We start from the raw sequence: 245,102 nt of genomic DNA, 5'->3' as shown, positions 1-245,102 counted from the left end.
ATTACTGGATTTAACAGGACTATTGAAGATGGAAGATGGAATTAATATGGATAATGGAATAATGGCTATTGAAATTATTGGACCTAACAGATTTTGATGAGATGGATTAATCGATATGTTTATTTGGACTATGGTTATGACAATAAGATTATTATTATTATTAATGAGATGGATTAATCGACATGTTCATTTGGAGAAAAATTGATAGATATATTTCTTAAAGAATTGAAACCTCTCTTTGACTTTTTGTGGAAAGAATAAAGTAATGTTTATGTGATTTGATGATTAATTAAGATAACTACTGGAGGAAAGTGATTTTATAATATAATTTAAGAGACAGGATTGTTATATATTGTAGACCTACAACTGATTTGATCTGCGACAAATGGGAAGTCAACATTTTATTTTTTTGTTTAATCATTTTTGTTTTGTTTTGTTTTTTGTCTTTGAATGTTTTATGATTTTGTTTTGTATGTTTTATGAAAATTTGAATAAAAATTATTGTAAAAAAAAAACATATTAACAAGCAATTCTAACACAGACGCAGACTGGGACAGGTCTCAACTTTAAGGCTTGTTGAAAGAGAAAAGTATTCAAAAGGTGCCGAAAAGATAGCAGAGATGGCGCCTGCCTAATATTCAAGGGGAGGGAATTCCACAGGGTAGGTGCCGCTACACTAAAGGTCCGTTTCCAATTATCTGATTCAGTCGAAGGGAGATTCCTAATTTCCCAGAAATGGGGAAGTGTTCAGCAGTAGAATTCCAATGAGGACCCCGTTCTTCCCCCATGTGCAGCTCGAGGTGGAACTAGGTGGGCTGTGTACAAGGTGTTTTGTAAAATCAGTTTTGTTTTTAGTGCAACTGCAGCAAAATAATTAGGTGGCTGGTGATTAAAAAGAAGACCCGCAGACAGCAGAACACCACCAGGAATACAATCATTTCAACTTAGTTAAAAAAAAAAAGGGTTAACACAGATTCCAGATGAAATGGACCTGAAACATTAACACAAAGAGAGATCAAGATGTTTTGACCATGTGTCCAGTCTTGAATTACAAATAATTTAGGATGACTAGTGAAAAGCGATGAACTTAAGACAGAGTCCTCTTTAACTCCACTGATTTATTGTTTAAATCTGTTTTGCCCATTTTCTCATAAGGAGTGACCACTTCTTGGTGTACACAGAGTTATTGACACCCTGGCTGAGTCACAGTCATTGTTTCTAATTATGCTCAGCAGAGCTAAGATGAAAACCCAACCCAACATCCTCTGTGTCCAAATAAGCCAATAATGCTGATAGAAAATGAAGAAAATGCAAGTATGGACTCAGCTTGCAATCATACTCAACATTATTAAATACAGAGGTTGGGTGAAGGGAGCCTCAGAGGGAATTTTGCTTGCTTGTTTTAGGTTTAGTTCAGCTCACTTCCTCAGTAGTTTCAGCTTTTCTCTTTGGGCCATCATAAAATTCCTTCTACAGTCTTATCTGCACCATACATTTAAAGCACATGGATTCCCCCAAAGAATCCTGGGACCTGTAGTGTACTCCTCACAGAGTTACAAGTCTCAGCACTGTTAACAAACTACAGTTCCCAAGATACTTTGGGACAATGTATGACGTGGATGTGATCTAGATCAGTCTTCCCCAACCTGGTATCCTCCAGATGTTTGGGACTTCAATTCCCACCAGCCCCAGCTAGTACAAGAAACAGAAAACAGGACTTTTGTAGACTTTTAATTGATTCTCACAGGAGAGAATTCTAGCAAGCACAGAGGAAAGCTTTATTTCCTGAAATTCTGGCTTCTACACAGTGATCAAAGGCACAGGAGCCCTGTCTGCCTGTGGCTTGGGCCACAAATGGTTAAGAATTAAGATGACACAGAGGGCCTAGTCAAGCATTTGGTAATGAACGTCTGAAGGTGCTTGTGAGCAGGTACTGGGAACCTCAGGGCTCAGGGGCCAAATGCAGGCCTCCAGGACTCTTTATCTCAGGATTCTCCCCAGGCCACGCCTCCTCCATCCCCAGGCCACGCCCCTCACTGATCCTGCTTTGCACCCTACTTGAGTGTTTTTTGACTGCCTGCAGTGTGTCCATCAACTCTGATAATAATTCTTGCTTGCCCAGATGGAGGACAAAGAGGGATGCGTGAGCATGTTTAGAAACAAGCTTACCGTACAAAGGGAAACCGAGATATTGTATAGGAAGAGATGAATACAAGGAATCAGTAAAATTTCCTTTCTTTGCTCTGCCTGCTTTTGCTTCTGGCCTTGACCACCGTGGGCATGTGGCCCCTGGAAAATTGCTAAGATGGGAATGTGGCCCTCAGGCTGAAGAAAGTTCACTGTCTCTGCTTATAAGAATGAGAAGGCTTGCCTCATCCCCTAGATCAGGCGATAGAAGGGATGGGGAACTTGTGACCCTTCCAATTGAAGTGGAATTTTCCACTCTCAGGGGTCAATGGAACTAGTATGTAAATAAGGTGGAAGGGGATGGCTGTTGCGACAGGATGGGGCTGACAAAAGATGAGTATGTGTGTCCACACTTCCTCTTAATGGAGAATTACCTGACGAATCACAGAGCCAGGTGAGAGCGGGAAACAGGTAAAGCCCCTTATTGGGTACCTTGGGACACATGACTTTGAGAGCGGGAAACAGGTAAAGCCCCTTATTGGGTACTTTGGGACACATGACTGTACATTGTAAAGAGCTATAAAAGACTCTCAATTTGGGGAAGAAGGCACTCTGCCGCCATAGCACATGTTTGCAGGGGCTCCTTGCAATTGTAAGTATAGTAAACAGCTGTAAGCTTCAACATGCCTCAGTGTCGTATCCTGGAAAATGACTCCATTAAGGACAAAATTCCACAACACAATGTTGCTGGGCTACAACTGCCATCTTCCCTGGCTGCTGGCCATGTTGGCTGATAGGTGCTGGGGGTCCAAAAATATCAGGACGATACCAGGCTCCCTATCCCTGGGCCACAGGGAGACAGGCACAGAGTGCGGATGTTATTTAGCTCCTCACACCTCTGTGCCCCTTTTGCTCTAAAATAAAGGAGCAAATTCCCTACTTTTACACCACTGGGGCAGACCCATGTGTATTTTTTGGGGGGAGGACTTATTGCAGCTCTTTTGCTCCAGTTGGCTTGTTCCCCCTCTCTTGCCTGAGCAGAAGCTCATTCCCCTGGCAGGCAGACTCTGTTGATGTCACCCTATATACGGGAAGGGGGAAACTATACATTTCACATACATGCTATTGCCCTGCAACCTTGTATGCTGCAGGGATGGGGAACCTGTGGCTCTCCTGATGTTGTTGGACTCCAACTCCTATCACCCCCAGCTGGCATGGCCAATGGTCAGGATCATGGGAGTTGTAGTCCAATAACAACTGGAAGGTCACAGGTTCCCCATCCCTGTAACACAGCGTTCTCCCCACTTGGGGTTCCCAGCAACTGGTACTCAGAAGCATACTGCCTCCAAGGAGGTTGAACATAGCCATCATTGCTAGTAGCCATTGGTAATCTAACCCTCCACAAATTTTTCTAATGATGGGAGTTGTAGTCTGAAAACATCCTTTGGGAGGAAGCATGGGATATAAATGTAATAAATAAATAAAAACAAATCATCTGGAGGGCCACATAGGATATGGATCCCTGGAAATATACTGGGATTTTATCTGTTAGTTTCTGCATTTGATGATTTCCACAACATGAAAATTTCATTGCAAGTGCTGGGTATGCTCTCTTTTGCTACATTATTAGTAATTTTGTCTCACCACAGGATACAGAAACACAGAGACTTGCTTCACCCTTTTGTTGTTATGTGCCTTCAAGTTGATTATGATTTATGGCGACCCTATGAATCGGCAACCTCCAATAGTATCTGTCATGAACCACCCTTTTCAGATATTGTAAGTTCAGGTCTGTGGCTTCTTTTATGGAATCAATCCATCTCTTGTTTGGTCTTCCTCTTTTTCTACTCCCTTCTGTTTTTCCCAGCATTGTTGTCTTTTCTAGTGAATCATGTCTTCTCATTATGTGTTCAAAGCATGCACCAGACACATCAGTAAATAAAAAAGATTATAGCCTGCTGCATGTGGGGTTTTTAAATGAGAAAAAGTAAGCAGCTTCCTGTATGGGGCTTGCACTAGGAATCTTATGGCTTATAGCAGGGACCTAGCTTGGATAGCTTCCGAGACTGGGCTGATGCCTCCTCAGAGACCTCTTCAGGGGCAAAAAGTGTGCATTTGCCAAGCAGCATGAACACAGAGTATAGAAATATAGGAATCTGCCTCATACCAACTCAGACCATTGGCCCATTTAGCTCAGTAATACCAACACTGTCTAGCAGCAGCTCTCCAGGGTTTCATGCAGGGCTTTTTTTCCAGTCCTGCCTGGAGATGTCATGGACTGAACCTGGGATTTTTTCCATACAAAGTCGATGCTCTACCACTGACCTTCCCCAATGTCTCTAGTTTGGCCAGGCAGGTCAATATGCAGCATTCTTGGACATCTGCCAGAAACCCTGTCAGGACCCAGTGGTGACACCTGTCTTGGGTCCTCCTATAACCAGTATTCCAATATGAGCTCCAGTCAGCTGCCATTTAGATGTCTTACACTGCTGTTACCACATACCCTTATCTGCACGTGTATACAGCTACACCTGCTACACCCAATAAATAAACATGTAATCAAGAGTCATGTTGTGCCATGGCCAAAACTAGGCTTTCTGATAGGTGGAATTAGCAATGGGAGAACAAGCCAGAATTTAGAGTAATTGAATATGTGATTTATTACAGAAATGTATTAAGTGCATGGACAGCATGCAGACTGGACCAGCAATTACTGGGTTAAATCTATAAATGGAATGGAGTGTCCTGAAGAGGAGCATTCCACACTGCAACATGATAATCTTATCCTCCATGAATCTATCTAATGGTGGGAGTTGTAATCCTAAAACATCCTTTGGGAGGAAGGGTGGGATATACATTTGATAAATAATAATTAAAAAATTAAAACATCTGGAGGGCCACACAGGATATGCATCCCTGGTAATATACTGGGAATTTATCTTGCATTTGTGTATATGAATTCCAGAACCAGATAGCATTCTTCAAGTACATGAAAGGCTGTCACACAGAAGAGGGCTGGGATCGCTTCTCGATTGTCCCAGAGTGCAGGACACAGAATAATGGGCTCAAGTTGCAGGAAGCCAGATTTCAACTGAACATCAGGAAAAACTTCTTAAGTGTTAGAGCCATACGACAATGGAACCAATTACCTAGAGAGGTAGCGGGCTGTCCGACACTGGAGGCGTTCAAGAGGCAGCTGGACAGCCATCTGTCGGGAATGCTTTGATTTGGATTCCTGCATTGAGCAGGGGGTTGGACTCGATGGCCTTATAGGCCCCTTCCAACTCTACTGTTCTATGATTCTATAATTCTATGCACCCCATGGCCGGGTCCAGCCAATATGAATGTAATATATAAATGTAAATCATCATTATATATAAATCATCATCATCATCATGCGGCACAGGTGTAGGGGTACAAGTAAAGATTCACAAGGAATCACAGCAGAGATAGGGGGTAGCACAGATGGAGTAAAGACACTTTCATTTTCTTTGCCTCATCCCTCATGCCTCTGTAAGCCAGCTCCAAAAGACAGCTTGCACAAGGAGCTGCTGTTTGTTGCTCCTGCCCTCACTTGGACCAGAACAGTTACAGGATTGAACAGGTTGGCATTGGAGGCAGCAAGTGGCTCACTGCTGGCCAGGAGGAAGTTTCATAACCATGTAGGAAGACCACATAACTGGACCTGCACATGGGTTTCTGGCATTCATATACACAAGTGCAACCTGCAACAAAATCTTGCAGCATGGAATGCTCCTCTTCAGGACGCTCCGTTCCATTCCCTCTTCCTCCATGTTTTCTGATGCCCCTCTCAATAGCCAGTCAGCATTTGTGGCTCCTGATCATGTTCAATCCTCACTGGACTTTGGGGGGAAGATTTGGGGGTTCTCCCTCTTAAAGCCCCTCCCCTGAAGATCTTTTGTACATCTGCAAACCTTGGAGTTTATATGAGTGTACTGATACCTCCATCTGGTGAGTGGGTGGTATTGTGTTGGCTACATAAACTACAACACTCTTTTCCTAAAGCCTCTTGGGTGTTACATCAGCAGAGGGAGCTCTCCTGGTAGTTCCACCGCCCTCAGAAGTTGGGGTGGTGGTGGCTGGGAGAGGGCATTCTTTGTGGCAGCACCCTTCGGGAGGAAGGAAGGGATATAAATTTAAGGATAAATAAAATAAAAAATAAGTTGTGGTATTTCCTCACTGCAGAGGTGAGTCTGGCACCTTCATTATATAGCTGTCGTATACTGAAGACCTCTTCACCTTGGCCTTCGACACTCGAGATGTATATATTTTAGGACCCTCTCTAGCTGTGAATGTAATTTCTTTTAAACTGTTTTTAATATATTTTATATTGTGACCCACCCTGGGTCCTACTGGTGGAGGGCGGGTCATAAATGTGATGACGATGATGCTATAGTTCCATTTGCTCTAGAACTGTATACCTCTCTTTCATGGCATGCTTATAATTTGTGGTAATGTTTATGATGAACACTAGGTGTCACTGTGCATCAATGCATTTGAGACGCGCAGCCTCATGTGTCAGTCTTCCCCTTTTACCAATATCCTAATACTTTTTATTGTGATGCACTTCAAGTTGATCAATAATGTTTGTGTCTCTGTGTTGCTTGCTTCCCATCTCCTGCCACTGCTTTGAATGTGCACCCAGCATTGGAGGCGCTGCCTCATTAACCTCAGCCTGTCTTCAGCCAGACCCTGCTTGCCTGTCTTCTTTCTAAACCTGTCTAGGGGTGGCCCTACCTGCCACCTTCCTCCTCCTCCACAGTCTCAGTTTTGCCCTTGCAGAACTCAGCAGGAAAGAGAATGGGAACAAAATTCTCTTATCATTGGCTCTGGCTCCGCCTGTCATTGCCTCTGGCTCCGCCTACTCTTGGTCTTCCTGCCTTCCGACCTACCTGTCAAAAAAGGCACCAGCCACAGGTGGCACCCAGCATATTGAAAAAGCAGCTGTATCACGCACACACACACACAAGCACTACAATAAAGGACAATGTTTTACACTGCTTTCTTTTCAAATATTTACTTAAACCCTGTGTCAAGATTTTTTCAAACCTAGGGGAATGACACCATTAAGCTGATGATTCCCGGAACGGTCCCATTGCATTACAAGGCCAGAAAGAGAGTTTGTTTATACGGGGGGGGGGGGGGGAGGAAGGCCCTTGTAATAATAATCATTTTTTTAAAAAGGTTTGGCTCTGTTGGGCTTTTTACTCCCACACATTTGAGTGGGAGAAAGGACAAATTTCTAGGACACTGAGTTCTCCATAGCAACAGAAAACGGAAGTGACTTTAACCCTATCTAGCGATGGATGACTCATTTTTGCTCATGTTCTAAGCACAGTAAAATGTTGGTAAAAGAAAAAAAAAGAAAAAAATCCCTCTCTTGTAGACCTGGCTCAAGACTTTTGGGTGCCTGAGGCAGAAAATGCAAACATCCCTCTAGCAGCAAAATTATAATAATGAATAAAATAATTGACAATTGGATGTCTTTTAAAGATACTCCAAAATCTGTCGCTTGAGTCATATTTCCGATAGCCAACTTCTTGGTGGAGACAGCCCTCTGTCCTATTGCTTTGGATCACTTCCTGACTGTCAGTATTTTGCAGTGCACAGTTAAACTATGGAATTTGTTCACACAGTAGGCAGTGATGGCCAACAAGTTGGGCGACTTTAAAAGAAGATTAGATAAATACATGAAGAATAAGGCTATCAATGGCTACTAGCCATGTTTATTATCCTCTGCCTCCATGGTCAGAGGCAATATTTATTTATTTATTTATTTATTAGTTGCCCATCTGGCTGGTTGTCCAGCCACTCTGGGCGACGTACAAAATAAAAACATACAAATACTTTAAAACATTAAAAATCTCAACAACAATAATAAAATCTAGCCCACCCCAAAAGCCTGCCTGAAGAGCCAGGTTTTCAAGGCCTGGCAGAAGCTCATCATAGAGGGGGCATGGCGGAGATCATTTGGGAGGGAATTCCACAAAGTGGGGGCCACAATTGAAAAAGCCCTTTCCCTAGTCCTCACCAGTCTAGCTGTTTTAATTGGTGGGATAGAGAGAAGGCCTTTTGAGGCTGATCTTGTTGGGTGGCATCCCTGATGATGCTGGAGGTGCTTCTTCAGATAGACTGGGCCAAAACCATATAGGGTTTTAAAGGTCAGAACCAACACCTTGAATTGGGCCCGGAAAACAACCGGTAACCAGTGCAACTCCTTTAGCATTGGAGTGATGTGATCTCGCCGGCGGCTGCCTTTAATCAGGCGAGCCGCCACATTCTGTACCAGTTGCAGCTTCCGGACCGTTTTCAAGGGTAACCCCACGTAGAGCGCGTTACAGTAGTCTAGGTGAGAGGAGACCAGGGCATGTACCACCGATGGGAGCAGGTGACTGGGAAGGTAGGGGCGCAGCCTCCATATCAGATGGAGTTGATACAGCGCTGCCTGGCTCACAGCCGAGACCTGAGCCTCCATGGACAGCTGGGAGTCAAGAATGACCCCCAGGCTGCGCACCTGGTCTTTCAGGGGCAGTTGTACCTCATTGAGCACCAGGACAACATCCCCAAACCTTCCCTTGTCTCCCACAAACAGTACCTCGCTTTTGTCAGGGTTCAGCTTCAGCTTATTCCTTCCCATCCAGCCACTCACCGACTCCAGGCACTTGGATAGGGTTTCTACAGCCAACCTCGGTGAAGATTTGAATGAGAGATAGAGCTGCGTGTCATCCGCATACTGGTGACACTGCAGCCCAAATCTCCTGATGATAGCCCCCAGCAGCTTTATATGGATGTTGAACAGCATCGGGGAGAGGATGGAGCCCTGTGGCACCCCACAAGTGAGAGGCCAAGGATCCGAAACCTCATCCCCCAATGCCACTCTCTGGTACCTACCAGAGAGGAAGGAATGGAAGCACTGCAATACAGTGCCCCCTATGCCTAACCTCTTCAGGCGGTCTAGAATGATACCGTGGTCAACAGTATCAAAAGCCGCTGAGAGATCCAGGAGGACAAGGAAGGTGCATTCGCCCCTATCCAACACCCTCCTCATATCATCCACCAAGGCGACCAAGGCCATTTCAGTCCCATGTCCAGGCCTGAAACCTGATTTAAATGGATTCAATATGCTTGTAAATACCATTTGCTGTAAGCTACAGGAGGGGAGAGTGCTCTTGTGCTCAGGTCCTGCTTGCGGGCTTCCCATGGGCATCTGGTTGGCCCCTATGATAACAGGAAGCTGGATTAGATGGGTCACTGACCTGATCCAGCAGGCTCTTCTTATTTCCTTATGTTCTTGGGATCCAAGTGCATACCAGGAATTTAGGTTTGTGCAATTAAAGTGCTCTGTTGCCCTGGCACAACAAAACAACTTTTTTAAAAATTGAAATTTTGCCGTTAGGAAAGTGATGGGGAAATGCACTGAAAAGTGTAGGACAAACAAATGAGTAATGTGAAGATGTTCAAACACCATGCAAGCAAATCAGGAGTTCTCAATAAACAGGTTATCTGGAGGAGTGTTGCATATTTCATACCAGATGAGAAGAGGTGACATCTGATGATCTGCTGTGGAGACAATACTTTGGGCCCAGTTCAGTGTTTCTTTCAGTGTGTGCTGTTGACTATTCTAGGCCTCCTATTGTCCCTCCCATTGGGCAGGCAAATAAACACACACCCCATATTACATTAGTAGTATGGCTTTGTTCCTGACCACAACAGAGTATGAATAGAGTGGATTTTCACAATGGATCGGAGTCTTTCAGACCAAATGACCTTGTCCCCACAATAGGACATGAGGTCACCATACATTATGTGCAAGCTTTTTTGTTTTGAAGGGATTGAAAACAGAGCTCTAGCCTGCCTGGACAAGGTTACTACTTTTTTTCCTGACCCCTCTGTATTAGACAACAGCTTGACATATACAGTTGTCAAGTTGCAAACTGGAGACTTGTACATTGTAGCTTTAAAACCACCAACGGAAGACCAGGCACCTGCAATTTCCATTGTTGTTGACTCCTTCTCCTGCCTGGCTGCAGTGGCTGAAGTGGTTTGTTATTAGGAAGATCTATGCATTGCTGCAGGGCAATCGAGGAGAAGGGGAATTCCTGTCCTTACCCAATACCAACAGTCAGCCCTATGCAAGCGTGTGGTTGCTGACTGGCTAGGCTCTCTTGCTGATGTCAGCAGCCTACGTCCACAAAGAGCAAAAGAAGGGAACCTGTAGCCCTCCAGATGACGTTAGGCTGCAACTCCCATCAGCTCCATCCATGGTTGGTGGTCAAGGTGCAGCCACATTTGGAATACTGTGTACAATTCTGGTCACAAAAAGGATACTATAGTGTTGGAAAAGGTTCAGAAAAGGGCAACCAGAATTATCAAGAGGGTGGAGCAACTCCCCTATGAAGAAAGGTTGCAACATTTGGGGCTTTTTAGTTTAAAGAAAAAACGAGTCAGAGGCAACATGATAGAAGTTTATAAAATTATGCATGGCATGGATAAAATGGACAGAAAAAAGTTTTTCTCTGTTTCTCATAACACCAGAACTCGTGGACATTCAATGAAGATGAATGTTGGACGTTTCAGGACAGACAAAGGAAAGTACTTCTTCACGCAGTGCATAGTTAAACGGTGGAATTCGCTCCCACAAAAGGCAGTGATGGCCACCAACTTGGATGGCTTTAAAAGAGGATTAGACAAATTCATGCAGAATAAGGCTATCAATGGCTACTAGCCATGATGGCTGTGCTCTGCCACCATAGTCAGAGGCTGTATGCTTCTGAAAACAGTTGCCAGGAGCTGTAGGAAGGGAGAATTTGCTGGCATTCAGGTCCTGCTTGTGGGCTTCCCATGGGCATCTGGTTGGCCACTGTGAAAACAGGATGCTGGATTAGATGGGCCACTGGCAAGATCCAGCAGCCTCTTCTTGTGTTCTTATGTCAGGGACAGTGGGAACTGCGCCTCAGTGACATGTGGAGGACCAAGTGTTCCCCATCCCTGACATAGGTGATTAACCAGTCAGCAACCACATGCTTGCCTGGTGCCTCCTCGATTGTCTCCTCTTAGATTCTGGTCAGGATAGGAATTCTCCTGCTTTCTTAATTGTCACACAGTGGCAGCTGGCCGATCCTATTATGAAGTGCCATCCCTGGATGCTGCTGTCTGGCTGTGCAGTTCAACAGCAGAGGCCAAGCCAAGTATGGAGCAAAAACATTAGAGAAGTTAAATGCACAGGGAATATAGGAAGCTCCCTTGTACCAGGCAACTATTTGTCTGCCTAGATCAGTGTTGTTTACTCTCACTGGCAGTGGCTCTCCAGCAACTGAAGCAATGGCCTTTCCCGTCCCCTTTTAAAAATGGAGATGAGAGAGATCCAGCTTATGACGTTCTGCATGCCAAATAGATGCTCTTATAGGATTGCCAGATCTCCAGTTTTCACCCAGAGACTCCAGATTTTTTGGGTCATCTCTCGGTCTCCAGGTGAGTCACCTTAATCTCTGGACTTTCAGCTTTCATTTAAAAAATAAATTAAGTTTCTAGATGGTCTGGTTCACAAGATATACACCAAAATGTCAGCTGTCCCCTTGTAACTTCTGTTAAATGAGCTTGTAGCTGGCTGTTCTAACCCCACCTTTTCAGGTTTGTAGCCAATAAGTGAAGTCAGGGTTGTGATTGACAAGGGATTTGTTGACCTCCAAGGAATAGCTAGAACCCATTTCAAATCCAGAAAACTGTTGTTTTTTTCCTGCATGTCTGAAAATCTCATAGGTAAGTTTATAGCTTTCAGCAGCAGCAAAAGTCTTTCTGTGTGTAGCAGATCTAAACGCCATTATAAAGTGTTATGCTTTTCTAATTATGAGAAGTCAAACAAGTTTTAATTTCCCTGGGCTGTTGAAGAGGGCAGTGTTTTGAAAACCTTCTCAATATAAAGCACTAAGCCTATATTTTCTGGGAGTAAAGCAGCAATGCTAATCCCACAAATCAGGAGTAAATCCCATTGAATTCAATAGGACTTACTTTTGAGTCGACATGGTTAGGATTATGCTGTAAATTAATGGGACTTGTGAATGAACATATCAAAGGATTGTGTTCATGTTGTAAATTTTTCTCTCCCTCTCCAATCCTATTTTTTAAAGCAATTAGGCAGGGTTTACGTAGGTATCACTGCTTTTATTATGTAGGAAACTAATGCATTATTTTATTTTTAAACAAATGTTCTGCAGAGACCAACTGGTTTTGACAATAAACTATTATATGGGCTGTTTGTATTTTTACATCTCCAGTGTGTGTGTATACAGAGCCTTTCCAACATCCCTGTGAGGGAGGGTTGCTGATTGGAAACCAAGGCAGCTCACAACAAGAAATACATCACTTTAAAATTCAATAACCATAAAAACAAGTATAAAACAGTTGCAAAACAGCTTAAAGTGGCATGATTCTGAATTTTGGGTTGAATGAGTGAAGGTCCTTATCACTTGAGGTTCTGTGCATGCTTCACTGTTTAAGTAAGCCCCATTGAATACATTAGGACTTGCTTTTGAATAAACGTGCATAGGATTGCACTATAAATATCTTTACAGATTGTGTAAATAATAAACATCTTTGACAGTCATGCTTATATAAATATTTCTTCATACTATGTCCCAATAAGTATCTGATGGCACACTATGGTTGTACATTATTATATCCTCTACATTATAAGTGTGCTGTTCTTCCTTGGGGTGGTCATGGTTCTCTTCTTTTTTTCACCCTGAGGAGCAGATTAGGCTGAGAGATGGTGGGTAGCCCATGGTCACCCAGTAAACTTTAGAGCTGATTTCCATTTTTAAAAAATAATTAAAATGATTTATATGCAGGCAAAGTTTATGAAGTAATGCAGATCCTCATAATACATTTAAAGCACATCCAACTCGCATTTAACTTCCTCCAAAGAATCCTGGAAAGTGGAGTTTCCCCTTCACAGTTGTAGTTCCCACCACCCTTAACAAACTACATTTCCCATGATTCTGTGGTGAGATTCATGTCCTTAAAGTATGTGTCGAATGTGCTTTCAATTAATGGTGTGGATCTGCCCTAGGAATGCTGTGCGTTCTTTTGTGCATTGGAAAGAACAATTTTAAAAGACACTTTTTTAAATGGGAAGGGCTATAGCTCAGTAGCAGGGCTTATGCTTTGCATGCAAAGGACTAAAATTCAATCACTGGAAAAAAATATTGCCTGGAATCCTGGAGAGCCAATGCTAGTCCATGTCATCAGTACTGAGCTAGATGGTACCAAATCGGTATAAGGCAGATTCCTTTGTGCCTAAAAGAGGAAAGCGACACAAGGGCCACAGTGACTCCAAAATTTAGTTATGTATTTTATTTACAACATTTATATCCCACTTGTAAAAAAACCTCAAAGCGGTTTACAGAAGGAAATAAAACAATAAAATTATTGGCAGAAACGGTTAAAGACAGGTTTTTAAAAACATTCAAAATAATAAAACCAACAATGAGTTAAAAACAGATAAAAAACATAATAGCTTCTACATGCCTGGGCAGGCTTGCCTAAACAAAAATGTTTTTAACAGGTGCTGAAAAGAGTACAATGAAGGCATCTACCTAATGTCAATAGGCAGGGAGTTCCAAAGTGTAGATGCTGCCATACTAAAAGACCAATTTCTTACAAGAGCAGAATAAGTACTATGTTGCACCTGCAACATGGAAAGCACATTTTGAACTTGGCCTGCTAGCAAATCGGCAACCAGTGCAGATTTCAGAGCAGAGATATTATGTGCTGATAGGGTCTCACTCATGTCAGCAATTGTGCTGCTGCATTCTGCACTAACTGCAGCCCCCAGGCCACATGGTTCTGCATGGCGATTTCTGTGACCTTGGCTGACTGGCTGCTAGGATTTTTTTAGTTTTGGTTTTTGGTTAGGATTCCTGACTGGTTGTGGGATGCAGAGTTTTCTGCCGTTCTCATAGGAATCTTGTTGTGGTTGGTATGGCATTGCATTTAGAAAATCATCAGTGTCTTTTGTTTTTCTGTTTGCATTTCATTTACCTTTAACCTCACTCACTTACATCCATAGAAGCAGCAACAGTAGTCCCATGTGCTCAGCTCAACCCTTTTCAACCTGATGATGATGCACCTTGTTGGTTGCATAACAGTTTGTAGCCCAACAGTGGTAAAAGAGAATTCACATACTGGGAACTGTGGCTTCAATTGCTGTTGTTTGCAAGCTACTGCCTGTGAAGGTAGACCAAACCATGTGTGTTTTCTCTCTGTCAATTATTACTCACTGGAATTGGATTGGCTGTCAAAGTGAGTTTATAGCAGCCCACAGGGTAGACAAAAAAGGATAGAGAATCTCCTTAACTCTTACTCATTTCTTAAACCTCTTTCTGAAGTGAAGGGTCAAGTCTGTAAAGATGTTTGGAGCAGCCATGTTAAAAGGCAGGCAGGACATTCCAGGCAGGGGGTTGCCAACCCTGTTTGGATATGGATATCTTTGCAGAGGATCCCTAGTAATGTTTTACCAACAGCACAATTCAAACCATAGCTACTCAGAAGTAAGTCCTATTGAGTTCTACAGGGTTTAGTCCCTTAGTAAGTGTGTTCTCTACCCAGACTCCCTAAGCAGGTGAGAAGGAATTATCCTGTAAGCTGGACTGGGGAACACCATCTTTTAGCTAAGATATCTATCTTAATTTCCAATCAGAGAAATGTTTTTGTTTGAATTGTATGTTCCAAGCAACTGTGGTTGATGCTTAATGTACATGACATCACTAGGGCCCATCCCCAAAATCTCAGAGTTTGGGATGCTTCTGACCTGGAAACCCTAATGCTCTACCACTGACTTAAAAACTCTTCATAAAAAAAAATTAATCTGTGCAGCATTTGCTTAAGATTTAAATGAAAACAACTAATTCTCATGGTCAGTTTAGATCAGGGGTGAGGAACCTTTTTCAGCCCAAAGGCTTCTGGTGAAACATCCAGGTGCTGCATACTAGGGGTGGATATGGTCGGAGGCAAAAGTGGGCAGAACAATTGCAAAAGTCAGGGGTTTCTATACACACACACCTCTCTCCATCATGGCAAGCAAGGAGCATTATCATAGTTCCAGCCATGCAAACGCACTTGTGGAGGGTGCAGAGCAGGGCTGGTGAGAGGTGTGGACCGGGCAGAGTCTGGAAGGCTGGATAGAGGGAGCTGGAGGGGGCACAATCAGCCCTCGAGCCTGAAGTTCCCCACTCCTGGATTAGATCCTGGCCTGTTCTGAAACCATAGTTTAAACAAACCACAGTTCCCCAAATTCGGATGTCACAAGGAACTGTAGTTAGTTTTTAAAATAAAAACAGACACTTCTAATCTTGCCCTCTGGTTCAGAAAATAAGAGAGCAGAGCAGCAGTGGGAGAGTCCAAGGTTTGCTGTGGCTCACTTGTGTAGCAAGAAAACATGGCTTCTTGTTGTATTGGAATAGTTCAGTGCCCAAAGGTAGTGCAAAATTTATGAGCCCAGCTCACCACCTGCCAAGCATGGTAATCACCACTTTATTTGGATATTGTTTTTCTGTATTGATTGAGCTCATAGCAATTCACAGCAAATCACAACAAGAAAACAACACTGCCTCCTGTTTGGTTCTAGGGCCTTCATAAAGCTCCTCTATGAACAAAAAAAGGAAGGGGGGAGATTTGTATGCACCTTTCAGGTCACAATACATGGCTAGTGTCTGGCTTTGTGGCTCACACAGGACCTGCACATTTGATTTGTATGAATGCTCCTAGGAGCAATCAGGACACCCATGCTGGCTTATCAGAGACCTCAGGTCCTGGGTCTACCGAGGTTCCCAGTGGAAGAAGCTATCATGAGCCTCTGTACGTAGTAGGTTGACCATGTGTCCTGCTTTACAAAGGACGTCTTCTCTTTGAAGGGCTGTCTGGTCCAAGTCCATTTTAAAGATAAAGAACCACAAGAAGAGAGAGAGAGACAGTGGGCCTTGAAGTAGCTCATCAGCAGTTAGCACCTGGACAGCAATCTGAGCAGGCACACACAGATCACCAGTTCACAGTTTTTGGCACTATGGTAAGATGCATTGTATTTCTACTGACATTATAAAAATTATTTCTAATTGTGCATATTTGCAAAAGTGGAACACAGGAAGCTGCCTCCAATCTAGTATTGTCTACACTGACTGGCAGCAGCTCTCTCCAGGGTGTCAGGCAGGGGACTTTCCCAACCCTATCTGGAGATGCTGAGGATTGAACCTGGGACCTTCTGTGTGCAAGGCAGATGCTCTAACCACTGAGCTGTGACCCTTCAAGTATGCACTGTTTGTGCACATATGTGCCCTTTTTTGTCCTCTTGTTTCTTTGGCTGCAACATGGTCCTTTGACTTTCTTCCCACACGGATGAACATCTGTAGTAGTGATAAAACAACTTCCCCCTAATGAATTACTGTTCCCTTTAATTACTGAAGAACCAGCAGTTGTCCCTTGTCTGTGCAATAAATCTATCAACTGGCTGTGATTGCAAAGGCACAAGACAGGTAGCTGCCTTGTCACCAGGCACATACTGAGGCCTTCCAGGTCAACCCCTTTTTTTCAGGTAGGCAGCAAAAGAGGACATTTATGGAGCCCCGTGGCATGTTGACTTGTATGCAGCTTCATGAATAGTACAATTCATAGTACAATTCATGCACTGCAGCAAGATGCAGTGATGGCTACCAACTTATGTGACTTTAAATTCATTCATTCATTCATTCATTCATTCATTCATTCATTCATTCATTTATATACCGCCCCATAGCCGAAGCTCTCCGGGTGGTTTACAGTAACTAAAAACATTAAAAACAAATGTACAGATTTAAAACACATCTTCTAAAAACAATTTAAAACACAAATTAAAATATTTGAAGGAGAATGAGTTAAATTTATGGGAGAAATATCTTATCAGTAACTACTATACTATATGCAGCCCTCAAGCTTGCTGTATCCCATGCTGGACCATGGAAGATAGCTGATGAATCAGCTCAGACAAGAGATTATATAGCCCCTTCTTGGCTCTCAGTCAGCCCCAGGCAAGTGCTTCATGCATTTTCCCCTACTCCTGAGTAGCCTCACATGAAGCTAGGTGGGCACTTTGGTGGTGGCCCCAAAGTTCTTCTGCTCCTGTAGCCTGGGGGAGAGAGTGGGGAGATTTGAGAGCCAACCAGTGGTGCAATGACAAATTTAGGTCCCTTCATGATAGTCACAGCCACGTCCCCTTCCATCCTTTTTTTGGTTTTTTTTTTTTGCTGCTGGGTTGAGGATGAGATCCTTGTTAATGTCTTCTTCCACAACAACAGACGTCTCTAGGAGCCAATAAGCATGAAAGGGGGGATGTTAGCTACTAAGAAGAATATTCTCATTGGCTGACTTGCCTCCTTTCACTCTGATTGGCTCCAATCAGCAGGAAAGGACAAGGAAGCATATTAGAAGACTCTTCTCAGTGGCTAACATACTGCCTTTTCATGCTGATAGGCTCATAGGATGCTGGAGACATAGGGACTCTGCTCCCAAAATAGTAAAGGGTCTAAGACCCGCTGAGACCCCAGACAATTACACCCTTGAAGCCAACCAGAAATTCAGGCAAGTGCTGTGGAGACCTCCAGTCATAGGTCACAGATGCCTGGATCCAACAATTCTTCAGGATCACTGGCAGCATAGGTGCTTGGGATCTGCTTGGAAAGTTCCACTACCCGAGCTCATCCTCTGAGGTGATAGGTTTTGTGCCTGGGCAGAGCTAAACACTGACATTTAGGTTTTAGAGGCAGTATTCATCTAAATACCAGTTGCTGAAGGCATGGGGGGGGCAGGAGAGAGAATAACAGGAGAATTTTGTTGCATTCATAGGATGTGGGCCTCCCAGAGGCATCTGGTTGGTCACTGTGAAAAGCAATATTTATTTATTCATTTATTTGCAGCTCGATATTCAGCATTTCTAAGCGGTGTGCATAGATGTTAAAAAAGAAAACCCATGCAAAAGAAGAACAATTAAAATCCATCATAAAAACAGAAAGCTACCTTAAAATGCCTGCTGAAATTGGAAAGTCTTTGGCAAGTGCCTGAAGTTCAGCAGAGAGAGGGCCTGTCATAAGAACATAAGAGCATAAGAAGAGCCTGCTGGATCAGGCCAGTGGCCCATCTAGTCCAGCATCCTGTTCTCACAGTGGCCAACCACGTGCCTGGGGGAAGCCCGCAAGCAGCACCCGAGTGCAAGAACACTCTCCCCTCCTGAGGCTTCCGGCAACTGGTTTTCAGAAGCATGCTGCCTCTGACTACGGTGGCACAGCACAGCCATTACGGCTAGTAGCCATTGATAGCCCTGTTCTCCATGAATTTGTCTAATCTTCTTTTAAAGCCATCCAAGCTGGTGGCCATTACTGCATCTTGTGGGAGCAAATTCCATAGTTTAACTATGCGCTGAGTAAAGAAGTACTTCCTTTTGTCTGTCCTGAATCTTCCAACATTCAGCTTCTTTGAATGTCCATGAGTTCTAGTATTATGATAGAGGGAGAAGAACTTTTCTCTATCCACTTTCTCAATGCCATGCATAATTTTATACACTTCTATCATGTCAAATCTCAGTTGGAAGAGAGTTCTGCAGGATTGGGCAAACAATACTGAATGCACAGCTTCTGTGCCCCAGAATCATGGGGGACCACCAACAGAGACACCCCCCCCAATATCTCAGTGTGATCAGGCTGGGATATAAGAGATCAGGCGGTCGTTAAGGTATCCTGGACCCAAGTTGTTAAGGGCCTTGTAATTTAATAAAAGAACCTTGAACCTGGCCCAGTAACATGTAGGCAATAGGATGCTAGACTAGAGGGCCATTTGGTGTGGTCCATCAGGGCACCTCTTAGGTTCTTATGGCCAGTGGAGTTTGGGATGTTTTTGGATTGGTGGCAAGTTATGCAAGCATGGCCTAGTCTCAGTTCCTTGCTCTGAAACTCATACCAGTCATATTGTTTCATCCTTGGACCGGGACATAGCTCAGCTCTACAGCACATGCTTTGCATGCAAAAAGCCCCCGGTTCAATCCCTGGGATCTGCGGTTAGAAGGATCAGCAGTGGAAAGTCTTTTGTCTGGGGCCCTGGAGAGTAGCTACAACTTAAAATGCACATTCAACAGCATTTGCTATCTGGAGGGAAACTTTAGGAAAAGTGATAGGAAACCCAAGCTCACCCAAGGAAACCGGGGGCTCAATAAACCTCCCATTTGTGCTGCTTATTGCCTGGGACTGCTAAAGTAGAGCGATTGTCAAAGGCCCGCCAAGCAGCAATACATGGTTGGCAGGCTGCATTTGGGCTGGCCGGTCACAAGCTGGGAAGGACAGACTGGAGGTTACTGTTATTTCACCGCATGTCCCATAGGACCCAGATGAGAAAGCTCAGATGTTAGAAGCAGGGTCTGCAGCCTCTGGTTCCCTAATCTGCCACTGCAGTCCACTAAAAAGACCAGGGATGTAATCCTTCAGTCTGTTCAACCACTTTAATTATGCAACAACGAAAGCAAATGCACGCCACTTCCCTCTGTGTCTTCAGTTTCTCTGCTCCACTCTGAAGAATCCATTTCAGGAAGCTGCATCTCTTTGCTGTCCTGATCTCCTGCCTCACAATACTCATCCCACGTCTTACACAGCGGCAAAATGTTCCAGGGGTATTGTGCTTACTGAAGCTTGGTGTCAGTGGAGGCTTATTGGCATTTTGTAATATTTGTGTTCATTTACAAATATACAGGTTGAGCATAGATGGAGGAATAGCTTACAATGTTTCAGTTCAAGGGCCGCACTCTTATGGGCATCTTTTTGGGTCCACATGCCAGTGGTGGGTGGAGCCAGAGGCAAAAGTGGGCAGAGCAATGGATGTGACTCTTACTTTTGTGCAGAGGGCTACTTTCCAGCCATGCAAAAGTCTGAGGTTTCCACGCACACATCCATGCCTCTCCATCCTCCTTCCAGGCAAGCGTTCTTGCACTCAGGTCCTGCTTGCGGGCTTTCCCCAGGCACCTGGTTGGCCACTGTGAGAACAGGATGCTGGACTAGATGGGCCACTGGCCTGATCCAGCAGGCTCTTCTTATGTTCTTATGTTAAGCGACAAGCATTATCTCAGTTCAAGGACACATTCCTGCCAGGGAAGTGAGTACTGGGCCAGTGGAGGGTGTGGACTAGGGAGCGAACTGAGACATAGAGAGTCTTGGAGGTTCCTGACTCCTGGCTTGAATATCCCATGAGTGGCTGGTGGTCTGTTGTTTTCTTCTTACAAAAGAGACTCCCAGAATCAGTCACATCATCCATTGCTGGGGTGTGTGGGTGGAGAGAGCTGTTCAGAGGTCTCCTAGCCATTCAGAACACTAGGCCATTGAGCTAAACCAGCCACTCTCTCTAACAAAAGGAAGGTGCAAGAGAAATGGCAACTCTTAAACTGGGGCTCTAAAGGCAGCCTCCATCTCTGTTAATCCTCACCTATCCATTCCCCAGCCTTACAACAGTATCACCCACACAGGTTGAAAAAGAGTTGTAGGCACAGACGTCTGCTTTTTTTTAGTGCTGATCTTGGATTGCCCCCCCACCTGACAGTCATTTAAGCTTCAGTCTTAGATGCATTTGTGGGCATGAGTCAACCAAAATGTGTGCATGTGTGTGTGTGTGTGTGTGTGTGTGTGTGTGTGTTTTGCAGGAAGGCTTTTCTGCACCATATCTAGGTGGGTGCAATTTTGCTAGGTGTCAAACCCAGGAGCTCACGCCTGTATCTTAAAAAGATTCACTGCAGCGTCTTCTCTACACATCAAAGATAGGTGCCTATGGGCATCTGGCAGGACCACCCAGCTCAGTCATAGTCCAGATGCAATCCTTAATGCATCCTCCCCACTGAATTCCTGCCATTTAGAGGCAAGTGGGAAAGACAGATGGAAGAGAGCCAAGTGCTGAACTCTTGCTTGGGGATGGGGAATTTGCTGGCAGGACACAACCCTGCACGGCAGGTCTGGGGAAGCTGGTGTCCTCCAGATGTTGTTGGATTCCAGCTCCCCTTGGCCCCAGCCAGCATGGCCAACATGTGAGAGATGATGGGAGTTTTAGTCCAGGAATGTCTGGAGGGCCACAGCTTTCCCAGCCCTGCTATGCAGTATCTGAGCAGTGAGCCCTTTCAGCACAATCCCATTTCAGTTTTCTCTTGGCTTCGGTGGCATTCAGGAAACATTAAGCATGCAGGAGTGGTGAGTGGGGTAGGAGCAAGAGTGGGGTCCAAAATCCAGAGCCAATGCCCTGTTGCACTCTTGTCTCTTGACTTGTGCCTGGGAAAGGGCTGTAGCCCAGTGGTAGACCACCTGCCTTCCATACAGGAGTTTCCTGGTTCAATCCCCAGCATCTCCAGGTAAGGCTGGGAGAGATTCCCTGTCTGAAACCCTGGACCTGAGTGCAACAGCACTCTCCCCACCTGTGATTCCCAGAAACTGGTACTCAAAGGCATACTGCCTACAACAGTAACATCAGGGATAGGGAACCTATGACCTTCCAGATGTTGCTGGACACCAACTGCCATCAGCCCCAACAAGCATGGCCAATGGTCAGGGACGATGGGACTTGTAGTCAGTAGTGTAGTGACAAATTCAGAAGCGCAGGGTCCCTTCATGATAGTCACAGCCACACCCTGTCTTTTTGCTGCTGGATTGAGAATGAGATCCTTGTTAATACCTTCTCCCACAATAAGAGACATCCCTAGGACACAATAAGCATGAAAGAGGAGAGTGTTAGCTACTGAAAAGAGCATTCTCAGGCGCTGGCTCACCTCCTTTCACTCTGATTGGCTCCAATCAGTAGGAAACAACAAGGAAGCATGTTAGAAGACTCTTCTCAGTGGCTAACACACTCCCCTTTCATGCTGATTGGCTGATAGGATGCTGGAGACATAGGGACCCTGCTGGGACCCTGCTCCCAAAAATGTAAGGGGCCCAAGACCCCCTGAGACCCTGGACAACTACACCCCTGCTTGCAGTTCTGCAACTTCTGGAGGACCACAGGTTCCCCATCCCTGATTTAATATACGTATTTATTTAATTTGTATCCCACCCTTCCTCCGAAAGGATCCCAGGGTGGCAAACATAAAATACAATTTAAAATAAAATAAACACATTCAAAACAATTAAAACCATTCAATTCCCAAAAGGTGGCCTGTGAGCTTCATTCAGGTGGGCCTGCAGCATGTCCACATTAAATATTCATGTTTATTTTTCATTGTATTTTATTGCTTCTTTAATTTCTTATATTGTATGTTATTGCATTACAATTTGAATTCTATGGAATGCAAATTGTAATGCTGTAAAACACAACATAAGAAATAAAAGCAGCAATAAAAATACAGTTAAACATCCTTAAACTGCCCCGGGGGATACCTCAGTGATGCTTCTTGCTAATTGCTGCTATTCGTGAGGTCCCAGCTTGGATTTGTGCAAAACCAGTTGAGTTGCTCACGTACGTTTTCACAGGCCTGCACTCTGGCACTTCGCTCTTCTATGACATCTGTGGTTCCAACAGACACACCTGCAGGATGGAACACTTATTATGACTATCCACTGTGATTAGGAAGATGCGCTGTGACTCTTCCAGGAATATTGCAGATGAATGACACCATCTGTCAACTCCTGAAGAAGATATACGAAATGTTGTGGGGCATGCATGGTGCTAGTGGCTACAGCTTAGAGTAGATGTTTTGCATGGATTCAATCACATACCAGCAAATTTAGATTGTGCAATTAAAATTGAATTTGACACCCTTGAGCAACAAACTCGCTTCCCTCCCACTCCTAAAATTGAACTTTTAATGATAGGGAAAGTGATGTTAAAATGCACTGCAAAATGTGGGATAACACTTGCTTGACGCACCGTTATATAACCTTGCAGCAAAAAAATTCAAAACAAAAGCTCAGTAAACAGCCAGTGTCATCTAACCTCCCCACAAACTTGTGCAAACAGATCAGGATGAATGCTCAAAGAACAGGTAATATAGACATTAACAAAGCTTGTTTTATTTATTTATTTTACTTAATAAAATTTGTATTCAGCTTATTGAAACATCTAAGCAGTTTACATAAAACATAAAATTCACATTAAAAATTATCTATAAAAGCCAGATGTGAAAAACAAATTGACCTAAAAACAATTCAAAATATGAATAAAATCTGTACTTAAAAATATACATTATCAAAGAAGAAAATTACATATTAAAATGCATATCAGCTTTATATATTTGAGTAGGCTGCCTAATTTTTTTTTTTTTAGCAATATAACAAAGGTGCCTGCCTGATATCAATTGGCAGGGAGTTCCAGAGTGTAAGTGCTGCCACACTGAAAGATCAGTTCCTTGCAAGTGTAGTTTCAAGTTTAATCCATGACAACATAACCTCAGGAATGGCAAATACCTGCTTGTGTGAGCGCCTTGAGCCCCTGTTGTCAATTAATATGCATGGTCCTGGGTTAGATGAAGTAATGGGTTGACACTTCCACTAAATGCATGAGGGGAAAGTGGAATCATAACCCCAGCCCATGTCCCTTGATGGCTATGTACTGTTCACCTGTATGAACATAAGAGACATGAAAGCCAGTGTGGTGTAGTGGTTAGAATGTTGGACTAGGGCCTGGGAGAGATCGGGGTTCAAATCTCCACTCAGCCACAAAGCTCACTGGGTGACCCTGGGCCAGTCACTGTCTCTCAGCCTAAACTACCTCACAGGGTTGCTGTGAGGATAAAATGCAGGAAAGTGTACACCACTTTGAGCTGCTTGAAGAAAAGGAGGGATATGAATGTAGTAATGGTCACTTTTTCACTATAGCTGTTTGGCTTAACTGGTTGACCCTGGGTTCTAGTAGTATAAGAGAGGCTTATCCACTTTCTCCACACTATGCATAATCGTATACAGCTGTCATGTTTCCCTTGACTTACTTTTCCTAAGCTAAAAGGTCGCAAATGCTGTCACTTTTGCTCATATGGGAGTGTTTCCAATAGGGTCTACTTGACTTTTATTTGTAAATAACTAGGTCATAAAGTCACTGTAGATTTCTAGTGCTCCTTGTCATCTAAAGAAAAGCAAACGCTGTAGTGTTGCCCTGAACCTCCCATGACACAGGAAAGCACCCAGCCCATGTGGTACAGTAGCAGCTAGAGTGATGGACGTTAGGGAGATCTGGTTTCAAGTCCCTGCTTAGCTTTAAAGCCTAGACCATCAGTCTTGCCTACTTTACAGGGTTGTTGTGAGAAAGAAGGGGCTGGTGGGGGCCATGCTTGCTGTCATTTTGTTGTTGTTATGTGCCTTCAAGTCGATTACAACTTATGGTGACCCTATGAATCAGCAACCTCCAATAGCATCTGTTGTGAACCACCCTGTTCAGATTTTGTAAGTTCAGGTCTGTGGCTTCCTTTATGGAATCAATCCATCTCTTGTTTGGCCTTCTTCTTTTTCTATTCCCTTGTTTTTCCCAACATTATTGTCTTTTCTAGCGAATCAGGTCTTCTCATTATGTGTAGGGCTGCATACACATGGCATTTTATTCCAGAATCGATGGAGACTGTCTAAACCTATTTCATATGTTTTTTGCCCCGAAGATCACTTCTTGACAAAATTGCAGATTGATTCTGCATTACCCCACAGTGTGTCCATTCAAAAACCGATGTAGGCTGTCCCAGCAATGTGTGTGTATCCATACCTTCCCAATTAAGTTCTGAGTGGGCATATACCAAGATCACAAGGGGAGGGTTTTTAAAGATGCATCAAGGAACCAAACTCCTTGTCTGGGTGGCAGGATCTACAATCAATCTAGAGATTGAAAGCAGTAAGTTGAAGAGCAGCATGAAAGTTTCCTTATTGAGTAAACCTACCTTTTCGCACTATAAATGGGCAAGTGTGTATGCAGCCAAGATGTGATAATTAATAGCACCAAATGGACAGGTGAAACATCTTATGCTCCCCCCCGCCACATGCCCTCCAGATGGTTTGGACTACAACTTCTATCATCCCTGATGTTTGGCCATGCTGGCTGGGGCTGATGGGAATTGTAGTCCCAAAGGCCTGGGGAGGGCGCCAGGTTGGGGCAGGCAGGACTAATGACATTTCCTGCTCCACATGCTCCCTTTGAGAAAGTGGGATGTTCTGAATAAGCATGTACAAGAGCCAGCTTCTCTTGTTTGTGTCTGTGCTTGCCTAGTTCTTGTCGACAGAGGGCTAAGGCTCAACAATCATTGTGCATTGTCTGTTGTCCCTTGGGGGAAGGCAACTTGTTTCGACTTTTAAAAAAACAACACCAAGTAAACAGACAAAGGATTGTTGTTCCCTGAGTCCTTTCCTCTCTAGAATTGCTGTGAGAGCTCTGCATTCTCTCAACGCACCTGGGACCTTTGCAGAAAAGGGAGATTTACAAAGGAGAGCCAGATACAAGAGAGTGAGCAAAGAGTGTGACCTACCCAGAGCCTTCTTGTTACGTTACAGGAACATAAAGCTGCCTTATTCTGAGTCGGACCACTGATCCATCTAACTCAGTGTTGTCGACACTGACTGGCAGCGCCTCTCCAAGATTTCCCAGCCCTCTATTAGGAGATGATGAGGATTGAACCTTGGACCTTCTATGTGCAAAGCAGAGGCTCTACCTGAGCGACAGCCCGTCCCCTTTCTAAGCCCCAGATAAAGTCAAAGTCAAAGCATCGTCTAGCTGCAGCTCACAGGCAGCGCATCTGCCTTGCATGCAGAAGGTCCCAGGTTCAATCCCTGGCATTCTCCAGATAAGGCTGAGAGAGAATTGTGCCTGAAACCCTAGAGAGCTGGTGCCAGTCAGTGTAGACAATACTGAGCTAGATGCACCAATGGTCTTACTCAGTATAAGGTAGGGATGGAAAGAGCTGTCAGTTTCTCTCTGTCATTTTTCCCATCTTAAATGTGGAGAAATTCAGCTCTGTACATTTCGGCAGCAATTTGCAATTAAAAAAAAATCCTCGTGAAAATTCTCCAGCATTTTAATGCGATTTTGTCCTAATAAACACATTTTTGTAGATAGTTTTGACTAATGTACACATCTTTGTGGCAATTTCTTGTCATACAATGCATTTTTGTACCCTATTTTCACTCATATATTCCTTTTTATGTACTCTTTCCCCTAACATATGCATTTTTGTAAACACGGTTTGGCTGCAAAATTCGAATAAAGGCGAATTTCCAAGGACGGCTGTGTTTCGGAAAGCGCTGGTTCGACAGATTCCGCTTGACGTGCCAACTGAATCGACTTTCTCGCCCTTCGCTGGTGTAAGGCCCCTTCCTATGTTCCTATGCACAGGCGAGCCATTGCACTATAGTCCCCACCCGTCTCCTTCGGCGAGTCCGCCCGCACCAGCGCGGACAGCGCTGACCCCGCCCTCACCCCGCCTGGCCGCCCTCTCCACCCGCCGGTAGGAGGACTCCCTTCCTAGGCCGTCGCCGCTGTCGCCTCGCTCCGTGGTGGGCTCCAGCAGCGCCCCGCTTTGCGCCCGCCGCAGGTAAGACGTGCATTCCCCGCCCCGCACCTGGGAAGTGCATGAATGAACACGTGTGTGAAGCAATGCGGGCTTGTGCCGTTGTTCACGCCATCCGGAGTTTTTCTGGAGAGCGGCAGCTGCAACAGTTCCTGCTGCGCCACCGTTTTGCAACTTTTCTGGAAACTTTCTCGTTTTTACAACCTTCCTTCTCCTCTGCGTGTGCCGTCGAAGGGCTCGTTCGCGCGGGTAGTGCAGACGCCCATTCGGGACGACCACTCTCTTCTTTACCTTCCCGTGTCAGAGGTAGAACTTTATATGCGCAGGTTCTCTTCCTTTCAGATCTGAGCCGCTGCCACCCTTTGGCATGCTTTTAAATTCTTTTTCCCGCTTCCTATTTAGGACCGGGGCTCTCTAGGAGTAGGCACTTGTTTTGTTCGTGCGCTTGTCTTACCGAGCAGGAAGTATTTTCTTCTTGCAGTAGTAGTTTTTGTGCATATTAATCATCTAAAGTTCAGTGACTGATGCTTCAGAAATGCAGCCTTTGTGCGCATCTTGTGAATGCAGCTGAGGAACAATTTACTCTAGAGGAGTTTAACTTGGAAGATTAATGGCGTTTCTGGCACCTCATTGACTTATGCAGTGAACTTGGACTCTCCGGTGGCTCAAGGAGGAGTCTTGCTTCAGCATCTGTTTTGCAAGCAGAAGGTCCCGGGTTCAATCCTCAGCATCTTTAAGTAGGGTTGGGAAAGACTCCTCCCTAAAGCTCTGGACTGCTGCTGCTAGTCAGTGTAGATAATACTGAGGTAAATGGACCAATAGTCTGACTCACTATAAGGCAACTTCCTAGGTCCCTGTGAAAGATGGCCTGTCATTTTGAAAGAGCATCCTTCAGACGTCTCCTTTAATCCAGAAAAAAAAAAAAATCACAATCACAGGATGTTCCAGATACCCCTTTATTTTGGAGAGTTGCCATTCCACAGAATGGAGAATATTGGAATCTGCCTTACACTGAGTCAGACCCTTGGTTCATTTTGCTCAATACTGTCTGCACTGACTGGCAGCGACTCTGCAAGGTTTCAGGCTGGGGACATTCCGAGCCCTGTCTGGACATGCCTGGGATTATGAACCAGGGACCTTCTGCGTGCAAAGCAGATGCTCTCCTACTGTGCTAGGGCCCTTCTTGGGAAGTTGTTTTACACCAGATCAGAGTTTTCTGTTAATCCAGCCCAGTATTCTCTATTGTACTCAGTCTGGTTGCAGTTCTGAGGCAGACAGTCTTCTCCCGTACCTGCAACCTGGCCATTTCAACAGGAAATGGCAGGGGCTGAACATGGAACCTTCTATGTGTAAAGTATGTGCTATGCTCCCAAACTATGCCACCACAACTCTTTACCACTGTCCCTTGCTGTATCATATAAAAGGCCAAGCTAGTCATGGCATTAATTGCATGGATAAAGTTAATGTGCACTTTAAAAAAAGAAATAAAATAGGAACACCCAGGAAGCTGCCTTATGCTGAGTCAGGCCGTTGGTCCATCTAGCTCAGTATTATCTACACTGACTGGCAGTGGCTTCCCAGGGTTTCAGGCATGCCTACCTGGAGATGCCATGGGTTGAACCTGAGACCTTCTGCGTGCAAAGCAGATGCTCTACCACTGAGCCGCAGCCCTTCTCTCAAATGCCCCCCTCCTCGCTGTGTGCATCAGGAAGGTAGCATCCCTCAGCATCAGTAGATTGACGTTAAGGTCACATCTTATTTGGCCCTAAATGCCACTCTTGAAACTCTCTGTTTAAGAAAGCAGAAGTTCAATTGAGCAAAAGGTTAAGACATTGTCATTTCCATTGATTTCAGTTAGAGAGCTAAAAAATGGAAATGGACTTCCTTCAAGTCGATCCCGACCCATGGTGACCCTATGAATAGGGTTTTCATGGTAAGTGGTAATCAGAGGTGGTTTACCATTGCCGTCCTCTGAGGCTGAGAGGCAGCGACTGGGCCAATGTCACCCAGTGAGCTTTTATTTGTTGTACACCGCCCTGAGAGCTTTTTGCTATAGGGCGGTCTAGAAATGTAATTAAATAAATAAAATGAATAAATAAATGGCTGTGTGGGGATTCGAACCCTGGTCTCCCAGGTCGTAGTCCAACACTCTAACCACTTTACCACACTGGCTCTCACACTTAATTTTTTCCTATCAAAATTATTTAATTAATTTTTTTCCTGTCAAAATTAATGGGACTAATAGGCTCATGACAGGTTATGTGTTTACTCAGAGACAAAGTTCCACTGTGGTCAGTTGGACTTACCCTGAAGTAAGTGTGTCTCCTTCTTCTCTCCATTGAACTCACTGTAACTTTAAAAAGGTAAAGGTGTCCCCTCACTTGTAGTGCGAGTCGTTTCCGACTCTTAGGGTGACGTCTTGTGATGTTTACTAGGCAGACCGTATATATGGGGTGGGATTGCCAGTTCCATCCCTGGCCTTTCTTTACCCCCCCAGCGTATGCCGGGTACTCATTTTACCGACCATGGATGGATGGAAGTCTGAGTGGACCTCGACCCCTTTTACCGGAGATTCGACTTCCTCATTCCGTTGGAATCGAACTCCGGCGCTGCGTTACCGCTGCTTACCACTCTGCGCCATGGAGGATCTATCACTGTAACCTACATCTGAGTAAATGTGTAGTTTGGGGCTTTTAGGAGTACGTAATATACCTGGATCATGCCTAGCGGTTATCTTGCACTTCAAGGTAAAAGTAGTACCAAGAGGGAAAATAAAACTTAAAACAAATCCAACAGATTCCTAATATGTTTTTGTTTTTGTTTTTGAAATAATGTATGGGATGAGCAACAGAATGTTGTACAGTGGAGCACTCTTGTTTGCTATTCCATTCAGCCAGCCATACCCTCCTTCACAATATTCCATTCCTTCCCCCCCCCCGTTTCCCCCACTCCAGCAGTCAGTCAGTATTCTGTGGCCACTGAGCTCACTCAATCCTCTTTGGGCTATTTTGGGTGTCTCCCCAGGGCTTCCCCTCCCCCCCAAGATTTTGTGTACTTCTGCAAACCTCCGGATGCCACTGACCCTGCTGATGCCTCCCTCTTGGGTGTGGGTGATGCTGTTTTGACTGCGTAATCATCAGCACTTCATGCCTGAACATTAGAAAGAGAAGGAATGATGTGGAATTGTCATACATCTTCCAGCTTACCTTGCACTGCTGCAGGAGAGGTTGTACAAATGGGTCTGTCTTAATAGCTTCATGGTGCTTGATTTATCTTTGGACAGAGAAACACACTGATCCTATTTGCATTTAACACTGAGCCAAACCACGGTTTAGCACAAATGAGCAATCCTGCAGGTTCCCAAAGAGAAGATCACTGCTGCTTTGTTCCTCCCCTGGCCTTGCTGCCACCATGCTGCTGTAGGCTATGTGATGGTTTAGCATAGCATACATCCAAATCTGAACTTGTGATTTGTCTTTCTCCTTACAAACCATAAGTTGAAGCCAAGTTTTGTTCTTGGCATACTGCTCATGGTTTGGCTGTGGGGAGATAAGCTGTGGCTTAGCTCACAGCAGCATGGCGGCAGCAGGAATGGAGGAGGAGCAAAGCCGCTGTAATCTGTCTGAACCTGCATGTTTGCTTTGTTTGTGCGATGCCATGGTTTAGCTTAGCATTATGTGTGCATTGAGCCATTGTGAGATGTTGTGCAAGCTGTAGCTGAACTCCCAAGGTATTGTCAGTGCTCTGGTTTTTCTTGAGGTTGATCTACTTCAACTGTTGTCTTGCTTATTGTAGAAGAGGATGTAGCTCTCGGTCAGAGCCTGTGCTTTGCATATAGAACATCTGAGGTTTATTCCCTGTTACCTCTGGGAAAAAAGTCTCAGGTCTTGGAAAGCTCTCAGCTTTGAGTCCCAGTTCTGAGGAAAAGGTGGGATATAAATTTATTTATTTATTGCATTTATATACTGCCCCATAGCCGAAGCTCTCTGGGTGGTTTACAACAATTAAAAACATTAAAAACAAATATACAAATTTAAAAACACATTTTTAAAAAGCAATTTAAAAAATAAAGGAATAATAATAATAATAATACTGTAAATCAGATAGTAGGCTAGTCAGGCTGATTGTGTGTGGCTCAATGTGAGGACGCTGCTTATATTTTGGAATTTCACCATCACTGGTAGTTATGATGACCACTTTAAAAGGATTAAGACAATTTCACAGCGGATGGTCCTGTGAATGACCTTTAGCCATGACATGTGGGCCATGCAACAAAATTGCAACAGCGTAGAGGCCTGGGCTCCCTGTTCATGATTACCATCACTCCATTTCCCCACAACAGTCAGTCATCGTTCCCAGGCCACTGAGAATGCTCAGATCCCATTGAACCTCATTTTGTTGGTTTCCCCATCTTAAGAAGGTTCCCCCCCAAAAGGTCTTGGTACTTCTGCAGACCTTGGCATCAGCACCTCCCTCTTGTGAACGGGCGGTGCCATTTTGGCTACATAAACATTGTCACTAATAGCCTAAATGTTAGAAATAGTTAGAAATGGATCCTCCATATTCAGAGGCAGTAAAATGTAAATCTACTGCCTTCAAGTCGATTCCGAGTTATGGCGACCCTATGAATAGGGTTTTCATGAGGCTGAGAGGCAGTGACTGGCACAAGGTCACCCAGTGAGCTTCATGGCTGTGTGGGGATTCGAACCGTGGTCTCCCAGGTCGTAGTCCAGCACCTTAACCACTACGCCACACTGGCTCTCATACTTCTGAATTCCAGGTGCTGGGGACCAACAGCAGGAGAAGACCAAAATCTTCATCCCTGTTTGTGAGCACTCAAGGGCATCCTTCCGCCTGCACTGAGAATATAATGAAAGTCTCTAGACAGATCTTGTCCAGATCCTGCAAAGCAGCTCTTATGCTGAAAAGCAATTCTCTCATTAGGTCATTCTTGCAAAGGCAATGGTTTATTTTTTCCTGTCCAGTCTTTTAGACTGCAACACACGATTTTTATGTGAGTGTATAGTTTATTTCTTGCTTACACTTAGCCAGAGTGTTGCTAGATATTTAAAAGGTTTTCTTGCCTCCCTTTAGCCAGGGCATTGCTAGGTATGTAAAAGACTCAAGGCATAGGCCATTGACACAAATTTGCACAAACGTTGCATATGTTGCTGGATATGTATAGATGCAAGCTTAGGTTTCTGAGCAAATTAAGAGGGTGGGTGAATCCCACATGAAGATTGTTACACAATGATCCTGCTTGTATGTGAGCAGTGAACCACCCTTGATTCTACCATGAAAGTGTTTCCTGCTTTCCTGCTCTTCTTGCCTTGCAAGTACATTTAGGATCTGTTCTTAGGTTGCCTGGGAGTAGCTTCCCCTTGATGCTTTCCTGTGGCGGTCTGGTAATGTTAGAACTTCTGCACATCTTAATGCAAAGAGGGATTGTCTCTTATAGGTGCTACTAGCTACTTCCTACAGTTGGCTAAATTATTCAAACAGGCACAGAAAAGCACAAGAAGTGCTTTGTATGTTTCACCATCTCATGACCCTTAAAATGCATGTGCTTTTGGAAAGATCTGTCAATTTCAGTTTTCTCCACTTCTTATTCTGCTAATCTTAAATTCAGTTCTCCACATCTCTGCAGCAATTTGCAATTTAAAAAAAAACAAAACCCATGAAAATGTTTCAACATTTTAGTGCAGATTTCTCCTGATAACACATTTTTGTTGGCAGTTTTGACTAATGTACACATTTTTGAAAAAACAATTTCTTGTCATATAATGCATTTTTGTATGTTATTTTCACTCATATATTAATTTTTATGAACACTTTCCCCTAACATATGCATTTTTGTAAACATTGGTTGGCAAACTGCATTGAAATATTCGAATAAGTGCGAATTTTGAAGGATGGCTGTGTCTCGGTTCTCATATTGTTTTGGAAAGTGAGAGTTTGATAGATTTGGCTTGAAATGCAAACTGAATCAAATTTCTCACCCATGCCTACATGTGACCTTGCCCTTCATGTACCTACTTGTTAGACCCTGGAGCCTACTTCTTATATCACATTTGAAAAACACTCAAGTATAGTTGGGAGCACCTCCAGACGACCTGTTTATTGAACATTTATCCTGATTTGCTTGCACAAAGCTTGTGGGGAGGTTGCATTATGTCTGGACTTTATTGAGCATTCATTCTGATTTGTTCACAGGGAGGTTACACCTAGGAACATAGGAAGCTTTGTACCTTTGTTCCTGTCTTTATTGTTTTAGATGGCAACATGTGGGTTTACCTGTATTTATTAAAATAATGCTGCTGTTTGTTTTCATATTAGTTGAATTCATTGTTAATTCTGCTCTGAGTAGATCCACTGAAATTAATGGACATGACTAAGGCTGCAATCCAATACACACTTGTTGTTGTTATATGCCTTCAAGTCTATTTCGACTTACGGCGACCCTATGAATCGGTGACGTCCGATAGCATCTGTCATGAACCACTCTGTTCAGATCTTGTAAGTTCAGGTCTGTGACTTCCTTTATGGAATCAACCCATCTCCTGTTTGGCCTTCCTCTTTTTCTACTCCCTTCTGTTTTTCCCAGCATTATTGTCTTTTCTACTGAATCACGTCTTCTCGTGATGTGTCCGAAGTATGATAACCTCAGTTTCATCATTTTAGCTTCTAGTGATAGTTCTGGTTTAATTTGTTCTAATACCCACTTCATAGGGCCTAGTCTAATTAAATGTGCATTCTCTCCCTACTTTCTGTTTTAAGACAGTGACTAAATGCAGTCTTTGTGGCTTCAATTCTCTCTCCCTCCCTCCCTCCTCTCAAATCTGCTGTATTTAATGCATGTTATATTGCACACAGTTGCTGGTAGATTATTACACACTTGTGACAAAACTAGTTGCCAACAGAAGGGAGAAGTAAAGCAACAGACTCTGTACGAATTTTGCCTCTGATCTCACACTGTCTAAGAGTGCTCATTGGATTAGTCATGTAAATAGGTGTTCCCCACATTTAAGCAAATAGCATCACATAGATTGTGCCTATACCTTAGATAAACACTTGGGCTGGAGGAGTTTTATTATTTCCCCTGGAAGGCAATCCTTGTGACTGAATCACACTGGAGAACATGTCACCTGATTAAGAACATTGACATTCCCTTTTTAGTTCCCATTCCACAATGCCCAGGCGAAATCTGAGGTGCCATTATACTAGATATTTGCTGGGATGTTACACTGACTAGGTGCTGAATTGAACATCAGATCACAACTTGAAACATCTCTATTTCATCATTGAAGGGGCATAAGCCATGTGTAGGTTAGATGTCCAGCAGAGCTACCTGGCTGCTGTTGCTGTAGATTTCTCCATGCTGTGTCATGTGACAAAATTCCGTGAAAAACTATGGGCATGATTTCTGCTCACAGTGGGTGTGCTCTTTATCTTAGCTCACCCACCTCTGGCATAAGCTGCACCTGCTTTAGCAACTGTCAGGGCTGGGCTGTCGGCAGAAGTATGAGGTGAACCAGGAGCTGTGAGACAAGCCAGTAGTCAGGACTGAAGAGCAAGTCCAAATCTGAGGACAAATCAAGAAGCAGGAGCAAGCCAGAATTCAGGACTGAAGAACAACCAAAGACCCAGAAACACACTAGAGCTCAAGAAAACCTTGTTGCCCAAGCAAGACTCAACCAGCACAGGAAGCCCACTTACACTCTTTCCTCCCAGGAGGATCCAATGGCCAGTCTGAATGAGTGGAGCCAGTCCAGGGCCTGGAGGTTCTTCACTGAGAAGCTGCCACATTCAGCTCAGTGGCTCACCACACAGAACAGTTCTCTGCAGATCTTTGCGGCTCCTGACATTGGTTGATTACATCACATGACAGCGTAGGTGGAGCTTCTGGCTCAGTCCTGCCCACATTCAGAAGCAAGCTTTGCTCATACTGCATACCCTAGGAGACACGATGTGGTGCCCTCCAGATGTTTTGGACTATAACTCACATCATCCCTGACCACTAGCCATACTAACTGTGACTGATGGGAGTTGTAGTCCACAACATCTAATGGGCACCATTCTGGCTGCCCTTCTACCTAACAAATTTATATTCCATGGTTATATCTGTGTGACTCATAACGAAATATTCCAGTGGGGAGAACACATGCCCTCTGACTGATTGACTACACTTTCTAATAAAGGGGTGGGTGGAAATGCTTCATTAAGTACAGTGATTTCCCTCCCATGCCTCTGGGCTAAAAGGTGACTATGGGGGCATAGAAGAGCCATACTCTCTTCTATGTATATAATCTCCTCGGAAGTGAGGCTGGTTCACCAACTGTATTTTTTGACAGAAATATTCTGATTGTCAACAGAGAACTTCTTCCATAGTTCTTCTGTAGCATTTGCAACATTGCATAGCACATGTTCAAGCCCACGGGTCAGAATACCTTACATCACTGTTCATTGTTACTACCATTTAGTGGAGAAAAACCACTGGCTTTTGCAATACATGAACATGATGGGGTAAGCACTTGGTAGCTGCCTGGTAGATGCCTAATGTTATCTAGCTTCTTCTGGTCTGTGACTGTAATAAATGATTAATTCATGTAACCAGCCATTAACAGGAGCATGAAACATGAACCAAGCCATTGGAGAGACCTCACTGGCATGGCTTTTGTTACACTGCGCTTCATGGGCTGGACATTAATCTCCATGAAATATTCAGAAGGCACGCTACCTTGGAGTATTCTACCATTGAAATACTAACATTTTAGACAATGTTCTGTGAAAATCTAATTATTATTATTTAACTATAAAATTAGTATTTCTTCTTTTGTAAGATAGATATAGCAACCTGGCTTGTGATATTTCACTTTGCATCCAACTCCATTAAGCATCTTGATCTAGCATGGGAGTTGCATAAAAAAATCTATCTTACCTATGTAAGCCAGGGATGAAGAATCTATGGTCCTCCAGATGTTGTTGGACTGCAACTCCCATCATCCCAGACCTTTTTGACCACATTGGCTGGGGGTGATGGGAGTTGGAGTTCTAACAACATTTGGAGGACCATAGGTTCCCTCTTCCTATATCATGTTTGTATTCTGCCCTTGAACACATGAAGCTGCCTTTTGCTGGATCAAAAATACCTGTTTCCCAGTCCAGCACATCTCATGTGGAAGAGAACAAGTACATGCCTGCCCTTTCAGTGCATTGGTCCTACATCTTCCAGCCCTCCTCATTCAGGTGGGACGACATGTAGGTTTTTATGTACATAGACAGTCTTTGGAAGTTCCATCCAAACCAGACAGTGAGCTTTGAAGCTGAGCAAGAATTTGATCCTGAGTCTCTCAAATCCAAGATGAAACAGAGAGAAATGATTAATGGTGCATGGATAATAGGAACGAGACACCTTATGTTTAGAGGCTTCATCTGCCTCTTTATGATTTCACAGTACGCTCAGAGTAATTAGTACTTTGTTTGATGTTTGTCATGCCACTCAGATGCCAAGGCATGCATAAGAAGTGGGAGAAAGATGTGTTTTATTTATTATTTATTTATTAGATTTTATCCCACCCTTCCTCCCAGTAGGAGTCCAGGGCGGGAAACAAAAGCACTAAAAACACTCTAAAACATCATAAAAACAGTCTTTAAAACATATTATAACAAAACATCCTTAAAAACATATTAAAACAAAACATCTTTAAAAACATTTTTTTTAAAAGCTTTAAAAACTTAAAAAGCAATTCCAGCACAGACGCAGGCTGGGCTAAGGTCTCTACTTAAAAGGCTTGTTGAAAGAGGAAGGTCTTCAGTAGGCACTGAAAAGTTAACAGAGATGGTGCCTGTCTAATATTTAAGGGGAGAGAATTCCAAAGGGTAGGTGCCACTGCACTAAAGGTCCACTTCCTATGTTGTGCGGAACGGTCCTCCTGATAAGATGGCATCTGCAGGAGGCCCTCACTTGCAGACCGCAGTGATCAACTGAACTTATCCCGGTAGCTAATACGTAGCCACTGCAATTATTTCAGCATTGGGGTGACATGTTGGTGATACTCTGCCCCAGTGAGCAGTCTTGCTACCGCATTTACATGTAGGTGTAAATATACCACAATAGCCAAGAAGCTACCCTTGGAAGTTTATTTACTTAGGTTTCTATCCTGCCCTGTTTCCAAGGCAGGTGATTACAAACCTTTAACAAAAAGACAACAGAGGGGGAAGACAAGAAGAAAAATGCCTCTGTGTTTCCATAAGACAGGAATGGGGAGCCCGTGGCCATCCAGATGTTGTTGGATAACAGCTCCCAGAATCCCTGACCATTTTGGCCCTCCTGGCTGGGTCTGGTGGGAATCCAATAACATCTGAAGGGTTGCAGATTCCACATATGTAAGAACATAAGAAGATCCCTCCTGGATCAGACCAAAGATCCTGTTCTCACAGTTACCAACTGGATGCCGATGGGAAGCCTGCAAGCAGGACCTGAATCCAACAGCAGTCTTACAACTTGTGATCCCCAATGCTGCCTCTAATTGTGGAGGTAGGACATAGCCATCATGGCTAGTCACCATATTAACACAGTGGAGACAATAAAGGAAGCAGAAAATGGAGGTAGGAGTAAACAGCAGAAGAATATGCCATTATTTCAGTGAAAGGTATGTGGGATTAATCTCAACATATAATATGGGCCCTTAAGTATAAAAAGAAAGGCAGCTAGGTGATGTGAAGTCTCCATTATAGGCTTTCATCTTTCCCGTGCACTTGCACTCTATTCCAGGGAGCTCCTTCTACAAACCCAACTGAAACTGACTCAGAAGACAGGTTTCATGTTCTAGGGTGGCATCCAGATACTGCTGTAATTCTATTGCGCTGTTGTGCTGTGCACCTCCACACCCTTGATTAGGGTTGCCAGGTCAGAAACATCCCAAACCCAGAGATTTTGGGGGCGGGTCCCAGTGATGTCACAGGGTGGGTCCAAGTGACATCACGGGGCGAGTCCAAGTGACATCATTAAGCATGATACATTAAGCATCAACCACAGTTGCTTGGCGCATACAATTCATACAAAAACATTTATCTGATTGGAAATTAAGATAGAAATCTTAGCTAAAAGATAGAGCCTGGGTAGGGAACATTTAATCTAGCCAATTAGCTTCTGGCAAAAAGGGTTCAAGTGTCCTCAGGCCAGGGCAGTCACCAGAAGGCCATTGTAGGAAGAAAGGAGCCTAGTGTTGTGGAAATGTTAGCTGGGAGCACTCAGGAATAGAGATGGATGCCCCCGAAGAGCTGTAATACTAAACACACTTACTAAGGGACTAAGCCCCGTAGAACTTAATAGGACTTACTTCTCAGTGGATATGGTTTGGCTTGTGTTCTTGATAAACCTTGACTAGGGATCCTCAGCAAAGATATCCATATCCAAGTAGGGTTGGCAGCCCCCTTCCTGGAATGCCCTGCTTCAACCTTTTAACATCCAAATTTCTTTATAGATTTGACCCTTCACTTCAGAAAGAGGTCAAGTAAGAAGATTCTTTACCCTTTTTATCTCCCCTGTGGGCTGCAGGGTTACCAGGTGTCTGGGTTTTGGCTGGATTCTCCAGTTTTGGGGGGTCCCCTCTGGCTCTCCGGCTAACTCACCATAATCTCCGGATTCTCAGCTTCAATTTTTATAAAAAGTAAGTTTCTAGGTGGTCTGGTTCCCGAGATATACACCAAAACGTCAGCCACCCCCTGCAACTGTTTAAATTGTTTAACTGATCTGTATAGCAACTCCTAGCTCCAGAGCTTTGAAAAGTTACTTTTTTTAAACTACAACTCCCATCAGCCCCAGCCAGCATGGCCACTGGATTGGGCTGATGGGAGTTGTAGTTCAAAAAAAATAACTTTTCCAACCTCTGGCTCTAACCCCGCCCTTTCAGGATTGTAGCCAATAAGTGAAGCCAGGGTTGTGATTTGTTGACCCAGGCAGTGCCTAAACTTCGGTGCAACGTCAGAAAATGGTGGTTTTGAGATCTTCAGTTTGAGTAAGTAAGAATTTACTTAAGTTAATTTACTAATGTTTTTTTTCTCTTGTGTTCAAGAGTCAGACCCTGGGCTGTTGGAGAGGGCAGTGCTTTGGAAACCTTAGCAATATGAAAGTGTTATAACAAAGAATTGTGTTTGTGTTGTAAATCTTTCTCTCCCCCTCCAATCCTATGTTTAAAGCAATTAGGCAGGGTTTACCTAGGTATCACATTTTTATTATGTAGGAAACTAATACTGCTTTTAAAAAAAATGTTCTGCAATGACCAACTAGTTTGAAAATAAACTATTATATGGGGTGTATTCAAGTGTGCGTGTGTGTATGGAGTCTTTCCAACAACCCTGTGAGGTAGGGTTGGCGATTGGAAACCAAGGCAGCTCACAATAAGAAATAAATCCCTTTAAAAACCAATAACCATAAAACAAGTATAAACAGTTGCAAAACAGCTTAAAGTGGCATGATTCTGAATTTTGGGTTGGGTGAATGAAGTTTATTTATTTTTGTATTTATTATTTGATTTATATCCCGCCCTTCCTCTCAGTAGGAGCCCAGGGTGGCAAATAAAAGCACTAAAAACACTTTAAAAATAATAAAAACAGACTTTAAAATATATTAAAACAAAACAACTTTAAAAACATTTTTAAAAGCTGTGACTCTAAAATTTATGTATTTTATTTACAACAGTTATATACTTTATTGTAAAAAATCTCAAAGCGGTTTACAGAAAGAATTAAAACTTATTGGCAAAAACAGTTAAAGACATATATTGAAAAATATTCAAATTAATAAAACCAACAATGAGTTAAAACAGATTTAAAAACACAATAGCTTCTACATGTGTGGATAGGCTTGCCTAAACAAAAATGATTTTAGCAGGTGCTGAAAAGAGGCATCTGCCTAATGTCAATAGGCAAGATGTTCCAAAGTGTAGGCGATGCCACTTCATCGTTGTTGTTATGTGCCTTCAAGTCAATTTTGACTTAGGCGACCCTATGAATCAGTGACCTCCAATAGCATCTGTCCTGAACCACCCTGCTCAGATCTTGTAAGTTCAGGTCTGTGGCTTCCTTTATGGAATCATTCCATCTCTTGTTTGGTCTTCCTCTTTTTCTACTCCCTTCTGTTTTTCTGTAATGTCTTTTCTAGTGAATCATGTCTTCTCATTATGTGTCTGAAGCATGATATGTGTCCAAAGTCAGAGGAAGGCAATGGTAAACCACCTCTGAACTCCTCTTACCATGAAAACCCTATGAACAGTATCCAAAATGCTGCCACTTTACAGGACTGATTTCTTACAAGAGCAGAACAAGTACTATGTGGCATCCATAACATGGAAAGCACAGCTTGAACTTGGGCTGGTAGCAAATAAGCAACCAATGCAGATTTCAAAGCAGAGGTATTATGTGCTGATAGGATCTCACTCCTGTCAGCAATCATGCCACAGCATTCTGCATTAACTGACTGACTGCAAGGATTTTTTTAGTTTTGGTTTTCGGTTATGAATCCTGACTGGTTGTGGGATGCTAAGTTACTTACTTATAGGAATCTTGTTGTGTTTGGTATGGTATTGCATTTAGGAAAGCATCACTGTATTTTGTTTTTCACTTTCTGTTTGTATTTCATTTACCTTTAACCTCACTCCATAGAAGCAACAGCAGTGGTTGTATGTGCTCAGCTCAACCCCCTAAAACCTATTGATGATGCACCTTGTTGGTTGCATGGCAGTTTGTTTCTTGCCCAATAGTGGTAAAAGAGAATTCACATATTTGGAAGTGTAGCTGCAGTTGTTCCAAGCTGCTGCCTGTGAAGGTAGACCAAACCATGTGTGTTTTCTCTCTGTCAATTATTACTCACTGGAATTGGGTTGGCTGTCAAAGTGAGTTTATAGCAGCCCACAGGGTAGATAGAAAGGGTAGAGAATCTTCTTACTCTTACTGATTTCTCAGGTCTCTTTCTGAAGTGAAGGGTCAAATCTGTAAAGAAGTTTGGAGCAGCCACATTAAAAGATAAGGGCAGGGCATTCCAGGCAGGGGGTTGCCAACCCTGCTTGGATATGGATGTCTTTGCAGAAGATCCCTAGTCAAGCTTTACCAACAGCACAGTCTAAACTATATCTACTTGGAAGTAAGTCCTGTTGAGTTCTATGGGGCTTAGTACATGTGTTTAGAATTGCAGCCTTCAGAGGCATCCATCTTTGCTCCTGAATGCTCCCATCTAACATCTCCACAACACTAGGCACCTTTCTTCCTACAGTGGCCTTCTGGTGACTGCCCTGGCCTGAAGGCACTTAAACCCTTCTTGCCGAAAGCAAGTAGGCTAGATTAAATGTTCCCTACCCAGGCTCCATCTTTTAGCTAAGATTTCTAGCTTAATTTCCAATTTTTTAATTGTATGCTCCAAGCAACTGTGATTGATGCTTAATGTATCATGCTTAATGACATCACTCGGGCCCGCCCCATGACATCACTCGGGCCTGCCCCCATAACATCACTCAAGCCCGCCCCTAAAATCTCAGGTTTTGGGATGCTTCTGACCTGGCAACCCTAGTGGGCTGCTATAAACTCACTTCATCAGCCAACCCAATTCCAGTGAATATAATTGACAGAGAGAAAGCACACATGATTTGGTTTACCTTCTTAGGCAGCAGCTTGGGAACAACAATTGCAGCCACGCTGCCCAGTATGTGAATTCTCATTTACCACTATTGGACAAGAAACAAAAAAAAAGGTACCTCATCAGTGGGTTTAAGAAGGTTGAGCAGAGCTCATGGAACCACTGTTGTTGCTTCTGTGGATGAAAGGGAGTAAGGATAAGGGTAAATGAAATGCAAATAGAAAAACAAAAACAAAAGACAGTGATGACTTCTTAAATGCAATACCATACCAACCACAACAAGATTCCTATGAGTAAGGCAGAAAACTAAGCATCCCACAACTAGTCTGGATTCCTAACCAAAAACCAAAAATATGAAACATGAAGAAATATTTGTGTAAGCATGACTATCAAATATGTTTATTATTTACAGAACCTGCAATGATATTGATAGTGCATTCCTACGTTTATTTATTCAGACGCAAGTCCCAATGTATTCAGTGGGGCTTACTCAAACAGGGACAGAACTGCAACCTCAAGTGATAAGCAACTTCAGTCACGCAACCCAAAATTCAGAATCATGCCGCTTTAAGCTGTTTTGCAACTATTTATACTTGTTTTTGTGGTTACTGGATTTTAAAGGGATTTATTTCTTATTGTGAGCTGCCTTGGATTCCAGACTGCAACCCTACCTCACAGGATTGTTGGAAAGATTGCCATACACACACACACACACACACACACACGCACACACGCACACACACGTGCACGCACACACACACACACACACACACAGAGGATATGTAAGAATACATACACCCCATATAATAGTTTATTGTCAAAACCAATTGATCATTGCAGAACATTAAAAAAAGTATTAGTTTCCTACATAATTAAAACAGTGATACCTAAGTAAACCCTGCCTAATTGCTTTAAAAATAGGATTGGAGGGGGAGAGAAAGGTATACAACACAACGTTCTGTGTGTATTGTGTGTGTGGATTAGTGTGGTGTGAATGTTTTGTATGATTGTTTTGTGTATGTGTATTCGTGTATTTTTACTATGTGCCTGGGAGCAAGGATTACATCCTTCGTGGGGGGACTTTCGGGGCCCCCAATTAACATAGTGACGGGTAATGGGAGGTATGGTGTTAGGAGGAGAACTGGCCAGGTAAGGGGAACTCGTCCCAGACAAGTTGTGTCTGTGCCTTGTTCCGGTTCTCCTCTTACCCACAGGATTGCCGGTTGTACTATCAGCCAGCTCTCGGATCTCCAAGTGCTGCTCTTGAATGCCAGGTCGGTATATAATAAAACCTCCCTCATCCATGATTTAATTCTGGACAAGGGTGCCGACCTGGCGTGTATAACCGAGACCTGGGTGGGTGATCAGGGAGGAGTTGCTCTTTCCCAGCTTTGCCCACCTGGGTATGCGGTTCAGCACTGTGGTAGATCTGAGGGCCGGGGAGGGGGAGTTGCTGTGGTCTATAGGAGTACTTTTCCTCTCACTAAGCATCCTGTCCAGGTGGCGACTGGTCTAGAGTGTCTCCACCTTGTATTGGGCCAGGGAGACAGACTAGGAATACTGTTGGTGTACCGTCCACCTTGCTGCCCAACAGCTTCCTTAGCTGAGCTGACGGAGATAATCTCGGAGGTACTATTGAGATCCCCTAGACTTTTGGTACTGGGGGATTTCAATGTCCATGCCGAGGCTGTCTTATCTGGTGCAGCTCAGGACCTCATTGCCTCCATGACAACAATGGGGCTGTCTCAATTTTCTACTGGCCCAACGCATGTATCGGGACATACTCTTGATTTGATCTTCGCCACTGGTCACGGAGATGGTGATCTGGAGGTGGGATGTTTTTCATCTACCCCATTGTCATGGACAGATCACCGCTTGTTGAGATTTAGGCTTACAGTAGCTCTTCCCCTCTGCAAAGGTGGAGGACCTATTAGGTTGGTCCGCTCCCGCAGTCTGATGGATCCTCTTGGTTTTCAGAGGGCTCTGGGAGATTTTCCGGCTGATAAGACTGGTGCTCCTGTCGAGGCCCTGGTCGCACTGTGGAATATGGAGATGACTCGGGCTGTTGACACGATCGCTCCTGCGCGCCCCCTCTGATGTAGAGCTCATACAGCTCCGTGGTATACCCCGGAGCTGAGAGTGATGAAGTAAGAGAGGAGGAGGCTGGAGTGCAGATGGAGGCGAACTCCCAACGATTGTAACCATGCTTTGGTAAGTGCCACCAATAAGTTGTATATGAAAGCGGTAAGGACAGCGAAAAAACTTTACTTCGCTGCCTCTATTAGGTCATCTTTATGCCGCCCAGCGGAGCTTTTTAAAGTTGTGCGGGGGCTTTTACATTCTGGCCCGCCCGATACTATGGAAACATCTGAAGCCCACTGCAACGAAATTGCTGGGCACTTTCAAAGCAAGATTGCTTGCATTCGTAGGGACTTAGACTCTGATGTTGTGACAGATGAATCCAGTGAATTGTCCGGAGCACGGCCTTGTTCTTTATTATTGGATGAGTTTCAGTTGGTGCAGCTCGAGGAAGTGGACAAGGTGCTTGGAATGGTCCGGGCAACCACGTCTGTTCTGGACCCTTGCCCATCTTGGCTAGTGAAAGCTAGCAGGGCTGGAACCACCGGCTGGGCCAGGAAAGTGGTTAATGCCTCCTTGAGAGAGGGAGTAGTCCCAAGTAGCCTCAAGGAGGCAATAGTGAGACCTCTATTAAAGAAACCTTCCCTGGACCCGGATAATTTGAACAACTACAGACCGGTGGCGAATGTCCCCTTTTTGGGCAAGGTTTTGGAGCGGGTGGTTGCTAGCCAACTCCAGGTGCTCTTGGATGAAACCGATTATCTGGATCCGTTTCAATCCGGTTTTAGGCCCGGTTTTGGCACTGAAACAGCCTTGGTCGCCCTGTATGATGACCTTTGTCGGGAGAGGGACAGGGGGAGTGTGACTTTGTTGATTCTCCTTGATCTCTCAGCGGCGTTTGATACCATCGACCATGGTATCCTTCTGGGGAGACTCGCGGAGTTGGGAGTTGGGGGTACTGCTTGGCAGTGGTTTCGCTCCTACTTCGCGGATCGTCGCCAGAAGGTAGTGCTTGGGGAACATTACTCGACACCCTGGACTCTCCATTGTGGAGTCCCTCAGGGGTCGGTTTTGTCCCCCATGCTTTTTAACATTTACATGCAGCCTCTGGGTGTGGTCATCAGGAGTTTTGGAGTGCGTTGTCATCAGTATGCTGATGACACGCAACTCTATTTCTCCTTTTCATCTTCTTCAGGTGAGTCTGTTGATGTGCTGAACCGTTGCCTGACCGCGATAATGGACTGGATGAGAGCTAATAAACTGAGACTCAATCCAGACAAGACTGAGACACTGTTGGTGAACGCCTTTCCCGCTCAGATGGTGGATGTGCATCCTGTTATGGATGGGGTTACACTCCCCCTGAAAGAACAGGTCCGTAGTCTGGGGGTTCTTTTTGACCCTTCCTTGTCTCTTGAGGCTCAAGTGGCCTCGGTGGCACGGAATGCGTTTTACCATCTCCGTTTGGTAGCCCAACTACGCCCCTATCTGGACGGCGATGACCTCGCCTCAGTTGTCCATGCTCTGGTAACTTCGAGATTGGATTACTGTAATGCACTCTACATTGGGCTACCCTTGAAGACAGTTCGGAAGCTTCAGCTAGTGCAGAATGCGGCAGCTAGATTATTGACGAGGACCAGTCGGTCTTCGCATATAACTCCTGTTCTGGCTCGCCTGCACTGGCTACCTATTTGCTTCCAGGCGAGATTCAAGGTGTTGGTTATGACCTATAAAGCCTTACATGGCATGGGACTGCAATACCTGGTGGAACGCCTCTCCCACTATGAACCTACCCGTTCGCTTCGTTCATCATCGAAGGCCCTCCTCCGGGTACCAACTCATTGTGAAGCCCAGAGGGTGGTTACTAGATCTAGGGCCTTTTCCGTGGTGGCCCCCGAGTTGTGGAATAGCCTCCCCGAAGAGGTACGCCTGGCGTCTACACTATTATCTTTTCGGCGCCAGGTAAAGACCTTTTTATGCTCCCAGGCATTTTAATCACTCTAATCTTTTTAGCTTTTTAATCTTGTATACTGTCTTTATTTTTATTTTCTGTTTAACTGTATTTGTTTTTATGTCATATATGTTTTTGTGATTTTATTATTGCCATGTATGTAATTTACCCTATGCTGTTTACCGCCCTGAGAGCTATTTGCTAAGGGCGGTATATAAATGTAACCAAATAAATAAATAAATAAATAAATAAACACAATTCATTCCTATGTTCACTCAAAAGTTCCATCAGTTTACAGCACAATCCTAACCATGCCTACTCAAAAGGAAGTCCTACTGAATTCAATGGGGTTTACTCTGGGTATGTTTACTCTGGAAAAGCAAGTACTGGTTTAAAGCTACATATTGGGAAGTTAGCAAAACACTGCCCTCTTCAAAATTGAAACCTGTCTGACTCCTACACACAAGAGAGAAAATGACTGAAAGCTTACTTATTCAATCTGTGAGATGTTCAGAAAAGCAGGAAAAAGCACGTTTTCTGAGCCTTGGGCCAGTCACTGCCTCTCAGCCTCAGAGGGAGGCAATGGTAAACCCCCTCTGAATACCGCTTACCATGAAAACCCTGTTCATAGGGTTGCCATGAGTCAGAATCTACTTGAAGGCAGACAATTCAATTTGACTCTATTGTATTTTGGCTTTATAATTCCTTGTCAATCACAATCCTGACTTCTTATTGGCTAACAAGCTGAAAGGGCAGGGATTAGAGCAGAATTTAGAGCAACTAAAAGTTGTGGAGGGGCAGCTGACGTTTTGGTGTATATCTCTGGAACCAGACCACCTAGAAACTTATTTTTTTTAAAAAATGAAAGCTGAAAGTCTGGAGATTAAAGTGAGTCACCCACCTAGAGACCTAAAGGGGACCCCCAAAAACCAGAGTCTTTGGCTGAAAAACAAAGGTCTGGTAACCCTACCCTTAATCTGTGTATTGGTGGCCGTTAAAGGAGGCAGAGGCTTTCAATGTGATGGTGGAACCTCTGTGCAGTAAGTTCTTCTACGCATGGGCCTGGCTGTCATGACATGCTAGGCCAAACCTTAGCAAGAACAGACAAGCATGTGAGCTTCTGGAGAGGAGCTTACAGGAGCTTTTGCTTCTCCCTGGCCCTTTCTGCTGCTGTGCCGTGCCGAGCTAAGCCAACTTGGAACTCCTCTGTGCAGCTGATCCCAGCAAGGCTCCTTGTCAAATGAACTCTGCTTGCAAAGAAATAATCAGGGAGCTCACTTTAAGCTCCCGATTGTTCCTGTGCAGCCCTGCTGGTACTTGCCCCACACCTGATGCCCTATGATGTCAGGTCTGGAGCAGGTGGGCGTGGTTTGTGGGGAATGGCCTTGTGGGTCAAAGGGCGACTTGTGATGTGGCCATCTACTTGGCCACTGTGTGAACATGATGTTGGACTAGATGGGCCGCTGGCCTGATCCAGCAGGCTCTTCTTATGTTCTCATATTCTTAATTAGGCCCGCAGGCTGGAGGCATAGTATACCATCCAAACTGGGCATCGTTGTTAAGTTCTCTGCCCAATAAGGACTGAGTCTTTAGTGTGGCAGGCTGTGCCAGATGGAACTCCCTGCCAGTAGAAGCTTGGCAGGAATCATTTTTCATCCTTTTAGATGTCTCCTGAAAATTGCTTTATTCACACAAGCCCTTGGGATGTACATTTCATTTGCATTTATTGATGCTTTTATTGATCTTATTGTGATATTGTGTTCTTATGGATATCAACTTGCTCTAGTTTTTATTAAAGTGTGGTTTATAAACATTTAAACAAACAAATACATAACCATGAGTTGTAACTAAGATGAACACACAAAGACTAAGCCAAACCTTGGGTTAGCTCAGCCCAGCCCAGCAGCAGATATGACTGGTTTGATGACATCCTTGCAACATTTGAGTGTATGTTTTATAAAAACACCAACTTTGTTTGGATTCATATTTGGACAGCATGAATTCATCTGTATGTGTAAACTAAAATGGATGTATAGATGTTTAAATGTTCTGTTAATGTGAGCTGATGGGGATTGGTTTTTACTTGTGTCCCCCCCTCCTTTTATTTTTCTCCTTAATGAAATTGCATTTTAAAAAATCAGTTAAACACATTGAGCCAAACCTTGGCTTAGCTCAGCCCAGTCCAGTATCAGAAAGTTCTGGGGAAGAGCAAAGGGGCTGCACGCTTGTGTAGTCTCACTAAGCCAAGGTTTGGTTTAGTCTGTTGTCCAGACCAGGCCATTATGCCCAAGGCAGGGGGCACTTAACATGGGAAGGCTGTTTTCAGCAGCACCATGTGCAGCGGCTTCTATTTCCAAGTGTTCCTCTCTTGCATATTCTTTATCATACTTTGATTCAGCCTCACCTACAACACCACACCTACATTGTGTGACAGGACTGTGTGATCTGCTAACATGGGTGGAACTTTCTGTTTGACCTTTACTTTTAGCAGCATACTCTGATCCCAACAGACCTGAATCAAGCTGAATCAAGGGCCAATGCTTATGAGAGCCAGTGTGGTTTATTGGTTAGAGTGTCAGACTAGGACCTGGGTTCAAACCCCACTCAGCCATGAAATTTGCTGGGTGACCTAGGGCCAGCCACAATCTTGCAGCCTAACTTACAGGGTTGTTGTGAGAATAAAATGGAGAAGGAGGAGAACCATGTGCATCACCTTGAGCTCCTTGGAGGAAAGATGGGATATAAATGCATTAATAAATAATAAATAAACACTGTGACTCAGTGATAGACTATACACTGCGCATTCAGAACTATGATGATGATGCCACTTTATACAATAGCAAGGCTCAAAGCAACTTGACAAGGTAAAACACAATGCATAAAAGCAATTTAAAATAATGAACAATACAAAATACATATCATGCTCATCCAGCAACATATTAAAAAGGACAAGTCCTACCTACCCACATACCCTGTTGAACTTCCTGGCACTTTCTCCTTCTCCTTTGACATATTTTAATTGAACTCGGTTTTCTAGTTTTAACCAATTTTTATTTTCAGCTCATTGTATTCCTTGTATGCTGCTTGAAGGCTATTGTAGTTAAGCAGTATAAAACTGTCTAAAATAAATAAATAATATCCCAAAGGTCCCAGATTCAACCCTTGGCATTTTTGGTTGAAAGGATCAGGTAGCTGATGACAGGAAAGACTTTTGTCTGAGAGCCACCATCAGTCAGTCTAGGCATTTACTGGGATGAATAGATATATAGTCTGACCTGAGCTCCTTCTGGAAGGAAGGACGGGATATTATTGGATGAATGAATGAATGAATGAATGAATGAATGAATGAATGAATGAATGAATAAGGCAGCATCCCATATGTCAGACTCTGTGCCCAGATCATCTATATAATAAACTTTCAAACAACGGGTGAAAATTTCTCAGTGAAGTATCCTCAGGCTCTGGACAGACTCTGCCCATCCATGCTGGCCATTGGATCCTCCTGACAGGAAGAGGAATAAGAGGGCTTCCTGTTCCATTTGAGTCTTGCTGAGCTCTGGAGTGGTCCTGTATTCCTGGCTATTTTTTGCTTTTGATGTGTCCTCTGGTTCTGACTTGGGTCCCATCTGCACTATACATTTAAAACAGCATGATGCCATTTTAAACAGTCATGGCTTCCCCCAAAGAATCCTGGAAACTGTCGTTTGTTAGCAGAGAGTTGTTAGGAGAGCCTGATTCCCCTCACAGGAGCTACACTTCCCAAAGTTCCCTGGGAAGAGGGACTGATTGTTAAACTGTGGTGGGAATTGTAGCTCTGTGAGGGGAATAAGGGTTTCCTAACAGCTTTCAGCACCCTCAACAAAACTACAGTTCCCAGGATTGTTGGTAGGGGAACCATGACTATTTAAAGTGGTATGGCACAGCCTTAAATGTATAGAGCAGATGGCGCCTTACCCTTTGGGTCTTCCTCCTGGTTTGGTCCTTGACTTTGCCAGTGGATTTGTTCTTTAGTCCTGATTTTGCTCTTCAGTCCTGACTTCTGCCTTATTCTTTGGTTCTCACTTCCTTTTTGGCCCACCCATCCTGGCTGGCCATTGGTTCTTCCTGAACAGGAAGAAGAATAAGTGGACTTCCTGTTGCAGTTCCTAACTCTGTTTTGTGGTTTGCCCCATGGTTCTGATTTGCTCTTTGGCCCTGGCTACTAGTTTGTCCCATGGGTCTTGATCCTTGGCTCATCTCAGACTCTTTCCTACGGCCCAGCCTTGGCATAATGTTCCTTCTCCTACCTGGGTTATCAGGTTGCAGGTGGTGGTGGAGATGCATGTTTTAGTGCAGGACGGCTATGTGCTCTACCTCTGTTTGAAGGGCTGTCCAGGCTAAAGATCAAGAACCCAGATCAAGAACCCTAAGAAAGGAAACCAGGGGCCTGAAAGGTTCCCATCACCAGTTGGTGCCTGGACAATAGACTGAGCAGACACACAAGTCACTTGGTCACAATCTTTCTCACTATGGTGAGATGCATTATATTTCTAATTATACAATTATAGTAATTCCTAAATTTGCATATATATATATATATATATATATATATTAGCATATTGAAATTTTGTGCAAAGCTGTATAATTTTTGTTTCCCCCCCCCTTTGTTTTTAGTGATGCACAGAAGCCCACCCTAGGAGAGGAGGATAAACAAACCTCCATGCACATAAAAAAAACTTGCATGTTGCAGAATAGTTTCACCTAGCCTTCTTTTCCTTGACATACTATTTTTCTATGCATACACTATTTTTCTCTATTGTAAGAAAATATCCAAATGTATCTTCCCACCCCCCATCTGCAACATGAAATAATGCAGTTCTTAAGTGATGTTGATGCTTGATTTTGCTGCACCTTTAAGACTTGCAGCAAAGTGTCACAAAGACTCTTGGTGCTAGAAAAGAGGGAAACATGTCCACTAGGTGGCAGGCAATGCCAAGGACTGATAAAATATAAATATTCCCTTTTGCCCCTTTGTGAATTCCCCCCCCAACAATATTCCTCAAATGGTGCCCCAAATGTTCTCTGCCTTGTCTTGCACAACATGGTTCTGTAGCAAACTGGGCATCCTTTCTTTCTTAGGAAGATTACTACTTAATGGCCCAGCATGTTCACTGGGAACTAATGTTTAGGAACATAGGAAGCTGCCTTATACCAAATAGCCATTGGTTCATCTAACTCTGTCTTGTCAACTATGACCATCAGCAGAGGTGCTCTAATGTTTCAGGCAGGAGTCATTTAGTCATTTCCAGCCTACTTGGAGACGTCAGGGATTGAACCTGGGACCTTCTGCATGCAAGGCAGATGCTCTTCCACTAAGCTGTTGGGGATGGATGGGTAGAGTGAAGATGGTTTCTTGATAACACAGATTTCTCTGGAATGTTTGGAAGAGGAAACTCATCAGAGCTGGGGGGAGGTGGCAGACTCCTTCCCCCTTCCCAGCTAGGGATGGGGGCTGATTAAGAGAGGTGTGTGTGAGAGAGATATAAGAAACAGCAGTTTTGGAATGGACAAGCTGAGCAAATAAACTGTGAACTGAAGGCACCTTGTGATTGTGGTCTCTCTCTCTCTCTCTCTCTCTCTCTCTCTCTCTCTGGGGATTTTATGTGTGCAAGCAGGAGGCTGGCTCAAGACATTTTGCTGCCTCAGGACAAGATGCCCCCTTCCCATATCATGTACAGGAGCCGACTTGACTGGCAGTTGAATTGTACTTGAACACTGGCAATGGGATAGCATCCTCCAGTGCCCCTGAGGGCAGCCAGCTAGTTTACGGGGTGTATGACAGGTCCGTGGCATGCATAGCTCTCATTCCCAGTGAAGGAGAATACATGGGGGGCTTAGAACAAATAGCTGGGGGGAGTGCAGCTGCCCCATATCTGCCTCCTGAGGCAATTGTCTCACTCCACCTAATTTTTTAGATGCACATCTTTTCTTTGAGCATAAGATTATGCTTATTTGTTTTAATTATTTTTGCATGAACAGTTTGGATGTGTCAAATAGGTGTTTGAAAACAGATACATTATACAGGGACACCGATTAGAGTAACCAGGACTGGCTCCTTGTTGAGTTCGCAGTGGCAAGCCCACACTTGTTTATGTGCAAAGTGTGATGAAACAGTCCTTAGTATTCTTGCTTTGATTGTCAAACAAACATTTAGATTTTCCCTATGTAACATGCCATAAACTTAAAATACATTTAAACCACATAGAATCATAGAATAGTAGAGTTGGAAGGGGCTTATAAGGCCATCAAGTCCAACCCCCTGCTCAATGCAGGAATCCAAATCAAAGCATTCCCGACAGATGGCTGTCCAGCTGCCTCTTGAATGTCTCCAGTGTCGGAGAGCCCACTACCTCTCTAGGTAACATGACTTGCCCCGAAGAATCCTGGAAACAGTAGTTTGTTAAGGGTATTGGGACCTATAGCTCTGTGAGGGGCAAACTACAATTCCCAAGATACTTTGTGTGTGCTTTAAATGGGTGGTGTGTACGCAACCTGTGTATGGCATTCACTATGAGGAACTGAGCTATAAGGACATGCTTTTGTAGTCTGAAGGTCTCACCAGTCTGCAGGTGTTAAGTTAGTGCATCAGCTTATTCTTTCTTGGTTCCCATCTATCCAGTCAAGCAGTCCACCCGTTAAAGCTTTGGTCACAATACACCCATCTCACTGCGTGTCCCATTATTTTTTCTGTGAGGCCACAAACTTAGTTTGCATTTGCATCTGAAGCTTCCTTTGAGGAGATCAAGCCAGTATTACAATCCTCACAACAACCATGTGAAAAAATTAGCCAGAAAGTTGGGATCTTCCCAAGGCCATCTAGTGAGCTTCGTGCCATAGACATGGATTGCCTTCAAGTCAATCCCAGCTTATGGCGACCCTATGAATAGGGTTTTCATGGTAAGCAGTATTCAGAGGTGGTTTACCATTGCCTTCCTCTAGTGAGCTTCATAACTCAGCAGAAATTTGAACGTGGGATTCCATCTCCGAGCCTAACAAGCCAGTTGCCACAGGAAAATAAAAACGTTGTCTCTGGCCTGATCTGCTCTTCCCTTTCAGTATCATAAGGCAATGTCCTCCCTGATTTTCTGTTCTGTATATTTTTAACGTGTAGTGGTAGTAGATTTGCGTTGTGTTCTATTGCATAGAGCAAGGATGCCACCACTAGGTGGCAGCCTAGTGATTTTATCATACCACTTTTAACAGTCAGGTCTACAATTCCCAGAAAAGAGTCCAGATGCACTTTCCTTCTTAGGTTTATATTTTTCCCCTTAAGAAGCAATGCATTTGTGTTATGCCTTTAGTAGTAGAAGAGCATGTTTGGATCAAGCTGGATGCTGAAGAGAGAAAGAAACCTGAGGCCCATGTTGCTTCTCCCAAAGAGTCCTGTAGTTTACCCCTCAGAGAGCTATAATTCCCAGCACCCTTAACAAACTACAGCTCCTAGGATTCTTCAGGGAAGTCATGTGCTTTAAATGTATGGTGTGTACACAGCATTGGGGATGAATTGGACTAGGGATCCATTTGTCGTGTAAACAGCTGCATTGCTAACTACAGATTTATGAAATGAGTTTTGACCTGTCTGTGTACATGTTGCGTATGTTCCCTAGCTTTGGTGCATGTTGGTTCTTTTTTTATTAAAGGAATGCCAAGAAGGAACAAAAAAAACCCTTTTCACTTTGCTGCCCAAAGGCAGTTTATGAGACAGGAAACAAAATATTCAGGGGAACATAAATAAATCTCCCAGGAGTCTTTGTTTATTTTCTCTGCTTTATAAATGGTCCTTAGATGTCTCGCTGTGGCTTTTTGTCTAGACTGGGCTTGTGATCTCCAGCATACTTATTTGGAAGTTTAGTTCCATTTGCACTATACATTTAAAGCAGTATCATAGTAATGGCTGCAATTCCCAGAGTGGTTTAACAATCAATCTCTCATCCTAGGGAACTGGGAATTGTAGCTCTGTGAGGGGAATAGGAGGTTCCGAACAACTCTCTGCACACTTAATAGACTACAGTTCCCAGGATTCCTTGAGAGGAGCCAGGATTGTTTAAAGTGGTGTAACATTGTTTTTAATGTATAGTGCAGACGGGGCCTTCATTGCACCAAAATCAAAGAGACTTCCAAAATAATGCATTTGTGGACAGCGCATTTTTGTCTATGTTCTGGGATAACCTGGAGAAAATGTATCTGATCCTATATAATACCTGTTTACTCGGAAACACCACTTTGATGTTGCTTGCTTATTTGTAGCACCATCAGTGAGGACAAAGCTTTACAAAGTGACAAGAGGAACTTGCAGTCTAAAATGAAAACACAGAGGAGACAACAGAGGAAGGGGAAGGGAAAGGATTAAAGTGGTAAACAGGGAAAGAACAAGTGTGCATTTATTTTAATTAAGCATACTTGGGTTTAACTACAGTAGGATGATGGGACTAAGGGGTTCAACAGGATTTACTTCCATTAATTGTGTTTAAAGATTGCTACTTTAGGTCTGTTAACCTTATTAATCGGGCATCCCTCTGATTTTTGTTCAGCCCCAGACTCCTCTCTGTTGGCCATGTCAGGCAAGTGTGAGGTACTTCAAGTGGTGTTGCTGTATTGCCCAGTTGATTAGGTTCTACCCGGTTTCTAGCCAGGTCAGTCAGTGCCCTTTCGCATCATTAGCTGGCCCAGATCCTCTTCTCTTTTTTAAAGCAAGTCTCTAGCCCTTACAAGGCAGAATGTGCAGGCACTATTCTGTCCCACTATCATAGAACATTTAGCCAATGAGTGAAGTCACAGATATGATTGACATTTGGCTGAGAAGTGCAGGCCACAGAGATAATAAACTTTATAGAGTGGTTCACTCATTGCAACTTGGCACACAGGAAGAGCCGAAGGGGTCCTTGGAGCAAGGAATACTGACTGAGCAGAGTGCCCATGAAAGTGTCTGCTCCTCTACCATGGCTTGCTATTGACATATAAAATGGGGGGGGTACTATAGGTACTGTAATGTTAAACTCCCTCCCCCCTTTAAGCATCATTAGCCTATGCAGCAAACTGTGATAGTAACACAGACATTTTCATGGCCATTCCTCCCAAAAGGCCTAGCTGTGAGGGTCACCTTGGGCCTTCCTAGAGCAAGGGAGGAAATGGAGGACCTCAGCCCTGGGCTGGTGGGAGGAAGCAGGGCCAGCCAGCGAAGGCAGCCATCCCCCACTCCCATGCCCACCTCCTGAGGCACTTTGCCTAATGGAAGGGCCGGCCTTGCATGTGTGAGAAAGGGGACCTATAGACTGGCCAGGGGTTCATGATGGGGAGGAGGGCCCTTACATGCGTAAAGCAGTACATGAATAGGGGCTTCTTTCTTGTTAAAGCTGAATGTGTGGCTCCTGGAGCCCAGAACTGTGTTTGCGTTGGAAGCATGGCTTACAGTGCAGTTTTTCTCCCACCTTCTACACTGAATGTGTGATGCGGGGGGAGCTTTGTGTGAAACTGTGTAATGGGGCTCTGATTTTAATCAGAGCAGCAGCAGCAACCATGAAGAAGGGTTTAACTTCCCCCACACACATGCCCATGCCATTCTCTTGAGCTTGCCATTTCTCCAGCTGCTTTTGGCTAGGTAGGGATGGACAAATCCATGAATTTCAGTTTCTTTCAGTGTCTTAAACTCACTTCACAGCTTCATAGCAATTTGCAGGTTGATTGTTTTTAAATTCCTCATGAACATTTGTCAGCATTTTAGTGCAGATTTCTCCTAATATACACATTTTTGTATGCAGCATTGACTAATCTACACATTTTTGCAAGCAACGTTCCCTCGTATAATGCAGTTTTGTATGTTATTTTCACTAATATGTGCATTTTATGTAGCTCTTTCTCTTAATATATGCATTGTGTGGTTGAAAAACTACATCACAGAAATCGGAGAAGGGTGAATTTTGAAGGATAGCTGTGTTTCACTTCATGTATTGGTTCGAGAAGTGTGACTTAGGTAGTTCCTCATTAAAATGCAAACAAAATTGAATTTCTCCTCCATCCCTAACCTGTGATGGGAAAAACACAGTAACGAAGAGCTGTGATTGAGGTTGCATCCAGACAGGGGCTTAATTTGTATCCGGACAGGAACTTAATTTGCAAACACCATTTTGAATAGCACACATGGGTCATTGGCAACAGGTTTTTCTTTTTACTTACTGGATTTCCCCAGGAAAAGGTAAATCTGGATTAAGTGGGGCGGGTCTGGCAGTTTTATGCTAGTGATGTCATGTGGATGCTGACATAACTGGCATGCCTGAAGAGCACCCACCCTGCTATAGAAACCCATGTGGAAGCATCCTGAGAGAGAAAGAACAGCTTGCCTGAATGCTGGCTTCTCTGGATCCCTCATCTGAGGGAGGCTTGGAGGGTGATGGCATGGGAGAGGGCCTTTTCAGTTGTGGCTCCCTGTCTGTGGAATGCTGTCCCAGTATGCCTGGCACCTTTGCTGACGTCTTTTCGGCACCAGGTAAATACTTATCTTTTCCCCCAGGCTTTTGATGGACTGAATTGATTCTGTTTCATTGTTAGAGTGCTGCCAAGTCTTCCTATGGCTTTTATGGGTGTGTGTGTTTTTTAAAATGTTGCATGAAAATGTTAATGTTTCACATGAAATTTTCTTTTTTCTTCTCCCTACGGGATAATGTGTTTATGTTTTTACATGTAAATCACTTGGAGATCTTTAAGGTAACAAGCAACTAATAAATAAGCATCATTACCATCCGTGGAGTGGCAGTTGGTGCCCAATGGGACTGGTGGGGCGGAAAGCAGAGAGCCCAACAGTAGGTGGAAGCAGAGCCAATGACAGGCCAAGCCAAGTAATTGCTAGTTTTGTCCCCATACTCCAGCCTGCTGAGTTCTGCAGTAGCAGCACTGACTCCAACAAGGAAGAAGCTGACAGGAAGTGCCATCCCTTGAACTAGATATAAGTAAGAAGGCAGGGAGGTGGGGGCTGACTGAGGTTGGTGGGGCAGTGCCCAATGTGCCCTAATCGACCAGCCACCAATGATAATAATATCTAGTCAGTGAGTTGATAGCAAGATTTGGACATCTTTGTTCACCGCTCGCCTGTATGCTTTTCCTCAACAGGGGTAAAAATACAGCTGTGAGGGGACTTCCAGTAGAAAAATAGTGTGATAAGAATAAGAAAAGGGTCAAGATGCTTTTCTCCCCTGTACTGGTGTTCCGCTTTAAACTGCAACCTCAGCAACTGCAATATGTAAAAGAGAAAAGAGTCCCCAAAAAGAATTGTGAGGCTACATGCAATATATCAGGGATGGGGAATAGCTGGCCCTCCAGATGCTGCTGGACTACACCTCCCATGATTCCTGACTAGGGATGAGTGAATCTGTACATCTCTGTTTCTCCCTGTTTCTCATTTTCCACATTTCCACGTCAGTTTGCAATTCTTCATAAAAATTCATCAGCATTTTAATGCGGATTTCTCCTAATATGCACATTTTTGTATGCAAATTTCAAAGCGATTTTCCCTAATGCATTTTTGCATGTTATTTTCATAGAATCAAAGAATAGTAGAGTTAGAAGGGGCCTATAAGGCCATCAAGTCCAACCTGCTCCCCAATGTAGGCATCCAAGTTAAAGCATACCCAAGGCTGTCCAACTGCCTCTTGAATGCCTCCAGTGTTGGAGAGACCACCACTTCCCTAAGTAATTGATTCCATTGTTGTACCACTCTAACAATTAGGATGTTTTTTCCTGATGTTCAGCTGAAATCTGGCTTCTTGTAACTTGAGCCCAGTATCCCATGTCCAGCACTCTGAGATCATCTGTGTGACAACCTTTCAAGTACTTGAAGAGTTCTATCATATCTCCCCTCAGTCTTCTTTCCTCAAGGCTAAACATACCCAGTTCTTTCAGTGTCTCCTCACAGGGCTTTGTTTCTAGTCCCCTGATCATCCTTGTTACCTTCCTCTGAACCTGCTCCAGTTTTTGTTAATATATGCATTTTAATGCACATATTACGTGGCTGGAGAACTGCAAAATTAGGAGAATTCGAAAGGACGACTGTGCAACCTTTGCAGGCTCATGTTATGCATGTTTGTTTACCCACATGCATACTTGTGTACTAGTAAATAATACAGTTTGCATTCTGCAAACATTAGAATTGCCAGGTTTTAAATGTCCTGATGTGACAGAAGATAAGACAGTCATACCTTCTTCTCTTTCCCTTCCAGGTTTTAAATCTCCCTTGGCATGCACAAGAAAGAGGAAGGTGATCAACAGAGCTGTGGACAGTCTGTGGTTCAGCAGTAGAGCATTTGCCTTGCATGCAGAAGGCCCCAGGTTCAATCCCTGACATCTCCAGGTAGAGTTGAGAATGTCCCTGCCTGAAGCCCAGTATTAGCCAAATACTGAGCTGGATGTTCCGGTTGCCTGACTCAGTATAAGGCAGCTTCCCATGTTCCTATGAGGGCATGGGCAGGAGAGCACATGTCCTGCTGCGTTGGGAAATGTACATGTCTCTGGCTTTGAACGTGGCAACCCAAGCAATCTGAGTTATGTTACTGGTTGCCATTGGAAATGCACACCCCTGCCTCAAATCTGAGGATTGTTAAATTATGTGAAGGGGACACATGCAGTCAGGGCCAGTCCATTATATTTTACTGTCTGAGGCAAGAGGACAAGATGGTACTTCCCCCATTCCATGTACAAAACCCAAAACAGACTGGCAATTACATTTGCCACTGATAACCAGAGTCCTCCATTGCACCTGAGCAGACTTACCTAAGTGAGTCTTAGGAGAGCTGACAATGATTTGTCTCTTTCCCCCTTCAGAGTGCATGATAAACACAGCTCTATCTGTTCCATGCCTTTCAGCGTTTGCTGATTGAGGCAGCTGCCTCATACTGCCAAATGGTAGGGCCAGCCTTTGAACCCACCCCTCCATCCTGTTGCATGTGTAGCTGTGCCCCACTTTCAAGCTTACCTTCTGGGCTACCATTGCAAATTCCAGTTGCTCTTAAAGATTATTGAAGGGCATAGAACAGGAAGCTGCGAACCTTCACATTCTACTGAAGGTGTGGCTATCTTTAGCCTGTTTCCAAAGAACAAGAAAAGAAACAACGATGGTTATTAAAAGGTTCTCTAGTTTCTGCCTTCCTTGCTAGAAGGGACCACTTAGAGATGTCCAATGTGTAATTTACACAGATTGCACCACTGCCTTCCACATTTTAATCTGGAGTCACCAACATTTTGGGCCCTTGGGCACATTTGCAAACCAGAGAAAATGTTGTAGGCACTACACAGACTGCAACCAAGCCCACGCCATAACCTATTCTATTAACGACAGTGGAATGTCTAATTTCAGCAGTGAGGGGAGATGGGGGAGAAGAACCTGTGTGTGTACCAAGGAAGGCCTCTGAGTGCACTTTTGCACCCATGGGCACCACAATGGCAACTAGTTTTAATCCCTTTGAACACATGAAAATGGAATCTAGGCTCTGGAACTCCCTCCCAAGGAATGTCCATTTCAACCCCTCTTGAATGATGTTCTGGAAAGGAGTCAAAACCTTCCTTTTAAAAAATGGTTTTGGTTTATAGATGGCTGTTTTATTGTATTGGTTTTAATCTACTGAACTACTGTTGTGGGCACACTGTTGATTATCTTTTTTAAAAAACTGTTTTATAATGTTAATACTTCTGTAAGTTCTCCTAGCAGTTAAGACGCATTAGGCAAGACAGGCAGCGTGGGTGAGATAGTCCGTGTGAAAGCTCCTTACTCAACTCCAGGTTTCTAATTTTAAGATGTTTATTAAAAATGCGAGAGTAAAGTAAGTGATTGAAATAGAATTTGCACTGAAAGCAAATTAATGGAGTTTTCTGACTGATCCTTACATTTGATATAAAACCTGGGGGCCCTTCCAGATATCCTTTTTATTGTGCATTCATGATGATTCGGTTATACACAATCCTTGCAAAAGGTTCTTGGTGGACACACTGCTTTGTTTCCAATCAGTGTGCATCCTGCAGCTTCCTGCTGAAATTGTGTAACATTTTATACTACAGATGTTCCAGATGTCAGTTTATTTGCCTGCCTTTGTTGCATTGTAGTGCCCGTCTAGATGGTAATAATGTGATAACATTGGGGAAGCATTGCAGAACAACTAATAAAGAGAAATGATGTGTGGACGGTCCATTATAAATCCACCACTAATGCACTATTATTATGTCAGTGACATGTTACAAATAAATAAAAAGAAGAAAACAGTGTGAAGGGGCCTTACCATTAGTTTCAGTAATTTGCATGTACACATGCAGCATCCTTGCTCATGCCAAAGGAATGGGTACCATTCTGGCAGGGAGCAAGCAAAGCCTTTGCAGGCCAAATGAAAACAATAGCAGGATAAAAACTAACCGTTTTCACTTTGCTTTCCAGGAAAAGAGGGGTTGGCATGAGGGAAAAGCAAGCAACCAGTTAGATAGGGTCCTGGTTCCTCGTATGTATACACACGAGTTCATGGAAGTAGTTTTAAAAGGTGTGATTGGGGATATGGGCATATCCACACCATTCATTTAAAGCACATTTACACCACTTTTAACAGCCAGAGCTTCCTCCAAAGAATCCTGGAAACTGTACTTTACCTCTCACAGAGCTACAATTCACACCTCCCTTAACAAACTACAGTTCCCAGGAATGGTTGGGGGAAGCCATGTGCTTTAAATGTATGGTGTGGATATGACCTTAAGCCTCCCTTCCTCTTTGCCAGATAGGAGAAAACATCCCTTTGTATATTCTGAGGAGGATCTCTCCTTGATTATGGCTTGGAGAACTTCTGGGCATAGAGAAGCATGGTGATGCAGAGCTTAAAGCAGGGTTGGGGAATCTGTGGCCCTCCAGTTGTTGCAGGACTGCAACTCCCACAATCCCTAACTATTGGCCATGTTGGTTGGGACTGATGGGAGTTAGAGGGGCACAGGATCCTGCCCCTAACTTAAAGAGAAAGAAAGAGGAGGTGACTTTTTTGTTACTACAGCATATAAAACAAATAAAAGCAAGATACAGTAAAACATTAAAAGCAGCATAACTGAACAGAGGAAAAAACAGCAAAACCTAGAAAGATAAAACAGCAAGAGCAGCACTAAAAAACGGTCAACCTGTCAGCACAATAATGGACATTTCAGTCATTAGAATTGAAATATATTTCAGACTTTACTGGTAATCAGTATTTGGGGACTACAGGTTTTCTATTTGTTGTGGAAGCACCTTATGTTGAGAGAGTGAGTGAGTGAGGCTCAAGTGTCTTTATATAAGTCCCCTGGTACTTAATGAAACGTGCTTCCAAATAAGGCTGCAATCCGATGCACGCTTCCATTTCCAAGGGACTGCTGGGAATTTAGTGGTTTTTATTATACATGTGCTGAGGATTGCAGCTTAAATCTGAACTCCTAGCACGGTAATAGTCATCTCTGCTGCATGTGCTTGTTGTAAGAAAGATATGAATTTTGTACCTATATTACGATTTTGTTGCTTTGTTGAGGAATGTGTTGAGCAGAAAATGCAATTTAAAATTACATTAAATCCTTTTATAGGTTTCTCCCCCTTCTTTCTATTTGTCATTTGGATAATAAGCCCAGAGTGTTTAAACTGATATGATAAGAGGCACAGCAAGCTATTCTGAAGAAAGCGAAGTTGAACAAGCATTGAAAATTGCAGGGTTTTCATTGTAAATCACTTGACTTTTGAAAATGGTTAAAATAAAGAGGAATGAATAACATAATATTTCCCATCACACACTGTAGATGTCTAAAGGGACAAACACGCTGCAGAAATGTGCCATCTCGCACCTTATAGGTCATCGTGATTATTCTGAAGAGATTTTGGTACAAACTGTAGCTGAATATATCTCCAATTAAATTATGTTGGGTTCATCTACCTGTAACATTCCAATGTGTTTTTGTTGCTTTGCCTGGGTTTTAAGAGAAAGTGCATAGTAGCAAAGCATAGAGAGCTTAATTAGCTAATTCATTCTGTGACTCTCTCCCTCTCTCCCTCCCTTTCTTACTTGGCATAAGGGGAGTGGTTTTCCTTTGATTAGCTTGTTCATAGGCTGAAAGATCTCATGGGCTGCATTTTCCCTTAAACTGCCTCTGTGGAACCAGCTCGAGATCCTTGAACTGAAGAAGTACTTAGCAAGACGCTGTTTTCCAGTGTATGGAGAGTCCCTCTGTGCTTAATGGTGCTTTTCCTGAGCACTGGCACAGGCATTTACCTTAACACAGAAGGAGTTATTGGGTTTTTTTTGAAAGAAAGGAAAACAGGACAATGGGGCACCTCCCTCTCCTGGGGCACAAGGTTAGTAAACCTCAAACTTTGACGCATAAATGTCAAACGCCGTGTTGATTCTTTCTGCTTGTTGCCACGCTAACATGGAGTTGCCGATCGTATGTCAAATATTCAGCTTTCTGTCTGCTAAAAGGGAGGGGGATGACTTTGTCTTTTTTAAAAAAAAGAAAAGAAGGGGTTGCTTTTAATGAATTTTTAAAGGATTGAAAATGGAAGTTTCCTCTGAAAGAGAATCACCTGACAGTTTTAAAGTGACTTTTCTTACCAGTTTTCACTTCATTTTTGATTTGGTTTTACTCCCAGCTGAGTACCCCAGAAGTTTAGAAAACAAGAGAGAAAGAGAGCTCTTAGCACTTTTGTAAAGGACTTGCCTCTTAAAGATTAAATAATGAGTTTATTAGAAGCTGTGTAGTGGGTGAATGTATAGATCAGAAACTTCTGTATATTTTCAGACAACAAATGGACAATGGGGAATTACTCTTACTGAAATCAACTTTTGTGATTAAAAATCCACAGGGATCTTTGTCAGACAAGGATATCTCAAGTGGGCAACCACAGTACGAAGTCTGACAGACATTCTTGATGGCATTATAAGTGGTCACTTGGGTATCCACAAGTTGCTCTGTGCTGGAAAAATGTGCACCACGTGTTGGGCACTCAGGTCCAAGCGCTGGCAAGTTCCAACCCCTAATGGCTGGAGATGCTATATGGCTGTGTACGTCTTCCAGTGTTGGAGGCAGTATGTCTCTGAATACCAGTTGCTGGGAATCGCAGGTAGAGAGAGTGCTGTTGTGCTCTAGTGCTTCTTATGGGGTTTTCATAGGCGTCTGGTTTGCCACTGTGAGAACAGGATGCTGGACTAGATGGCCATTTGGACTGATCCAGATGGCATCTCATGTTCTGGAAGGGCGACAATCTATAAGCATAGAATGAGCACCTAGAAGCCTCCCTCAGTGTGCTCTAGTGGTTAGAATGTCAGACTAGAACCAGGGAGACCCAGGTTCAAATCCTCGTTCAGCCATGAAGCACACTTAGTTACCTTGGAGACCTCAGTGAACCTACCTCACAATGTTGTTAAGAGCATAAAATAGGCTAATGGGGAGAAGAACTATGTAAGCTACCCAAAGCATTTTGTTGGGTAAAGACTGGATATTTAATGCCAATAAAATTGTCAAGGTTGAGGTATAGCACTGGATCTTAGAGCAATATAATGGATAATGATTAGATTAGATCATTCAGGTCTGTGGTGTTAGTGACTTCAGGTTTATTCCACCATACAGTGATCTACGAGTCATGAAATAGTGTTTTCCCTGAAAGACTCCTAATGTGAGCACATCAGTTCTTGACACAATGGGATGTGTAGGCCTATTTGCAAATCCACTGCTTTTAGCCAAGTTGGCATATACCCATGTATCTCACTTGTGAGCAGACCTCTTGAGAGCAAGACCTGGGACTGATTCCTGTGTAAAACTGGTTTTGTGTGGGCGTGCATGCATATACACATGCATACATGCTCGTGGAGAAGTTATGTTGAATTGAGTTAGTTTTATATCTATGTGGAGGAGGAGGATGTGAGCATGCTCCTATGTTTCTAGTGTTTTCTGCTAACACATTCACCTCCAGGAGAATTACAAGAGCAGCCAATTCATAAAGATCTGAAGCAAATAAAAATGGCAAAAACAATCTGGGTTGAGCTTTTATTAGCTCTTCATCAGGGGAAAACTAGATTCAAACCATTTTCTCATGGGATCCCTTCAGGACTGCCACCCTGTGAGCATCAACCATGTGGGAATTGGGCCCGAGTTAATTGACCTAGCAGGGAGTTGGCTAAAGTAGTAGGGTTTGTTGTTTAAAAATATATATTTGTCAGAAAATGTATAATCACTTAAGCATTCTTTTCTCTTCTGGTGTCTCCACATTGCACACAGAGCACAGAGCAATATACTTATTAAATTACTTGCATGCCATTCCTTTAATAGCACTTTTGAAAAAAGAGAGCCCAAGAGTTAGCTTAACTTTATCTCTTGTTTTTATTGAACCTGGAATTTCTCTCCATCCAAGGGAACCGCCCAGGTTTGCCAGGGTGACTTGGAGGAGTTTGGGGCTAATAAAGCCTGCATAGAAAGACTCCTGGGAACTGTCATTAGTCAAGGGTGCTGGGAATTGTAGCTCTGTGAGGGGTAAGCTACAGTTGCCAGGATTCTTTGGGGGAAGTCATGTGGTCCCAGGCTATGGTCTGAAGACACATAAAGCCAAGCAGGGTGAGGTCTGGTCAGTGCCTGGATGGGAGACAGCCTGGGAACAATATGTAAGCCGCCTTGGGTTTCATGAAAAGAAGTGTGGTATATATGTAATAAATAAATAAATGTGTTTTAAATGTATGGCATATATGCAGCTTACGTCTTTCCCAGGCTTGCTTCACATGAATTGCTTGAACAGGAGCTGCCCAGGCTTGAACCTGGATCTTTCTATTTGCCAGACATCTGCTTTGTGACTGAGTTGTAACCCCGAGCCAATAAGCCAAAAGGATCTTGTTATCCTTCAAATAAAATTGTTGCTCACAATCTAGTGAATTGTGATGTTAAGAAAATCCAGTCAGTGGTTTATGTGTTCTGGTTCACCATAGACTGGAGTGGTTCCAGCCCAGGTTTCGCACAAAGCAGGGAGCTCTAGAGGCCAGACCCGGGAGCAGTTGCAAAGTTCTGGTGGGCTTTCCTCATGCATGGTGCGTGTTAGAATTGGTTCTCAACAAAGCATTTTGGTCACCATCCTTCATGCAAAGATTACATCATTCATGAATGTGAACCTCTCTGTTGTCCAACTGGGATAACATCCTTGCTTGGCTCTGGGGAAGGGCCAAGCTGGAACGGATGACAGAGTTCCCTGGTCAGATCTTTACATTTTTTGTAAAAAGAAGCTGCAGCTATGGGGGGGGGATTCAGATCAGGGCTATGGTCCTGTGGCAGGGGAGTTTAATTCATTTCCTCATTGAATCATTTGAAGCTGGAAGGGGCCTATAAGGCCATCAGTTCCAACCCCCTGCTCAGTGTAGGAATCCAAGTTAAAGCATACCGGACAGGTGGCTATCCAGCTGCCTTTTGAATGTCTCCAGTGCTGGAGCATGACGTTTTCTTAAAGACAATCCTCCCTGCAAGTTGCTGTTTGCGTAAACTGTAGTTGGAGAACTCAGACACAACACTTGCTGTTTGGGAGCGGCAGGAGAGAAGCTGATGCATGTGGAGGGCAGTGCCTGCACAGGGTGCCATGGGCAGCAGCATCACATAGGAACATAGGATACTGCCTTATGCTGAATCGAACCCATTGGTCCATTTAGCTCAGTACTGCCTACACTGACTAGCAGCGGCTGTTCAGGATTTCAGGCAGGATTCTCTCCCAGCCCTACCTGGAAATGGCAGGGATTGAATGTGGGGCCTTTTGCATGAAAAGCAGATGCTCTTCCACTGAGCTGCGGCTCATCCTTACCTTCGTTCTCAGCCACGGTCATGTCGTGTGTTCCTGCACATCGTGGGCAGGCTGTGCACAACTGAGTGGAACATAGGAAGCTCTCTTATGCTGAATCTTACACTTAGTATTGTCTACACTGACTGGCAGTGGCTCTTTAGAATTTCTGACGGTGGAGATTCCCAGCCCTTCCTGGAGATGTCAGGGACTAAATGTGGGATGCAAGCAGAATGTTTACCTATACAAAAAGACTGTGCTATTTGTAAAAATAAAAATAGGTTGCTTACTGGCACTTCTGCTTTCGCTCAGTATGATCTTTAGAGGGTATGAAGGGCTTTTTTTAAAAAAATTCGAACTTAACAGTTCTTAGAAAATGTTGGTTTCGCAGATCCTTGCATTAAGAAAATATATGTGAAATAAATATATGAAAGCTGAATTCTTGCCCTTGAGAGCACTGGCATTTTTTTTAAAAAAAAATAGGGATTTATACTCCGTCCTTCAACAAGTTCGCAGGGTGGCTTACAGTAACATTAAAATTAAAAATGCAGTATAGAGCCATTGATGCTGTTACAATGGGATGGATGAATGTAGAGATGTCTACAGTTAAGGACAGCAAAACATTGTCAGCCACGTAGAGCTGGCGGTTTTTTTTTTTTTTTTTAAAAAGATGGCTAAAATCGTATGATGTGTGCTAGCACATTTAAATTGAAGCATTAAGCCTTCACCTTATGGTAAAAAATCTGATGCATTCTCTCTGTCTCACTTGCCTTCTTTGGATATAGTTTTTGAATTGGATTTGCATGAAGCTAATCTATTTTGACCCTATTCCCCTGGATTGCTTGCAGCTTATAACATAACCAGCAGTCTTAAAGTAAAGTCAACATACCTTAGCATAGCCTAAAATTCCAGAGTGGGTGTACCTACGTATGCAGGAGAAACCTGTCTTCGCAAAATTGCTTTAGTACAGTGGCCCTTGGGGGAGATTCAGCAGATGGGTTCTGTTCAGGGTTTTTGAGGTCCACAAGGAATTTCCTTGTAGGGCAGATGGGCTAGTGAGTAACCCAGTAGGGTTTCTTAGTAGTGTTCTTCTCCACTGCACATTTACCTGGATGTTACATGTGTTTGCAAAACGCATTTGATGCATTCACACTTTGTGTTTGTACACTTAAAACACCATTGGTGCATACTTAAAAGAATGCCCTCATGTGCAAAAGCATCTGGTGCTATTGCTTTATAACCACTTCTTGCATATTCTCTGGGCATCCTGTCACCTCAAAAGAAGAGTGAAGAGAGCACCTGGGGATGGATGAGATGGTGCTTTTTTTTTTTTTTGCTCCATAAACCTTTTTAGTTCTGTGGGTGTTTGCATTTGAATATTTCTCTCCTCATTAGTTTTAATAATGCAATGATATATGTGGACACTAAAGATCAAGAAAGGATATTGTAGAAAATTTCCCTGAATCAGAAGACAGTCCTGGGGAGGAAAGAGGCTATTGCTCACACAAGACCATTGGAAAGTAGACACTGAGATTTCAACCAAGTCAATCCATATCTCCTATGTCAGGACATTGGGGGCTGGGGGCTCCATGTCAGGGGGCAGTAATCTTCTCTGGGTTTTAGACTGAACTTTCAAGGAGCTGCGCAAGGGGTTGAAAGTTCAGACTAAAACTCAAAGTGGATTACATTGCCCCACTGACATGGAGCCGCCATCCACCACTGTGTCAGGGTTCATACTGGGTATCACCTTGGAGTCAGAGACAGGAGTGTAATGTGTGAATGAATGTTTCTGCCTTTTTTTGTAGCAGGACTTAAATTAGGGAACTGCCTTCCTTTATTTTAAACATACTTTGAGGGCATTTTATTCAGGGAAGGCTTTTTATTATTTACACATGTGTCCCGCTTGTGTATGTATATGTGTGTGTGGACATGCTGCTTTTATTAGTTGTGTTTTTAAGAATGTAAGAAGACCCCAGCTGGATCAGGCCAGTGGCCCATCTAGTCTAGCATCTTGTTCTCACAGTAGCCAGCCAGATGCCTCTGGGGAAGCCAGAAGAAGGACCTGAGTTCAAGACTACTCTTCCCTCCTGTGGCTGCCTCCTGTGGCAGGCTGCGTCTGACACTGGCCATGATGGCCAGTAGCCATTGACAAAGTTGAAAAAATGAAATGGATTGCCTTCAGGTTGATTCTGACTTATGGTGACCCTATGAATAGGGTTTTCATGGTAAGCTGTATTCAGAGGTGGTTTTACCATTGCCTTCCTCTGAGGCTGAGAGGCAGTGACTGGCCCAAGGTCACCCAGTGAGCTTCATGGCTGTGTGGGGATTCGAACCCTGGTCTCCAACACCTTAACCACTACACCACATCGGCTTTCATTGGCAACATTATACTCCATCAATTTGTCTAATCCCCTTCTGAAGCCACCTAAGTCAGTGACCATCACCACACCTTGTGGAAGTGAATTTCATAGTTTAACTATGTACTGCGTGGAAAACTTACTTCATCTTGTCTGTCCTGAATCTCCCTCCTTGCAGCTTCATTAGATGACCCTGGTTTCTAGCATTTTATAAGGATTTTTTTATTGTTACAAATATTTTTATATCTTTGTGAGGTGTGTGTGTAAAGTGTGGGCACCCAGGTACAAAATATTGTCTGTCAAGTATGAAGGGTGTATGTATTGTTTGATAAGTGTGTCACTTTGCATATATACACACAAATGGGGAAGGGCAAATCTGTCAATTTTGTTTTCTCTCGGTTTCTCATTTTTCCAAACAAGTTCAGTTTTGGATTTCCACCTTAGTTTGCAATTTTTTAAAAGACATTTTCATGAAAATTCATCAGCATTCTAGAGCAAATTTATCCTAATATGCACATTTTTCTATGCAATTTTTCCTAGTACAGTTTTTTGCATGCAGTTCCCCTTTATATTATACTTTCCCGGAGAAATGCAGATTTCAAAGGATGGCTGTGTTTTGGGTTTTGGGTTGTTTCAGGAAGTGCAAAGTAGATATGTTTTCCCTTTAAATGTGAACTGAACTGAACTTTCCCCCAATCCCACTCCTCAAATAAATATGGTCCACCCCACAAAAAATTATGCACATGGCCTTTGTACCACATTTGGTACCTAAGTATTCATACCTGAGTAAAAAAAAAAATCCACTGAGAAAAGAGTTTTGGACACCCCCTGCAAGAGTTTTGGACACCCCCTGGGAGATTCTTGAAGATAATTTTTTTCTTCTCAGGAGTTTTAAGTTCCTCCTTTTAAAGTGTCTAATACTCTCCTCCTTCCAGAACTAATTTAATAGGATTCAAGCAGGGAAAGAATTGCACTAATGTATGTAGTTCCCGTGAGTACCAGCTGCTAGAATTGTGCTGCTTAAATATCACAATTAATTTAATATGCTTGGGGGACAGGGAGAGGTGATTTCATTGCCTTTCTTCCAGCAGGAGTTCCACACTTGAATTGCAACCCCAAATACAGGTGTGGTGTTTGGGGAAAACAGCTGGAGGCGGGAGAAGAGTTAAGTACCTCCCTCCTGAAAGCTGTTCTTGGTTGGAAGTCTATTCATCATTATAAAAAAAATGAAATACGCTATCTTGGAATGATTAGAATTATGAAATAGAGATTATTAATGTGTTTCTCATGACCACTCAGACCAGCCACTAAGCCAAAGGGGCAGTAGACCCTGAAGAAAGGTGTACCATATTCATTACATACATACAGCAACATACTCAATGTGGCCTTCAAGACGTGGCCCTCACCAGCCCTCCTTGAATGCTTTTGCCGGCTGAAATTAGTCACTGAACTGCGATCATGCCTCTTGCTTGCTTGGATGGAGAGCTGGATGGCGGGGGAGAGATTGTGTAGTAGACACCTTTGATGTTTGCATGACTGGAAAGTTGCCAAATGTACAAAGGTAAAAGTCGCATTCATTGCTCCGCCCACTTTTATCTCTGACCCTGCTCCCCCATTGGTATGGGCCCCGTCAAAAGGCTGCCCTGAATGGAATGTGGCTCTCCAGCTGAAAACGGTTCCCCACCCCTGTTCTAAAGAATGGTCATAGCAAGAGTTGCCTCTGAATTTCACCTGAACTGAGCTTTTGAAGCCAAATCGGAGGTTTCTGCTCAAGCAAATGACTATGCTTGATACTCTGCTTTGTGGTGGCGATCAATCATAGTGTCCAACCAATATCCCATTTTCATCACAACTCTCATGTCCTGTTGTGCCTGCCAGACTACCATCCCAAACATATATAACAGAAAATAAATCCTGTTGAACAAATGGGCCTCGTGTCAAAGTGTATAGAAATGGGCAGTCAGAATGATGGATGGTGTTGCTGGGTTCCCAAGCTGTGGTTGTGCCTACTATGCAGGCTTGCCCAGTGATGTCTACCTCATTTTTTGGCAGACATGATGTAGGTGATCTGTGACAAGGATTGCCTGCATTTTGTTGTTTGCTACTTCGCAGCTCCATGAGGCTGTTTTGAAGATCTAGGTAGTAGCACTCTGGGAGCGGGTATTTAACCCTTTTCCTCTCTAGCCCTTTTCTCCATTTGAGATAAACTCTGTCCCCAAAGGTCCTGTTAGCTGTGGAGGGAGAAAAACATCTAGATGCAGCATCTGCACCTGCCCTTTACTGGAGAGTCAGTGTGGTGCAGTGGTAGAATGTTGGCCTAGGACCTGGGAGACCAGGGTTCTGATCCTCACATAGCCATGAATCTCAGTGGGTGACCTTGAGCTAATCACTGTCGCTCAGCCTCATCTACCAAACTGTGGGTTGTAGTTAGCTAGATCCTACTCAGAGTAGACCACTGACATTAAATAATGAGATACAACCCAAAGGGTGGAAATCACTGCTAGTCTTACACAGAGCAGACCCACTGAAGTTAACAAACATGGCTAACTTAGGTTCATTAATTTCAGTAGGTCTACTCTGAGTAGGACCTAGTTGACTGCAACCCATAGTTGTTGTGAGGATAAAATGGAGCAGGGAAGAATCATGTTTGCCACTTTGAGCTCCTTGAAGTAAAGGCAGGATAGAATGTAATAAATAAAATTGCAGCTTGGGGGAAGGGGGAGAATTTACACTGAAGAAAGAACATGCAAGGAAAACTTCAATTCCCGTTCTCAGGATGTTGGTTCTCCAAACTTCAAAACAGCAGCATTGCCTGAAACACTTATGAGTAAACAAATAAATGAAGTAGGCCATTCTCATAATGGATCTTCTGCATCACGTTTTGTTTGGCCCTTACATGGTGACTTGACTGGAAACTGAGACTCAGTGTTTTGCTAGTGGGTATGACATTCTGGGAACTTCAATATGTAGGTAGTGAGATATACAGCAATAGAAATATGCACATGTGATAACTAAATGAGGAAATGTATTTTCTGGATGACGGAGGCTGTATTCTACACCATCTTCAAGGAAAGCCCTTGTAAAACACTTTGCAGTAGTCTAAACGGGAGGTTATTTGAGTGTGTACCACTGTTGCTGGGGTATCCCGGTCCAGGAAACAGGAGCGTCACATCTTTGAAACAGCCACAGCCCAGGCCTGGAACCAGGTTCCAGGGATTCCTGGCAAAGCTGTTGTTAATGCCTCCCATTTCCATCTCTCTGCCTCTCCTGTGGCTTCTGACTATTGCCCATGGTGGCAGTGCTGATCAGAGCTTTGGAGGTACATCTGAACCTGCCAGCACCACCAATGTAAGTACACTGGCCCCAGCTATGATGTGCTTAATGTAGTGGTGCCAGGGAGTTCAGGAATGTGGGCCTGGAATTGTGCTCAGCACTGACAATAACCAATCTGGGCAGGCAGATTGTCTGTCCATCAATAACAGCAGCCCCAAGCAGAGCTCTGGAAATGCACACCTGAAGCCTTCGGTGCTGCCATGGTAATTAAGCTAGTTTCATCCCAACATAAGCACAACAGGAGTGGGGCTGGAGAGTTCACGTACTGCTGTACACTGCAGTCAAGGCTCCTCCTAGATCCCTTACTTGAGTGTGCTATGGGTTGGTAACAGTCCTGCCAGAGCTTCCCTTACGTTAGTTTTTTAAGCATGTTGCACACAGATGCAGGCCACAGAATTCAATATTAAGTTAGACTGGAAACTGCTATCTTCAGGGAACTCTTTCTCCATCACCTTATCTACAGAGGATCCTCTCTACATCTACCATGGAACCTCTGTGCATTTGCAGAGGATTCTAGGGAATGTTCAGGATGCAAGGCCAGTTTACTTGGAGCATTGACCAATCCTATTGGGCCTCATTGTTGCCCCACAGGAACTGAGAATGTGCCTTAAAGCTCACACATGTTATGTGGCTGTACCCTCCAGATAGGTAGTGATGAGCCAGCTGTCTTTCATAGAAGCTCATCAACCATTAATGACCTTCCCACTGAGAAACCCCTGATAAACATATAAGGATCCATAGTATTCACAGGAACAGTCAAGAATACCAAATCAGACTGTTGATCTCTCTAGGTCAGTTTTGCCTACACTGACTGGAAGCGGATCTCAAAGAGTTTTAAGCAGGAGGTTCCCGCCCCCATTCTCCCAGCCCTGTTTGGAGATGTCTGGGATTGAGTCTGGGATCTTTTGCATGAAAAGCATCATCATCAACATCATCTCATCTGCTTATTTGTATGCCACTTCCCCCACAAAATGATGCCCAGAGTGGCTCGCACTGGAGAGAAATTTGATTCAGTTCACATTTAAAGCTGAATTTATCAAATTTGCACTTTCAAAAACAATATGAGAACCAAAACACAGCCATTCTTTGACATTCACACTTGTCTGAATTTTGCAATGCAGTTCTCCAACCAAGCAGTGTTTACAGAAATGCATATATTAGGGGAAAGTGTGCACAAAATGAACGTATTAGTGAAAATAACATACAAAAATGCATTATATTAGAATAAATTGCTAGCAAAAATGTGTACGTTAGAATGGCATACAAGAATGTATGTATTAGGATAAATTTTCATGAGGACTTTTTTAAAAAAAATCACAAATTGATGCAGAAATTGACAGGTCATTTCATCCCTACTCACAACATAGCAAATGAATAATAAGTATAGAAATTCAAAAATGTATTGGGTGGTATTCAGTGCTAGTCTTACTCAGAGTAGACCCAATGAAGTCAATAGACACGGCTAATGTAATTTCAGCGGGTCTACTTTGAGTAGGACTTACCTGAATACAACTCATTAGAAATAATAATTGGGTTGTATCCGGCCTTAGTTGTATTCAGAGGAGTCGGCCCATTACAATTAATGGCTCACTTAAGTCTGCTGAATTCTGTGGGTGTACTCTGAGTAGAACCTAGTCAGATACAACCCAGTGTAGTAATAAGTAAGAGGGGGTGTTGATTCACACAGTATATAAAACAATACAAATAAGATTGCCTAATTAAATAGTTTGGATCAGGGGTTCCCAAACTATGGTCCATGAACCACTAGTGGTCCGTGAGCTTCATTCAGGTGATCTGTGGCATGTCTACACTAAATATTTGTATTGATTTTTAATTGTACCTTTATTGCTTTTTATTTCTTATACTTATTTTATTGTATTACAACTTGAAGCCTGGGGAAAGTAAACCGTAATACAATAAAATACAATATAAGAAATAAAAGAAGCAATAAAAATACAATTAAAAATCATACAGCATCTGTCACTGTGCATTTCAATTGCTACAGAAGGCAGAAAAATTGTTAAGTGATCCGCCAAGATCTTCAGCAATTTTCAAGAGCCAGTGGGGAAAAACAATTTGGGAACCACTGTCTTAAACGCACACACACACAAAGAGTAGTAGCATAACAAAGCACCACGTGTTCCAGATGGTGCACTTGTGTCCATTGATTTGGTTCTGAGACTATCCTCAAACGTCCAAGGGCCCAATCCCAACTCTCACCTGGGGTTGTGCAGAATCTCCTACTGTGTCTCTCACCCAGAAGGGCCTTATGCTCCGCTGTTACTGTGGGCTCTCACCCTGCGTGGCGGCCAGTAACTTTCCTTTCACACACTCCCACCAAGCAGCATGCATTCCTCTAACCTGGGGGTCATAAACAAGGTCTCAGGGGGCAGCCCCTTTGCATGTCCCTGTCCTGGGAAGGACCATATCTCAGTGGTAGAGCATCTGCTTTGCGTATATCCCCTTTCTAAAACCCTGGAGAGAGCCAATGCCAGACAGGGTAGATAATACTGAGCTAGATGAACCAATGGCCTGACTCGGTATAGGACCATTGTTCCTACATTGAACATTGAACGTTCCTACATGGGAACATTGTTCCCATGTTCCTACGTACCACTAAGCTACAGCCCTTCCCCAGAACATAGTTTGAAAACCGTTGTTAGAATACCTGAATAGTTTTACTTTGATTTTTTGATAGAGGAACAATGCTCTCTTTAATTCAAGCTAGCTTAGACAGCAAAGTCTGCCAAGTATTGGCTTACTGTATGTATTCTCTGTCTTATCTCCCTGGGTTGTGGTGTGACACAGACACACACACACACACGACCTCTCTCCTTTCCACAACTTTGTTGCTGGCTGCCGTGCTGAGGCTGGTGAAGTAGGTAGCAACTGCTGGCAGAATGCTGCAGAGACAGATTCTACTTAAGTTATGAAGAAGAAGGGGGGATATCTCCAGCACTCGCTGCCCACACGACTCAAGTTATATAAATGTGAGATTCAAGATTATTGTCCAACTTGCTTCTAGTTTCAACGCTTTCCCAAACGCACCGTTCTCTCCCCCAAACGCCCCAGAATGTTGTGGGTGTTTTCTCTCAATTAAAAGCAGATGAAACGACATAAGTGAAAAATTATATAATCAAATCCCAGGCCTTGCTCTTCATTTGTCAGACAACTCACCCACTCTGCCTGCATTTCAGAGGTACTCTAATCGCTGAGAAACCATCTGTCTAAACAGACAGAAGAGGAGAGAAGACTGTTCTGTGGACTCCCAAGCATGTTTATGTTTGGTGGGGTACGTGTGGGAACAGAAGACCTGTAAATGCTCTGGGGACGAGCACATCCGAGTTTAACCATTATTATACACTCCCTGCTTCCCAGAGTGGTGACATGTTCCAGGGTAATGCTGGTTGGGTTTGGTTCCTTTTGACTGACAGAGCCCTGAAGACTTAACAGTAAATTAAAGAGTAAATCCCAGGCCCTGATCTTCATTTGTATATATACAAGTGGAGCACAAATGAAGGCAAACAGCAGGCATTTTTACAAGGCAGCAGATGTGGCTTTACCTTTAACTCAGGCCACATTTATAGCATACATTTACTCCACAGTCATGGCTTCCTCCAAAGAATGCTGGGAAGGGTAGTCTCAGAAGGGTGCTGAGAGTTGTTAGGAGGCTTCTCCTCACAGAGCTACAGTTGCCGGAGTGGTTTAACAGTTAATCCTTCTTCCCAGGGAACTCTGACAGTTGTAGCTCTGTGAATGGGGTCTCCTCACAACTGTCAGCACCCTTTACAAAAGATACTTCCCAGGATCCTTTGGGGGAAGCCAGAACTATTAATAGTGGAATAATAGTGGAATAAATGTATGGTGTGGATGTGGTCTCATTCTCTGCATTGGCCTGTTCCAAAAGCAACATGCTGTTCCTTCACAGAATCTCCCCTTACTCTGTTTGTGTGTGTGAGCGAAAGGCCTTAAAGAGCATAAGAGCCCTGCTGGATCAGGTCAAAGGCCCATCCTGTTCTCACAGTGGCCTACCATATGGCTGTGGGAAGCCTGCATGCAGGCCTTCCTCAAACTCTGACAGATAATCTTCAAATCCTCAAGTGATATACACATATATCAGGAGATCACCTCCTAACGATTGTCTCCTATGGCAGTAGAAAAGTAGTCTCCATAAGCCTCGCCTCCTCCTGTGCTGCCTTTATAGTGAGAAGTAGCATGTGCTCTGTTTGGCTGTGTAGTTCTGAAGGGGTTTCCCTCTGTATGTTTCATTGTATGTTTCCCAGCTATGTAGGAAGTCTGAACTAAGAAAGCCAACACTTCTCTGTTCCTTTCTCCTCAAACTATATATTGTTTTTGTTCAGTTTGCTCAGTAAAGTGTTATCAGGAGTTTTTTCACTGGATTCTCTCTGCATTATTTAAGTGACTTTGCTAACATCTTCCCCCTCATCAATTTTTTTAAAAAATAATGGACAACTATATTTTCCAAATTTGTTAGGGGATATATTCATTCAGTATGATCTAATGATTGTAATCTATTTAGACTCTGCTATTTGAAATCTAATAAATATCCTTTTATTACACATAAAAGTGGTTAATAAAATGGGTGACATTACATCACCTGTTACTCAGTATTGTCATAAATACTGTACATACTCTTTTCCCCCCACAAGCATATATTAATTCAAGGAAATACAGAATTTGAGTGCTTAATTATATCTATTAAGTTGAAATGCCTAGTGAGGAAAATGTATCCACTTTTGTTAAAATTAGACATGACATGGTGGCCAATTATAGACATAAATGGGAGAGAGATATTGGGACAATTATTTCTTTTTAGAGGAATGACTGTGGATTTGGAAAAAAATGTCAGAAGACAGTTGATCAGTGTTAACTCAAAGAAATGTTAAAGCACAGTTATGCTGGTGTGATTTGAGGTATCAAAAGACTAAAACATAGGTTGTTTTGCTGGTATGCTTTTAGGTATCAAAGACTAAAACATATGGGTTGTATTCAGTGTACCACTAAGGTAATTGTTCCACTAGTGCAAGGATTTATCCTTGTGCGATGGAACAATCCTCCCCTCTCCTCCCCTGCATGCCCCCCTAAATCTGTCCTGGGGTTTACCCCAACCATGCAGAACATATTTGGGGGACAGTGCAGGGTGCATGGGGGGGAGAGGGGGGAATCCCATTGCGCTAGCACTAACTCTAGTGCTACCACAAAAAGTTAGTTGAATACTTCTCTCTCTCTCTTTCTGTATTCTTCAGTATACCAGTGATTGGTGATGTTACTGTTCACATGCTGACTTAAAAAAATTCTTCTGATCATGCATCAAGACTGGGGCCATTTGGAAATGGGTTCTCAATATAATAAGAGATAACAGTGTATATCTTTTTATTTAACCCAGAAATAGTCCTTTTGGATTACCTAAAGGACACTATTGTTGCAAATAATATCTTGAGTTAGTAACTTGTTTGTTAACAACTGCAACAATGTGCATTTTTATTGGATGAGCATGCTAACACCATCAGTAACAGCCTGCTTTAAATGAGTTTAGACTGCCGCACTGATGGTGAATTTTACTTGTTGTGTGCCGAAATAGCAAAGATATCAAGATAGTATACAGCATTGTTTTTAATTACTGTAATTGACCTATGGAATTAAACTATGGAATTCGCTCCTACAGGAGGCAGTGATGGCCATCAACTTGGATAGCTTTAAAAAGGGGACTAGACAAATACATGGATGGTAAAGCTATTAGTAACTTCCATGGTCAGAGGCAGCATCCTTCTAAATACCAGTTGCTGGAAACTGTAGAAAGGGAAAATGCTCTGGAGCTCAGGTCCTGTTTGTGGGCTTCCTGCAGGCATCTGGTTGGCTACTGTGAGAACAACATGCTGGACTAGATGATCCATCGGCCTGATCCAGTGGACTGTTCTTATGCTCTTAATCTTATATTCTTATTGTTTTTACCAGTATCGTCATTCTTTGCATTTACAATCTTTAATTTAATTATGTTTTATTGATCTTTTTTACTGATTTTATTATATTTTGCATGTTGTATACCCTCCTTTATATACTTTGCAAAAGTGCGGATTATCAGTATTTCAATACATACGTAAATAGATAAAAAAAGAACATAAGAATTGACTTGAGCTCTATTGATTTCAGCATTCTGTTTCCAGTAGCAGCAGGTCAGATGCTCCTGGAAGGTGGTCACCAGGCCATGAATCTAGTAGCCAATCCCATGGGATGCTTCACAGGGGAGCTGGGGACTGGGATTAGTGCGAAGGAGTCAAAGGCCTTGTTTTGGTGTAACAGTAAACCATGATTTAGCACTACCTAAATGTCTCTAGCCTCCTTCTGGGCTTGCATTCTCCCCCTTCTCCTCCTCCCATTCAGCCTAGAAATAGTAGTTCAGTGCATTCAGTGGTTGGCTGCACACTCAGATGTGTGTGCACACATTCATGTGCACACTTTCACCCTCCCCTTTTTTTCTCTTTCACACATATGCACACACATACATGTGCAATGGGAGACACACTTGCAGACAGGCAGCAGGGAGACGTATGGTGGGATCTCAGTCATCCCATCATGCCCCTCATAAGAACATAAGAACATAAGAAGAGCCTGCTGGATCAGGCCAGTGGCCCATCTAGTCCAGCATCCTGTTCTCACAGTGGCCAACCAGGTGCCTGGGGGAAGCCCGCAAGCAGGACCTGAGTGCAAGAACACTCTCCCCTCCTGAGGCTTCCGGCAACTGGTTTTCAGAAGCATGCTGCCTCTGACTAGGGTGGCAGAGCACAGCCATCACGGCTAGTAGCCATTGATAGCCCTGTCCTCCATGAATTTGTCTAATCTTCTTTTAAAGCCATCCAAGCTGGTGGCCATTACTGCATCTTGTGGGAGCAAATTCCATAGTTTAACTATGCGCTGAGTAAAGAAGTACTTCCTTTTGTCTGGGTACAGTAGATCATGCTCCCTGCAGCCCACCACCAAACAGCTGTGTGACAGACTGAGGAAAGTGCAGTTAATTTGCCCATCTGAGCTTCAGTGGTTCAGCTCCTTGCGAGTCATGAACTTGTGTGAACAACTTTTAATTTCCTATTTATATGTAGGAAAAGAATCCCCTAGACACATAGCCTTGATCACAAGGCAGCATCAGCAATCCTGCTTCTCAATTAAAAAAAAGCAGAACATCCATGTGCTTGGACGATAGAAGCCAACAAGTGGGATCTGCCACAAAATGTTATGCAGCCTTACCTCCTAATATGAGTTCTTCTGTTGAGGGTTCCAGCCAGCTATCCTCCTCAAGACTGGTCCATTCCCTGTCACCCTGGTTTTCTGCTTTTCTTTTGCAACTAACATTTGGCATTCTATTAGCTGCTGAGATTCTCAGTTCTCATTGATGTTGTGTCCCCCCTTTCAGGTTTTATCTTTGTTTTGTGCTTCTGCAAGCCTCAGGGTTCACTCGAGCATGCTGATACCGCTTGTATGTTGTGTCTTAGTTGGCTGGTTTTGTTTCTAGATTTGTTGACACTCAGCATCTGAGTTTGCTGTTAGAGGGAACGAAGTTCAGTTTGCTTTTTGAAGTTTAAGCACATCTGGACAACATGATTCACAAATTTTCCTCCTACCTCGAATGCTAGACATGAATTCTTACACTGAAAAATGAAGATCCGAGGAACCCAAATTTCTGGAAGGATAGTCGAATCTGCTCTAAATGCTTTGCACACAAATAAACCTGAATCGGACCTTGATCAGATTAACCTAGTATTGCCTACTTTTATTCGTAGCGGCTATCCAGAATCTCAAGTAGAGGTTCTTCCCAAAGCTGGTATTCAAGATTTAGCTGGAGATACTAGGGATTTAACCTAGATGTGTTCTAACACTTAAGCTGTGGCCCCTCCATGCTAAGAAAAAAAATACAACACTCTTACTGCTTGACTATTGATGGTATGTAGTCAAGCAAATATCACGCAGGAGAATGCAGACTTATCTTATCTGCCACAGTCCCTTTTGGAAAGCAAAGCAAGAGTTCAGCATGCCTTCCAAATTGGAAATAAGCTGCTCTCCAAAAATCTGTTTCTCTGTTCCTGCTAATGGTAAGCTAGTTTTACATCAGTCTCGTCTGAGGACTAGTTCTGATATTCAAAACTCAGTGGGCTGGACTCTTTTTTTACCATAAAATAGATTTACCATAAAATCTGCTGCTATCACTTTCATCCAAGCTTCACCCAGCTCCATTTTGGTCGTTTCCCCAGCCTGCAAGTATGTCTCTCTCTCGCCATGGGCAAGCCCAACAAATAAGTGAGCTGTCAATTGCTGCTCCCAGGGCGAGCACCCTTAGGGTGCCACAGTTGCAGCCTCTTTCCCAATCTCCAGGAACTGCAGTTAAATTTCATCTAGGTCCTTTGAGTGGCTAGATGCCTCTTGGCTCAGGAAAGAATCTGGGCACTGTCCAAGTCCAGCTGACGCTAACCGTGATGGTAGTCTGGTATGTGGAATGGGCAGTCCATGTATTGGAAATGATTACAGCAAGAGTTCTGCTACATAGAAAGACCTCGGAGAGCTATTCAGAGTAGACAATGCTGGACTAGATGAACAAGGAGCTGGTATAATTGGGCTACTGCAATGCACTCTCTGTGGAGCTACCCTTGACAATAATCTGGAAGCTGTAGCTGGTGCAGAATGCAACCTCATGTGTTATGAGTGGTGTAGCCAGAAGGAATCAACCACAATCAATCCTACACAAACTGCACTGGTTTTCTGTTTGCTACTGAGCCCAGTTCAAAGTGTTGAATTTAACATGTATAGTCCTAAACAACTTGGAACCCAGCTACTTGATGGAGCACCTTTCCCAATATCTACAATGTTGGGCTCCGTGATCTGGAGGGGAAACCTGTCTTGTGGTCCCTTCAACAAGCATGGCTTGCTGTGTGGTGATGTGGGGTAGACCTTCTGTGTGGTGGCCCCTGTTTGTGGAACTACCTCCCTATGGAAATGTCCATCCTCCTCACTGATAGAGTTCAGATGACAGCTCGAGGCACATCTGTTTACACAAGCACTTGGGGGAGTCTAAATAAATAAGGTCATTTCTGACACTGCTGCTGAATGAAATTGTTTTTATTAGTATACCATGGTTTTAATGACATTCAAAGTATTGTTTTTATAGTTTTATGATGTGCATTCAGTGTCCTGAGATCCTACAGGATGGGGGACAGTTTATAAATTTAAATAATAAATAAAATAACAAATAATGCCTCTTGCTATGTTCCTGCGGCATCTTGTAGGGCAGGAGTGGGGAATCTTTTTTAGCCTGAGGGCTGGACTGGAACTTGCCCAACCTTCTGGGGGCCACATTCTAATAGTGAGCAGGGGGAAGTGGGTGGGGAAAAAACCACCATCACCCTCACATGAAAAAATGCATACACCTGTATCCTCTCCATTGTAACTCAGATGTACCAGGCCCACTTTCACTCACTCACTCGCTCACTCACACACATGCCAGGCAGGCAGAGTAGGGTATGTGTTCAGTTTATATATGGCACTGGACAGGCCTAAGGGACCTAACCATCACCCCGTATGAACCAAGTATTAGAAGTGTGAGAACTGGGACACAGTAATTTGCTCCTGCAGCAAGTCTAGCTGTTGTTCCTGGAAACATATCTGATCTTCTCAAAGAATAATCCTTGATAAGCTTCCAAGAAACCACAGGATACCCCAGCAAAACAGTTCAAAACCCACTGCACTAAACACTCCATTAGGCCCAGCTGTAGAAACAGCACTTTTGAAAGTGAAAGCCACAAATTGCTCAACTCTGATTTCTCTCGGTCATTGGAGGTCTGTCAGTTTAACTTTTTTTTTAATGTCTAAAGGATAATGCAAAGCAAACACTACCAGGTAAAACCACACCTTCACCTTCACCTCTGGTATTCTTAGACTGAATCTGCCATGAATCACTTATTTCTGCATTGTGACAGTAGCTGCTTGACGCTGTAATTCTTATTCTCAGTCTATTGATTTCAAAATGTGACTGTACTTTTGACCTTCCAGAGCACTTTTCACTGATTAATGTAGAAAGAGCACCACAAGGCCTGCTGGGAGACCCACTTCCCACCACACAAGTCTCATAGGAGTAATGATAGGATGAAAAAGCTGCTGTGTGTGATTTGAGGGGCTTTGCCAAATGTCCTATATATCAGTTTAAAAAAGAGTATTGCAAAGTTGGAAAAGGTTCAGAAATGGGCAATCAAAATGATCAAGGGGATAGAGCATCTGCCCTATGAGGAAAGGTTGCAGCATTTGGGGCTTTTGAGTTTAGAGAAAAGGCGAGTCAGAGGCAACATGATAGAAGTCTATAAAATTATGCATGGCATGGAGAAAGTGGATAAAGAAAAGCTTTTCTTCCTGTCTCGTGAAATCAGAGCTCATGGACATCCAATGAAGCTGAATATTGAAGGTTCAGGACAGACCAAAGAAAGTACTTCTTCACATAGCACATAGGTCAGCTATGGAATTTGCTCCCACAAGAGGTAGTGATGGCCACCAACTTGGATGCCTTTAGAAGAAGATAAGACTATTACATGGAGGATAAGGTATCAATGGCTACTAGCCATGATGTCTATGCTCTGCCTCCACGGTCGGAGACAGCATGCTTTCAAAAACCAGTAGCTGGAAACTGTGGATGCTGGTGGGGAGAATGCTCTTGCACTCAGGTCCTGCTTGCGGGCTTCCCATAGGCATCTGGTTGGCAACTGTGAGAATAGTGCTGGACTAGATGGGCCATTGGCCTGATCCAGCGGGGCTCTTATGTTCAGTTATAAAATAGCATTTCCCACCAAACCTCCTGTGTATATAAGGAAGAAAACAGAATTCAAGGAGGTGTTTTAGAAGCAGTATGTGGAACGTCTCATACAAGCCAGTGACCTGTCATCAAAAGAGTGTTGGAATTGACCTGGGAGAGCCAGGCTGAAATCCCTGCTCAGCCACAAAGCTCACTGGATATTCTTAGATCAGTCTCTGTCTCTCTTAGCCTTGCCTGCCTCAAAGGGTTGTTGTGAGGATAAAATGGAAAGATCACTATGTATTATTAATTATGTCTTTTAATTCTGCCCTGCCTCCATGAAGCTCTATCTATCTATCTATCTATATCCCACCCTTCCTCCCAGCAGGAGCCAGGGTGGCAAACAAAAGCACTAAAAACACTTTAAAACATTATAAAAACAGACATTAAAATACATTAAAACAAAACAACTTTAAAAGCATTTTTTAAAAAGCTTTGTATATTTTTTTAAAACAAAGGTTAAAAAACTTTTTTTAAAAAAAGGTTTAAAAGCATATTAAAAAGCAATTCCAACACAGAAGCAGACTGGGATAAGGTTTCAACTTAAAAGGCTTGTTGAAGGAGGAAGGTCTTCAATAGGCGCCAAAAAGATAACAGAGATGGCGCCTAATATTTAAGGGGAGGGAGTTCCACAGGGTAGGTGCTGCAACACAAAAGGTCCACTTTCTGTGTTGTGCAGAATGGACCTCCTGATAAGATGATATCTGCAGGAGGCCCTCACCTGCAGAGCGCAGTGATCGACTGGGTATATAAGGGATAAGATGGTCTTTCAGGTATCCTAGTCCCAAGCAGTATAGGGCTTTGTACATCAAAATGAGAACCTTGAACGTGGCCTGGTAGCAAATGTGCAGCCAGTGCAATTATTTAAGCAGCGGGCTGACATGTTGGTGATATCCTGCCCCAGTGAGCAGTCTCACCGCCACATTTTGCACCAGCTGCAGCTTCTGGTCCAACCTCAAGGGCAGCCCCACATAGAGCGTGTTACAGTTATCCAGCCTGGAGTTTACCAGTGTGTGGACAACAGTGGTCAGGCTATCCCAGTCCAGAAACAGCCGCAGCTTTCTTATCAGCCGAAGCTGGTAAAAGGCACTCCTAGCCACTGAGATCACCTGAGCCTCTAGTGACAAAGATGGATCTAGGAGCACCCCCAGACTACGGACCTGCTCTTTCAGAGGGAATATGACCCCATCCAAAGCAGGCAACTGACCAATTATTATATTACTAGTATTTTGCTCTGTCCGTTGTGCTGCCCAGAACTCCTTCTGAGAGGCACTGCAAGTCAGTGTAGACAATACTGAGCTAAATAGACCAGCTTCCCCTGTTCCTTGGAGAGAGGGTGGGATATAAACCTAAATAATATATAAATTATGTAAATTATCTAGGTGTGTCTTCCTCCTTTGTGGTATGATGTGATTGCACTTTGAAGGGCCCCTTGAAACTTTCCACTGCTGACACCGTAGGACTATGCTATCAATATTCTTGATAGGTGGCAAACTTTGTGGAAAGCATCAAACACCTGGAAATGCAGTGTTGTGGATTTCTTGCAACCAGGAAGGTTTGTGCATATGTGTAAGATTCCAGTGGGCTCAGGAAGTCAAAATCAGGGCCATAGCTCTGTGGTAAAGTCCATGCTTTGCATGTAAAAAGACTCAGGCTGTTCAAAGCTTGGCACTTCCTTCAGTTCAAGGATCTTTCATACCCAGGAAGACTGATAGCCTAGAGAGCTGGTGCCAGGTAGACAGTACAAGGCTAGATGGACCAACACCATCTAGTGCTGCCACAGCTTAGGTTCCATGCCTGGATAGGGAAGGACCCTCCTGTTTGTTTAGTTAGAAGAATAGCCATAACTCTGTAGCAGAGCATGTATTTTGCATGCAATAGATTGCAGGTTCCGTCCCTACACATAATTCTTAATAGGAGAAAAAGATTGTAAATGCAATTCTAACCCCCAAACCCTGCCCATGGGGCTTTGCAGAGTGGTGAAGCCATTGCCGCATCCCCATGTTGCTAAAATTTCAGACATTAAGATTGCAAACTAAAGTGAATTTAGGTCATTAGATGTTTTCAGGAGACATTCATCTACCACTGAAAACAGCAGCCCTGCCTCTTCTCGTGCTCTCTCTTCTGGCATAATCTAGCTATCCAAAATATGTGATGTGATATTGCCAAAATGAGTTTCTCTGTCCTCGCTGCACTTCATGGCCATTAGTTGGGGCAGGGGAACTCTGAGCCCACTGATGTCACATCACACATTTTGTATTACTGTAATTTACCGAGGAGTTAGAGAGAGAAGGAAGTTAGATGTGGCTACTGTTATGTGGTCCATTTGGCATGTTGCTAATGAGAATCCAATGCTTGGATTGCCACTTTTTTCAATGGGAGTCAGTGTGTGCAACTCTTACACATCTGTCATGAGACCCACTAGAAGAAGCTGTTCTCCTGACTGATGGACATAGCCGATATATACATTTCATTCATATTTGGCTTGCACCACCCTGTATTTTCACTGGAAGTTGTAATCGCTGTTTTTTAAATAATGTTATTTGTTATTTAATTTTTGTAAATTGTATTGTTTTATTGATGTATTTCTATACTTGTGTTTTTCTTGTAAGCCACCTTGAGGGCCTTTTGGCCAGAAGGTGGGGCATAAATAAACTATAATAATAATAATACTTTGGCCCTGCATATGAGTTTATCTGCAGGTCCAAGCATGTAGTCTTTGAAATCCAAGGACTGCTAGACCAGCTCTTTCACAAGCTGTAAACCCAGAATTCACAAAATCTTGCCAGGCAAATACAGGCTTCTTTAAACATTACATCCATTTGAAAGATGGGGAGCATTATTGCGAGCTTGGGTGCAAAGTGGGAGAGCACCTGGGCACAGATCTGTGGTAGAGATGAGAGTCAGATCTGGGTGGGCTGTTCTTTCACTCATTAACTAACTCCAAGGTCAGGCAGCCATGTAGGAGTCATCATATGTGGAGGCAGGCAACAGTGGGGTAGAGCAATTACCTTCAGACGAGGGATGGAGAACAAATCCAATTCGCATTTAAAGCTGAATCTATCAAATTTGCACTTTCCAAAACAATATGAAAACCGAAACACGGCAATCATTCAAAATTTGCATGTATCTGAATTATGCAATGCAGTTCTCTAACAAAAAATGTTTATAAAAATGCATACAGTGTATTAGGGGGAAATGTGCATACAAATAAATATACTAGTGAAAATAACATACAACAGTGCATCATACTAGGAGAAATTACTTGCAAAATATGTATCTTAGTGAAACTGCATACAAAATGTGTTTATTAGAAGAAATTTGCACTAAAATGCTGAAGAATTTTCATATTTTCTAAAAATTGCAAATTTCTACAGAACTGTGGAGAACTAAATTTAAGATTGGGAAAATGAGAAACTGAGAGAACCAAAATGTTTGTGGCCTTCCCAGAATCATCTTTTTGGGCACTGTAAGGAGCACGTATGCTGGACTAGTTGGGCTTTTATTGTGATTTCAGGTGCCTCTGTGGGCCGTGGGGCCCTCAGTCAGGGCCCCACCTGGCCGCCCTTTGGAGCTGGCCCTGCCTGTTTGGTCAGCTGGTTGGAGTCTTTTAATTGATTACTGGTCCAAAGCAGATGGGATATCATCCTTTAAAAACAAAATCTGTCACGCTCCAAATTTGATTGGAGCAGCAATATTGGAGGATTAACCATTTGATAACCCCCACCCCCAGGTGCTACCACAAATCCTGCATCAGACAACATACAGGTCTGATTTAGTCCTAATATTTGTTGCTGTCTGATCACTTCAATAGGTGTTATTCTTTTTCTTCTGGTCTATTCCATCTCTGTGGCAGAGCAGACCCTGCATCTCTAGGTAAAAGACCAGGCAGCCGGTGATGGGTATGAACCTCTCCTGCAGAGCTGTTGCCAGACTGAGTAGAAGGACTGCAGCTCAGTCACTGAGCACCTGCTTGGCATGCAGAAGGCTCCTGGTTCAGCTCCTGGGAAGAGCTGGGAAACAAGTCCCAGTGAGCTGCTGCCAGTGATACTGTGTGAGATGAACAACACAGTCTGATTTGGGATGAGACAACTTCCAGTGTTCAGATCTGTTCATCTTTTCATTAGGGATGGAAATACTTGTCCGTTTCGGTTCTCTGTCGCTTTTCCAGTCCTAAATTCAGTTCTCCACATTCCTGCAGCAATTTGTGTTTTTTTTAAAAAAAAAATCATGACAATTCTTCGGCATTTTAGTGCAAATTTCTCTTAATAAACACATTTTTGTATGCAGTTTTGACTAATGTACACATTTTGGCAAGCGATTTCTCCTAATACATTTTTGCATGTTATTTTTACAAATACATTAGTTTTTGTACACACTTTCACTTAATATATGCATTTTTGTAAACATTGTTTGGTTGGAGAACTGCTCTGAAAAAATTGAATAAGTGCAAATGTTGAAGGATGACTGTGTTTTGGTTCTTACATTGCGTAGTATTCAAATCTAGTCTTACTCAGAATAGACCCACCGAAGATAACAGACATGATTAACTTAGATTCATTAATTTCAATGGGCCTACTCTAAAAAGGACTTAATGGAATTCCACCCATTGTTTCAGAAAGTACAAATTAGATAGGTTCGGTTTTAAATGTGAACTGAATCAAATTTCTCACCCTTCCCTACTTCTCATGCTGTTAGCTACCAAGAGAACCGATGTTTGCATTCGTTAGCAGACTATAATTTTTAGTGTGTTTATCTATTTTTTAAAAAAGAATATAATTTCTTCTCCTTCCCTGTCTTAGACAGGGTGTTCTTTTTCACAATCGCCCACATGCGTTTTTGGGAATGACAAAGAGTACTGATTGATATTTTGAAATATTAATTAATTAATTCTTACATTTTCAGACTTGATGACATTTTGATATTTAGAATTTTGTGTCCTAAGGGTAACTTCCATTTTGTTCAGATAAGGTTTGTCCAAAAACAAGTAGTGTTGATCTTTGCAGTGTCTTGTGAGGGATGAAGTTTTAGGCTGAGTGGCAAAAACTAACTCGTTTTCATATATTCAAAAGCAAATGCTTAGGCCGCTATTTTTTTTAATATTATTTTTACTAAGTGGAATTACTAAGTGGAATCTTTTGCAGTAAAAGCTTTGATACTTTAAAAAAATCTGATGTTATAACCAGCTTTATCAACAATTTTTTTTCGTCTAATCCTCTGACTAGTTTTTTTGTTTTGTTTTAATTTGCATGCTTTTTTGGGTACTGCCAAATTCCACCCTGGGAGGTATCTGGGCTGAAATCCCAGCTGCTGTCTAGCAGTGAAACTACTGTGACTGTGCCCATTCCAACCTGAAGGCCAGTGTGTTTTCACAAAACCTAGCCATGCCAAAAGCTCGCAGTATTCAGAGTGTCTGATGCATTCTGGAGGCATATCCCAGTCATGCTAGACCCCTCGCCTCTCATGATCCCAGATCTCCAGTGCTGATAGGAATTGGTAAAAATAACACTGGTCTTCGTTGGTCCAACTTAATTAGCAACCTCAGAGCATACAAGGCATACAACCTTGGGATATCCCAACACTTACATCAGTGTCTGTGTGCTATGCATCTGTTTCACACATTACACTGAACATGCAAAAGATGTAACGAAGATGACATATGTAGTCTGTACCCACAAATGTTTTACATAGGGAGACGTGGCAAAATAACTGTGTGCTTTATTTTGGTTTTGGATGGGCAGGCATCTGCCTGAAAACCACTAGAGAATGTGTTAGTAGCAGAGCTTAGGAAGTTCATTTTTAAAAAGTACTAGGTCTGGTTCAGGTTCAACATGCCCCAAAAGGAATTAATTCCAATTCACATTTGTCCCTTTACAAAATGTTTATCTATTCAGTTCACACTTCAAGTTCATCCAAATGATCCTCGACAAAAAATGTTCAGCATCCAGAAAGTTACAAGCTTCTGTGCTGAAGTATACTTAACAAGACTAAGAAAGCATCAGTTAAAAGGACCACTTTTAGGGGTAATTCGGAGATTTTTTAACTAATACAGTGCAGTTTGTTAATATGAACAAGTTCCTTCTAAACTCTGGTTAGCAGCAGATCATCCAAAGCCATTTTCAGCTTGCTGCTGTTTTTCACCATTGACTCCTTTGCCTTGCCTCTCAGACCCTGCAAAAACCCCAAACTCCAAACCAGCCATCCCTGCTTCACCTATAGGAGGTAAGTGCTGCACCTCGCAGTACTAGTAGGACTTAATCAAGGCTCCACACATACTCAGGAATGTAGTGGCAAATTCAGAAGTGCAGGTCACACCACATTCCCTCACAGCCATGCCCCCTTTTCCACTTTCCCTCATCTCCTTTGCTCTCTGGGTCATCTTGCGAGTTCACACTCCACTACAACAGATGTCCCTAGGACCCAATCAGCATGAAAGGGGAGGCTGTGTGTTAGCTACTGAGAAGTGTTTTCTCAGTACCTGACTCACCTCCTTCTACTCTGATTGGCTCCAATGAGCACAAAAGGACAAGGACTCTTCTCAGCGACTAACACGCTCCCCTTCATGCTGATTGGCTCACACATAGGGACCTGGCTGGGACCCTGCTCCCAAAAAAGTAAGGGGTCTATGACTGCCTGAAACCCTAGCCAACTACATCCCTGCATACTATAATCCCTTGAGGGCAGAGTAAACCTGCAAAATGTTGCCTTGGGCACAGAATTTCAGTTTCCTGACAACTTCAGCTTTTGTGTTAAAGTCGTTTCTAGATCTTATGGATATGAAGCTGCGTTTGAAAGTATATGGGCCATGCCTTCTGAAGTCTCTGGAGTTAGGTGGTGTAAGAGCAAGCTTTTCAGGCTTCAGTACCCTTCATAGCTCCTTGCTTCTGCCCATAGCAAGCAAAACCAGAATAAATTATATAAAGTAGTAGACATGGCATAACATATTATGCAAAGTAAGGGAAATATGCAAATTTGTATAATACATGCATGGTTCAGAATCCAGCTTTTCTTAGGGGGGAGGTAGAAGTGAAGTTTTTTTAGCATATACAGCCTAGGATTTTAGTATTGCTGGCTATGGAGAAAGCTCTGCACACATACAGAGCTCCATTCGCCATAGCCAGCCAAGTGAATCCCTGCATAGAGAGCGCTGAGCCATAGTCAATAATTTTGCTTGTTCTTTGTGGATCTGAAACATCTTCCCCACTCTTTGACTAAAAGACATTCACTGAACCAAAATGTGACTGCCTAATGTAGCTGAGCTCTTATGATGTGAAGGCTTCGACACCCCAACTTCATCAGCTCTGCCTAAGTCCCAGCACCACAGTTGGAACAGAGTGCCAAATAGAATTCCAGCACTGTCATTCATCTTGTAGTGCTTGAAATTTAATGCAGGAATATGATTTGGCAGGTGGTTATTTTATCTGCCTACCCCACGTGCAAAATCCCAGAATAGCAGTCTGCCTGATGCACAAAAACTTCACGCAAGGCTTGGGTGCCTGCTTTGTGAGCATTTAAGATAACTGAAAGCATGCAATGATTTGAAAAGATTCTTCAAATATTTATGATAGCCAAGGAGAACTTAGGTTTGTAAATGAAACTGAGTTAAATATAGCTTCTTGGGACCTTTTCATTAAGTGAATGAGCACAACGCATGTGTGTAACCTTAACCTTATCTACCATTTACTACTGTTGGGTTAAAATTTAAGAATTGCCTTAAACATTATAGTTTGCTTTATACCCTGTCCATATAAATGTGAACAGTGCCCAGATTAGATTCAAAGTGACCCCTGACTGACTTTTGATATCAAGAAAGGTTTATTTCCTGGTGACCTGACCCTTACCTACATTCCAGTGGCTCGAATAATAAAAGCCGGTTTGAGCTGGAAACTTCACTATTATGTGTTTCTTATATCACATCCATGCCTATGACCTTGTTTATTGTTATAAATGTGCCTTGCATAGAAGTGTTATAAGTTGTTCCGCTGCCCCACAGACCTTCACTTGTGAAACCCTTTGATATGCAAGCGTAGTAATTTTCATGTCTGTCTCCTACTCATGGGGCGCCCGGTTGCAGCCGGCCACCCCTTTACTCTTCTCTTTGTCGGTTCATGCAAAGCGCTTATCTCAAGAACTTGCAAAGTATGTAGACACAGAGTCTGAGAGATAGTCTTGATGTTTCCACTTTTGTCCTTCCCCCTGTACCCCTTCACCTCCTTGCATATACCCCAAAGCTATAATGTTTAGCATTTGCTTCTTTTGTATTTTATGACGTGAGCCCGATATTGTAAACTTCGGGGTAAGCCTATATAAACCCTAGAAAACCAATAAACGAGGTTCCCATGCTGACCTGCTTCGGCTTGTAAGTATTGGGTCCCCTTTGCAAAGGTTTTTGTCTCGTGTTACTTGATCTCTGATAGTGGGTTCATTTGCACTCAACTCCGCACTCTTCCCGGGTGTAATAAGCGAGTTGGGGTTGACAGGGCGACTTGCGTGTTGGGTTTGGACCTAACACTACTCTTGTCTACACTTCAGAGACTCCTGGGTTATTTCTTTTTAGTAACTGTTAACAGTGGAGGCTGGTCCATTAGGGCCGCTGGGGCACTGCTATGCTAACCTCACCCTGCCCTCAGCGAGCCCCCACCAGCTTGCTTCTTTCAACCGGTCCAAGGGGCGGCACTGCCTTCGTCCTCCTCTTTAGAGTTTGGCCTTTGTAGAACTCATCAAGGAAGAAGATGGAGATGAAACTAGAATTAATTGACATCACCTGTCACTGGATCTGCCTCTTACTGGCCTCCCTGACTTCTACCTACCAGGCCCTGTGGGCACCACTCACCATTTACTGTTAATCTGGGTCCAGAAATGTGTTGTCTTGTAAAATGCTCCTTGCAAGCATTCCTGCTTCATTAGAATCAGTGGAAGCTAAGCTGCAGACCTGTGCACATTTACCTGGACGCATAAGCTCTATTGACTTTTCTTCCAAGGAAACTAAACACAAGGAACGCACTGGAACTCCTGAAATCTTGTGCTGTTTGGAGATAGGGGTTTCAGCACATATATTCTTGCACATATCACTTCTCCTGGAAATGCTTCCATGTACATTGTAAAGTACAATTCTGTTTTATAATTTGCTTGGCAAACTCCTTGCAAAGGAAATTTTGTGTGTAGGTGGGTGGGGATACCCGCAGGTAGGGATAGAATCATTCTATGGCTCATCCCTATGGGATGGGGGAGGCATTCAGTTCAGTTTGCATTGAAAAGCGAATCTATCTCATTCATACTTTCAGAAACATTATGCAAACTGAAACACAACCATCCTTTGAAATTTGCATTTCCCCAGATTTTGTATTGCAGTTATCCATCCAAGCAATGTGTAGAGAAATGCACTTTTTGGTTGGATAACTGCACCACAAAATAAAGTGTGCATATAAATGAATATGCAGTAGAATCTTGCTATAACATGGCTTGCTGTACCGTGGATTCGGATATACAGCAGGTGTGACAATGTCCCCGAGTACAATACTATACAGTACCACAGTATAACATGGAACCCCTATAACATGGGTGCATCCTTTGTCCCCTGAGCCCCATGTTATAACAAGGTTCTACTGTATTAGTGAAAAAAATGTACACAAATGCATTATGTTAGGGGAAATGACTTGGCAAAAATGGCTGTATTAGGCAAAATGGCATACAAAAATGTGTATACTAGGAGAAATTTCCACTAAAGTATTGATGAATTTTCATGAGGACTGATGAGGACTGATGTGGCAAACTGAACTTAAGAAACGGGGAGAAACCGATATTTACAGATTTGTGCACCTGTAGCCACAGGATGAGAAAAACAGCAAAACTCAAACACTAGTGAGCTCTTTCATTCTAGGCCAAGTATGTACATTTTTCTCCAGTGCACATGTATTAACCATTAACTTATATAGCTCAGAGATGGGAGAAGGGGAAGCTGATAAGACAAGGGGAAGCTGATAAGGATATTTAGCTGCTGGGAGGGGGGAGGGGAGGGGAAGGGATTGGGAAGGAGAGCCTGGAAGAATTTGTTAGAGAAAAGTGACGGAGTCCCTAAACAGCTGTTTCCAGATGAGTCAGGGATTGCCAGAAAAAAAGAGTCTGCATGGCATAATTACAGAGAAGTGGTAGCTTGTAATTAGGAAAGTGGAAAGTTGTGTTTAGACAAGGGATTGACCGAGCTGTTAGTATGACTCTTTATTTTTATACAGTGTTCAGCTACACAGAAAACATCTAGAAACCCAGACATTTGCTCCTCTTCTGATTAAGGACAAGGGGCAGCAGCTTGTTTCTCCATCATCCGAGTCTGATTTGGGAAGAGCATGGCTCCACTCTTAATGTTTCCTTAGGTATGGCTTTAGGAGTGGGTCAGCGCTACCATCATCATCTTCTTCCAAGGAGTTCAGAGTGGCTTACATAGATCTTTTCCCCATTTTATTCTCACAACAACTCTGTGAGATAGGTTAGACTGAGAGATAGTGGCTGGTCCAAGGTTACCCAGTGAGCTTCAGGAATGCAGAAGAGGGTGGTGGTCAGGATTCCATCCAAGCAAAAAGTCAACAGCTGAAGGTATTAATAATGATGTGGGATCCTTTGAGTAACCCCCCCCAAAACTAACAAAGTCAGCCTTTGAAATCACCATTGATGTTTCTGACAATTCACACAAGCCTAAATAATGCGTCATGTTTTACATTTCCTTGTGAGTGGTTCTGCATTCTACCCCCCAAGTCATTGTTAGTTTAATATTGGAAATATCTAATATATTTAAATGGTCAGCTTTCTTTTGGCAAAGAAGATGTGGGCTATGCACAGTGATGTGGGCTATGCACAATGTATAAAGTGATTGATCAACATTGTGATTCTTACTGGAGGGAGAGGGAACTATCAGGCTGTGTTTTCTCACCCATCCTATTATGCATATAAGCTGATTAATGATCTGTCAGTCCATTTCCCTTCTGGGCAAAAGGGAGACAGGAATTTTAATCCATTTAGCTCTAAGGCTGTTAATTCAAATGGCTTCAGTCCCAAGAATGGTAATAATGAGGTCCTGCTTTCCCTTCTTCCCATTAAACCAGGGGTTGCCAACTTTTAGTGGCCTTTGAGCACATTTGTAAACCAAAGAAACTCTTGTGGGCACCATGCACACACACACAACATGCACACACACACACAAAACCAAGCGCACACCATGACCTGTCGCCTACAATAAAATTCTGCTTTCAAGCCTAATTTCAGTGGGGGGAAGAGGGGCTGGGACTGTATGAGCACCAGGGAAGGTTTTGCAGGCACTTGCGCACCCATGAGTGCTACATTGACAACTCCTGGACTAAGATGTTTGAGCTTAAGAAAAGGGGCTATACACATTTTAAAAAGAGGACAGAAACACTGCAAGCCCTTTGGAGTACTTTGGGTTGTATTCAGTGTAACACTAAGGAGGCTATTCTGTCAGCACAATCATTTCTGCTTGCCTGATTGAACAATCTCCCCATTTCACCCCCAGGTGGAACTCCTTCACCCTCCAGAGCATATTGGGGGAGGCATGGGGGAGCAGGGGGGAGTCCCGTTGTGTGCCAAATTAGTTGAATATGGGCTTTTTTGTTGCATCCAGGATCAGATATGAATCTTTAATGTTCATTGATTTTATTTATTTATTTATTTAAAATATTTCTATCCTGCCCTTCTACCCTACAATAGGGCACTCAGGGCGGCTACAATAAAAACGCATACATACATAATAAAATACACAATAAAAACACAAAATATTACAGTAGATTAAAATGCATAAAATACTATTAAAATACATAAAATGCATTATGCACATACATACATAAAATGCAATCATGCATACGCATACAAACATGCATGTATATATGTGCACGTACGTATAAAAAAGTGAGACTAAAAGAACTTAAGATTTAAAAATGAAGAATAAAAAGCTTAAAACAGTATCAGGGTTAGGTTGATGGGTTATGTTTTTCCATTCTGACTCAGGAATGAATCTTTTCTATTAGACAGCATAGCAGCAAATGTATAGGACTGATATTTTGGAGATGAAAAGGAGTGGGGGCACAAATATGGTGTTTGGAGCAGGGAAGTTGCACTCGGGTCCTGCTTGCGGGCTTCCCCCAGGCACCTGGTTGGCCACTGTGAGAACAGGATGCTGGACTAGATGGGCCACTGGCCTGATCCAGCAGGCTCTTCTTATGTTCTTATGTTCTTATGTTCTTAACCCCTTTTTAACACCACCTAGGCTAGTGGCTATCACTAATTTGGGGTAGTGAATTATGTTAGTTAACTACGCATTGGTAGAACTTTCTTGGGAATTTGTATTATACAAGGTGGCGTTCCCCCTGCCCCAAATCCTACACAAAGAAAACTGGCAGGCCAGGGATAAGACTAAGTGAGTGTTCTCCCTAGCTGAGCGATAGAGCATGTGGTTTGCATGCAAAAGGTCCCAGGTTCAGTCTCTCCAAGTAGGACTGGACAAGAACCATGCCTGAAATACTGGAGAGCAACTGCCAATCAGTGCAGACAATGCTGAGCTAGATAGTCCAATGGTCTGATTTGGTATAAGGCTGCTTCCTATGCTCCCTGACATGCTAGCTTCTGTAGGCTATGCATTGTTGTATTTGTGTCACATGACTGAATGCTTCCCCACTCTGCAGGGGGAAATACTAGGGTTGTGCACAGACACCCCACCCAATCTGTTTTGTGGCTGTGATTTGTCCAGTCCAGATTCGGATCTGACCTAATCAGGGTCCAGTTATTACAAGTCTGTAGAAATCCCATTGACTTACATTGCAAACCAACATGGCTATAACTTTCTTGGGTTTTTTGTCCTGGGGACATGAAATCTGGAGACATGGTAGCTGTTATTTGGGGGGCTAAACCTGCCACGTTGCAAGTGGAGTTTTCATGCTACTCACCTTTAAAATTTAAAATGTTTTAAAATTAAAATGGACATGTTTTGTTTTTTCAGTCAGGGACATGAAATGTGAGGATATTGTAGCCCCTTAGAGGAAAGTAACCCTGCCAAAGTTCAGGTTGGTAGCTCCAGAGGTTTTCATGCTAGCCAGCTTTAAAATGTGCTAAGAATGTTTTTTTAAAAAAGACTGTCTTGTAGAGGGAGCTTGCCATCAGCAGGGAAAAATAAAAATACTATTTTATATTAACAATAGTCACTGTGGTTAGCAAGTAGAAATAATAATAATAGTAACAGTAATAGTAATGATGATGATGATGATGAAGATGATAATAATAATTCTTAACTCAGAATGCTGGCTAATATGCCCACAAGGTTTGGCTGGCTGGCTGCTGCTGCTGCTGCTGCTGCTATATATATATATTTAAAAATGTAACCATACAAGTGGGCTGCTTCTTACTGATGCGGAAAGCAACAGGAAAATAATAATGGATTCAGAAAGCCATGATTAAATATGCCCATAAGGTTTAATAATAATACTTAGGAATGAGAATATAATAAAAATTTTAAAAGCACAGACAACACATAAGGATGGGACTGGGATTGATTGGGAAAGAAAAGAAAACATACACAAGCTGAGCAAATGCCACCCAACCCCTACCAAACATTTCTGAGACAGAACTTAACAAAAGATTACAAAAGATTTCTGTATTTTAAGACTTCACCCCTTCCCAGCATTGTGATCAAAAAGGGCAGGGTGGGGTGATAGTGTTCTACCACCCACTCTCCCCACCCTGATGCTCTTATATGGTGTTGTAATTGCTTCATTTCATGGACACCTTGTCTGGGTTTATTAGAGACTGTTTTGAGCTACAGATCTGTACAAATTTCTACAAATTGATTCAGGACTAACTGATCAGCTCGGTAGACATTTGTATCTGCGTCAGCTCAATCTGGACAGGATACGAATCAGCCCAACTTGATTTGTGATTTGTACAAATTCAGTGCACAGCCCCTAAAAAAAAAACCCTGTACATGGAAATCTAGCATATTAGGGAGAGGGTTGGGCTGTAATCATTATCCTTGACATGCTAGCGTTGTATGAACAAAGAATTTCTATATCGAAAAAAACATTTAATCACAGGAGTCTCCTCCTGCAGTCTGAATAGGTACAGTCCAGACACAGGTTTAATTCTTACTGAAAATTAGGCCAAAAGTCTTTCCTGTTACTGAATTAGAGAAAAGCAGCACAGAGTCTCATTATTGTTTGAAGTTCCAAAAAATCACAAGTCTGGTCTCACTGAGGCAGAACAAATGCAAAACTAGATACTTTCTGTCCTGTCAGATCATGTGTGCTGTCCCCGTAGCAGGATTTATCCAACAGTTAGGGCTTTAGGGCATTTCCAAATAAACGACGCCAAAGAGGTCATTGGTTGCAAAAGGTTATGGGAACTAGGGCGGAGTTGGGGGGGGGAGGGAGAACAGACTGTTCACTAACCAGTTAAGAGTTGTAGATGTAGAGCAGGGAAGACACAGCAGTGCTATACACTTTGGATTTTCTTCTAAAAACTATTGTAATATATTTGCCAGGTGTGTAAAACAGTGTATGTCAATATCATTAACAACTCTTGCAGACATGTTAGGCTGTTATCACAGAGCTACAATTCCCAGCATTCTTAACAAAATACAGTTCCCAGGACTCTTTGTGGGGTGGGGGTGGAAATGTGCTCTAAAGGTATGTGTGCACAGCCATGGTTTCATGGGAGCGGGACAATTTTAATAATGTTTGAAACTATTTATTGTTTAAGACATTTATATACCACTTAATTATTAGCATTTCAAGGCAGTGTTGAAAAGGTTATCAAGTGGCTGAAGTTGTGTTTCCTCAAATAGATGCAAAACTAATATGTGCTCCTTACTCCTGTAATGTATGCATTTCCCCAGGGTTAGTTGCTACTCAGCACATGTTTTTCTATGGACATTGCTAAGTATCAAGTGTGGCAATTAGCATAAGTATGTAGTGCACCGTTTTTATTAAGGTCACAAACTTTAAAATCCAGATTGCATAAATCTATGCTCTAAAATCTTTATACCCTCTTTTCTTGTCATTTTTCTGTCTCCCCCCCCCCAATTTGCCCTGCTGTGGTGTAGTGAAGCAGAGCTAGCAGGGACAAAACCCACCACTGAATTTTGCAATACATTTCTCCAGCCAAGTAATGTGTACAAAAATGTATATACTAGGGTAAAGTGTGTATAAAAATACATATATTAGTGAAAATAACATACAAAAATGCACTATGCTGGGGGAAGATTGCTTCACAAAAATGTGTATAGTAGGCAGCATTGCATACAGAAATGTGTATATTAGGAGATATTTGCACTAAAATGATGATGAATTTTCACAAGGCCTTTTTTAAAAAAATGTTTTGTGGTTTTTTCCAAACTACGGTGGAAATGTGAAGAACTGAACCTTAGACTGGAAAAATGGGAAACGGAGATAAATTGAAATTGACAGGTTTGCCCATCCCTACCTTTTTATGACCTTTATTATAACCATCCAGAATATCATAAAATAGTGAGCAAGCTTTTGAGTCCACCAGAAATCTTCATCAGGCTAAATGTTATGCAAAGCAGGGGACGAGCAGTGAGGAAAAAAAAGCTGCTTTGGTATTGAAGTCATAACTGTCTGCGTTGGTCAAAAGTTCATTTTTGTGTAACCATAGTGCAGGGGTTAGGCCCAACAGGGGAACTGGAAAGCTGGGAGGAAGGAGAATGGAATAGAGCAGTGTTCTTCAACCTTGGGTCCCCAGATGTTGTTGAACTACAGCTCCCATCATCCACAGGCAGCATGGTCAATGGCCAGGGATGATGGGGGACGTAGTCCAGCAACATCTGGGGACCCAAGGTAGAAGAGCACTGAAATAGAGTATCTTGGAAGAAGTGTCTGGCTGGAACCCTAAACAACAGCAGCCCACACTGCAATATTTTGTTACAGATTCTCATTTCAATCTTTCTGCTTCTTTGGTTGAGTATGCATCATACATTTAAAGCACAATAGCTCCCCAAAAAGAATTCTAGGAACTTTAGTTTGTTAGGGGTTCCTGGAATTGTAGTACTGTGAGGGGTAAACTACAGTTCCCGGGATTCTTTGTGGTGGGGTAGGGAAATGTGCTTTAAATGTGTATGCAGCCTTTGTTTTAGAATAATCCTTCCACAGGTGGGAGGATCTTTGTATATCAAGCACTGTTTGCACATGGGCAGAGCTTGGAAAAGTTACTTTTTTAAACTACAACTCCCATCAGCTCCAGCCAGCATGGCTGCTGGATTGGGCTGATGGGAGTTGTAGTTTAAAAAAGTAACTTTTCCAAGCTCTGCCATGGGTTAGAGGTAATAAAACCATTATCAATTACAATTTTAATTCTTTATCCCAAGGTCTATTTAATCTTGCCTGACAAGACTCAATAACCCTAACCATCCAATCAATTCTCTTAAGATTAAATCAAGGATGAGTGCACAGTGGGAGAGAAAAAAATTAGAGTCATCTTCCTTATTCCATCATTCCACCTTGTGCCTGGCACGACAAGTCCCACTTGACAGATGAACTTGCATTGTATATGAATTAGTAAATTATTAACTCGAACTTAAGAAGATTAGACAAATTCATGGAGGACAGGGCTATCAATGGCTACTAGTCGTGATGACTGTGCTCTGCCACCCTAGTCAGAGGCAGCATGCTCTGAAAACCAGTTGCTGGAAGCCTGAGGAGGGGAGAGTGTTCTTGCACTCGGGTCCTGCTTGCGGGCTTCCCCCAGGCACCTGGTTGGCCACTGTGAGAACAGGATGCTGGACTAGATGGGCCACTGGCCTGATCCAGCAGGCTCTTCTTATGTTTTTATGTTCTTATGTTGTTGTGAACACCTGTTTCCAGTAGACTAGGCAGCAAGATGGTAGAGAACAACACCTCCCCATCACTCTGCTTCAGGAAGTGCTATTTCCATAATTGTCCTTTACAAAAGACTATGCCCAGCAGGGGTAATTTAGGCTGCCAAAATGTTCAAGGTAGTTGCGTTAGTCTAGTAGGAAACAAAGCCGTAATATCACCAAAGTTCCTACTTACCTGGTTCAGAATATGAACTTGCCCAGTTCATAATGCTCTCTTTTTAAAAAATCAGTGCCACTTCCCCAACAGTTCTTTTCTCTTTGTTCTTCTATTTTTTCTTACATTTATATCCCCACTTTCCTCCAAGGAGCTCAAGGTGGCATATATAGTTCTCCCCCTTCCAATTTTATCCTCACAACAATCCTGTGAGGAGGGTTGGGGCAAGAGATGGTGGCTGGTCCAAGGCTATCCAGTCAGCTTCATGGCTAAGTGGAGTTTTAAATCCTGGTCCAGCACTCTAACCACTACACCACTTTGGCTAGTGCCTTCTGGTGTGGACTGCTTATTTTTTTATATATTATGATGGATCCAGGGTTAGCCCAAGATCCTTTGCTGCCTGAGGCAAAGGACAAGGTGCCTCTGTCATAACTGGGCTGGCAGCTCAATCTTACTTCAATACTAGAGATGGGATAGCACCTTCAGTTGCACTTGAAGGGAGTGCAAGACAGGTTGTGTTCCTCACAGAGCTCTGTTCTCCAGTGCCTCAACCCTCAGCATCTGCTGCCTGAAGCAGCTGCCTCAATCTGCCTAATGCTTAGGGATGGGTGAGAAATTTCAGTTCAAATCCATCATTTCACACTTTCCGAAACAATAGCATGAGAACTGAAACCAGCCATCCCTTGAAATTTGCACTTATTTGAATTTTGCAACTAACTAATGTTTACTAAAATGCATATGGTAAAAATATGAGTGAAAATAACATGTAAAAATGCATTGCCTGATGAGAAATGGCTTGCAAAAATGTGTACATTAGTCAAAACTGCCTACAAAAACGTATTTATTAGGAAAATTTATACTAAAATGCTGGATAATTTTAATGAGGATTTTTTTAAAAAAATCAAACTGCTGCAGAAATGTGCAGAACTGAATTTAAGATTGAAAAAATGAGAAACAGAGAGGACTGAACTTGACAGATTTTTTCATCTCTGTTAATGGTAGAGCCAGCCCTGGATGTAACACACAACTTGATGGTTCTGTATAAATAATAATAATAGGAACTGCAAAATTAAAGGGAAAAAGAGAACAATCCATCTGATCCCCAAAACTTTAAAGCCCATTGATTTGCCTTAATGGGAAAATTTAAACACATGCTTACATCTCTGTCAATATTGTTTGGCCAGATTGCACTGAAAGTTTTGTGACCAGATTGATGCTAACCTTGTGAAGTTATGTGTTCTTTAAAACTCACTTTATCAACTTGCAGTACAATCTTGTGCATGATTTCTTGGAAGTAAGTCCTACTGTGTCCAACAGCTCCCTAGTGACTGTGCTTAGATTTTAGTCTTTGGGTGCAATTTTATACACGTAACTTAACCTTCTAGTAGGCATGCGTAGGAGTGACTGTTACATCTTAAGCACATTTGAGCCAGTGTTCTGTAGTGGTTAGAGTTTCAAACTAGGACCTGGATGACAAGGGCTCAGTTCCCCATTCAGCTATGAAGCTCACTGAGTGATCTTTGGCCCATCACCGACTGTTAGCCTAACGGGGTTGTTGTGAGGATAAAATGAGGGGGAGATCCATGAGCTCTTGAGGAAACAAATAAATGCTTGTTGAGAGGTAAGCCCCATTTGTTTGAACAGAGCTTACTCCTAGGTGAGTGTGTTTAAAATTGGGCTCCTGCTGGCAGGAAGGGCGGGATATAAATCAAATAATAAAATAAAAGTAAATAAATAAATAAATAAAATTGTCAATGTAATCCTCATAATCTGTGTGCATGCAGTCAGAGGGATGGGCCTGAGCATCACATTCAGTACCACAGAGATTTCTGTGTACATTCCAGAGGAAGCACCTATGCATCACATGGGAATATGTCCCGTGTAATAGAATTACTGTCAGTGACTTCGCTAGGTACTTAAAATATCTAGGGAAGCGGGCCTGCAAAATTTAGATAAAATCTGCATATATGACTCTTATGCATATATGCAAATATAGAAACAATGACTAGGTTATAAGTTACATAGAAGGCAACATTTCACATGGCGCAAAAGACCCAAGATGTGCTCTCCTGCCCCCCCCGGCCACCTCCTAAAAACACCTCTGGTCATTGAGCAATTTTATTTTGCATTTGCAGAATTTGTAACCATGGTTGGATGGCCAAGCTTCCCAGCCTCAGTCCTCCATGTCTTAAATGTGTAGCTGGCAAATGCAAGACTTAAGTCTTATGGCACTGTCTCCTTCACTGCATTCATTCCCCACACTGTGTGGGGGATTATTTAATTTCATAACATCACAATATTCATGTGACATAGACTGACAGCACAATACTATAAGTAAGTCCCACTGTGTTCAATGGTACTTATTTCCACGTGAGTGCATAAAACTGTAACCTGGAACTTGCCCAATGCTGTTAATTGAGCTACATGGCTAAGCATTAGGTATTTGAACCCAAGTCTCCCTCTCCAATTGTTATGCATCATACCATACTGCTTCAGCGTCATTGTCCTTCGGGTGAGAGCTAAGGCTAATTTTATGGGCTTGAGCCTTTTCTAATTTGAAGTCAGTAGCCATTATTTATAAGCAGAGCCACAGCCTGTATCTGCTGTGAAAATAAAGAGTAATAATTTAATTTGTTCAAAATGTCCCCAACTGTGTAAGAGCTGTGCTGGAATGTGTTCTGTTCCAAAACCATTTGGAATCTTACAGTGATTGCTGCCAAATATCATGGAGATTTACCAACAGTCATTATAATTGTTCCTTCAAAACAGGTATCAGTAAAATTCTTAAAAGTATGACCAGAAAAATCCATGTTAGGAACGTAGGAAGCTGTCTTATATTGAGTTAGACCACTGGTCCATCTAGCTCATTATTGTGTACACTGACTGGTAGCAGCTCTCCAGGGTTTCAGGCAGGGTTCTCTCCCAGCCCTACCTGGAGATAGGGCCGGCACCAAAGGGCGACCCCATGGCCCACAGGGGCAAAAGGAAGGTGAAAAGGAAAGTGAAGAGGATCATGTCTCTCCAGGCACTATTCTAACATTTTTTTAGAAGAAAGACAGCATCTGTGGCTGCCTAGGCTACTTGTCACACAGGACCATTGTGGGGATTGGTGTAGGTGTTCAAACCCTTTAAGTGTGGAGTTTGCTGTCACTTACAATGAAAACTGATGTCTGGGATGACTGTGATTAGAATCTCCTAAACCCAAGGGTAGCCAATGTGGTGCCCTCCAGATGTTGTTGGACTACAGCTCCCATCTTTCCTGACCATTGGCCATGTTGGCTGTGTCTGATGGGAGTTGGAGTCTATGCCATCTGGAAAGCACCATGTTAGCTACTCCTGTCCTAATCCCATTCCAACAAGCCTTTTAAGTACAGATCTTTCCCAGTCTGCATCTGTATTGGAATTGTTTTTAGATGTTTTAGTTGTTTTATCATGCATGTACTTGCTGCCCAGGCCTCCTTTGGGAGAAAGGACAAGATATAAATTTAATAATAATATTTTCCATCCAACGAATTCCCTGTACCCTCTCCATCCTCCAGCTGCCATAAATCCCTCTGCCATCTCAACTGTTATGCCATGCTCCCTTAAACTCCCTACTCCCACTTAACATTCCATGCTGCATCTTCCCCACCAAACACAAATCCCAAACATGGTTTGTTACACAACCAGTTCCCTCTGGTGCTATCCCACATTTGTGGTTTTTGCGTGAATGCTGAAGCCTTCTGGACAGTAGGTCTTTCCCACCAAATCTGCGTAGGTCTTTCCCACCAAATCATCACCCTAACAAGCTGCTGGGAAATACTCATGTGATCTGGCCTGCCCACATTGTTAGGATATTCACACATATACCACAACTCTCTGTATGGTGCTGCACAGCTATGTGTGCATGGATGTACATGAAGCAGGGCATAAGGGGTGATACTGGTCCATCGTGATGCCAAATATTTTTATTTAATTGGCAAAGGTGAATAATGGGCCTTATTTCATTTTGCCAGAAGGAAAATAGTCTTTTAAGACAATTATTAAAAGAGCCCAAGCAGACAAACAGATAACTCAGTTTGCTGGGCTCATCCTGGCAGTAACAGACACTAAAATATAGGTTGCTTCAGCTAGGCATATTTCAGCTGGCTTTCCATCTTATTATCCCCCTCGAAAATACAGTGCCATTATGTAAGTTCATTGTAAGGCTGAATCTCATGTCTGTAGCATTATTTGTCAGAATCAGAATTTGTATTTCACATGCTTCAGGAATGTGGTGATACTGAATTGTGTCTCTTCCACTTCCTGTTGAATTTATGTGAGAAACACCTGAGCATGATCAGATTAGGGTTGGCAACAGCCAACAGCAGGTAGGGTCTGTCTGTCTGTCTGTCTGTCTGTCTCTCTCTCTCTCTCTCATCTGACCTGCTGTTTTGGGGCTTTTTCAACATTTTATTGCGATTGCTGAGCACAACATTTTATTGTGGGGATGAGCAAACTGGAGGTCACTGAGCCAAATCTGACTAGTGTCCCACTTTCAAGGCTCAATCTTAGCCATGTTTGTATTCCCTGACATTTGCACAAAGGTGTCACCCTGACCCTCATTATGAATGTTCAAATGTTAATGTATATGGGGTAGTGCTTAGATCAGGGGTTGGGAACTTCAGAATTTCAGACTAAGGACATTCCTAGTCCTAACTGGGATTGAATCTGGGACCTTCTCAATGCAAAGCAGATGCTGTTCCACTGAGCTACAACCCTACCTCCCACAAAGAGTAGAAAACCTGTATCTGGGTGAGACCACTTCAGCCTAAAGGTGGGCATAGAATGCTTCTCCATGCAAAAAAATATTTGCTACAAATTCGTAGAGGTGTTTGGTTTTTTTTGCACCGAGGAGCATTTGATCATGTTAGCCCTACCTGTAGTCTGAGGTGGTACAGTCCAGATGCAGGTTTAATACTGCTATAAAACAACATTGGGAGAGGGAGAAGACAAAGCAGAGGGGAGCTCAGCATGGTGCAGGTGCAGCAGTGGGAGCATTAGATTGTCTTGCCGTTGTACGCACACCGCATCAAGCTCCTTGCCCCTCCTCCTCTCTGTAACCAGCAGTGATGCTTGGCATTGAGAAGCCAGGGGTTGTATTCAGCATAGCACTAAGTTGAACGTTTTGTCAGCGCAAGGAGAAATACAGCCCCAGGTGAGCAATTCTGCCCTGCCGACCAATATTGGCCCTGTGTTTGCAGCTGTAAGCAACTTTTGCTGGTCTACGGCTACCATTCTGTGATGTATGAAGATGGAGCCCAATGGAACTTAAAAATTAAGACAACTCATAAGCAATAGAAAGTTGGTTCAATAAAAGATACTGCTGTTGTGAATGACTTTACTACAGAGCAAAGAAGCTAGAGGTTAACCTTTGTGATTTGAAAAATAATATCTTTATTACTTTTGCAATTACGCTGTCTGTAAGAAGGCAAACATACTGTATATGAAAGTAAGATGTAACGTGACAAATCTCTTGGGCTCTGTCCTAAGGCTAAAATGTACTAAATGGATGAAGCAATTCAGTTGTACCATGTGACTTAATATGAAGAAGTGCTGAGCTATTGTGTGAAAGTAGGATATCACTTCATGGAAGTTCAACCAGTTGCCATGTGCCATTAGTTTGCCCTGGTATTTGCCCTATACAATGTTTGTATATGTTTGTGCCTCTAATTTCTGATGTGTAGTATGCAGTGTGTCATCTTTTTTCCCCTACCATAGAAAGGACATTTCTTACAAATGCAAGACTGATCCATTCATTGAATTAGCTGCCCATTTGTCTCTCTTTCTTTTATTGGAATATGGATAGAATTAGCTTGCAAAAAGGAATTTTCGTTTAAGTGTGAGTGCCATAATTAGCCTTTGTAGAAGTCTGGGAAAACTCCCAGTGTGTTCCCTTCCCCGATTGCTATATATCAGAAGGTAGGAAGGTTTGTTTGTATTTTTTAGCTATAAACTATGAACTTTATTAATCCCTGGACTAACCCCTGTAAGGGTTGATGGATAACGTTGGGAACAAGTAAAGAATGGTTGGGTGCCCTCACAGATATTGCTGCTATAATTTTTTCTACTCAGATAGCCAGATCATTTTGTGTGCTACTCTACAGTAAAGCTGGAAGTGTTGAAAGAACCTGCTGGCTGTTGCTGCTGTTTCAATTTTGTTTCATTTCCAAACATAGTTTTGCAACCATGTGGTTGGAATAGGCCACAGATCATACAAAAGAACTTAGGGTCTCAACATGTGACTTTCAGTAGGCCTTCTTGGTGGTGGTTCCCCATCTGCAGAACACGCCTGTCTTCCTCATTATTAACATTTGGGAGGCCTTTAAAAACAGTCTTGTTCACCCAGGCATTTGATGTTGAAACATATGAGTCGGTGTCCAACTCAACAGTTCCACTAGTGCGCAAGGACTTTTGGTTGCACAGCAGATATTCCCTGCCCTCTTCTGTCCCCGCTTGCTCCCTAAATCTTCTCTGGAGGATTGGGGGGAAACCCAAAACAGATTTAGGGGTCAAGCAGGGGGTGCAGAGGGAGGGGAAGTTCTAGTGGAACTGGATGCCACCCATTTTTCCTGGCAACCCTGAAATGTTTGGCTGTGAGGATATTTGATTTTTTAAAAAATGTTTGTAGATGTTTTAACAGTTCTTAAGACAAATTGTGAATGTAATGAGAAGAAACCCCACCCAGATGACTCAAACAAGCAGAATAGAACAAGAAGAACAAGTCACTAGCCTATTTAGTTTTAGGGAATATGATCCACCCAAATGTGACAATCTCAATCTGATGAAAAGGCAGGATCCCACTCAGCAGAATGAGTGGAGGAGACAAACTGTGTGTGTGTGTGTGTGTGTGTGTGGAGGGGGAAGGTATGCATGTCACATATACATTACCATCTAAAAGAGTCCTCCCCATCCCCGACCATTAAGTCCAGAGCCTAAGGCCGTGATCCTAACCCCACTTACCTGGGAGTAAGTTCCACTAAATTAAATAGAACTTAGTTCTGAGTTAGGCATGGTTAGGATTACGCTGTAAAAATTACTTAACTGCACCACTGGATATGAACCACATGTTTTTTTAAAAGATGTGTTTTTATGTTGTTTTTTAAGATGTTCTGTTTTTTATATGTTTTATAGATGTTTTTAATGTTTTGTGGCTTGTTTGCTAGACTGGACTCTTTCTGGGAGGAAGGGTGGGATATAAATTTAATTTAATAAAGTAGGAATGGATGAATCAGATAATTTTGATTTCTCTCAGTTTCTCATTTCCCCCCATCTTAAATCCAGTTCTTCACTCTGGTGCAGCAATTTGAAATTATTATTATTATTTAAAAATCCTCATGAAAATTTGTCAGCATTTTTACATTCTTGTCACTAATAGATACACATTTTTGCGAGACATTTTCCATAATATAGTGCATTTTTGTATGTTGTTTTCGCATTTTTAGGCACACTTCCCCCTAATATGTGCATTTTTGTACACATTGTCTGGGTGGAGAACTGCATCACAAAATTTGGAGAAGTGTGAACTTCAAAGGATAATTGTGTTTCAGTTTGCATACTAGTTTGAAAAGGACAGATTAGATAGTTTCTTATTAAAATGCAAACAAACTCAAATTTCTCCCCCAGCCCTAAACACAAGTTAGGGGGGAAAATGTGTGGCTTCTCACAGAATTAGGGTTGCCAGGTTCAGGGCCTGAGACTGATCCTGAAAGCCTGGCCTCCCAGAGGTCTTCTGTATCTTTAAAAGTTGTGCAGGGGGAAGGGAGAATTCCACCTTGTGGTTTTTCTCATTACAGTGTTGCAAGAACACCTGCACTTGGCTGACTTTCTCTTCTCCTAAAGATACAGGATCAGTCTCAGGCCCTGAACCTGGCAACTCTACTGTAGAAGTATATTCAGTTTGGCCACACAGAGAAAGGTAGTTGATAAGCCAGACTTCTCTCAAGACATAAGAACATAAGAAGCCACAGTATACTGAGTCAGACCACAAGTCCATATAGTTTAGTAGTGTCTACACTGACAGGCAGCGGCTCTCCAGGATTCCCTCCCAGAACCACCTGTAGATGCCAGGAATTGAACCTGGGACCTCCTGCATGCAAAGAAAATACTCTGCCACTGTGCTATGGCTCTTCCCCAAGAGTTTCCTCGTATCACGCCACACTTGGCATTTCATAGCCTTCATTCGTGTACAAAATACTCAAGTGCTGGTACATTTTGTCGCTTATTGGAGTATTTTAAAATACTTGGCAGTGATGGTAGAGAAAGGATTCTGGTGTCTACTTGTGAATATTTTAAAGGGATGCATCCCTTAAAATACAGAAATGGGCCCTTCTTAAATGATGGAGTGCTTTGTTGTTAAACATTTATACAAACCAAAGGCTTTTAAAATGTTGTTTTGTTGTTATGTGCCTTCAAGTCGATTACGACTTATTTATTTATTATTTATTTTATTTTATTTATAGACCGCCCATAGCGAATAGCTCTCTGGGCGGTGAACAGCAGAGTTAAAATACAAAGTTACAATAAAACATACAAGGTCACAACAAGGTAGAGTAAAAAACATTGAATATAAAACATGAACGTTAAAATGCCTGGGAGTATAACCAGGTCTTAACCTGGCGCCTAAAAGAAAGTACCGTAGGCGCCAGGCGTATCTCCTCAGGTAAGCTGTTCCATAGTTCGGGGGCCACCACAGAAAAGGCCCTGGATCTAATAACAATCCTCCGGGCATCCTGATGGGTTGGTACCCGGAGGAGGGCCTTAGATACTGAACGAAGTGAACGGGTAGGTTCATAGCGGGAGAGGCGTTCCATCAGATATTGCGGTCCCACACCATGTAAGGCTTTATAGGTCAAAACCAGCACCTTGAATCTGGCTCGGAAACAAATAGGTAGCCAGTGCAAGCGGGCCAGGACAGGTGTTATATGCGCGGACCAATGGGTCCCCGTCAACAACCTGGCTGCCGCATTTTGCACTAGCTGAAGTTTCCGAACGGTCTTCAAGGGCAGCCCTACGTAGAGCGCATTACAGTAGTCCAATCTAGAAGTTACCAGAGCGTGAACAACAGAGGCGAGATCGTCACTGTCCAGATAGGGGCGTAGTTGGGCTACTAAGCGAAGATGGTAAAACGCATTCCACACCACCGAGGCCACTTGAGCCTCAAGCGACAAGGAAGGGTCAAAAAGGACCCCCAAACTACGAACCTGTTCCTTCAAGGGGAGTGTAACCCCATCTAGAACAGGCTGAACATCCACCATCTGGGCAGGTAAAGAGCTCACCAACAGTGTCTCAGTCTTGTCTGGATTGTGTTTCAGTTTATTAGCTCTCATCCAGTCCATTATCGCGGTCAGGCAACGGTTCAGCACATCAACAGCCTCACCTGAAGAAGGTGAAAAGGAGAAGTAGAGTTGCGTGTCATCAGCGTACTGATGGCAACGCACTCCAAAACTCCTGATGACCGCACCCAGAGGCTGCATGTAGATGTTAAAAAGCATGGGGGACAAGACCGACCCCTGAGGGACTCCACAATGGAGAGTCCAGGGTGTTGAGCAATGTTCCCCAAGCACTACCTTCTGGCGACGATCCGCTAAGTAGGAGCAGAGCCACTGCCAAGCAGTGCCCCCAACTCCCAACTCCGCGAGCCTCCCCAGAAGGATACCATGGTCGATGGTATCAAACGCTGCTGAGAGATCAAGGAGAATCAACAGAGTCACACTCCCCCTGTCCCTCTCCCGACAAAGGTCATCATACAGGGCGACCAAGGCTGTTTCAGTGCCAAAACCGGACCTAAAACCGGATTGAAACGGATCCAGATAATCGGTTTCATCCAAAAGCGCCTGGAGCTGGCCGGCGACCACCCATTCCAAGACCTTGCCCAAAAAAGGGACATTCGCCACCGGCCTGTAGTTGTTCAAAACATCTGGGTCCAAAGAAGGTTTCTTCAAAAGAGGTCTCACTACTGCCTCCTTGAGACTACCAGGGACTACTCCCTCTCTCAAGGAGGCATTTATCACCTCTTTGGCCCAGCCGGTGGTTACAGCCCTGCCGGCATTCACCAGCCAAGATGGGCAAGGATCCAGGGTGGACGTGGCAACGCTATGAATCAGTGACCTCCAATAGCATCTGTTGTGAACCACCCTGTTCAGATCTTGTAAGTTCAGGTCTGTGGCTTCCTTTATGGAATCAATCCACCTCTTCTTTGGCCTTCCTCTTTTTCTACGCCCAGCATTATTGTCTTTTCTAGTGAATCATGTCTTCTCATGATGTGTCCAAAGAATGATAACCTCAGTTTCATCATTTTAGCTTCTAGTGATAGTTCTGGTTTAATTTGTACTAACACCCAATTATTTGTCTTTTTTGCAGTCCATGCTTGAATTTTAGATAACTGGAGGGAGGGAAGAGGTAACGGGTGAGGGGGGGGGAGGTATTTGTTTATTTATCAATATAAAGTTGCTTCAGCCAGCATATGTGTCCCATTTTCCTTACTCCAGTCTCTAGCATTATGAATTGAGGGACAAGAACAGGATATCTCTAAACACTTGCTCAGTCAGAAACACAGGAGGCTGTCTTATAGTGAGTCAGACCATTGGTCCATGGTGCTAACCTAGTGGTTAGCACTAGGGCCTTATCATCTAAACTGCATAGTTTAGAATTGGGTTGTTACAAGTGATTTAGTAATGTGAAGCTATAGAAAATAGTGTTGTCTACACTGACTGGCAGCGGCTCTCCAGAGTTTCGGATAGGGGTCTCTCCCACTTCCCACCTCTACCTGGAGATGCTGGGGATTGAACCTGGGACCTTCTGCTTAAAAGGTGGATGTGCTGCCATGACCCTGCCAGGAATTTGTTTTCAATATTTGCTCAATTCTGAGCTCACAGCCTGTTTACATACTACTCCACTCAAGGTTTTCCCAAGCTTTCTTCATTTCAGCCACTTAATTTAGAGAAGGTAGGATGGGGGAAAAATCTTTGCAGCTGCTGCTGTTGTTGTTACACAATTGGAAGTTAACAACCCTTATGCAATTCACCCAGAGATCTACTGTTAGATGCAGATTTACCTTCTGCCCATCTACTTTAAAGGACCAGAGAGGACCCTCTTGGCCCCTTATGCCACCTGATCCCTGCTGAAGTGGCTACGGAAAATCCACTCAGTGACCATCTTCAGTGGTGGGGCTGCAGCACAGCAAGGAGGGCCAGCAACACCATTCTCCAGTAGGGTGGTATAGATAAAGTCCTTGGATCTTGCTCGCAGGATCCCTGCTTTGAGACCCCGTCGGACTTGACAGACAGAGGAGTATATAAACTAGCGTGCGAAATGAAAGATAGGGGTGGGAACCTTCGACAGCTCAAGGGCCGCATGCTCTTCTGGCCAACCTTCTGGGGTGCGTGTGTCACATGCCAGCGGTGGGCGGAGCCAGAAGCAAAAGTGGGTGGGGCAACTGATGTAGATTTTACCTTTGTACAGTAGGCTGGTTTTCTTCGCACACTCATGCAGCCCTCATTATGGCCCATCCAGGCAAGCATGAGGCATAAGCAGAGATCAAGGACTCATTCCAGCCTGGCAAAAACACTCAAGGAGGGTGCAAAGCAGGACCAGTGAGGATATGGCCTGAGGAGAGGGTGTAGTGCCTGGGGAGAATACCAAGGGCCAGATTAAGAGGTCTGGAGAGCTACATTTGGCCCCTGGGACTGAGTTCCCCAGCTTTGCCTTATCGGTTCAGTTTGCATTATCTTTGTAGCTCCAAAAAGGAGGAGAAATGTTGCCGTAATCAAGCGTATGTGTGCACTACAGATCTATACGTAGAGCCCTTGCATAGATCCCCTCATGGGCAAAAGGAATGAGGAGGCTGGTGTTCTTGTTCTTGTTAGTTGTTATTTTTTAGTCGCTTGTTACCTGAAGGTCTCCATTGAACACTGTTAAAAACACAAATAAATATATCATTTAATAAAAACTAAACAAGAAAACAGCAGCAACAACCCTCATACAGCCACAGAAGGCTTTGGCAGCATGTGAATAGCAGCCAACATCACCTCGGTCTGTCAAAAGCCTGGGGAAAAAGATACATCTTTACCTGGTGCCAAAGGTGATATCAGTGAAAGTGGACCTCACCGAGGTGTGCATTCCACAGATGGGGAGCCACAACTGAAAAGGCCCTCTCCCTTGTCACTTCCCTCTGAACCTCCCTTAGAGGGGGGACCTGGAGAAGGGCCTCGGAAGAAGATCCAAGGGTGCAGGTAGGTTCATACTGTATGTGCCGTGCTGACAGATTCCTTGGCTATGCACTCATGCTTTCATGTTGCAGCAGGCAACAGGTATAGTAGCAGTAATGCCTCATTTCTTCTCTCAAACAGCCCCCTGTGCATGAGCGTGAGCCTTTAAGATGTCTCTGGGCGATGGAAAGAAAGTGAATACCTCAGCGTTGAGGAAAATAGCGGTCGACATGAGCAACTTAATTGAAAGCCTGGACACGAGGGAGCTCCATTTTGAAGGAGAGGAAGTGGACACTGACGTGCTGCACGACCCGAAAGCACCTGGTGAGTCAGTGGCACAAGAATGTAGGAGAAGGCCTCTGCTGCAGAATCAAACTTCAGGATATCAGGATTCATTCTAAAAATCAAGTTGCTAGTCCTTTTGACGGTCGGGGAAAAAAATCAAAATGTGGGTGGTGCCTGGGAAAATTCCAGCAGAGACAGTAATAGGTTGAATGGGAGTTCTAGTGGTCACAAGATGGGTTTTCAGTAACCTGTGTAGCTTTTGAATGAAGGAAGCTGCATAATGTTGAGTCAGACCATGGGATCACCTTGCGCAGTACAGTATTATCAACACTGACAGCAGCGGCTCTCCAGGGTTTCAAGCAGGAGTCTTACCCAGTCCTAACTGGAGATACCAGGGACTGAATTGGATTCTTCTGCATACTAAGCAAGTGCTTCACCACTGAGGTACAGCCCTTCCCCAAAGGTTCTTGTTCACCCACCTTGGCTAGTATTTCTTTATTTCCTCTGCCCCAAAAGTCTTATCCCCAGTTATCATAGCATCCCTTCTTCCGTTACCTGCTATGAAACAATCCATATTTTCTTTGAAATGCTGCTATTCTTTAAAGACTTTCTCCAAGCTTGGGAGTCAAACCAGTTTTGGTTGTGCTTATCATGGGAAGGGGAAAAGAGCTATGAAGGCACTGAATTCCTGTCTGGTAAGTAGTAGAAATATTATGCAGCTTCTCATCTGGCACCTGAGATTTCATCAGGCATTGGGCCATACTTTTAAGGCACATATATAAGGGCCAAGCATTTGCCTTAAAAAAACAGAAAGATGGATGTTGTGATGCTCTGCAGCATGCTAACATTTGCACCCAGTAGTACCAACATAAGAACATAAGAAGAGCCTTGCTTCATGAGGTTAATGGCCCATCTAGTTGGGGCCGGCGCCAGAGGGCAGCCAGGTCAGGCCCTGGCCAAGGGCCCCCTGGCTGACCACCCTCCTTAGGGTGGGTGGGTAGCGATCTGCGGCAGTGTCGGCTCCCGCCCCTACCGCGGATCGCGGAGAGGGAGCTCCCAGACACCCCCCTAATGCCGTGGAGACCCCACCTACCTCTCCCTTGATGTAAATGCTGGTTGCGCTGCAGGCACAAGCCTGCCATCAACCAATATGGTGGCCAAGGTTTCCCTAAGAGGCTGATTCACCTTCTGCCATCTTGGTTGATGGTAGGGATGCGAGGTGGCATCAGTCTCTTAGGCAAGCTGCTGCTGCGGATCGTGGAAGGTAGGTAGGTAAGTGTGGTGTGCATGCATGCGGGTGCTGGGGCCTGGGGCAATCTGGTGCCCAAGGACCCTGGCATGCCTGGCAGCAGCCCTGCATGTAGTCCACCATTCTGTTTTCACAGCGGCTAACCAGATGTCTATGAGAAGCCCCCATCCAAGACCTGAATGCAAACCACTGTCCCCCCCTGCCATTCCCAGCAACTGGTATTTAGAGGCATACTTCCTCTGAAAGTAGAAACAGAACACAGCCAACATGGCTAACAGCCACTGGTAGCCTCTTACTTTCCGTAAATTTGTCTGATCCTCTTTTAAAGCCATCCAAGTTGGTGGCCATCACTACATTTGTGGGAGCGAATTGTGGGAGTGAAGAAAAACATTATTATTGGATGTCACCGAGTACTAGTGTTATGAGAGAGGGAGAAAAACTTTCTCTATCCACTTCCTACACATGCATAATCTTTATCAAATTCTGGCAAACTGTGATTCTATCACCATAGGACTTTGGGGGCAAAGTCCAAGGTCCCACTCAGCAGAATGAGCAAGAGGGCCCCTCAATGGAGCAGGTCTGGCTTCTCACCTGTTCAAGTGGTATCTAAGGGGAATGCTGTTAAGACATTAAGCCCTGGGTCTAAAATTACCTAAATGCCGTGCTATATGCAAAACACGTTTTTTTCATGCATAGATAGCAGGGTGGCCAATTTTTCCTTCTGGCAACAGCGCTTTGTACCTCATGGGCTGGTAGAGAGTCTCTGGAGGGCCTGAATCATCATGCAAGTCAACTTCTAGTGTTGCACACACACAAATACACATTTATTTAACTATATTTATAGAAGTATTTTTGTATTGCCATATAAAATATCAGGGTGATTTACAATGTTAAATCATAAAACACCATTTAAGAATAAAAATAAAAGTACAGATAATAATTACAGTGACTGGATAATCAAAATAAAAAGTAAACAACAGCAAAGGCGTGTTGGTAGGCATGGGAGAAAATTTTTGTTCAGTTTGCATGTAAAGGCAAATCTATGAAATTTGTTCTTTCTGAAACAATATGATAACCCAAATGCAGCCATCCTTTGAAATTTGCAGATTGATAGCATTAGTTCTGAAATTATTAAGGACACATCAAAGTCCCCATGCATTCTAGTTCTCTGACAAAGTTTTAGCAGCAATTGAGATGTGTGATAATGATGAAGAATTTTGTGGTGCAGTTCTCCAAGTAAACACTGTTTACAAAAATGAATATATTAGATAAAAATGTGCATAAGAATAAATATATTAGCAGAAAATAACATACCAACATACCGCTGGGGGCGGTCATCAGGAGTTTTGGAGTGCGTTGTCATCAGTATGCTGATGACACGCAGCTCTACTTCTCCTTTACATCTTCTTCAGGTGAGGCAGTCGACGTGCTGAACCGTTGCCTGGCTGTGACAATGGATTGGATGAGAACTAACAAACTGAGACTCAATCCTGACAAGACTGAGATGCTGTTGGTGGATGGTTTCTCTGATCGGATGGTGGATATATACCCTGTCCTGGATGGGGTTACACTCCCCCTAAAGGAACAGGTTCGTAGTCTGGGAGTCATCTTAGACTCTTCTCTCACACTTGAGGCTCATGTAGCCTTGGTGGCCCGGAATGCGTTCTACCAACTTCGGTTGGTAGCCCAGCTACGTCCCTATCTGAGTAAGGAGGACCTCTCATCAGTGGTACATGCTATGGTAACCTCGCGTCTGGACTACTGCAATGCGCTTTACGTAGGGCTACCTTTGAAGACGATTCGGAAGCTACAGCTAGTGCAAAATGCGGCGGCCAGACTGCTAACAAGAACTAAGTGGTCTGAGCATATAACACCTGTGCTAGCCCAGTTGCACTGGCTTCCAATATGCTTCCGGGCCAGATTCAAAGTGTTGGTACTTACCTATAAAGCCTTATACGGCGCGGGACCACAATATCTGTCGGAACGCCTCTCCCGATATGAACCGGCCCGTACACTACGGTCTACTACGAAGGCCCTCCTCCGGGTTCCGACTCATAGGGAAGCCCGGAGAGTGGTGACAAGATCTAGGGCCTTCTCAGTGGTGGCCCCCGAACTATGGAATGGTCTCCCCGAGGAGGTGCGCCTGGCGCCGACACTATCATCTTTTCGGCGCCAGGTTAAAACCTTTCTCTTCTCTGAGGCATTTTAATTCCTGTGAATTCTAAATTATTATATTTTGATTTTAGACTGTACAGTTTTGTGTACAGTTTTGTGTTATTTTTATTGTATTTTTAATGTTCACCGCCCAGAGAGCTGTTGCTAGTCGGGCGGTATATAAGCTTAATTAATTAATTAAATAAATCAATAATAAGAATATATGTTAGGAGAAATTGTTTTAAAAATGTGTACATAGGTCAGAACATACAAAAATGTGTTTACTAGGAGAAATTCACACTAAAATGTTGAAAAATTTTCACAAGGATTTTTTTAAAAAATCACAAATTGCTGCAGGAATGTGAACTGAATTTAAAATAGGAAAAATAAGAAACTGAGAGAACTATAATTGACAGATCTTTCTATCCCTACCTGTCAGCATAAAATGATCTTCGACTCCTGGAAAGATGCCTGAAATGGCTATGTGCATTTTTGTAAACCGTACAGAACCTAGCACACATGTAATTGAATAATCATTCTTGAGTAAGAATGTTGAGCAGGGAAACCTTCATTCTCCTTTGCACTCAATGGAAGCTTGTTACTCTGCCAAGCTGGCTGCCTCCTTTGTATTGCTACTTAAATTATAATGTTTTCCTTCTTTAATCACTTTCCGATCTTTGACTTGCCTAAATGAATTAACCACAAACAAATAGCTCAGACATTATTGAAATGTCATTTATTTTTCTGGCTTCCTAATTTCCGCTGGTTTCCCTGAGACTCACACTGAATTCCTCAGAATTTATGTGGGGATGCAATTCAGCAAACATAGCACAGTAAATAAAGCAAACTGCTTCACCAAGCAGCCTGTGCTCCCAATTGTTTAACAAGCAGAGTTTAATTTTGAATTCATTTGCTTTGCTGTGTAGCAGTAAATATTGTGAAGCGTATTTTCTTTAACAGATGCTGTCGACATTATCACACATCTCAGTCGCTGCTAAATCTTTGTCGGGGAATGCGTGGGGACTTTGATGTGTGAATTAATAACTTCAGAAGTAATGCCATCAATTTGCTCTTAGTTTTTCTGTACTTTTTCAGATAAAAAACCCTGATCCTTATTTATGATAGGACAATTCCTGGCATGTATAACACTAGTTTTTTGTGGATTTCAGCTGTTTTTATCTATAATTTAATTATGTAGGCCATCACCTGAGACTCTTGCTCTATGTCTCCCTTGTCTTCTGAGGATAGATGGGTACCTGGAATAGGGACTTCACAGAAATTCAGCTAACTTGGACTTCAGATGGGTTGTTAAAACTGGATTGCTTTAGAGAGCTTTGGGCTGGGTAGAGAACTCCTAACCTCCAGCTCCTCTGGTTGGAGGGCTAGGATGCCTCTCTGCGGGTGCATGTTCACTATTTTTTTTTCCAATTAATTTTTATTCAAATTTTCAAAACCAAAACAATACAAAAAGAAAAAACACAAATCCATAACTAATACAAAAAAAGAAAAAGAAAAAAATATATATAAAAAATTGACTTCCGATTTGTCGTAGTTCAGCTATAAGTCTATAATATATAACAAGCCTGTATCTTAATAGATTATAAAATCACCTTCCTCCAGCGGTTATCTTAATTGGTTACAAATCTCATTAACATCATATCATTTTATTCTTCCACAAAAAGTCAAAGAGAAGTTTCCAATCCTTGAGATATATGTCCATCAATTTTTTTTCTAGATAAACATGTCAATTAATCCAACTCATCAAGTCTACTAAGTCCAGTAATTTCAAATCGCTCTTCTTCCATTATCCGTATTGGTTCCATCTTCCATCTTTACGCGCCCAATAATCTTGCTGTCATAGTCATATAATAAGAGTCTGATAGGAATTTCCTTTTTCACAGATATTTTCTTGCCATCAATTCCGAACGTATCACTGAAGTATTGTTGCAAAGCCGCATCTCTGTTCCTCTTTTTTACATGATACACTAGCACATCTCTTGAAGATTTTTCCATTGACACAAAACAGGGATAAATTCTGTTAGCTTTCTCCATTTCAAGTTCCATCAAATCCTTCCAGTCCAGGAATTTTTTTGAACCGATAATATCTTTATCTCCAATCTCTTCAATTCCTTCAGGGACAGCGCTGAGTTCCAAACCATAATATTTGTCTCCAGGATCCATCACAACCAGGAAATCCAAATCTTTTTCCATATCCATATTTAATCCAATCTCCATAGTTTGAACCTTGCCTTTAATTTCTCTTTCATCCTTTTTTGGTTTTCCAGATCCATCTTTATTCTCCTTTCTCATAGAATCCTGAATTTCTTTCAGCTCCTGTCTCATTTCGTCAAATTCAATTCTCAATGCTTGACTATTATTTCTCAGTTCTTGTTTTATTGAGTTAATCCCATTCATTATTTTCTGAAACATGTCTAAAGATAAAGTCCCTTCTTGTACATCCATGATCTTCTTAATTGTCATTCTTAAAGCCAAAGGAACAAAACTCCTTCAATTTTCAATGTCCCAAGCAAAGAGCAGTTTATTTCTTTATCCAGTTACAAAGGAGTTAATCTTTCAAACCAACTGGCGTCACACTCTAGACAGCCCTTATCTCTTATATGCCCAGAACTGCAAAAACATCTTTAGTTCACAGCGTCCAAATAACTAGTAGCAGAAAAAATGAGCAGATTCGTCAAAAAAAAATAGATCAGAAAAAATAGTCCCAGACATATATTACACAAAAGTCTTATAAATCAAAAAGAAAACTCTCATCCGTTGTAATCTTTATAATGCTATTTTCCATGTCAGCTTTTTGCAATAAAAAAAGATAGGCTATTTTTATTTTCTTCCCCCTTCCGTGAGTAAAAGAGAAGGAAAGTTTTGACTCACCCAGATTTTCTTAATTGCTAGTTCTTTGACAAATCTCTTTAGCTGTATAGATAAGAAAGTAATAAGCATAGACAGGAGAATGCTTGCCTGTTAGACCGTTTTCCTTTAAAGAAAAAAAAAGGGTCACTTTTTCAGCTGAGCTAGCTAGAAATCCTCACTCCGTCCGAGCTGCTGGAAGACCTTCTTTCACAGACAATTCTGACGAATTCCAGTCTCCAACAATCACAACAAAGCTGTGTGGAAAATCTCACGTTTCTTCCTTATCCGGAAGAAATTATCCCCAGTCAAAAAAGACCCTTCTGACTGGATTTAAAACTGAAAAAGTTTCATCCAAGACAGGAGCCGTCTCAGAGGCTGCACAGGCGGAGGGATCCTCCTGGGAAGTCCGGGTGCATGTTCACTATTGAGGCCTCCGCTACAGCTGTGAATAGTTCTGCAGGTGGTAGATCTACTGCTGGTGATTCTTTTGCTAATGATAGCTGGTGTTAGGCCCCAAAACTGATCTGTGAGTGGGGCAGGTATGGGATCGAAGATCTCTGTTTGATGGTGAGGTTCCAAGATTACACATACACAGACTACACCAATGCCAGCCTGGAGGTTGCATAACAATTTCACCTCAGAACTGGAACCAGTAGTGGAAAAGTGATGCACTGGATCCAAGAATCCTTTGTTTGTTGGAGAGACCCAAGAACTGCAGTCCTGCTAAGGTAGCCTGGAGCTGGTGCTACAAATTCCCCCCAGTTGGGAGCAATTGGGAGCAATGAAAAAAACCCAAAAATCCATCTGGGGGGAAGGTAAATGTGCACACACACACACACACACCAGACATCGCACACCCTGGCTAGCACTAGCTGGTAGGGCTTTGGAAGTGGTGGTCTGTTCACAGATTTTGCATCCCTCCTGTCCCTTTAGAATTTCCACTAGATTGTTTTTATTCTTGTGATTTTACCTTCTCTGCTGTTTGGTTAATTTTTTTATTGGACTGTTTTGTATTAATTATTAGGTTTGCTTATTGTTTTGCTTATTTGCATTTATTATCCCCTTTGGGTGGTTTTTAAGGAAAAAGTAAGGTATAAATATTTTTAAATACTGTATATAAGGTATAGCAGTTTTTGCACAGAGGAATATTAAAAAAGGTTACCCCTGCTGACCTGGACTCAGAAGTGATGCAGTCCTCTCAGTATTCTCCTATCTCCTTCAGCTGCTGAAGTATGCCAGAACTGAGGCATAGTCATTACCAGAAAGATGAGAAACTTGGAATCTCCCAATTTGCTTTGAATTCCATTCTGAATGAAATTCAGTGGCAATTGGAGTAAATTACATTCTGACAGTAGATTTCATCTAGTTGAGGGTGGTATTTTCCACAATTAAAAAACTGTTTTAACATCATATTCTGACTCTGTGTACTGCAGGGCCAAATTGAGGGCTGGTCAGTCTTCTGAGTGCCAGTGTGCACCTCACAGATATGTTTAGCAGCTTCTGGGGGACATTATGTGGCCTCTGGGTTATCCACTCTTGGTGCGATGATCAGAAATATATTTTCCCCCTGTAGCTGTTGTTCATGGCTAAGTCCTATTTACATCAATGAAACTAATTGCATTGAAGATGCACCTCTTTACCCTGGACTTTAACACCTGAGAGATATTTTTAGGACACATCCAATTCTTCCAGTTGTATGTTTTTTTAACTGATGTATTGTTATACTGTTGTAACCCACCCTGGGACATTACGATGAAGGATGGGTAAGAAATTATTATCATCATCATCACCCTTATGGTAAAGGGTGGATAAGAAATAAAATTAATTTAAAAATATCAATTTTGATGATGATGATGATGATGTAGATATGAGAAACTTGGAATCCAATTTGCTTTGAATTCCACTCTGAGTAAAATTGAGTGGCAATTAAAGTAAGTTACCTTCTAACGGTAGATTTCAGCTGGTTTTGTCTAGGTGTTGTGATTTCTATGTATCTCATTTAACTATTTTCACATTAATCTTTTGCCTACTATGTTTCAAGTTGTGCTTTAAGACCTGTTTAAAGAGCCAATACTAAAACTGCCATCTCATCACTTGCAGTGGGCATTCCATTCTCTGCCATTTATAACACTAAAGGATTTAAAGAGGCTCATATACAGATCTACCTCACTGGGTTTCCAATCCGAGTGCGAGTTCTGGAAGTGGAGCGTTTTACCTCAACAACAAAGGTCAGATCTTGTTCGTCACAGCAGCGCTATTTAAAAAAATCAGTGCATATTGCATGATGCATCCATGTTATGTTGCTAAGCTTGTGGGTGGGATGGTGGGGTTGCATGAAAATAAAATTGCAAACTAATTGTCTTACAAGACATACATTTTAAAAAATGTATAAAGCATAGTTTAACAACCTTTTAACCTGATCCATAGAAAACGGCTATTCCAAACGATAGGTCATTTATGTGCCATCTTTAGAAACTAATGAACACACTAACTACTAAATGGAATCCCCAAGTTTTTAAAGACAGGGATTCTCTTGTTTTAATTTAAGAATATAAGAAGAGCCTACTGGCACATCTAGTGCAGCATCCTGTTCTCACAGTAGCCTACCAGAAATAAACTGTGGGAAGCCCACAAGCAGGGCCTATGCACAAGAGCACTCTCACCTCCTGTGGTATCCAGTGAATCTAGTGAACTTTCCTGAGTCAAAAATACAATTGTTCATTGTATGTCTGTCTCTGTCTTCTTGTCATGTATGACCTGTAGTTTATTTAGACTAAGCAAGAAGAAGCACATCAACTTGAGGCTGAGATATACTTTGGGGGGGGGGGCTCTTATTAGAGAAGCAGAAAAACTATGTTGAAAACAAAGGGTTGGCATACTGATTTCCAGCACTGATCATCAATGTGAGGGAGGAAGCATAGGGAAATGTGTGGAGTACCAAATGGGTAGTCCTCACGCTTAAGGTTACAAGGAGGCCCTTCTAATGTGCAAGATCATGAGTCCATGTAGCCCAGTAATGGCTACTCAGATTGGCAGAAGCCCTCAAAGGTCTCAGGTAGAGGTCTTTCCTAGCTCTGCTGAGATTTTGTAGTGCCATGGATTGTTCATATAGCCCCTCTGTATATGACGAAGGCCAGATCTGGACCTAGGTCTCCCAGGTTCAGGGTCAATCCTTGATACCAGCCTTCCCCAACCCTGGGTTTCCCACATATGTTTGGGTCACATGTACCATTATCTCTGACAATTGGCTATGCTGCTTAGAATAATGGGAGCTGGAGTCCAACAACACCTGGGCATCCATGGTTAGAGAATATATGCTATATATCTTATGGAGAGCGGGTGGGTTCCATTTTTCAGTTAAATGGATAGTTTGTTCCTGGTAACAGGGTGTTTGTGTACTGGTTGTGAAACTGGTAAACTGTCTTCTTGCTTCTCTTGGTTTGGGGGATCAATTTATAATTATTTTCCACAGAATATTCTCATTTTCTATGCTGCATACTCAGGATAAATCCTTGCCTTCACTGAATATGCTGAAACCTTAACTATATTAGGAAGCTGTGACATTCATTTTAGTTCTGTGCTGACTTAGCCTACTGTAGCAAAGCCATTGTAAATAAATTGTTTTAGAATGCAGTGAGGTTATAGCAGCTAAAGAAAGAAAGAAAGAAAGAAAGAACGCTTACAGCTAATTTGAATCTTTGATTTTTTGTTCCTTCTTGAAGGTACCGAGTCCACATGTTTACACCATTGAATTGACACATGGGGAATTTACATGGCAAGTGAAAAGGAAATTCAAACACTTCCAAGAGTTCCACAGGGAACTGCTTAGATACAAAGCTTTTATACGGATTCCCATCCCTACAAGGAGGTAACAGCACGAAGCCTTTCCAGACAATGGTTGTTTTGTGGTGTGGGGGTTGCATGGAGATCCAAAAGCATTTTCAGCCACTGGTGCAGTGTCTATGGCTGTGCTGTGCCGAGGTTCTGTAAGATACAGAATGTTATGATGAGGGTTGTGGTTGTGTGATTATTGTTGTTGTTGTTTAATTAATTTATATGCCACTTACATGTCAAAATGGCTTCTAAGCAGTTTACAAGTATAAAATCCATTATAAAAATACATACATAATTAAAATACACAATAAAATAAATCCATCAAAGCATTAAAATCATTCATATTTAAAATATAATAAAGCCAGCTAGACAAAAAGCCCTCATCCACTCTACCACAAGTACTTAGAAGGGGAGTAGAAAGGGAAAGAAAAATATTCCAGGTGAATGACTGGCTACAAAGGTGGTGCCGATGCGAGAGATTTGGATTCTGGGACTATGGGCTACGGCTCCTGGAAAATGGACTGCTGGCAAGGGATGGGTTGCACCTCACAAGGACTGGGAAGAATGTGTTTGGCCACAGCATGGATAACTTCATCAGGAGAGCTTTAAACTGAATCCTAAGGGTGAGGGAGATGTAAACTTGTTGGTATCGATTAACAAAGGCTTGTGCACAGTAAGAGGAACTGAGGGAACGGCTCTAAAGGAGCTCAGTAACAGTCTTCATAAAAATGTAGGAAGGAAGTAAATCACGTGGTATTCGATGTCTGTATACTAATGCCCAGAATATGGGAAACAAACAGGACGAACTTGAACACTTAATACAGGAGGGTAATTACAACTTGATTGTTGTTGTTATGTGCCTTCAAGTCAATTATGACTTATGGCGACCCTATTAATCAGCAACCTCCAGTAGCATCCGTCATGAACCACCTGTTCAGATCTTGTAAGTTCAGGTCTGTGGCTTCCTTTATGGAAACAATCCATCTCTTGTTTGGCCTTCCTCTTTTTCTACTCCCTTCTGTTTTCCCCAGCATTATTGTCTTTTCTAGTGACTCATGTCTTCTCATCATGTGTCCAAAGTATGATAACCTCAGTTTCATCATTTTAGCTTCTAGTGATAGTTCTGGTTTAATTTGTTCTGACACCCAGTTATTTGTCTTTTTCACAGTCCATGGTCCGCGCAAAGCACTCCTCCAACACCACATTTCAAATGAATTGATTTTTCTCTTACTCGCTTTTTTCACTGTCCAACTTTCACATCCATACAGAGATCGGGAAAACCATGGTCTGGATGATCCTGACTTTAGTGTTCAGTGATACATCTTTGCATTTGAAGAATTCGTTACGTTTTTCTCCTGCTTCATTTCTATCTCCACCCCCATTTCCCCACAATTCCTAGTTCTTCTCTGTTCCCTACTTTTGCACTCCAGTCCCTCATGATTATCAGCACATCTTGTTTAGGTGTGTGATCAATTTCTTCCTCTACTTCTGCATAAAATCTCTCCAGTTCCTCTTCTTCTGCATTTGCTGTTGGCGCGTAGAGTTGGATGATGTTTATGTTAATAGGTTTCCCATTAAATCTCATTAATATCACTCGCTGAGACCTTGCATTATAGCTCTTAATTGTTTTTGCTACATCACTTCTCACTATTAAAGCAACCCTGTTTCTTCTTAATTTCTCATTTCCTGTATAAAATATTTTGTAGTTGCCTGATTGAAAATGTCCCATTCCCGTCCATTTTTATTCACTCATGCCAAGTATTGTAATGTTGATACTATATACTATGTATACTATACAACTTGATAGGTATAACTGAAACTTGCTTGGATGACTCCCATGACTGGAATACAACGATTGAAGGATATAACTTGTCCAAAAAGAACAGAAGGAATAGAAAGGGAGGTGGAGTCATGCTATATGTTAAAAATATGTGTCTCTGCACAGAAATACAGAAGGATGAGTTTTGTAGCTCCACCAAGATTATCTGGATTAAAATGAATGGGGCAAGGAATAAAAGGAACAGTTAGCTACAGAATTGTATTCAAAGAGTGCTTATCAGTAGTTCCTTCTCAAAGTGGGGGGAGGTAACAAGCAGGGTACCACAGGACTCAATAGGACAATGGAACCAATTACCTAGGGAGGTGATGGGCTCTCCAATACTGAAGGAATTCAAGAGGCAGCTGGACAAGCATCTGTCGGGTATGCTTTAATTTGGATTACTGCATTGATCCTTCATCCTAATCCTATATTCTAACCACCACACCACTTTGGCTTTCTTTGGCTTTTAAACCAAGTTTCCAGCCCGTATGGCTGTAACTGTTTGAAAGTGTGTGGGAATGCTTTCTGAAATCTCAGAGGGCCAAGAAGTGGTTAACTAAGGTTGAATGGTCTTAGGAAACATATGATTGTTTTAGATAAATAATTGTATCCCACTTTTCCAACAGCAATATTGAGCTCAAAGCATTAAACAGCATTAAAAAGTAGCAGATATTTCTATAAATAAAATCATATGAAAGAACACAACACCTTATAAAGAGGGCAAAACCAAACAAATCTATACAATTCAGTAAATATAATAATTCAACATATCAGAACTGGCTGCTGAGCAACAGAGGACAAATGAAAATTAGGATCATGGTTTGTAAGCCATTAAGAACTCTCATGCAGAAGGCCCACTCCAATGCTTGCTTAAGTGCTGGTTGATCTTGGTAGTTCTTGAAAGATGTTCATCAGCTTCAAGGCCTAGAACAGAGCACTAAGGAGACATTCCATTCAAACTAGCCAGAGGATAGGGATGGCAGAATTATGTATAGTGCAGTCCAGAGGAAGAAAATTGGAGTCCTGGTTATTTTCTCCTGCAGTCTTCATCAGTCTGGTGTGTGGTGGCTGGGACTGCTAGGAAGTGTAGTCCAAAACATCTATAGGGTACCTGGTTGATGAAGGATGATCTACTGGGAGGTCTAGGGAAAACCACTGTAGTTCAGATTACATTTACAGAATAGTTCCGGGAATAAAATCTTATGATGGGTTATTGTAGCTCTCCCCTGAGACATTGTGATGGGATTGAAGAATCAAAGTTCCAGCTGCACATACAGAGTAGAGCTTAACGTAGGCATAACGTGGCTTCTTATTTTTTTATCACTGCTCATAGATGGAGAGTATTTTCACAATGAGTAATTTTGCATTAGAAGAGGCACCTTCCCACCCACCTTGATGTTCTGTTGGATGGGGAAAAAACAATCTAGACGTTGTATTTTTCAGACACACAGTCCGAAGACAGACCATCAAAAGGGGAGAGGCCAGGCAAATGCCAAACCTACCACGCACCTCTGAGAACATGGTCAGAGAAGAACACCTGTCCAGTCGAAGAGTAAGCATCCTTCCTCTTATTGACAGTATTCTGTTGCTCAAAGCGCCTCTCCGGGGTCGTCTGCTGCCCTGGGCTCCTACTGGGAGAAAGGGCGGGATATAAATCAAATAATAAATACATAATCAATCAATCAAGAGGGTGATGTCAGTATCAGTAGCAGAGAATCTTTTTCAGCCCAAGGGATGCATTCCCTTCTGGGCAGCCTCCCGGGGGCCACATGGAAGTGGTGGGCAGAGCCAGCAGAAAAGTGGGCAGAGCAATTAACATAAATGTCACCTTTGTACTGTAAGCTACTTCCTACACAAATTCACGTACCCCCCTCTATTATCCAGCCATGCAGGCAAGCAGGAGGCATTATCAGAGTTCCAGGCAGAAATACGTGAGGTGTGAAGCAGAGCCAGTGAGGGGTGTGGCCTGGGGAGAGTCCTGAGCACCAGACAGAGAGGCTTGGGGGGCCACAGGTGACCCCTGGGCCTGAGATTTCCCAGCGCTGCAATAGGTTGAAGACGTAACTCCTCAAGTCGATGGCTGGGGTGAGGAGTATTAAGATGGTGTGCAGATTCCTCTCTGCCAGCCTCCACCAGCTGAAAGGAGCCCTTGGGGGGGGCTGCACAGTGCTGGAGGCCTCTGGGCTATGCCCAAGCAGCTGCTGGTAATTATCAGCATTTCAGCAAAGAAAGCTTCCGGATGGGGTGTTTCAGGGCAGATGTGCTGGGCTTTGGATTCCAGGGCTTTGGATTCATACTACACCTGCCTGGAGCTGACTTTGCAAGGAAAGGAAACTGCTGCCCCCACAGCATGAGTTGGCAGGGCTTCTGATGTAACTGTAACTCCTTTGCTCTGATTCCCCCAGGCTCCGGTTAAGATTGCTTTGCCTGCCGATTTTTTCAGTCGAACTGGCAAGTTCAGAAAGGAAAATGAGAAAGCTCCTTGAGTGGGTTAAACAGATGCAGTACGCCTACACTTTATCTTGAAACTGCACTGTTGGTGGCTGGGGTTGGGGGATGCATGTATGAAGAGATGCAGACGTGAACTTGCTCATAGTCTTGTGCATTACAGTTTTAACATGCTTTGAAGTGTCTATTTGCTACGTTCACCATGATGAGTGTTGAATTGTATTTTAATTGTATGGTTTTTTAATGTTTTTAACTACATGTAGTTCTATTTGTAAGCCGCCCTGAGTTCCAGTTTGGAAAAAGGGCGGGGTAAAAATAAAGTATCAATCAATCAATCAATGATGAATAATCTGACTTGTTAGATACATTATGTGGAAGGAGTGGAGTGAGCGACCAGTTTACAAGATTGGGATCCCTGTTGATAATCTTTACAAGATAATTGCAAAAGATGCTTCAACACTCTGTTTCCTTAATTCTTTGCACTATCTTCCTTTCACTTCTCCATACGAGTGTCAACTTTCTGGTCCTTCCCTACCTGTTCCCTTGTTCAGTATCTGCTCTTCATTTCCTTCTTCCACTGCTTCTCAGTTGTTCTCAGTGCGGGTAAGCAATAGCTATATGCACATGACTAGTTCAAATAGAGGCTTGTTTGTTTGTTTGTCCTGCTTAGGCTTTTCTGTTTCTAAATAATAATATAAATCCAAGGACGTTATGAGATGCAGCTGAGAATTTTGGCACCCTCTCAACTTTGTTCTGTTTCCATTGCAGAAACAACTGGAAGATTACTTAACAAACCTCTTAAAAATGCCCTTGTACAGAAACTATCATGGAACGGTAAGTGGTCATAGAATCATAGAACTGTACAGTTGGAAGGGGCCTAGAAGGCCATCGAGTCCAACCCCCTGCTCAATGCAAGGATCGAAGTTAAAGCATACCCAACAGGTGGCTGTCCAGCTGCCTCTTGAATGCCTCCAGTGTTGGAGAGCCCACCACCCCCTTAGGTAATTGGTTCCATTGTCGTACTGCTCTAACAGTTAGGAAATTTTTCCTGATGTTCAGTCACAATCTGGCTTCCTGTTACTCGATTCCGTGTCCTCCCATTATTCCGTGTCCTGCACTCTGGGACGATCGAGAAGAGATCCTGGCCCTCCTCTGTGTGACAACCTTTCAGGTACTTGAAGAGTGCATCATCTCTCCCCTCAGTCTTCTCTTCTCAAGGCTAAACATGTCCAGTTCTTTCAGTCTCTCCTCACAGGGCATTGTTTCCAGTCTCCCAGTTATCCTTGTTGCCCTCCTCTGAACCTGTTCCGGTTTGTCTGCATCCACCTTAAAATGCAGCATCCAGAACTGGACACAGTACTGAAGACGAGGCCTAACTAGTGCTGAATAGAGGGAACTAGTACTTCATGATGATGAACCATGATGTGGGACCATTCCCTTTACGTTGGTTTGCTAAGTTGGTTCATGTTCTTATAGAGCCAAAGCTAGGGGTGGAAGGATCTGTCAGTTCAGTTTTCTCTGTTTCTCATTTTTCTAATCTTAAATTCAGTTCTCCACATTTCTGCAGCAATCTGCATTCATCAGGATTTTAGTGCAAATTTCTTCAAAAAAACATTTTTGTATATAGGTTTGACTAATGTACACATTTTGCAAGCAATTTTCCCTAATACAATGCTTTTTTGTATTGAATAATGTATTCATTTGTATGAATGCATTCCCCTAATATATGCATTTTTGTATATACTATTTGGAGAACTACATCTTGCAGATGATGCTTGGAAGGGGGACAACTCTTAGGCCCTGTGCAAACATAACACTTAACCATAATTTGTTTTCCTTAGCCATGGCCAAGTGTTAACTTTTCCACTGAGAAGGCAGTTTCCTTACCTCTTCAAACTCTCTGCTTTCAAGGCAACTAATGGACTTTGTTCATGTTTCCTGATACCCGATCTCTGAGAGCAGGGCTTAGCTTGGCAAACTAAACCATGGTTTCACTGTAAGTCTGTATAAACTTAGTCAGGATTTACTCAAGGTTAAGCATTATGTCTGTGCTGGTCTTTATGTTGCATGGAGTCTCACAATCGGAGACCTCTGCCCCAACATTCTCTGAGATGTTGCAAGGCATCGTGGAGCACATCTTGGGTCATGATATGTAGCTGCCATGCCTTGGCTTGGTCGTGATGTTCTCCCATTTTCTGCACTGCCTGTAGCAAATGTATCCTCCTCCGTGCCATTCTTCCTTCTCCTTCATAAAGCCTTGCCACCTCCCTTCACCCTTGCCCTGCTTGTTTTACTTAAATAGCAACCATGGACGGGGTTCATTTGTCATTCTATTTGTTACGGCTGCGCTTATGATCATTTACTTGAATTTGGGGGTTTTACATTATGCATAAGTATTATTTATTTATTTATTGAAATTTTTATAACCTTCCCTTCAGTACAGATGCCAGGGCAAGGTACAGAACACAAAACAAAAACAAAACAACAAAATAATAACAATGCCTACTAAAATACACCAATAACCAGAGGCAATTGCTAAAAACAACAGAGCAGATTAAACACCGGAAGAACATGGGAGACTGCTTTATATTGAGTCAGACCATTGGTCCATCTAGCTCAGTACTGTTGACACTGAGTGGCAACAGCATTCCAGGGTATCGGACGAAAGTCGTTTTCAACCCAACCTTGGAGATGTTGCAGATTGAGCCAAGGACCTTCTGCATGTAAAACAGATGCTTTGCCACTGAGCTATGGGCCAGTGGAAAATAAGAAGCTACTTTGTACCGAGTCAGACCCTTGGTTCATCTTGCTTAGTCTTGTCCACACTGACTAGCAATAGCACTGCCGGCTTTCAGACACTCTCAGCCCTACCTGGAGATGCCAGGGATTGAACCAGTGAGCTTCTGATGCAGATGCTGCACCGCTGAGCTATGGCCCTTCACTCTAATCAAATTATGCAATTTGCTACCACAAACTGTGATGATGGCTGCCACCTTAGATGGCTTTAAAGAGGGATTAGACTAACTCATGGCGCCTAAGGCTATAAATAGCTGTTGGTGAAGAAGGATGTAGGAAGCCTCCAGGCCAAGAGGCAGTGTTATTTATTTGTTCTATTTATGAAGCACACCATTAAATAAATGTATCCAGGTGTCATACAAGAAATAAAAACATAACAGTCAAAGTATCTGCAATAAAAATGCACAGCAACCTTAAACATGTAAACCATCAAGCATTCTAAATACAAAAACTAGCACAAATAAAATACCATAGCAGCCTTTCCCTGCCTTTGGGTCTCCAGATGTTGGTGGACTACATCAGCCCCAGCCAGCATGTCCAATGGTCAGGAATGGTGGGAACTGTAGTCCAGGAACATCTGAGGACCCAAAGCTTGGGAAAGGCTGCGGCATACAGAGAGCAGAACTACGAAGGTTTTGGTGTATATTAAAAACTTATTTGTTCCCCCAGTCATTTCCTGACTATTAATATTGATGTGGCACATGCTCCCTTCTACAGGGAATATTGTATTGAATTTCTGTACTATAATTTTGTGGTGTTTTTTACTACCTTTGTATGCCGCTTTGGAAATTTCTTTGACATAAAGCAGTATATAAATGCTTTACATAAATAAATAAAGAGTTTTAGTTTTAAATACATAAATCAAATAAAAGCAAAAACCATACCACAGGGATTTAAATTCTTATAAAACAACAACAACTAAAGTCTTAGTCTGGCATGAAAAGGACAACAGTGTGGGTGCCTGCTGAGCTTTCTTAAGGAATAGCTGGAGGCCATCACCAAAAAGGTCCCATCTCTCATGGCCATCCTCCATTATCCTGTATGATATTCAATTTGCCACTGGATACCAGTTCCTGAGGGGCAACCACAGGAGTAGGGATGAGACAGACATGCAATTCAATTTACATTTAAAGGTGAACCTGCCTAATTTGTACTTTCTGAACATAAGAACATAAGAACATAAGAAGAGCCTGCTGGATCAGGCCAGTGGCCCATCTAGTCCAGCATCCTGTTCTCACAGTGGCCAACCAGGTGCCTGGGGGAAGCCCGCAAGCAGGACCCGAGTGCAAGAACACTCTCCCCTCCTGAGGCTTCCGGCAACTGGTTTTCAGAAGCGTGCTGCCTCTGACTAGGGTGGCAGAGCACAGCCATCATGGTTAGTAGCCATTGATAGCCCTGTCCTCCATGAATTTGTCTAATCTTCTTTTAAAGCCGTCCAAGCTGGTGGCCATTACTGCATCTTGTGGGAGCAAATTCCATAGTTTAACTATGCGCTGAGTAAAGAAGTACTTCCTTTTGTCTGTCCTGAACCTTCCAACATTCAGCTTCTTTGAATGTCCACGAGTTCTAGTATTATGAGAGAGGGAGAAGAACTTTTCTCTATCCACTTTCTCAATGCCATGCATAATTTTATACACTTCTATCATGTCTCCTCTGACCCACCTTTTCTCTAAACTAAAAAGCCCCAAATGCTGCAACCTTTCCTCGTAAGGGAGTCGCTCCATCCCCTTGATCATTCTGGTTGCCCTCTTCTGAACCTTTTCCAACTCTAGAATATCCTTTTTGAGATGAGGCGACCAGAACTGTACACAGTATTCCAAATGCGGCCGTGTGATGCGTCCTTCCCTGGCTCTCCCTGTCAGGTTCCTACCTGCACGTGGTTACTGCCTGTCACTAGGCACCACCAGGGACTCCACCAGTCCGGACCGTACTCTCTTATGGTTTCTCTCCCTGCTCTAGCACAGATCTCAACAGATCCCCCTGCTAGGCAACCACCAGTAACGTCCCAATACTAGTATTCCCAGAGACTCTGAATACTGGTATTGTTATTCTCTTCACCGCTGCCACCATTTGTTACAGTTCCCCTTCAGCCTTGGTCATTACCTTACCCTCCCTTCTGGTCTGTGAAATCCCAGCCAAGGATCAGGCCTTTGGTAAACCAAATTAAGTATTTATTACAGATAACAAAGCTAACAAGATTAACAAGATTTCTTCTTAAGGCACATAAGCATATGGTTTTACTCAATACTAATCCGAACTCCACCTCCCTCCTTCTCCACTCTCTCCTGGCAAACAACTCTCTCAAACCCCACCAAGCAATCCACTCTTTCTCTTCTTCCCCCCCAGATTCCACAATTCACCACCTCACATTCCCCCAGATTTACCTGTCATCCTTTCATTTATACTGTCAGCTATTTTAAACATTCAGCCAATCATCAAGCATTCTATTGCCTATTCACTCCCCCTCCTCTTTCACTACTTACCATGTATACTCTAAACAACCAGCACTTACCATATATACACTAATATATAGGAACATCACAGGCCGCACCATAGATTTATACAACGGCATTATGATATCGGCTGTTTTATTTTCAATACCTTTCCTAATTATCGCTAGCATGGAATTTGCCTTTTTCACAGCTGCCGCACACTGGGTCGACATTTTCATCGTGCTGTCCACTACAACCCCGAGGTCTCTCTCCTGGTCGGTCACCGCCAGTTCAGACCCCATGAGCGTATATGTGAAATTAAGATTTTTTGCTCCAATATGCATAATTTTACACTTGTTTATATTGAATTGCATTTGCCATTTTTCTGCCCATTCACTCAGTTTGGAGAGGTCTTTTTGGAGCTCTTCGCAATCCCTTTTTGTTTTAACAACCCTGAACAATTTAGTGTCATCAGCAAACTTGGCCACTTCACTGCTCACTCCTAATTCTAGGTCATTAATGAACAAGTTGAAAAGTATAGGTCCCAATACCGATCCTTGAGGGACTCCACTTTCTACAGCCCTCCATTGGGAGAACTGTCCGTTTATTCCTACTCTCTGCTTTCTGCTTCTTAACCAATTTCTTATCCACAAGAGGACCTCTCCTCTTATTCCATGACTGCTAAGCTTCCTCAGAAGCCTTTGGTGAGGTACCTTGTCAAACGCTTTTTGAAAGTCTAAGTACACTATGTCCACTGGATCACCTCTTTAGATGTCTTTAGATGTTTTAGACCACAACATTTCCACATACATTGCATCACTTCTCCCATGAATACACTGCCTTGATCCGTCAGCACTTCATGAGGGAAACCCAGCCTCATAAAGATTTTTAATAAAGCCTCTGCCACTACAGGGGCTTCCACGGATCTTAGTGCTTCTGCGTCTGGGTACCTGGTGGCAAAATCCACCACCACCAATAGATATTTCTTGCCATGCCTTGTGGGTTTGGAAAAAGGGCCCACCAAATCTATCCCCACTCTATAAAAGGGTTGTCCAATTATAGGAAGGGGCTTTAAGGGTGCCTTAGTCTTTACTCCACTTTTTCCCACCTTTTGGCATATTCCACAAGATAGACAATGTTGTTTTACATCTTTGGAGATGTTTGGCCAATAATAGTATGCTGCCAATCTCCTCTTGGTCTTTTTTATTCCCAGATGTCCTGCACATGGGACATCGTGGGCTACCTCTAGCAATCTGGTTCTGTATTTGCTAGGTACTATCAATTGCTTCACTGGTTCACATTCATCCTTTCTCTCAGCAGGCATCCACAGTCTATATAAAATCCCATTCTCACACACAACTTGATTCCTCAGTTTGTCAGTGAAAGGAATCTTGGGTCAGAGCTTGTTCCTTTATCTGCTTCAAACTTATAACTTTTTGCAGCTCTTCCCTGAATTGATCTGCCTCATCATTATCAGAGACCACTTGATACAGTTTGTCTCCTTCAGCAGGCCTGCTAGTGGTTGCTATGGTGACCTGAGGCTGGTTAACAGATTCCACCCTGTTTGTTTCAGCCCCCCTTAATATGGCTTCTTTTTCTCTGCCAATTTGCTGTCTGGTCACTACATAGATCTTTCCTTGAAACAATACAAGATCTTGAAACAATACAAGATCTTGAAACAATACAAGAACCAAAACACAGCCATTCTTTGACATTTGCAGTTCTCCAAATTTTGCATTGCAGTTCTCCAGCCAGTGAACACATATGGCAGGGTACAAAATGCAGAAAAATGCATATATTAGTGAAAATAGCACATAAAATACTTCATATAAGGGAAGATTGTTTGTATATGGTAGGCAAAATTGCATAAAAATGTGCATATTAAGAAATTTGCACTAAAATGCTGATGAATTTTCATAATGACTTTTACAAACTGGTGTGGAAATATGAAGAACTGAACTTAAGATTTGGAAAAAATGAGAAATGGAGAGAAACCAAAATTGACAAATTTGTTGATACCCAACACAGGAGAAGAGGGCTGTTGTTCACCTTCTCTGCTGATGATCTTCCCAGAAGCGTCTGTCTGGCAATTGAAATTGCTTTGAGATGTTTCATAGGGCACGATTCATAAATGGAATGAAATAAATAAAGTATTTGAAACAATTGCTGGACTAGATGGACCTTTCGCCTCATCCAGTGGGGGCTGTTCTTATATTCTTAACAAAGTCATTGTAATGCGACTGCAGTATGTGTAGTCTTGGATTTGCATGCATGTGCAATAATATAATTACCTTCTGCTCATAAAAGCAATGTTATGCCAACTTGGCACCCATAAATATTGAGTCATTGGAGAAGATTAAAGTACAGAATGCTGCATCTCGAATGCTGCTCTTGAGTCTGTTGCCACACAGAGACATTTGTAACTCCCTCTCCAGATTGGGCTATGTTCTCCAAGGGTTGTGCACAGTGTATGAAATATTTCTCTCACACAGCTTAACAAAGTGATTTCTGGTAGCAGAGAAGAATTATGGCACGTGAAAGATTTTGTTTTGGGGCCAGAGTTTGGAAGCCTCTACATGCATTTTGATTCATGATGTGACACAGGCTCTGCCCCTTCCAGCACTTGCTCACTCACAGAATGAGCAAAACAGAGAGAATTATCCTTCCCATCTTGCAAGATTAGATTTCGTTTCATGGTTGCCTACAGGAACCATGTAGGCTTCACATCTTGTAGGTAACTTTTAGAACAGAAGTAGAAGCCTACAGCCAGATATATGGCCACTTATTTTGAACTGATACATGAATTTCATCTCTTTTTACATACCCACGCTTCTCATAAAACACACACACAGTATCTTCCATCCACAGGCCCTATGTGTATCCCCTATCTCTGTAATCTTTGCCTAGTTTACTTTCATAGAACCACTCCCACCCCCAACAGCTCCACCTGTTCTTAAGTCACACCTGCACCATACATTTAAAGCAATATCATACCACTTGAAACAGCCATGCTTTCCTCCAAAGCATCCTGAGAACTGTAGCTTGTTATAGGTGCTGAGAATTGTTAGGAGATCCCTATTCCACTGAGAAAACTACAATGCCCAGCATTTCCTGGGAACAGGGACTGTCTGTTAAACCACTTTGGGAATGACAGCCATCCAGGAGATGTTTAGGCAAGGTCTGTGCTCGAATTGCTTTTTAAGATGTTTTTAAAGTTGTTTTTTAAGATGTTTTGTTTTAATATGTTTTAAAGTCTTTTGTTTTTAAGATGTTTTAAAGTGCTTTTAGTGTTTTTGTTTGCTATCCTGGGCTCTTTTTGGGAAGAAGTGCGGGATCTAAATTTAATAAATAATCTATACACAGAACATATCATATAGAAAGTGGGATTGTACCAAGATGAAGGAGGTGTGAAAATTGGAGGGAGAAATATCAATAATTTAAGATATGCAGACGATACCATACTCTTAGCAGAAACCAGTAATGATTTGAAACGAATGCTGAGGAAAGTTAAAGAGAAAAGCACAAAAGCAGGACTACAGCTGAAAGTCAAGAAGACTAAAGTAATAACAGAAGATTTTTTTCAAAACAGAAGTTAAAGGCCCTTTTCTGCCCATAAACTAGACTGATGTCTCTTTGCATGTTGGCCATTGTATATTATTACTAGCAGTTTCATATCCAGCATTGATGAGGAACTCTAAGAAACCAATATAATAAGTACAGTTTGCAAAGGTTCAGTCTGCCATCTTGATTCAAAATAGCATCCAATTGTATTGAATAATAGAAAAAAAACTTGTTTGAGGTGTCTGAATATATAGCGAACAAACAACTTTCCAAAATATAGAGTAGATTTTACCAAGGTTACCATATTTGTTTCCCACGTCAGTAGAACATAAAGGAAATAGCTGACACAAAATGAGGCTTGCTGCTGGTGCTAGCTCATTTTGAATCTGTTCTGGCTTCAGTTCTGGTTTGTACCAATCTGAATTGTATCATCAACAGTGACAAAAGATCGATTCAATTTATCTCCTCCAAACAGCTGTCACTTTGCTGTTCACATTTCACTCCCATCCTCCAGCTGATCTTTCCTCAATATTTTCCTTTTGATGCAACAATAGACATTGATACCGAATCCTTCACATTCCGTTACTTCATAGCTAGAGTATTCCTGCCACAGATTATTCAGAAACCTGAGTGGGATACTGAGCCTTTCTGAGGACAGCTGGGAGAGTGTAAAATTTCAAATGCAGACACAGAAGATGTAGCTATCCAGTTTGTCTGGGGTTTTTTTGTGATGGAACTCTGCAGGCTTCAAGTTAAAGGCATTCTGTTTTTCTCTTGATGATCACATGGGTAACTTTCTCTGAGTGACCTGCAACTCTGTAGCAGTTTTTACAGAACCAGAACCCTTACTGTGAAAAAATATATATATGATAGCCACTAACATGGTGTTCAGGGGGGACAGATTATTTTTTTAAAAAAACGATATATATGCCACTTTTCCAGTTTACAAAATGTAAAAAGCATTGTGCAAAAGATAAAATGCAACATTAAAATGATGATACTTAGCACAAGCTACCCATGATGTCTAGCACTTTTCTCAGTCACTGCTTGGAGAAAAGATGTTGTCAACCTTCTGGTACCACCCATCCATTTTCCATCCCAGTATTGAGATCTGTGCATGTAGCAGTGGATCATGAAGATGGCCATTAACCCCAGATGATGGGGAAAAAAGGTTAAAACTGAGTGAGTTTTTTAAAGGATTGACACACTTTTAACTTCCTTTACATAAGGTTTTTACCAAATACAAAAATGAAAGAGCGTGAACAGAAAAATACAGCGCACACACATGTCGAGAGATCCTCATGGAGAGCAGTGGGTTGCACACACCTTGTGGGGAGGAACTATAGCAAAGTGGTAGAACTGTGCATGTGAAAGGTTATAGGTTCAGTCCCCACCATCTCTAGTTAACAGGATCAGGTAGCTGGTGATGAGAAGTTTGTTGTTGTTGTTATGTGTCTTCAAGTTGATTATGACTTATGGCAACCCTATGAATCAGTGACCTCCAAGAGCATCTGTCATGAACCGCCCTGTTCAGATCTTGTAAGTTCAGGTCTGTGGCTTCCTCTCTGGAATCAATCCATCTCTTGTTTGGCCTTCCTCTTTTTCTACTCCCTTCTGTTTTTCCCAACATTACTGTCTTTTCTCGTGAATCAGGTCTTCTCATGATGTGTCCAAAGTACGACAACCTCAGTTTCATCATTTTAGCTTCTAGTGACAGTTCTGGTTTAATTTGTTCTAACACCCAATTACTGGTCTTACAGTCCATGGTATGTGCAAAGCTCTCCTCCAGCACCACATTTCAAATGAGTTGATTTTTCTCTTATCAGCCTTTTTCACTGTCCAACTTTCACAGCCATACATAGAGATTGGAAATACCATGGTCTGAATGATCCTGACTTTAGTGTTCAGTGATACATCTTTGCATTTGAGGACCTTTTCTAGTTCTCTCATAGCTGCCCTCCCCAGTCCTAGCCTTCTTCTGATTTCTTGACTATAGTCTCCATTTTGGTTAATGACTGTGCCGAGGTATTAATAATCCTTGACGAGTTCAATGTCCTAATATTGTTAATAATGTTGTCATTATTTTAGTCTTTTTGATGTTCAGCTGTAGTCCTGCTTTTGTGCTTTCCTCTTTAACTTTCATCAGCATTCGTTTCAGCATTCATTTCAAATAATTACTGGATGAGAAGTACCTCTGTCTAAAACCTTGGACAGCCACTGTCAATCAGAGTACTGTAGATAATACTGGACCAGTCGTCTGATCTGGTATAAGGCAGCTTCCTATCTTCTTGCTGCATGCATTGCTCTCTACTGCAGAAGATATGGTTGGCACTGCCAGCTTTGATAGCACCAGTTGAGGATGGAGAGTTGCCTAGAATCATGAGCCAAGGCAAGATGAAATTTTGCAGGCCATCATTAATCTAAGGTAGGATAGGTTCAAAGACAAAGCCACATGTAGACTTTTGCTTGCAAAATGATGTGTAGATATCGCCGTCACAAACTCATGGGGCAAAGGGGAAGCAGCTGCCTCAAGTAGATCACCTTTGTGCATGGGCCTTGTACCCAAAAGTGGTTCAGTCAAACCTATGACTCTTTTCTGGACTTTTGCATCAAATAATAGAAAGTTTTCTTTTGATATTTTCAGATGGAATTCCTTGGTGTAAGTCAGCTGTCATTTATCCCTGATCTTGGACCAAAGGGCATGTAAGTGTGTTTTTCGTTGGTTTCTAAAACCTATATCCTGCCCTTCATCCATAGACCCCAGGGCAGGTTACAACAAAAAAATACACCTCTTTATTAATACTGCTTGTCCCTACAAAGTTTCAGGGTGGCCATACTGCCCCGCCAGATAGCATTAATGTGGTAACATTAGGGAAGTATTGTAGAACTAAGAAAGCCAAATGATGTGTAAGACAGTCCAGGATCAACCCATCACTAATGCACTATTATTGCATCAATCACAGTGTTGCAGAATACACCCACAAAAAACTCTTATCTGGAAGGGAAGGAAAATATTCACCTGAGAAGCAGGAGGAGTACATCAAAGGCAGGCTCTTTGTGGTAATTGCTAGGAAGCTGCATTCCCATTGTCTTTGGAGAGCATTTCTAGTTTGTAAAATGGGGATGCACCAAAGTCTTCTCCTTGCATCAGGGCCGGCTCCAGGCATGCCAGGGCCCTTGGGCTACAGTATGCCCCAGGCCCCAGCACACGCTGCCATGGATCACACCGCCCACCCATTCCCTCGCTCTGCCTATCTTTCTGTCCTGTGTTCTGTGGCTGCGCGTGCAGCGCTGCCCTTAACCAAGTCAACAAGCATATAGATAGAGGTGATCCAGTGGACATAGTGTACTTAGACTTTCAAAAAGCGTTTGACAAGGTACCTCACCAAAGGCTTCAGAGGAAGCTTAGCAGTCATGGAATAAGAGGAGAGGTCCTCTTGTGGATAAGAAATTGGTTAAGAAGCAGAAAGCAGAGAGTAGGAATAAACGGACAGTTCTCCCAATGGAGGGCTGTAGAAAGTGGAGTCCCTCAAGGATCGGTATTGGGACCTGTACTTTTCAACTTGTTCATTAATGACCTAGAATTAGGAGTGAGCAGTGAAGTGGCCAAATTTGCTGATGACACTAAATTGTTCAGGATTGTTAAAACAAAAAGGGATTGCGAAGAGCTCCAAAAAGACCTCTCCAAACTGAGTGAATGGGCAGAAAAATGGCAAATGCAATTCAATATAAACAAGTGTAAAATTATGCATATTGGAGCAAAAAATCTTAATTTCACATATACGCTCATGGGGTCTGAACTGGCGGTGACCGACCAGGAGAGAGACCTCGGGGTTGTAGTGGACAGCATGATGAAAATGTCGACCCAGTGTGTGGCAGCTGTGAAAAAGGCAAATTCCATGCTAGCGATAATTAGGAAAGGTATTGAAAATAAAACAGCCGATATCATAATGCCATTGTATAAATCTATGGTGCGGCCGCATTTGGAATACTGTGTACAGTTCTGGTCGCCTCATCTCAAAAAGGATATTATAGAGTTGGAAAAGGTTCAGAAGAGGGCAACCAGAATGATCAAGGGGATGGAGCGACTCCCTTACGAGGAAAGGTTGCAGCATTTGGGGCTTTTTAGTTTAGTGAAAAGGCGGGTCAGAGGAGACATGATAGAAGTGTATAAAATTATGCATGGCATTGAGAAAGTGGATAGAGAAAAGTTCTTCTCCCTCTCTCATAATACTAGAACTCGTGGACATTCAAAGAAGCTGAATGTTGGAAGATTCAGGACAGACAAAAGGAAGTACTTCTTTACTCAGCGCATAGTTAAACTATGGAATTTGCTCCCACAAGATGCAGTAATGGCCACCAGCTTGGAAGGCTTTAAAAGAAGATTAGACAAATTCATGGAGGACAGGGCTATCAATGGCTACTAGCCATGATGGCTGTGCTCTGCCACCCTTGTCAGAGGCAGCATGCTTCTGAAAACCAGTTGCCGGAAGCCTCAGGAGGGGAGAGTGTTCTTGCACTCGGGTCCTGCTTGCGGGCTTCCCCCAGGCACCTGGTTGGCCACTGTGAGAACAGGATGCTGGACTAGATGGGCCACTGGCCTGATCCAGCAGGCTCTTCTTATGTTCTTATGTTCTTAAGATGGCGGCTGAGGTTTCCCTAAGGGGCTGAAGCCTCCACCGCCATTTTGGTTGATGGCACGCATGCGTGCTACGCACACGCGGGGCTGCCATCAACCAAGATGGCGGCGGATGCTTCAGCTTTTTAGGGAAACCTGGGCCACCATCTTGGTTAAGGGCAGCACTGCATGCGCAGCCGCAAAACACAGGAAAGGTAGGCAATGCGAGGGAACAGATGGGCGGTGCTATCTGCAGCAGCGATTTTGCCATGGATTGCGTAAGGAGTGCTACTCCCCCACCCTGGGCCACAGGGCCCTCAGTCAGGGCCCAACCTCACCGCCCTTTAGAGCCGGCACTGCCTTGCATGACTGTAATTTGGTCCAAAGGACTTCAGTGGTGTGCAGGCTGGTCTTGCATATACACCTACCTTCACAATAGCTTACCAGCTATTGTTCTTTCCAAGAGCTTGCTGAAGCAATGTTTCCCCTTTCTTCTCTTTGTTTTCAGAGAGGGCATGATTATGAAAAGGTCTGGAGGACACAGAATACCTGGTTTGAACTGCTGTGGGCAAGGACGGCTCTGTTACCGATGGTCAAAAAGGTACCTTTATAGAAATTCCTGTTCCAAGATTTTACAGCAGAGTTCTTTTCCCAGCTTCATGCCTAACCTTTGGCTCAGTTTGCACATAATACTAAGCCAAACTATGGCTTAGTGTGAATGACCAAGTGTGCTGGAGTACATTCAACAGGAAGGGTGGGAAATAAATGGAATTTATTACTATTAGCGTTAATAGTGTTAGTATTATTTAGAAAATTGCAGTTGTTTCTCTCCTCCCCTGCTCCTGTCATGATTCCAGGCGCTAGGCCATGGTATGGCTTAGCATTACATCCAAATCCAAGCTCATTGTTTGTCTCCCATAAACCATGAGTGGTGAGCCAAGGATATAGCTCTTGGTTTGTTTGGAGTGAGACAAATCATGAGCCTGATTTGGATGTCATGGTAAGCGAAACCATGGTTTAGCTCCTGATAGCATGGCAGGAGCAGGACCAGGGGAGCAGTGAAGCAACTGCAATTTTCTTGATGTGCACCAGCATGCTTGCTTGTTCACACTAGGGCAAATTTTGGCTTAGGGTTATGTGTGAACCAAGCGATTGCCAGCAAAGAGAATTGAGTTTTTTTTAAAAAAAGAAAAAAGCAATCTGCAGGTACTGCAAATAATCCATGATCAGCAACAGATGCCCTGTGTGTTTTGAGCAGAAGCTCTTCATTGAGACAAGACATAGAATATTATTCCCACACAAAATCTAAAGACAGTGATGTGAACCTCTTAATCTGGTACCAGGGGACAGCGTATTAAATTTAGTGACATCCCCTATTGTTGGAAATGGGGCAAGAGCAACTCCTGTTTTGTTCTTTTGTTTAAGCTCCAGAAGAGAGATAGGGTTAGGGTCCTCCAGATGGATAGGCTTGTTTACCTTTACCTGTGATGCTCTGACTGACTTCCTTCTGTCGCTAGATTGTTATGTCTTTAGGGAATCTTACCTGCACCTTCTCCTCCTGCCCTTTCCATTCCTTTGTTCTCCAGCTGTCCAGGAGAGAGGAGACATCCCTTTGTCTCTGCTCTCTCCAAGCATGGGGCTAACTCCCGCGCCTGGGCATTATGCCTCCAACTTAGCTAGTTAGTTAGAACTAGGTATGCCTTTTCTATCTACTATGTATTTCTATAAATAGAGTAGCTTTTCTTATTTTACTAAGTCTCCAGTCTCAGTGATGCTGATGCAGGGTAAAAGCCCACTTTCTTAGGCAAACGCACGCACACGCTGGCACACTCGCATTTCAACATCTGCTGTTACTCTGCTGCTGTGGTGCTGCTTTTAAACGAAATTAAGCAACACAACTACACACAGTGCAACACCTATTAATTTAAATATTGCATGCATGTTCCATGCAAAATCCAAAAGAGAGATGTAACATTTTTAATGTGAACATTCTTGCAATGTGAAAAGTTTTCTTTTAAAACCACAACGTAAGAGGGGCCCTGTTGAATCAGGCCAAAGGCCCATCTAGTCCAACATTCTGTTCTCACATTGGCCAACCAGATGCATTTGGGAAGCTCACAAGCAGGACCTGAGTGCAGCATCATTCTCCCCACTTGTGATTCCCAGCAACTGGCATGCAGAGGCATCCTGCCTCCAACAGTGGAGGCAGAACAAAGCCATCATGACTGGTAGCCATTGATAGCCTTATCTTCCATTAATTTCTCTAATTCTCTTTTAAAGCCATCCAAATTGGTGGCCACTGTGATGCGTCCTTCCCTGGCTCTCCCTGTCAGGTTCCTACCTGCTCATGGTTACTGCCTGTCTCTAGGCACCACCAGGGACTCCACCAGTCCGGACCGCTCTCTCTTATGATTTCTCTCCCCGCTCTAGCACAGATCTCAACAGATCCCCCTGCTAGGCAACCACCAGTAACGTCCCAATACTAGTATTCCCAGAGACTCTGAATACTGGTATTGTTATTCTCTTCACTGCTGCCACCATTTGTTACAGTTCCCCTTCAGCCTTGGTCATTACCTTACCGTCCCTTCTGGTCTGTGAAACCCCAGCCAAGGATCAGGCCTTTGGTAAACCAAATTAAGTATTTATTAAAGATAACAAAGCTAGCAAGATTAACAAGATTTCTTCTTAAGGCACATAAGCATATGGTTTTACTCAATACTAATCCGAACTCCACCCCCCTCCTTCTTCACTCTCTCCTGGCAAACAACTCTCTCAAACCCCACCAAGCAATCCACTCTTTCTCTTCTCCCCCCAGATTCCACAATTCACCACCTCACATTCCCCCAGATTTACCTGTCATCCTTTCATTTATACTGTCAGCCATTTTAAACATTCAGCCAATCATCAAGCATTCTATTGCCCATTCACTCCCCTTCCTCTTTCACTACTTACCATGTATACTCTAAACAACCAGCACTTACCATATATACACTAATATATAGGAACATCACATTTCCCCCCCCTTAAACAACGGCAGAGTATTATTCCTGTTCCAGGATTTATACGTCGCATTAACAAATAAAAGTCTCTATGGGGAAAATGTCTTTCTTTGTTCCTCTGTCTGGTCACGTCACTGCAGTCCCAGCCACTTGCCTGGAAAGTCCATCGGCCAGTACATTGTCCTTGCCTTTGATGAACTGGAAGTCCACTTGATAGTCCTGTAGGGCCCAGGACCACCTCTGCAGCATAGTGTTATGGTTTTTCATAGTCTGCAACCATAACAAGGCCCGATGATCCGTAGTCACTGTGAATCTTCGTCCCCACACGTATGGGCGCAACTTGTTCAGTCCCCACACGACCGCTAGGCACTCCTTCTGGACCGACGAATAGTTTTTCTCCCTCGGCGTCAGCTTGCAACTCAGATACGCCACTGGATGTCTGGTGCCTTCTATCTCCTGCAGCAAGACGACTCCCAGCGCGAGGTCTGACGCATCTGTAGCCACAATGAATGGTTGCTCATAGTCTGGTGCTATTAATATGGGTCCTTGGCACAAGGCTTGCTTCAGCAGATCAAAAGCCTTCTGACATTCATCCGTCCATACCACACGCTCAGAACACTTCTTCTTGGTCAATTCATGCAAGGGGGTTACTATTTCCCCAAAATTTCTCACAAACTTCCTATAAAAACCAGCCACACCCAGAAATGCCCTTACTTGTTTTTTGGTTAAGGGGATCGGCCACGCTTGTATTGCCTCCACCTTGCTCCATAAGGGGGTGATTTTCCCACTCCCCACCTTATGTCCTAAATAGATTACTTCCTTTAGTCCAAACTGGCATTTCTTAGCTTTTATTGTGAGGCCTGCTTTTCTTAAGGCCTCCAATACTGTTGTCAGGTGTTGGACATGCTCAGGCACCGACTTGGTAAAAATGGCCACGTCATCGATATAGGCCACTGCAAAATCTGACATGCCTCGCAACACAGTATTGATTAGCCTCTGAAATGAACTTGGTGAGTTCCTTAGTCCCATGGGTAAGGTCACAAACTCATATAACCCATCTGGTGTACTGAAGGCAATTTTGGCTCTGGATTGCTCGTCTAGTTCCATTTGCCAAAATCCTTTACAGAGATCTAGTGTAGAGATAATGGTTGCTGCCCCCAATAACTCTAACATAGCGTCTACCCTAGGCATAGGATACGCATCTGGGACAGTAATTTTATTGATTAGCCGATAATCAATGCAAAACCTTGTCGTTCCATCTTTTTTCGGAACCAGGACAATACTTGAGGCCCAGGGACTGATGGATTCCCTGATCACTCCTAATTCCAGCATATCTTCCACCTCCTTTTTGATCTCATTCAAAACTTTCCCATTCGCACGGTACGGAACAGATCTGATTGGGGCATGATCTCCAGTATCAATGGAATGTATAACTATACTGGTTCGGCCAGGTTTGTTGCTAAAGAGATTCCTATAGGTTTTCAAAACTCTCAGAATCTCTTCTTTTACTTCCTCCTCTACCTCCTCTGACCATTCCACTTGATCTACCCCTCCTTTGTCTTTGCTTTCCTGTACCAAATCTGGAAGTTCAGGCCCACTTCCCTCAGGGAATAAGGTAACTTGCAACACCTGTGCATCCCTGGTATGGTAAGGCTTCAACATATTTACATGAACCACTTTGCTTTTGTTTAATTGGTCTGTGGTGATTACATATGTCACAGCATTCTATTGCCCATTCACTCCCCCTCCTCTTTCACTACTTACCATGTATACTCTAAACAACCAGCACTTACCATATATACATTAATATATAGGAACATCACAGCCACCTCTTTTGGGAGCAAATTCCATAGTTTAACTATGAGCTATGTGAAAAAGTACTTTCTTTTGTCTGTCCTGAATCTTCCAAGATTCACCTTCATTGGATGGCCCCAGGTTCTAGTATTATGAGAGAGGCAGACAAATTTCTATCCACTTTCTCCACAACATGCATGATCTTTTATGTCTCTGTCATGTCCCCGTTCACTTTCCTTTTTTTCTTAAATTGAAAATGCTGCAACCAACGCCTTGGTGATGTTGGTTGTCCTTTTCTGAACTCTTTCTAGTGTACAATATCCTTTTAGAGGTGCAGCAACCAGAACTCTACACACTACTTCATGGATACAGTCCTTTTTACTATTCCCTGATTAAAATTTAGTATAGCTCCCAACAGCCAGATAAAATTGCTTTAGGATGGAATTCAGCTTCCAATGACATTCTTCTGTGGCCATTGATTAAGACTGAAAGCTGGAGCTGCCTTAAAGAGCAAGGAGGCAGAATTTGATTTTAGAGAAGCGTTGCCAGTTATTAGACTAAATCAATAAAGGCCTTACACAAGTCAGCTCTTGGCTGCACACCAAGATCACCTAGGGAATCAAAATCAATTTGAACACTGTTGCTAATGCTCCCAAGATTTCATTTTTGTAGATCCACAAGTCATACTCCATGGAGTCCACATATTTTTTGGAACCTGCTCATACAACACTCCAGTCTAAAAAAGCCTATTTTACAGGCATCCAGTTGAATCACCATATTTTCAACTTTGTGCAGTTTGTGTGTGTGTTTGCATAATGTATATTTATTAATTTCATCATTTGAATGGGTTTTGGTGATGTACAATCACTACGTAACAGGTCAATCCTATGCTTGTTTACATAGAAGTAACTCTCAGTCATTTCATTTGGGACTTACTCTAAAGAGTGCTTAGCACTGCAGCCTTAGTGCCTCTTGAGGGCTTTTTAAACAAACACATTGAGACTTAGTCATGCTATGACGTCTCATACTGTGCCAAAGACACTTGAAGAGAGACACTGCTTACAAGTGCCTGTACGCTAATGCTAGGAGCCTCCAAACCAAGATGGGAGAACTGGAGTGCTTGGTCTTAGAGAAGAGCATTGATATAGTGAGCATAACCGAGACCTGGTGGAATGGAGAAAACCAGTGGGATATGGTTATCCCTGGATATAAACTATATCGGAAGGACAGGGAAGGACGTATTGGTGGCGGAGTCGCTCTATACGTGAAAGAAGGCATTGAATCCAGCAAGCTCGAAACCATAAAAAGAGGCAGACTCCTCCACAGAATCGTTGTGGGTGGTGATACCGTGCCCCAGGAGGGACTTAATACTGGGAACGATCTATCGTCCCCCTGATCAAAATGCTCAGGGAGACCTTGAGATGAGATATGAAATTGAGGAAGCATCCAAACTAGGAAAGGTGGTAGTAATGGGTGACTTCAACTACCCGGACATAGACTGGCTGCATATGTGTTCCAGTCATGACAAAGAAGCAAAGTTTCTAGATATTCTAAATGACTATTCCCTAGATCAGTTGGTCATGGAACCGACCAGAGGGACGGCAACCCTGGACTTAATCCTCAGTGGGGACCGGGACCTGGTGCGAGATGTAAGTGTTGTTGAACCGATTGGGAGCAGTGACCACAGTGCTATTAAATTAAACATACATGTAACTGGCCAATTGCCAAGAAAATCCAACACGGTCACATTTGACTTCAAAAGAGGAAACTTCACAAAAATGAGGGGATTGGTAAAAAGAAAGCTGAAAAACAAAGTCCAGAGGGTCACATCACTCGAAAATGCTTGGAAGTTGTTTAAAAACACTATATTAGAAGCTCAACTGGAGTGCATACCGCAGATCAGAAAAGGTACCGCCAGGGCCAAGAAGATGCCAGCATGGTTAACGAGCAAAGTCAAGGAAGCTCTTAGAGGCAAAAAGTCTTCCTTCAAAAAATGGAAGTCTTGTCCGAATGAAGAAAATAAAAAAGAACATAAACTCTGGCAAAAGAAATGCAAGAAGACAATAAGGGATGCTAAAAAAGATTTTGAGGAGCACATTGCTAAGAACATAAAAACCAACAACAAAAAATTCTATAAATACATTCAAAGCAGGAGACCATCTAGGGAGACGATTGGACCCTTGGATGATAAGGGAGTCAAAGGTGTACTAAAGAACGATAAGGAGATTGCAGAGAAGCTAAATGAATTCTTTGCATCTGTCTTCACAGTGGAAGATATAGGGCAGATCCCTGAACCTGAACTAACATTTGCAGGAAGGGATTCTGAGGAACTGAGACAAATAGTGGTAACGAGAGAGGAAGTTCTAAGCTTAATGGACAATATAAAAACTGACAAATCACCGGGCCCGGATGGCATCCACCCGAGAGTTCTCAAAGAACTCAAATGTGAAATTGCTGATCTGCTAACTAAAATATGTAACTTGTCCCTTGGGTCCTCCTCCGTGCCTGAGGACTGGAAAGTGGCAAATGTAACACCAATCTTCAAAAAGGGATCCAGAGGGGATCCCGGAAATTACAGGCCAGTTAGCTTAACTTCTGTCCCTGGAAAACTGGTAGAAAGTATAATTAAAGCTAGATTAACTAAGCATATAGAAGAACAAGCCTTGCTGAAGCAGAGCCAGCATGGCTTCTGCAAGGGAAAGTCCTGTCTCAGTAACCTATTAGAATTCTTTGAGAGTGTCAACAAGCATATAGATAGAGGTGATCCAGTGGACATAGTGTACTTAGACTTTGAAAAAGCGTTTGACAAGGTACCTCACCAAAGGCTTCTGAGGAAGCTTAGCAGTCATGGAATAAGAGGAGAGGTCCTCTTGTGGATAAGGAATTGGTTAAGAAGCAGAAAGCAGAGAGTAGGAATAAATGGACAGTTCTCCCAATGGAGGGCTGTAGAAAGTGGAGTCCCTCAAGGATCGGTATTGGGACCTGTACTTTTCAACTTGTTCATTAATGACCTAGAATTAGGAGTGAGCAGTGAAGTGGCCAAGTTTGCTGACGACACTAAATTGTTCAGGTTTGTTAGAACAAAAAGGGATTGCGAAGAGCTCCAAAAAGACCTCTCCAAACTGAGTGAATGGGCGGAAAAATGGCAAATGCAATTCAATATAAACAAGTGTAAAATTATGCATATTGGAGCAAAAAATCTTAATTTCACATATACGCTCATGGGGTCTGAACTGGTGGTGACTGACCAGGAGAGAGACCTCGGGGTTGTAGTGGACAGCACGATGAAAATGTCGACCCAGTGTGCCGCAGCTGTGAAAAAGGCAAATTCCATGCTAGCGATAATTAGGAAAGGTATTGAAAATAAAACAGCCGATATCATAATGCCGTTGTATAAATCTATGGTGCGGCTGCATTTGGAATACTGTGTACAGTTCTGGTCGCCTCATCTCAAAAAGGATATTATAGAGTTGGAAAAGGTTCAGAAGAGGGCAACCAGAATGATCAAGGGGATGGAGCGACTCCCTTACGAGGAAAGGTTGCAGCATTTGGGGCTTTTTAGTTTAGAGAAAAGGCGGGTCAGAGGAGACATGATAGAAGTGTATAAAATTATGCATGGCATTGAGAAGGTGGATAGAGAAAAGTTCTTCTCCCTCTCTCATAATACTAGAACTCGTGGACATTCAAAGAAGCTGAATGTTGGAAGATTCAGGACAGAGAAAAGGAAGTACTTCTTTACTCAGCGCATAGTTAAACTATGGAATTTGCTCCCACAAGATGCAGTAATGGCCACCAGCTTGGATGGCTTTAAAAGAAGATTAGACAAATTCATGGAGGACAGGGCTATCAATGGCTACTAGCCATGATGGCTGTGCTGTGCCACCCTAGTCAGAGGCAGCATGCTTCTGAAAACCAGTTGCCGGAAGCCTCAGGAGGGGAGAGTGTTCTTGCACTCGGGTCCTGCTTGCGGGCTTCCCCCAGGCCCCTGGTTGGCCACTGTGAGAACAGGATGCTGGACTAGATGGGCCACTGGCCTGATCCAGCAGGCTCTTCTTATGTTCTTATGTTCTTATGTTCATACTATGTATGATGGGCAGAGCAATTCAAGTCATGGGTGGAGCAGCCGGCAGGAAGCTCCGTGGCATCCACTTGCCTTTCGGAAGACGCCGGGCTGGCTGAATGCTGGCTTAGTCAGGAGCTCCCACGGGGACTGGGAGGTAAAAGCCAGCTCTGACAAATACTCCTACTGAGGACTAAGCACTCCCAATTGATTGTCATTGTCATTATTTACCTATGCCTACTTTTTTGCTGGTGGAATTTTCGGCCAGATCAGGACCCTTGGGAGCACTCGGAAGGGTAGTTGGATATAGCGGAAGTTCTCTCCCTTTGGCTCCACCTCCACCAGGCCTCTGGAAGGCCCCTTTTTCGGGCCTTCCGCCAGCTTCCACTGGCTCTCTGCCCGCTGGGCTGGGCTTCCCTGGCAGACCCTCGGCTGAGCTGGCAGGGTCCCGGCGGTGCCGTGATTCCACCAGGATGAGGAGTTTCTTCTGGCACAGCCAGGAGCCTGCTGGCTCAGCTGGGGGTCTGCCACATCCAGCCCCCACAGCCCTGCGTAAATACAAGTTGAATTGATCCCTAAGACTGGATCCAAACCAGTAGTAGTAGCTCCCTTGATTTAAACGGTTTTAAGATATTTTCCAGTTATATATTCAGTTTGGAGCTGTGGGTTTGTTTTTCCCTTCCCCCCCAGCACAATGTATTAATTTCTCCTTTTCCACTGCCCGTTTTCCACCCTGTCAGGTTGCAATCTAAACAAACTTACTAGGGAGTAAATCCCATTGGGTTGTATTAAATCAAGCCCTATTCAAAATAGACCCATTGAAATTAATGATCCTAAGTTAGTCATGTCTGTTAACTCCAGTGAGTCTACTCTGAGTAGGACTTGGTTGAATACCACTTATTGAACTCTGTCGGATGTACTCCTGAGTATCTCTGCTTAGCACTGGAGTGTCAAGAGGCTCAGTCTTAAGCCACCCTTTTCCTTTTTTGACAGCAAAATTGTCTTAAGCCTGTCCTTCCTCTCCCTCTTCTTCTGACATCTTACATTATGTGCTAGAAGCAGATATGAGACAACCTTGAGTGCTGCCAACTCGGTAAAAGTGGATTACGTCCTCTGTCTTTGTCCCTATTGAAAAGTGTTGGACTGTCCTGAAGCACCCCACAAATGTTTGATTCAGTTTGCAGTGAGAACACAGTGCAGAGCTCTGGTTCTGGCCAGGCTGGGGTCTGCTTTACACTCAAGTCATTGTCTTCACTGACCAGCTTTGCCGCCAGTGAAATGACCTCAGTCCTTAATGTTGTGGTACATACGATGTCTGACTCAGCTCTTGTCAAGGGGAGGACAGAAGCATATCTTTCACAGGGTACAGAAGAGCAGACTCCCCTAAGGACTAGTCCATAGGTTATGCTGCAATATTCAGCAACATAAATGAGTGAAGCAGGGCAAAGGGGAGGGGAGAATGGGAAGAATAGGCATATGTGCTGTTGCACTCAGGGCTTGCTTGTGGGCTTCCCTTAGGCATCTGGTTGGCCTCTGTGAGAACAAAATACTGGACTAAATAACCAGTGGTTTGTAACCTTTTTTGGCCCATGGACTCCCTTGAGAATCTGATGAAAGCTATGGACTCCCTCCCCAGAATAATGCACATGAACACTTACACACATAATTTTGCATACAAATCAAAGAAAAGAATCCTTTTCTTCTGTGCCTGGTTCATGGACCCTCTGAAGCCCATCCATGGACCCCAGCTTAAGGACCTCAGTAGGCTTTTGGTCTGATCCATCAGGAACCTTCCTGTTCCAGTTTCCCCATTGGTCCTGCAACCCCAAAGGTAGCATCTGAGTGGCTGAGCTGGCTGCCACTCTCCTTACGCTCAATTTCAGGATGCTTTAAAAATTAAATTAAAACAGCCCCTGCAGCTTCAGCGTGGGCAGGAAACCCTTGCCTGCCCATTCCAAATTTAGATAAAAAAGCTTGGTGTGATTGGCCTTGGCCTCTTGGGATCTCCATGCCAATATAATGTATGGCTTCATTCATCAGCATGGAGACTTTGCATGGCAGTGGCAAACATGCAAGTGGTGACACCGGTATGGAAACTCAGCACATGATCTGGGATTATCTAGAGTTATGAGCTATTCTGCACATCACATCACCAGCGTTATGAATCATGTGGACTGTATCTTAGTGGTCTCCATGTGCTGAGCAGAACATATAGCACAGGTCTGACACAGTTCTGCATTCACATTCACATGGAGTAGGATCCCCAGGTGTGGGAAATTTTACCTAGCTTGGAGAGTGGCCAAAGGATGTTAAGGAGTTACTAGTCCTCATTAATGGATCTGGAGAATGTGCCCGTAGAAAGGCAGGCTGTAGGAATGCAGGGGGCAGAGCTCAGTGGTAGAGCATGTACTTTGCATGCCGAAGGTCCTGGGTTCAGTCCCCAGCATCTCCACCCAGGGCTGAGAGAAACTCCCATCTGAAACCCTCAGTTGCCTCTGCCATTCAGTGTAGACAATACTGAGCTAGTTTGACCAATGATCTGACTCAGTATATGGCAGCTTCCTGTATTCCTAATAGTAATTTTCTGCCCCTGGAGCAAATGCATCCATTCTGAGAATGAAACTTTGCCAAATGTACATTTCAGGATACCAATTACATGTGTATATACCCAAATGGCAAAAATAGCTTTAAAGTGATTTAGTTTTAAAGCCGTTCCTCCCACAGTGCTAAGGAAGCATACACTGGAAAACCTGATTGTCACCCCCCTCCCAAACCTATGTCTTTTCTGCTGTAGAGCCTGTTGCTTGGCAATTAAGTCTTTTCAAAACCAAAGTCACGGTACACTTCCCATTAACATTAATGAAATTCAGTAAGCGTGCATTTATAAATAAACCATTAGGGATGCTGATTCAAGTGCATTGGTCCTGCAGCGTTTGGCCTTCTGTAGCCCCAGAACAAGGTGAATCAAGTAATAGAAGCCAGGAGTCATGAGCTGCAGGGACAATGAATGATATTATCATCAAGGCAAAATCCCAATCAGCTGGCAACCTTCAGTCTTATCTAGGTCAGGGGAGTCAATGGTGGGTCTGGAAAGGGCTGTAGCTCTGTGGTAGTGCATCTTCTTTGCATGCAGAAGGTCCCAGCTTCAATCCTCGGCATCTCCAGGTACAGCTGGGAAATATTCCCTGCCTGAAATCCTGGAGAGCTGTTGCCAGTCAGTATGGACATTACTGAGCTAGATATGCCAACGGTCTGACTCAGTATAAGGCAGCTGCCTATGTTCCTATGATGGGCAGAGTCACTAGCCCAGGGAATGCTCCAGCTTGTAACTCCAGTGGCTTATCATGCTGGGTAGGCAGCATCACTCAGATCTGGTCTACACACACAGCACATTGAGGTGGTGATATAATGTCCTGTACCACTCCAGATGTGGGGATAACATTTCTGAATGGCATGTAGAAGATGCCTTCTGCTCCTGTAGGAATTAGGAAGTCTGTTTCTTTGAAAGTGGCACTTGTCATGTGTAGTAACATAGGAAGCAGCCTTCTATGGAGCCAGACCCTTGGTCCATCTTGCTCAGTATTATCTGCACTGACTGGCAGCAGCTCTCCAGACGGGTTCCTCCAGTCTTACCTAGAGATGCTGGGGATTGCACCCATGACCTTCTCTGTGCAAAGCAGAACTTCTACCACTGAGCTATGGCCCTTCCCACTGGTGATTTTTGCACATACGTATATTAAAAATAATTAACCATTTTAAAAAAGATGCCTGATTAGTCAGGAAGCAGTTTGGTAAATGATCAAAAGGGTTTTCATTGATTAAAGTATAATCCATGGACTAAACATTAGAGCCGTGCTGAATGTGCATTTTTTGTTTCTCTTTCCCAGGTGGCTAGTAGTGAAGGATTCTTTTCTCCTGTACATGAAGCCAGATAGTGGAGCCATTTCCTTTGTCCTGCTGGTAGATAAAGAATTCAGTATAAAGATTGGCAAGAAGGAGACGGAAACAAAATATGGGCTTCGAATAGACAATCTCTCCAGGTGAGGCACAATGGTTTGTACCCCTTACTATTCACTTGGCATTTCATGGCTGAACAAGACTTGTCACATATTAATGTACATAACCACTTTCTGTCCTAGATTTGGGCCTCCTTAGAAACTTTAATAACAGCTATAGCATAGGCAAATTCAGCATCTTGCTATTCATAGAGGAGAGGAATCTTAACGGCTATTAGCTAAATACAAACAGGACCTGCAAAAAAAGAAAAAAGCTGCATTAAGTGTGTCATACTCATCTTCACTATGCCAGCCAGCCACCTATGTCCTCTTCTATGATGCTCCATTCCATTCCTTCATCTTCCTGATTTTTTTATTTCCTCCTTCTCCAATAGTCAACCAGCATTGTGTGGCCACTGAGCATGCTCAGTCCTTGCTGAGCTGTTTAGGGGTCCTGCTTAGGGTTGTGTTGATGAATCAGCAAGCTTTTTAGCTGAACAGGGCTCTGAAGACTGGTTCATTCAGATGCAACCCGGTACATTACTCATAGAACAAGATTCTCTTACATATGTAGAACAGTGTCTCATTATCCCCTCTGGTGGTTGCCTGTAACAAGTAAGAATTATGCGCAAGGGAGTAGGAAGGGAAATTAATGTGTCATTAATGACTCACATAGGCATGTGCCAGCAGAGTGCTCCTGTTCAGGGTTCCTACCAGCCGGCCATGGCCTCTTCCACCACACCCCTTCTTCCTCAAAATTTTGTGGATTCACTTGTGAGGCTTGCTTAAGGCCTGTGCAGGCAGGCTTCTCCTCATGCAATTAGAATTAGGTGGGAGGGGAGAGGGGATGTGATTCCATTGCATCATCATGGCTAGCCCTGTCACCCTCCATGCATTGGTGGGCAAAAATTTGCAGCAGGGAGCCTGCTGTACTTCATTCAGTTTGGAACCCTGCACAATCTGGCTGTCCAGTGCAGATGTTTTCCTTTCAACGTGTGGAGGTTGGCGGAACCATGCAATACGCAAGAAAGTGATACAGGAAGCAGTGCTAGCTGTCCCACATGTGATTCTAATTATGCAGAAAGACCTGAATGCCTGATGCCTAAGACCACCCACGAGCTTCACCAAATTGGTCCAGAGCATGTCTGTAGAGTTGTGGTTGAAGACAGGAGCCAGCACATGCCTCACATGAACTACATTGTTTTAAATTGTATTTTATGGCTTCTTTCATTCCTGATGGTGTATTCCATGGAATTCAAATTGTAATGCAATAAAATACAAACTACTGGAGGGGGCACAGCCCCCCGCTTGCTTCACTCACCAATCTCCCACCCCCAAACACATACACAGCAGGAACCTCCATACACACAGACAGACAGACACACACATAGGGATTCTCTCTCTTGTAAACACACACACACACACACACACAGAGTAGGAGATACACAGCACAGGCACCCCCAAACACCCCCCAGGTGCTTCCAGACACTCAAACACACAGGCACTCATGTACCGCCACCTCCAGGCACCCACACTCCCCACCCCAAACTGCTTGCCTCAGCTGTTGCGGTGTCACCACCGGCTCTGGCTCACCCAACCACCTTCCCTCTCTCCCTCCCTCCCTCCCTCCCTCCTTGGCTGGTGTCATCACTGCCGCCGCACAGCCTGCCTGCTTGCTTGTTTGTAAATCCCCATGCCACCCCCCCACAGATACCCACACTTCCCAACCCAGTGCAAACCAACCTGCTTGCCTTGGCTGTTAGCTGCTGCTGCCGCCACCACTGCAGCTGGTCTCCTGCCGATCTGCCAAGGTGGCTGCTGCCACTGCTGCTACCACTGCTTCTACTACTGGCTTCCTGCAAACCTGCCCAAGCTGCTGCCGCCGCCGCCGCCACATAGCCCACCCTCCCTGTCAGCCGTCTTTGCCAGTGTGCACCGCTCCCAGCGTCATGCTGCATAATGTCATGATTTTTTTTATTATCTAGTAAGATAAGAAATGACAGCAGCAATAAAATACAATTAAAAATAATACAGCATCTAGCACAGTGTGTATTACAATTGCTACAACAGGCATAAAAATCATTTAGTGACCCACCAAGATCCCGAGCAATTTTCAGGTGGTCCTTGGGGGGGAAAAGCCTTAGGGGAACCACTTAGAGTCTTTGGCATCAAAAGGGGTAAACATAGAGCTGCCTTGAAGCAGCCCCTCCCCAGGTGATTGATTAAGCTTATTTATGTACGCCTTTCCACAGTGAGCTGTGCCCAAAGCAGCTTACAACAAACACCCGCAATATTCAAATAGGACAAAAATCAACAGTTTAGCAAACATAGAACAAATTCAGTACTACAAAGGAAATAAATCTAGACTTAAATACGTAAGTGAAAAAAATGTTAATAAACAACACAGCTCCAGGTGCTCATCCCACTGCATCCCAAGGAGCCCCAGCAGCCTGGCTGAAATACAGCTCAGTGGGGAGGGGTCCTCTCACCAGGCTAAATGTCTTCCCGCTGGTTCCCCCTTCTCTCCTCCAGAGAAGACTTACAGCAGCAAAAGGGAACTGCTGGGGAGGGTAATGGTGCCAAGTCTTCTTCTCCAGCCTCTTGAAAATGCCATTCTGTTCCGCCTGGTGCAGCTCTTGTTGCCTCATTCTCAGGCTGAGAAGTTGGACCCCATCATTTCATGTTGCTTGGGGAGGGGGCTGTGAAGCTGGGCAAAGTCCCTCCCCTGTGCAGGAACAGAGGGAAGGAAATGGTGTCCCCACTTTGCTTAGGCAGGACACAGATGCTTCCTGCGTTGTAGACTCTCGGCACAGTCTACATGGGAAGAGCTGTAGCTCAATGGTAGAGCATTTGCATTGCATGCGGAAAGTCCCAGGTACAATCCCCACCATCTCCAGATAGCAGATTGTCAAAACAGCTGGTGCCTCATGGGACAGCTGCTTTTGGGGAAAAGGCCACATTCTGTTCATTCGTCCCATCTTCCTGCATGTTTCTAGAGGTTGGGGTTGACTTTTGGATCACCATTTCCATAACTCCAGCTTCTGAAAGTCTCTCAAACAAAGCTATGCACCTTGATAATTAATCTTCATTAAAACAAAAACAAGGCATATGCTCAGTCAACATAAGAAGAGCCTGCTGGATCAGGCCGGAGGCCCATCTAGTCCAGCATCCTGTTCTCAGGGTGGCCAGCCAGATGCCTCTGGGAAGCCCACGAGCAGGACCTGAGCGCAAGATCACTTTCCCCACTTGGGATTCTCAGCAACTGGCATTCGGGCACATAACACCTCCAAATCAAGATTATGGGGGGTTAGATTGAGATGCCTGGTCTTTTTTCCCCTCCTTCTCATTATGCTGCACAATTTCCCCCCTCTAGGTCACTGATTTTGAAGTGTAACAGCTATAGACATGCTCTCTGGTGGGGCCAAGGAATAGAAGAATTCATTCAGAAAAACGGCAAGAACTTCCTCAAAGGCCACAGATTTGGTTCTTATGCAGCTGTCCAAGAGAACACCTTGGCAAAGTGGTGAGAGTGGGACCCTGAACTAGTAGATGCAGTGATGAAAACCCTGTTCAATTTCTGCCTCTTAATGACACAGGAACTGTAGCATCAAAAACTGCAATGCTCATCTGATCCCCTAGCATTTCTGTTCTCGCATATTCAAACTACATGAAAAGTGAAACAAATGATCCCTGTTTGGCACACCTCCCCCATTCCCCTCCCTCTCTTCGCTATCTTTCTCTCAGCTGCCTAGAAAGTAAAGTACTGTCTGTGCTTTTAGGTATGTGAATGCAAAGGGGTACTTTGAAGATGTTGCCAATGCCATGGAAGCAGCCAAAGAAGAAATTTTCATCACAGATTGGTGGTAAGTAGTTCATTTGCAATCTCACTCACTCACTGACACATCTAGAAAAGGGGGCTGATGGGAGTTGTAGTCCAAAAACATTTGGAGGGCACCAGGTTGGCAAAGACTCTCCTACAACCTTTTAATACAAGGCTGTATTAAAGGCTGCACTGTTCAGGAGCCTTTCAGCATGGAAACTTAACCGTGGGTCCAGATGGTTTGGCAACAGAAACAACTTTCTCATAGAGACAGGGGTTTTTGTTTTTGCTAAAAAGGCCTTTTCAGGACACTTGGCCAGGAAAGCAAAGCTGAACCAGCCAAAAATAAAATGAGAGAGAGAGAGAGAAGTTGTTTTAAAAACAGTGCTTAATTTTCAGTTTGGGGGTCTTCACCTTCCTGTGAAAAATCAAGAAGGTCTCTAAGCTACATTCCTCTAACCATTAGCCACCCAGTTGAAAGATGTGAACCACAAAATTACAGGGGGCAAAAAGGAACCTTGGCCCTTTATCTTTTGTAGAAGTCCTTTTAGCTACTGTTTCCAGAAGATTCCCCACTCCCTAGCTTCACCTTATGATTCAAGCACTGGTGCAGACTGGGCTTTCCATGCCACTGGATAGGAAATGTCATTATCCACCCAGACCACATTCACACCATACATTTATTCCACTATTATTCCACTTTAAACTGTCATGGCTTCTACCAAAGAATCCTGGGAAGTGTAGTTTGTGAAGGGTGCTGAGAGTTGTCAGGAGACCCCCTGTTCCCCTCACAGAGCTACGATTCACAGAGCTACAATTCCCAGAGTGGTTTAACAATCTGTCCCTCTTCCCAAGGAATGTATGCTGTGAGTGTGGCTCCCGACTAATGGCCAGCCATTTAAAAAAAAAAATATTCACACACATCTGTTCCATTCAAACATAAAGGGTAGAGGGGAAATCTCATGTTTAAAGATGCAGCATGCAGGTGAGTGGAGCTGAATAAGGCAGAGTGAAGGCCCACCCTCAAAAAAAATTTGCTGCCCCATTTACAGGTGGCAAATTTGGAGAGGGGAGTTTTGATTATCTGCAGGTTTCTGTGGGGCTTACCTCATAGTGCTTGTGGCTACGCCTTTTGCTTTTCTGCTTCACATTTCTTTTTCCACTAATGGAGTCCATCATTTTTTCTACCCAGTACTGCCACCCCCCAGTAATGTAGCATTGTTCCAAGGGGGAATTTTGTATATGTGTGTGAAATGCTAGTCCCTGAGAAGCTCTGCCCCTTAAAAAGCAAATGCTCCATGCCACTATTACCACAACACTTATGAATGTTTCACTCCCTGAAATCACACACACGAGTATTCCATCCCACCACTTGATTTCAAACCCAAGCTTCATGATTAAGAGGCCCCATCATTTCAGGGACTTTTCTCCCCACCATGGATCATCGTCAGTGTTGAATTCAGGCTAGAAGAAAATTTCTTGGAGTGATGGAGCACAGAGAGGTAAGAAAGGGAAAGTTTCAGTTCCCTCCACCTGTGCCTGTGTGCTCCTCTTGATTTTGATGATCAAGATCATCTGGAGAAGCACTGTTAGTTGCCTCCTGTGTTACAGAGGCCCAACTAGCCTCAACCAGAAGTCAGGCATTTAGTGTCACTGGTCCAATGCTGTCGGACACCTTTCTAGCAGAGATTCGGCAGGCATCCTCACTTTTCACTATCAAGCATCTGTTAAAGATTGTTTTTTTTGCTGACAGGCCTATGCAGCTGTTTAAAAAGTTTCTTGAGTAGCCTGTCGATTTAATGATTGTTTTGTATTGCTTTTAAGTATTTCCATGTGGCTGTATGTTGCCCTAATGCTTTGCAATCAGTCAATCAATCAATAAGACCTTACCCCTGCTTCACCTAAATAATAAATTCTGTACCCACCATCTTTAATTTGGCCTTAAGGCGGCCACCCTGAACTCAAGCACTTGGGACTAGGTCTCACTGTAATCAATGGTAAGTCATCATTATGGTTGCGCTGCATGAATGGATCTGGGTCTGATTCATGTATGAAGGCAGCTGCAGTAATGTCAGATTAATTCATTTTGGTTAAGATAACACAATCTTCCACATAGGCTCTTGGCTTAACAGGAACCGTTGCTCCTCCCCCTCAGAACTTGAGTGACAAATTACTCTGTGTGCTCATTTCACAAACAACAGACTTGTTTCAATCACAGATGTTGGCTCTTACGCACACTGTGGCATTGTTGAAAACAATGAATAGAAAGCACATTCAGAAAGTATATAATTCCAGGGGGCTTTTGCCATTGCTGTTGTTAAAACAGCCAATGGAGACACTTGTTTTTGCAAATGTTGCAGGTAGGAACGGCCAGTGAGGTGGGGCATTGCTATACTGCTATCTTCCTGACAGTGGCAGTGCTGCTACTTCCTGGGGGTGGAGCAGGGCAGAAGCAAGGTTGGAGCGGCACAGGCACACCAGTGGGACAACTGAATTGGCCCTGCTGGTGTGCCCACAGAGCCCTGGTTTCTCTGTCTCCCATGTCTGCACCATCCCAGTAAGCCGTAGTGACACCGCTGTTGGGAGGATAGGAGTGCTCCACTGCCCCACCTGTTCCTGGTTGTAGGCCAGAAATAGGTGGAAGGTAGACTGCAGTGCACCCCAGGTCTCTTGGGCAATTTCCTGTAGATACGCTCATATTTAAAATTATGTTTGAAGTAGGCCCAACTAGCTATGTTTTTCTTTTCTTTTGCAGGCTGAGCCCAGAGATATTCATGAAACGGCCAGTAGTGGAAGGCAATCGCTGGAGATTAGACTGCATTTTGAGACGGAAAGCTGTAAGTGTGCTTTAAAAGCTCTGAAAAGTAGGCCAGTAATATCCCCTGTTATAATGCAGGCAGGAAACTGAGTCTGAGAGAGAGTGGCTCACCACCTAGTGAATTCATAGCTAAAGAGGCAGTGTTGGCCACCAACTTGGATGGCTTTAAAAGAAGATTGGCGAAATACATGGAAAATAAGGCTGTCAGTGGCTACTAGCCACGATGGCTGTGCTGTGTCTGCACAGTCAAAGGCAATATGTTTCCAAATACCAGTTGCTGGCAACCGCAGGAGGGGATAGTGCTCTTGAACTCAGGTCCTGTTTGTGGGATTCCCATGGACAAGTGGTTGGCCACTGTGAGAACAGGATGCTGAACTAAATGGACCACTGGCTTGATCCAGCAGGCTCTTCTTATGTTCCTTTGTGAGATTTTCACAGCTTGCAGGTGCTACTCACTATACCAGCACTTGTAAAGCACAGCCTTATTCTGAGCTGGAATTACAACTCCTCCCCCCATCTCCCCAATTGAAAGGAGCAGAGCTTGGAAAAGCTACTTTTTTTGAACTACAACTCCCATCAGCCCCAGCCAGCATGGCCACTGGATTGGGCTGATGGGAGTTGTAGTTCAAAAAAAGTAACTTTTCCAAACTCTGGAAAGGAGGGCAACAACCTTTCCTGTGTGGAGAAGGGAAGAGCATTCAAAAGGGGAGAGTTCAGAATCCAATTCCCCTGTGCCTAAATAGAATGGGGCTGGCCTCATTTTGAGTCAGGTCCAGCCCCCTTGGAGTCAGGCCCACTGCTCCAACTCCACCCCTTTCCTGACCTCCACGGTAGTCCACCCTGTTCCCCCTTCAAAAAACCCAAAACTTGGCTTGGAAAGTGGGCTCTACAGAGCTTCCTTTGGTTGTAAATTTAGTTTTATTTTATTTAATTTAAGTATATAATGCCTATATACTGCTTAATCATAAGCATTTCTCAAGAGGTGTACATAAAAATAAACTATGCAGAGAACAAACAATAAAAATTAATAATAAAACTGAACATAAACCCAAACGTTACCTTAAAATGCCTGCTGAAACAAGAACGTTTTAGTCATACGCCTGAAGTTCAGCAAGTAGAGTGCCTGTCTAATCTCATGTGGGAGGGAGTTCCAGTGGCTTGGTCCCACAACACTGAATGCACAGCTTCTAGTGGCTACGAGCTATTTATCTGACCCATGGGGGGACCACCGACAGAGACTCCCCCAAAAGTCTTGGTGATCAGGCAGAGATGTAAGTGATCAGGCAGTCCTTAATATATCATGGAGCCAGGTTGTTAAGTGCCTTGTAAACTACCCCATTGGGTCCAGAGCCCTTACAGATTTTTAAGTGTTCAGTCTTGACACTGAAAAAGCCTAGTTGATTTTTGTTGTAAATTGAAGGGGGCTTGCCCACCCCTAATCCTATGTTCCTATTTTGTCATAGCTCTACTCCAGTCAGAGTACTATTTTTATTTTTTTTATTTTTTTTGGCCAACTGTGAATGAGAATGATACAAATGGTGATAATGGTATAAATCGACTTTTCAAGAAGATACCATCACAATGCAGCCAGATTTATTACATATATCTGCTTTCAAATGGATTCTCATTACATGGGTAATGGTAAACATCTATCTTCTCCAAGGAGATAGAGACCTAATTAGGAAAGAATTTCACTTGGCATGTGTCCATACTTTATTGTTATGTTAGTTGGACCGTGTTATTAAGCTTATGGTGAAAGATTATTTTAATGGGATCTTTCATCATCATCATAAAAGGCCTTTGCCAGGGGTCTAAGTGCCTTCTCAAGCTTTTATGGGTCAAAAAGGATTACTCCTTTTGCGGCAAAGTGGGCTCCTCCCTTGAATATTGCCTTGATCTTTCAGCCTGAAATTGAAATCAAACAATCCGTAACATTCTGGCTCATGAGAGAGTGAGGGGGGGCAGAAGGGGGGGCAGGCATGAAGAGGAACACAAGATCCTTTATCACACTAGAGGGGAAAACAGAGTCTTGTTGGACACTGAAAAAAGTCTGTTCTACTTTCAGATCTTGGGATTTCTAGACCAATCCTGTGATTTGTTTTTTATTCATTTATTTTCAGGGACTACCAACAGGGACTGCTGGGAGGAAGGATGGGATACAAATCAATTAATTAAATAAATAATAAATATTAAACATTGAAACGTATTGCTAGGGTACCTTGGTTCTTTAGTTATTAGATTTTATATATGTTTTATTTATTTATAGTGTAGCGCTCTCAAGGTGACTTACACAATATAAAATTGCAATACAAAAAAAACCCTTAACAATGGCAGCAGCATTAACAATCCTGAGAGAAGAGGTCACATGAACTGTGGGGAGTGAATCCCATTGCAGGGTGCTACTATCGAAAATGCCCTGCCCCTAGTAATCACCTGTCTCAGTTCTGAAGGGGGGGGGCTGGAGAAGGGTCTCTGATAATTCTTTAAGTATCTGGGCAGATTCATTGGGGGAAGCGCTATTCATGACTAGCAGGAGCAAAGTTAGGAAAAGATATACATGTTGTTTTTACTTTGATTACTATACAGATGAGGTTTTTGTTTTTCTTGTTTGTTTAGCACAGTGGGGGAGCTGGAATTTGGCCCTGCAAATAGAAGAGAGTGCAGTATAAAATGAGTATAAACCTTCCTGTTTTGTGTTGGTGGTCTCAATCGCATTTTCTTTGTTGACAGCAACAAGGGGTGAAAATCTTTGTGATGCTCTACAAAGAAGTGGAGCTTGCTCTCGGCATCAACAGCGAATACAGCAAGCGTACCCTAATGCATTTGCATCCCAACATTAAGGTATTGTTGCGCGCCTCCCCAATCTCTGAGCGGTGAGATTTCAGGGGTCCCTGCGCTCATCCAGTGTTTGGTTTCCTTTGGGAAGAAGGTCAGCGAACACTGCGGTGTCTTTATGAAATATGGTTTATTTATTTACACACATTCCAGCCTGAGCGTAGGAAGGAGGCGTTCAAGGCATCAGCAGTCCAATATCCAGCTTTTCCAGTAGTGTTACAGGAAGCATCCTAAAGCCATCGTGCAGAGAGATAGCCTCTCTGCCTGCCTCGTGTTCCCAGCCTTTCTCTAGGCACACTCTACACACACTCAAAGCACAAACTTCTGCTCGCCGCCAGGAAAGGGGGGGAAGGTTCTCCTGAAGAGTTTCAATGACAAAAGGATCTTCCTGGCTCATTCACCAGTTGCTGGGCACCTAATAGGCCCATTAACTACCTGGCCACTGTATTAGCTTAACAACAGAAACTCCATCGGAGCCAGCTCCTCCCATAAGGCATAGGATTCCAAATCAGAGGCTGGAAGGGGACTCACAAGAATCGTCCATTCCAACCCCCAAACTCACAACTGTATTTATGCTGTTTACTGCATATATGCTTAAAAATTCCTTTTATAAAACTTTTTAAATAAGATATACTGTGCTGAGGCTATGATTTCTATAGCATAGCATAGCAGTTAGCCTGAAGCTCCAGCCTGGGAAGAAACAGCCTCTTGGAGAGGGTGCCATAGTTTAGTAGTATAGCCCATGTCCTGCCTGTATAAGGCATATAACTGTGTAACATTTTCAAAGCATTTCCCCTCCATTGCTTTGGATTTGTCAGAAGACACACAGAATTAGGACTGGACAGAGCAGCTTAAAACTGCCCCATTTCAGTTTCAATGGCCCATCCAGATCAACATCCTGTTCTCACAGTGGCCAGCCAGATGCCTGCAGGAAGCCTGCAAGCAGGACCTGAGCAAAACAGCATTTCACGGTCCGTGGTATCTGCAAGCTCTCCTCCAACACCACATTTCAAATTAGTTGAATGGAACGGACCAAGGAATTTCAGAAGGAAATCACCCTGTGCTTTATAGATTACAGCAAAGCCTGTGTAGATCATGAAAAACTATGGAATGTTTTAAAAGAAATAGGGGTGCCACAGCATCTGATTGTCCTGATGTGCAACCTATACTCTGGACAAGAGGCTACTGTAAGGACAGAATATGGAGAAACCAATTGGTTCCCAGTCAGAAAGGATGTGAGACAGGGGTGTATTTTATCACTCTGTTTGTTTAATCTATGCGTGAAACATATCATGCGGGATTGGACCAAGTTGAAGGAGGTGTGAAAATTGGAGGGAGAAATATCAATAATTTAAGATATGCAGTCAATACCACATTACTAGCAGAAACCAGTAATGATTTGAAATGAATGCTGATGAAAGTTAAAGAGGAAAACACAAAAGCAGGACTACAGCTGAACGTCAAAAAGACTAAAGTAATGACAACAGAAGATTTATGTAACTTTAAAGTTGACAGTGAGGACATTGAACTTGTCAAGGATTATCAATACCTTGGCATAGTCATTAACCAAAATGGAGACAATAGTCAAGAAATCAGAAGAAGGCTAGGACTGGAGAGGGCAGCTATGAGAGAACTAGAAAAGATCCTCAAATGCAAAGATGTATCACTGAACACTAAAATCAGGATCATTCAGACCATGGTATTCCTAATCTCTATGTCTAGATGTGAAAGTTGGACAGTGAAAAAAGTGAATGAGAGAAAAATCAGATCATTTGAAATGTGGTGTTGGAGGAGAGCTTTGAGCATGCCATGAACTATGAAAAAGACAAATAATTGGGTGTTAGAACATTAGAAGCTAAAATGATGAAACTGAGGTTATCATACTTTGGACACATCATGAGAGGACATGTTTCACTAGACAAGACAATAATGCTGGGAAAAACAGAAGGGAGTAGAAAAAGAGGAAGGTCAAACAAGAGATGGATTGATTCCATAAAGGAAGCCACAGACCTGAAGTTACAAGATCTGAACAGGGTGGTTCATGACAGATACTACTGGAGGTCGCTGATTCACAGGGTCGCCATAAGCTGTAATCGACTTGAAGGCACATAACAACAGCAAAATATTATCTGTAAATCATTCCCTCTACTTCTGAAATGCGGAGGTGTGTGTTGGTAATTTTGTAGCCAAAATGGCATCATCCACATACAAAATGGGTGTATCAGCTGGCCTTGGGGATTCCCAAGGTTTGCAGAAGTACAAATAATCTTTATAGAAAATATTTAGAGATGGGAACCCCAAAACAGCCAAACTGAATATCCTCAATGGTTACAGAATTTTGACTGACTGATAAGGGACGGAACAGAAAGCTGAGTTTAGGGTGGGTGGGAATGGAATGGAGTATCCTGGAGGAGGGCAGAGATAACTGTCTAGGACACTGAACAGAATGCTACATACGGCAACATTTTGTTGCTGGTCCCCCTTGTTATTTGGATGTGTGAAATGTAAAGTCTTCTCAGGTGTTTAGCATTTATTGTTAACGGCTTTGCCTACAACACACCTGAGTTTTTAAGGCTGGTAATTTCTGTTTCATGCAGGTAATGAGGCACCCAGATCATGTGTCATCAACTGTTTATTTATGGGCCCATCATGAGAAACTGGTGGTCATTGACCAGTCCATAGCTTTTGTTGGAGGTATTGACTTGGCTTATGGCAGGTGGGATGACAATGAGCACCGACTGACTGATGTAGGCAGTGCAAAACGAATGACAGCAACCAAATCTGCATCTACGATAAACCTCTCCGTAAGTACATGTGTTCCTCTTACATTTCATTTCATGTACTCCCCTTAAGCCCATCTAGCTTTTCAGGAAACATTTGAATGCAAGTATAGGATCCCTCTTTCACACGCTAGCTTTCTCACAGTCAGTGGCTACTAGCTATGATGGCTGTGCTCTCCCTCCACGGTCGGAGGCAGGATACTTCTGAATACCAGTTGGTGGAAACCGCAGGAGGAGAGCATGCTGTTTTGCTCAGGTCCTGCTTGAAGGCTTCCTGTAAGCATCTGGCTGGCCACTGTGAGAACAGGATGCTGATCTGGATGGGCCACTGGCCTGATCCAGTAGGATCTTCTTATGTTCATATGTGCCTTCTGTGTGAACGAGTGTTTGAACATTTGATTCACCCACCTGCATCCAGAAGGGCTATACAACTTGGAGGACTATACAATGTTCCCTTCTTTTTAGATGAGCCCTTACCTGTCTGTTTTCTGTCCTCAGTCTTTAGCTGAACCTGATCAACAGCCAACCATTGGCCCTCAGTTAGAGCACCAAGTGAAGCTGCCATTGCAAGAGAACACTGATGACACTCCAGATCCTTCGAGGATGAAAGGAATAGGGAGACCGAAGAAATTTGCCAGGTTCAGCATCTACAGGCAGCTCCACCGGCATGGCCTGCACCACGCAGACAGCGTCAGCAGTGTAGACAGCGATTCAAGTGAGCGAATTCTTGTCATTATGATGGGCAGTAGGTATAAGGCAAGAAGCAAGTCTTAAGATATTGGCATGACTTGAATATTTGATAAAGGGCTGTATTCAGTGAAGTCCTGCTCAGAGTAGATCTGTTGAAACCAATGAACCTCAATTAGTCATGTGGATGAGACGATGGTGTTGGGAGGAGGGGTTTGGATTTGTTAGGCACTGGGGAACATTTTGGGACAAGCCGGGCCTGTACAAAAGGGACAGGCTCCACTTGAACCAGAATGGAACCAGACTGCTGGTTCTCCCAATGGAGGGCTGTAGAAAGTGGAGTCCCTCAAGGATCAATATTGGGACCTGTACTTCAACTTGTTCATTAATGACCTAGAGTTAGGAGTGAGCAGTGAAGTGGCCAAGCTTGCTGACGATACTAAATTGTTCAGGGTTGTTAAAACAAAAAGGGATTGCAAAGAGCTCCAAAAAGACCTCTCCAAACTGAGTGAATGGGCGGGAAAATGGCAAATGCAATTCAATATAAACAAGTGTAAAATTATACATATTGGAGCAAAAAATCTGAATTTCACATATACGCTCATGGGATCTGAACTGGCAGTGACCGACCAGGAGAGAGACCTCGGGGTTGTAGTGGACAGCACGATGAAAATGTCGACCCAGTGTGCGGCAGCTGTGAAAAAGGCAAATTCCATGCTAGGGATAATTAGGAAAGGTATTGAAAATAAAACAGCCGATATCATAATGCCATTGTATAAATCTATGGTGCGGCCGCATTTGGAATACTGTGTACAGTTCTGGTCGCCTCATCTCAAAAAGGATATTGTAGAGTTGGAAAAGGTTCAGAAGAGGGCAACCAGAATGATCAAAGGGATGGAGCGACTCCCTTACGAGGAAAGGTTGCAGCATTTGGGGCTTTTTAGTTTAGAGAAAAGGCGGGTCCGAGGAGACATGATAGAAGTGTATAAAATTATGCATGCCATTGAGAAAGTGGATAGAGAAAAGTTCTTCTCCCTCTCTCATAATACTAGAACTCGTGGACATTCAAAGAAGCTGAATGTTGGAAGATTAAGGCAGACAAAAGGAAGTACTTCTTTACTCAGCGCATAGTTAAACTATGAAATTTGCTCCCACAAGACGCAGTAATGGCCACCAGCTTGGATGGCTTTAAAAGAAGATTAGACAAATTCATGGAGGACAGGGCTATCAATGGCTACTAGCCATGATGGCTGTGCTCTGCCACCCTAGTCAGAGGCAGCATGCTTCTGAAAACCAGTTGCCAGAAGCCTCAGGAGGGGAGAGTGTTCTTGCACTCAGGTCCTGCTTGCGGGCTTCCCCCAGGCACCTGGTTGGCCTCTGTGAGAACAGGATGCTGGACTAGATGGGCCACTGGGCTGATCCAGCAGGCTCTTCTTATGTTCTTATTAACTTGAATGGGTCTACTCTGAGTAGGACTAGCATTGGATACCACCCAAGGAAAGTTTGCTGCATTTACTTTCTCCTAGGCTAAGACTCAGAGTGGGATTTCAGAAAATAGTTAAATGTCCCAAGAACAAAAATACTTCACATTTACTTCTCTCCTGCCCTTCTTCCAAGGAGCTCAGGTTGGAGGACAGTATCCCCTCCCCCATTTTTATCGTCATAACAACCCTGTGGGATGAGAGGCCCAAGGTCACCCAGTGAGCCTTATACCTCAGTGGGGATTTGAACCTGGGTCTTACCCACTCCTAATCCAACACTCTAATCAGTACACTACCCTGAATCTCTATGGTCTGTAAAATGCTTTACATACTCTATATTGACAGGCATTACAGTCGTATTCCTTATAGCAGTCCTGTGGGGTGGTTCAGTATTACTATATTTGTAACACAGATTTTTTTTATTTATTGTTTATTAAATTTATATCCTGCCCTTCCTCCCAGTAGGCAGATAGAGCAACTGAGACTTTGAAGCTGTTTGCTTGCTTGGGTTCTTGTTTGTTTCTAACATACTTAAAATTGCTAAGCACTGTACCAAAATTAGAAACAACAAAGACCTGACCCTTGGCCTTATAATCTAGATGCAAAAGGATATGCCACATTAGGAGATAAAGGAAAGGAGAATGAAAGGGAAGGCATGAGTTCATGGCTGCAGTGCAATTTGAACCAGGAGATAGCTTAACTAACCAAGCTAACTACTGCCGATTCAGTGGTAACTTTCATCTGTGCAGTGTTGAGTGTTCTTAACAAGGAGCTCAAAAATCTGTGTGATTCGCTGTTTGGGACAGATAAAGGCTCAATCCGGAGCTTGAAGACAGGGGTTGGAGAGCTTCTTGGTGAAACCAGGTTCTGGCATGGAAAGGATTATTGCAACTTTGTCTTCAAAGACTGGGTTCAGCTTGATAAACCCTTCGCTGGTAAGTTCCAGCGCCGTCTGCGCTCTTTTCTTTCTTTCTTTCTTTTTGGTCGGGAAACTCCCCAAACTGGTGTCCCCTGGTGTGCTGGGTCTGGTTCACACATTACAGTGGGACAGCAACTCCAGATTTCTGAAGGTTGTCTACACAGTTTTTAAGACAGCTGAATGTGACTCAAGTTGCCTTAGCCAGTTTTTCCAGGATCCTAGCACTAACCATAACATTTTTCAGCATTCTTCCAACTCCAACAAATAGCCCAGTTGAGATGGAACAGGCAACCAAGATTTTCCGTTACATGAATGCACCTTCCCTTTAACACACCAGAGGTGATTAGAAGCTTTTGCCTCTGATTTTAAACAAACTGCAGTTTCCTGTGGTGTCCAGATGCTTTTAAAGTTGTTTTTTTAAAGACGTTTTTGAGATGTTTCATTTTAATATGTTTTAAAGTCTTTTTTATTATTTTATTATTTATTTATTATTTTATTTATATCCCACCCTTTCTTCCAGTAGGAGCCCAGGGCTCCTTTTAAGATGTTTTAAAGTGATTTTAGTGCTTTTGTTTGCCGCCCTGGACTTCTTCTGGGAGGAAGGGCAGGATATAAATGTAATAAATTCAATAAATTAAATAAATAGTTAGTGAGAACAGAGCAGTACTAGGTTACGGTTTCAGTGCTGGCTTAGACATTTTGCTTCCTGAAACAAAGCCTCAATGGTTCCCCACCCCGTTTATAAAGTTTTACTGTACCATTCAGACACCAATTCCTGCCTGATGCAGTTAACTTTACCCTGCAACATGACAGAGTCAGCCTTGCAGGGTTTCAAGTCTTTGTTCATTAACAAGAGCTTAAGCAAACCAATCCTCCATGTTTGGACATCACTATGGTTAGTTTTCAGTTAGAAGTAGAATCTTTGGATCTCTCTGAAGGTGTGAAAGTGAGGAGGGAAGTGCTATGGCATATTCCTATAATGGGAAACTGTAGTTCCTACTGCATCTTAATTGGGCCTTGATTTTATGGAACATTATGAGCCAGTTTTTTGTAAGACAGTGAGTGTGTAGCATAAGGACACCTGCTGGATCTGACCCTATTTAGTCCAACATTGCTTCCCACTGATACCTCTGAGAATCATATTTAAGTAGCAGGGGATACTTCTCTAGTAGATGATGTATCCTTTCCTTTCTGCGTACATAGACTTCATTGATCGCTACACCATGCCAAGGATGCCATGGCATGACATCTCCTCGGTGGTGCATGGTAAAGCTGCCCGGGATGTGGCTCGGCACTTTATTCAGCGCTGGAATTTCACAAAGGTAAGTTTGTGTTGACAAAGAACCTGACCCTGCATAACTATCACCTTGTAGTTTCTGAGGTTACACACTGACCTACATTTAGGAGTGGATTCGGAGGCCTAGTCCATACATGTAGCAGAATGAAGTAGAGGAGTTCTACAGTGGGATAATGGATTCTACCACTTCATACTGCAGATAGGGATGAAAGAAGGCACCATTTCCCATTCTGTCCTCTATTTGTTGCATGCAACTCAGTTTCTGTTCCCCTGCAGTTCTTCTTCCACCAAAAATTAATGTTATTTGTCTTGCTGTCCACTGGGATGAAATTACGTAACTTGTGTAATTTACATAATTAATTATGAAAATCACATTGACATTACATTATTCCACCCCATTCATTTCACTGCAAAGGAAATGCAATGCAAATGGGGGGGGAGTTATTAATGATATATTGTTTGCAGAATAAAAGCAACAACAACAGTGGATACCAATTGTATTTGCTAGATTTATTTCCGCTCTAGACATGGAACGAATAAATGAACATCGGCAGTTTCTGCTTCTATTTTTGTTGGAATTCTCCAACATCCCTAACTGCAGCTGGGACAGATCACCATATTAATGCTCCTTTAGATGGGAAGAAACCCCTCTCTACAGACAGACAGGGAAAACTGCGCTAGAAACTTTTTCACTGATGTGCAATTTTTTTGCTCACAGGGATCTATGCCTGCCTGCTGAAGCATTCATACGTTATTCTACAGAGAGTGAAAGCTCTTCTCCCCATTCTCTGTATTATGGAGAAATGCAACTGACATGTAATTCAAAACTGGAAATATGCAGTGCAATCTTATGCATGCTCACTCAGAAGTAAATTCCACTGTGGCCAGTATGGAGTTTACTCTTAGGGGGGAAATGCACTGGATTGCACATTAAGAATGAAGTTAAAACTAAACATAAATTAGTCTCACAATGTATTTTATCTTTTCTTTTCTGTTGTTGTTTCCAAGATCATGAAGCCCAAATACAGATCCCTTTCCTACCCTTTTCTATTGCCAAAATCTCAGCAGACAGCTGATGAGCTAAAGTATCAGATCCCGGAGGCTGTGTGTGCCAATGTGCAGGTAAGACTGCTGTTTGATATATGCAATTTATAACTCCCCCACTGTTGTGATGTTAGTTTTTAAACTTTTTGTGGGAAGCCTCATAAAATATGCCTTAAACTGAAACGGCCATAAACTACTAGATCAAACGCCACTTCTTTTTAATAGACATCTCAGGAGACACTGTAAAAGAGATTCTTCCTCTCCCATCCCTTCTTTTTTTAGTGTTAGCAGTGCTTGATTAAAAACATAGTGAACGTGAACTCAGCATGATTACTCAGAAGTAAGTCCCACTGTGATCAATGGGATCCACTCTCCCATAAAAACATGTTTAGGATTGAAGCCTAAGTTACTAGTCCTTGTGGCAGGACAGAGAGCCTTTGAAAGTGTTACTGTAGCTGTACTTGGTCACCATAATTTTGTTGAGCCAGTATGGTGATTAACTGGATTTCTATGGATGATTTTGAATATTTGGGATAACCAGTACAGGAGTTCTTAGGTGGGTCTCCCAAAGTTTGTTAGTTACCCAAGACCTGCTTGGCCTTTACTGTCTGTATTTTTTGCATAAGTGGTCTTTAAGACAACTGCCTGGACTCCAGTTTAATCAGTCATGGAGCTCTCTGCTCAATATTAGAAATATCCAAACAATGTCAATGTCTTATTGAAAGTGCTGGACCCCCTTGCTGTTCTGCTCTGATAGGGATGAGATGGACTTGCTAGGATGTCTTTCCTCAAAATGCTCTAGGGAACATGTTGAAACCCTTGGAGCTTTGGGACTCTTGAGTGGACTTTCCAAGTAATGGATATACCCCTTTTGAGACTTGTGCCATTTCAGATGAATCAATGCCAGAAACACAGAGGCATTTTTCAAGTGCAAACTTTGCTCACTAGAAAGCTACCTATCGTCACACCCTTGTGTCAAGACACATGCAGGTTTAATCTGATTCATCCAGTAACGTGCATACATTTCTTGCAAAGATCACTTGTAAATAGGAGTGTGTGTGATTTTTTTCCCATTCATCTTTCAATTTGTTTTGTTATTAAAGACCACATAGTTTCACAATTCATTCACAGAAATCATATTTGCTTCATTCACTTACTCATTGTTTGTTTGCTGTTTCTTCCTTGACCTTCCTGTAGTGTTGGTGGTAACAGCAGAGCCAATTTCAGTGGCCACCATTGTATTTGTGTACAATAGCCCTTCGTGTTGTAATTTTCAAATCAGAAAAAAGCATGTTGGCCAACAAACAAACAAAATGACACTCTTCCTCCAGTCCTGGTGGATGCTATTTTGTTTACCCACAATGCCTCAAAACAATCCAGCAACCTGATTGTTGTGGGTAGACTCTCATTCCAGCTTCTGCCTACCTGTGGAAATGGACAGGCATCAATTGCTAGGAGTCAGGAGAATCTGCAGGTAGAGCTTGGAAAAGTTACTTTTTGAACTACAACTCCCATCAGCCCAATCCAGTGGCTGTGCTGGCTGGGGCTGATGGGAGTTGTAGTTCAAAAAAAGTAACTTTTCCAAGCTCTGTCTGCAGATCATTGGAGGGCATGCTTCTCTGAGTTGGCATTATTATCATCAGCCAGCCTCTTGAGTCCATCTGCAGCTCCTTCTGCCCCTTTTAATGGAAGAACCTGGAATCCAGACTGTGTCACCAGCAGCTAGGGGCCAAACACACACAGACACTGAATATATCCCTAATTATTAATGCATCTCTGTATGTTTTTGAACTGTTACCCACTTTTGGAGCCAGACTTGGCTGAATAGCAGGGTATAAATATAATCAATCAATCAATCAGTCAACAATGGATAAAATGGCTACAAAGACCACTGCCACTGGAGCAGGAAAGCCCCTCCAGTACCAAAATGGTGCAAATAAGGAATGAATGGGAGTAATTCATTCCTCAATGCACTGGAATAAATGAAAATTAAACTGAACTGGCCCCATTCATTGCATTCATTCATTTTTGAAATAAATGCACACCTCAGCTTGTAAGTTGATAAAGCATTTAAAACCTATTCATATAGAGATCAGGGGTCTTCTTTTTAAGCAAGTTGCCTACATTGTTGTGTGACATTTTCCTGTACCCCTATGTGTGTGGCTTTTCTGAGTAATTTGGTATCCGTAAAACTTAACATGAGTATGAGCCCTGGCATAACCTCATGAAAAACCCACCTCCTGCAAGAAGTGTTACATTCAGCCAATCAGGAGAAAGCAAGAACACTCCTTTGATGTATAAGCCAATCACAATGATGGGCTAGGATTCTCAATATAGAATATTACAGCACCAGTCCTATACCCATTTACCTGGGAGTAAGCCCCATTGAACTGATGTCTAGGACATGTATAGGATTGCACTGGAAGAAGAACCAGAAACTCAAAGCAGATTTTTCATCATCATCCCATGGGGTGAAAAGATAGAAACTAAACTCGCCACAAAATTGACTGAAAAATGCAAATAGCAAAAGGCATTTCAGGAAACCTCAGGCTGCTTCCACAGGCTGCTTCTAGGTTTGCCCGAGAAATTAGTCTCCGCAAATAGCATTTGTTCCATCCTTGATCATTCTGGGCAGAGTAGCCTTCTGAAAGCGGGCAATTGAGGACATTCCCCAGCTTCATCCAGTATTCTGGGCTTCCCTCCCCAATTTCCATTTAAGTAGCTTTTAAAACGTAGAGGTAGGTTGTGTGAGTAACTTTCAGACGCGTAGAAATGGAAGAATCAGCATCTTGTTATAGAGTCTGCTAGTGGGGCCGCAAGCATCAGTTAGCTAAAGCTTCTGTTGGTTCACTTTAAACAGATAATGCTGGCAGTTACTATCACACTTTTTGGAAGCTTTTTTTGGTTTTAGTGTACTTACAGTAATAGAATGAAAAAGATAATATTAAAGCTGGTCTTGCCCCCCAGCAGTGGCCGTCTTCTTGCACAATGTTATGCTGTGGTTTGTTTAGTTTAACTGTGCTTTGTATGTCCAGATGCACCCCAGCCACCTAATTATGGTTTGCTTGCAGCCAACAAACCAGAACATGAAACTATGGTTTGAAGCTGGCTTACAAATCTCTAGTTGACGTTTCTCATTATGTCTGAAGCCATGGCTTAATTCTGGTTTATTTTGGTGCCCTGCCCCAGAAGATTGCCTGGCTACAGGGGCAGAAGGCTAGCGAGGCGAAACTACAGTTACTTTGCCCATTGGCAAGACTGATCTAAAATAAACCATGGCTTAGCATCGGTCAGGTTCACACATCACAATCAACCAAACTGTGGCTTACCATAAATGAGCAAGTGTGCTGGTGCACGCTGCACTGTCCCAGTCCTCTGTTTCCCAAACTGGAAAGAAACGAGCCCTGACTTAGCGCTATGCACAAACTAGCGCTTGTGGTTTGTTTGGTTCCAGACAGACCATGAGAAGAAGCCAATCGTCGTTCTTGGCTTCCTCCCATAGTTTGTTTGGAGGCAAACAAACCATGAGTGCTGATTCACATGTAACACTAAGCAAGTGCTTGTAGTTTGTTTCTTTGGAAAGGGAGGACCACTCAGAGCATGATTTGAGAAGCATGCACCAGCACACTTGCTCATTCATGGTAAGCCGTAATTTGCCTTGCCGTGATGTGCAAACGCAGCCAATGAGTGGTACTTTTTGTTTATTGAATTGCATGTTGCTTCCTTCAGTGTCTCATAAAGTATGCCATATTTGGTGATATGTAAATTTCATTCATTGGTTTCTTTTATTCAGTTAGCCACTCAAGCTGTGAAACTCATTTGAGCAAGCGTATCCTATAATCTTGTCAGCTACTCTGATGACAATTTATTTCTGCTGACCTGATTTTGATTTGTGTGCCTAAGAAGAAACGTACGTCATATGCACCTGAGTTACTAGGAAACAATATATAGAACCTTGATCAGACAGGAGCACTGAATGGCAGGAGAGGTAGAACAGTGTACCAAACAGATGTAAAAATGTTTTCTTATTGTCACTGAATATCATTAGCGCTTAACAATGATGATGGATGTTCTGTTGAAGACCCTTTGAAGCAAGACCCTTTCAAGGGCTATGGCCCTTAGGGGAAGGGCTGTAGCTCAGTGGTACAGCATCTGCCTTGCATGCAAAAGGTCTCAGGTTCAACCCCCATCTGAAAGCATGGGGAGATGCTGCCAGTCAGTGTAGACAATACTGAGCTAGACGCACAATGGTCTGATCAGTATAAGGCAGCTTCCTCCTAAGGATCAAATGAATCAGAGGCAGGAGGCTTGATCATAGATCACTCTTTTAGGTGAATCATTTTTATTTATTTATTTATTATTTGATTTATATCCCGCCCTTCCTCCTAGCAGGAGCCTGGGCGGCAAGGAAAAGCATCAAAAAAACCTTAAAACATCATAAAAACAGACTTTAAAATAGGTTAAAATAAAACATCTTTAAAAACATTTTTTTAAAAAAAAAAGCTTTCAAAACATCTTTTTTAAAAACAAGGTTAAACATTTATTTTTTTTAAAAAAAGAAAGTTTAAAAACGTATTAAAAGCAGTTCCAACACAGATGCAGAATGGGATAAGGTCTCAACTTAAAAGGCTTGTTGAAAGAGGAAAGTCTTCAAAAGGTGCCGAAAAGATAACAGAGATGGTTCCTGTCTAATATTTAAGGGGAGGGAATTCCACAGGGTAGGTCCACCACACTAAAGGTTTGTGTCCTAAGTTGTGCAGAACAGACCTCCTGATAAGATGGTATCTGCAGGAAGCCCTCACCCGCAGAGTGCTGTGATCGACTGGGTATATAAGGGATAAGATGGTCTTTCAGGTATCCTGGTCCCGAGCTGTATAGGGCTTTGTATACCAAAACTAGAACCTTGAACTTGGCCCAATAGCAAATGGCCAGTGCAATTTTTGCAGCAGCAGGGTGACATGTTGATGATACCCTGACCCAGTGAGCATTCTCGCCACCGCATTTTGCACCAGCTGCAGCTTCCGGACCAACCTCAAGGGCAGCCCCACACAGAGCGCATTACAGTAATCCAGCCTGGTGGTTACCAGTGTGTGGACAACAGTGGTCAGGCTATCCCAGTCCAGAAACAGCTGCAGCTGTCTTACTAGCCGAAGCTGGTAAAAGGTACTCCTAGCCACTGAGGTCATCTGGGCCTCAAGCGACAAAGATGGATCCAGGAACCCCCAGGCTATGGACCTGCTCTTTCAGAGGGAGTACGAGCCTATCCAAAGCAGGTAACTGACCAATTATCTGAACTCAAGAATCACCAACCCACAGCGCCCCTGTCTTTCTAGGATTCATACTCAGTTTATTGGCCCTCATCTAGCCCACCACTGAGTTCAGGCAGCGGTCCAAGGCTTCCACGGGCTCTCCCAATTCAGATGTTACAGAGAAATAGAGCTGGGAATTGTCAGCGTACTGCTGACACCTCGCCCCAAATCTCCTGATGACTGCTCCTAAGGCGCTCATATAGATGTTAAACAGCATGGGGGACAAGATGGTACACCCCACAGCACAACTATTATCTGGAAACGACCTTGGAGATAGGACTGGAACCACTGTAAAATAGTGTCTCCAATACCCATCCCACCAAGTCAGCCCAGAAGTATACCATGGTCAATTGTATCATTTTTGGCACCTTTTTAGGTGGGTGTTTGGAGGAGAGACTTGAGTAGATAAACAGATTAGTTTTCTGCTGCAGCTGTTACTACTACATTGCTATTTAGTAAGTTATTAGGAATTGTGTTATGTATTTTAAGGGCTGTGTTATTTTATGGATTTTATGTATTCTTTTCCTCTTGTTTAAGGAAACCTCCCTATGGTAGATCGAGCATATAAATAAAATAAATACATTTTAAAAATGGATGGGTTGGAGTCTGAAGCTGCATGGATACAGGTTGACCGCTCTGTGAGGACTAGGCCTTAGTTGATACCTTTAGTCCCTCTGATTGGAGGACTCAGCTGTGGGGAATAAATTTCTGCCAGTCAAATGGATATGCTGTGTTCAACTTCAGCTGCTGTTAAGTCAGAATACACAAAGGAGTCTTAGTGGGAGGCTGTAGGTGTGAATTGATTGCACCTGCCTATGATGCTGTGAGACTGGAAACATCCATCTTCTCCGACCTTTATGATCTGATAGTCAGTGCTTTCATCACCTGCGTTCCCCAGCTGGGATGAAATTGATTGCTTGGTGGAGAAACTGCACCTCAACCCGGGCAATGTTTATCCACCATCACATAGCAAAGTGAAAACAATTGATACAATCTTTGTTGGAAGTGCAGAGGGTTTCTTTCATATGTTGAAATCGCTGATAGTCCCTACTGAGCAATATTTGGAAGCAGCATGTTGCTAGAATGACATCTAGAGGGCTGCATGTTCATATCACCATCCGTGTTCTAGTGCAGGGGTTCCCAAACTCTGATCCGTAAGCTTCATTCAGGTGGTCCACAGCATGTCCACTATAAATATTCATATTGATTTTGTATTTTATTGCTTCTTTTATATCTAATACTGTATTTTATTGCATTATAGTTTGAATTCTATGGAATGCAAATTGTAATGCAATAAAATCCAACATAAGAAATAAAGGATGCAATAAAATACAGTTAAAAATCATACAGCACCTAGCACAGCACATTACAATTGCTAAAAAAAATCATCAAGTGGTCCTCCAAGACCATCAGCGATTTTCAAATGGTCCATGGGGAAAAGGAGTTTGGGAATCACTGTTCTAATGGTTGGACTTTGTTCTGGGAAGACAGATTCAAGTCTCCAAATGTCAGCCATGGGAATTCTACAAAACACCCTCCCCTGAATTTGCCGTGCCATTCCCAGGTGGTGAATAAGGGGGGAAGGGACATTCTGACCATTTTGTAGGAGTAATTAAACGGTTCCTGTCACTGGACAGTGGGGATGGCAACTCTTTTTTCTGCTCTAAAAATGCTGCTTGCAGTGGGAGCAGTGGTTGGACCACAGATCTGGCTGCCATTTTAGGAATATAGGAATGCATCTTATACAGAGTCTGAAAATCAGTCCCTCTATCTCAGTACTGGCAGCGGCTGTTCATTATTTCAGATGAGGGTCTCTCCCAGCCCCACCTGGAAATTCTGGGGATTGAACCTGGGACCTTCTGCATGCAAAGCAGATGCTCTACCCCTGAGCAACAGCCCTTTCCACAAGAATGCCTCTGAAATGACACTAGTATCATTCCAGAGGCATTCAGGGGAAGAGGGAGTAGAGCTATAGAGCTCAGCAGAAGGGTGCATGCTTTATATGCAAAAATTATTTAGTTCTGTACTTACAGTATTTATATACTGTCCAATAACAAAAATTCTCTGGTGATCAAATATACTAGATATATATAATAAAACATAAGCATAAGATTTAAAATGGAATGAAACCATCAGCAGAGTAAATCCAGATTTAAAACCAGCAACAGGGAACAGCAACAGTACAAAAGATCTTAAAAGCAGCAATTATTTTAAAGATTGAAATTTTAAGATTGAAAAATCTGGTAGAACAAAAAGGTCTCCACCTGGCAATGAAAAGACCCCAACTTAGGTGTCAGGCCAGCCTCTCTTGGGAGGGTATTCCACAATCAAGGTGACAACACTGAAAAGGTCCTCTCCCTTGTAGCCACTCCCCAAACCTCCGTTGGCAGGGGCACTTAGCAAAGGTCTGGTTAGGTATACATGGGAAGAGATTATGCTTCAGGTAACCTGTTTCCAAGCCATTTTTTTTCTACTTTTTTAGAAGCTGATGCAGGTACACTATGTGTAGCAAATGTTTTCCTTATGGCATAGGACAGAATTAGTGGAACAGGGTGATTGAATGTTGTTCAGTTTTTGCAATGAGATTGCAGTGAGATGCAAACTTGCCTCATTCATGCACACTTAAAAAGTAAAGAAAATCTGATCTTTCCCTTATTAGGTGCTCCGCTCGGCCGCTGACTGGTCTGCTGGGATCAAGTACCATGAGGAGTCCATTCATTCTGCTTATGTAAACGTGATAGCAAACAGCAAACACTACATATATATAGAGGCAAGTAGCAGCTACCTGTGGGGATGTGGCCAGTATAAAGAAAACAGGAGATTTAAAAATATAATTATTATCTGCATGGTTTCTATTAAATCTATTCAGAGCTGCTCTTGAGAAATTCCCAATTGTTAATGAATTTACCTTTTAGTAAAGAAATGAATATACTTCTCGTTGTGTGTTTGTTTTTTTTACGTTTGCCTTACATGATTGCCACTTCTTGGGAATATCACCTCTTTATTTACCTTAATTTTTAATGGGAGCCACTTATTTCTATTGAGCAATGGGCAGGGGCAGCACAATCATGAGGCAGAATGTATCAGTTGTCTCAGACGGCAAGTGGGGGGGCAAGGAACTTCCATATTGGCTGCTGGTCCTGCAGCTGCTGAGAGTGGCACTAGAATCCCCACTCAGCATGGTAAGAATCTCTGCTGCCCCCTCAACTTTCTTCTCCCTGCCTCACTCTGAGGAAAGGCCAAGGGGGTTCTTCCCCAGGGTTAGGCATTGTGAGCATGGTGGACAGGAGAGTACCTGTGGTGCTGTGGGTTGCCACAAAAGATAAAGGACATGAAGAAGACGAAGAAGATACTGTACATCATGTTGGCTTCTAGTAATCACTGTGTTATTTTCAAGGTGCTTACTGACTGACCACTTTATAATTTGCTCCAGAATTTTCCCAGGGATTAATGTCAGGCTGACTGGTCTGTAGTTCCCAGGTTCCTCCTCTTTGCCTTTTTTGAAGATAGGAACAACATTAGCCCTCCTCCAGTCATCCGACATTTTACTCATCCTCCACTAGAAGAAGGTGAGGACTGAAAGCTGTACTGATGGGCCGGATGGGAAATCACTGGAGACATTCTTGAATCCTTGAGCTACCCATATCCCATCACTAATTTACTAGTTGTCCTCTGCAGGAGCCATGTAAAAATGGCATAAATTTGCTGCAGCAGTCCTTAGTGGATTGCATGCTTATTTTGCAAACTTTTCCATCCATTGTCTTCTGCATTAAAAATTTGGAAGCTTTGAAAGTACAGGATGAGTCACAGCTAATCATTTCCTACCCATACACAAACACGGACATTGTTTCATTGGCTTAATGTTTGTAGTGTGTTAAATTTACATATTTATGTGAAATTTCAATTAAATCAGTCTTCTGGATGAAATCCAGAAAAAAGAAATGACCTATTAAAGTGCAGTTAAATAATGAAGTCCCATTAATTTCAGTATGCTTCACTTACTCTGGATTGCACCCTAATGCCTTGGTGCAGTGGTTTACAAACATCTTTCCTTCAAGGAACCCATTTCTCTGCACATTTCTCTGCTGAGGAACCCCTGTCTGCTGCCAAGGATTTGGGGAGTCACCCTAGGATGTAGTCTTGGATGTCACGATGCACTGACCAGACTAGTTAGGCTTTGACAGTGCCTCACAGAAATGGGATGCACCTAGAGCACCCTTCACCAACTTACTGCCTTTCATTTGTTTTGGACTACACCTCCTATCAGCCCCTAGCCAGCATGGCCATGCTGACTGGAGTTGATGGGAGGTGTAGTCCAAAACATCTGGAGGTATTAGATTGGTTGACCTAGAAGTGCGCTCCTGTGGCTGCAAAGCAAGACTGGTGATGGTGGATATTGGTCAAGCTGTCTTTCAGGGGAGCTTGTCTGCCATTAGTGATCCTCTCATCAGTGTATCTATGATAAGTTTCTGCGGAACCTCAAAGTGTCTAGTTTAACAGCCGCTGCCTTAGCTGGTACCTTTTGCAGCAACTATCCTTTTTATTAACAGCATGAACATTTTCTGCTTCTTTCTGTTTTGCTTTCCTATAGAACCAGTTTTTTATTAGCTGCGCTGATGACAAAGTTGTGTCTAACCGGATTGGTGATGCCATTGCACAGCGTATCCTCAAGGCCCACAGGTAACCTTGCTCAGACTCAGAAATACAGTAATGGCAGGGTTAGGGAAATTTAGCAGTGGGATCAAGAATGCAGTGGTAAAATGTTGTTTCTAAGCCAAATATTTCAGCACAGACTCTCTCTTTTCTTAAAGCAGTTTTGGATTAATTTTCAGGAAAGGATAGACAATTGAAACAAAGTCTGGGTAGGAGTAAACTTACTGTCTCCTCTCGCCTAGACTACTGTAATGTGCTCTACGTGGGGTTACCCTTGAAAACAGTCCGGAAGCTGCAACTGGTACAGAATGCAGCGGCTCGCCTGATTAAGGGTAGCCGCCGGCGAGATCACATCACTCCAGTGCTGAAGGAGTTGCACTGGTTACCAGTTGCTTTCCGGGCCCAGTTCAAGGTGTTGGTTTTGACCTTTAAAACCCTATACGGTTTTGGCCCAGTCTATCTGGAAGAGCGCCTCCAGCATCATCAACGTTGCCACCCAACAAGATCAGCCTCAAAAAACCTTCTCTCTATCCCACCAGTTAAAACAGCTAGACTGGTGAGAACTAGGGAGAGAGCTTTTTCAATCGTGGCACCACTCCGTGGAACTCCCTCCCAAATGACATCCGCCATGCCCCCTCCATGATGAGCTTCCACCGGAGCTTCCGCCGGATCTTGAAAACCTGGCTCTTCAAGCAGGCTTTTGGGGCGGGTTAGGTTTTAGTGTTATTGTTGGAATTTTAAGGTTTTAATGTGAATTATATGTTTTTATGTTGTACGTCGCCCAGAGTGGCTGGTAAACCAGCCAGATGGGCGACTAATAAATTTAATAAATAAATAAATAAAATTAAAGATGAGGTAGTTGAAGGTTTTTTTTTGCCACCACATCAGTCAGCAGCCCTATGGTATTTCTTGCAATCTGGGGCATTCTTGGTGAGTGTGTCTATGTGTGTGTAATAGCTGCGTCCATTGCCAGGAGATGGGTAAGAATCAATGGTGGCTGGTGGCTCCGTGTCAGTGGGGCAGTGGCATCCACTCAGGGGTTTAGTCCAAACTTTCAGACTAAAACCCAGATTGGATTCCATTGCCTCACTGAAATGGAGCCACCAGCTACCACGAGTAAGAATATGTGGTCCAGCGGTACTTCCATTGCAATGTGGGTTCCACCAATGAAATTAGCTGAATTATAAATGTATACCAAGGATTCCCAAACGGTGGTCTGCGAACCACCACTAGTCTGCAAACTTCATTTCAGATGGTAGACATGGTATCTGTGGATTTGTGGTTGAAGACATGAGACAGCACATCCATCCCAATACTCATATTGATTTTTAATTGTATTTTTATTGCTTTTTTATTCCTTGTAATGTATTTGAATTCCACAGAGCACAATAACATATAATATATAAGAAATAAAAGAAGCAATAAAATGCAATTAGAAATGATACAGCATCTAGCACAGCACAATACAGTTACTACAATCATTAAGTGGTCTACCAAGACAACTCAGCAATTTCCAAGTAGTCCATGGGAGAAAAAGCTTGGGAACCACAGACATACACTGAGACAAAGAGAATATCTGAGTGTGTGTGCATTTGAGCATTGCAACATCTGAGCCCATCATATCTATAATACCTACAGTGCAATGACTGGTGTAATATCAGAAGGAGGCCTGTAAAACAAATTCACTCCAAATAGCTCATTGTGCCTCCTTACTTTTGGGGCCCAGGTTGATGCTGACAGCCCATCATTGTTCTCTGCCTGCTTCTCTGAGGATATCTTTGAATGTTTGCGCTTCTGTTTCTTTAAGAATTTAAACCAGTGGTGCATGGTGTTGCTGATTTCTAGATGGAAAGCGGCTGGGCTTTTAAGAAGGGAGAATAAAAGCTCTTGGCCCGCCCGGGAATTCTAATATGATTAATATGTGGGTCATTATAGTGTTGCTAGGCCTTGTCTCTGAAAACTGATCGAGGATGTTTACAGTTTGCCCTTCTGTTTCTAAAAGGCAAGCTTGTATTTCAAGTAGCGCAATCATGAACAGCAGGCTGCATTTATCTAACACGCTGGAGAAGTCAATATAAATAAAGCTGTGATGTCTAGAAGATTGGTGAGGGAGCATGGAAGTTAAGCAGCAAACTAAAATAGAGTAAAAAAGAAATAAAAATCCAGCATAATAAAATGTTGTTCAAGAGATGCAGACAGAGCCAGTCTGGTCTGTTAATTTTATTGGGCTGGTTTTTGTGTAATGTTTTAGATCTCTATTTTGGGGCTAACCTATTGTCGTGTTTTTAATGTGTATTTTTGCTTTCTAATACATAGTTTCTGTTTGTATTTCTTATGCTGTTACACTACTATAAGGCGGGGATTGGGGAACCTTTGGCGCTCCAGATGTTGTTGAACTCCAACGCCCATCAGCCCCAGCAAGGATGACCAATATTAAGGGATGATGGGAACTATAGTTCAAGAATATCCAGAGGGCCACAGCACAGGTTCCCCATCCCTGCTTTAGGCAGAAGTGCAGTGTATAAATGAATTACTTACAGGGCATTCCTGTACATGTCTACTCAGAAGTAGGTCTCACTAAATTGAATGGTGCTTGCTCCAAGTAAGTGGGTATAGGACTGCAGCATTACTCATTTGGATATTGGACCCTCCCAGATATTGGAGCCAGTTCTCACAACCCTCTAAAACTGTGATGGACACAGTTTTATAGGCAGCCAATGGAAACTGCAAGCCATATCTATTCCAGCATCTTATTGTCCGCTGTGGCCAACTGGGTGGCTCTGGAAGTCCTGCTTTAACAGTCATTGACTCTGGTGGAGTTGGGGAGCCTGTGGTTTCCATGATGAGGGATTCTGAGCTGGAGTCCTCTGAGTGGGCACTGCAACTTCCTTGGGCCTGAGAGCTACTGGCTGAACAGTCCTTCCGCTCAAGTGCTCCTGGATGGCCATGTGCATCTTGGGCTGGCCCTAAAGGCAGTTCCCTCTCCCACTGTCTGGCCTCTCCTCTGAAGAAGGGGAGTCTGACAGGTAGGTTTTTTTCCTCCCTTGTGTAGCTGAGAGCAGATTCAGAGTGTCGGTGTGTGGGGAGGGATCGATCAGGATTCGATCAGGAATGGGGTACAGGAGAAGGGATTCAGTGCTCCTTCCTCCAGTACTGTTGCTTCAGTCAAATGAAGAGCATCCCAACATGTGCTTTAAATTCATTTATAAATGAAAAGCATATTCCAGTCACGGATCTCCCAGCACCCATCAATTAGGAGGGACAGAACCAGGCTGGATAGGGCAGTGCTTCATGTCGTATGTAGCTCTTTAACCTTTACACGTGCCTGCTGTTCCCTGGATTCTGCCTCAGTAACCTGCCTACCTGTTTATTTATTTATTTAATTTATATCCCACCCTTCCTCCCAGAAGGAGCCCAGGGTGGTATTTCTCACTCCTGGCCTGGCTGAAAGCATTCCAGACTTTTGGGGATATTGTTAGCAGAATGATTTATGCAAATGCACACACACACTTGCATGATTCTAATTGGAAGCCTTGGGTTTCCATGGTGCAGAATGTAGCACTTTTTCCCTTTTTAAGTACAGAGTATTTAAGTACAGAGCTTCCCTTGGTATAATTGTGATTCAGGTGGTGCAGTCGCTGTAGCAGATTGCGTCCCTGTCAAACCAAACCAGTAAATTCACAGCCTGCAGAGCCATTTCCTGCAGCTTGCCTGATAATGAGACCTGGAGCCTACTCTGCCACTCTGACTCTACTTTGCATAGCCTGCACCCCACAACCAGATCACAGCCCTGGCCCTGTGATCTGCAGCACAACAGAACATCACCCTGTAACATGTATTTTCTGTAACCCACCTTCCTTATAAATGAGCAAAATGCTCATCATTACGATGGGTGAGGAGTAGGGATGGGGGAGAGATTTGATTCAGTTCACATTTAAAGCCCCATCTATCAAATTCACACTTTCTGAAACACTATGAGAACCAAACCACAGCCATCCTTCAAAATGTACATGTATCTGAATTTTGCAATGCAGTTGTCTAACCAGTGTTTACAAAAATGCATATATAGAGAGAAAATGTGCATGACTATATTACTCAAAATAACAAACAATAGCATTATATTAGGAGAAATTGCTTACAAAAAATGCCTGCATTAATCAAAACTGCATACAAAAATGTGTTTATGAGGAGCAGGCTGAAGAATTTTCATGAGGGTTTCTTAAAGAAAAATTTGCAGATTGATGCAGAAATGTGGAGAACTGAATTTATGATTGGAAAAATGGGTGATGGAGAGAACCGAAATTGACAGATTCTGCCACCCCTAGTGAGGAGTTGGGAGCTCTACATGCTCTGAACGCTGCTGTATATTCTGCTCCCCTGCCATAGGATCTCTCTGATGGTCAAGCTAGACCTAAAGTTAAATGTCTTTCCTGTCCATTCAAATGTATAAACAAAAATTCAAAAATCCACTCACTGGTCTCCCAACATGTAATGTAGCTTCACCCCAATCTTGATGCTCAAGAGAAAGAGGATTGTAACCAACTCATAGTAGCTCCATTAAAATGAATGGATCTAAGTTAGTCATGTCCATTCATTTCAGTGAGTCTACCCTGAGTAGAATTAACATTGGCAACAACTCAGAGACAGGTTGGGCAGAGTAGTGTGTACCCAGGATTTGAAGGGAAAAGTGTTAAATCCCCTCCTCCATTGGGAATAAGGGATAGTACTGTTTTATTGCAATAATGCGAAAACCCTAATAAACTATACATTTAAAAAATTCCTTCCTGCGCACACATGCTGTGATCCAGATAATTGTTTTAATGTATTTTAAGGTCTTTTAATGATGTTTTAAAGTGTTTTTAGCGTTTCTGTTAGCTGCCCTGAGCTCCTGATGGAAGGAAGGATGGGGTATAAATAAAAAAATAAATAAATATAAATAAATAATTGTCAGGATGCCCCCCCAAAAGCTGATGCTGTTTGCATTTGTTTTGTTTTTTTAAAAAAATTCTGTATGTGAAATGCAACAATGCATTGTACGTCACATCTTGTTTGCCCTTACATAGAGGCTGATTCAACCAGTGACAGGGTTAGGGTCAGGTCTGTAGCACAGTGTTGTCCCCAAACACAGTCATCCATTTTTCCCATCAACTTTTGTGAGATAATGTAAAGTTATGCAATTCAGCTTGCAGGCCCTGCAGAGCAGGGACTTGCCTTGCCCCAGACTCTTGTTTACTCCAGTTTCTAGAACAGCCTTCCTCAGCCTGATGCCCTCCAGATGTTGTTGCACTACAGCTTCCATCACCCCTGACTCTTGGCCATGTTGGCTAGAGTGATGGGGGTTGTAGTTATCACGCCGTTGCTGTGATAATCTTTCAGCTTCTGAGGAGTGGCAGGTGCCCCTGTGGCGGCTGTTGTTTTGCCATGAGGCCTCTGTTTTGCCTGTTATCAGTCGTGTTTACACCCTGGCTCCTCTGCCTTGGCTTCCCTGAGAACTGCCCTGTTCGTTTTGATTTCGAGGGGCCTGTTGTCCCGCCCCTCTCTTTCTTGGAGTTGCTGGATGTTAAGATCGGGGGAGGATGCTGCTTTACATCTTGCAAATAAACTATTCCCACACTGGTTCGATGCTTACACCAGGAACCTCCATCGGTAGTTACACCTCCGGACTTTACAGGAGAGAAGCCCTATTACTATTGGAACTTGTTGCTTCTATGTTATAGTTAGTTTTTATTGTTAGTCTCTTAATGTTTTGATATTTACATGTTCTGCTTTGTACGTCGCTTAGAGTGGCTGACAATTTAGCCAGATAAGTGACTAATAAGTCGAATAAATATATAATATAAATATCTGGAGGGTGTCAGGCATCAAGTTGGGGATGAGTGTTCTAGAGGCAAATACATTGTTTCTTCTCACTCAGGGGTCTTGCCAGTTGCAACATATACTTGGTCCCATAGAACTTAATGGGACCCAGTGAGGCTTAGGTATGGAAAGATCTGTCAACTTCAGATCTCCCAGTTTCTCATTTTCCCCATCTTAAATTCAGTTCTCCACAATTTGCAAAATAAAAAAAAACTCATGAAAATTCTCCAGCATTTTATTTCTCCTAATAAACACATTTTTGCAGCAAGTTTTGACTAATGGACACATTTTTTCAAGCACTTTCTCCTCATCCAATGCATTTGTATGTTATTTGCACTAACTTTCTTTTTTATGTGCACTTTCCTCTAATATATACATTTTTGTAAACATTGGTTGGCAAACTACATCACAACATTCAAACACTCAGATTTTGAAGGATGGCTGTGTTTCAGATTTCATATTATTTTAGAAAGTGCAAACTTGATAGATTTGGCTTGAAAAGCAAACTGAATCAAATTTCTCGCCAATCTCTAGTAAGCCTTGAATTGCTCCTGTCAAATAGCCCTGCCTTTCCACCCATATAGCCTACCCTGGGTTGTATCGCTTGGTCATTGTAATCTAGCACAGGGATCCCCAAAGCCAGTGGTCTACATGCTTCATTCAGGTGGTTCATGATATGTTGTGGATTTGTGGTTGAAGACTGGAGACAGTATATCCGTCGTATTAAATATTCATATTGTTTTTTAATTGCATTTTTATTGCTTCATTTTATTTTTTCTTTTCCTCATAGAGTCCAGATTGTAATGCAGGAAAATATAATATAAGAGAAATAATAGAAGCAGTAAAAATCAAACTAAAACCATTCAGCATCTAGCACAGCACTTTCCAATTGCTGTAACAGGCAGAGAAATCATTAAGTGGTCCGCTAAGACCCTCAGCCATTTTCAAGTGGTCCATGGGGGGAAAAGGTTCAGGAACTACTGGTCTAGCATTCACATCCATATTGCAGGACAAATGGGAAAGCAAGAAACTGGAGTTGATGATGGATGCCCTCTATTATGGATGGAGATTGCACTAGGTACTTTGCATATTATCAAGGCAACGAGTTTCCATATGCGTGGGAGGCTGCTGACCAGGGCAAGGTGGGACAGAACCCTTCCAGTATTTTTCATACTGCATTGCTTAAGTGTCCACAGTATCTTTTGCAAGGGAGGAGGGGAAAATATCAGAACAAATTGGCCCCACCTCCAGTGACCTCCTTAGACCTGCCTCAGCGATCCCCTCCCCAACTTGGCTGCACTACCTGGATCCAATGGTTACCAGCTACCATTGTCCATATGTGTAAAGTACATCCAGTCTGCATGTGTGTTACTCGGCTAGCACCCACACCATACGTTTAAAGTACATTTAAAGCACATGGCTTCCCCCAAAGAATCTTGGGAACTCTAGTTTACCCTCTCACAGAGTTATAATTCCTGGCACCCTTAACTAACAACAGTTCCCAGGTTACTTGGGGGGAAGCTATGTGCTTTAAACATGTGTTAAATGTGTTTTGAATGTATGGTGTGGACGAGTCAGCTTCCATATAGAGATCTCCATTGCCAGGTCAAGGTGAATTGGTTCTAATGCTAAGAAATCTCTATTATGTACAGTAATATTCCTTGAGTGAGGAGAAGGCAATGGACCAAATCATATTAAATATGAAGTTTTTCATCTTCTCGGTCTCATGCAGAAGAATAATTATCTCTTGCATAAATATTTAAACCTTAATAGATGGACTTGATGGAGCTTTCCATCCAAGTATACCTCTTAGTTCTTTGGGCAGAACAGGACATATATAATTAATTAACTCATATCTTCGTTCATAGATTTTCTGGTTGAGGTTCCCCCCCCCCAAGCCAGCCATGCTGTTTTTAATGATGAAAATGCGGTGCTCATAAGTCATTCATTTTTGTAATTAATTTTGGCAAGTATCAATTAATGTTTCTCTTCTCCCAGGCATTTTAGCATGTGTTTTTAAATTGTTTTTAAAAAATGTGTTTATAAATTTGTATATTTGTTTTTAACGTTTTAATTGTAAACCACCCAGAGAGCTTCGGCTATGGGGTGGTATACAAATGTAATAAAAAAAGAAATTCCTCACTTCCAAACAATCACTTCTGCCTCATATGGATGACACCTTTAATTTAAAGCAAAACGTGCATCTGTATGATTACATTGAGTGAACTGTCATTTCAACTGCAATACATAGATTTCAAAAAGTCTTAAATTAATAAAATAAAATAAATGCATGCTACATATGGACTGAGATATACCTAAATATGTTCTCAGTTTTACTTACGGAACTACTTTCATTGCTTTTATATTCTAGAGTTACTGCAAGTATGACTTTGTGGTCAACATGCCCATTTATAAGTGCATACCCAATATTAACTACAGAAAATAGGGTGTTTTATAAATATTTTTTTGATTCTGGCTGTTGGATGTTTTAAAAACACTAGTCCTAGGAAAAAAATACTAGGAAATGCTGTATCTGCCCCTAGCAGAATCTCTAATGGTTTACAGTATTTCCTGTGAGTTTATCCAAACCATTGGATGATCGCCATCTAGTGGTTATTTTGTACCCTTTTGGCTGACAACCAAATAAGAAACATTTTATTTTAGCACCCCTGAATTTTATTATGGGTGCCTGGAAAGTTGTCTGCAAATTAAACTGTTGGCTGGCCAGCATGGTAATCATCTAGCTAGCTATTGGCCAGAATACAAAGAAATCTGTGTTCCAGGGGAGAATGGAGTTTGCATATCACAATACAATTATGAAAAGTTTGCTAATTATCTCCTAAAACACAATTTTATTGTTTCTTTAAAGGGTGTGCTCGCAGGTAAAGGTTTGTGAAGATTCTGGCCTTGTATACTTAGGCTATATCTATAATACATACGTATATCAGTTTTTATTCTGTTTGAGCTGTCATGGATTCTACCAGAGAATTCTGGTAGTTTGATGAGGGTTTTGTTATGTTTTGGTGCAATGCCTTATCCCATGGGAAAAGAGGCAGAGCTTCTGGGGCAAGTGATAGCTCCGAGTGAGCGGCTTGCTCCAACAAGGGCTGAGAGCTGTCTGAGGCCTTTTAAGCCTCTGTCTCCAAGCTGTCTCCTCCAGGCTCCACCCCCTTGTAGAAAACTTCAGGCCTTTAAAGGCCAACCCTATGGCCTGAAGATGGTCACTCCTGCTGCATTCCATGGCCTTCTTTGTGGTGTGCTCCCTGTGCCTCCAGACCGGTGATGTGCGGTGGGAGGTATCTAGTTCTTCAGGCTCAGGGGAAGATACCTGTGAGGGTCCAGGCTCTGTCCCTGTAGGCTCTGTTGTCTTGGAGGATCCTCTGGATGCTCCTGTCCAACAGCCTCAGGTGCAATGGACTCCCTGTCTTCAGCAGTTAGCTCTGAGCTCTGACCTTGACCTGGCTCCCCATCTGCTGCACCTGCAGCCCCCAACTCCCAACTTTGGATTACTGCTGGATATCAGGGTCATAACAAGTGTTGAGTTCTCTCTGGCTGCTCACCTCATCCCCAGTAGCACTAAAGTTCCCAGAGTTCACTTGGGAGATGGAAGTTTGCAGTGTATACATTTTTATTTTGACAGCTGAAGATGAATGAAACCACCTCCTAGCATAACAAATCTATGGTGCAACCACATTTGTGAATACTGGAATACCGTGTGCGGTTCTGGTTGTGGTATCTCAAAAAGGATATTATCGAGTTGGGAAAGGTGTATAAAGGGCAACTGAAATGATCAAGGGGCTGGAGCAACTCACCTATGAGAAAAGGCTACAATGTTTGGGGCCTTTTAAGTTTGGGGGGAAAAGGCAAGAGAGGCATGATAGAGGTGTATGGAAATTATTCATGGTGTGGAGAAAGTGCAAGGTGGGGGTCCTGTGGCCCTCCATAAATTGTTACATTACAATTTCCATCCATCCCAGTGAGCATCAGACCAGTAAGGAATGACAAATATTGTAGTTCAACAACATCTGGAGGGCCACAAGTTCCCCAACCCTGGAATAAGAACACATTCTTATTCCTCCATCACAATACTGGTACCAGGAGCCATCCAGTGGATCACAGTGTTGGGAGATTCAGGGCAGACAAAAGGAAGCATTACTTTACACAGTGCATCACTAAACAATGGAATTTGCTTCCAGAGGATGTAGTGATAGACACCACCCTCAATTTAGATGGCTTTAAATCTCACAGACAAATTCATGGAAGCTAAGGCTATCGATGACTAATAATGGCTATCGATGACTGATGGCTGTCCACTTCCTCAGGGATCAGAGGCAACTTGCTTCTGTATATCAGTTGCTGATATATATCAATTGAGAGAGGGCTGTTTGCCCCCATATTCTGCTTGTGGGCTTCCTATGGACATTTGGTTGGCCACCGTGGGTAACAGGATGCTGGACTAAACAAGTCTTTGGTCTGATCCAGAAGGACTTTTCTTATGTTCCTTTCTCAAAGCCTTGCCATTGTGCTCCGCGTGATCTCTCCTTATTTAGCCTGTGGTTTGGGAGCAGTATCTGTCAGCTGTAGAGACTAGAATCACCAAAAGCATAGGAACACAGGATGCTGCCTTATGCCAAATCCATCGAGCTCAGTATTGTCTACTCTGACTGGCAGTGGCTTTCCAGGGTTTCAGACAGGTAGTCTCCCCCAGCCCTACCTGGAAATGCTGGGATTGAACCTGGGACCTAGTGCATGTAAAGTAGATGCTCTGCCACTGAGCTATGGCCCTTCCCCTAAAGCCATCTCTAAGAGAGACAACTGTTTTAATTTCTATATATCCTCATGAATCACATAATATTTAGCAGTATTGGCGAACAGATCTGGGCAAAATTGGCTTATGAATAAATGTTTAAAACTCAGGCTGAGTTAAGAGTTAAGAATTTCTGCATTTTATTGTTTTCATGATAAATACAATTATAACTATATACATCTTTATTTGGTTTTTTTGTGTTCTATTTAACTGGCTTATCGCTTGACTGTTTTAATTGTTTAATTAATAATTGCTTAAATCACTCTATTTCTTTGCCATTACTTTATCTTTATAGTTACTGTTCTGGCCTTGTATGAATAAATAGATCTGAGAGAGTACTCACCAGTACAGAGTACCGGTGCCTCTTTTTTGCTGCCTACGACAACCATTTTGTGCTGACACCCACAGCACTTTTATCAATGTATGCATACCAGCACCTCTTTTTTTAAACAACAACAACAAAAAGCATTGGCTCACTGGCTGACTGGATAGAATTTCTGCATTTTATAAATTGCACTAATACTTGGAGCTTCGAGGGGATTTTTTTGCAGCAAGGTTGGATCACATGTCTTTTATTTTCTCTTTAGGGAAAACAAACGATGCAGAGTCTACGTAGTAATTCCACTGCTTCCAGGATTTGAGGGTGATATTTCAACAGGAGGAGGGAACGCACTGCAGGCAATCATGCATTTTAACTACAGGTATCCCGGATTCTTTTATTTACAGCAATGAATGGTGGTGTATTATTGAAGGGAATCTAAGCAACACACCATTGAGGTCAATACCAGTGTTCTGTGGAGTCTCTCAGGCAAAAAAGGATACCCTGATCTAAACTTTGCCCCAGGATCCAAAGAGCTGATTTAGACCAATAGAGGGGGCCCTCAGTAAAGTGCTGTCTAGTGGTCTCCTCTTCTATAGTGATGTCTCCCCAGGTTCACAGGGGGACCTGGAAGAAGTTATCATTGTGGCATCAGTGGGCTCCAGGCACCAGCCATGTTTCCTCCCCACAAAGTCTCAGATGTTCAGCTGAATTCCAGGACCTTGCACTGAAAAAGATGATGGCCACCATCAAGCCTGTAGCCGGGGTGAGGGGAATGGGGGCATCCTCCAAAGCTGTGCTTAGTGTCCGTCCCCCCCCGGATCTTTTGGGGAAATTGTCTTCTTTTTAATTTGTGACATGACAGACAATAACAACTTCCATTTAAAGAATGATAGCATGTTTTAAGGACAGGAGCAATTTAAGAATAGGATCTTTTAAGAAAAATTCAGTGAATAAGGCAGGCTGAGTGCGCAACAAAAGCCTCATCTGGAAGAGCCCCCCAAAGTGTGCTCACTCAAGACTTTCCCTGACTGAGGGTGGATTTTTCATTATCATAATCATCACCCGATAATTACTTAAGTGATCCTGAAAAAAAAGTCTACATAGTAACATCACCCTTGAAGAGTTAAATATTAGAATTTTGAATTATGAGCTAGAGTTAGACTCCACCCCTTGGACTTTTCTTTGCTCTGCTTTTCATTTTCATTTGTGCTGTTTCCTATATAGCAATAAAAGAGCATGTTTGTTTGCCTCTAGTAAGAAGTAAGAGTTTGTTTATACTGCAGTTATTTTGATGAGTAGAGCAGGGTTGAGTGCTTATTGCTAAAGGGTGAAATAAAGAGATTACTTAAAGTAATTTGAAAAAATGGCTAGCCTTTACTCTTTTAAAGCACTCACTATACTCACAATCATAGTGACTATTTTATTCTTCTTTTTCTTGATTACTTGATAACAAAGGATGAAAACAGCCCTAAAGGCATAGAGATATAGCTGTGTCGTTAACTAGCTGGCTCGCTTGACACCTAAGCTGTAACTTAGGTCTAATTTCTGATTTTCCCAATATATGCAGCTCAGCATGAGGCCTTTTCAGGGATTATGGACAGAAAAACCCAGTAAAACCCAGTAAAAAAACCAACCCAATTGTTTCCACAATTAGTTTCCAACTGCTTAGTTTCTCCTTTATATAGCAGCCAATTAAAAAGCTTTCCCTTGATTGTTTAACAGGAAGGAAAATCTCAAGGCCAGGAACAAGACTAGAAAGAGGGACTTTCAAGGAGGAGTTAACAAACATACCCTATAGTATTTTATTTTCTCTGTGCCCTTCCCTAAACTTGTAGCATGGACAAGTTAGTTTTTCAGGTGGAAACTAAAGCTGAGATAGCTAATACAGCATCAAAGCCAAGCTCAGGAGTTCACTGTCTTTACCAAAGTAGTTCAGTTTATGAAGAATCAGAAAACAGGGACAGACTGCAGGTGAAAGGGGACTGTAGCTTTAGGCAAAGTCAGGCTTTTGAGTCTGGTATGCCTGGGGATCTCTCAAAAAAAAGGTGAGACAATCCAACAAATTAAACTTCATTCATGTACATTAACACACTCTCTGGATGGAGAAGGAGTAATGGAGTAAGTCATTGCCTTTCCCTTCCCCTGGCCTGGCCCTCACATCCTCTCCATCAGGGTGCGGGGGGATTGGCTGGCAGTCCTCATTGTTTCAAATGGGGCAACATGGAGGTCTGCTGTCCAGGAAATGCAAGCCCTCAGCCCTCTTGGGCACACAGTAATAGCTGTGTGGTTCTTTTGGATCCTGGCTTTTACTGTTAATTTAGTGTTTTTGTTATATGCTGCATTTGCTAAGCAACATCAATGCAAAGTGGGGGGAAACAGGTCCCTGCCCCATGGAGCCCACAATACTGTATACATTTGGCTAGTATGGAATGCAACAGAGGGAAGGGGAGGAATGGAGAAGTTAGAGTACATATACACCCTGTTCTCATGCTCCATCCTCATGTTCATTGAATGCATGGAGGGGGATTGCGCCCACTGGCCCACCCCAACTCTACACATTCAACAGAAGGTGGGAGCAGGTATGGACATAAGGTATTTTATTTACCTTATGGATCAGCAAAAATATAGCACTGGCGCTAAACAGGGCCTTAGGAAATACATGCTGCCTCTTCTCCACTCTGCCAGGGAGTTGATTGCTTCCTCTTGCTTTAACTATGTTTATAAGAAATGTCAGCATTGACCTTAATCGCTTCTGATGCTACTCAATGTAATGTTTAATCAGGATCTGAAACTACCATTTAAGGTTAGTTTCAGAACCTGGGTTAAGAAGAACATGTCAGCAATTCCTCTCACCATAGTTAAAGCAGACCATGGTATAGGAAATTTTTGGCATTCTCTTAATCACAGGAAAAGCAGGAGTGGGGGATTTGCTCCAGAAAAGGGAAGTGGTAAGGAGGTGTCTCCCAGTTTTATAAAGCCAGTCACTTGGGAGCTAGCATTATGACCACAAGAGCCAGTGTGGTGTAGTGGTTAGAGTGTTGGACTACAACCTGGGAGACCAGAGTTTGAATCCTCACGCAGCCATGAAGCTCACTGGGTGACCTTGGGCCAGTCACTGCCTCTCAGCCTCAGAGAAAGGCAATGGTAAACCCCCTCTGAATACCACTTACCATGAAAACCCTATTTGTAGGGTTGCCATAAGTCGTGAACGACTTGAAGGCAGGCCAACAACAATAACAAATTATGACCACACTGTCTGGCCCTTTGAATGTTTTGTATTTTAAACAGTGTATATAATCCATTCTTCTGTGTCCAGTTTCCTCTCTTCTGGAGGACAAAGCTCACAATCAAGAACCCTAGGCTTCAGTGGAGGCTGGACCATTAGGGCAAATGGGACACTGCCCCACCAACCTCAGTCTGCCCTCAGCCAGCCTCTGCCTGCCTGCTTAACAGCCAGTCCAAGGGAGGCTCTGCCTGTCTGTTTCCTCCTCCTTAGTCTGAGGGTTGCCCTTGCAGAACTCAGCAAGGAGGGAGATGTCATTGGTTGCGGCCCCACTTACTGCTGCTCTCCTTGCCTTCCGCCCCACCAGTCCCAATGGGCACCAGTCGCCACTGGTGGGCATATATACAGATTATATAGTTGCGTGTGTTTACTTATTTAGCACATTTATATTGCTGCCCTATAACAGGAGTTCTCTGGGTGGCTGGCAAAGCAAAGAACACCAACAACATTAAAGTATAAAACAATACAAACAAACTTTTTTATAAAAAAAAAAAACTAAAGCAGAAAACATTTTGAATCTCAATTTAAAACTGAGGGGCTCGCTGCAAAGCGTAAGTAATTTTAAACGGCTTGGGTGAATAGATTTTTTTTCCCAGTCCCAAAAATGACCATAAAGATGGGCCAGTTGAGCCTCTCTGGGGAGGCTCTTCCATAGCCGGGCGGCCACCACTGAAAAGACCCTCTTCCTAATAGTCAGGGAAGGTTATTCCATAACCAGGATGCTATTGCTGAAAAGATTGTCTCCCCATTGGTTACCAATTGCACTCAAGTAGAAAATGTTCTTGCCTTCCACTGGATCCATGCAGGTTGGAAGTAGAGCCAGTGAGTGCCTAGAGCACAGAGTAGGACCAGCAGCCATGATCCCGGTCTCTGCCATGGGTTTGGAGTGTGAGAACAGGTCTGCTGTTGGCCTTCAATTCAGCTAGAGGATGAGGACTAAGTAATTAAGCTAAGGCTTCACAGAAAAGGTGGGGTTTGAGCAGGGATTTGAAGGAGGGGCAGGGAGAGAGAGAGAGAGGGCATCACATAGACAAACTCAAAGAGTTCCAGACATAGAGGTCCCAGGCTATGGTCTGAAGGCACGTAAGCAGGGTCAGGTCTGGTCAGTGCCTGGATGGGAGACCGCCTGGGAACCATATGTAAGCTGCCTTGGGTTTCTATCATGAAAAGAAAGGCAGGGTATAAATGTAATAAATAAATAAATAAATAAATAAATAATAAATTAGAGAATGAGCAGAGTCACACCATGCAACAATGTTGCTGAAGTTAAGCAGGTGTGGGTCTGGTCAATGGCTGGATGGAAGGCTCCCCAAGAAACCCATGTGCACTATCTTGCACTTTACAAGATATCAGGGTAATAAAGAATTGATAAATACTAACATGTAAGGGAGTAGGAGACCTTTCAGCCGCTGAGATTAAAGTTCACAGGCAGGAACAGGAACCTTGAATTTATAAATTGAAGGGATTTTTTAAATTATTTTTTACTTTTTTAAGAAAAGCTGCAATGTGTTTTGTGTGAAAGGACATTTTATAGTCAGTTGTTAAAACACTTGAAGAGTTTTCAACCCACTCCACAGTCGGAGGCAGTATGCTTCTGAATACCAGTAGCTGGGAATCACAAGCAAGGTGATTGCTGTTACTTTTGGACTACCCATAGGCATCTAGTTGGCTAGCGTGAGAATGCTGGACTAGATAGGCCACTGGCCTGATCCCTGCTTCCCCCAGCAGTATGATGGGATCTGTGTTTCATAAGGCCAGTTCGGGGGGGGGGGTTGTTTTGCAAATTTTTGTCAAATAGCCAGCAGAGGGAGCACAGAGTTTTGTGTTGTGCCCTGCTAAGAAAATCTCACAGAGTGCATTTGCTCATTGGCTTTTTAATGAAGCTTTCTACTTCCATCCCCCCATTTTCTCTTTCATTTATAGACAAGAGGCTGCTGCAATAAGAGACTGCATTTTATATATACTAACTAATGCTGATTCCCCAAAATGTCATTTTCCTTTTTTAGAAGTTGTTCAGTAGACTTGATTCACACCCTGTGACTTGGCAGATGTAGTGTGACTCTCTGTGAGTGTTGCCTGTAACATGCAAACATGTTGTAAGAGTGACTCATGTGTGTGATTTGCTCCCTGGTGGCTCTTAGAGAGGAACCCAAACAATGTGGATCGCTTAAAGAGTCATGCCATGTCTGGAAATTGTGATGCATGACTCATTACTCCTGGCTTCATACACATGTTGTGATTTAGGAGCAAAAGAATATGCCTTATCCCTGGTGCAGAATAGTGGCTCTGATGTCAGTGGGACAGTGAATCTGCTCTAGGGTTTAATCTGAATTTTCAAGGGGCTGAAAGGTGAAAGCACCTTGGACAGCTCCTTGAAAGTTCAGACTAAAACCCAGAGCAGATTCATGGCCCACTGTCATTGGAGCCACCAGTTTCCACTGTTTGTCCCAGGTCAGGCTATTTATTCATTTAGCCCAGTATTGTCTGACTGGCAGATGCTCTCCAGGATCCCCAAAAGAGGTCTTTTTCCATCACTGGCCATGGGGAAGGGTCATAGCTCAGTGGTAGGGTACCTGCTGTGCATGCAAAAGATCCTGTGTTCCATCCATTGAAGGCAAAGAGGAAAAGCTCAGTGAGAAAGGGGTGCCAGTTTCAATAGTGTCCCATGTGAATGGTAACAGCAGCCATTGGTTTGCATATAGAAGGTCCCACATTAAGACCTTGGCATCTCCAGGTAAGGATGGGATTGTCTGATATCTGAAACCTGGGAAAGCCGCTGCCACTCCGTGTTGACAGTACTGAGCTAGGTAGACCAGTGGTCTGATTCCATATGAGGCAGCTTCCTGGAGATGCCAGGGACTGAACTGGGGAACTTCTGCATGCAGAGCAGAGCAGAACTGAACCGACATGGTGGGAAGGAGATATCTAGTACTGTAGTGCTTGTATACCACTTAGGTGGAACCATGAAACCTGTCTCCTTACCAGTTGATTTTTGCATCCATCCTCCCCAAAATACCTTGTGTCAACCTCAAAAAAACCCCACACCATATAGTAGCCTTGTAAGGTGGGCCATTATTACTTTACCCATACTGCAGATGAAGGATTGAGGCTGTGCCTTGCCTAAAGCCACCTAGTAACTTAATGGCAGATTTGAACCAGGAACTCTGAGGTTTCTAGCTCAGGCTCTTACTCACTAAGCTGCACAACAGCTCCTTGTTTTATTTATTTATTTATTGTACTTATATACCGCCCCATAGCCGAAGCTCTCTGGGTGGTTTACAGTAACTAAAAACATTAAAACAAATATACAAATTTAAAAACACATCTTTTAAAAACAATTTAAAACACAATTTAAAACAATTTAATTACCTTCTGCAATACTGTATTTCCAGCTGTCTGCAGTGCTGCCGCCTTAGCTCAGGGTTTCTTCTCGCAAGCCTTAATGGTGGCTCAGAATAAGGTATGTCTGGTTGTCAGAATCCCCAGCTTGAGACTCCTGGAGGGTCTTACCCTCCACAGCAGACTGTTGCAATGAATGGTGTGTGAATGCACATAAGAAACTATGCAGTTTGGCAACATCACTGGATTGCGTGGTTGGCTTTAATGAACTGCTGAGTCATGTCCCTTCATAAAGGATAAGATCCAGGCTAAGGTAGTTCAATTTAAATCCCGTTGATTTCGATTGGAACTAAGTTTAATCATGACTAACTTGTCCCATTGGTTTTAATGGGATCTAAGTTCAACAAGAGCCAGTGTAGTGTAGTGGATAGTTTTGGACTAGGACCTGGGAGATCAGGGTTCAAATCCTCACTCAGCCATGAACGTCACTGGGTGCCGTTGGGCCAGTCACCTTCACTGGGCCTAATCTACTTCACAGGATTGTTGTGAGGATAAAATGGGGTGTAGGAGAAGTGTACACCACCTTGAGCTCTGTGGAGGAAATGTGGGATATAAATGTAACAAATAAATAACTTAGTCCAGTCCTATACCTGCACAAGCCCCGCAAAAGAGACACGTGCCTTGATCATCTGAAGGTGTTTTTGCTTTGTTTTTTAAGGATCAGGTTATGGCAGGCAATGGAAAAGCCCCCCCTCTGAGACTCAGGAGAGCCTCTGCCAGTCAGAGTAGACGATACACATGACTAAATGGACAAAAGGTCTTGATATGGTACAGTGCAGCATCCTATGGTCCTAAAAAGTGCTTTTATGCATTTAAAGCACTGTTATACCACTTTGAACGTGCCCGGAGAATCCTGGAAACTATAGTTTGTTAAGAGTGCTGAGAGCTGTTAAGAGACCCCTGTTCCCCTCACAGAGCTACAGTTCATAGAGTGGGACCTCCTCTTCCCTATTTGTATCTCACTGAAGAATGGGGCAGAGGGTGATGTACCAGCCAAGGGTTTGAATTTGGGGTCTTTTGTGCTGGGCCCAGTATTTCCAGCCCCGTTCTCTCTTCCCTTCTAAAAAAAACTTTTAAAAGTCACTTTACTTACAGGGGTGCAAAGGACGTAAGACCCAAGCCATCAGCCTTCACACATGCAAATTTGTTTCATGGGCATTTTAAGTACCTAGCCTTAGTACTAGCTGCCCAAAGTAGAATGCTAGCAAATCCTTTTACACTAGGATCCTTCACACAGCTGTCTTGCTTCTGAGTTTGCAGCTAGACAAAAGGGGATCAGTATTCCTCAAGGGTCCAGATTTGACCCTGGGGCCTGGTGCTGCTGATCCCTATAAGCCATCCAGATCAAACACATGCTCCTGTTATGGTGTGTTTTCAAATTCAAATCAAATTTATTTGCGGTCAAGGACCCATAAAGATACAAATTAAAATATAAAGGTTAAAATACGGGAGTGAAATAGAAGTAAAAATGATAAGTGATACAATTGATACAAGAAATTTAAAAAGGATTTAAAAAATTGGTTACAATGGTGAGTAATATGGTTGTTCTCAAATACCATCGAGGAATCTGATGTTTAGAACCTCAGTATTGATACAATCACTTTAAAGGGTTTGATCGTTTAAGCTGAGCTACATACACATATTTAGCTACCGCTCTCGTATATTGTTCATTCAGACCGCTCAAGAGGCAAGTTATGAGCTCCTCAGAAGATTTACTAGGATGTTTTGCTATAATTGGAAAAATGTAATTATGACGGTCCTGAGTATATAATGGGCAATCCAACAGGACATGAGAGAGAGTTTCCAGGACCCCCTCATTACACAAACACAGACGTTGATCGCAAGGGATCCTCTTATATCTACCTTCCATTATTGATGAACTTAAGCAAGTTAAATCTAGCTTTTATGAACACATGGCAATATTTAGGAATTAACTGATATTTAAGATAACTCGCATAAATATGGGGATCAAAGGATAAAGTGTGGTACAGGGGTGAGCAAGTTTTAGAAGCTGCTGCCATATCGCTTTGTCGGTCTATATCTTTTAATCTGGAGCATATAGTATTTCTGGCAGTGGTTATGTGTAGAGAAGCTAGATATTGTAAGGAAAGACCTAAATGAGAAAGTTTGTCACGGTAGGAGGTCATCCAACTGGAAGTAAACGTATCTTCCCAGATTCGTGCTACGTAGCCTGGGGTTTGGTTGTATGCAAGTTTGCACCAATAATTAAAGGCTAATATCCAGGCCTTGCAACCGATCGATGTTAAGCAAACTTTCAATCTCAGCGCTGCACTCGGAACACAATTTGGCAGTCCTAAGATTTGGCGCAGAAAGGTCGAAAGAACTGATTCTAAAAGTGGTTTAAAGGCAACAATCCAAAGGGGGACCCCATACAATAATTGGGGAATGAACTTTGTATTAAAGACTTGTATGGCCGCCGGGATAAACTGTCCCCCTTTAGTGAAGAAATATCGAGTGATGTTTTTCGTTGTGTTCCGGGCCGACATCATTGCCCCTCGTATATGAGTATTCCAGGAAAGATTTGACTGAAACGTAATGCCCAGATATTTATAGGAGGATACCTGGGCAATCACTTGCCCATTTATTAACCAATTGGAGACTTTAGAGGACTTGGAGAAAGCTACAATTTTAGTTTTGTTATAATTAATATCTAGTTGGTTTAGTGCACAGTATGCCATGAAAGCACGAAGGAAGCGTTTTAGGCCGATTCTGGAGAAGGATAATAAGGTCGCATCTTCGGCATAGAGCAGTATTGGACATCTATGCTCATTGATCTTAGGGGAATGAAAGGAAGGGGAAAGACAACTATCTCTCATGTCATTGAGGAAAAGGTTAAAAAGTAGGGGGGGTGTTTTCACCACCTTGCATCAGAAATCTGCACCTCACCCTCTTCCTCTCTCAATGCCTTCTTTGGTGTTGAATCAGTCATGTTGCCTGGCACCTCTGCCTCCCATTTTTATATATGAAAGTATCTGGTGATGTTAATTAGCTCCATCCTTGCAAACACATTCACATACTGCTGTTTTCTGAGTTTAATTGTTGCCTTAATTCTTCCAGGACCATGTGCAGAGGAGATAATTCGATCCTGGGACAGCTGAAAGCAGAGAGTAAGTGCTTTGCTTTGCTCTCTGTGTGCCACACACTCTTGGGCCTTGAGGACACTAAACTTTGATTGATATGCTATAAAGCACACGTTAGCTGGCATAATTGCTGGATTGTATAACCAGTAGTGCAGGAGGCCTCTGTTATGTCTCGGAGATCTTGAAAACAGAGAAAACAAAGTAGCAAAACAACATCTGGATCTCTGACAAAAACAGACTGAAGCTGCAGTTTTTGGCCTCCCTTTGGATGCAGCTAAAAATGAATTATTTTACCCCGTTTTATTTAATAATATTATGGTAAGCAGATTCCCTAGCCTAGGTCAGTTTTTGGTAAATGAGGGAGAAATTCAGTTCAGTTCCCTTTGTCAGGCGAGCCTACCCTAATTTGCACTTCCAAAAAGAATGCACAAGCCAAAATGTAGCTGTCCTTCAAAATTTGCACTTCTCGACTTTTTGCTATGTAGTTCTCCAATGCAAATGGGTATACATTTTGGGGGAGACTGTGCATACAAATCCATACACTTGTAAAAGTACCTACACAAATCTATTACAGAAAATGGTGTGCAAAAATGTGCGTATTTTTTCAAAACTGCATACTAATGTGTATATTAGGAGGAATGTGCACTAAAATGCTGGTGAAATTTTTGAAAGGACTTTTTAAAAGAATCTTTTTATTAGAGAATGATTAACCTGGGCGAAACCAAAATTGAGAGATTCGTCCGTGCCTAGTGTTAGGTATGGGGTGCAGTGTGGGTTCTGTGCTGCGACAGCTGGGTGATTGAATTCTGAACCATCATTCTTTATTGCTGCTTTGGTTCATGCTAGCTGCAAGGTATAAGAAAGCTACAGCTATCCACATAAGTCTGCCTGTCAAGGTGGTCAGAACTGCAGCCATTCTTAAACTGTAGTAGCAGCGATGCTCCCTAAATAAAGAAAACGTCTAAAAACGTTATGTTTGTGGTATCTGACCCTATATAACTTTGGGGGGAAATGTACAGGCTGCCTGCTGGTTTTTGTCAGAGATGTGGTCAAGATCAGGCAGGATTTGGATACAACTGTAGAATTATAGGAACTTTTTGGATGCAAATAATCAGGAAGGGAGGTGAAATGACAAATTACAAATGAGAATTAGACCCAGGGGTAATTCTAATGGGAAACGTAAGGAGGGCAGTGTTCAGAAAAGACAGAACCATAGTGTCCAATATGTTGGTGGTAGCAAACTGGGCGGGGCAGGTGGTGGGGAAGCAGGATGTGCCATCTATAAAAGAATAGGAAGAAGCAAAATGGAAATGGACTGCCTTCAAGTCGATCCCGACTTACGGCGACCCTACGAATAGGGTTTTCATGGTAAGCGGTATTCAGAGGTGGTTTACCATTGCCCTTCTCTGAGGCTGAGAGGCAGTGACTGGCCCAAGGTCACCCAGTGAGCTTCATAGCTCTGTGGGGATTCGAACCCTGGTCTCCCAGGTCGTAGTCCAACACCTTAACCACTACTGGCCCAAAATCTTTAATGTGTACAAAATTCATATTATACAAAATTATGGAAACAGACAGGTGATGTGCAAAAAGATTCCTTGACAGCTTGGCATAAGTTTATTTGTTGATGGAATAGCAAAGCAACATATAAAAATATTGGTAAAGCTGTTTTGTAGGTAACTTAATTGGAAAAAATGTCAACATTATTATAACTGGTATTCTCCAGTGATCAAAGAGCAATTTGTAATAATAATAATAATAAAACACACCAAATCTAGCTAAGAAAAGAGAAACCAGCAGCATTGCCTGACCAGAAACAAGGGCTGGGACACCAGAGAGAGAGGGATGTTCACACAGCCATTTGTACCCATGTTGTGCCTTAAGGTCTCTGAATAGGGTAATTACCACTTATTGGCATTATTACTATTACTTCTATGCAGCTACTGTAACTGCTTCTTCAACTTTTATATGGTGCTATTAGTAAAGTGGTTGTTTATTCCACCGCCACACTTTCTCATTTCTAAATCCTATCTGTTTCCACGCTCTTTTCCACGCTCCCCCACGGTGCCCTTCAGTTGGAGACCAGTGGATTAATTACATTTCCTTCTGCGGACTTCGAAACTATGCTGAGCTGGAAGGGAAGCTTGTCACAGAATTGATCTACGTTCACAGCAAGCTCATGATTGTTGATGACAACACAGTCATCATTGGTAAGTGGGCAATTTGAGAAGCAATCGTGTGTGTGGTTTTAAAGCATCCCAATTGAAATACCTCTGCAGATTTTTGTTTAGGATCCATCCAATGCTAGGACTTGTGGTGCTTCACTTTCTGCTCAGTGAAAGTAGCATCCCAAACCTGAGATTAGCATCATGAGCAAGTATACTTGTTCAAACATTTAGGATTAGTGTGAGAAGGCACCAAGCTTTTCGTAGGTAACCTCCAGGCTGGATTACTGTAATGTGCTCTGTGTGGGGCTGCCCTTGAGGTTGGTCCGGAGGCTGCAGCTGGTGCAAAATGTGGCAGCACAACTACTCACTGGGGCAGGGCATAGCTGGCATGTCATCCCGCTGCTGAAAGAATTGTGCTGGCTGCCAATTAGCTCCTGGGCTAAATTCAAGGTTCTGGTTTTGGTGTACAAAGCCCTATACAGCTTGGGACCAGGATACCTGAAAGATCATCTTACCCCTTATATACCTAGTCAATCACTGTGCTCTGCAGGTGAGGGCCTCCTGCAGATCCCATCTTATCAGGAGGTCCATTCCGCACAACATTGGAAGGAGACCTTTAGTGTTGTGGCACCTTTGGAATTCCCTTCCCTTAAACATTAGATAGGCACCATCTGTATTATCTTTTTGGCGTCTACTGAAGACCTTCCTCTTTCAACAAGCCTTTTAAGTGGAGACCTTATCCCAGTCTGTGTCCATGTTGGAATTGCTTTTTAAGATGTTTTTAAAGCTTTTTTCTTAAAAGATATTTTTAAAGATGTTTTGTTTTAATATTCTTTTAAAGATGTTTTTGTTAATCTGTTTTTAAGATGTTTTGGAGTGTTTTTAGTGTTTTGTTTGCCTCTGTTTAACACCTTCTGGGTGGGATATAATAATAATATGTTTATACATACAGTACATACCATGCACTGGTTCTGGTTCTGGTGTATAGCACCCTATCCAGCTTGGAATCAGGATACCCCTTACATACTCAATTGATGTCTGCGCTCTGCAGGTGGAGGCCTCCTGCAGATACCATTTTATCAGAAGTTCTGTTCCACACAATATAGGAATTGGGCCTTTAGTATTGCGGCATCTACCCTTTGGAATTCCCTCCCCTTCAATATTAGGCAGGCACCATTTCTGTTGTCTTTTCGGTGCCCATTGAAGACCTTCCTCTTCCAACAAGTCTTTGAAGTGCAAATCTTTCCCAGTCTGCATCTGTATTAGAAGGGTTTTTAGATGTTTGAATTGTTTTCATTGCTTTTGTGTTTGCTGCCTAGGGCTCCCTTGGAAGGAAGGGCAGGAAATCAATAAATATATATGAGTATAAGAAGAGCCACGATGGATGGTATTCTCACTGCACATGCAGAGTTCCACTCATGCAAGAGGACCTCTCCTTCATCTTTTCCCATGCGCCCTCAAAATCTGCTCTGCTGGGCCCTCCAACCCTCTGGAGCAGAACTTGGGGGAGGGGTGCGGGGCTGCAAGGGAGGGGAGAAAAGATGGACATTCTATTGGGCAAGCTGAGGTCTGCTGTGCTAGTGGAACAGCAACACAGAAAGGATGATGATGGTGGTTTTATTTATTAAATTACTATCCAATCCTTCTTCCCAAAGGAGCCCAAGGTGGTAAATCCTAAAACATGAAAGCAGTACAATTAAAAATAAAATAAAAAAATACTTAAATTTTTTAAAACAATTTGTGGAAGGGCTGTAGTGACAGAGCACCTGCTTTGCAACTAGAAGGTTCCAGGTTCCATCCCCAGCATTTCCAAATATAGCTGGGAGAGACTACTGCCTGAAACCTGGAGAGCTGCTGCCAGTCAGTGTAGACAATACTGAGCTAGATGGACCCAATGGTCTGACTCCGTATAAGACAAGTTCCTATGTTCCTGTGAAATTAAAAACATCTAAATGCATTTTAAAACAATCATACTCCCACAGCTAAATTATCTCAAGGTTGCCAGGAACAGCTTCTTTCAGGCAACGAGTGCTTGCATAAACAGGAGTGTTATTGTTCTCCTGAAAGTTAATATTGAGAGACAGATAGATGCACCTCACCAGGGAGGGCATTCCACAAACGGGGAGCCACCACGGAGAAGGCCCTGTCATGAATAAATGCTAATTGGGCAGCAGACACTTCAGCCTCCTGCTTCCTGTAGTGGCCAACCAGCTGCCTCTTGGGAAGCCTGCAAGCAGAACATGAAGGCAATACCCCTCTCCTGTTGTTCCTGCTCAGCGGCTGGTACTCAGAAACACACAGCTTCTGAACCTGGGGGATCCATAGAGCCATCGTGGTTCAGTGGAGACTGGTCCATTAGGGCAAATGGGGCACTGCCCCACCAACCTCAGCCTGTCCCCAGACAGTCCCCACCTGCCTGCCTTCTTATTTACAGTTAGTTCAGGGGGTGGCACTGGCTGTCAGACATCCGCTTCCTTAGTCTCAGTGTTGCCCTTATAGAGCTCAGCATGGAGGAGGGTGGGGATACAGCTAGAATTGCTTGGCTCTGCTGCCTCTCCTTGGCTCTGGCTCCACATACTGTTTGGACTTCCTGCCTTCCACCCTACCAGTCCCAATTGGCACCAGCCACCACTGTTGTGGCTAATAGCAGACAGGACCGACAACAAAATGTTGCTGTATGGAGTGCTCTCGCTCACGGTTTCAGCCAGCTACTTCTGCTTCCAAGGTATTCTGTTCCATTCCCCATCTCCTCCACTGGTTTTATGTCCACACGCCCAACAGTCAGCCAGCATTCCATGCCTGCTGAGCATGCTCATTAGACTGCTTTGGAGGATTTCCTCATCTCTGCCTTAGAGTCTCCCTCTCACCTCAGGTAGCTGTGACTTTGCTTTTAGAAATACAGCACAAAGAGGGCACAGCACATGGTAAACGAGTGCCAAGGGATAATAGAAGTAACAAAAGCTGAAGAAACACGTGAGGCATGTCTGAATGGTACAATCCAGTTGCTCTGAAATGCAGCGGTTATTAGCAGATGTCCAGGAAGCAGCTGTCCTGACCCAGGAAAGGTTACATAGGACTTTAAGTCCTTCTGGGAGCAAATTAAAGCATGGAAAGTTTCTTAAGGAGCAGCACTTGGAATGCTGTGTTGACTTTCCAGGTATCTCATCCTGATTGTAAGATTGGGATCAGTGCCACTGAACCCAAAGGACCGTTGGTTCTAGGCCCAAAGGAAACTTGACCTGATTTTTTAAAAAGAATATTTTTGGTGGTCGTCTCTGTAGGGGTGATTAGTCGGGATGTCCAGGCCGAGCTATCTCTTATCAATCTGTATGGCTTTCTTTATGCCAGTTGTTGGGAACCTTTGGCCCTCCAGATGTTGCTGAACTACAACTCCCAACAGGCCCAGCAAGCATGGCCAATGGCTGGGGTTGATGGGAGTTAGAGTTCAGCAACATCTGGGGGACCAAATGTTCCCCACACCTGCATTATATAGCTCTGCCTGCAACCAAATCCAGCTAGCCATCCCTGATCTTCACTTTCTGCCTGTACTGCAGCTATTAAAGTCATATGAGGGGGAAAAGATGGTGCCCTTAAGTAAGACCACCCTGGCTTGATTTTTGCAGTCGGTGCAATTTGGCACAATTGGGAGGAAACAATGCCAAAAACTGATAGATAAAAAAGAAATTTCCATTTGTCTTTTGTCATAAAGGCCTTCTGCAGGGAACTAGGCCCATCTGGCTCATATCAAAGTTGGGATGGATCTCGAAACTTTGGTGACTTGTCATCTGCTCCTCAAAGTACAGAACATGCTGTGAAATTTGGATGCTTTATGTTGACATGTGTGCTCCTTCGGCTTCTTTTCCAAGAGATTACTGGTGTGGGCGGGGGGAATATGTTGACAATAAGGACCCACCTGTGCTATACATTTAAAGCAGTATCATACCGCTTTAAACAGGCACGGCTTCTCCCAAAGAACCCTGGGAACTGTAGTTTGTTGAGGGTGCTGAGAGTTGTTAGGAAACCCCCTATTCCTCTGACAGAGAGTTACAATTCCCAGAGTGGTTTGAAATTCATTCCTTTTTCCCAGGGAACTCTGGGAATTGTAGCTGTGAGGGGAATAGGGGTCTCCTAAGAACTCTTACACATCCATATTTCTATTTCTCTCTGTCTCCTGCTAAAGGTTGCAAAGTGCAGACTTTACTCATTCTGCTCCTCTGTCCCAGAAGAGGAAGCAGACTCTGCCTTGTTTGTGTTACCTTCCATGTGTAGCTGATGTTGTAGTCGTAGTGTTGTTTGGCAGACATTTTGTGTCAGACACTGGCTTCCAAACTTTTTTTCCCCACGGACTACCTGAAAATTGCTGAGGGTCTTAGCAGATCATTTAATGATTTGCCTGCCTGTTGTAGCAATTGTAGTGGGCTGTGCTAGATGCTGTATGTGTTTAAATTGTGGTTGTTGGGTTCTTGGCTTCTTTTATTGTATTTTACCGTATTCCATAAAATTCTAATGCAGTGCAATGAAATACAATATAAGAAATAAAGGAAACAATAAACAATGCAGGTTAAAATTAGTATGAATATTTCATGGGGTGGATGTGCTTTCTTCCACCTTCAACCACAAATCTACAGACACACTGCAGACCAGCTGAATGAAGCCAGAGGTTCATGGACCACAGTTTGGGAACCCCTGGTCCAAGAATCCAGAACTGCAAAAATCACAGTGGTGCTATTCCCTGTCTCCAGAGTAGCTTGCTTATTATTCAACATTTATTGATCTTAAGGAAAAGTACCCAGGGTGACTTGCAACATAAAAACAAATCATCAATGAATACAGTAAAATTATACATCTCTGCACCTCTGGAAACACTGGTATTTCTTGCATAGCTAGCATTAAGTAGGATCAAAAGGCTTCCCTCAAAGACAGGTTTTTGAGTAACATTAACAAGAAGGCTATAGTCGATTAACTTGGGAGGGGGTTTCTACCATGCGGGAGGATTTTCGTGGCTTTTCAGCCTCAAACACCATAATTCCCTGTTCTAGCAGTGCTTTGTGAGCCTACAAGGTGAATAAGGCTGAAATATGATAACACGTCACTATGTTCCAGGTAACCAAGACAGAGTCAGAGCCAAATTAGACTTTACACAGGAGAAGCAAATAAGAGTTTAGTTGTTTAATTAACAGCAGCTGCAAGAAGCTGTGTATTTGATAGGTAGTACAGTGATATTGGGGGAGGGGGTGGACTGAGTAGAGGCTTTTAACCATTTACCTGTTCAAAATTCCTGCTCTCTCATCTATAGGGAAAGCTATGTTTTAACCTTCCCTCTGTGGGTAAAAAAAAGCAGCTGGGGGAGGGAGGGAAGGGGGGTTCAATTTTGAGCAGGAAAATCAGCAAAGGGTTAACCAGGCCCTCACCCTGCTGATGGCAGCTTCCTGTTTTCATTTTTTTTAAAAAATCTGGAAATTGTTATTTGTTTATTGAACAGTGAGGGCCCTTCCAGATGTCAATTTTATTGTGCATTCATGTTGCTTTGTGCTCATGATGCTATTGGGGTGGTCATACATGATCCCACTTTCATTATTATTATTGATGACTGTGCACGTTTTGGGGCAGTCATACTAAGAACGTAAGAAGCGCCTGATGGATCAGGCCAGTGGCCCATCTAGCCCAGCATCCTGTTCTCACAGTGGCCAGTCAGATGCCCATGGGACGCCTGGAAGCAGGACTTGAGTTTGCTGCCCTGGGCTTCTTCTGGGAGGAAGGGCAGAATAGAAATTTAATAAACAAATAAATAAAAAACATGCAGAAAAATCGTTAAATGATCCGCCAAAACCCCCAGCAATTTTCGAGTTGTCCGTGGAGCATAAAGTTTGGGATCCGCTGGTGTAGAATCTCTGTATCTGTCTCAGATTTTGAAAACAAAGATAGAACATCTTGATTAAAAACCTAAGAACATAAGAAGAGCCAGATGAATCAAGCCAGTGGCCCATCTAGTCCTGTTCTCACAGTGGCCAACCAGATGTCTATGGGACACCCACAAGCAGGACCTGAGTGCAAGAGCACTCTCCCCTCCTGCGGTTTCCAGCAACTGGTATTTGGAAGCAGACTGTGTCCGACTATGGAAGCAGAGCATAGCCGTCATGGCTAGTAGCCATTGACAGCTTCATCCTCCATGAATTGGTCTAATCTTCTTTTAAAGCCACCCAAGTTGGTGGCCATCACTGCCTCTTGTGGGAGCGAACTCCACAGTTTAACTATGCGCTGCATGAAAAAGTACTTTCTTTTGTCTGTCCTGAATCTTCCAACATTCAACTTCATTGAATGCCCATGTTTTGAGAGAGGGAGAAAAGCTTTTCTATATCCACTTTCTCCAGGCCGTGCATCATTTTATACACTTCTGTCATGTCACTTCTTGCTCGCCTTTTCCCTAAACTAAAAAGCCCCAAATGCTGCAACCTTTCCTCATAGGGGAGTCTTTCCATCCCCTTGATCATTCTGGTTGCCCTTTTCTGAACTTTTTCCAACTCTACATTATCCTTTTTTGAGGTGAGGCGACCAGATACTGCTTCATTTCCAGTTGGTGCATGTCCTTCATGCTGAAATCCCGTAACATCTCATGTCACAAATATTCTGGGATTGTTTGTTTGTTTTGTGTTTCCCACTTCTGTTGGTGTTGTCGCTCTGTAGCCCAGGGCTGGATTATCCATTAGTCTTAGTAGGCTGAAGCCTAGGGGCCTGGAGCTCTTGAGGGCCTGTGCATAAGCTAAAAAAATTATAATATAGATTTTTCATTATGTACAAAAAGAAAATGTTTGCACTTTGCAATCGCATTCATAACGTTCTAAAGGGATGGCTTAAAAGACATAATGCACACCAGCCAAATAAAAACAGTCCATTAAACATTTTATGTTTCATAATTATACTGCGCCTGCGTGCTGTGCCGATATTTAGTATTGTAAATATTTAGTATTTAGTGCTACACGCGTGCATTGCTGCCATCAACCAAGATGGCGGCAGAGGCTTCAGCCCCTTAGGGAAACCTCAGCCGCCATCTTGATTGATGGCAAACCTGTGGTTTTTTTGTGTGTGTGAATGATTGAGCTGTTAGTGTTTATGTGTCTTTAGTTGGAATGTGTTGGAACGATTTAATATTATTTGAGTGTATTTTGTGTATGTTTACTGTATTTGTATTATTGATCAAGTGTGTGTGTGTGTGTGTTTTGTGTGTTTTATTATTCGTGTGAATGTGACTCGGTGTCTGTGTATTGGTGCTTTTATCTGTTTTAATATGTGCCTGGGAGAATGTATTATACACCAACCGGGGAGACCTTCAGGGGCCCCAATTAGCATAGTGACGGGTAATGGGAGGTATGGTGTTGTGAGGAGGACTTGTCAGGTAAGGGGAACCCGTCCCAGACAAGTAGTGTCTGTGACCCGTTCCGGTTCTCCTCATATCCCCAGGACTGCTGGTTGTCCTATCAGTCAGCCTTCGGATCCCCATATGCTGCTGTTAAACGCCAGGTCGGTCCAGCATAAGATCTCCCTTGTTCATGATTTAATTGTGGACGAGGCGGCTGACCTGGCGTGCATAACCGAGACCTGGGTGGGTGATACAGGAGGAGTTGCTCTTTCCCAGCTTTGCCCACCTGGGTATACGGTTCAGCATCATGGTAGAGCCGAAGGTCGGGGAGGCGGGGTCGCCGTAGTCTATAGGAGCTCTTTCTCACTCACCGAGCACCCTGTACAGGTGACGACTGGATTGGGGTGTCTCCACCTTGCGCTGGGCCACAGAGACAGGCTGGGAATTTTGTTGGTGTACCGCCCGCTCTGCTGCCCAACAAATTCCCTAACTGAGCTGACAGAGGTAGTCTCGGAGGTATTGTTGCAGTCCCCTAGACTGCTGGTACTGGGGGACTTCAACATCCATGCCGAGACTGCTTTATCTGGGGCGGCTCAGGACTTCATGGCGTCCATGACAACCATGGGGCTGTCTCAGTTTGTTACTGGCCCGACGCATGTGTCGGGACATACCCTTGACTTGATCTTCGCCACTGGACAGGGAGATGGTGATCTGGAGGTTGGGGTTTTTTCATCTACCCCATTGTCATGGACAGATCACCGCTTGCTGAGGTGTAGGCTCACGGCGACCCTTTCCCTCTGCAAGGGTGGGGGACCTATTAAATTGGTCCGCCCCCGGAGACTAATGGATCCTGAGGGTTTCCAAAGGGCTCTGGGGGATTTTCCGACTGAGAAGACTGGCGCTCCTGTTGAAGCTCTGGTTGAACTGTGGAATACGGAGCTGACCCGGGCGGTTGACACGATCGCTCCCATGCGCCCCCTCCTATGTAGAGCTCATGCAGCCCCATGGTATACCCCGGAGCTGAGAGTGATGAAGCAAGAGAGGAGGAGGCTTGAGTGCAGATGGAGGCAGACTCCCGACGAATGCAATTATGCCTTGGTAAGTGCCTGCTCTAAGCGATATACAGCAGCGGTGAGGGCAGCAAAAAAGAGATATTTTGCTGCCAGTATTAAGGCATCACTCTCCCGCCCAGCGGAGCTTTTTAAAACTGTACGAGGGCTTTTACATCTTGGCCCTCGGGATACTATAGATTCATCTGTAGCCCGCTGTGATGAGTTCGCTGGACACTTCCAGGACAAGATCGCTAGCATTCGTCGGGACTTAGACTCCAATATTATAGCAGCTGGATTCAATGAAGCATCCAGAACACGGTCTTGTCCTTATTTATTGGATGAGTTTCAGTCTGTGCAGCTTGAGGATGTTGACAAGATCCTTGGACTGGTGCGGGCGACCACGTCGGTGCTGGATCCTTGCCCCTCTTGGCTGGTGAAAGCTGGTAGGACCGGAACCACCGACTGGGCCAAGGAGGTAATTAATGCCTCTTTGTGAGAGGGAGTGGTCCCTGACTGCCTAAAAGCGGCGGTAGTGAGACCACTCCTGAAGAAACCCTCCTTGGACCCAGATAACTTGAACAACTATAGACCTGTGGCGAATGTTCCGTTCCTGGGCAAGGTTCTGGAGCGGGTGGTGGCCGGCCAGTTCCAAGGGCTCTTGGATGACACTGATTATCTCGATCCATTTCAATCTGGTTTTAGGCCTGGGTTTGGTACCAAAACAGCCTTGGTCGCCCTGTATGATGACCTTTGTCGGGAGAGGGACAGGGGGAGTGTGACTCTGTTGATTCTCCTTGATCTCTCAGCTGCTTTTGATACCATCGACCATGGTATCCTTCTGGGAAGACTCACGGAGTTGGGAGTTGGGGGTACTGCTTGGCAGTGGCTCCGCTCCTACTTGGTGGGTCGCCACCAGAAGGTAGTGCTTGGGGAACATTGCTCGATACCCTGGACTCTCCATTGTGGAGTCCCGCAGGGATCGGTTCTGTCCCCCATGCTTTTCAACATCTACGTGAAGCCGCTGGGCGCAGTCATCAGGAGTTTTGGAGTGCGTTGTCACCAGTACGCTGATGACACGCAACTCTATTTCTCCTTTTCATCTTCTTCAGGTGAGGCTGTCAACGTACTAAACCGTTGCCTGGCCGCGATAATGGATTGGATGGGAGCTAACAGACTGAAGCTTAATCCAGACAAGACCGAGACACTGTTAGTGAGTGCCTTCTCTGCCCAGATGGTGGATGTTCACCCTGTTCTGGATGGGGTTACACTCCCCTTGAAAGAACAGGTTCGTAGCTTGGGAGTTCTTATCGACTCTTCCTTGTCTCTTGAGGCTCAGGTAGCCTCAGTGGCAAGGAATGCTTTCTACCATCTCCGATTGGTAGCCCAGCTACGTCCCTATCTGGACAGTGACGACCTCGCCTCAGTCGTTCATGCTCTGGTAACTTCTAGATTGGACTACTGCAATGCGCTCTACGTTGGGCTGCCCTTGAAGACAGTTCGGAAACTACAGTTAGTCCAGAATGCAGCGGCCAGATTGTTGACGCGGACAAGAAGGTCCGCTCATATTACACCCGTTCTGGCTCGTCTCCACTGGCTTCCTATTTGTTTCCGGGCTAAATTCAAAGTGCAGGTTTTGACCTATAAAGCCTTACACGGCATGGGACCGCAATACCTGGTGGAGCGCCTCTCCCAATATGAAACTACCCGTACACTGCGCTCAACATCTAAGGCCCTCCTCCGAGTACCATCCCATCGAGAAGCTCGGAGGGTGGTGACTAGAAATAGGGCCTTTTCGGTTGTGGCTCCCGAACTATGGAATGGTCTCCCCGATGAGGTGCGCCTGGCGCCGATGCTGCTATCTTTTCGGCGCCAGGTGAAAACCTTTTTATATTCCCAGGCATTTTAATGCGTTTTATTATATGTATTGTTGTATTTTGCTGCTGTTTGATTATTTTTGTTTACCTTTGTTGGCTTGATTTTATTGTATTATTGTATTTATATATTCCTGACTGTTTTATTTTATGTACACCGCCCAGAGAGCCCTTGGGCTTAGGGCGGTATATAAATTAAATTAAATAAATAAAATAAATTTTAAAAAAGTGGAAAAATAGGTGAATATTGCCTAAGAGGAGAAGGGGGCCCCAAACACCAATCAGCCTAGGGGCCCTCCTCAGCTTAAACTGGCCCTGCTGTAGCCCCTCCAGACAGCAGTAATGTGGCAGCATTGGGGAAGCATCTCTGAACAACCCATAAAGAAGAATAAATCCATAACTAATGCCCTAATATTGTGTCAAGAACATGTTGCAGAATACAATATAACACTAGTCTGGAGGGGGCCCAAAATTTGATCCTCAGTCACAGCAGAACCGTGCTAGAGCAGCTCCCTGTGCAACCTCCCACAGTTCATGACAGTTACTTTGCCTGTCCTCTGAGATGAAAAGCCCTACATGAGGGCCAGAAAGCATGGTGCTCTCAAAATGTTGCTGGACTACAACTCCCTTTATCCTTGGCTGGGACTGATGGAAGCTGGAGTCCAGCGACATCTGGAGGCACCACGTTGCCTATCCCTGCCATGATCCAGCCTACTGAAAGCCCAAGCCCTGCCCCAGCTGAAAGTTTATCAACAATTTAAAGGGACAGTGCTTGGAGTCTGGCCCACCACTAGCCCAGTGGTGCCTCCATGTCAGCTGGAGCATCTTGGACAGCTCCTTGAAAGTTCGGACTAAAGCCTGGAGTGGATTACTGCCCCACTGACATGAAGCCACCAACCGCCGCTCCACTAGCCCTTTCCTATAAAGGGAAGAGGGACGTCACATGGGAGGTGAAGCCTGAGGCCTCAAAGTCCAGGAATGGCAGCCTTTCTCAAACAGGCCTGTGAGTCAGAGTGGGTGGATGGGTCCTGGGGTTCAACCTGCCTCTTCACTGGCTGAGGCAAGCCACTGTCGGCTCCTAGGGAGGACGGGGAGCAGCCTGCCGGGAAGTCGGGCTGCCCTCCAGACAGTAACAATTGGCAGACCAGTCCTGCTTCCCTGGCCTTTCGTTACCACTGTCACAACGTATCTACAACCTACCCAGTGAAGCACCCACTTCTTGGTTGCCCCTGGGATGGATGGATGCCTATGGCTTCGCTCCTGCCCTCATAGACATTTGCACTGCCTCACACAAAACAGTAATGTTCACAACCCCCACAATATTTTCCCATGTTCCATTTTTGGCAGAACGTTTTCTGCATGATAGACATTTTGGAATGACCACACCTCAGTGTTGTTGCATCACCCTACAGAAATACAGTAGCTTGGAGCTCTTGGAAATGTTAAGCTCCGAACAATTTTTTTTTATTTGGATTGAGAATTGTTTAACCCTCTCTTATATGCTGGAGTTTAGGAGGCATGGAGCATTTCTTCCTTCCCTCCTCATTCCACTTTTTTTCTTTCCATTGCGTTACTGGCTGGTTTTTTTGGGTTTTGATTATGTATATTAGGATGTGCCTTTGACATAAAGGCTGCCTTGACAAATCTTCATCTCAAGAACTGTCAGCCTTTCCCAGCCTCAGTTGTTTCGTTAATGAGAAAGAAATGGATAATGTTCACAAGGCATTTATATCGACCGACCACGGGCTTTGGACAAATCAACAGAGGCAATTCAGCCTCCTCTCTATCACCTGCTAGCAAAAGGAAGAGTTTTCTACTGGCTAGTCTGTATAGAAGGTGAAGGTAGTATGACAGAGGCATTTTTGCCCATGGTGTCCAATTCATTCCACCATCAAAAACAGATTTTGCAAGTGTTTGTAGTACTTTGGTTAGTAAAAAGAGGTCTGTAGTCCAGGAATGAGACACCAGACATAGAAGGACATATAGGGCAACCACTTATATGTCATCAGAAGGGGGGAGAAAAAAAGGATGGTGATTTACACACAATTTACATATGCTAATTTATAGGTATAGATGCAAATTTAGCAATAATTACCATCATTTAAATGGAAGTATAATACATCTCACCATAATGAAGAAGACTGTAGCAAGGTGACATGCTTGCCTGCTCAGTCGGCTGTCTGATGGATAACTGGTGATGGGCAGCGTCAAGACCTTTGCTGCTCTTCCTTCTGTGGGTTTTTTCTTTGTAACTGCACTTGGACCGGACTCCCTTTCAAACAGAGGACTGTTCGCTGAAAAGCAGGATGCAGATCGCCACCTTAAGTGCAACGTATGTAGATCTTACAATAAACTCTTTTGCAAACACTCCTGGCATCTCCCTTTACTGCCATGAGGAGTAGTAATTTATCCCTAGTGCTTATCCTGTTTTCAGTCCTGAAATAAAGAAATTAAGAAGAGCCCTCTTGTCCAGCATTCTGTTCTTCGTGTGGCCAACCAGATGTCTTTGGGAAGCGTGCAAGCAGGACCTGAGCACAAGAGCACCCTTTCCTCCTGCAGTTTCCAGCAACTGGCCTCCAGAAGCATAGCCGCTGTGGCTAGTAGCCATTGATAGCCTTATCCTTCATGTATTTGTCTAGTCCTCTTATACATAAGAAGAGAAAAAGTCCTACTCATGCAATTTGAATTAAGCGTGTGAACTGACTCCTTGCCCCCTCCCCCGCAGAGCAGATTAACTTATTCCTATCGCCAAATTCGAAATGTTTTCCTTGTCATCCATGACCACTCCTGATTGTCTCATAATCTATGCTGCTCTGCACTACGCTGCAATCTGATGCAATCTGAAACATGACCGTCTTTTTTTGTCAATTGTCATGTGGTCCTTCTGAGCCACTTTTAAGTGGTTACTTACTCATACCATAAGCAACATTCCTGTGTCTCTTTCTCCCCTTCCCCCCCCACATCTTCAATAGGCTCGGCTAACATCAATGACCGCAGCATGCTGGGAAAGCGAGACAGTGAGATGGCCATCATTGTGCAGGATACGAACACCATTCCTTCCGTGATGGATGGAGAAAACTACGAAGCTGGAAGATTTGCTCAATCTCTCCGCCTTCAGTGCTTTAGGTACTACTGCTGCCAAAAGCTGCTTTGCTAAGAGTCATGCTGCAACTTAACAAAGTGTTTTGAATTGATTCATCATATGAGTTTTACAGCACAATCCTATTCATGTATACTCAGAAATAAGTTCCATTGAGTTTATTATTATTATTGTTGTTGTTGTTGTTGTTGTTGTTATTATTATCATCATTCCCCAATAAGTGAGTACAGGCAAGGCTGGCAGCAGACTGCAGCGGGCCTTCGAAGGCAGTGGCAGCACTACCGCTGCCAAGGGCTTAAATAGGCCCAGCATGTTAGCACACTGTGTGTGCATGCCTACCATCACCCAAGATGGCAGTGGGGCATGTTGATATCCCCGCTGCCATCTTGGGTGATGGCAAGCCTGCACTTGCTAACGCAGTGACGCAGCAAAGTGGAAAGTGATGTGGCCAGTCCTTCAAGGCAAAGGGGGGGTGCTGCCCATTAGGGTGACTCCCGCTCCACAATCTGCACCAGCGTCGGGTCGTGGGGCGCAAACTCTGTGACCCAGTGCTAGCGTGGATTGCACAGCAGGAGCTACACCTGCCCAGCAGCAAGGGCCCCTCTCAGCAGAGACCCTTGGCCAATACCCAACCTTGCTGCCTGCTGGTGCCGGGCCTGAGTACAGGATTGCAGTTGGCACTGTTAGCTGGTGAATCTGTTCATTACAAACACATAGGGCAGGCTTCCAACCTAGTGCCCTGTGGAGTACAGTTCCCATCAGCCCCAGTCAGTACAACCATCTTATATCATTTGGAGTTTGTCATCTAAACCCCCATAATTTTCAGTTTCAAAATCTGCAAGTAGTTTGCAGCAAATATACCCAACTACCATACATACACACCCAAACTATTATGGCTTTTTAATTGTCTTTGTAATATACTGAATTCGGGTTTGAGGGGGTTCAAAGAGTTATGCATCTGCCTTCAGGAGAATGCATCTTTAAATGGCTAAATCTATGATATTTGTTTGAGAAAATATGATGTGGGAACAGAGTGGCCAAACTCTAAACTGGTAATCAGTCTCAATCTGTGGTTGACTTTTGTTGGAAAAAAGCTTTCAAACATCTCCCCAACACTTAGTTTAATATTTCATATTCCTAACTCCTAACTCCAGCGACATGATCTCCACTAGTGTAAAATTCCCATCCTTTTTTTTTGCTCTTTCCCCTGTTCTCAGAGTTGTTCTTGGCAATTCATCAGACCCCAGTGATCTGCAGGATCCTGTTTGTGACAAATTCTTCAAGGAGGTGTGGGTTGCAACAGCTGCGCGCAATGCCACTATTTTTGATAAGGTGAGGTATTTACTCCTGCATTCCACTATTTGTTCCTGAAAGATATAAAGGAGAATGGAGAATGCCCTAGCTTTGCGGGTGAGACATTCAGTGGAGAGGTGATTCTTCTAGAACATTCCATAAGATATTCAGAGCATCAGGGAAAGAAAGATTAACAGCCTTTGAGGGCAATGGACACAAAGAAGCTGGGCGCCATCCTCATATCGGCTGTTACTTACCTAAGTTTGGTTGTTTTCAGTTTTGTCTGCAAAATTCTGACAGAAACCCAAGGGAACATTTTCTCTGAAGTGGAAGGGGTAAGAGATGGAGAACTTATAGTCAGTCAAAATGTGTATATGAACTTTAACAAGGGTTTTCCAAAAGAATCCTGGGAACTGTAGTTTGATGAGCATTTAAAGATGAACCTACCTAATTTGCACTTTCCAAAACAATATGGGGACCAAAACAAACATCCTTCAAAATGTGTACTCCAAATTTTGAAAATGCAGTTCTCCTGCCAAATAACATGTAGAAGAGTACATATACTTGGCTAAAGCATGCATAACAATGCATATGTTTGGGGAAATAACATACAAAAATGCATTGTATTAGGGAAAATTGCTTTGCAAAGATGTGTATGTGAAGCAAAACTGCATACATACTTGTGTATATTGGGAGAAATTAGCAATAAATGCTGATGAATTTTCATGAGGATGTGGTTGTTTTTTTACAAAAATTGCAAAGTGATGTGGAAATATGAAGAACAGAATTTAGGACTGGAAAAATGAGAAACAGAAACTGACAGGTTTCCCCCTTCGTAGTGGGTCCCGAGAGTTGTCTGTCTGAGATCCCTAGCTGTTGGCACAGAACTACAGTTCTCTGGGAGAGATAATGGCCATTAAACTAGCTGGGTAAGTCTCTGGTGTAGATGAGCCCTTGGAAATACTTTTGTGCTCACACCCCTTTTCTTCATCCATCACCTTTTCAATTAGGTTTTCCGATGTCTTCCCAGTGATGAAGTAACTAACTTAGCCCAGTTACGGGAGTTCATCACTAAACCGAAGCTTGCTTGCGAGAATCCTGCTAAAGCAGCTGAAGAACTCAAAAAGATCCATGGATTTCTAGTCCAGTTTCCCTTTCGTTTCCTGGATGAAGAGAATTTGCTTCCCTCTGTTGGGACAAAAGAATCTATGGTGCCCATGGAGACTTGGACTTAAGAGGATCCAGCTTGAGGTTTTTTTGTTTATTTTTTAAAAAAGACACACACACAACAGAGTTCTTTGGAAATCTATTGAAGGGGCTGTGGTTGCATGGAAGCTTTGTGCCATAGGAAGAAAAGTTTGCACCGATCCAAAAGTGCCTTTTGATGGCAGAGTTTCAGAGAAAACAACATACTGAAAATGCTGAAAGCAACTGATAACTGACAAGTTTTGCTCACTGATTAAATGAAGACTATGATTAAGCAACCTGCGAAGGAGGGGAATCGCAAGCCACTTTCTCTAAAGACCACATATCATATTATTCCACGCATGCTTTCTCCACTTGGCTGATGGCCTCAAGTGGAATTCATAAACTCCTTGCCATAAATAACTGGGATTAAGGCATCTGTTTATCCCATCCATCTTTTATACCGACGAATGTTTGGCAACCACCAAGGCCACCACTTATAGGAAGTACCTCTTGTGCCGGGAGAAATGAATTTGCATCCATGTGTCTGGTTTAAGAGCAGCACACTGAACACTTAGCTATCTGCTGTGAACATCCATGTGCTGTAAATGTAATTGTTGCATCTGTGGTGGTTGGTATGCTATTTTAGTAGGTTAAATCTTTGATCCTAGGTTACCTAGCAGAGCTTCTTTTTCTTTTTTTAGAACGCATTTGTTTTGTTCTGTAAATTGGGTGACAAGTGTTAAGAAAACACTGTACAATGCCCCTTTGAGCCTGACTGTGATCACTGTCTATTGAGTAGGTTGTAACAGTTTGCACAGAGCTTCTCAGCTTTTTAGTACTGTATTTAGAACAAGAAATACTTCTAGTCTTAGAGTGCCTGCATGTGTCCCATTACAGCAATATGTGTTGGAACATTCTGAGGCAGTGCTCATGCTCAGTACTAAATAGTTCCCACTGTTTTATGTACTTGGTTGCATAAAACAAAAAAAAAGCATTTTACACAGTGGATTGCAAGGGTGTACAATCCCCCAGGAACAGGGGCAGAGAACTGGTGGACCTCCAAATGTTGTTGGACTCGTAACTCCCATCATCCCAGGCAGCATGACAAATGGTCAGAGATGATGGGAGTTGTTGTCAGAAACATCTGGAGGGCACCAGGTTGGAGGCTGGTCTAGAATATTTACAACCAACCAGTGTCTGGAAACCGCAGGAGGAGAGAGTGCTTTGCACTCAGGTCTTGCTGGCTGGCTGGCTTCCCATTGGGACATCTGGATGGCCACTGGGGAATAGGATGCTGGACTACATGAGCCACTGGCCTGATCCAGCAGGCTCTTCTTATGTTCTTTAGTGGCCTGTTTAGTCTAGCATCCTTTTCACACAGAATGGCCAACCAGATGCCCCAGTCTGAAGCCCACAAGCCAGACCTGTGTGCAAGAGCACTCCCCTCCTGTGGGTTCCACCAACTGGTATTCAGAAGCATACTGCCTCTGACTGTGGAAGCATATATTCTGATGCTACAAATGCTACAGGGATGGTTTCAGAGTTTTTGGTCTGGTTAGGGAGAAAACCTTTTTTGTCGTCCCCCCCCCCGGAACTATAACAATCATATAGCAGAGAAATGTACCCCTTAGCATGAAAGGTTTACAAAAGTAAAATTAAGGCAGAAGGACCATGGCTCAGTGGTAGACCACTTGCTTTGCATACAGAAGGTCCCAGGGTCAACCCCTGACACCTCAGTGTTAAAAGGATTAGGTAGCAGGTGATAGGAAAAGACCTCTGTCAGAGACCATAGAGGGCTATTGCTAGCCAGAGCAGGAAATACTGAGGGAGGCAGACAGATTGTCTGACGTGGGCCAGCTTTCTGTGTTCTTAAAATTCAGTACTTGTTAGTAGTTCAGTGTTATGAACTGCATGTGTTTTTGTGGCAGAAGACTAGTCACACTGAAGCAGGGACAGCAGTTTGGTCCGTTCCTCTGTCCTCTGAGAAACTGTTTATTATTCACACTTGAGCATCAACAGGGTCTACCCACACATTAACGTTTATTTATTTATTTATTTTATTTTATTAAATTTATATATCGCCCCATAGCCGAAGCTCTCTGGGCGGTTCATAACAGTCATACATCAAATACAATAAACCACATATTTAGACAATTTAAAACAACTTTAAAATTTTTAAATTCTTAAAAAAGTTGTTAAAAACAATTTTAACACATACTAAAATGCCTGGGAGAAGAGGAGAGTTTTGACCTGGCACCGAAAAGATAATAATGTTGGCACCAGGCATACCTCATCAGGAAGATTGTTCCATAATTCAGGGGCCACCACTGAAAAGGCCCTTTTTCTTGTTGATACCCTCCGAGCTTCCCTATGAGTAGGCACCCGGAGGAGGGTCTTCGATGTTGAGTGTAGTGTACCGGTAGGTTCATATCGGGAGAGGCGTTCCATCAGGTAATGTGGTCCCGAACCGTATAAGGCTTTATAGGTTAACACCAGCACTTTGAACCGGGCCCGGAAACATATAGGCAGCCAATGCAAGCAGACCAGAATCGGTGTTATATGTTCGGACCGCCGGGTCCCTGTTATCAATCTGGCCGCTGCATTTTGCACGAGCTGCAGTTTCCGAACCGTCTTCAAAGGCAGCCCCACGTAGAGCGCATTGCAGTAATCTAATTTAGAGGTTACCAGAGCATGAACAACTGAAGCGAGGTTCTCTCTGTGTACACCTGAGGCTATAAACTGAGGGCCGTAGATAATTGTTCTGCAAATACCTATATTATATCGGCAGTCTCATCAGAGAGTTGAGTTTGGTTGTGGTTCCATGTTGACCCAGGTTTGGCACACCCAGGTTAGTTGCTGTATAATGTATGCAACATTATATTGCGCTGTTCAGCAATAGGCAAAAAAACAACAGAATCCTAGGATTGTGGAGATGGGAAGGGACCTTAAGACCTGTCCAGTGAATCCACTTTCTGTATATCTGGAACAGTTCTAACAAAGTTTTTTGGAGTGGAGGTTGCCATTTGCTTTTCTTCAATCCCACCTCCTTTCTCCTATAAATGACAATTCTAGCTAGTTTTGAATTAAAACTCTCATCACATTGAAGCCAAACTTCAGTTTGCAACAGTGGGTAGTGTACATGGCTAATTACCAGAAGTGGTGTCATGGCTTGTCAAAAGTCAGCCTATAAGGAAATAAACAAAGCTAATGGACCCATTGCCACCACACAAGACAAGATGATGCCTTCCTCCTATTCCACATATAGAAACCAGCTACACTGGCAGCTTAATCTTATTTGGATGTTGGCAATATAACAGTGTCCTCTATGAGCAGCAAGCTATCTGAGAAGGTGCACGGCTGGATGTGTGGCACACCCAACTGTGTTCTGCAACACCTGTCCATCACCTCCCACCTAGCATCTGCTGCCTGGGGCAACTGTCTCATTCTGCCCAATGGTACAGCCAGCCCTGGATCTGGGACCTACAGTCATAATGGAACACTAAAATGGGTGTTCCTAGCAGTGCAGAAGTGTGATACCATTCAGAAGGGAATGGAGCCTGCAAAGAAAAGGCAGCCCTAGTCCATCTAAGCCCCTTGACCCACCAAAGCATGCTTCATGGGTTTTTCAAACCCCAACTGCAGTTATAGTTTAAAACCTGTAGTCTTCCTCCACTTCTTCTAGGTTTGTTTCACTTATCTGCTGAGCAGTGATCCTCAAGCCCACTACTGGTAGACTGTTTCAGAGCTGCACCAAAACATCCAGCTTTTTCTCCAGGCCCCAAAATTTTGAGTTTTTAATGGGTCATGGTATGTAAAAAAACAATTTAGACATAGGCAGCAGCCCCACGGGAAAGCATAATTTCTTCTTCCTAGCTCACTCTTGCAGAAACAAGCTTGATAGGAAGATTGCATGGATGTGCCTGGAGCTGGCACAGCAACTGACCCTGGAATTACCTGATACCATCATATGACAGTGGGGCCAGTTCAGGATCCAGCAAATCCCAGGCTGGCTCAGCCCCTCCCCACAACAGGGTGCCCCTTTTTGAGGCTTTCTGTGGGCTGCCAGCACTGGCACCTCTGCCTGCCTATTCAAAAGGTAGGGCTGGGGCTTTTACACTCAGAGTGGTACTGGCATCACTCCGTGGGTGGAAGCCAGCAGGGCTAGGCAGGGGGACGCTTCTGCCCAATCCACAGAGACCCCAATGCCAGTGTTATGATTAAAAAGGGAAATTATCTGTACAGTGTTGACTTTGCAACAGGCCTTAAAGTCCTTGGTGATGCATTGTATGTTAACATTTTTGTTGTCATAGTACATCATAGTCCAATTTAAGCAGCACTTCTAGTTACTGATGCATCTCTGACCACATGATGATTACCTGGGGCACCCCCAGTCATACTGGAAGCCAGAAAGAGCAAACCTGAAGGAAGCTGCAGTTCGTGTCCGTGGGGAACTGCTCTCTTGTCCAAAGTCCAGTGGCAATGGTCGGTAGTATTTATTTGAGACCTGCCCAATTACAGTCTCCATCACTGATGGTGGTGTTGCTGCTTCATTGCCAGTCCTACCCTATCTTCTTCTGGAGAGACACAGGAAATTGTTACTCACGATATGCATCTGTCCCCTAAGAATTAGATAAATGAGGTTGTACTATATCCTTTAGCTTTAAAAGATTGTGACAGGGTTTTTTATAGACTTGCACCTAAAACATAACTGGCACCTCTGTTTTCGTTTTAAGCACCTTGTTGTCTATATCATAGGCAATTTCATTAGGCATAGGACAGTCTAGTGCTTTACATTATGCTGATAAATAAGAAACACTTAACATTCCTCAAGGGCAAGCCAGCTGCCCAGCTTAGTTGCAAGTTGCTTCAGTGCCTAGCATTTTATGTTGTTAATTCATAGCATGGACAGAAATCACATGCGTTTTTTAAAGTCAGTGAATCGGAAGTCTGTCTTGATCTTTCCATAATTTATGCACAGCAGCCTTTTAGGAGAGAAACTGAATGGCTAATGTGCGTCTCTGTAATGTACTGTACAATGCTTATGATTTCTCAGGAAGCATCGGCTTTTTAAATTCTTTGTTGCTGCTGTTTGCGGTGAACTTTGAGGACGACTGGATTGTGGGAAAATCAGGTCGATGCAGAGGACTACTGCATTGTGAATCTTTTGTTGTAGATGGAATGGGTCACCTTAGTGGGTTCAGTTCAGCACATACTATTTTGCATAATGCCAATATTCCAGGTCAGGGGTCGCCAAAGTGGTGCCTACCACTACCTCCTACAATGCCCATGAAAGGTTTCAGTGAATATCCCCTCAAAAAAACCACAATACACAAGGCACTTTGTTCTTCCTGCTCAGTGCCTGTTTGCCTTGGCGCAGCCTCTCCTACTGTGAAGCTGTCATGCCACTCTCCCATGCCAGCCATTTTGGCACCCACAGCACTTTCTGAAAATTCCAGAAGTGTCCGCTGGCCCAAAAAGGTTGGCAGCCCCTCTTCTAGGTCATGCGTGGCCAATATGTGGCATGGGGTGCAGGGAGCAAGGACAGGAGAAGAGCAAGCAATCCTGCCTGCCTTTCCCATAGTGCACTGCTGGCTGCTGTCCAGGCTGAGCAGACTAGAAGCAAAGCCACAGTGAGGCATTGAGTGTTATCACATTATCTCATTCTTTGGCATTATCATGTCCTTTGGACTTCACTTGTGCAGCACTTGCCCCAAAAGGTTTGCCGCTACTGTAATCTGGGCTGTGATTGTCGTGTGAGTAATTTGGAAATTGTAGTTATTATAGACTATGTTGCTGATGCTTGCTTTGTAGCCTGAAGGCCTTATAGTGAATACTGCTGTATCAGGTGCACTATAGAATCACTAATGTCAAGAGTCTAATTTAAAGAATTAAATAGATTCACCATACGAAATGACAGAAGCACTAAGTTTAGAATTGCAAAGAGAAGTACAGGATTTATTGGCATGCATCTATACCTATGTGTTATAGAGGAGCTTGACTATCAAGATAATATCCATCGATAGACTACTCCTGAATGGGAATGTGCTAGAATTTCACCCAATTCAGATTTCGCACCGAATTCCCATTAATTTGCTTATTCTCTAGCACTGCAGATGAGATTTTTATGTAGTGATTTTCCACAGCTATTTTCAAAAAGAGCTTTTTAAAGAAAAAATATACCTCTAAAATACCAATATTAAGAACCATAATGTTATCAATATTTCCTTTCATATCATAGAATCATAGAATAGTAGAGTTGGAAGGGGCCTTTAAGGCCATCAAGTCCAACCCCCTGCTCAATGCAGGAATCCAAATCAAAGCAGCCCGACAGATGGCTGTCAGTGTTTCCTTTCAAAAAATTGATATTTCCTTTCAAAATATCAAGATTAATATCAATATTTTTGCACGGGGAAAAACAGATTGGTAAAAGCCATGGCTAGCAGACAAAGGATGAACTTGAATCAATACCAGCCTGTTAGGTTGACCCGATGCTTTCGATCTGGCACCGCCCAGCAGTTCCCATCCCTATTCCTGAATTTGGCTGGTCCTTTGGATCATTCTTATAGGAGCTGCAGACAGTCGTCCCAGAGAGAATTTACATGGCTCCTAGACAAATGTCAAACTAGACTGTAGAATTCATGCCCAATTTATAGCCATTTAAGCTTATATAGTTAATTTGCTTCACAAAGCTCTTCTTTCTCTCGTTAACTGTCTGTTCTGTCTGTTACTTTGCCATGAATTAATGATTCCAAATTGTAGTGGCTTCCAACTACAGGCAGGCCCCGCTTATACAGCAGGTTCCGTTCCGGACTGCCACCGTAAAGCGGAAATTGCTGTAAAGCGAAACCCATTGAAAATAATGGGGCACATTCTGCGAAAATGTCGCAAAAGCGCAAAAATGGCCTTAAAACGGAGAATTTCCCCTCATTGAAAGCCGCTGCATCAGCAGAATGCCGGAAAATGGAATGCCGGTAAGCGGGGCCCTACTGTACAAACCTGCCATAATTTAAATTTTATTTTATTAAAATTGATCTAGAAACAACTCTGTAGCATTGGATTCCTTGGATATAGGTGCTTGTTATTTCGCATTAATTTATGAAGGCTTCCCTAGAGGACTGTTAGTCATGTCATGGCAAACTTTCTGGCTGTGGTTCTGTTCAGCTTACTTACCCAGTTCAGACTTAACTCTTTCTCTTTCTCGACTGACTACCCACAATCAGTCATGCCTTTTTACTTTTTTACCTTTTTTTTTTTTACACTGAAGTGTGTCTAGACCATTGGTAAATCACTCCAGTTTGTGTAACCTTTCTGGATTAGGCTCTTAGTGTTTTGTTGACTTTGAATTCTTCCTGTTTCCATCTATATACCTATTCCCTTGTAAGGATGGGGGAGAAATTTGTTTTGGTTTGCATTTTGGTGCAAATTACCATACACAGCAATCCTTTGAAATTCACACTTCTCTGAATTTTGCTATGCAATTCTCCAACCAAATAATGTGTACAAAAAAAGTATATGAGAGGAAAGAATGTATAAAGATGCATATATTAGTGATAGCATACAAAAATGCATGCATTATGTTAGGGGAAACCGCTTACAAAAATGTGTATATTAGGAGAAATGCACACTCAAATGCTTTAAAAAGAATCACAAATTGATAACAGAAATGTGGCAAACTAAATTTAATATTCGAAATATGAAGAGCGGTAAGAAACCAAAACTGACAGATTGTTCATCCCTATTCCCATAGAGACTTATGAGGTGGCCATTGGTCCCAATTTGCTGCGTGAGAACCCCATGATTTTTCCAGCCTACCATGCCAGTTACTGGAGGATAAGCACTAGCTGTGTGCAGGTGCCATGTGTCTTGGAGAGGAGCTATACTTCATTTCAGGCAAAAGGGTCCAGGTTTGATCCCTGATATCTGTAGCTAAACAGGAGAGCTCTGCAAGTCAGAGTAAACGATTCTGGACTAGACGCATCAATTGTATAAGATAGCTTCATGTGTTCATGTGACTTAGAAGGCCTTGGCTTGCTGAACATCATGTGGATATGCCCCATCATGCTAAGAATGCAGCTGGTAGAAGGTCAATTGTATCATACAATTTGTTATTCTAAGAAGTTCAATGGGTGCCATACCCTTTGCTCCTGCTTTGGAACTGCAAGAATCACTTCTGCCCATGCACCAAGGTTACCTAAAATGTTATGCCTACTGTGCAAATATTTAAAGAAAATGGTAAGAGAGGCTGGATCTGACATTTGCCATGTTCAGTAAAAGCAGACCTTTTGAGAGAATCTGTAAACTTGACTCCATATTTAGGGAATGGGCAGCTGGGATCTGGATCTGGCCATCAAGTTCAATTTTTTTGTGCACTGCTAACCTTATTATAACATAAATGGGGTGTTGCTGGTCAGTAGTGGATGGTACTCTTTGGAACTGATAGGGCAGAAGGCAGTGAGGCCAACAGTAGCTAGATCCAGAGCAAATGACAGGCAGAGCCAACTTATTCCAGTTTTGTCTCCATCCTCCTCCCTGCTGAGTTTTACAAGGGCAATGCTGATAGTTAGTGCCACCCCTTGGACTGGTTATAAATAAGAAATCAGGTAGGTGGGGGCTGGCTGAGGGCAATCTGAGGTTGGTGGGACACAGTCCCGTAGACCCTAATGGACCAGCCTCCAGTATTGCTGGTTATGACCTCTGAATACATAAAATAAATGGTTTAGGGCAAGGTTATCTAAAGGACCTCCTTCTCTCATAAGATCCTACCTGGTGTTCGGGTATTCAACAAAGGCTGTGCGTCATGTCTCAAAGCTTCCCGAGGTGCAGCATATTGGTACACAGATGGTATAGGGAATCTGTGGCCCTCCAGATGTCACGACTTTTTCATCCCATCATCCCTGACCATTGGCCATGCTGGCTGGGGCGCATGGGAGTTAAGAGTTCAACAACCTCTGAAGGGTCACAGCTTCCCCGCTACTGGTGCACAGGACAGGGTGTTCTTGGTTGTGGCACCTGGACTAAAATTCTACCCGGAGAGATTTGTCTGCCTTCCACTCCCTGTTGGCATTCAGATGCCAGATGTGGACATGGCTATTCCATTGTGCATTTGGCATGAATAATAATGCACAGCATTTTTTCTTCCCTCCATTGTATGTTGTAAGTTGGCTACTCTTACGATGGTTTATCTGCTGTTCTTTATCTTTCTGTGCCACATAATTGATTGTTAATTTTTTTCCAACTTGTTATTATGGCTGATTGTTACCTTCCTTGGGGGACCCAAATGTGGATGGAAAGAAATATTTCAGTTAATAAATAAAGGTGTGTACTTGTATATCCAGGAAGACACCATGTCCCCACTGCTGCTATCAGTAGCGTCACTGCTTTGGGGACCTTCATGTAAACATGCCCATCAGTGCTGTAACTGATAACGCTTTTGATGCCTGGTGAATCAGGAATCCATGAGGCTGAAGGACAAAAGTCAGCATCGATTGAAATAATCCTGCAACCTGCACAGAATCAGAATGAAAACCAAAGACAAATGGAATTCAGAGGTTCTTTTCCTCCTGACCGTTTAAGGAGTAAAAAAAAATAATGCTTTCTTTGTTTTCCTGCAGTTGTTACTGGTCCATTTGCATCATTGCAGTTTCTTAAAATAGATGTAGACACTGAGAATAATTGTAATTTACTTGTCTCCATCCTTGACGCAGAGATAATGGAAGAAAAACAAAGTTAGCTTTTTAATTGGCTGGTCAAATCACTTTCACATATATGGAGTGTTCTCTGGATTAACCAAGTGGTAAGACAAGCCGGTGATTTTTCTTTCAGAGGGGTTGGAACAATTCTAAATATCTGTGCAACTACATGAACACTGTGAATATGCTTTCTGTGAAGGATTCAGCATTGTCCTTTTTTTCTTTTTTCTTTTTTCTGTTTTGAAGTTGCTAGTCTTACTAATGGCTGCTTTTATCCTTTTTTCCTTCTGTAACTGGGAATATGTCAACTGAAAGTGTAACTAAAATGTAATGTATCAGAAAAAAAATGCATCACTGGTCTTCATTTTGAGAGTCTCCTCTTACTTAAAGCAAGGATAGGGAGCTTTTTTTTTCATTCTGTTCTGGGCAAACTCCCAGGGGCCACATGCCAGTGAAGAAAGAGGGTGGAGCAACCAATATTTGAATCATAAAATAGTAGATTTGGAAGGGGCCTATAAAGGGCCTGTCAATGCAACCTCTGTACAGTAGGCTAGTTTCAACACACACTTGCATAGTCCTCTGTATCTTCCATCCAGACAAGGAAGATCAGAGTTCATGGGCACATTCTAACCAGACAAAAACACTCATGGTGGGTGCAAAGCAGGGCCAGTGGCCTGGGAAGAAGGGATGTGGCCTGGGATGACTCCTGAGAGCCAGACAGAAAGGCATGAACGGCCACATTTGCCCCCCAGGCCTGAGGTTCCCAACCCTGTCCTAAGGCACACTAACCTTCAGTGGCTGGATTGGTATGGAGGAGCAGATAAGCAACAAAAAATGCTGTTGTGACTCTGTCAAAGGAAAATGGCAGGCATTAGGACTTGAGAAGTGTCATACACAGACACTAGGCATTGCATTGCAAGATGTGGCAGTGGACAGTGTTAGCAGGGAACACTTAATACAAGGAAAAATAACCCACAAGCTGTATCTGGCCACCAAGCCACTGTAGGTGGCCCATCACCCCCCTGGCAAAATCAGGTGCCTCTTCTGCCTCTTCAGAAGTGTTTTTCTCTCTGGTCACAGCATCATTGCTAGGAAGTTCAGGGTTCAAGCTAAGTTTAAGGTTCTGGTTTTGATGTACAAAGCTCTGTACAGCTTGGGACCAGGATACCTGAATGATTGTCTTACCCCTCATATACCCGGTCGATTACTATGCTCTGCAGGTGGGGGTCTTCTGCAGATACCATCTTATCAGGAGGTCTGTTCTGCACAACATAGGAAGCGGACCTTTAGTATGGTGGCACCTGCCCTGTGGAATTCCCTCCCCTTAAATATTAGACAGGTACCATCTCTGTTATCTTTTCAGTGGCTACTGAAGACCCTCCTCTTCCAACAAGCTGTTTAGTAGAGACCTTATCTCAGTCTGCGACTGTACTGGAATTGCTTTTTAAGATGTTTTTAAAGCTTTTTTTAAAAAAATATTGTTTTAATGTTTTGTTTTACTACATTTTTGAAGATATTTTGGTTTTAATATATTTTAATGTCTGTTTTTATGATGTTTTAGAGTGTTTTAAGTGTCTTTGCTTGCCACCCTGAGCTCCTACTGGGAGGAAGGGCAGGCTATAAATTTAATAAATAATAAATAAATAAATAAATAAATAAGTTATATTGGTCAAGAAACAGGCTGGAGTGTTCCTTCCTGTTTCCCAAGCTTTAAACCCTCCTAGCAATGGCACTGGACAAGAGAGAGGAGAGGCACCTTTAGTATGGTAAGCGGATGGGTGTTTCTTCCCCATTGCAGCACTGGGCTGAGAGGAGAAGTTTAGGTCTCACGGGAAACAGCGTACAGAGACCAAGCAGGCCAAACTTAGAAGCTAGGCACAGCAATTGCATCAATGGCTTCTTTAAAGTAAATAGGACCCAATCCAGAGCTCTAGTGACAGAGTAGGGATACCTTAACACTTTGTTCCTCACTGTAGTCCTTATGTGCTGTGGTTCCCCACGCATAGTATTTGCATTAAAAGGAAAAAACCCAGTTACGCCAATGGAAGCTTACCTTCCATTAGGGAAGGGGTTGTAGCTCAGTGGTCGAGCACCTGTTTTGCATGCAGAAGGTCCCTGGTTCAATCCCCAGCATCTCCTAGTAGGGCTAGGAGAGACTCCTGTCTGAAACACTGGAGAGTGAGTCACTGGCCAGTGAGTGTGGACAGTGGCCAACTAGATGGACCAATGGTTTGGTACAGTATAAAACAACTGCCTACGTTCCAATGCAAATACCAGGCATATGGGGGGAAAGGTTCTTGAGATCAGGACTGCAGCAGGGGGCATAAGGTGACAGTCCCCACCTCCTTTTCTAGGGTTTGGACCCAGATTGAGCCACACATGCTTACTAATTTGCTTTTTTTTTAGTTATTTTTCTTCTTGGGGAAAAAAATCACAGTTTCAAATTGTGCATCCTGCCTAGTTTGGCCCTCAGTTGAGCTCCCAGTTGGCTCAAAATCACAAGATAAGCATGGTGGATATCAGGAAGCATAATGGGTGCTATAGGCCTGCCCCCTTACCAAGCTTTAAATTCCTTCCCAAATCCTTTAAGGATTGAAACTTCCTGGTGTGGCACCTCTGCTTGGGATGGGATGGACAACTGAGATCACATCCACACCATACATTTAAAGCACATGGCTTTCCCCAAAGAATCCTGGAAACTGCTGTACGTTCAGGGTGCTGGGAATTGTAGGGGATGGCTCAACCAAGCCTGCAATTTCATAGAATTGTAGAGCTGGAAGGGGTCTATAAGGCTGGTGTTATGTGATTATTATTTTTTTAAAAAAAGAATGGGGTAGGCCTTCAGAGAGGCACAGATTTATTGCAGACCAAGCTGCCGGTCTGCAAAGTATCATTTTCAAAGTGTGTTGCTTTGTTGTTTTTCTTCATTTCCTTCAGTATACGCATTTTGATTGGCCACCTCCGCCATTTGCTGGAGGGCGAACTGTTTTCTCCACATGCAAATTTAGAAGAAGGGGGAAAGGAAGGCAGGAGAAGCAGGTGAGAGCCCGGTGGTTGCTGATTGATATCCTTCAATCCTTGACTGCTGAGACTTCTGTCTCCCAGTTAACTATCGGCTTGCTCCTTGCAGATTGACATGATTATGGCTGCTAAGATAAAGGTAGCACAGCAGGTTCCAGACAGGGGGCGTTATAGAATCCTGGCTGCAAAGACACCTCCAGCTAGTGTACTAAGATTCAGTCTGGTTGCCATAAAAAAGTCAACATTTGCCCAGCCAATACCACATTGTTTCAACAGCTGTTTCCTCTTTAACCACATGATGATTCGGTAGTAAACCACCATGAAAGAAGAACTGGCTTGAGATCTTGTTCTAGGATTGCACTATTCTTAACATGCCTCCAGCTCTTTATGATGTCAAGAGGCTTTCTGCTAAAAGTGCCTCAGATCTCTGCAGCTGCCCATTCCAGGCATTATCTTCCAGTATTTAAAATCAAAAAAGTTATCTGGTGCATTTCATCACAAATAAGGACACTTGCGTATATGAGGAGCTGTGAAGAGGAATATTGTAACAGCTTGTATACTCTTTATGTTCCTGAAAAGAGATCATTGTGCCTATCTTCAGAGATAATTATAGTTTCCCAGCAGCCTCCCCATGTTTATATTCAAATCCATAGCCCTGTCTGAGAGTTCATGTCAGGCAATGTTCTCCCCCTATTGTGCCCCCACCAGCCCTACCCACACACACACACTCTCCGTTGGGGGCAGAACACTTGCAGAGGACAGCCTGCTGTACATGTGTAGACTCCTGCACCCTATCCCCCACTCCCATGATTTGCAAGCCTGCATAATCAGGGTTCCAAATCCCACGGGAAGCCTCCATATTGTCCCTGCCAACATGTGGACCAAGATGATGGTGTAAGACCAATGCGCATGGCCTTCTTCTCCCACCTCCCCATGACTGTTAATCATACAGAGTTAGTGTCTGAACAGGGCTTCTATTACACTTGTATCCTTTGATGCAACTATCATTGTCCCCCATGTTACAGAGGTCTGAATGTCAGCTAGAAGTCGGACATTTAGTGTTGCTGCCAGTAGCATAGTGCCAAATTCAGAAGTGCAGGGACCCTTCATAATACTCACAACACACCTCCTCACAGCTACTCCCCCTTCTAAGATTACATAACCATCAAAGATTATACAGTAAATGAGTGTTCAGACTCTTACTTTATTTCGAGTACTTTTCCTTAGTGATGCATTGCAACAATCGGTGCAGATCTCCATGTGTTGCCTTTCAGCCAGATCTACTATTTTCATGGGCAAACATACTAAGGTCCTGTAAGGTAAGGAACATCCTTTGCTGAGTTTCACTTTTTGGTTGCCATACTAAGACTAAAGGCTCCAATCAGCAGGAAAGGACACTGAAGATATAGGGACCCTGCTGGAGCCATGCTTCCAAAAAACTAAAGGGTCTAAGCAGAGATGGTGCCAGGCATTCCTGGGCCGTTGAGCACCAGCCTGCCCCAAGCCTGTGGCACTGTTGGGGCTAACAAACCCACCCCCATGTCCCACCTACCTCTGTTGTCCCTGTAAATCAATCAAGATGGCGGCGGGGGCATCAGCCCCTTAGGGAAGCCTCCACCGCCATCTTAGTTGATGGCAGGCATGAGTGCGCAGCGCACATGTCATTCACAGGGATGAGAGAGGTAGGTAGGACGTGTGCGGGCTTATTGAACCCTGCACTGACTGTATTGGGGGGGAGGTGCCTGGGAACTGCCTCTCCACAATCCACAGCAGGATCGAGAGCCGGCGCTGCTGCAGATTGCAAAACGGGAGCGCTACCTTCCCACCCTAAGGAGGAGGTCACTCAGTGCCAGCTTCCTTGCTGCCTTGCCCCTCCCACTCTCCCTTCCAGTAAACAGTAAGAACACTCCTACCAACAGGTTGGGTAAGTGGCACCACCCCACCCTACCCCACTGTCCCCTGCTGGACACAGCTCCTCTCCCAGACATGCACATTCACTGATGTGTGTGAGTGGCATTGCACTCTCACTTGCTATGCCCTGAAATGCCTATGTGACCACTAGTCATGCCTCAGCCTCCGAGCAGCCCATTCAACAATTAAAGACTGAGAAAAGGTCCTGAACACATACAGTTGTATGCATGTATACAATCAGGAATCCTAATCATGCAAGACAGCCCTTTCTGTACAGTTGTATGTGTACAGGGCCTTTCTCATTAATGCCAAATGTGCCATCTCATTAATGCCAAATGTGCCATCTATGAGGAATGTGTGTCCAGCAATCACAATTCTTTGAATGCGGGGGGTGGGTGCTCTTTTGATCACATCTAGTGTGCTATCTATTATAACCGGACCACAGAGATGTTGGTAACTTTGTTGGTTTCTTTAGAAGCTTATATCCAGCTCTCTAGCAGTGCTCATAACTAGGGCTAGATGGATCTCTCAGTTCTGTTCTCTTAGTTTCTCATTTTTCCAATCTTAAATTCAGTTTTCCACATTTCTGCAGCCATTTGTGATTTTTTTAAAAAAAACATTGTCATGAAAATTTGCCAGTGTTTTAGTGCACTTTTCATCTAACAAACACATTTTGTATGTCATTTTGCCTAGTATACACATTTTTGCAAATAATTTCTCCCAAATATAATGCATTTTGTATGTTATTTTTGCTTAAACAGTATATTCATTTTCACTTTCCCCTAAAATATTCATTTTTGTAAACATTGATTGATTGGAGAACTGGATTGCAAAATTTGGAGAAGTGCAAATTTTGAAGGATGGCTGTGTTTTGGTTCTCATATAGTTTTGCAAAGTACAAATTTGATAGAGTTGCTTTAAATTCAAACTGAACCAAATTTCGCCCCCATCCCTTCTCAGAACTCAGGGCCTGTGGCAAGTTTTCCTCTCATCTAAGGAAAATAGCAGAGAGAATGTGAAACTTGGGCTGTATACAAGGGAATAGTGCACAATTAATTAACTGGGCCTGAATACAACACAGTTATCCCAAAGTATTTACTGTTAATTACTGGTGTAATCAATATAAGGAGTGCCTCTCCCCCCTCTCCCCGGTCACACCTTTTTCATTCTAGCTCTGTCCATTTCACAGTTTACTGCATTTCTTTAAAGAACTGTGAACAGCACCATGCATTTGAGACAACGACTGGGCCATTTTGTTTTTCAATAACTTCTTTTGATTTGGAACAGAGGTGAGTCACAAACCTCCAGTCTTCCCAGGGGGTGTGGTTCATTCACCCCTTGAAGTTAACATGTAACAAACAGGTCGGTGTGACTTCAGGGGTTGTTATCCCAAGAAAACAAAGTGTGTAAACAGCCCCCCCCGGTGCCTGGTTTGTTTTATGTGGGCCTCTTGAAATATATATACATTGGTCTGGAGAGTGGGCTCTTGTCTCCCACCATATTTTGGGAGGACCAACTACCATTACGAAGCTGCGTTGATTTGTAGAGCTCAAATCAGTGTTTTGAGAAAAGCTCTCACTGCCAATGTTTCATCCAACAGCCACTGGTCCAGGACCCTTACGTGTATCCATGCAGGTGTGCGCGCACACATGCACAATTTACTTCAGGTAGCATCGGAACTTTGTCTTGCTATTTGGCCTGATCTAGCAGGACTTAGAATTTGACAAATTCATGGAGGATAACGCTGGCAATGGCCACTTAGTGTGATTCCTATGTTCTACCTCCACTGCCAAAGGCGCTTTGGAATATCAGTTGCTGGACATTGCAGGAGGGGACAGCGCTGTTATCCTCAGATCCTGCTTACAGGCTTCTCATAGGCACCTGGTTGGCCACTAAAGAATGATGGACCTTTGGTCTGATCCAGCAGGGATCTTCTTACGTGATCTCTTGAGGTGACAGGAAAATTGACTTTCTGTCATGGCAAGAAATTTCACCTAGGAAACCATTCCACTCATTGTCAGTCTACCTTTACCTGACTCTATGCTTTTTAGTATTGGGGGGGGGAGTAGTTAAAATGTATTTTTGTTACTGTGCCAGAGTTTCTGGGTTACATTTTCTTAGGCTTCCTTTCCACACAGGTACTTCACATCCAGTCAAGTCTCCAAGCATCTCCCCTCCCTCCCTCTGACACACCTACACAATCAGTCTGAATTCATTCATCCACAGCTTGCGTGTCAGTGCATCACAGTTTGCATACCATCCCTCAAAAAGCACCGATTCAAGTAGAGTGATGGGTTCTGTGAGCACAAACTCCAGCGGTGTGATGGTAGAATACTCATTTTTTTATTGGAAAAATCAAAAGTGACAGGGACAAAATTGGTTCTACCATTTTGATTGATCACAGGGAATATTTAGCTGGGAATGATTACAGTCAGCATTCTCATTAAAGCTGTTTCTGGGATGGAAATTAATGAAGGGATTTTTTAAAATATCCAGTAAAAGAGAGAGAAAGAGAATGTGCATACACACACACACTTAAAATCAAGCAGTATTCTACGCAGGATGATGGTTTATAATAAGATGTGGCAATCTGTTCTATGATGAACCTGCTTTGAATTTTGTTTTTAAGTCGGAAGTAAAAGGGAACTAGCATTGCAGAATGATAACGTTATCCTGCTTCCCCAGATTTCTGTTATCTTGAGATTAGTCCAGCCCAAGAGGAAATGCAAGAGTGGTGTTAGCATCCTGTTTGACAGCACAGCTAATGGCCTTTCTGTATTGTCTGACCCTGCCAGAAAATCTTGCTTCTTGCTACGCATCCTTAGGAAATGCTTAGTGGTAGGTAGATAGTAAACCCTGGCTGGATAGATCAGAACCAGAAGAAATTCTCATTTGGACATAAATGTAAGAGAAACTTGGCAGTGGAATCAGTTACAGGGATGCTTAGTTTCCTTTTTGAGGGTGAAGAGGTGTATCAATAAAATGCTGTACAGGCATCAGAGATGACCAAGAGGCAATCTAATGAGCAGATCCTTTTGTCTGCAGAAACAGGCCTGACCTAAATCAGAATGGACAGATAGGATGTTTTTTCCATCTTTGTTGTGTTTTGGATATTCTTTTGCGTATTCAGAACACAAGTGTGAAATATAGAATGCGGAGGTCAGAGTGGGTGTACGATACTCTCACATGTAAAAACTACACAACCTATGATACAGTGTGACTGTTGGAGCACCATGCATCCTCAAAGCCATTTTGCCCCCTGCATACTTATTGCCCTGCAATGTTACATGAATCTTAATGTTTCAGATGGTTACAAGATTTTTCACACTGCCAAGAAAAACAAGTGCCAAAATTGTGTAGTGAATTCAACACAGTGCTAAGCTGAAAGTTCTGTCAACACAAAGTTCTCCTCCCCTCCTTCCTCTGCACACTTCCTAAATCTGTTCTTGGGTTTTGCTCAACCTTCCCAAAGTATTAAGAAGGGCAGCTTACAGTGCAAGCAAGCTACTGTTTCTCATTATATTCCTGTAATTGTAAAGCTCTCTTTCCAATATTGTTATGATTCTGCAATGCCACCAGATATGTAGGAAATTTGCATTTTTCACCCTGTACAATCTTTTCCTGTAGCACTATAGTAACACTGTAATCTCTGTCTATTCAGAAATAAGCCCCCTTTAGTTCTATGGCACTTCTCCCAGGTAAATATGTATTGGATTTCTAAATTATTTCAGGTCTATAGTAGTTTTGAATCAGTAGTTTGCAAAAATTCACACATGGCTATATTTATAAATATGGCTGGCCCTGCACTGCAAAGAGGCTTCCATTAATTTTCAGATACATTCAGTTGCCAATCTTTGTTCCATTTCTCTTTTTCTTCAATATAATGTACGTTTCTGAGAGATGGTCTTTGCAGGGATTGAAAGTTATAAACAACCAAACAGACTCAAAGCTGTTGCCCTATCATGATCTTTAATAGTGGAGACTGGTGGCTCTGATGTCAGTGGGGCAGTGAATCCGCTCCAGGTTTTAGGCTGAACTTTCAAAGAGCTGTCCAAGGTGCTTTCAGTTCGGAATAAAGCTCAGAGTGGTTTCACTGCCCCACTGACACTGGAACCACCAGTCTCCTCTGCTCTTTAAAGTCATATCCCACATCTCTAGATGTTAAGAAAATAGAAGTGTCCCCCTTGCATTCTACGTCTCTTGGCTCATTATAAGTTACATGTTTCTTTTTACAACATAAATGATAATGAGACAGATTTGCACTGTTCAGAATAGAAGTCTAAATAGGTCGTCTATGTAGAATGCTATAAGCCTGGCAATTAAGCTGCAATGTTTAGCTCTTGCAGATGCCGTGTAAAAGGTTAGCCCCCTTTTCATATGAACACATAAAAAAATTAGGATTCGGGAGCGAGTCTTCAGACAGATAATATCTGTTAAACAAGATTACTGTACTTAATAAAACTTTATCAAGGATTATATAAGAAAGAATAAATGTGGTCAAAACAAAAAGCATAACACGATACAGGTTTAATGGTACAGATTCTAAAACATTGATTGATGCAGAGCTGAAATTACCCTTTAGTTAGCTGAATGTTCAAGCTTTATCTGGGCAAGCAAGCAAGGTAAGAGCCTTCCAACAAGAGAAAACTGATTTGATGCTAAAATGCAGGAATATTTACCAAATTTTCCTTTTAAGATTATAAATTTATGAGACATTCCTAAGTGTAATTGCTATCACAATTGTCAGAGAAAAATCAAACTATTATAAATGATAGCAAAATGATACATTCCTCAATATATCTGAATACACCAGTGAACTAAGGGCAATGAAACATGCTGGATGATGGCTAGAACACAAGTGGTGAAAGAGGTGCTGTGAGGCTCATCAGGCACGAGTAAAACATCATAACCGTGCCTACTGTGTGGAGGTGAGGGCGGCGAAGAAGTCCACTTCTCTGCCTCCATTGCATCCTCAAGTAGCTGTCCAGTGGAGCTTTTATGTATTGTCAGGGGTCTGTTAACATCAGCTCCAAGAAATGGAGTTGTAGACCCTTCAGAAACCCACTGTGAATTATCCTTTGTGAGTATATGAGTTGCAAAACTTCCTTCTGCACTCTGCTGTACATCATTGAAGGTTTACTGCTCCAGGTCAATATCAATTGAATTAAATTAACTATTTTTAAAGGCATCTTTACTACAAGTATTACAAAGAAGAAGAGCAGCCATTTGGGCAATATGTTCAGATTCTCTGTGACAAATCATCCCAATCAAGACAGATATAGTTCATACCTTTGGCCTTCAGCTGGTGAGTAGGGACCTACACTGGGTCACAGCCTAACCTAACTTTTTTGCCCATTGTATATGTATACTTGTTGCAATGTGCTCTATGTAGGGCTGCCCTTGAAGATGAATCAAACTGACTAGAGAGATCCATGCAGAACTGGTATGACCCCTGTTTCAAAACAGTTGCACTGGTTGCCAATTTGTTTCTAGGCTGCAAGGTGCTCATATTGATGTTTAAAGACCTAAACAACTGAGGCCCCAAATGTCTGAAAGAGTGCTTCCATCCCTACAATTCAAAAGTGTTTAAATTTTTAAATTGTGTTTTTAAATTGTTTTTTGTGTTTTAAAATTTGTATATTTACTTTTAATGTTTTTAATTGCTGTAAACTGCCCAGAGAGTTTCGGCTATGAGGCGGTATATAAATGTAATAAATAAATAAATAAATAAATAATATACACCTGAAATAATTTAGAAATCCAATACATATTTACCTGGGAGAAGTGCCATTGAACTAAAGGGGGCTTATTTCCGAGTAGACACAGATTACAGTGTTAGTATAGTGCTACAGGAAAAGATTGTATAGGGTGAAAAATGCAAATTTCCTACATATCTGGTGGCATTGCAGATGGAGATATTTGGAAGGAGACCTTTAAAATTACAGGCAATATAATGGGAAACAGTCGCTTGTTTGCACTGCAAGCTGCCCTTCTTGGGCATAAAGGAGGGCTTTTGGTAGTTTCATCAACCTCAGAAGTGCACAGAGATGCATCTAGCATCTTCATTATACATCTTCCATTGTGTACGGAAGACATACCTCTTCACCTTCACTTTTGACAGTTAATATATTTTTGTGGGACCCACCTCTTCTGTTATTTTTAATTTATACTGTGCTGCATTTGGTTCAGTGGTTTTTTTAAAAAAATAATTGTCTAAACTGTTCTACTTGGTTTTGATTGTGTGATTATATTGTTGTAACCTGTTCTGGGACCTTACGGTGAAGGGTGTGTAAGAAATCGTATAAATAAAATAATTCTGCACCAATAGTTTTTGGTTACATGGTTTATTCCTGTCCTTAAATTTGAATGTTCTCATTGAAGAATTAAAGACCTTTTTTCCTTTTTTTTTTTTAAAGGCACAGAATCCCCAGATCCCTGGAAATGAATTAGAAAGGACTCAAAAAGCAGGAGTCATCTTCTTACTGCCCTCTAGATGGCAGCTACAAACAAGACATGATTTAGTTACTGCAAAGAAGATACGCCATTTCATTGTATGAAAATGTCCTCCATTTAATTAAAGTTTAAATATGGATTGTTCATTAAGTTTTAGAACAAGCCTACTTACGACAAACTGGAGAGATACTGCAGGTGTAATGGGATGTGTTGATTTTCAATGGAAAGACAAGACTCTAAGTAAGGAAAGACAAGACCCTTACCTAAAACTTGGGAGACCCCCCCCCCATCAGTGTCAACATTACTGAGCTAGATTGCCCAATGGCCTCACCTGGTATGTGAGGCAGCTTCCTGTGTTCCATGACTAGAGATGGGTAAATCTGCCAGTTTCATTTAATCTCAGTTTCTCATTGTTTCTGTCTTAAACGGACTTCTCCACATTTCCACATCAGTTTGTGGATTATTGTTTTTTTACTCCTCATGAAAACTTTTAGTGCAAATTTCTTCTAATGTACACGTTTTTGTATGCAGTTTTGCCTGAAATACACATTTTTGCAAAGCAATTTCTCTTGATATCATGCATTTTGTAGGGTTTTTTAAGTAATATATGCATTTTGCATATTACTTTCACTAATGTGTATATATATATATATAATGCACACTAGCCTATGCATTTTTGTACATGTTACTTGGCTGGGGAACTGCATTGCAAAAATTCAGAGAAGTGCACAATTCGAAGGATGGCTGTGTTTCAGTTCTTGTACAGTATTGTTCTGGAAAATGCAAATTAGGGTTAAATGCAAACTGAGACAAATTTCTCCCTCAACCCTACCTAGGACATCCCCAGCAGCTCTGAGGAGCTTCCTACCCTGCAAAGTCTTCAGATCCCAATGTTCCAACTGTGGTGTCAGAAGACTCCACACTGGTTGCGTATATTCCTGGCCAGATCCCACTCCCATCACCCCCGAGGCCATGGTAGCAGATGAGAGGCCAGGCAGGAACTGGGGGGTGCAGGGAGGCAGCTGTGAATATTTTGAATTGAGAGCTGTAGCTCAGTGGCAGAGCATCTGTCTTGCATGCAGAAGGCTTCAGGTTACATTCCCAGCATCTCCAGGTTGGACTGGGAATGTATGAGCTACTGCCCATTACAGTCAACAATACTGAGCGAGAGGGACCAGTTAGTCTAACTCGGGATACGGCGCTCCCTATGCAAGATATTAGGGATGTAAGCACAGAGAAGTTGCTCAGCCATGCAGCTCTGTGTCTATTGCAGGGCATTTATCTCACCTGTTACATGGTCATTTAATTTTGCCCAGGCTTGTTATAAATCCATTTTGACTGGTATGTGTGATGGACAAGACAAGCATTACCCTATGAAGAAATGGACTGCCTTCAAGTCAATCCCGACTTATGGCGACCCTATGAATAGAATTTTCATGGTAAGGGGTATTCAGACGGGGTTTACCATTGCCTCTCTCTGAGGCTAGTCCTCCCCAGCTGGCTGCTCAGCTTGCCACAGCTGCACAAGCCAGCCCCTTCCTTGTCTACAACTGCCAACGGGGGGGCAACTGGGCTCCTTGGGACTATGCAGCTTGCCCATGGGTGCAGGTGGAAGGGCACATAACCCCTGAGCCACTCACTGTGGGGGTGATCTTTAGCTGGCCCTTGACACCCAGGAGACATGAGTGGGGATTTGAACTCGTGCTCTGGACTCCCAGCCAGGCTCTCCTCCCCACTGTGCTATACCAGCTGCCGCATTAACCTATAGTTCCTCATATATACCAGCTCAGTGCCACTCCATATCTAATTAAAAAACCAGCAATGTCCATGAACAAAAGGGACGTATTAACACACACACGGGGGGGGGGAAACACCTTTATAGGGAAGAAAAAAACTTAAGGGGGCAAACAGCTCAGTGGGCATGGAATTCAGTGTCTGAGGGGGAAATGGAAAACAAGGGAGGAATGGAATGAAGTATCCTGGAAGAAGGTATGGCTGGCTGGCTGGACCACTGAAAAGGAGCATTCCATAGTGTGATATTTTAATGCAGATCCCATTTTTAGTGACTATAGCTGAATATAGCACCAGGTTTAATAGTGCATCAGATGAGGGAACTCTTAGGCTGTGACACACATGAGCACATATGCTCATCTCCTGGCAGCACCGCTCTCCTCCTCTTCCTCTGCCAACCACAACTAGCATCTTGTCCTTAAAATGTTTCAGGACCTTTCTTCTGGAGTGGGAGGGAGACTTGGGAGAGGGGATTCTTGGTGGGGGAATCATGACTGTTTAAAGTGGTATGAAACTGCTTTAAATGTATAGTGCAGATGGGGTAAAAGTGAACTGGCTCCATTTGGTTCAAGAATCTCCTATTCCCCTCACAGAACTACAATTCCCAGAGTGGTTTAAAATTCAGTTCCTCTTCCCAAGGAACTCTGGGAATTGTGAGGGAAATAGGGGTCTCCTAACAACTCTCAACACTCTTAACAAACTATAGCTCCCAGGATTCTTCGGGGGAAGCCATCATTATTTAAAGTAGTATCGTAGTGCTTTAAATGTATGGTGTGGATGTGGTCTTCAATTCATTGAAAGTGAAGAATAATGGAAGGAAATAAATGAGTTGGTTTCTGTTATCCTCTTCATACCCATTTTCTTTCCCTAAAATGCCCTCTGTGTGTTGTATCATTGTGGGAAAATAAGGACTGCCACTAAAATGGCAGCTGGCAGTGGGGCATTCTGGGAAAAGAAAATGGTGGCTGTCATGAAGCAGAGAGCAATATAACCTCTGCAACTGCCACAAACAGTGACAAAAACATGGGGGGAAAGGAAAGTTTCCAAATAATAACCATGACGTCCTACAAGTAAGTGTACTGATGTTGATTAACACTGTTACACTTGAACATTATGCCTGCTGATGTATGGAGCACTAAAGGGTCATCAACACATGAAAACAAATGGCGATCTGATTTAATTGCTAGGGAACAGCACAGAACAGGTTGGGATGTGCAGAGCTTGGAAAAGTTACTTTTTTGAACTACAACTCCCATCAGCCCCAGCCAGCATGGCCACTGGATTGGTCTGATGGGAGTTGTAGTTCAAAAAAGTAACTTTTCCAAGCTCTGGATGTGGGTTAGGTTACTGTAGAAAAGGCATCTAAACTGACACTGAGCCCAGGATCTGTGATATACGGAATATCTATACTGTCCACAGCACATTTATACTGTTACCTGCATAAAATCTGCTGAGGCACGCCTGGCACCAACATTATTATCTTTCCGGCGCCAGGTTAAAACATTCCTCTTCTCCCAGGCATTTTGAGCATTTTAAGCATTTTAACATTTTAACATCCTATTACATTCTACTATTTAGTATGCTAGTATATTGGTATTTTTAATGTGTTTAAATTGTTTAATATTGGTTTTAATTGTATTTTGATGTTTTGCTTGTTTGTTGTGAACCGCCCAGAGAGCTTCGGCTATGGAGCGGTATAGAAATTTAATAAATAAATAAATAAAATAAATAAATATAAATCACACCCTGTGCTAGGTAATCCAAAATAGACTATTTTGGTCCTGGTTCTGAACTCCCAATAATGAATACTATTTAGGATCCCTCACTCCACTTATAAACATGTAGACAGAATCACAGAATCCTGAGGTGACAGAGTAGTATGAAGATTGCATCAGTGGAATGCTGTAGAATGAGGTCATAGAATCCTGAAGTGACAAAGTAGAACACATCATTTTAGAAAGGCATGGGAATATGTCATGTCATGTTTAACTACTCCCCTGTGTTAAAAGCAAAATAGAAACTCTCCTCACAAGTAACAACTAGCACTCCAGAAAAGATCTAGGCCAGGCCTAGGGAACATCAGGCCTGGATGCTGACTGTGGCACTCCAGGCCTCTCTATCTAAACCATAGGAGGACTATCCTCAGTCCCCTCCCCTCCATGGGCCTGCTTTATTCTCTCCTCAAATGCCTGGCCAGAATGTGTCCTTCAGCTACGCTAAAGCCATTTGATTGCCTGGATGGAGGCTAGAGAGATGAAAGGGGGGTATGCATGGTCAGTGCCAGACCACCACAGGCCCTTGGGCACCAGACAGTTGCGCCCTCCCACATGCACGTGTTTTAATCTTCCTGGTTGCGCTATCTTTTGCATTGCCACATCAGCATGCCTGCCTGCCATCCCCTTTGAGCGCTGATGCAGTGACGTCCTCACCACCATCTTGGATTATGTCAGGCATGTAACAAGACAGCAGGAGGTGTGACCGGGTGTATTTAAGCATGTGCTGGCTGCATGTGTGTGTGGTGATAGTTTCACCTGGGAGAGGGAAGCTCCACCCTCCCAGCAGCAGGGGGCCAGTGCCTGACCTGGCCAGCCACTGGTGCCAGGCCTGGAGGTATGTGTAAAAATGTCTGATTTTTGCATTGATAGAATGCAGTCTGCATCATCATCATCATCACCCACTCTTCACCCAAAGATCCCAGATAAAGCAAAGTACAAAGGTAAAAATCATCAATTGCTCTGCCAAGGTTTGCTTCTGGTCCCATCCACCACTGATGTGTGGCCCCTATGAGGTTGCCTATGAGGGAATGCAGCCCTCAGGCTCACAATTGCTGCTGTGCTAATTTCTTTACTATAGGCTGATGTGTGGGGGGGTGTTTTTTGCTTTTTGTTTTTACATAGAGGAATCTTTTTAAATGATATAATTCCCCTCCCCCATGCTCCCTGAAGAGGGAGGGAAATTATCTTTTTCATCTTGAGCATGTCACAAAAATTAAATGCTGTTTTATGTATTTAGTAGGTTTATATCCTACCATTTTTCCATAGTGGGTGGTGCATGTTAGTATGTTGAGCATATATCCTTACTTACTTACTTTCTAGGTAGGGATGAAAAGATCTGTCAGTTTAAGTTCTCCCAGTTTCTAATTTTTCCAATCTTATATTCAGTTCATATTTCTGCAGCAATTTGTGGATTCCTAAATGAAAAAACCCTCATGAAAATTCTTTAGCATTTTAGTGCAAATTTCTTCTGATAAACATTTTTATTTTGACTAATGTACATATTTTTGCAAGCAATTTCTCCTAATATAATGCATTCTGTTTGTTGTTTTCAATAAGGTATTCATTTCTATGCAAACTTTCCCCTAATATATGCATTTTTGTAAGCATGGTTTGGTTAGAGAACTGTATCGCAAAATTCAGAGAAGTGTGAATTTCAAAGGATGACTGTGTTTTGGTTCTCATATTGTTTCGAAAAGTGTGAATTTGACAGATTCGACTTTAAATGCAAACTGAGTTGAATTTCTCCCCCATCCCTGCTTCCAGGTAAATGGATTTAGGAATGGGATGCCAGATATTTTATTTGCCTCACAGGATAACAGTTGCACCTGAGATTTAAATATACACTGGGAATGCTACTGGGAAGCCATTATTATCTCTGACAGGAATTGCAATTATCTCTTTCCGGCATATAAAGTGTGACAAGCTGTTACAGTACTACTTTTCATTATACTTCCTTGTGTAAGGATCATTATTTATGATGAAATACATCATATTACTTGCTTGCTTTTAAATACCGTATTTCAATGCTCTTCTGAGAAGGCTGGATTTACTCTCAAATTATGAGTCACTGAAATGCGCAACTCCCCACTCCACCCTGGTGTCCTTGTGATCTATAATATTATGATATTGATTTGATTTAAAACTATTCTCACAAACCTATTTCCTGCTTTGGG

General features: G+C 43.1%; 1 protein-coding gene across 5 annotated transcripts; it reads left to right on the top strand.

Annotated features, from left to right (window-relative positions):
- The first annotated feature begins 26,600 nt into the window (after nucleotides 1–26,600).
- On the top strand, nucleotides 26,601–228,521 carry PLD1 (phospholipase D1). 5 transcript variants are annotated; one of them, XM_061637319.1, is made up of 27 exons: nucleotides 26,603–26,686; nucleotides 57,570–57,700; nucleotides 111,081–111,263; nucleotides 119,596–119,723; nucleotides 121,218–121,363; nucleotides 124,592–124,700; nucleotides 126,365–126,430; nucleotides 137,030–137,088; nucleotides 139,512–139,604; nucleotides 151,744–151,896; nucleotides 155,225–155,374; nucleotides 155,631–155,714; nucleotides 158,427–158,508; nucleotides 161,220–161,330; nucleotides 163,922–164,128; nucleotides 164,603–164,819; nucleotides 167,079–167,207; nucleotides 168,395–168,513; nucleotides 169,497–169,610; nucleotides 177,501–177,611; nucleotides 179,433–179,521; nucleotides 190,745–190,858; nucleotides 200,240–200,289; nucleotides 202,335–202,469; nucleotides 215,680–215,833; nucleotides 217,025–217,139; nucleotides 218,111–228,521. In XM_061637319.1, the coding sequence occupies exons 3-27, from the start codon at nucleotides 111,110–111,112 to the stop codon at nucleotides 218,333–218,335; spliced, it is 3,114 nt and encodes a 1,037-aa protein (XP_061493303.1). In that variant the 5' UTR covers nucleotides 26,603–26,686; nucleotides 57,570–57,700; nucleotides 111,081–111,109; the 3' UTR covers nucleotides 218,336–228,521. The 5 variants fall into 5 exon arrangements, with proteins under 5 accessions (XP_061493304.1, XP_061493303.1, XP_061493302.1 ...); XM_061637320.1 differs by lacking the exon at nucleotides 57,570–57,700 and having other exon boundaries at nucleotides 26,601–26,686; XM_061637318.1 differs by lacking the exons at nucleotides 26,603–26,686; nucleotides 57,570–57,700 and adding an exon at nucleotides 61,473–61,687.
- Nucleotides 228,522–245,102: the final 16,581 nt, after the last annotated feature.

This window comes from Rhineura floridana, chromosome 7 (assembly GCF_030035675.1).
Source record: "Rhineura floridana isolate rRhiFlo1 chromosome 7, rRhiFlo1.hap2, whole genome shotgun sequence".
NCBI classification, from domain to species: domain Eukaryota; kingdom Metazoa; phylum Chordata; class Lepidosauria; order Squamata; family Rhineuridae; genus Rhineura; species Rhineura floridana.
Note: the sequence above shows the minus strand (reverse complement) of the source record. Positions and strands in the feature narration are given on the sequence as shown.

Bases quoted from the DNA above. Each gene is read 5' to 3' on its own strand.
- PLD1 (XM_061637320.1), top strand. From the start codon at position 111,110: ATGTCTCTGGGCGATGGAAAGAAAGTGAATACCTCAGCGTTGAGGAAA. The intron at 179,522-190,744 runs GTAACCTTGCTC...TTTTCTCTTTAG, and splicing joins CGTATCCTCAAGGCCCACAG to GGAAAACAAACGATGCAGAG. The intron at 215,834-217,024 runs GTACTACTGCTG...CCCTGTTCTCAG, and splicing joins CTCCGCCTTCAGTGCTTTAG to AGTTGTTCTTGGCAATTCAT.